The 280239-nt window shown below is 53.1% G+C and overlaps 6 protein-coding genes and 2 long non-coding RNA genes across 135 annotated transcripts in view; 5 read left to right on the forward strand and 3 right to left on the reverse strand.

Annotated features, from left to right (window-relative positions):
• SF1 (splicing factor 1) overlaps positions 1–8777 on the forward strand; it is a 14133-nt gene extending 5356 nt beyond the window's left edge. For 6 of the 50 annotated variants that reach the window (XM_065528005.1, XM_074013280.1, XM_074013276.1 and 3 more), the window contains 10 exons: positions 2969–3121; positions 3326–3415; positions 3771–3954; positions 4042–4157; positions 4253–4360; positions 5089–5269; positions 5532–5805; positions 6124–6183; positions 6296–6475; positions 7857–8777. In XM_065528005.1, the coding sequence (XP_065384077.1) occupies positions 2969–3121; positions 3326–3415; positions 3771–3954; positions 4042–4157; positions 4253–4360; positions 5089–5269; positions 5532–5805; positions 6124–6183; positions 6296–6475; positions 7857–7921 (1411 nt within the window). In that variant the 3' untranslated portion in view covers positions 7922–8777. Of the gene's footprint in view, positions 1–2968; positions 3122–3325; positions 3416–3770; positions 3955–4041; positions 4158–4252; positions 4361–5088; positions 5270–5531; positions 5810–6123; positions 6184–6295; positions 6476–7219; positions 7598–7856 lie in introns of those variants that run through there. The other 44 variants (XM_045372080.2, XM_065528009.2, XM_065528010.2 and 41 more) reach the window with 16 other exon arrangements.
• A 4621-nt stretch (positions 8778–13398) lies between these two features.
• Positions 13399–26746, forward strand: PYGM (glycogen phosphorylase, muscle associated). Its single transcript, XM_045372070.2, has 20 exons — positions 13399–13717; positions 14739–14840; positions 14928–15006; positions 15094–15197; positions 15539–15670; positions 17868–17979; positions 18071–18153; positions 18589–18732; positions 19079–19171; positions 19400–19546; positions 19745–19908; positions 20251–20365; positions 20933–21034; positions 21371–21518; positions 21803–21861; positions 21992–22133; positions 22878–23085; positions 25777–25911; positions 26147–26213; positions 26326–26746. The coding sequence occupies exons 1-20, from the start codon at positions 13475–13477 to the stop codon at positions 26473–26475; spliced, it is 2529 nt and encodes an 842-aa protein (XP_045228005.1). The 5' UTR covers positions 13399–13474; the 3' UTR covers positions 26476–26746.
• A 1275-nt stretch (positions 26747–28021) lies between these two features.
• On the forward strand, positions 28022–47022 carry RASGRP2 (RAS guanyl releasing protein 2). 12 transcript variants are annotated; one of them, XM_045372077.2, is made up of 18 exons: positions 28022–28211; positions 28659–28808; positions 30196–30339; positions 31020–31122; positions 31631–31693; positions 32046–32177; positions 32959–33109; positions 33313–33486; positions 33645–33761; positions 36025–36306; positions 37078–37155; positions 37392–37514; positions 37826–37941; positions 44074–44215; positions 44471–44507; positions 45223–45402; positions 46569–46636; positions 46802–47022. In XM_045372077.2, exons 3-17 carry the CDS (start codon positions 30267–30269, stop codon positions 46628–46630), a joined length of 1833 nt encoding a protein of 610 aa, XP_045228012.1. In that variant the 5' UTR covers positions 28022–28211; positions 28659–28808; positions 30196–30266; the 3' UTR covers positions 46631–46636; positions 46802–47022. The 12 variants fall into 12 exon arrangements, with proteins under 12 accessions (XP_045228012.1, XP_045228009.1, XP_073869407.1 ...); XM_065528025.1 differs by lacking the exon at positions 28022–28211 and adding an exon at positions 28277–28402 and having other exon boundaries at positions 28659–29138; XM_074013303.1 differs by lacking the exon at positions 28022–28211 and adding an exon at positions 28277–28402 and having other exon boundaries at positions 28659–29138; positions 46572–46636.
• Positions 47023–50989: 3967 nt separating this feature from the next.
• Positions 50990–168799, forward strand: NRXN2 (neurexin 2). Of its 46 annotated transcripts, none has more exons than XM_005577384.5 (23): positions 50990–51218; positions 60707–61683; positions 75786–75803; positions 80642–80671; positions 83304–83375; positions 87872–88173; positions 97582–97626; positions 106303–106464; positions 107220–107658; positions 113935–114321; positions 114534–114737; positions 121292–121318; positions 122852–122980; positions 123380–123761; positions 124381–124571; positions 126104–126277; positions 126673–126792; positions 139575–139756; positions 144408–144579; positions 148420–148509; positions 151909–152234; positions 154622–154700; positions 166882–168799. In XM_005577384.5, the coding sequence occupies exons 2-23, from the start codon at positions 60951–60953 to the stop codon at positions 167766–167768; spliced, it is 5151 nt and encodes a 1716-aa protein (XP_005577441.3). In that variant the 5' UTR covers positions 50990–51218; positions 60707–60950; the 3' UTR covers positions 167769–168799. The 46 variants fall into 46 exon arrangements, with proteins under 46 accessions (XP_005577441.3, XP_005577452.3, XP_005577443.3 ...); XM_005577395.5 differs by having other exon boundaries at positions 167464–168799; XM_005577386.4 differs by having other exon boundaries at positions 122861–122980.
• Positions 127131–129388, reverse strand: LOC141408435 (uncharacterized). The gene is made up of 3 exons (XR_012423118.1): positions 129289–129388; positions 128443–128640; positions 127131–127710 (listed from the first exon to the last, which is right to left on the reverse strand). It is a non-coding gene; the product is annotated as an uncharacterized lncRNA (long non-coding RNA).
• Positions 168800–172613: 3814 nt separating the features above from the next.
• On the reverse strand, positions 172614–182470 carry SLC22A12 (solute carrier family 22 member 12). 20 transcript variants are annotated; one of them, XM_074013322.1, is made up of 10 exons: positions 181733–182470; positions 180808–180911; positions 180149–180276; positions 179878–180046; positions 176301–176424; positions 176019–176134; positions 175057–175271; positions 174469–174577; positions 174008–174211; positions 172614–173466 (listed from the first exon to the last, which is right to left on the reverse strand). In XM_074013322.1, the coding sequence occupies exons 1-10, from the start codon at positions 182132–182134 to the stop codon at positions 173403–173405; spliced, it is 1635 nt and encodes a 544-aa protein (XP_073869423.1). In that variant the 5' UTR covers positions 182135–182470; the 3' UTR covers positions 172614–173402. The 20 variants fall into 20 exon arrangements, 17 of the variants coding, with proteins under 17 accessions (XP_073869423.1, XP_045227998.2, XP_065384104.1 ...); XM_045372063.2 differs by having other exon boundaries at positions 180122–180276; XR_012423116.1 differs by lacking the exon at positions 176019–176134 and having other exon boundaries at positions 174333–174577; positions 180122–180276.
• Positions 182471–202968: 20498 nt separating this feature from the next.
• SLC22A11 (solute carrier family 22 member 11) lies at positions 202969–218688 on the reverse strand. 4 transcript variants are annotated; one of them, XM_045372039.3, is made up of 10 exons: positions 217938–218688; positions 215108–215211; positions 212253–212407; positions 211983–212151; positions 210042–210162; positions 209136–209251; positions 206672–206886; positions 205712–205820; positions 204629–204835; positions 202969–203504 (listed from the first exon to the last, which is right to left on the reverse strand). In XM_045372039.3, exons 1-10 carry the CDS (start codon positions 218328–218330, stop codon positions 203441–203443), a joined length of 1653 nt encoding a protein of 550 aa, XP_045227974.1. In that variant the 5' UTR covers positions 218331–218688; the 3' UTR covers positions 202969–203440. The 4 variants fall into 4 exon arrangements, with proteins under 4 accessions (XP_045227974.1, XP_045227975.2, XP_073869430.1 ...); XM_045372040.3 differs by having other exon boundaries at positions 204629–204878; XM_074013329.1 differs by lacking the exon at positions 217938–218688 and adding an exon at positions 217612–217830.
• A 779-nt stretch (positions 218689–219467) lies between these two features.
• Positions 219468–234864, forward strand: LOC102116282 (uncharacterized). Its single transcript, XR_010580774.2, has 5 exons — positions 219468–219498; positions 223431–223524; positions 224034–224132; positions 227648–227874; positions 234095–234864. It is a non-coding gene; the product is annotated as an uncharacterized lncRNA (long non-coding RNA).
• Positions 234865–280239: the final 45375 nt, after the last annotated feature.

The following is a 280239-nucleotide window of genomic DNA, read 5'->3' on the forward strand; positions in this document are numbered from 1 at the left end:
TTTACTGGTGGCAACATATTGTGTCAGTTCAATAAAATCCTAGTATGACGACTGTACCCTGACCACTCTGGGGATTAAGGTTTAATTAGAAATAATGTATGGTCAGTCAACAGTTAGAAAATTGGAATAAAACTTAAATGTTGGGAGAATAAAAAGTTACAGGAAAATGGACAACTGGTTTCCAATTGGTAAGCATGTAGATCTTAACCTGATTTACCCACCCTTAGGGACAGTGAGGTGACCTGTTAACCTGCCTTTTCAGTACCTGCTTTGGCCGAAAGCCCAGGGCATAGAGTTTTTCTCACAGGTACACGGTGCAGGGACTAAAAATATTTTTGAGCATCACTGAACTTGAGCAAGCCAGGAGCTCTGGTCCGCTCATTGCTGCAGTCTTCCTGCTCATGGTTTTGAGATGGTTTCAAAATCAGATGAGATTTCTAACCAACTTCCTTCACTGCCAGTTAACTTTCAGCCTTGGCCATTGCCTTGGGGGTGTTGGGAGGGGCCAGAATATTCTCACCTATTTTGGGAAGGCATGCAACCAACCCTAAATTACTTTTTTTTTTCCTTAAAGGGAGCGTGGGCCTCAAACAGCTGTGGTCATGTCATTTCAATTTGCAGTTTCTCTCACCTCAGAAAAATAATTTGTGTGGGGGAGATGAACTTTTTTAAACTGGAATTTTATTAGCTGATTGAACAGCTAAAATTGGTCATTTAATTTGAAGGGCAGTAAGTCTCTCCCTCTCACTGAATTTTCTCTTAGTGCATACAGCATAGTTGAAAAGACTTTGCTTTAAAAAGTAGTGTTTTTGGCTTTTGTTACCTAGTTAATAGCTTTTTAAATCAGGAAGATGATGTAATGGCTTTAGAAGTCACTCACTCATGCATCTTTCTTCCGCCCTTTGCCAGGAAACATTAACTTCCTTGTTTCTGCATATTGACTCTTTAATTTTACTTACTACGTTTGCTATATTTTACCTATAGATAGATTTTGGTTGTAGGGTTGTGTTGTGTTTCATTTCTTTTTAAAGTTTTTTTTTAAAAAATTTACATTGTAGGTCATAGACCACAACTGTTTAGTGCCTTTTTGGCCTTTTTCCCTTTAATAATATGTCTACAGGTCACCAGTCAATTCCTCCAAAGGTTGAATTTTTAACAAACCTTCTTTGCTTCCTGGATAACTGGGATTAGAATTTAGTTGATCTAGCCGATGCCTATTGGAGGTGAAGAAGTCGGGCCAGTCTAACCTCTAGAATACTAGTTTTTGCCTTTCACTTCTGCAATTTGGGAAGAGGTTAAACTGTTGTGAGGCCTTCACATGGCCAATTGGGTAATTGGGTGCTGGTAAGACTTGTTTTTGTAACTAGCCAAGAGTGCTTAATTCTAGACAGCTATGGGGTGGGAATTAGAAATGTCAAGCATGTTAGAAATAAAACCAGAGCAGGGTTTTTCCTCCCTTGTATTCAGTTTTGAAAGAGGCCCTAATGCCTGATTGGTTTTGCTTTTGAGCCCAGGTTGGAGGGAAATGCATGGGTTTTCTTAATTAAGATAATTTATTAAAAAGGTGTTATATCAATTAAGCCACTTTATTGTTATTTCGATGCTGCTTAACTTGCACAGTAAAACATGTTTAAAACTTTTCTTGTAGACTTAAATGTATAAGATGGTAGTCTAATGAGCTGGGGTATGTTTGCTTTTGTTCACTTTTACTGGATTGTGCTAACAGTTTATACAAATGCTAGAAACGGAGGTGTCATTTAGCCGTCATTAGCCATGAACAAACCTGACCTTTTATTCCATCGTGTGTGTAACGTGGTGTGACATGGTTCCCTTTAGGCTGAAGACAGTGGGAGCAGCCGAGTTCAGTCCTTGCTCTCCAACTAGGCAAGGTTCTCTCAACTAAACCAAGGGTATAGGAGTCTTGACTACTTTCAGGATGTTTTTTTAATAACCTGATCCACATGGTCTCTTCCCTTCTTGCAGCTGCTACTAAATTTTCATTCAGAATATCAAGCTATGGTCCTTTTTGTAATCTTAACTCAAAATTCTAGGAGTGTAACCTCTCTTTTTTATTACCGCAAAATCCAGCTGTGGTAAACTGACCATTTTATCATTATATTTTTTTACTTGTAGCAACAGCATTTTACTCCTTAAAAAAATGAGAGAGAGAAAATCTGCTTTCTGGACTTGTAAACTCTGGTGGAGAATCATAGGTTTTCCCCTTGCTGTTTGCAGGTTCAGACCCTAGACAAGTATTTGACCAAATCTGCATTTGCAGCCTCTCGCAGAAGCTGCTTTAGCACTTTAACGTTTTTCTCTACTCAGACTCCCCAACCTCGAACAGCCAGAAAACAGGTTGTCTCCTGGGCCTTGGACACAGCCAGCCAGGCCATTGAAGGAAAAGCAAAGACGAAGCCTTGAACCATCTCTCTCCATTGTGGGGGCCAGTAGCTGCAGTAGCCTTCAGTCCCAGTTGCATTGGGTTAAGGAGCTTATGCGCACTATGTGTTAGGGGTACAGAAGCTTTTCCTCGTAGGGCATTAGCTCTCCAAGAGTGAACATTTTGCCTAAACTTGGGGTTTCTGTGGTTCATAAAGTTGGAATATTGTAATTTTTTTTCAAATGGAAGAAAATCCATATTTGGCAAGAAGACTCCAGGGGATGATACTGTCCTTGCCACTTATAGTCCAGAGATTTTCCCCAAAGGATAGACATTTTTTCTCTCATCACTTCTAGATGCAAAACCTTTTATTTTTTTCCTTTCTCACACACACCCCAGACCCTTAACGTTCAGCCAGCTTCCATCTCCCCATTCCACACGATCTTGAGTAGCACACGTTATGGTCGGTTCCTCCGGAGTGTTGTATTAGGGTCTGAGAGGCAGAGGGGCTGGGAAAGACTTGTTATAGTCCGTGTGGGAATGAGAGAAGTCGGGGCAGAATAGTAAACGGGAGTCTGTTTCCCACAGGTCCCCTTCCCCTGAGCCCATCTACAATAGCGAGGGGAAGCGGCTTAACACCCGAGAGTTCCGCACCCGCAAAAAGCTGGAAGAGGAGCGGCACAACCTCATCACAGAGATGGTTGCACTCAATCCAGATTTCAAGCCACCTGCAGATTACAAGTAAGCAGAGGGGCTAGGTCATCTGGGATGAGGACACATGCAGATCATGGGTGACCTGCTGGGATGGGACAATATTGGCACTACTCACCTCTTACCCCAAATCACCCATAATTAGCACTTGGTGTACCAGTAGTTAGTTTTAGAAAAGCTACTGACTGCGTCATTCTCCAGAAATGTGTGCAGTGACAGGCTTTTCTTTCTTAGACCTCCAGCAACACGTGTGAGCGATAAAGTCATGATTCCCCAAGATGAGTACCCAGAAATCAACTTTGTGGGGCTGCTAATCGGGCCCAGGTGAGTAACTGCTAGTCTATAGGATATAGAATTCCTTTAGAGCCTCTGAGATGTGTCTGTTTTGTGCCTAATTGGGAACTGTTGGCTTACTTTTCCCCTTTTTGGTAGGACATTCATTTTGACTGAATTAATGTGTTTCTGTGAGAAGGTGTTTTAATTTCCGTGCTAGTGCGGAGAAGTCAAATCCTCAGGTTTACTGTGGCTGACTGTAATGTAGAGTTCATGGAGCTTTTGGTGGGAAAATCCAATTCTCTGTGCTTTTGGTTTCCCACCAGTGTCAAATTGGTCCAGCCTCTGTTCCCTCTTGAGTATGAACTTGTCAGGTATAAATTCAGTCATTTCTGCCTCTCTATAGAGGAAACACCCTGAAGAACATAGAGAAGGAGTGCAATGCCAAGATTATGATCCGGGGGAAAGGGTCTGTGAAAGAAGGGAAGGTTGGGCGCAAAGATGGCCAGATGTTGCCGGGAGAAGATGAACCACTTCATGCCCTGGTCACCGCCAACACAATGGAGAACGTCAAAAAGGCAGTGGAACAGGTGAGTGGTGAGCCCAGAAAGGAAGCGTCTTGGCAGAAACCTAGGCGGAAGCCCTAAGCACTTAACTGTTCATTGCATATTCACTAGATAAGAAACATCCTGAAGCAGGGTATCGAGACCCCAGAGGACCAGAATGATCTACGGAAGATGCAGCTTCGGGAGTTGGCTCGCTTGAATGGGACCCTTCGTGAAGATGACAACAGGTATGTGATCAGTTTAAACGAGTGTGTGTGGAGACCTGAAGAACCTGTGGAAGTACAGATTGTCCCCTTGCATTGACCTCTTTTTCCCTTAATAGGATCTTAAGACCCTGGCAGAGCTCAGAGACCCGCAGCATTACCAACACCACAGTGTGTACCAAGTGTGGAGGGGCTGGCCACATTGCTTCAGACTGCAAATTCCAAAGGTGAGGGGCTGGCTCTTGCGGTTTCCTGGTAGCCTGCAATGTGCAGGACAACTCTTGTCACATTAATTGGTTGCTGTTAATCTTACCAAGAGAAACATCCTTTCTGTTAGTGTGGTCTGTAATGGTGTGATTTAAAGCCCAGGATGATTAGAAATAGGCTGTACAGATACCCCTGTTTGTCTTAACCCCAAGAAAACTGGAAGCTTCTGTTTTTGGTATGAATGTTTTCACTGGGGCTGAGTAGGAAATTCACTGCTTTTGCTGTTCAGAATTGGTTCAAGAAGAGTAAGCAGTCTCTACAGATTTCTGACCAGTCGCAAGTCCGCACTGGATATCAACACTTTTTGACTAACTGGCAAATATGTAAAGGTTTGTTCAGGAAGTTCGTTCTGGCAGTTGTGCCAGTCTTGCATAGATTTTCCTTTCCTCAAACTGGGAATAAATTTTGATGAAATTGACTTGAGAGAACCTGTGCTTCCTCGATGGTCAGGGTCTCCTGTGCTCTTCACCCAGGGCCCCTCTGCTCTGGTGATCCCAGATGCAGAACTGGGCACGAAACTGAAGATCTAATGAGACTGTTGAGAGCCATGCCCAGTAAGGGGTTAGAAAGATGTGTGATGATCTGGTGATTGAATTCTTCAAAAGTTTATATTGGTTCCTCAGGATAAAAGCTTCCTTCTTAACAAATTTTTCCCCTTTGTCTGTTTGTGTCCCTCACGCTACTTCAGGCCTGGTGATCCCCAGTCAGCTCAGGATAAAGCACGAATGGATAAAGAATATTTGTCCCTCATGGCTGAACTGGGTGAAGCACCTGTCCCAGCATCTGTGGGCTCTACCTCTGGGCCTGCCACCACACCCTTGGCCAGTGCACCTCGTCCTGCTGCTCCCGCCAACAACCCACCTCCACCGGTGAGCCTGAGGGCTGGTTCTCTTGGTCTGGCTTCTCCATTCTCTACTGCAGAGACTGGGAGCTATGGCCACGTGGTTTGGGTAGAGCCAATAGATGGATGTGAATGGCAACATTGTTCTTCCGGGATCTCAGGCCAGTTTGGGGACTTCTCACTTTGTGAAGACCTTGTTACTGTGTTCTGGTCCTGTGGCATTACCAGAAGAACAATGTTGCCACTAGGGGGCACAGGCAGGGACGTTGGCGGGAAATGCTCTCACGTAGTCTCTCATGTCTACCACCCAGAGTCGCCCACCCTGGATGAATTCTGGCCCTTCAGAGAGTCGGCCCTACCATGGCATGCATGGAGGTGGTCCTGGTGGGCCCGGAGGTGGCCCCCACAGCTTCCCACACCCATTACCCAGCCTGACAGGTGGGCATGGTGGACATCCCATGCAGCACAACCCCAATGGACCCCCACCCCCTTGGATGCAGCCACCACCACCACCGATGAACCAGGGCCCCCACCCTCCTGGGCACCATGGCCCTCCTCCAATGGGTAAGTAAGTGTCAGACCAGAAACCTTGGGGCTTTGGGATAAGCAGGGGGTTATGTCAGGTCACTGTTTGCTAGAAGCAACTCTCAAGTAGCTGGGCAATGTGCCAGATCTGCCTGACTTGCCTGGGTTGTGGCTCTGGAAGGAGCAAGATTCCATTCTGGTTCAGGGAGTGATGCTGTGTTGGGTAGGCACAGACCTGCCTTTTACAGGCATGGTTTTCAGAACTCGTGTAAGGATAGCAATTCAGGTTATCACAGGGGTGGCTTCCCTGGCCAGTTCCAATGTCCTGCTAAGTCCCTGCTCTTTCCTTCCATCAAGATCAGTACCTGGGAAGTACGCCTGTGGGCTCTGGGGTCTATCGCCTGCATCAAGGAAAAGGTAATGGCTGTCTGCTGACTGTGGGTCTTCACCTAGGCTTGGGTGAGTGGGGGCTCTGGCCCAAATTCCCCCCTTTCCCTGAGGCCTCATCTTTACCTCCACCTACCCGCAGGTATGATGCCGCCGCCACCTATGGGCATGATGCCGCCACCGCCGCCGCCTCCCAGTGGGCAGCCCCCACCCCCTCCCTCTGGTCCTCTTCCCCCATGGCAACAGCAGCAGCAGCAGCCTCCGCCACCCCCTCCGCCCAGCAGCAGTATGGCTTCCAGTACCCCCTTGCCATGGCAGCAAAGTGAGTAGAATATTTTGGGCTTGTGGGGGTGGGTGGGATGGGGGTGGGGCTGACAGGAACCATAGAGCCTCACACAAGCAGGCAGGTGCCTTGGGATGAGCCCCTGGGCTCTGCTGGGGTTGTGAACAGAAAGGGCCTCCTGGTCCAGGGGGTGGAGGGGCATCTTGAAGAGGAGAGCTGATGTTTGGTGTGGTTGTGTCTGGGGAGAGGTTCGTGGGGGCCTGAAGGGGAGCCTGCTATTGTAGGTAGGGGGCCAGAAGTCCAGAGCCTCGCAGGCTGAATGAGCGGCTGGCTGGACTGAGCCTGGTGCATATGGGTCGAGTGGGATGGTGCATGCTTGCTCTGGCGAGGGCTGTGATTGGGGTGAGAGACTGCAGAGGTGGGACCGGGCAGTGGGGAGAGAGCAGCTGTGACCTTGAGGTTGAATGTGCCGTTCGGTGGTGGCGGCGGCTGGGCGGAGGGACATCAGAGCTGTTCTTGTGTCTGGTACCTTCCCCTCAGCCCTTCCAGGGGCATTGGTGACAAAGGGCTTACTCTGTTAAGCCCAGAGACCTCGAGGCTGACCCCAGGGTAGTCGTGCCCACCCCTCCACTCCCCATCACCAGCCCCGCCCGCCCGCCCCCCACCACCGTACCGCATGCCAAGCAAGGAGCAGGCGCCCCTCGCCCCCATCCCAAGGCAGCAGCCGCAGACAGCCGCGGTGTGCCCCCGCGCGTGTGACCTTGGGCTTCTTTACCACCCCAGATACGACGACTACCACCACGAGCGCTGGCACAGGGTCCATCCCGCCATGGCAACAGCAGCAGGCGGCTGCCGCAGCTTCTCCAGGAGCCCCTCAGATGCAAGGCAACCCCACTATGGTGCCCCTGCCCCCCGGGGTCCAGCCGCCTCTGCCGCCTGGGGCCCCTCCCCCTCCGCCGCCTCCACCACCTGGTTCCGCCGGCATGATGTATGCCCCGCCCCCTCCTCCTCCGCCTCCCATGGACCCTTCTAACTTTGTCACCATGATGGGCATGGGGGTGGCGGGCATGCCGCCCTTCGGGATGCCTCCAGCTCCCCCACCGCCTCCACCACAGAACTAGACTTGTTTTTTAAGAAAATATATATTATATATAGAGAGAATTGGTCTCGTTTAAACACGCCGAACCTCACCATATGGAGCCAGACATTGGGACGCACGCATGTGATTGTGTGTGCACGCATGTGTGTGTGTGCACGCACTGGGCTGGGCCAAGCGACTGAGGATTCGCTTGGGAACGGGCAGGTGGTAGTAGGGGCGCCAGCTTGAGCTCTCCTGGCGCCCCGTAGCATCGAGTGTCTTCTTTGTCTTCTTTCTCTCCTCACCCAACTCCCTTTGCCTCTCCCCAAACCGGGCCGCCAGGATCCCTCCCCGCGGCGGCGATGGCCCGAGCCATGAGAGTGAGGACTTTCCGCGCCCATTGGTGACCCTTCCAGGCAGACAGCCTCAGCAACGCCCCTGGTGGACAGGATGGTTCGGCAAAGCAGCCTGAGTTATTTTTGTGGACGGAATCGGAACACGCTGGCTCCATATCGTGAAATTTTTATTAATTTTTTTTCTTTTTCCTTTGTTATTTCCTTATCTCTTCCTTTCTTCAGACTCCGTCCAAGGAGATGCTCTCCCCGGTCTTCTGCTGCAATTAGATTCCTTTCCCTTCTCTCCAGTTCTCCTTCCCTTACCAAGGAGAGGGGAGCAAATGGTTTTGGGCATGGGCTGCAGCCATTCATGTCAAGCTGGTTGTGGCGTTCTTTGGTTCTAAGTTTTTCAAGGCGCCATAGCCACCCCCGAAGATATTTAAAGTGTGAGGTTTTTTAGTCTCTGCCACCCTTGTCAAGGGAGTCTTGTACAGTTGCCGAGGGTAGGTTCATTTCCAGGTTCCAGGATTCCCATCCGCCCTGGCGCTCCTGCCAGCAGTGGGTGGGCAGCCTGAGCTCCCTTGGGCTCGCCTGCCAGCCTGGAGTTCTTCCCGTGCTCCTTGACCACCTGAGCTGCCTCAGATTCCATTTGGTCCTCTCCTTCCTGGAAGGCTTTCTTTTGTGTTTTATTTTAATCCCAAATGTCTGAATGTTTTGCAGTGTCTAGGGGTTTGAGCCCCTCGTTTATTCTCCTTCCTTTTTCCTCCCGCTTCCCTTTCCATGGAGTGATTATGTTGATGATAATGTATACTGCGCGTTCTCTTCACTGGTTTATCTGCAGAAATTTCTCTGGGCTTTTTTTGGTGTTAGATTCAACACTGCGCTAAAGCGGGGATGTTCCATTGAATAAAAGAGCAGTGTGGTTTTCTGGGTCTGCTTCTTTATTTTTAATGCCCCCCCCACCCCCTGCTTTTTCTTTTCACATAAACTTCCTCTACCAGCAGCAGCAGCACCAAAGTTGCCTTAACTTTTGTTCAGCACCTGGTCCGGGGGTGAGACTGTGGGTGGTTAATTAGGGAAGCCCACCACCTGCCTCCTGTGTGTGGCTTTGGTGGTGGGAGCTGAGTGTGTGGGTGGCTCCACAGTCTCCCCTTTGGTGACTAGTTAACATCGCTGAGAACCAATTTTGCCCCTCCTTGGTCACCGCTCATCTTTCTAGCCTCTGTCCTTTGAAGGCCTTTTCCTGGGGCTCAGACCTCCATGTTTGATGAGCTCCAGTGGTGATTTGTGCCTGGAAGCTGCCACCTGACTAAGGCCCTGGGCCTAGGGAGGCATCAACACTAAAGGTCAAGCCAACTAATCCTGCCTGTCAGGCACAGAGCAGCTAAAATTAAAACCGCCAAGTGGCTTTTTTCCTTCTCTGCTGGTGACTTGCAGCCTGCCAGCACTGTAGGCTTGGGGTGGGGGGGCAGGGACAGGATAAAGTGCTCCACCTTGTGCTTTGCCAGCACTTTTCGAAGGGTCTTCTGCTTTTTTTTATGTCTTGGACAGTGAGTGGGTAGTTCCTGTTACGGTTCCAGAGAAATCCATGTGTAGTCTCCACCAGGTAGTGAGGTCCTCTCCTGGGGAGAGGTGCCTTAGAGCTGCCCTGGTTCCACCTGCCTCTCCTTCCTTCAGGACGGCTGAGGGACAGTAGGCTCCCCCCAGCGCCTGGCTGCTGGGGCCAGCAACTGTGGCCTGGGCTGCTTTCCAGCTGTGAGCTGGGGCTGGCTACTGCTGTTTACTGGGGTGTCTGGTCCCCGTCCAGGAGGCCTGTGCTTTGCTATGGGTCTGCCGGGCTTGAGGGAGCCCTCAGAAGCAAGGCAAGCACAGTGCGTTTCCTCAGCCAAGCCCTAAACTTCGGCTCACCAAAAGGAGGACATCTTTTTTGCCTTTGTCCTTAACTGACAGAATGGGGGCAGGGCCTGGGGCCTGGCTACCCTGTTTGACCTTGGTTTCACCTCATTGCTTCCCCCACAAGCTTGGTTTCCCTGGTGGGCTCATTGGGCGGTTAATTAGCTCTTTGAAGCTTTGGAAGTGGCAAAGTGGCGCTATGTGGGTTTTAGAAATAAAATCAATAAATGACTTAACCACAGCCCAGCTATCTCCTCCGCTTCTCTCCCCCGAGGCCAGCTCCGTTCCTGTGCTCCCTCCCTCTCTGCTCCCTGCCGTCAGCTTTTGTTAAGGTTTTGGAGAGGAAGTGGCTGACTAAGGCATCAGTCTCCAAGGTGTTGGAGGCCCTGAAATGGAAGAGACAGCAGGAAGGCTTGGCCCTCTGAACCGTGGCAAGCATTTGCCTCTGCGGCAGAATCGGAGAGACAGAAAGGCCTGCCCACCTGTCTGAAGACACCTGGGGTGGGAAAGCAAGCCCTTTACTCCATCACGCTGTGACAGGGCAGTGCTTGCCCCGCCCCCCCCACCCCCCCTCCCCGTTCATTTCTGCTGCTGTTGCAGCACTGTCCCTGTCCCTCAAGGCCTGGCAAGAGGAATGCCAGTGGGGAAAGGTCAGCCTCAGGGCTGTGTTACTGAAGTTAAGCCAAGGGCTCTGGAGAAACCCATGATTGGTCCAAGGAAGGAGGCCGGGTTTCTAGTTAAAAACTTAGACATAAACAACCTTGAGTGAGTTCAGGTTGTAAAAGTGCTTCAGGGCTCATTAAACCTGCACACACAACACTAAGGAGGGGTGGAGGAAGCGGGGAAACAGATGAGATCGTGCTGCCCAGGTTTGATCATGCGGGGCTGGGGCATGCAGTGTCACCCCTGGACAAAGCCTGGAAACAGTGGGGAGTGATGGCATGACAAAGACTGAAAGACGTCACAGAAAAGGTAGTCGGAGAAAGTTAAAAATTTCCCAGTAAAAATGTTCATGAGACAGCAAGCGCCCTAGGTGTAAGAGGGGAGGGTAGCTGGGAAAGGATGGAATGAACTTGGCCTGCCCTGCCTGCAAGATGTGATGGTCTGTGGAGATCGGGTCCTCAGTGGCAGGAACGGAAAGTCTTGCAGAAAATAGGGGTCAATGCAAAGGTGTGTGTGGCCAAAGCAGGCTGCCACGATTGGGCTGTGAGGTGACAGCATGGTTAACTACTGCCTGCCTGGCAGTGGACTGCCAAGAAGTCAGCTCTACTCACAGCAACCCTCCAAGGGACAAGTGTGGGCTGTGAAGAACCTTGGATGCCAGGCCAAGCTGGAGTCCCAGCTGTGCTTAGTGGAGGATGAGGATGAGGCCTAGGAGCTGAGGCTGGGGTGCGAGCTGTGAAAGGGGAAGAGACCAGACAGCTGCCAGCACTGTGTTTTTGTATGTTTTTGAGACAGAGTCTCGCTGTGTTGTCCAGGCTGGTGTGTAGTGGCGATCTCAGCTCGCTGCAACTTCTGCCTCCTGGGCTCAAGTGATTCTCCTGCCTCAGCCTCCCGAGTAGCTGGGATTATAGGCATGTGCCACCATGCCTGGCTAATTTTTGTATTTTTAGTAGAGACAGGATTTCGCCACGTTGGTCAGGCTGGTCTCAAACTCCTAACCTCAGAAGATCCACCTGCCTCGGCCTCCCAAAGTGCTAGGATTATAGACGTGAGCCACCGTGCCCGGCCAGCATTGTTTTTTAATGGTTTATGGAACACTTCTTAAATTAAAGAAATTGGAAATTAGAGAAAAATGTAAGAAAAAGTTGTTTGCGTTCCCGTGTCTGTGGAGGTGCATTTTGGGTTTTTTTTCCTGATCTTTTTTCTCTGCTTGGAAATGTGGCAGGCACCACAGAAGACAGTGTGCCTGTGCCTTTTGGGGGCAGGGGTAGAGCAGGGCTTGGGAGTCTGGAGACCTCTGTAGGACTTGCAGTTTGGCCCACATACTAAGCCAGTGATTCCAGGGCTGCGTCTGCCGTGGCTCAGAAGGTGATCAGAGGCTGGGCGCTGGGGCTCATGCCTATAATCCCAGCACTTTGGGAGGCCAAGGTGGGCAGATCACCTGAGGTCAGGAGTTCCAGACCAGCCTGGTCCAACATGGTGAAACTCCGTCTCTACTAAAAATACAAAAATTAGCTGGGCATGGTGGCGGGTGCTTGTAATCCCAGCTACTTGGGAGGCTGAGGCAGAATTGCTTGAACCCAGGAGGCAGAGGTTGCAGTGAGCTGAGATCATGCCATTGCACTCTAGCCTGGGCAACAAGAATGAAACTCCATCTCAAAAAAAAAAAAAAAGTTCTCAGAAACAGCTTGGCCTTCCCTGAACCAGGCTCTCAATAGTATCCTGCAGCTGTCCAGGCTTTTGACCTGCTGCCTGCCCTCAGAACAGAAACCCAGCTCTTCCCGTCCACTGGCCCACCACCCGGGAGGCCCAGACAGCCTTTGAACTAGCACAAGGTCCTGGTTCCTTTCGCTTAAAGAACAGCAGGATCCAAAGCCTGCCCTCACAAGATGAGGCAGCAGCTGAGAGGAAGGAATTTATTTTTCTCATTGGAGACTCTAAATTTGATGAAGGAATCCAAAGCTCGGAAAGGTAAAGCAACAAACTTGAGGTCACACAGCAAGTCAGTGCTGGGGCCAGGACAAAGCGTGGAATGGGAGGATAGTCAAAGCCTCCAGGGAAGGGCCCGAAGCTGTGAGGCTATGCTCATGAATGGGGTGAGGTCCCCGAGGTACAGATTAGGCACCCATTTTATAGGGTGCCAGGTCACAGAGCTGGTTCACAAAATCCCTGCCCAGGGTGTGGCCCCAAGTGGCAGGAAGGAGTGAGAGAAGGCCTCCAATCACTTCCTAAGCAGTGGAATCACAGGGAGAACTTACTGTCATCAACCAGTATGATGACGGGGTGGGGAATGCCTCAGTTTCTCCCACCCCCAAGGGCCTACAGGACTACAGTTCCCAGGGCCCTGTGCTGCAGGCTAGCAGCCTCCCGCCAATGCTGGCCTGTAACCTGAGCATCCCTCTCCAAAAGGTCACTTCAGAGCTCCTTGAGGGACAGCAACAGGGGGAGCCCAGAGCTGCTCAGTTTCAGTGGGGGTGGAGTGAGGGCGGTGGCCCTGCCTCACACAACCTCCCTCACACCACCAGGGTTGTGGGCCCCCTTTCTCGAAGGGCCCCCTGTCTTGAAGACATTCTGCTAGTTGCACCTCTTCCGTAAGGGGACACTGACTTGCCTCCTGCACCGCAGCCTGCAGGGGGTCCTGGTTCCTTTTACCACAACACATGGCCTCCCATCCTGGTTTAGCCACTGGCAGACAGCTCCCCAATCCAGCACTCTTGCCTGATCTTTCTTGTATCCAACCCTGCAAAAGGCAGGGACAAGGGACAGAAGACCCGTGTGCAAGGCCTGGAGGAAGTGGGTCAGCACAGGCCTGTGAACAAGCCAGGCCAGTCTTGGAGGCCCAAGTGGAGCTCACCTCTCCCTCCCCTCCCCTCTCCTTCCTTTACCCTCAAAATAGCTCCCTGAGCTGCCAGGCCAAGACCCTCCCATTGCAGGGGAGGCGGGACGTGCTGCCCAGAGCCAGGCTTTAAATCCCCTTGAGCCTGGGGAGCTCTACTCCCTGGCTGGAGGCAGTGCTGAGGCTGCCGTCTCCTCCACCATCAGTCCAATCCGGCCCACCCTCCTGCAGCCATGTCCCGGCCCCTGTCAGACCAGGAGAAAAGAAAGCAAATCAGTGTGCGTGGCCTGGCCGGCGTGGAGAATGTGACTGAGCTGAAAAAGAACTTCAACCGGCACCTGCATTTCACACTCGTAAAGGACCGCAATGTGGCCACCCCACGAGACTACTACTTTGCGCTGGCCCATACCGTGCGCGACCACCTCGTGGGGCGCTGGATCCGCACGCAGCAACACTACTACGAGAAGGACCCCAAGGTGCTGCTGGGGACACCTGGGGTGGGGGTATGGGATGGAGGCACTGCCAGGGAGCTGGGGATCTTGATTTAAGTGGCTGCCCCTCGTCACTCTAGGTTCTTGGGGTTGGAGAATCCAGGGGTGCCAGGCACAAGTGGTGCTGGGACAATCTGAGGGAGAAACCTGGGGCGGGGGTGGGGGTCAGGGAGCTCAGAGCAGGTGGTCTGGCTGCAAAAGTGCCCACTCGGAGAAGGTTGGAGGGGGTGCTGGTGGGCAGGATGGCACCTGTGGCCTGGCTGGGCCCAGGTGGAAGGACATGTCAGTTGCTGCATGTATGCGTGGTGTGCCTGTGCAGCAGGAGGGGCTGGGGCAGCTCGGGTGCAGAGATCAAGTGTCCGGTGGGGTCACTGGTAAATGTCAGCAACCTGACACCCCTCAGTGGGGAGTGGGGGAGGAGCAGGCAGACGGGGCCCGGGAGGGGACCCAGGCAACCAGGAGACCAGGCACTGGCAGCATCCTAGTTTCTGGTGCCTCTGGGTCTCCTTGGGATTGAGGCTTGAGGGCCAAGGGGAACTGGGCAGTGCAAGGATGGGAGGTGACAGTCTCTAGCCCAGTCTCTAGCCACTGTGTGACCTTGAGCAAATGACCTTTTTCTCTGGGCCTTGGCCTTGCCCTCCTGGGGAGCTCTTGGAGGCGCTTCCGTGTGTCCTGGCGCCCTGCTGGGCAGTGCGGGGGCGTGTGTGCAGGGGGAAGGGGTTCCCACTCTCCCGAGCGCCTCAGTCCCTGAAGTGGGTATGGCCAGCGCCATTTCCCAGATAAGGAAACAGGCCAAAGAGAGTGATTTGTCCAAAGTCAGAGGAATGCTGGGACCAGAACCTTACCCGTTGGGCCCCAAAGCCTGAGACAGGGAGAAGCAAACTGGGGACAGGGATGGGACTGCTGAGCAGGGCAGGCGGCCCAGAGGTCCAGGTGTGGCTGGGTCTGGCTGAGTGTTGGTGTGTGGCCCTGACCCCATCCCCTGCCCGTCCGTCTCTCTGGGTAGAGGATCTACTACCTGTCTTTGGAATTCTACATGGGACGGACGCTACAGAACACCATGGTGAACCTGGCCTTAGAGAATGCCTGTGACGAGGCCACCTACCAGGTATGTGTGGGGTGGGGCAAGCCATGGGGACTGGGGGATTCCCCTGCTAACACTTGACCCTGACCACTGTCACCCTCACCCCTCCAGCTGGGCCTGGACATGGAGGAGCTGGAGGAAATTGAGGAGGATGCGGGGCTGGGCAATGGGGGCCTGGGCCGGCTGGCAGGTAAGTGGACAGGGCCTTGAGGGTGGAGGGGGCCGATGGGGTCCTCCGTGCTGGGTCCCTGACACCTGCCTCCCTGCACACCCCCAGCCTGCTTTCTCGACTCCATGGCAACACTGGGCCTGGCCGCTTATGGCTACGGGATTCGCTATGAGTTTGGGATTTTTAACCAGAAGATCTCCGGGGGCTGGCAGGTGAGCAGCCTTGGCTCTAACCTTGTGGGGTCTAGTCAGGATGGGGAAGACCCCCACTTGTTTATTATCTCTGAATAGGTCCGAAACAGCCCCCCAAGCTCTGTGGAACGCATCCCTGCTGCTCCCCACCCCCCAACCCAAAGCCAGCTGGTGCCCCTGAAACAGGTGGTCTATGTCCCACTGGATAGCCCAGTAGACCAGGGGCCCACCTCAGAGCCCCTAACTTACACTTGGTGTGGGGTACACGGGCCCACAGCCCCCGCCCTGCCCCACCGTGCACTGTGGTGTGAATGCCTGCGCTGATGCTGCCGGCCTTTCTCCCTGACCTGCCTTGGGTGCAGATGGAGGAGGCTGATGACTGGCTTCGCTACGGCAACCCCTGGGAGAAGGCCCGCCCCGAGTTCACACTACCTGTGCACTTCTACGGCCATGTGGAGCACACCAGCCAGGGTGCCAAGTGGGTGGACACACAGGTAAGGATGAAGCTGGGGGTCAGGGGAGCTCAGAGAAGGGGAGGGAAGAGAAGGAAGCCCAGAGAGGAAGCAGGACCCAGTGTATTTTATAACTGAGGATGCTGAGACTCAGAGAGGTTAAGTGACTTACTCAAAGTCACACAGCTGAAGCCAGGAAAGACTGGATACAGGGACACAGGGGAGCCAGTCTAAGTACTGAGCCTGGAAGGGGAGAGAGGCTGCCCTGCTCCCCCAGTGTCTCCCCATGACCTGGCTCCACCACACACCATGAGATTTATCAAAGGACCATCTTACGACTTGAGTCTGCCCTGAACATCTCGATAGCAGCAGCCCAGAAACGGGGACAGGAGAAAACTGGGACCTTCTGAAAGGAATTCACTCACCACACAGCAAGTTAGAGGAATCCTGAAACCAAACCAAATCTGGACACGGTGACTCATGCCCGTAATCCCAGCACTTTAGGAGGCCGAGGCAATAGGATGGCTTGAGTTCAGGATTTCAAGACCAGCCTGGGCAACATAGAGAGACCCTGTCTCTACAGAAAAAAAAAAAAAAAAATAGACTGGGGCAGTGGGTCATACCTGTAACCCCAGCAATTTGGGAGGTCAAGGTGGGCAGAATGCTTGAGCTCAGGAGTTCAAGACCAGCCTGGGCAACAGGGCAAAATCTGTCTACAAATAACACAAAAGTTAGCCGGGCATGATGATGTGCGCCTGTAGTCCCAGCTACTCGGGTGGCCGAAGTGGGAGAATTGCTTGAGCCCAGGAGCCTGGGTGACAGAGCCAGACCTCGTCTCAAAGAAAAAAATTTAAAAATTAGCCAGGGTGCTGGTGCATGCCTGTAGTCCCAGTTACTTTGAGGCTTCAGTGGGAGGATCATTTGAGTCCAGGATTTCAAGGCTGCAGTGAGCTGTGATTGCACAACTGCACTCCAGCCTTCGTGACAGAGTGAGATTCTGTTTCAAAAATCAAAAAGACCAAAAACTGAAAACCTTAAAACCAAACCAGGTGTCCAAATCCCAGTTTAGGCCGGGCATGGTGGCTCACGCCTGTAATCTCAGCACTTTGGGAGGCCAAGGCAGGTGGATCACCTGAGGTCAGGAGTTCAAGACCAGCCTGACCAATATGGTGAAACCCCGTCTCTACTAAAAACACAAAAACATCAGCCAGGCATGGTGGCACGTGCCTGTAATCCCAGCCACTCAGGAGGCTGAAGCCAGAGAATTGCTTGAATCTGGGAGGCGGAGGTTGCAGTGAGCCAAGATAGTGCCACTGCACTCCAGCCTGGGCAACAGAGTGAGGCTCCATCTCAAAAACAAACAAACAAAAAACAAATCCCAGTTCAGGCAATCTTCCTGCTGGAAGCTTCAGGTCATCACCCCCAAGATGGGCTGCAGATAAACCATTAGGCTTTCAGAACTGAGCATTTGTTTGCTGTCATCCAGGTTAAGATACACTGGGGGTTGCTGGCAGTCCATGCCAGGTGCACATGGCAGCTGGCACAAGTGGCTGTGGCTGGAAGGCAGGAGACCTGGCTCCCTCTGGTGCTGCCAGCCTAGCTGTGTGCTTGGGCTTGGGTCCCTTCCCTTTCTGTGTGTCAGCTCCCACCCTGCTCCAATCAGGGTGACTGAGTGTGGGGAGGGAGGGCGATGCCCCTTAAAAGGGCTCCCTTGGAGGAGTGAATGTACCCCTGGCACCGTGGTAGCAGACAATTACTGATGTTTGCTAGTTATGGAAGGCGGGGCAGAATTAGTCACCGTGAATTAGCCCTGTGGTCAACCAGACATGAGACCTTTGGATGGACTTGACCTCTGTGACCCCTTCAGCCTGGCCCTGGGTTTCCCCACCCCTCTCATGAATCCACAGTGTCCTCTAGCTTTTGCTCAGGCCAGGCTGGCCAGCCCAGCCCCCATCGCAGCAGAGTGGTTGCCAACAGAGCCCCTCCTGGGCTCCGGGCTTATCACCTGCCTCCTTCCGTTCTCCTCAGCACCGTCTGCCCAGGCAGGGCTTATGGGTGTCGGGGAGGTGTTGAGGGTGTCTTTGCTCTAGATGAGGTCCAGAGAGACTGTGGGGTTTGCTCGTGGTTACCCAGCTCGGCGATGCTAGTGTCAGGACAAGAGCCTGTGTCTGCAGAGTGCCCTGAGGGGAGGGAGGCAATTGCCAGGGCTGGCCAGCTCCCAACAGGATTGCCCCCACAGGTGGTACTGGCCATGCCCTACGATACGCCCGTGCCCGGCTATCGCAACAACGTCGTCAACACCATGCGCCTCTGGTCTGCCAAGGCTCCCAATGACTTCAACCTCAAGGACTGTGAGTTCATCCGCTGGTAGCCAGCAGCCCCAGCCTGCCCGCTGGCCACGCCCAGCACAGGCCTTACCCTGTCCCCACTTTCGTCCCTCAGTCAACGTCGGTGGCTACATCCAGGCTGTGTTGGACCGAAACCTGGCAGAGAACATCTCTCGTGTCTTGTACCCCAATGATAATGTGCGTCACCCCCTGGGCTGGGGGCTGGAAGCCTGAGTCTTCGGAGCGGGGGTCAGGGAGAGCTGGGGAGGGACACTTGCTGGTGCCCTAGTCACACCCAGGGCATATTGCTGGCCTTGTGCATCCTATACCCCCACTTCAAGTCTTTTGAGTGCAAGGACACCTGAGTCCTCAGGAAAGTGGGTTAGTGAAGGGCACTTTGGAGGGGCTGTTCCCTGGCGACACCCACAACACACTCAGTTCTTGTGCACCTCTTCCTGACACTGTCTCTCGCCACTAGTTCTTGGTGGAGGAAAGGCCCCTGGGTCCCAGAGAGGGGGACAGCTCAGGACTCAGGGGTCCCGGTATGGGTGGGAGTCCCTCCTGGCCACACCCACTGCAGCTTTAGGCCATGCCCCCACCACCCTGACTCACGCTGCCTCGTGCTGTGCCCAGTTCTTCGAAGGGAAGGAGCTGCGGCTGAAGCAGGAGTATTTCGTGGTGGCCGCCACCCTCCAGGATATCATCCGTCGCTTCAAGTCCTCCAAGTTCGGCTGCCGCGATCCCGTGCGCACGAACTTCGATGCCTTCCCAGATAAGGTAGCATGAGCATGGAGGGTGCCTCTGTGACTGGACAGTGTGTGCCAGGCCTCTCCCTCCAGCCTCAGCCTGCCTGCCCCATGTAATAGATAAGGGAGTGGAGGATGGGAGTGTGGGAGGGTCAGTTGCTCAGGATCCACAATCCACAGGCTCATAACCTGGGCTTCCCTCCTCCTCCTGCCCCACTCCCCCATTCCTCCCAACCCCGTGAGCGCCTGCCTGCCTCTGCCCACAGCCCAGTCACAGAACCATGCTGGGCTCTCTGGGGGCCTCCAAATGGCACAGGACAGTGACCATAGCATGGAATGTGGTTTGGAGCCCAGACTGACTCCTCCCCCTACCCCAGGTGGCCATCCAGCTCAATGACACCCACCCCTCCCTGGCCATCCCCGAGCTGATGAGGATCCTGGTGGACCTGGAGCGGATGGACTGGGATAAGGTGGGCTTCAGGGCCCCTCTGCCCCATCTGATGCTCTCCGCTTCCGAGTTCCCTTCCCAGTTTGGGAGCGTGGGAGGATATGAGTGGAGTGAACAGATTGGAGCCTGAGGCCAGAGGGACCATCCTGGAACCTGGCACTGCAGTGCGGGGGGACCCACTGGGCTGCATAGTGTGTGAGGAGACCCACTGGGCTGAGGTCAGCATCCTGACTGCCCACCTGTGTGCCAGGCATGGGATGTGACAGTGAGGACCTGTGCCTACACCAACCACACGGTGCTGCCTGAGGCCCTGGAGCGCTGGCCGGTGCACCTCTTGGAGACGCTGCTGCCGCGGCACCTCCAGATCATCTACGAGATCAACCAGCGCTTCCTCAACGTGAGTCGGGAGGCTTGGGGGACAGTGTAGGGGTGAGGGGGAGGACACCCAGTCTGGGCCTGGGAGTTGGGGCGTCCAGCCCGGGCCCTGAGACTCTGGGGCAGTGGGGGCTCTGGGCAGAGCTCTGGGGGTATGGGGCTGGGGACTGGGGACTGGGGTTTCTGGGTCTGGTCCTAGCTCTGGGCTCTCTGGGCACAGCGGGTGGCAGCCACATTCCCAGGGGACGTAGACAGGCTGCGGCGCATGTCGCTGGTGGAGGAGGGCGCAGTGAAGCGCATCAACATGGCACACCTGTGCATCGCGGGTTCGCACGCTGTCAACGGCGTGGCGCGCATCCACTCCGAGATCCTCAAGAAGACCATGTGAGCCCCGCTTTGCAGATCCCGCCCCTCTCTAGGCCCCACCCACTCCACGCCCCTCCCACTCCACGCCCCTGTCACAAGAAGCCCCGCCCTTCACCGACCGCTCTCTGTTCTCTGGCTCCTGGCGCCTTTCACAGGTGGTGTCATTCTTACAAGCACAGCAGCCCCTTCCAGTGCCACCCTGTCCTGAGATGATCCCCTCTTACACACAGCACCCCCAGCCTTCCCCAGGTCTGCATTCCCTGCATCCCCTTTCAGCAAGACACCAGGGTAGGGGCCCCAGGGCAGAGGCCTCCATCATACAGGGGCGAGTGGTGACCTTCGTCCAACCTCATCCTGCAGCTTCAAAGACTTCTATGAGCTGGAGCCTCATAAGTTCCAGAATAAGACCAACGGCATCACCCCTCGGCGCTGGCTGGTTCTGTGTAACCCCGGGCTGGCAGAGGTCATTGCTGAGGTGAGAGGCCACCGTAGGGCCAGCAGAGTCAACATGGGTCCCTGCAGGGATCAGCTGGGTATGGTCGTGTAGGTGGTTCACTGAGGCTGAAATCCCTCCCGCACTGTGTTCCCCAAGCCTCGCATCCGCCTGGAGGAGGGACACCATCTTATTTGCATGAGGGTGCTCCGTGTGCTAATGGAGGCCCTGGCTGTGGAGGTGAACCCAGCAGAGGTCACAGTCTAATGGAGGGAGTCATCCATGGGTCACATCTGAAGTGAGCCTGGAAGGGGGCAGATATCTGGTAGGGAAGGCGCAAGGTCATGCTGGCGTCAGGAAAAGGCCAGGAAGCCAGGAAGGCCTGCTGGGGTCAGATGGGGTCAGCCATCAGAGCTCAAGGACAGGAGGGGAGGAAGGTGCATGGATGCCCTGTGCCCCATCTGGGAGGCTGGAGGAGGAGGGGCTGGGAGGGCCCCCCAGAGCAGCCTGCTGGGTGGAGGGGGCTTGGCCGACCTGGAAAGGGCCCCTTCTGTGTTGAGAGGAGGGAGGACAGGGGGATGGGCTTGGCTGAGAGCCATTTTCCCACAGCGCATTGGGGAGGACTTCATCTCCGACCTGGACCAGCTGCGCAAATTGCTCTCCTTTGTGGATGATGAAGCTTTCATTCGGGATGTGGCCAAAGTGAAGCAGGTGGGGAGAGCTGCATCGTGGGACAGCTGTGCTGTGTGGAGAGCGCTGGAGGGGGCCAGATGGCTGGGTCAGGTGTGGCAAATAGAGCTCATCTCTCCTGCCAGCCCAGGCCGTTGGTGGAAGTTGGCTGGAGTCTGTGGTGGGAAGGCATCATCTGACCTCACGTGAACAGTGCTGACGTTGATTAGCAATGTCTACCCTGGTGCGGGAGTGGACAGAAGTAGCCAGTGAGCCTCCTGGCAGCCATCCTTCTGGGGCTGAGTGAATGGAGTGTGGACTGTAGGATTTCCTGAGGCTGTGGCCTGTTGGTGAGCCCTTCCCTGTCTCTGCCTCCAGGAAAACAAGTTGAAGTTTGCCGCCTACCTAGAGAGGGAATACAAAGTCCACATCAACCCCAACTCACTCTTCGACATCCAGGTGAAGCGGATTCACGAATATAAACGACAGCTCCTCAACTGCCTCCATGTCATCACCCTGTATAATCGTGAGTGGCAGTCACTCTACCCTGTCTCTCAGTGCTCCCCTGTGTTCCTGAGGCATAGTACATACTGCCCACCCAACATCTCCTTTGGCCTTGGGACTACTCTCGGGGCATGGAATTATCCCCATTTCACAGATGGGCAAACTGAGGCTCAGAGAGGGGAAAGTGACACTCACATAGCAAGTGATTTTCCGAGTCAGGCCTACTGTCTCCCAGCCCAGCCTCTGTCAGGAGCTACTACCCAGAGGGAAAAGTAGGCCTACTGGATCCCTCTCGTTCCTCCACAGGCATCAAGAGGGAGCCCAATAAGTTTTTTGTGCCTCGGACTGTGATGATTGGAGGGAAGGTGAGAAGCCAGGCTCCAGCCCTGGGCTCCCATCCTTTGATATATCCAGGTTGAGGTCAGCCTGGCTGAGTTGCAGGATAGGGGGTGGGGGACCAGGCAGTAGAGTTGACTTCAGACTTTGTCCCCTCAGGCTGCACCTGGGTACCACATGGCCAAGATGATCATCAGACTCATCACAGCCATTGGGGATGTGGTCAACCATGACCCGACAGTGGGTGACCGCCTCCGTGTCATCTTCCTGGAGAACTACCGAGTCTCACTGGCCGAGAAAGGTGGGTGCTGCCAACAGGGACCCTAGGGAGGCTTTGACCCTAGTTCAGTCTCAGGAAGAGGCATCAGTCATCTCTTCCTGGGATACTCGTACTTGAAAGAAGAATCTGGAGAGGGCAATGCTTAAACCATGAGGAAGCTGGGTGTGGTGGCCAACGCCTGTAATCCCAGCACTTTGGGAGGCCAAGGTGGGTGGATCACCTGAGGTCAGGAGTTCAAGACCAGCCTGGCCACCATGGTGAAACCCCATCCGTACTAAAAATACAAAAATCAGCTGGGCGTGGTGGCGGGCACCTATAATCCCAGCTACTCGGGAGGATGAAGTAGGAGAATCACTTGAACTTGGGAGGCAGAGGTTGCAGTGAGCTGAGATTGCGCCACTGCACTCCAGCCTGGGCAACCAAAGCAGAACTCCATCTCAAAAAGCAAAACAAGACAAAACAAAACAAAGCAAAAAACCCATGAGGATGCCCTCTAATGGTGGGCTTTCAGGCAGTACACGATGAAATTACCTTCAAATCTTCAAGGTGGGGAAATCCAGGTTGGACCTAGATGGTCAAGAATCAACAAGAGGTGGAGGGCAGTGGGGGTGCGGTGTGAGAGGCAGGCTTGGCTGGTGAAGACTGGGAGTTTGGGGTGGAGCGACTTTGAGTCCGGCTATGCCTGGGGCCAGCCTAATCCGAGAGTCCCCAGCTGGTGTGAGGGTCTCCCCTGAGTTGACTTGTCCCCCTGCTGCCACCCCACAGTGATCCCAGCTGCAGACCTCTCTGAGCAGATCTCCACTGCGGGCACTGAGGCCTCAGGCACCGGCAACATGAAGTTCATGCTCAACGGGGCTCTGACCATTGGCACCATGGACGGGGCCAATGTGGAGATGGCAGAAGAGGCTGGAGAGGAAAACTTCTTCATCTTTGGCATGCGGGTGGAGGATGTGGATAAGCTTGACCAAAGAGGGTATGGGGGTCAGGGTTCACGGGGAAAAGACACTGAGGTGTGGCTGCTCGAGGGTGGTGCTGGGAGCAAGAGGCATGTCTGGAAAGACTGGTCCAGGCCCAGCAAGGTCTTGGTCATGGCCAGCAGGATTCTGGGAAACTTTAGAGGGTGCTTACAGCAAATAAGCTTAATGAAATGGGGAAAGAAAGAAGTAACACAGAACCGAAGGAAAAGGAAGAGAATATTATATCAACCCTAAGAGATAATATTGTTTGGGAAATGGAAGTAAAAAAATCCTTGCTCCCTGGAAGTCATGGGCAAAAGGGAAATATGGGCACAGTAGTTACAAGGGGCCTATGGTCAGAAACAGTTCTTCAGAGGAGACATTATCCTGGCATTACATTAAAAAAAATTTGTTTTTATTTTATTTTTATTTATTTATTTATTTTTTGAGATGGAGTCTCGCTCTGTCACCCAGGCTGGAGTACAGTGGCATGATCTCGGCTCACTGCAAGCAGCTCCGCCTCCTGGGTTCACGCCATTCTCCTGCCTCAGTCTCTCGAGTAGCTGAGACTACAGGCACCTGCCGCCACGCCTGGCTAATTTTTTGTATTTTTAGTAGAGATGGGGTTTCACCATGTTAGCCAGGATGGTCTCGATCTCCTGACCTTGTGATCCACCTGCCTTGGCCTCCCAAAGTGCTGAGATTACAGGTGTGAGCCACCGTGTCTGGCCTATTTATTTTTTTTTGAGATGGAATTTTTCTCTTGTTGCCCAAGCTGGAGTGCAGTGGCACGATCTTGGCTCACTGCAACCTCCACCTCCTGGGTACAAGCAATTCTCCTGCCTCAGCCTCCTGAGTAGCTGGGAGTACAGGTGCATGCCACCACACCTGGCTAATTTTTGTATTTTTCGTAGAGACGGGGTTTCATCATTTTGGCCAAGATGGTCTATATCTCCTGACCTCATGATTCACCCGCCTCAGCTTCCCAAGTGCTGGGCTTACAGGGGTGAGCCACTGTGCCTGGCCTATTTATTTTTAGTTTTTTGAGACAGAGTCACTCTGTCACCTAGGCTGGAGTGCAATGGCATGATCTTGGCTCACTGCAACCTCCGCCTCCCAGGTTTAAGTGATTCTTTCACCTCAGCCTCCCGAGTAGCTGGGATTACAGGCATCCACCGTTACGTCCAGCTAATTTTTGTAGTTTTGTAGAGATGGGATTCTACCATGTTGGCCAGGCTGGTCTGGAACTCCTGACCTCAAGTAATCCGCCTGCCTCAGCTTCCCAAAGTCCTGGGTTTACAGGCATGAACCACCGCGGCCTGCTTGAATCCTGGAGAGAGATTTTCCATGTTATTAGTCTTCAAAAATATTTTAAATGTTTGTATAACATTCCATCCTATGAGCATGTCACAACTTATTTAATCAATTCCATATGGCTGGACACGGAGGTTGATTTCTGGTTTGTTAAATATTATTGTGATGAGCAACCTTTTAACATCTACGTCCACATCTGATGACTTCGTTAAGATAATTATCAGAAAGGCAATATTTCTGAGTTAAAAAGTATGAGTTCTTAAGGCTCTTGATACAGATTGCCAGACTGCTTTCCAGACAGTTTCTCCCAGTTTACCCTCCCACAACAGCTTCCCAGAGTTGGCATTAAACACTGAAAGGAGTTTCTCCTGTGAGGCTTCACTAGAAAGCTGGCTGTCCCATGGGCAGGAGGGAGCTGTGAGATGTTGTGATCGCGGTCCCCCATGCTCAGAACTAGGCCTGGAAGAACCCTCTGGCTGCAGGATGGAGACAGTGCTGGAGGTGGCAGATGGGGGACCGCTGTGGGGGCTGACACCATAATGCAGGGAGAGTCGCCTGAGAGTCGCATGAGGGGACAGGGATTAGAGACTGTGGGGAGCGCTGGTTTCTGATCGGAAGGGTTAGGGTTTGAAACTGGCCTGTGGAGCACTTTGAGCCGCGGTGGGGGCGCTGAGGGTCAGCTGAAGGGTTACCTTTTTTTTTTTTTTTTCTTGAGAAGGAGTCTCGTTCTGTTGCCCAGGCTGGAGTGCAATGGCATGATCTCGATTCATTGCAACCTCTGCCTCCCGGGTTCAAGTGATTCTTCCACCTCAGCCTCCCGAGGAACAATTGGGATTATGGACACACAACACCACGCCCAGCTACTTTTTGTATTTTTGTAGAGACCAGGTTTCACCATGTTCGTCAGGCTGGTCTTGATCTCCTGACCTCAGATGATCCGCCCCCCCTCAGCCTCCCAAAGTGCTGGGATTACAGGCATGAGCCACCGTGCCCAGCCCAGTTGAAGGGTTGTACCTGTTAGCTGCTCTTGCAGTCCGAGGGCAAGGCCAGATGTGGACTTGGGCTACTGGAGGAGAAAAGCCATTTTGGAGCAAACAAACCGGTTAAGAGACAGCAGTGGCATGTGGAAGGCAAAGAGCTTGTTTGGGGGCCTTGGCTCTAACACTTAGCTTTGTGTATCCTCCGGGCCTCAGTTTCCTCATTCACGAAGGAGGGATGAAAAGCTGAGCAGAGAAGGGGAGTTGCAGGGAGGCCCTCCGGGGTGTGTGTGGCAGCCCTGGGGAGCAGCAGGCCGGGCCTGGGTTTTGACCCTTGGGCATGGGACCTCAGCTTTTCTCTGGAAGAGGAGCCAGGAACCCCTTTCTGGGTAGCTGACTGCAGCTCTGTCCTGGCAGGTACAATGCCCAGGAGTACTATGACCGCATTCCTGAGCTTCGGCAGGTCATTGAGCAGCTGAGCAGTGGCTTCTTCTCCCCCAAACAGCCCGACCTGTTCAAGGACATTGTCAATATGCTTATGCACCATGACCGGTGAGCTGGCTGGCCCGGGAATCACGCAGGTGGGGCTGCTGGGTGGATCGAGGTTCAGGTTTGTGGTGGGGAAGCTGGACAGGGGTCCTGGCAGTTGAAGCCAGGAACCTTTGGAAGCAGCATGACCCTCCAGGTCCCCGGCTGTCCACTGGGACAGGGCAGGCTTGGCCCTTGACCTCATAGAACTTAACCTAGCCCCTAAAGGAATAGCACATGCCTATCCTTTCCCCTCCAGGTTTAAAGTCTTCGCAGATTATGAAGACTACATTAAATGCCAGGAGAAAGTCAGTGCCTTGTACAAGGTGAGGGGTCCTGGGCCAGGGGTTGGCAGGGCTTTGGTGGCCCTGGTTGGGATGAGGCAGAAAGTGGAGATCCTGCCACCAGAGTGAACCAGAGCTTCCCTTTGACCTGCAGAACCCAAGAGAGTGGACGCGGATGGTGATCCGGAACATAGCCACCTCTGGCAAGTTCTCCAGTGACCGCACCATTGCCCAGTATGCCCGGGAGATCTGGGGTGTGGAGCCTTCCCGCCAGCGCCTGCCAGCCCCGGATGAGGCCATCTGAGCCTCCAGTCCAGACCCCAAACCAGCCCTTGAGCCTGTCAGAATCCCCTGGGCCAGCCCCAGTGCCTCATGCAGAGGGTGGGGTACTAAAGTTAGATCTCTAAGCCCCCTCCTGGAAGTCTCATTTTCCCCACTCTCAATGTCCCAGTGTCCAGCGTGACTAAGGACACGGGCCCCCTTCCATCCTCGGGCTCCCGGTCCCCTCCTATTTATGGGGTCTGACCAACTGCACCCACTCCCCAATAAACTGATTCTCCTTGGGAGCCTCCTTACTCCTCGTTGTTGGGAAATATTTTTAGCTCTTGGCGGGCTCAACAGCAGCCGCGCAATCGCCCTCTTATCCTCCACCCTCGGCAGGTGCGTCCCAGGGCGGGGCGGTGGTGGGAGGTGGAGGGGGCGACCCCGTGGGGGCGGGGCCTAGGCCTCTCCAGCCCCTTTCCTGGCGTCACCCTCCACGCCTCTCTTCCCAGTGCCGTGTCCATACTAGGTCAGCGGCCAGCCTAGCTGGCCGGGGGCGGGGCGTCTGTCTGGGTGGGGCCCACCGGGGCTGGGAGCTGGGACTCGGGCTGAGGCCTCCCGGACCATGGAGGATCCACGCTGTCGAGGGCAGGACCCAGGAGGGGGAGGAAGCAGAGGATGCTCGGCGCCTTCTTGGCTCCGCCCTTAGCCCCGCCCTACTGCGGCGTTTAAGGGTCTCTTAGCAGGTGGCTGCGCTCGATCCAAAGTCGGGGGAGTGGTAGGGCAGGGAACACTCGCATACTGCCTAGGCTAGGCCATGTCACCCCCTCATTATGGGGAAACTAAGGAATAGAAAGGGCCTGTTTCTAGGTCTTACATTATCAAGACTGAGGTGCGGGGGCGGTCCTGGTTCCCCCGCCCCGAGGCTGGGAGGGGCACGCCTCGGAAGGGAGGTTTGGGGTCGGTGGTTTCACAGTGAGTGTGTGAAGCCAAATGGCCGGAAACCGTTACCCGCTCTCCTAGGCCCGGCTAGTGGGGACCCCAACCGCCTGCGGCTGCCTCTCCCAAGTTCCTCCCTGCTGGCCAGGCATCCAGGCCCCCAGTCTCCAAGCTGCGGAGAACCCACCGACACATGCGGCTGCCCCTTTCCATTCGGCCCTGTGGGAAGCCAGGCTTCTGGGGCTCCGTTCCTCCTGTGTGAACTGGGCCCCCCGCCCCCATGCCTAGACATCAAGGCCACGTCTCCAGGTAGCCACAATTTCATTCCTCGCTCCCCACAGGCCCTTCTCCCCAAAATATTCCCATCTTGTCCTAGCCCCTCCCCCAGACTATCTCAAGGACCCGCTGTCCCCACGCCCCCGACCTCCACTAGGCCTGTGCCTCCCGCTGCCTGCAGGAAGACGCCCGGTCCCGGGCCGGGTTAGCCCCGTGGGAACGGTTTGTCTCGAAAACAGGAACCCGGGCTGGGGGCTGGGCGGGGCGCCCCTTCCCCACCGCAGTCCGCTTCCTGCCCCTCCCGGCTTCCTCCGCCCGACACCCAGGCAGGGCGGGGGGCACTGGGGCGTCCGGGGTTGGGGGAGGGGCTCTTCGTTTCGGTCCCCCCTCCGCGTCCCGGGCGGCGGGGCTTGCGCTCGCCCACCCTCGGGGCAGCCAATGGCGCAGCCCCCCACCCGCGGCCCTGGCCTCCCGGGCGGCGCGGCAGGGGAGGGGTTAAGCTGCCGCAGGGACCGCCGCGTGCGGGGCGAGAGGGAGCCCCCGGTGGGGGTGGCGCAGCCGGCGGTGCGGAGCCCGGCGCAGGGGCGGAGGGGCGAGGGGGCGGCCCGGCGCGGGGGCGGGGGCGGGGCGGCGGGGAGCGGGGCCGCGGCGCGGAGAGCGGGCGGGAGCCGCAGCCGCAGCGAGGCCGGCGGGCGGAAGCGCACGGAGGTGGGGCCGGCCGGGCCGGTGTGGGCTCCTTGCGGCAGGTCCCAAGAGTGAGTGAGCGAGCGAGCGCGCGCCGGGCGCTAGGCAGAAGAGGGCACAGCCCCCAGGGACCCCCCCAGGGTGGCGCGGGCGGGCTGGGGTCGGCGGGCGGGTGGGGAGTCTGCGACCCGGGTCGGGGAGAGGGGGCAGCGGCCACGAGAGCTAAGGCGCCCTGGATCCCCAGAGGGCGGAGGACCTCCGCTGCGCATCTGCCTTTTCCTAGCCACGGTCCATCGGGGCCCTCCCCCGCGAACCCCCATTTGACAGATGCGAAAATTGAGGCTCCGAGAGGCCAAGTGATTCTCAAGGTCACACGAGGAGGCGGCAGAGCCAGGCGGGGACGGCTCTGGGTGGCTTCTAGGAAAAGTCCGCCTGAGAACTCTGTACAGGAGCTCTTCCGTCCTCCAGCCTGGGGGAGTGAGTATGTGTAGGGTCAGGGTACCTTTCCGTGGGGCAAGGCTCTGCCAAAATCTGGGAGTGAAGGGAATCAGGGCGCTGGGACCGCAGGGCGGGCCCTGCATCGCAGATGGGAGGGGGGCGATGGAATGGGCGTGCGCACCCATGGGGGTGTGTGCATGTGTGTGGGAGTGTACATGCGTGGAGAAGCACTGCCTTGCGTGTGTGCACACGTGTGAGGATGTCAGCGCCTGTGTGGCCGCGGGACTCGAGGCTGGCCTGGCTCAAGTGAACAGCAGGTCCGGGAGGCGACCTCGTCCACGGGTTTGCATTCTGGGGTAGACGAACCGGGTATGTGTGCCTGAGGGTTCCTTCGTGCAGGTGTGCACGGGGTGTGGGTACCATTGTGTGTGAGAGACGGAGGATGGGAGGCTGGTGCCTGTGGCCCGGTGCGTGTAAGTGCGGGTGCCTGCACCTCCATGTAGGTCCCCGGCCTCCGACGAATAACTTGGGTGTGGAGTGTTTGCCCCTGCCAGGGTGCGTATGACCAGTGACCGGAGTTGCTAATGGTGTCATGCACCCACTGGCCACCCCCGGCTCGAGCGCCCTCCTCTGGACGCCCTGCTCCGTGCGCGCTCACAGTTCGCCTGTGCGGGGCCAGGGCCGGGGTCAGGAGCCGGGGATAGGGAGGAAGAGGGCCTGTGGACGAGCTGAGCCGTGACCCCTGGGATCTTTGCGGAGGTGGCCTGGGAGCGCTCCGTTCCCATGCTCAGGCTTCCCGTTGACGCCTCCGGGCCGCAGCGGTCTCCCCCCGCCCCAGGAATGTTCCTCTCCCATCTAGTCCGCCTCCCCTAGGGCAGGCCCCTGGGGGCTGCCGCAGCCCCGCCTCGCCTTCCCGGGCTCTCGGGAAGAGGGGAGGCGGGCAGGACGCCTGGGTTCTCTCCTCCCTCCTCCCATACCAGGGAGAAATTCCTCCGAGGTCCCCTCAGGCTCCGGGTTCCCAAAATAACCCTGCGGGGGAAGGGAGGCTGTGGAGGGAGGGAAGCGGGAGGGGCGCAGAGCCGAGCTGCGGGGTGCTGCAGGTGCCTCTGGGGAGAGGACGCGAGGAGAAGGGGGCCTGCGGGGGCCTGGGCGCCAGCCAGTCCTGGGATCCTGGCTCCCCCGTCCTCATGAAGCCCCTCGGCCCTCCCGCGACTCCGAGGGTGGGCCGGAAGCCTGTCCGCGGGTCCATTTCCCAACTGGCGGGTTGCACCATCCCGGGCCAGACCGTTTAACCCCGGGAGTGGCCGCGGCGGACAACTCCGCCCCTGCCCAGCAGGGGGCGTGCCCGCCCCGCCCCGTTTCTGCCCGCGGGGCCGCTCCCCCTCCCGCGCCTCCGCAGACTCCCGATCTGCCTCTCCCGGGACAGGGGTTCGGTCCGAGACCGGTGGGAGGCTCCCGGAGCGCAGTCTGAGCCCAGCCCACCCCGCGCCGGCGGCCATGGCGGGCACTCTGGACCTGGACAAGGGCTGCACGGTGGAGGAGCTGCTCCGCGGGTGCATCGAAGCCTTCGGTGAGTGGCTCGGGAGGGCACACGGAGCCTGAGCCCAGCCCCGAGTCTGAGCCCGGGTCCCTGCCTCCCAGGCACCATCCAGGGCACAGCCCTGGACCGGACCCACCCAGCTCCGCAGCGTGCAGTCTCTTTAACTAAAGCCTCCTCTGCATCGCAGGGCAAAGAGATGCACGCCCTTCAGACAGATGAGGTTTCCCTTCTCTAGCCTTCGCCAGCGGCGGCGAAGGGAGAGCCGGGTCCCTGACTCTGACACTTGAGGGGCATTATCTGTCTCCTGGGGAATCCGGAGGAACTCTCTATCTCCGGCCTGGGAGCTGTTTCCGGCTAATGGGGGGCGGCTTATCTGGTGAAGGGGTGCCCCTTCCCCCAAGCGCTCAGGAAATGACCTCTGGATTCTTGACCCCTGGGAACCCAGGCTCCTTCCGCCCCAGCTGGTTCCCCTCCGGACGATGGGCGGCTCGGGCGCTCCTCTCCTCCAGTCCTCAGGGCCTGCCTATCCCTCGCCCATCCCACCTTTCCTCTCTAATTAGCCTCCTGCTCTCGGAGTCCTGGGCAAGCAGGAGGTGGGCGGGGTCGAGCATGCACCCGAAGGGCCGATACCCAGCGGGCTGCGGGGTGGGGGTGAGGCATGGTCGCTGCGGACCCAGCTCAGCCGCCTGTCTTTGACCCTTCGGAGTCAGATGACTCCGGGAAGGTACGGGACCCGCAGCTGGTGCGCATGTTCCTCATGATGCACCCCTGGTACATCCCCTCCTCTCAGCTGGCGGCCAAGCTGCTCCACATATATCCTTCGCCCGCCTTGCCAAGACCCCCGCCGTCGGAGCCCATGCGCAGCCCCTCTGCCCAGCCCAGGCGCAGAATGAGCCTGGCTCCTAAGTATAGGCGGCTCTTTATCCCAGCGCTCGGGCGTCGCCCCAGCCTCCAACCAGGGCTTAGGCTCTGCCCCCTCCTTGCTCCTGGTGACTCGGCCCTGTCCCCAGCCTCTGTCCCCAGCCGAGGCCTTGCCCTCCTCCTCCCTAGAGTCTAGGGCCTGCCCCTGTTCCAGGCTTGGGTCCGCCCCGTGCATCTATCTCTCCCAGAGGCCAGGCTCTGCTCTCAGCCTCCCTCAGCACCTAGTCCTCCACCCCCACCTCCAACCCTTCCCAGAGCGCAGGTCTCACCCCCAGCATTCCCGCAGAGCGCAGGCCCCATCCCTAGAACGTGTCTCCTAGAACCAGGCCCCGCCCCCAGCCTCCCTCCCCTCGGGCCTCCCTTTTTAGAGTTAAGCGGCCTCCTTAACTCTCTCCTTCACCTACCAACAATCCCGGAAAGACAACTCCAATTCCCTGCAGGTGAAAACGTGCCACCTGGTCAGGTGAGTCTTTCCCCTGGGGCTCTGGCCCCTCCCTTTCTCCCTTCTCTCTGGCTTCAGGCTGGCCTGGAGGAGGGGCAGGGCGCTGCTTCCGGGAGTGGGTTTGAACCCTGGTTTGTCTGGGTGGGCTGTGCTGCCACAGGCTCACCCCTTCCTGGGTCTGGGCCTTAATTTTCTTTTCTGTGCAGTGCGGGTGGTTGTCTAAAGGCTCTAATGTACACTTGGAGAAGGAAAGAGCTGGAACCATAGTTTAAGGCTCTCTTTCCTTGGGTGACTACAATCTCAAATAGCTCCTTGCAGCCTGCTGGGTGATGGTGGGGGAAGGGCTGTCTTGGGTGACTCCCGTCTCCTCCAGGTACTGGATCTCTGCCTTCCCGGCGGAGTTTGACTTGAACCCGGAGCTGGCTGAGCAGATCAAGGAGCTGAAGGCTCTGCTAGACCAAGAAGGGAACCGGCGGCACAGCAGCCTCATCGACATAGACAGCGTGTGCGTGGGGGGAGTACAGAGGGCTGGGGGGGCACTCAGTATCCTATACCATCTGTGCTTAATAAATGTCTGTTGAACTGAATGAGTGAGGGTCATGTCACTCTCTCGCTTAAAAACCTTCCATGGCTCCCTATTGCCTTCAATATGCCTTCTTTGGGCAGCTTGGCGTTCCTGCCTCATCTTCCACTGCCACCGCCCATCCCACACACCTCCTCCTGTAGCTGCGTTGGGTCGCCTCCCCGTCAGCTGAGCTCCCGAGTCCTTTCCCACCATGGTGTTCTGCTCATATCATCCCCTTGCTGCCTCCTCCGTGTTACCAAGACTCAGCTCAGGCACGAAGTCTCCATGGGCTCTGAGGGTTCAGGGCTCTTCCAGGGTAGAATTTGTCGTTCCCTCCTCTGTTCTCCATGGCACTTTGTACAGACTCCTGTACAAAGACCTCTGTACATGTGTCACGCTGTTTTGTGATCATGTGTTTCTGTGTCTGTCTCCCTCAGTAGACTGTGAGCTCCTCGAGGGCAGGAACCGTGTCTTACTCATCTCTGTATTCCCAGCGCCTAGCACAGTGCCTGGCACAGAGTACGTTGTTCATAAACGTGTGTTGAATGCATGATGGGGTTGGGGGAGATATGGAGGAGTTGCTGGGACTGGGAACATTCGTGCCTAGGACAGTGCCTCGCATTGTGTAGGTCCTCACAGTGTGAATGGTGTGTCTGTGTGAGTGGGGGGCCACGAGGCATGTGAGTGTCCAGCAAAGGGCTCACTACTCCTGTCCCCCCAGCCCTACCTACAAGTGGAAGCGGCAGGTGACTCAGCGGAACCCTGTGGGACAGAAAAAGCGCAAGATGTCCTTGTTGTTTGACCACCTGGAGCCCATGGAGCTGGCGGAGCATCTCACCTACTTGGAGTATCGCTCCTTCTGCAAGATCCTGGTGCGGCCCGAGGGTGGGGGCAGTGGTCCAATGTGGGCTGGAAGGGGGTTCTAGGAGGGGCAGGGTCCCTGGGGTAGGCTGGGTCACAGGGTGCATCAGGGGTTTCAGTGCAACCACTGAAGGTCAGCTGGAGAGTGAGGAGGAGTGGCCATCAGTGAGGGGAGAGGCTGGCAAGGTGCTGAGGCCACTCCTCCTGCCCCCAGTTTCAGGACTATCACAGTTTTGTGACTCACGGCTGCACTGTGGACAACCCCGTCCTGGAGCGGTTCATCTCCCTCTTCAACAGCGTCTCGCAGTGGGTGCAGCTCATGATCCTCAGCAAACCTACAGCCCCGCAGCGGGCCCTGGTCATCACACACTTTGTCCACGTGGCAGAGGTGCCTGTCCCTCCCCCCCTGTGTCTCCCAACCTCCCCCCATGCCGGTCAGGCCAACCCTTCCCTTCCCCGAACCCACTGCCTTCTCTCCAGAAAGGCTGGGCCAAATTCTGGGCCCACTCAGTGACTCCCGCCTCTGCCTCCCCATTTGCCTTCCAGAAGTTGCTGCAGCTGCAGAACTTCAACACGCTGATGGCAGTGGTCGGGGGCCTGAGCCACAGCTCCATCTCCCGCCTCAAGGAGACCCACAGCCACGTTAGCCCTGAGACCATCAAGGTGCCTGGGACTAGGGAGGGGCAGGTGCTTCCCAGATCTGTCTTCACTGGGTGCTCCCAGCAGCACTGGGGGCTGGGCACAGCTGTCCTCATTTGACAGATACAGATATGGAGGCTCAGAGGGGTTAAGTGCTTTTCCCAGTTTGCACAATGGCAACAGCAGACTGGGGGCTCACAGGTCGTCATGGACCCCAAAACTAGTACTTTTTTTTTTTAAGACAGAGTCTCTCTCTGTTGTCCAGACTGGAGTTCAGTGGTGCAATCACAAGCTCACTGCAGCCTTGAACTCCTGAGCTTAATTGATCCTCCCACCTTAGCCTCCTGAGTAGCTGGGACTATAGTGTACGCCACTATGCCTGGCTAATTTTTGTATTATTATTAATTTTTTTTTTTTTTTGGTAGAGATGGGGTTTTGCCATGTTGCCCAGGCTGGTCTTGAACTCCTGGGCTCAAGTGATCCACCTACCTTGGCCTCCCAAAGTGCTGGCCTCCAAAATGTGAGCCATTATGCCTTGCCACTTGTACTTTCTTCTTTTCCTTGTCCTTCATTTATTATTATTTTTGAAGTATTGAGTAATACACATATAAAAAAGTATATAAAAACTTATGAGACTGGGCGTGGTAGCTCACGCCTCTAATCTCAGCACTTTGGGAAGCTGAGGTGGGCAGATCATGTGAGGTCAGGAGTTTGAGACCAGCCTGGCCAACATGGTGAAATCCCATCTCTACTAAAATACAAAAATTAGCCAGGCATGGTGGTGGGTGCCTGTAATCCCAGCTACTTGGGATGCTGAGGCAGGAGGAGAATTGCTTGAACTTGGGAGGCGGAGGTTGCAGTGAGCCAAGATCGTGCCACTGCACTCCAGCCTGGGCTACAGAGTGAGACTCCGTCTAAAAAAAAAAACAAAACAGTATATACAAACATATGAATCGTTTAAAGAAAAATTGTACAGAAAACGCTGTGTAACTACTGCCCAGGTTGGGAAATAGAACCTTGCCAGGCTCCCAAGTGCCCAACACTTTACAGCATAACTCCCTTCCCACGACTTTTGCAATGATGATCTTGCTTTTCTTTATAGCTTGACCACGTAGGTATGCGGTCCAAAACAATGTGGGGCTTTTTGTTGTCTGTTTTGAACTTTCTATGAATGGAATGTTGTTTGTGTTATTTTATGTCTTGCTTCTTTCATTCCACATGGTTCTGAGAGTCTTTTCATTCTGTTATGTGGAACAATTGTTTTTTCATTTTCATTGCCATATAATATTTTATTGTATGTCTACCCCAATTCATTTATTCATTTTTTTGAGATGGAGTCTCTCTCTGACATCCAGGCTGGAGTGCAGTGGCGAGACCTCAGATCACTGCAACCTCCGCCTCCTGGGTTCAAGTGATTCTCGTGCCTCAGCCTCCTGAGTAGCTGAGATTATCTGGCCAACTTTTTGTAGAGACAGGGTTTCACCGTGTTGCTGAGGCTGGTCTTGAACTCCTGAGCTCAGGCAATCCACCTGCTTTAGCCTCCCAAAGTGCTGGGATTACAGACGTGAGCCACCGCGCCCAGCCTATCCCAGTTTATGTATTGATTCTATGTTGAATGTTGGGGTTTTTCCTTTCCTTTTTTTTTTTTTTTCTTGAGACGGAGTCTTGCTGTATCTCCAGGCTGGAGTGCAGTGGCGCTAATTTGGCTCACTGCAACCTTCTCCTGGGTTCAAGCGATTCTCCTGCCTCAGCCTCCCAAGTAGCTGGAACTACAGGTATGCACCACCACACCTGGCTAATTTTTGTATTTTTTTAGTAGAGACGAGGTTTCACCATGTTGGCCAGGATGGTCTCCATCTCTTGACCTCATGAGCCGCCTGCCTTGGCCTCCCAAAGTGCTGGGATTACAGGCGTGAGCCACTGCGCCCGGCTGGTTTTTCCAGTTTTTGCTGTTTGGACGGGGCGGCTGAGTACATTCTTCCAGGTCATTGTCCTTTGCTGCCTTGCCTCCCTGAGCCTCTGATTCTCCTGTTAAATGTTGATGATACTCTGCGTCCAGGCCTGGTTTAAAGGTGTGGTGCTTTTGGCAGTGAGTATTACCTCGAATTAATGGCAATGAATTCAATCCCCAGGGGCTGAGAGAGCCGGTCCTGGGGGACAGTAAGGGAGAATTTTACTCTTTCACCTGTCCCTGACCCTGACTCCTCCTCACTCACTCCTACATTTCCAGGGCTGAGATAGGGAGGATAGTTGTGGGGGTATGACCCCTCTGCCCTTTGTCCCCCAGCTCTGGGAGGGTCTCACAGAACTAGTGACGGCGACAGGCAACTATGGCAACTACCGGCGCCGGCTGGCAGCCTGTGTGGGCTTCCGCTTCCCTATCCTGGGTGTGCACCTCAAGGACCTGGTGGCCTTGCAGCTGGCACTGCCTGACTGGCTGGACCCAGCCCGGACCCGGCTCAACGGGGCCAAGATGAAGCAGCTCTTTAGCATCCTGGAGGAGCTGGCCATGGTGACCAGCCTGCGGCCACCAGTACAGGCCAACCCCGACCTGCTGAGCCTGCTCACGGTGAGGAGCAGGGGGCAGGGAGGTGGGGAGCTGGGCACCAGGGCTTGACAGTTTCCCCGGGTCCCGGCGGTGGGCATGGCCTGGGGCTCTGGGTTCTGACCAGGGAACTGAGAGCTAGCATGGGCTCTGGGGTTTGGAGTGGATGCTGAGGAGGGGTCCAGGCTCTGGTTGGGGCTGTGGACTGAGGTCTGATCTCCAGGCTGGCATGTGGACTGTGGGCAGTTTGAACTGGGCCTGGGTCCCGGTTTGAGTTCTGGCAGTGGGTTGTGTTCTAGGGCTGGGCCAAGCTCTGCATTCTGTGGGCAGGGGTGGTTTCTAAGCATGGCCCTGGGCTGGGAGTGAAGTTCTGGGCTTGGCTTTGCACTTGGTCTTGGGGTCTAGGGTGGGAGTTGGGTTCTGGTTTAGATCCAGACTAGGTTCTAGACATTGGGCTGGGGCTTAGGTGTTAGGGTTTGGAGGGGATTCTTAGCTGCTTTTGTACTCTGGACAGGATCAGGGTTGAAAGCAGAGCTTGCGGCTGGGTTCTGACCTAGCTTCTTCCCTGACATCTTGGCAATATGTCATGTTCAAGGTTTGGGGCCATGCTGTGGTTTGATCTGTGCACTGGGACGGCGTGGGGTGGCTGTGCTGTGTTCTAAGCCAGGCTTTGTCCTGAGTCTAGCTTCTGACCCGAGCTCTGGGCTGAGCTGTGGCCTCTAGGTGGACCTTTGACCTTGGGCTCTGTGGCCATGGGCAGGGGCCAGTGGGTGTGATCAGACCTGTATGTCCCAGGTGTCTCTGGATCAGTATCAGACGGAGGATGAGCTGTACCAACTGTCCCTGCAGCGGGAGCCGCGCTCCAAGTCCTCGGTGAGGGGGTACTCTCTCCTCTCCACTCTGCCCCTCCCTCCTGAGAATCCCAGGATGTGAGGACGGGAAGAGCTCTTAGCAGCCACCTCACCATCCTTCTTGTAGGACAGAGGCATCCTGGGGGCAGGGCACAGTGTTGATCAGACTTCCCTCTCCCAGGGATTCCCCTCTCTGTTCCCCTGGGCTCTGGGCTCCCCCTGCCTCTGGCCCTAGCTTAGGCCTGACCATTTCCATAGCCAACCAGCCCCACGAGTTGCACCCCACCACCTCGGCCCCCGGTGCTGGAGGAGTGGACCTCGGCTGCCAAACCTAAGCTGGATCAGGCCCTCGTGGTGGAGCACATCGAGAAGATGGTGGAGGTGAGCTCCTGCGGAGCCTGAGCAGTGTGTGGGGAGAGGCCAGTTTGCCGGAGCACTGCCCTGGAAGCCAGCATGAGTGTCCTGTTCAAGACCCAGCACTAAGCCCCCAGGAGTCACAGGGCCTGGCAGGCCATCTGCACAGGGCTGAGGTGCCCATGGGTAGGGTGGGGGCGGGGCTATGGAACAGGGCAGTGTCAGAGACCTCTGAGACACACCTCATCAAATGGACTGGGAATGTGGGAAGGGACAGTACCTGATGTCCCCTTTACTCTCCCCTCTCCCGGCTCTGTGTGTCCCTCTGTATGCCCCAGTCTGTGTTCCGGAACTTTGACGTCGATGGGGATGGCCACATCTCACAGGAAGAATTCCAGATCATCCGTGGGAACTTCCCTTACCTCAGCGCCTTTGGGGACCTCGACCAGAACCAGTGAGGAGGGCTGGGGGCCTGGGGGAGAGGGAAGGCAACCTAGCCCACTTCTGCCTGGGCTTCAGTTTCTTGTGTGCAAGATAAGGTTACTAAACCAGACCGGCTTGGCCTGGGAAGCTACCAGTGTGGGAAGGGGCACTTGCTTTTGTGGGGAGGAGAGGCTGCCAGCTGTGGAGGTGCAGTGGTATCTCACAAGTTCAGACAGATGGGGGGCTCCACCTGAGTCTTGCAAAGACTGTGGCCTGGGGACAGGGGCTACAGAAGTGCTGTTTTATTTGTGGAACTCACAGCTGTCAGGAAGTGTGGGCAAGTTGAACTCCTGGATAGCCTGTTTTAATGAATAGATAAGAAAAGTTTATAATTAGTGGTACCCATTTGCTTATCAACAGTTCATATGCTGACAATTTGGAAAAACAGCTGGTTCTCTGAAGTAGGTGAAACATGCCCCCTGCAGCCAGATTCATGCCCTATTTTTGCTGAGCAGACAAAACTCCATTCAAAATTTACAGTCCATCTCAGGTCGATTTATTTTTTAATGTTACCTGTATTTCAAAAATCTGTTGTTTTTTATTTCCACATTACAAAAATCCATGGTAAAATAAAATCTAGGTAGTAAAATAATTTTATAGTGAACAAAGTGTTTAAAGTAAGAAATGAGAGGCCAGGCGCAGTGGCTCATGCCTGTAATCCTACCACTTTGGGAGACTAAGGTGGCAGGATCAATTCAGGCCAGGAGTTCGAATCCAGCCTGGGCAACATATTAAGACCCTGTCTCTACAAAAATTAATTTTTTTTTTTTTGTTTTTTGGAGACAGAGTCTCACTCTGTTGCCCAGGCTGGAGTGCAGTGGCACAATCTTGGCTCACTGCAACCTCCACCTCCTGGGTTCAAGTGATTCTCCTGCCTCAGCTTCCCAAGTAGCTGGGATTACAGGCATGTACCACGCACCTGGCTAATTTTTGTACTTTTAGCAGAGATGGGGTTTTACCATGTTGGCCAACCTGCTCTCAAACTCGTGACCTCAAGTGATCCACCTGCCTCGGCCTCCCAAAGCGCTAGGACTACATACATGAGCTACTGCTCCCAGCCTAAAAAGATTTTTTTCGGGCGTGGGTGGCGCGTGCCTGTAGTCCCAGCTACTCAGGAGGCTGAGGCAGGGGGATCCCTTGAGCCCAGGAGGTTGAGACTGCAGTGAGCTATGATCACACCACTGTACTTCAGCCTGGGTGACTGAGCGAGACCACACCCATCAAAAAAAAAAAAAAAAAAAAAAAGGGAAGAAATGAAAGTTCCCTCTTTCCTTTTCCGCTGGTAGAAGTTGCCATGATTAAACACTGTTGACAATATTAAGCTTGGCAGTATGTGGGTTCTTCCAGTCTTCTTTTCCCAGGCATGTGCACATTGATAGAGATTTTGTTTGTTTGGTGTCTGCTTCATGGACAAACAGGATTAGAGTATAAATCCAATTCTGCTTGTGGCTTTCACCGTAGCTGCTTTATTTCTTCTCCCAGAGTTTAGGCAGAGGTAGTTAAGCTCCATGTTTTCTCCCTGGGTTGGTGGGCGGATTTTTATCTAGACCACCTTTTCAGTGAGGATGACCCTTTGAGATTATGGAGGCCTCGGCTTCATGCAGCGCTCTCAGCTTTAACCCTCCACCTCCTGCAGGCCCCAGACCGTGTATGTGTGTGTGTGTGTGTGTGTGTGTGTACGTGTGTGTTGGTGAGGGGGAAGCCTTGGTTGGGTATCAAAACCTAGCACCTGGTTCAGCAGGAGGGAGACCGGGCCCAACTCACCGCGTCATTGTAAAGCTCCCTCTTGGTTTCTGGAACTTGGGGGTTTCCATTTCTTTCTTACAAAATTATCTATGCATTTACAGCAATTGTTGATATATCTTTACGCAGCATCTAGGTACTTGTAGTAGTGGGGTTCTCTGTTTTCTTTCTTTTTTTTTTAATCACCCTCTTTTTTTTTGAGACAGAGTCTTGCTCTGTCACTCAGGCTGGAGTGCAATGGCGTGATCTTGGCTCACTGCAACCTCTGCCTCCTCCCAGGTTCAAGTAATTCTCATGCCTCAGCCTCCCGAGTATCTGAGATTACAGGCACCGTGCCACCAGACCTGGCTAATTTTCTTTCTTTCTTTCTTTCTTTTTTTTCTGAGATGGAGTTTCACTCTTTGTTGCCCAGGCTGGGGTACAGTGGCACAATCTTGGCTCACTGCAACCTCCGCCTTCCGGGTTCAAGCGATTCTCCTGTCAGCCTCCCGAGTAGCTGGGATTACAGGTGCCTGCCATCATGCCTGGCTAATTTTGTATTTTTAGTAGAGATGGGGTTTCACCATGTTGGGCAGGCTGGTCTTGAACTCCTGACCTCAGGTGATTCACCCGCCTTGGCCTCCCAAAGTGCTGGGATTACAGGTGTGAGCCACCGCGCCTCGCCTAATTTTTGTATTTTTAGTAGATACAGGGTTTTACCATGTTGGCCAGGCTGGTCTCGAACTCCTGATCTCACCTCAGGTGATCTACCCACCTCAGGTGATCTGCCCACCTCGGCCTCCCAAAGTGCTGGGATTACAGGCATGAGCCACTGCGTACCCAAAATCACCATCTTGACAGAACTGCATGCCTTGCTTTTTGCTTTTTTTTCGTCTTCATGCTTGTTTTCCACTTAACCCTTGATCACAGACATCTTTCCATGTGGATTCATGTAGAACTACCTCATTCATTAGAACAGCTGCACAGTATTCCACTGTCCGGTTAGTCTATCATTTCCCTAACCATCCTCCTGCTGATGGACAGTTAGACTGTTCCAGTTTTTCACGACGATTGTACGCTAGGCTGCCGTGAATGTCCTTTTACTGATCCACTCAGGCCAGTATTTCTGTAGGAGAAATTCCTAGAAGTGGGATAATTGGATCAAAAGATATGCACATTCTAAATTAGGAGAGAGACTGCCAAACTGACCTCAGACAAGGTTGTACCAGTTTGCACCCCCATCGGCAGTGTACGAGTGCCTGCTTCCCAACTTCCTCGCCAACAGTGGATGCTATAAAAAGCTTCACAATTTTGCCAGTCTCATTGGCAAGTGGTATCTTGGTTAAATTTGCATTTCTTTAATACTAATGGGGGTAGGGTATCTTTTCATATGTCTATTGGCCATTTATTTCTTCTGTCAATTGCCTGTTCAGATTCCTTGTCCATTATTCTACTGAGTTTGTTGGTCTTTTTCTCATTGATTTTTAGAATCTCTGTTAATGGATATTAACCCTTTGCTGTTGAATGTGTTTGCAAATATTTTCTCCCTGTCTGTCATTTATATTGTCTTTTTCCACATAAAATTTAAAAACTTTTGTGTGCTCAATATGTCAGTCTTTTCCTTTCTGGCTTCTCGGATTTGTGTTCTGTGTAGAAAGGCCCTCAGCCCCTCAAGATTATAAAATTATTATCTTGTATCTTTTTTTTTTTTTTTTTTTTGAGACAGGGTCTCTTGCCGTGTCATCCAGGGTGGAATGCAGTGGCATGATCTTGGTTTGCTGCAACCTCCACCTCCCAGGTTCAAGTGATTCTCATGCCTCAGCCTCCAGAGTAGCTGGGACTACAGTCGCCCGCCACCACGCCTGGCTAATTTTTGTGTTTTTAGTAGAGACGGGGTTTTACCATGTTGGCCAGGCTGGTCTCCAACTCCTGACCTCAAGTGATCCGACTGCCTTGGCCTCCCAAAATGCTGGGATTACAGGCGTGAGCCACCGTGCCTGCCCTATCTTATATTTTTTCAGATAATTTTATAGTTTTTTTTTTGCAGGAGTGTTTAAAAAAGTCCAGTGAGAACAGTGAGAATTTAGTTTTCATGCACAGTATGAAGAATGTTGGCTTGTATTTTTTTTTTTTTTTGAGACAGAGTCTTGCTGTGTCGCCCAGGCTGGAGTGCAGTGGTGTGATCTCAGCTCACTGCAACCTCCGCCTCCTGGGTAGGCTTATATTTTTTTCTTTTCTTTCTTTCTTTTTTTTTTTGATACAGGGTCTCTTGCCATGTCACCCAGGCTGGAGTGCAGTGGCATGACCTTGGCTTGCTGCAACCTCCACCTCTAGGTTCAAGCGATTCTTGTGCCTCAGCCTCCCGAGTAGCTGGGATTATAGGTGCCCGCCACTATGCCTGGCTAATTTTTTGTATTTTTAGTAGAGACAGGGTTTTGTCATGTTGGCCAGGCTGGTCTCGGACTCCTGACCTCGTGATCCACCCGCCCCGGCCTCCCAAAGTGCTGGGATTACAGGCGTAAGCCACTGCGTTCGGCCCTGTATTTTTTTCTTTTTTTTTTTTTTTTTTTTTTTTGAGATGGAGTCTCGCTCTGTCGCCCAGGCTGGAGTGCAGTGGCCGGATCTCAGCTCACTGCAAGCTCCGCCTCCCGGGTTCGGGCCATTCTCCTGTCTCAGCCTCCTGAGTAGCTGGGACTACAGGCACCCGCCACCTCGCCCGTCTAGTTTTTTGTATTTTTTTAGTAGAGACGGGGTTTCACCGTGTTAGCCAGGATGGTCTCGATCTCCTGACCTAGTGATCCGCCCGTCTTGGCCTCCCAAAGTGCTGGGATTACAGGCTTGAGCCACCGCGCCCGGCCCCCTGTATTTTTTTCATTTTTTTTTTGAGACAGAGTCTTGCTCTGTTGCCCAGGCTGGAGTGCAGTGGCGGGATCTCAGCTCACTGCAAGCTCCACTCCCGGGTTTACGCCATTCTCCCGCCTCAGCCTCCTGAGTAGCTGGGACTACAGGCGCCCGCCACCACACCTGGGTAGTTTTTTGTATTTTTTTAGTAGAGACGGGGTTTCACCGTGTTAGCCAGGATGGTCTTGGTCTCCTGACCTCGTGATCCGTCCGTCTCGGCCTCCCAAAGTGCTGGGATTAAAGGCTTGAGCCACCGCCCGGCCCCTATATATTTTTTCTTTTTTTTCTTTTTTTTGAGACGGAGTCTCGCTCTGTCGCCCAGGCTGGAGTGCAGTGGTGCAGTCTCGGCTCACTGCAAGCTCTGCCTCCCGGGTTAGCGCCATTCTCCTGCCTCAGCCTCCCGTGTTGCTGGGACTACAGGTGCCCGCCACCGCACCCGGCTAGTTTTTTTTTTTTTTTGCATTTTTAGTAGAGATGGGGTTTCACCGTGTTAGCCAGGATGGTCTCGATCTCCTGACCTCGTGATCCGCCCGTCTCGGCCTCCCAAAGTGCTGGGATTACAGGTGTGAGCCACCGCGCCCGGCCCCCCTATATTTTTTTTCTAAATGGCCAGTTATCCTAATGCTCCCTTGATTTGAAGGACCACCTGGATCACACATTATGAGACCCCTCATACAGCAGGTGGGAGTCTCAAGTGAGGGCCAGTCCCGATGGGAAAAGCACTTGGTGGCTGAGGACCCTCCTATCTGTGCGGACACTGTTGTAAAACTTCACGCGCACTATCTAATTTAATCCTCACCAAAATCCTATGAAATGTAGGAATGATCATTACACCCATTTATAGATAAGGAAACGGAGGGGCAGGGAGATTACTTGGCTACTCATTGGCAAATTGTCAAGAGGCAGAGAGGTAGAGCTGCGATTTGAACTGAGGTCTGTGTCTAGAACACATGCTCATTCTTTCCCTAAAATGTATTCACAGGTGAAAAAGGGCTTCCGCGGAAAGCCCTGGGTTATGTGGGAAACCCTGGATTTACAGATGTCTTTCCAGCAGGATGATGCAGGAGAGAGAGGGGTGCGATTTCTCCCAGTCTTTTGTGGTCGCAGAACTCATTAGAGAGTTCTCCCTGCCCAGAGCTCCCGACTGGTGTTGCACACAGTACACTTCCGGAGCCCGAGGCTGATGGTTCCATGGAAAGTACAGTCCTTTTAGTTTGCAAACCAAGTGTGAAGTGGGCAGGGCAGGCCAACTGTTCTGAGAAGGAACCCAGGGAAAGGGACTGGCCCAAGACTACACACTGGTTAGCGGCACTTCCCACATCTGCCTGACCCCTAGTCCAGTGCTGCCTTTTCTTTACTCTGCACCAGGAGTCCAAAATCAGGAGTTCCATGAGGACACTGGGAACAGTGGGATGGGTTAGGCCAGCGGTGGATGGTCCTGGGGAGGGCCCGAGCTGAGGTGCCCCCCAACTCCCCACAGGGATGGCTGCATCAGCAGGGAGGAGATGGTGTCCTATTTCCTGCGCTCCAGCTCTGTGCTGGGGGGCCGCATGGGCTTCGTACACAACTTCCAGGAGAGCAACTCCTTGCGCCCGGTCGCCTGCCGCCACTGCAAAGCCCTGGTGAGCGCCCCTTTCCCGGCTCACCGCCCAAGCCACGCCCCTCCAGTCCCGGCCCCGCTCTCCCTTCTGGCCCCGCCTCTGCCGGAGCCCTTTTCAAGCCTGGAAAACCTGGTTAATTCCATCTGTCTCTTCTACTGCGGTTCTGCCCCTGGCCCTGAGGCGGGCTCTAAAGCCCCAGTCCCACCCTCAAGAAGGAAGAAGTAGAGTCATCACCTCTAAATCCCACCTCCCACCACCGCCCCTCCTCTATTGCAGATCCTGGGCATCTACAAGCAGGGCCTCAAATGCCGAGGTGAGATGGAATGACTGGTAGGGCTGCTGGGCAGTGGTTTTTTTTTTTTGGAGAGTTACTATTTTGGTGGGGCAATTGCCAAGGAGTGAAGTACCTTAAAAGCAGGCGCGTGGCCAGGCACGGTGGCTCACGTCTGTAATCCCAGCACTTTGGGAGGCCGAGGCGGGTGGATCACCTGAGGTCAGGAGTTAAAGACCAGCCTGACCAACACAGGGAAACCCCGCCTCTACTAAAAACACAAAAGGTAGCTGGGCGTGGTGGCACCCACCCGTAATCCCAGCTACTCGGGAGGCTGAGGCATGAGAATTGCTTGAACCTGGGTTTCAAGTGATTCTGCCTGGGTTTGCAGTGAGCTGAGATCACGCCACTGCACTCCAGCCTGGGCAACAGAGCGGGCTCTGTCTCAAAACAAAACAAAACAAAAAACAAAAAACCCCCAAAACCCCACAAAATCAGAGGTGCAAGATGATTGATGTGAACGGAGTGGCCTTTAAGAGGCTATTTATTTTGATGAGGCAGCTGCCCAGGAACAGAGAACGTGGGAGAGGGCATAGACTGACAATTAGGAGGAGAACACTTTGGAAGGAGACTCTCATTTTGGTGGGGCAGCTGCTCAGGAACAAAGGTTCCTGGGGAGGGGCGCAAGCCTGCGGGATGGGATGGAGGGTATTCTGACCAATGGCCCTGGCTGGGCTTTCCATTTGCCCTCCCCCAGCCTGTGGTGTGAACTGCCACAAGCAGTGCAAGGATCGCCTGTCAGTTGAGTGTCGGCGCAGGGCCCAGAGTGTAAGCCTGGAGGGGTCTGCACCCTCACCCTCACCCACACACAGCCACCATCACCGCGCCTTCAGCTTCTCCCTGCCCCGCCCTGGCAGGCGAGGCTCCAGACCTCCAGGTAAGAGGGACTCATTCTGTACCGGCCTGTGGAGGGAGGGATGCAGGGCCATCGGGGCAAAGAAGGCAGGATGGAAGCCATTCCAAAGTGCATAATTCTCTTTTTGTGGTGGGATAATAAAGAAGGGACAGGTAAGGGTGCCAGAAAGTGGCCAGGGAGCCCTGGACCTTCTGAGGCTGAGGAGAGAGACCCTAATTTATAAAGAGGTATAATAGTGAAAGAGGCTTCAACATTCCAATTACAGTCTTATTTTGTTGGAGGGATTAACGAAGGATTGGAGAAGGTGTTATATGAGCCATTGGCTTGCCTTTTCCTTTTTGGCTGTTCTGGAGGCTCTTCTGGGGAAAGTCCCTTGCCCTGATAATGTCCTGGCAGCTCTCTTGGGGTCTTTGATGGTTTTAGGTCAGTTTGCTGAATGACAATTGGCCAAATGATTATTTTGCTGAGAACAGTCGGAACAACTATGTTAAACCGGGGTCTAAGGTAGTTGATCACAACTGTTTACGCTGGCGTAAGTCCTCAAAAAACAGAGGCAGGCAAAGGGCATACATCTTCAAAAATGGAAAAGATAAATCCATTTGCATTGAGCCTTCCAGAAGTGCTGGGGTCTAAAATGTGAAATACACACAAAATTGACATTTAAGCAAACAGCACTGACGAATCTGTGGCGGCAAAAAAACTGGCAAAACGAAAACATAGAAAAAGAGCCTCAAAAATTGGGCTGAGGCTGGGCGTGGTGGCTCACGCCTGTAATCCCAGCACTTTGGGAGGCTGAGGTGGGTGGATCACCTGAGGTCAGGAGTTGGAGACCAGCCTGGCCAACATGGCAAAACCTCGTCTCTACAGTACAAAAATACAAAAATTAGCCGGGCGTGGTGGCGGGTGCTTGTAATCCCAGCTACTTGGGAGGCTGAGGCAGGAGAATCGCTTGAACCTGGGAGGCAGAGGTTGCAGTGAGCCGAGATCATGCCATTGCACTCCAGTCTGGGCAACAGAGAGAGACTCTGTCTCAAAAAAAAATTGAGCCGTTAGGTCATGCAGGGAATTGATTTTTGGTGGATGGGTTTGCTTCTGGGATGATGTGGACGCCTCCTGTGGTGAGGGGAAGAAGGGTTGCCAAAGTCCCAGGGACCTGGAAGTGTGTTCTGCAGCAATCCCCCTCCCAGCAGAGATCCGTGAGGAGGAGGTACAGACCGTGGAGGATGGGGTTTTTGACATCCACTTGTAATAGATGGTGAGTCCTCCCACATCAGGCACCAGAGCTCCCCACTGAGGGCTGGGGCGGGGGTGGGGAGTATCAGGGAAATGGGTGCTTTATCCAAATGGCCCCAAGCCAGGTGGGCTTCTACCTTGTTGTTGAGGGGGGTGTCTTCTTCACAACCTGTTTTTCTCTTCCCAGCTGTGGTTGGATCAAGGACTCATTCCTGCCTTGGAGAAAAGACTTCAACCAGAGCAGGAAGCCTGGGGGTGTTGGGGCTGGAGACTGGGGCTGGGGGTGGGATATGAGGGTAGCATGCAGCTGAGGGCAGGGCCAGGGCTGGCGTCCCTAAGGTTGTACAGACTCTTGTGAATATTTGTATTTTCCAGATGGAATAAAAAGGCCCGTGTAATTAACCTTCACCATCAGTGCCTAGAATCCCGTGGGGTGGGGGGATGCTCTACTCTACAGGAGGACAATCTTGGGAGCTAGAACTTTGTAGCAAGAGAAACTTGGGAGGTCTGGAATCTCATGTGTCTGGAATCTTGGGGGAGAGAATCTTAGAAGCAGAAAACCTTGGAATATAAGAATCTTGGGGAGGGTCTAGGATCTTGAGGAGACCAGATTCTTGGACATCTAAAACTTGAAACTAGTAGGGCTTGGCACCCGAGAATTGCGGGGCCAGTGGTCTTGCATACCCAAAGCCTTCAGCCCATGGCCAAAATTCCCTTGCTGGACAGGGGGCTTTTCAGCCCCTGCTTGTACGCTTCCAGTAACAGGGCCCTCACTGAAGGAATCGTGGGAGGGAGGAGGGCAGTGCAGAGTTGCTGGCTGTGGGGGAAGGGAGGGAGGGCCCTGGGCAGTCCGAGGGCTCTGCTGGGCTTGTGCCTCAGGGCAGGGGCTGCACTCCTCAGCCTTGCAGCCTCCTGGCCTGGTGCTGCTGCCAGCCGGAAGGACAGTGACTTCCAGAGGAAATGCATATCGATCCTGCTTTCAGCCTCCGGTGGCGGCCTCTCCCAACCCAGCTCTTCCCTCCTGAGCCTGCAGCACGGAGGTTTTGGGGGTCACTGCTACCTGAAGAAGGCTAAGGCCACTTCTTTTTTTTTTTTTTTTTGAGATGAAGTCTCCCAGGCTGGAGTGCAGTGGGCGATCTCGGCTCACTGCAACCTCCGCCTCCTGGGTTCAAGCAATTCCCAGCCTCAGCCTCCTGAGTAGCTGGGACTACAGGCACCCGCCACCAGGCCTGGCTAATTTCTGTACTTTTAGTAGAGATGGGGTTTCACTATCTTGGCCAGGCTGGTCTTGAACTCCTGACCTCATGATCCACCCACCTCAGCCTCCCAAAGTGCTGGGATTACAGGTGTGAGCCACTGCACCTGGCCGGCTAAGGCCACTTCTAAGGCTGGTCTGGGAGTTTACGAAAGGTTTTGAAGCTGGGCCGGGCTGCCCTTGGAGTCAGGAGACTCCAGACAGCAGTCCTGACAATGGGAGCTACCTCCTAAGTCCCCCAAACTGGGAGGTGTCCCATAGCAGCTGTGGGATTGTCCTGGGGGTGGAGACCTGAGCACCTTCAACTCCAAAGCCCAGTATCTGCGGGCCTGGCCATGGTCTCAGTTCCCCCATGAATGCCCCGGCCCCCTACTCCAGGGTTTCTCCACATCACATCCATCCCTGCTTTGAGACCCCACTCCCCCTGGCATATTCTTTATTTTGTGTCACCCCCTTCTCTTTCCTGGTCATACCTCTCCTGCAGGCCTACCCCGTGTTGGGCCCCCCAGCCCTGTCTCTGCATCGGGTGCCCCCCTGCCCCTCCTTCTGTCCTCAGCCCCCTACACCCTTCCCCCTCTTGAGGCTGTAATATCCGTTTCACGATTTGGGGGCTGAGTTGCTATAACAACAGACGGCGATTGTGTTGTGAAGAGCAGCTCGCTCCTGTGCTGCCTGCCTCCTGCGCTGCCTCCATCCCTGCAGCCCAGTCAGCTCCTCTCCTTACCACCCTGTAGTTCCAGTCTGGCCTCTTCCTGGTGTGTGTGTGTGTGTGCGCGCATGCATATGTGTGTCCAGGTCTGCCTGTCGGGATGTGATGTGTAGCGGTTTTCGTGGTTGCATGTGTCTGAATTTGGTGTCTGAGCTTCATGTTGTATGTGTCTGTGTGTGCACAGACATGCATGCTGTATCTGCTGTGTTTCCCCTCCCCCATGTGTCCCCACTGGCCTTTGCACATGGGAGAAGGGCATGTGCTCAGCATATCACTCAACTGTCCACATCGGGTGGGTGCCTGTGTGCGGTGTGTGAGTACGGGGTGTGTCTTGAAGTGGCAGGTCCCAAATGCTTAGGCAATCTGAACCTTGGACCTTGCAGAAAGGAGAGATGTCCCTGTAGGTGGGAGGGGCAGGGAGGTGCAGCAGCTGCCCAGTGACCTTTTCTGCCCTTGATGGGCAAAGCTGGGGGTGGGGACAGGAGACAAGTGCTCATACTTACCTCCCTCCCTGCCCAGACTCCTCTGTAAGAGTCTGAGTCTGTCTGTCTATGCCCTGATGCCTGGATGGACAAGGTGTGTGTGTGTGTGTGTGTGTGTGTGTGTGTGTATGTGTCTGAGTGAGTGTGAGGAGGCTGCAGGAAGAGGAACAGTGGGGGATGGGCAGGAAAGTGGGCTGTGGGGTCAGAGAGGCGATTTCACATTCATAGGCCCTGACTCAGCAGTTCCATTCTCTGGCTCCTTCAGTGGCTTTGGTGGGGATGCCCTGAGGGTCTCTCCAAGGTCAGAGTGGGCCCTAAGTCTGGGACCTGGCTTAGGGATCACCCTGCTCGACTCCTAGGAAACACTCCTTGCAGCCTGGGTCCCCCTCTTACCCCGTCACAGGCTGGGGAAGGAGGTTCCCTTTGGGGGACTGGTGTCCGTGTTAAGCCACTCGGTAACTGACCACTCTTTTCAAAGTGTCTGGGCAGGGGTCCAGGATGACTGTGGGCAGGTCTCCTGGGTGCACCTGTTCTGGGCATGCATTAATTGCCTGGTGTGGGTACCTGTGTGCACAAGTGTGTGTATTCTTGGGCAGTATATGCTTCCTGTGGGTGTTACCATGGTGGGGCATTTCTGCAGTGCTCTTGTGTGTCTCTGGGAATGCCCAGTGTTCACAGCTAGGTGTGCATGGCTGTGAGTGCCCGATGTGCATGCATTGGTGGTTGAATGTAAGTGTTCTTGCATGTTGCCTCTGGCTAAGGAAGTGCCAACTACCACCAGCTGTGCATATCACAGACCCTGCAACAGAAATCAGGGTCCTGGAGTGAGCTGGCAGAATGGTCTGGCACGTGTGCGCGCACACACACACGCACACACACACACTCTCTGTCTCATTCAGCAGCCCAGTGACCAGCCTCCGGGTACACACACTAGGTGCCAGTGTGTGTACACTTTTATTGGCGGAGTGAGTGAAGGGCGTCCCCCAGTCCCCCACGCTCGTACAGATGCACAGTCATGCATTTACCCTTACAGGAGAGACCTGCGCCCCCCAACACCACTCTAACTCTGAAACTCATGGATGGGAGGAGGAGAACAGAGAAGGGGGCTGCTGCCAGGTGACCTCAGTCACCAGGCATGTGCAGCCGCAATCCTGCCCCCACACCTACTCGTACCCCAGTCCAGGGTTCCAGGCAGAACTTAGAGTTTGGCCTCAAACTCTGGGATTCCCATGAGGCAGGACTGGGAAACCCCCAAGTCCTAGGTCTACCCTGCCCCCATCTCTGCCTTTCCTTCCCCCACTGTCTCCGTCTTTATCCCAGCAAAGCCCCTTCCTCTTCAGTGCTGGGGGCTCCAAGCCAGGGGCCCTCCGGACGGTGGGAGGCGGGGGCCAGGCTACCGGCTGGAAAAAGCCCCCAGCAGCCGTGGACCCACCGGGTTCCCCTTCTCTAGTCTCCTCGAAGCCCGGGCCCGCCCCTGAGCATAGCCGGCAGAGGGCGCTGCGGCCCAGGCCCCGCACCAGCCCTGCTCCCGCGGCGCCCCAAGTCGGGGTCCACAGCCTCTCCTTCGGCTCGTCCCAGCCCCTGCGCTGCGCGAAGACCCGCTGGCCGTTGCGGGAGGGTGCGGGACCCAAGGCCCCGAACCAAGGGGCAAGGGGCGAGGGTGCCTGGGTTCCTGGAAAAGACACTGAGGCCGGGTTTGGGGTCCGCCTGGTTGGGGGCCCGGGCGCCCCAGAACCTCGAGAGGCTGGGAGGAGCGCGGCTCCCGCGGAGCCGGGACGCCTGGGTCCCGCGCGGGGGAGGGAGTGGGCCTGTGGAGCCGCCGGACTGACGGCTTCTGCGCCCTTGCATTGGCTGCACTGCACGTCCGTCAGCGCAGTGTGGTCCAATGCGCGCGTCTCGGGGGCGGGCACTGGTGCTGATGCTGCCGTCAGTCGGTGTTGCAGGGATGCGGCGGCGGGAGCAGCCGCCCTGACTCGCGGAGCATCCTCCTCGGAGAGGCACCGCGGCGGGGCGGGCGGGCGGGGACGCGGCGGGGAGTGAGAGAGGCGCGAGGCGGCAGACACCGCCAGCCCCGGCTCTGCCACCCGCCCGAGACGGAGACGGGGCGGCCCTGTGGCTCTGCTACCCACCCTCCAGCTTCTGGCGCCCCGAGAACCAGGTAAAAAGGAGGGGGGCTGCGGCGGAGACAGGCGGGGGGCGGGAGCCGATCGGGGGAGGGGAGCGGATCGGAGGGGGCGGGGGAGGCAGGACGGATGAATTGGGGGGCGGGGGCGCCGCGCTGAGAGGGCTGGCCGGGTGACAGAGAGGAGGCAAAGCTTCTGGGGGCTTGGGGGTCGGAGGCTCCTGTGGAAGGGGCACTGGCCCTGACAGCTGGGGAGAACGGGGAGGGGTGGGAGGGAGGGTCTTTGGGGGAAGGGATGGGGAGAGAAGGAGGGGCATCCAGAGGACTGTGAGGGGGTTCTAAAAGGGGGGTCCCCAGTCTGTGCTAGCCCCAGAGGCTGGAAGCAGCGCCGGGCCAGAGGGGCTGTTGTGTTCTGGAGGGTCTAACCAGCGAGAAACTGGGCTTCGTGGGAGGAGAGGAGAGGGGGCTGGAGAGGAGAGAGAAGTGGAGAGGGAAGGAAAGGGGCCAGGCCAAGGGCTTCGTCCTGAGAGGACCCACTGAGGACCAGGCTTTCCTGGGGGATGGGAGCCAAGGCGAGAAGAGGTTATTGGGAGAGGGCAGAGGGGAATGTGCCAAGGTGCTCCAGGCAGGGATGGGTCTGTGCTGGTGGAGAGCTGGGGAAGATGGGGTCTGAGGGAGAGGAGCGGAAGCTTGCGGGGGAAGGCTGGGGGTGATGAGAGAGGGAGACTGGGAAATCAGTAGGAGGGGGCTTTGCTGGGGTGGGAATGCACTGGGGGCGGTGACAGGGTTCTGGTCAGAGAGTGCTGCAGGGGGAGAGGAAGCTGCAGGGCCCTTGGCTTGCTCCCCCACCCCTAAAGAGGAAGGGACCATTTCTCATGTCCCAGCCTCCCCCCCCAGCTGAAGCAGCAGTCTTCCCTGGGGTCTTTGGGTTGGGGTATGAGCCTTTGAACCCTTGATGGGCTCTTGGGGCACAACTGGCTTTGGGGTGCTGTTGTCTCCTTTACTCTCAGCCCCCTCCTGAGTCTTGGGAGAGGGCATTCGATGCCTCATTGAGCTAGCAAGGGCTGGGAGGGGCTTTTTCATGGTGTCTGGAGGTGAAGGAGGAGGCTGTCCACCTGGAATAATGAAAGAGATTTTTAGGGGGTGGGTCTTGGGTCCCCAGTCCCTTGGCTGCCCTGGGGGCTTCCAGATAGCCCTGTTTTTGTATGTGTTGGCGGGTGGGCATCTCTCCTCTTCCATTCATTCTTATCCTTCCCTCTTGTCCACCCTCCCAGTGTCTGGGTGTTCCTTTTGGGGGAGGGTAGACATTAGGGTCTTACTTTCTCTGTCTTCTGCCAGAGAAGGAGAAAGAAAGAAGGGGGAGGGAAGGAGAAGGGGAGGGAGGTCTGTGGTCCACTAACTGTGAGGCCTTCTGTTTTGTGGGTGCTTCAGCCCCTCAGTCCCTAGCTCCTCTTGCTTCCAGGGATGGCTCCAGGGATACTGGCATCTGAGGTGTGGCTGGATCTTTTGGGAGACAGGGGAGAAGGGTGTGCTGGGGGCTCTCCATTCATGCTAGAGGAAGTATTCTCAGACCCATCCTGTCCTCAGATCCACAAGGGTGGGCGGGATGGATCAACCGGCCATGGCTGCTGGGCAGTTCTTTCCAGGAGCCTGGGCCTCTCCTGGCGTCTTGGCCTGGGTTGAATCCATATGACAGTGGAGTTCTGAGAGGAGGGACTGGGTGATTGAGTGGCTGGTGGGGACCCCTCTTTCCTTCCAGGCTCAGTCACTACCCAGGTCCAGCTGCTCCCTCCCGCCTGCCCTTGCCAGTGACACAGACACTCTGACAATGATACACAGGCTCAGTGGCACCCACCCAGACACACACCTACACAGGCACACACACCTGCGTACACAATACACCTCCTGGCAGCATACCGCCCACATTCTCCACCCAGAGAGGCTGCCACCTCATGCCTGCCTCCTTGAGACCTCCCCCAGGTGCCTTGCTGTCATGTACACAACACACACACATGGTCACTACGTGCCCCCAGAGCCCCAAGCGCCGCACTGCCAGCCCTCACCCTTGGATGCACACAGCCCCCATCCAACCACTCACCTCCCCAGGCTCACAGCCATTGCAGGCACACCTGTGCTTCTTCCTCATACACCTTCAGTCCCTGCAACACACCCTCTCCTTCTAGACACCCCATCCCTCCCAGGTCTTCACAGCACGTGTGCACACCCTCCTAGACACACCAGTCCCTGACCCCAGCAAGCTCATCCTGAAGTACCATGTGCATGTCTGTCTGGGTGCTGAGCACTTTGCCCCAGGCCTTTGTGTGTGTGCACGTGCGTGTGCACGTGCGTGTGCACACCAGCACACACTTGCTAATACACTTTATGCTGTGGCTCACCCCCTAAACCTCTCTTCTACTTTCTCTCTCACTCACTTATCTTTGTACCTTCGGCCCAGGGCCTCCTACCCCTCCTGGTCACAACCACGACCCTTCCTGGTGGAGTCCAGCCCCCAGCTATACCTGGCTGCCCTGGGAGCCTTCCCATTTCTAAGTGGCACCACCCCCCGCATCAGTCCACAGGCACAGGGGCCCCTACACCTGCCTGTGCACTGGAGACACTGTCCTTTCATTCGCAGCTCCCAAGTCCAGACCCCACGGGGATGCCCCGATTGTGTGTCCTCACCTGCCACCCACCCTGCTGCTCCATCTGTTGGTGCAGCTCCTCCACCCCTGCCCCTTCCACACTGACGGGCCTGTGGGTTCTCGGAGACTCATTCAACAAACAGTCTGGTGTACACCTTCAGGGGTGTGCGTGGCACTTTGTTAGCATTTACGAAGCTGCTTCCCTACTGCCACCACCGCTGTTTGGCATGGTGGGGTGAGGGTGAGGCTGGGACTCCGCTGTGGTCCTCAGTGAGCCTCAGTTTCCTCACCCGTGAAATGGGATCCTCATCCCTACCTAATGGGATGTTACGAGGACTCACTGAGAGGACAACGATGGCAATGACAGTAGTAACAAGAATATTTATTGTGTACCTACTGTGTGCCTGGCCCTGTGCGAAGCACGCTGTAAACCTTACTTTGATGTATTTGTCAGGCACATAGAAGGTCCCCATAAATGGTAGCTATTTTTATTGTCATTATCATAACCTTCCCTGCACACACACACGCACACACACACGCATACACACACCTGTCATAGATACCTTTAGGAACATTCCCAAGCACCTCGTGCTTACTCACAAGGCCGCCCCGGAAGCCATCTGTCCCCTCTGCATCACTGGGGTGCACCCACCCAGGCTGCTGTGCCGCAGCTGTGCACAGCATAGGTACGCTTGGTGCTTATCCCTCCCACCACCTACCTCCATGCTCCCATGTACCTGTCCTCTGGCCCCCACTGCACCGAGTCATTCCATTGCACCTCCATCCCCAGCCCACCTGCTTCCCCAGCTCCACAAAGTGGCAACAGCCTTGTCCTGTGCACCCTGAGCTACCAGCTCCTGGGCCCAGCCCGCTCCCTGCTTCTCTCCATGACACAGAGAGCTGCTTGGAGACCCGTGGACATGCTCACTCATGCCCAGCCCACCCTGGCATGGGACTCTGACTTATCTTTAGACCTGTTTGTTACTTCTCCTGCCCTCTGAGTCAGGACAATTGACCAGCAGAGTTGAGGAGGACACGAGGGATAGGGATTAGACAGAGCCAAATCTGAATCCCAGCTCCACCATTTACTATTTGTGGGACCTTGGGTGAGTCCCTTCTCCACTTTGAGTATCTATTTCCTCATCTGTAAAAGGAGCAGTGATAATACTTGTCTTGCTTACTTTTCTCACCAAACCCTGGTGAGGATCAAAGGAAACACTAGGCACTCAGTACTGCAAACTATAAAAGGCCGAGATGAGAGGTTTTAAAAATAATCATTAATACGACACACTTTTTTTTTTCACACGTTAGTCTATGCCAGGCACTGTACTAGGTGCTTTATGTATGTTAATTCTAATTTTGACAACACTATTACTATCTCTATTTTATTTTATTTTATTTTTTTTTTTTGAGACAGAGTCTTGCTCTGCCGCCCAGGCTGGAGTGCAGTGGCGTGATCTTGGCTCACTGCAAGCTCCGCCTCCCGGGTTCACGCCATTCTCCTGCCTCAGCCTCCCGAGTAGCTGGGACTACAGGCGCCCGCCACCTCGCCCGGCTAGTTTTTTTGTATTTTTTAGTAGAGACGGGGTTTCACTGTGTCAGCCAGGATGGTCTCGATCTCCTGACCTCGTGATCCGCCCATCTCGGCCTCCCAAAGTGCTGGGATTACAGGCTTGAGCCACCGCGCCCGGCCACTATCTCTATTTTATACATAAAGAAAGTGAAGCACAGAGAGGCTGAGTAACTTACCAAAGATCACACAGCTGGGTAGGGGTAGAGCTGGCATTTGAACCCAGGCTTTGGAGCCAGTGCCTCTAACCACTGTGCTGTCTTGTTTTTGCTGCTGCTGAGGTTATGGCTGGGTGTGGACAGGCATGGGGTCTTCCCTTTTTTTCTGCCAGATCATCATGGCTGGAAGGAAGGGGAGGTAGGAACTGTTCACTGTCTGCCAATCCTGCCTGGAGTTTCATGGGGGAGAAGGGACCCTCCAAAAAACACTCTGCACCTGAAAAGAACCTCAGGGGTCAAGCAGTCTGCTGTCCTCTTCCATATGATTCAAGAGCCTCCCCCACGCCGAGCCTCTCTGAGCAGCAGTCATCCGGTCTCACCTCAAACACCTCCACAGACGGGGAACTCACCGCCCCCCGAGGCAGCCTACTCCATTGTTGGATGCTTTAGATTGCCAGCCAGCAAGTTTCTCTTTAGCCTGAGCCAAAATCTCCCCCCGTAGCACGCACTTCTCCCACCTGTCCACGGGCTGCCTTCTGGGGCCACCAGAATGTGTGTAAACCCAGCTCTTCCTCCCTGGCGCCTGGAGGAGGCCCCTGCTGTCTCACTCCCAGCTGGCATGAGAGGATGCTGGCGTGAGGAGAGGAGAGCCAGAGGGAGGCCGGCATCCCCATGGCTGGAGGTGTGTGTATGGGCGTGTGTTTGTGTGTGTGGGCATTGACAGAGAGGGGGCTGTGTGGATGTGGGGAGAGGGCCCTTGGCCAGGGGCTCTGCTTGTGTGGGCATGGATCACTATTTGCATACATGCCCCTGGTGCTGTGGGGTGAGGCCTTTGGTCAGGCAGGAGGGAGGGCCCAGGTCTAGGTCAGCAAGTGCAATGGGAGGTGTCTGGAATGGAAGGCCAGCGACCTTGGTTCTAGTCTTGCTTTTCTGTGTGATCCCGGGCCAGCTCACTGCCCCTCCCTGGGACTCAGTTTCCACATCAGGAAAAAAGGAGAAGATGAACCCCATGAGCTCTGAGGTCTCTGTCTCCCAGTCCCAAGAGTGGGCTTTAGAGTGGGGCACCTGAGAGAGCTGTGTCCCCTGTGAAGGCCAGATCAGAGGAGGGTGGCTCTGACCCCCAGACACAGTGGTAAAAGAAATGCCTTGGAGCCCTCACACCCTTTACCTGCCCTGTGGCCTCAGGCAAGTGAATTCATCGTTCTAAGCTCAGCTTCCTGGTCTGTAAGCCAGAGTGACAAAATGACCTCCTAGAAGCTGAAGGATTGAATAAGACAGTGTACATGGGGTCCAGCCTGGTATCTGATGCAGACGGAGCCCAAAGCTTGCAGCCCAGAGGCTTCAGTGGCACTGACCTGGCCATGGGAAGATGAGGAGGAGGCCCTGGCCTAGGAGGACCCAGGAAGAGTTACCGGGAGAGGGTAATGTTGAGTTATCGGGAGAGGGTAATGTTGAGTTATCGGGAGAGGGTAATGTTGAGTTATCGGGAGAGGGTAATGTTGAGTTATCAGGAGAGGGTAATGTTGAGTTATTGGGAGAGGGTAATGTTGAGTTATTGGGAGAGGGTAATGTTGGGGAGAGGCAGCAGAAGTCCTGAGGGCAGCCTAGCCACTCCCTGCCCCATCCACTCCAGCTTGGGCACCACTGGCCCAAGGCTGCTGAGTCTATCTGTGGGCGGGGGCAGGGTGGGAGGCACTAGGGAGCTGACTGGGTGCAGAACCCCAGGATTACTCAGGAGGTCAGCTCCTCAGAGGTGTGGTGGCTCTGGGCCAGCAGTGGGTTGGGTGGCAGTGTGCACTGCACTGACGTCAGTGAGCAGGCAGGTACCCCAGGGCCACCCTGCAGTGTCCCTGCACTGGCAGTGGGCAATGGAAGAAGAAAAGTGGGCCCTGGGGGGGCAGTACTTGGACGCTGTGGGTGCAGGGGGGCTTCCTCTGCATTGCATAAACCTGGGGAAGAGCTGTTGCCTTGTACAACTCCAGGGGACACTGTTTACTTGATGTGGCCATGTGAGGCAATGGCCCTGGCCTGTGGGGAGACCTCTGGAGAAAGGGTTGCTGCTGAGTTCCAGGAGCTGAGGAAGGATGGAGCATCCCAGGGTAGCAGGAGCCCCCTGTGTTCTGGGAGAAGGGTGGGTTGGAGGCTGGGTCGGCTGCAGCCTGGGCCTGGGGCGGGAGAGGCGTGGGGAGGGGAAAGGCGAGGGAAAGAGCAGCACGTTTCCTGGACACTGAGTGTGGGAATGGAAAGGACCCAGGTGTCTGCTGGCTCACTCCTCCTGGGGCCATCTCTGCCTGGCAAGCGTGAAGCCAGGGCCTGTGGATCCCTGGGGAGAGAGGACTCAGGGAGTGCTGGGGCTTCCTCCTGGTCAGCCCCGCAGCCCCTGTGCCCCCAGCAGCCTGGCTGGCCTCTGCTGCAGAGCTGTGGGCTGCGGGGAGAATGAGTAATGAACCTTGAGGGGCCGCAGGCCCAGACCTTGCTTCTGACCCTCCCTGGAGGCACCGCATAAGCCCAGCCTCTGTCCCTGAACCGGCTCACAGAAGCCTGCCTGCACGGCACCCCTCCCACTCTCCCTCCACACGGACCAGTAGAACCTCTACCTCCTGGACTCTCACCCCCTTCACCTCCCTGCCCCTCCACCCAGATAACATTCCCTTTGGCTCTCAGGACCCAGGCATCTGCCTTCCAGCCTCTGACAGCCTCCCCACCATCTTTCACTCTATCTGTCCTCCCCCAACTTCCTGCCCCTAGCTTTTCCCACAGAACCCGTCTGCCATCTCCCTAAAGGGTGGTGGATGTGACCATGGCAGGGGGTCTGGGCTGGGGGTGAGGCAGATGAAAGAATCCCTCCTATTCTGAGCTTGGGGGTGAGTGGACAGCAGCACGAAATCCTATTCCCTCCGCCAGTGGAAATCGATAGCTAATTAATTCCCTCCCCAAAATAGTGTCCGGAGGTGGGGGTGGGTGCTGGGAGGGCAGCAGACAGAGGCTAGGCCAGGCCAGACTGAGATGGAGACCCTAGCAGGGAGGGAGGGAGGCACGCTGGTCACTCTTCTGGCCACAGGGCTGTCCCTTTGCTGAGGGTCTTTGGCTACCCCTTCTGGAAAAGAGGAAAAGCTTAGACCTTTCCCTCCCGCGACGCCTGAGGAGCCCCCTTCCCTGCCCTGGGCTGGGGATGCATGTGTGTGTGGGGGGGTGAGGGCGTCAATCAGGCTGGGAGCAGGTGCTGCATTTAATTTGATTGGCTAATTAGCCCGCACATGTTAATTATCTCCATTACCCAATGAGGAGAGGCAGTGGCAAAGCTATATATAACCTGACAGTGTTTGTAAGGAGTGGGGGCTGCTTGCCTGGATCTCCTCCCCACTGCCCAGGCAGAGGCAGTCCTTGGAGGGGTGCTGGGGCAGGACATTGGAGCCTTGTAGGATTGGGAGGGCAGCAGTCAGGAGTTGGATGGCAGGACCCAAGGGCTGAGCTTTACGGGCCTCTTGGAGATGGCTCCCCCAACGCTCCTGACTACCTTCTGAGGCCTTTTCTGTCCAATCTTCCTCTGCACAAGGGTTACTCTCCAGACGCCCCCTCGCTATGGCTTTTTAGGAGGTCCCTCGTTTCCATCCACATAGCTCTTTGGCTCCTCACTGCACCTCTGCAGCCTTCCCCTCCCAAAGTCAGCCTTCTCCTTATCTTCTGGTTCTCACCTCACTGAGTTACACCTGTGGCTGTCCTGTGCTTTTTCTATTTCCTGGGGATGCTGGAGTCAAGCAGACTTGGATCTGAGTCTCAGTTCCCTGCTGACTGGCCACGTGACCTTGGGCAAGTCCCCAGATCTCTTTACCTGGGTTTCCCCAGGGGTTAATGAGAATAATGGGACTTCTCAGAGTGATTATGTAAAATGACATTTGTAAAAATGCCCAGCACCCAGGGCACTGACAAATGCTGTTTGGATTTGGAATTTAATTTTCTCTGTCTTTTCTTTCATTTCTCCCCACTAGGCCACCTTTCTCCTCCATTACTCTTCCATCTCTGTCACTTTTCAGGCACTTCCTCTCCTTCCTCTTTCTCTCCCCTCTTGCTTCAGTCTTTCCCTGTCTTTTTCTAAACTCTAGCCCCTCCCTGCTTCTCTCCCAGGCTTCTCCCCACCTCCTTCCCTCCCTCCCTCCCCAAAATAAAATCAATGCAATATTCAGGAGGGTTGTTGGATATAAATAATTACGACTTGGAGTTTAACGAGATGCAAATTCCCCTCCCCGGCGTGGGGTATAAATTGCTCTCTGACAGCCCGTTACAAGGGTAATCATTTCAGAAAGGCAATTTTATGCAAATGAGCCTGCCTGCCTCCTGGTGGCTCCCCCAATCTTGGGTGGGGGGTGCGCAGAGGGAACTGAAGGGTGAAGAGAGCCCAGGTAGTGGGGCCAGTCCTGAGGCTGAGCACCGAGAACTGGAAGTTGAGGATGACAGACATTTAGCTTCAGAAAAGACCTGGGTTGATAAGCAGAGAGGCTGGGGCCTGGGAAGGGGCGAGCGTGGTTTTGGGGGAACTGAAGACACAGAATTGGATGCCAGTGTCCCTGCTAGGATAGAGAGGGCTTGGGGCCTGGATATCTGGGTCCTGGCTGGCTTCTCTCCCTTGCCCCCTTCCCAGTCTGGTTACCCTGTGATACCATTGACGAATTGGCATTTAATTAATCCCAATGAATTATTTAGCAACTTCATTATCCAGTATCAAGGGCTGATGAGAGGAACAGTGGCTGGAGGTGGGAGCCAGGCAAAGACGTTGGGCGGTTCAGAGAAGGGGCTGGGGTCACCAGGCCGAGGAGAGTGACTAGCCTCGCTCGAGGAGCTGGCCTTGGTCCTGACACCCAGGTCCTTTGAGAGGGTGAGGGCGCGGGCAGATGGGTTGGGCTCTTACAGGGCTGGAACGTGTCACCTCTCCCTGTCGACATCTCAAACCAATGCTGCCCCTAGTGCGTGCCATCTCTCCCAAGTGCTGGCCCCCGGAATCCGTGTCTCTTGCCTCGGAACCCTCTGCAGGTCAGGGCCTCTCTAAGTTATGTAGGGAAACAGTCTGGTGCCCGCTGATATGAGTGGGGAGCCCGGCACCGACAGCCCCTGTCGTTGGAGCCCCTCATTAACCCTTTCCTCTCTGTTCTCCCGCAGGCATCCCTCCCCACTCTTCCGTCGGAGCCCGCGGCGGGGGAGGGGCGCCGCCGCCGCCACCCGAGGGAAGCCGGCGCCTGGCCCTCTGCGCGCCTCGCCCCGCGGCCGGGCCCATGGCACTGTGAGCCGGCAAGAGAGCCCCGCTCGGCGCGGGGAGCTCCCGGCCCCCTCCCGCCCCATGCGCCCGCGGCTCTGAAGCCTGAGCGGGGGCCGGGGGCCGGGCGGGGCCGGGGCCGCCGGAGGCATGGCGCCCGGGAGTCGGTGGCGGCTGCCACCGCCGCCGCCGCTACTGCTGCTGCTGCTGCTGGCGCTGGCGGCGCGCGCGGACGGCCTGGAGTTCGGCGGCGGACCCGGGCAGTGGGCTCGCTACGCGCGCTGGGCGGGCGCGGCGAGCAGCGGCGAGCTTAGCTTCAGCCTGCGTACTAACGCCACGCGCGCGCTGCTGCTCTACCTGGATGACGGCGGCGACTGCGACTTCCTGGAGCTGCTGCTGGTAGACGGCCGCCTGCGGCTGCGCTTCACGCTTTCATGCGCCGAGCCGGCCACGCTGCAGCTGGACACGCCGGTGGCCGACGACCGCTGGCACATGGTGCTGCTGACCCGTGACGCGCGCCGCACGGCGCTGGCGGTGGACGGCGAGGCCCGCGCCGCGGAGGTGCGCTCCAAGCGGCGCGAGATGCAGGTGGCCAGCGACCTGTTCGTGGGAGGCATCCCGCCCGACGTGCGCCTCTCGGCGCTCACGCTGAGCACCGTCAAGTACGAGCCGCCCTTCCGCGGCCTCTTGGCCAACCTGAAACTGGGCGAGCGGCCCCCCGCGCTGCTGGGCAGCCAGGGCCTGCGCGGCGCCACCGCCGACCCGCTGTGCGCGCCCGCGCGCAACCCCTGCGCCAACGGCGGCCTCTGCACTGTGCTGGCCCCCGGCGAGGTGGGCTGCGACTGCAGCCACACGGGCTTCGGCGGCAAGTTCTGCAGCGAAGGTGAGCTCCGGGGAGCGGCCGCCTGGCGCCTGGGCGCGGGGGTGAGGGCCTGGGGCGCCCCGTGGGGGTCGGAGCCTGTGGGGGCTCCTGAGGCACGGGGGCTGGGCGCGAGGGCTTGTGAGTGGGTGCGAGCGCGCCAGGACTGCGAGGACGCGTGTCCGGGCGAGGGCGTGTGGGGTTGGCGGTGGGCGGGGCGAGCGGGCGTGGCCGGCGTGGGCGTGGTCAGCGTGAGTCCAGCGGCGACCTGTGGGCAGCCTGTGTGGCCAGGTTCTGAAGGGGCTGCTGAGGGTGGGGTGCACGAAGCCCTGTGGGCTTGGTGGGTGAGGGGCTGTGAGGCGCTGGTGAAGGCTTGTGGGTGGGGTCTGCGTGGACAGGGCTCATTAAAGGCAGTGGGCGGGGACCATGGGGCCCCTGGAGGACAGTGGGTGGGGCTTCTGCATAGAGCGGGACCTCGTATGAGGCCGTGAGGGGCTGTGGGTGGGGCCGGCGTGGAAAGGCCAGTGTGGGCAGGGCTTATAAGACAGGGGGCGGGACCTCGTGTGAGGCCATGAGGGGCTGTGAGTGGGGCCTGTGTGGAAGGCCAGTGTGGGCGGGGTCTATGAGACAGGGGGCGGAGCCTCATGTGAGACCGTGAGGGGCTGAGTGGGGCCTGTGTGGAAGGCCAGTGTGGGCGGGGCCTATGAGAAAGGGGGCGGGACCTCGTGTGAGACCGTGAGGGGCCATGAATAGGGCCTGTGTGGAAGGCCAGTGTGGTCAGGGCCTACGAGACAGGGCAGACCTTGTATGAGGCTGTGAGGGGCTGAGTGGGGTCTGTGTGGAAGGCCAGTGTGAGCGGGGCCTATTAGACAGGGGCCTGGGCCTCCTGTGAGATCATGAGGGGCTGAATGGGGCCTGTGTGGGCGGGGCCTATGAGACAGGGGGCGGGGCCCCGTGTGAAACCGTGAGGGGCTGAGTGGGGCCTGTGTGGAGAGGCCAGTGCGGGCGGGGCCTATGAGACAGGGGGCGGGGCCCCGTGTGAAACCATGAGGGGCTGAGTGGGGCCTGTGTGGAGAGGCCAGTGTGGGCAGGGCCTATGAGACAGGGGGCGGGGCCCCGTGTGAAACCGTGAGGGGCTGAGTGGGGCCTGTGTGGAGAGGCCAGTGTGGGCAGGGCCTATGAGACAGGGATCGGAGCCATGTGGTGGGGCCTTCGGGCAGGGGGGCATAGTCGACAGTGGGTCGCAGTCTTTGAAGGTCCTCGAGCGAAGGGCGGGAAGTGCGGCCTGTGCGGCCTGGACAAGCACCAAGGGATGAGGGCCTAGGTGTGAGGACGCTGAGTGTAGGGAGAAGGGCACAATAGCGATTCCAGGGCAGGCGAGGGAGAATGGGGATTGCGAAGCTGTGGCCAGGAAGGGAGGGCTTCTTTTTCACCACAGAATCCTCAGAGCGCCTTCAAAGAGTAAAGGGAAAACGGGGGAGAGGGTGGCTGAGGCTTCTCAGGCTCCTGACGAGGAGTGGACAGTTTGGGTGAGGGGCAGAGATGGCCAATAGTTTCTCTTGATGACAGACGGGGCGTGGAGCCACTGAGAGCGTCGGGTTTGGTGGGAGATTGCTGGGCTGGACAGGGCGAGGTGGGACCCTGGGCTGTGGGGCTGACTATGGAATGGCGCTTGGGAGAGAGGCTCAGCGGAGGGAGGGGTCCGGCCAAGACCGTGAAGTGGAGAAGTGCGGGCGGGCCCTGGGCTGAGCGGCCCGGGGCAGGGCTGTGGTGTCGGGGGCTGAGGGGAGGAGGCACTTGGAGGAGCCTCTTTCTTAAGGGTCTGGCTGGGCGGTGGGAAGGGGCTCCCCTATCAGGCTGGGGGCCGCGCATGCGCGTCTCTCCCCGCCCCTCGTCCCTGTTCTTCCAGCCCGTGTGTGCCTCAGGCCTGCCCTCCTCTCCCCTGGTCCCTCTAGAAGCTGTGGGCCACTCAGCGGTTGTGTGTGTGTGTTCGTCCTCCCAGGGGCAGAGGCTTTTGAGGGAGCGTGTGCATGTGCACGTGTGCGCCAGCAAAACGAAATGGCCCGGTACTGCTTTGGGGATAAGTGTCCTGTGGCTGTGTGCCTATGGGCAGCCATGGGAGGGGCCCAGCCTGCAGGTGTGGCCCTGGGTGTGGGAAGACTGCACTTGGGAGTGTCGTTTGCCTGCGTATCTGTAGTTGTGGTCGATGAATACATTCGAAAGTTCTGGGGATTGTTTTCTTGGGGTTATTGGTACAAGGTTGTGGGATACGTCATGAGGAACTGTGTATTAAGTTAAGCTGACACCTTCTCACCCTTTCTCCAAGGAGTTCAGGTGTTTCCTAAACTGTGAAATTCTGTGTCGGTGTGTGTTTGCCTGCGTGTAGAGGCCCGCGAGTCTGGCAGTGTGTATTTGACGTGTGAATGGGTCTGTTTGAATAGCAGTGTTTGCAGATAGGAGCCTAGTGCCTAGTAGAGTGAGTAGTTCCCAAGTATGATGCTCATGTGCCTGTGTTTTAATGCGAGGCTTCAGTAAGACAGCTGGAATGTATGAGGACTCTTTCTTTCCAGAACTTTAATTTGATCCTCTGGTTCCTCTACCCTTCCCCCAAAGCCCGCCTAGGAAAACAGGATGAACCATCCTCTAATTTGATGGAGGGAAAGCTTGAGCTGCAGGAGGTTAGGGTAACTGGTCCCTGGCCTCACTGTGGCTGAATTGGGCTTGGGTGTATGAAAAATGCAGCCAGAGGCACCTTGGTCAACCAGAGCCTTTGTATCCATTCCCTGAGAGGATTCATTGGCCAGAGGCTTCCAGTGAGGCAAACAAGTGCATGCTTCTGAATATGGGTTGTGTGGTTGTGTGTCTAAGATGTGTTTGAGTAACTGTGGGAGAGGGATGGATGTGTGTATAATATGGCTTGGTATCAGATGAATGTTTGTGTCAGCTGTGGTGAAGCTGTGAGAGATGGTTGAGTATGTGTGTCTGACCCATTGTGTGTGTGTGTGTGTGTGTGTGTGTGTGAGATTCATGTAAGAAAAGGGAACGTGAGCCGGGTGCGGTGGCTCACACCTGTAATCCCAGCACTTTGGAGGCTGAAGTGGGCAGATTACTTGAGGTCAGGAGTTCGAGACCAGCCTGGCCAACATGGTGAAACCCCGTGTCTACTAAAAATACAAAAATCAACCAGGCATGGTGGCAGGTGCTTGTAATCCCCACTACTTGGGAAGCTGAGGCAGGAGAATTGCTTGAACCTGGGAGGTGGAGGTTGCAGTGAGCTGGGATGACACCACTGCACTCTAGCCTGGGCGACAGAATGAGACTCTGTCTCAAAAAAAAAAAAAAAAAAAAAGGGAAAGTGAGATATAAGGTGGGTGCCAGCTGGTAGGGGCAGGGTTGCCTGTGCGTATGTCGTGTGTGTGTGATGTGTGTGTGTGGTATCTTTTGAGAGAGCAGTGCTTTGTGGTAAAGGGGGAGTGTTGTGTCTTTATTCATTTCTGTATTTCCAGCACCTAATCTGGTACCAGACACATAGTGGGTGTTTGATAAAGATTTGTGGAATGAATGGAGAGATGTTAATAAGTAATTGAGAGAATAAAGGCTTGGGGCAAAGCTGTACATACATATGAAAACATGTATGTATATATTTTCAGATATATGTTGTGGGTGGGCACGGGGGTTGTAGGCACTGATTGCATCTGGAGATGACAGGCACAGCAACAACCCTACTGATTCCCTTCTTTTCTCTCCCCACTCTGCAACCTCATTTCTTCTTCAATTTGTTCCTTATTTCCTGGGTAGCTTTTATAATATCCTGTGCTCATTATACTTCGAGTACTTTCTCATCCAGTCAAGGAGGAAAGACATGGCCTCCAATGGTTGGGTACTGGGGTGAGGAAGGAAGACTTTAAGGGGAGCAGGCCTGGCTCCTGATCTCTGAGACAACTCTAGGGGTCAGAATCCCCAGGCCTCCTTGGAGTTATAATCACTTTATCATCTGTTGTGAGTGGTTCCCAACTCTTTCTGAGACTGAGGACTTTTTTGTTTGTTTGTTTGTTTGTTTTTTGAGACAGAGTCTCGCTCTGTGCCCAGGCTGGAGTGCAATGGCACGAGCTCAGCTCACTGCAATCTCTGCCTCCTAGGCTCAAGCGATTATCCTGCCTCAGCCTCCCCAGTAGCTGGGATTACAGGCACCTGCCACTATGCCCAACTAATTTTTGTATTTTTAGCAGAGATGGGTTTTCACCATGTTGGTCAGGCTGGTCTCGAACTCCCGACCTCAGGTGATCTGCTCGCCTTCGCCTCTCGAAGTGCTGGGATTACAGGCGTGAGCCACCGCGCCTGGCCCACTGAGGACATTTTTAAAAGTCAGTAATTCACAGTACCCCTTCCAAAGTAGTTATTATTTTTATATCTGTTTAGTGTGAGTATAAATGACTCAAAGCTACTGTGAATTTGGAAAAGCTTTTAGATGACTTTGATGTTATATTTGCCATTGTGGTTAATAAAATATACATTAGAAAAATGGTTTTAGCTTTATATGCAAGATGTTTCAATCTGCCTTCAGATGTTTGGTGTGCATACGGATTTGTGTATCCTTTGGAATCCCTCCTGCTCTCCCAGGGTCTGGGCTTACTCATTCATGGAGAACCTCCATGCTAGGAAATTTGCATTCTCTCTCTCTCTCTCAGGGATCTGGCCACACATAATTGAAGACAGAGCTCAGTAGGAGTGGCTGAGAGTCTGTCTACTGTTGCTGATTATCTGCCAAAGCTGGGATAGAGTAGACTGGGATCTTGCAATTATTTGCATGTCAGTGCTTCCTCATGTCACCTGTGTGTGTGGAGAAGGGGCTGAAAAGGGATCAAAGAAGAAGGGATGTGCAGGCATGTGTGTGAGACCTCAGGTGGAATGATGGTGCAGGTGTTTAGAACAGCGTGTCAGGTATATACGATTTGCTCAGGAGAGAAATAGGAAACTAGTTGTAATGTGTGTGCTTGCAGGGAGGTAGACACACATGTCTCATGGGTTTTGTGTTAGTGATTTAATTCAACAGGTAGTTATCAAGGCCTCCTTTGTGATAGACTGTGTTGGAGGCTACAGTGGGGTCAGAGATGAATAAAATGACTCTGTGCTCTAGGAGTTGACTGTTTTTTTTTTTTTTGAGGTGGAATTTCGCTCTTGTTGCCCAGGCTGGAGTGCAATGGCACAATCTTGGCTCACTGAAACCTCTGCCTTCTGGGTTCAAGCAAAGCAATTCTCCTGCCTCAGCCTCCCAAGTAGCTGGGATTGTAGGCATGCACCACCACGCCCGGCTAATTTTGCATTCTTAGTAGAGACGGGGTTTCTCCATGTTGGTCAGGCTGGTCTCAAACTCCCGGCCTCAGGTGATCCGCCTGCCTCGGCCTCCCAAAGTGTTGGGATTGTAGGCGTGAGCCACTGCACCTGGTCTGGGAGTTATTAAATTAGGGAAGCAGATATTATGAAATTGAGGAAGCAGATAAAAAAGCTGTCCAGTGTAGTGTGAAGAGATTCCGCCTCCAGACTGCCCAGGCAGTGACTTTATGCTTAAACTCTCTTTGCCCCCATTTCCTTATCTATAAATGAAGATAATAATGGTACCTACCTTATAGAGTTATCGTGAAAATTAAATTAGCTAGTTTGTGTAAAGTGCTTAGAACAGTGCCTGGCACGTAGAAAATGCTCAATACATAATAGCAAAAAAACAAACAAAAAAAAAAAACAAAAAAAACAACACAATAATGTGTGGCCCAGAGATGCAGTAAAGCAGTGTGGCTTAGTGATTAAACCATAGACTTCTGTGGCTCTGGTCTTGGTTTAAATCTGTTTTCTCTACTCCCTAGGCCTGTGACATTAGGTGAGTACCTAACCTTTACAGTCATTTTTCTTTATGTATAAAATGGTGATACGTGACTGGGTGTGGTGGCTCACGCCTGTAATCCCAGCACTTTGGGAGGCCAAGGTGGATGGATCATGTGAGGTCAGGAGTTCAAAACCAGCCTGGCCCACATGGTGAAACCCCGTCTCTACTAAAAATATAAAACAGTTGGCCGGGCATGGTGGCGCACGCCTGTAATCCCAGCTACTTGGGAGGCTGAGACAGGAGAACTACTTGAACCCAGGAGGTGGAGGTTGCAGTGAGCTGAGGTTGCGCCACTGCACTCCAACCTGGCCGACACAGCAAGGCTCCATCTCAAAAAAAAAAAAAAAAAATGGGGATACACACGCTTATCTCATAGGTTTGTTGTAAGAATTAAATTAGCATCTGCTATATAAAATTAGTGATGAGTAAATGGTAGCTATTATTACAAGCAAAGTGCAGGGGAGAGTTTATAAGTTGAGGGGATCAGTAATAGATTTATGAAAGACATGCTGTTTGCAATTGACCTCGAACACTGATTAATAAACTTGATTGGGAGAGGTCATTTGAAGCAAAGGAGCTGGTATGAGCAAAGGCATGGACGCGGGGAAATGTACATCATATCTGTAGAGGGCACCAAGACGTATAGGGAGAATAGTAGAACCTAAAGCAGGAGAAGCAGGTTGAGACCAGGTCTTGATGATCTGGCTTAAATTATTTAACTCATATTGAATGCTGACTGGGTACAGTGTACTGGCAAATGGAGCCACAAAAGAATTTTGAGGAGGGAAATGGATAAGATAAGAGCTGTACTTAGGGAGCTGGGAGTGAAGTGCAAAGGGATTATAGAAGACAGAGTTATGTAGTGAAGAAATCAGTTGGGAGATAGGTCACACAAGAGATATTGAGGACCTGAGCCTTGGTTGTCTTGGGGAGTGGCGAGGAAGGGTGGTGGCAGTTGTGGTGGCAGTGATTGAAGGCCATTGCTGAGCCTGAAACTGTAGGATTCTTCCTCTTGGATGTGGAGTGGGAGGAGAGGGGTCAGAGATGATGAAGTTTCAGGTCTGCACGGTTGGAAGTTTGGTGGAGGGGTGAGAGGAAAGGGGAGTGCCAGGAAGGGGAGCAGGCTTGGCACAATAGATCATGCTTGTGTTAAGTGGTGGTGCCTCTTGACATTCCAGGTGATTGGGAATGTGGGACCAGAGCTTTGAGTTGAAGCTGGGGCTGCAGATGGAGCTGTGTGTGTGTAGAGATAGTATTTGAAGCTCTGAGATCAGATGAAGTGGCCAAGGAGAAGGTGAGGAAAATTGAGCAGAAGACTTCAGCGGCGCCGACAGCTGGGAGAAGGAGGAAGAGTAGTAGTGGCCGCAGACCCAGCAATTTGAACACAGAGAATTGGATCGGAAGGTTAAGGGAGGAGAGGGGGAGACTCGCAGCTGTTGAGCATTTGCTGGGTGTCTTAGATGTTTTATCCCATTTAGTCCTCATGATCACCACATGAGGATAACTTTCTCCATTTTACAGAGGGTCAAAGAGAGGCTCAGAGATGTAAGAGTTGGGATCTGAGCCCTGAGCTGACTCAAGAACCTGTTGCTCCCTACCTGTCTCCATGCTACCTCCGGAAAGGAGAGCTGGTCAGTTTGATTACCTGCATTTGGTTTATTGGGGCTATTTAGGGACAAGTTTTTTTTTTTTTTGAGACAGAGTCTCGCTTTGTCGCCCAGGTTAGAGTGCAATGACGTGATCTCGGCTCACTGCCAGCTCCACTTCCCGGGTTCATGTCATTCTCCTGCCTCAGCCTCCCGAGTAACTGGGACTATAGGCGCCCGCCACCACGCCCGGCTAATTTTTGTATTTTTAGTAGAGACGGGATTTCACCATGTTAGCCAGGATAGTCTCGATCTCTTGACCTTGTGATCCGCCCGCCTTGGCTTCCTAAAGTGCTGGGATTACAGGCGTGAGCCACCGAGCCCAGCCTAGGGACAAGGTTTTATCAGAAACCAGTAACTACCCTAAATTCCTTGGGCCACAGCTTCTTCCTTAAGCCAGTGTATGCTGAGGGTGTTCCTGTATTTATCGGTCAGCTGTCCCAGCACAGAGAAAGGACGATAGAGATAGATCAGGAAAATCTCAGTTTTCCAAGCCCTTGGAGAGGAACCCATCCCAGAGAGCAGGGCATTATCCTATTAAAACACACAGCTAAGCCACATTTAACACATTTCAGATGGAAATCTCTTCACAATGTGTTACACACCTCTCTGCCTCCCTAAGCATAATAGCTGGAACGTGATTTAACTTTTTGCAGATGACTCAGGGTGGTCGTGATTCCCCTCAGGTATTACATCAAACTGTTATGCAGTGGTTCCTTCACTGAGGTTTGTCCCTGCCTGAGATGATGCCTGACTGCTGTATTTCTGAATTCTTATATTAGCTTTTTCTAGTTTTTCCATCTCTACCCTTAGGAGGAGTTGTCAGTTAGCAACTGACACCTCTCTCTCTCTCTCTCTCTCTCTCTCTCTCTCTCTCTGTGTGTGTGTGTGTGAATGTGGAAATCAGCATTCCTAAGCTAGGAATTGCTGTTAGAATTGTGTGTCACTAACAGTAGGTGGACTCTGGCTAGGGCCTGAGAGGCCCTATGAGAAAATAACAGTTCTTTTTTTCATTTTTGTAGAAGTAGCTTTATTAAGGATGCAGCTTTACAGCTCCATGACTCCTTCTATAGAGCAAGGCTACCTTCTAGGCAGTGTGTGTAGAGTAGCCAGAAAATAACAGTTCTTAATTGCCCAGGTGTTAGATATATGTTTTGGTTGTTTAGAGCCTTTTCTTTTCCCTTTTGTTCTGGTCTTCATCACTGTCCTTGATCACCCATCTGCTGGAATCCTGAGTTCATGTTAGGCAAGACATACCATCTATGACACCACCTCTGTATTCTGCTGGGGGAGTGAAGTCTTGTGTCTGAAAGTTAAGCAAATGAAATCACCTATGTTGGGTTATTCTGTCAGCTCTAACATCCAGTACTTGTGGTCCTGACAGTTTCTGTGGGTAGAAGTGGCTTCAGGTAGAATGGGACAGGCTTCTCTAGAGGGTGGTATAGAAAGCAGCTGCTCTCAGAACCCAGAGACAAGCTAGATGCCTCTATGTAAAGATGGCAAAATGGGTAAGTGCATAGGCTGCCATGGTTTGAACCTAGCTTTGCTACTTGTTAGCCATGTGAACTTGGGCAGTTAACTTATCCTCATTGTTCTTCAGCGTCCTACTCTGTAAGAACGTTTTAAGAACGTTGTAAGAACTAAGTGAATTAATATATGAAAATCCTTTACAATCCAGGCGCTATTCTGAATCATCAATAAATAGTACTATGGTTATTAGCTGTAGTGGTCAGGGAAGGCTTCAAGGAGGAGGTGGGACTTGGCCAGACCTTGAAGAAGGATGACTGAGTGTGAATTATAGTGGTGGAAAGGAAAGGGCAGGGCTTTCCCACCAGGAGAGTAGCGTACATGAGGAATATAGGGGATGTGAATTCAGTGGGTCAGGGCGTGGTGAAGAGACAAAGTTGGTTGTGTTCTATGGTAGATAAAATCAGAACGTTAGATTAGAATCAGTTTCTAGAAGTCTTGACTTCCAGGCTAAGCATGTAGCCCACTGGAAGTTTTCAGACAGGCAGATTTGGGTTCAAATTTTGACTGTCACCAACTAGCAGTGTGACCTTAGCCAAGTTACTCCTACTTTCTGAGTCTTGGTTTCTTCAGCTCTAAAAGGAAGTGATAGTAATATCCATTCACAATGTAGCAGTGGTGGGTAAAGGAACAATGGGGGTAAAGAGCCAGGCACACCCTAAGTGCTCAGTATATGCAAAGTGTTATTTTATGATTCACTCAACAAATGTGAGAATGCCTTTTTTTCTGAGCCAGGAGCCATGTAAGCAGCTGGATATAGAGAGAGGAATGAGGCATTGTCCTCACTTCTGGATATTTCACAGTCAAGTCAGGAAACAGACATGTTAACACAGTTGCAATAGAGACTCAATAAGATAATTAATAACAGAATGTACATTTCTAGAGCTGGCACAAAAGAGGAAGGCTAGCTCTCCTTTGTTTAGAACAGAGACAAATGTATATTGACCTGGATCTTTTTGCTTTTTCTTTTTTTTTTTCAGAGACCCAGGCTGAAGTACAGTGGTGTGATCGTAGCTCACTGTGACCTCAAATCCCTGGGCTCAAATGATCCTCCAGTTCAACCTCCTGAGTAGCTGGGACTATAGGCGCACACCACCCTGTCTGGATAATTTATTTATTTATTTTTTTGAGGCAAGATTTTCTCTGTCATCCAGGCTGGAATGCAGTGGTGTCATTATGGCTCACTGCAGCCTCGACCACCCAGGCTCAAGTGATTCTCCCACCTCAGTCTCCCAAGTAGCTGGGAGTACAGACACGAGTCATTACATCCGGCTAATTTTTGCATTTGTTTGTAGAGACGGGTCTCCCTATGTTGCCCAGGCTGGTCTCAAACTGCTGGGCTCAAGTGATCCTCCCACTGTGGCTTCCCAAAGTGCTGGGATTATAGGCACAAACCACTGTAGCTAGCCCTTGACTTGGGTTTTAAAGGAAGAGTAGATTTTCTTAGCCAGCTGTAGGTGAAGAGTATTTCAAGCACAAGGAATATTATGTGCAGAAACATAGCATATTATAGAAACAGGAAGAAGCTGGGGTGGTTGCAGCCTGGATTGTCGCAGGAAAAGAGGTTAGAGGAAGGCACAGTAAAATTTCGGGTGGGATTTTCTGAGAAGATTCCACTTTAACCTACAGGCACTGAGAAGCTTTGAAGAGTTTTCAGCAGGGTCGTAACATGGTGGGAGTGGACCACTTTGTTATGCTGTGGTGTATGAATTTCAAGGTGAAAAGAGTGGCTGTAGAGGGCGTCATCTCCTAGGCTTATTAATGTTCCAAGGAGAGGGACTGATCAGGGCCTGGCCTCACCAAGGCCGGGCCTGGGCAGTGCCGGTGGAAATGGAGGGATGATAAGGATTTCTAGGAGTTTAGTTTTGTTTTTAGGGTTTTGGAAGGTGGAACCGATAGAATCCGGTGATTGGCCTGACAAAAGGAGCAAGTGCTTTCTGGGTGCCTAACTTGATCAGGGAATTTGGTGGGGTGAGAAGCGGGTTATGAGGCCCACCTTAGACATATTGAGTGTGAGAAGCCTATGAGACACTCAGAGACAGCGGCTCTAAAGGCAGATGGGTACATAGGTCAAGAGCACGGGAGAGAGGTTTGTATCAGAAACACTGAAAGGTTCTCATCACAGCAGTATTTAGTAAGGCATATCTGTTACCTGTGCCAAAAGGGTCAGGCTAGGGATGGGTAGGAGACTGACCAAGAGAAGGCTATTGCAGGAAACCAGGCACAAGGGGTGCGGCCAGAGGCTATGATGACCTAGGATTGCAGTAGAGAAGGGCAAAGGTGATTCTGCGCTCCTGGATGTGTATTCTTCTCTGCACCAAGGAGATAGATAACACCAAGCTCAGTGTTGCAGTGAGGCTGATGTGTGACATTGCATGTGAGAGTCAGTACGGTGCCCAGCACATGGCTAACTAATGGCATCTCTGGATTCTGTGAGGGCAGTGTGGGGCATGTAGTGGGAGCTCAGGCAGCACTGGTTGAAAGCAGGGGCTTTGCGTGGGAGTGGAGGTGTCGAGAATGGCTTCAGTGGTGGAGTTTAGATGTCAGAGAGTTGGCCAAGCAATTACATTGCTGGGTGGACACATGGTGATACAGGACTGGCACTCAGGGAGGAGGCCGGGACTACCCATGCAGGTTTGGGAGTCTCTGAGCACGAAAGTGAGCCATCACTGAGGACAGCGAGGAGAAGTAAGAGGAATGTGGAGGGCAGGGGCCAAGCCTGAAGGGGCCTGAGGTGGCAGGGGAGGGGCGTAGGTGAGTCAGCAGAAAGCAAAGGGCAGCAGAGGAAGAGAGATATGTGAGTTTCTAGGTGCTGTCTCTCCAAAGCCAGAAACAAACCAAGCCTGGTTGTTTCAACTTCCTGAGCATAGCATGACGTACATTTCTGGCAGGTGGAAATACGTTTTGAAATACCTGCCATGTTGGATTATCTAGAAATCACTACGCCTCCTTATTTGCACAGGTGCTGGTGAGACAATTGTGCTGACTGACCAGGGTCTTAGCATACTGGGACCAAAGAAATCCTGGCACAACAGTCTTCACGAGAGCCAAAGGTTTTCCTGAGGGCCCCTTTATTAGCCGGCTCCACCCATAAATGTAATGTGATTCAGTTTACTTAAGAAAACTATTACTGGGCACTGTGGCTCACACCTGTAATCCCAGCACTTTGGGAGGCCAAGACGGGCCCATCACCTGAGGTCGGGAGCTCGAGACTAGCCTGACCAACATGGAGAAATCCTGTCTTTACTGAAAATACAAAAATTAGCTAGGTGTGGTGGCGCATGCCGGAAGCTGAGGCAGGAGAATCACTTGAACCTGGGAGGCGGAGGTTGCGGTGAGCCAAGATCGCGCCATTACACTCCAGTCTGGGCAACAAGAGCAGAACTCCATCTCAAAAAAAAAAAAAAAAAAAAAAAAAAGAAAGAAAGAAAGAAAACTATTGGATTGGATACATAGCTTTTAGGTGATGCAGCTGTCCGGTAGAAGCAGCTCTGTGTTGTAAAGGAGTGTGTTTGTAACACATATTGACATGGAAAGACTGTGTGTGTAGGTTTAGGAAATGGAAGATAGAAAGAGAGCTGTGTTCATTGCTGGCTGTGTGTCTTTAGCCACTGGAGTCACTGTGGGGTGGTGGTGTGTGTGTCTAGTGTTATGTAGTAGATTACTGTGCAGGTATTGGTGCTTGCATTCAGCCTGTGTATGTGCGTGGATTATGGGAGTGGTATAAGGTATGACAAATGACTGTGTTTGTTTTCAGAGTATAGCTACCTCTCCGTGAGTAAATGAACACATATCACCAAATGGGGTTGGAGGTAGGAGGAGATAGTGTGTGCATGCGTGAGTGTGTACTGGATAGTTGTGTGTACACAAGTGTGTATCCTGGGGCCTGCACATGCAAGTATGTGTTTCCCCACTGGGTTTGTGTGTTTGTAGATTGTGCTGTTTCCCCCTTCCTGCTTATTGCTTCATCTAAAGGCTCCCAGGAGGTGGGCACATGGCAAATGTTTGGAACTGGGGGCACCTCCATCCTCTTACAAAGCAGATCAGAGTCCAGCCTGCTTGAGGAGTTATAGCTTAGTTGAAGGAATTATCTCCATCTTCTCTTTGTTCCGTCTTCTCCCTTGACCCATTTGGTGAGCTCCAAGGCCAGGCCCAGGCAGGGCCCTAATAGATGAGGTCTGCCTGTCCAAAGAATGTGGCATGGTCTAGCTCTGGGCCCAGTGTGGCCTACTGAATTTGGACTCTCTTCCCTCACTGGCATGGCCATCCAGCCTGGGGAGCCTTGGCCTCATCCAGATGTTAAGAAGACATTTGTCCTAGAATCAGAATCAGAGTCAGAAGAGGCCTCAGAAACTATCCAGTCCACCCCTCTCATTTTTGCAGAAGAGGCAGTAGGGACTCAGAGAGGTTAAGTGAATAGGATGAAAGTCACACAGTGCTGTGTGGCAGAATCATGTTTTCTCTATCTGTGTCCTGATGTCTTTTCACCCCCGGGAGGGTCAGGGGCTGTAGGTGGTTGGGTCCTGTGTACAGAGGCTTTATATGTGAATTGTGTGAGATGGTGTGTGTCACTGGATTGCTAAGTGCCTATGTGTGTCAGTGTGTCACTGAGCATGAGTGTGTCTCTAGTAAACCCTGTGAGACAATTAGTGGTGTGAGTGTGTCCCCATGTCTCTGAGATGCAATGGAACGCAGGGGAGGAGCCTGTCTGGGGAAACTGGGAAGCCTGACTGCCACTCTTGGCCCTGCCTCAGATTCTCTGTGTGACCTTGAGTGGTTACTTCCCTGTCCTGGGCCTCAGTTTCCTGAAATGTTACTTGAGGCTTGGGTGTGATGGGTACTGGCTGACTGTGTGTGAGGTTCTGACTCAGGGAGTAGCTCTGTCTCTGCCTCATCCCCAACATAGCTGTTTCTTGAGATTTGGGCCTTCCATGTTGGGTGACTCATGTCAGGGTCTGGGTGGGCTTGGACTCCACTCTCCCCTTGGAGCCCCTGTCCGTGGTACCTTTGCTAACAGCCCTCCTTTTTCTTCTCTCTCTGCCTCTCCCTTCTCCAAACCTCGCTGGCTGCAGAGGAGCACCCCATGGAAGGTGAGTGAAGCCTCCCGGTCGCTGGGGTAGTGGATCTGTTGCTATGGGGATCCTACAGGAGGGGCTGTCGTTGGCTACCCAAGGACTCCCTTTCCTGCCATGTTTAGGGCCTCTCTGGAGAAGGATGGCTGGGGTCCTCCCTTGGCTGCCTTGCCCCACTCTCTTGCATCCCCTCTTCATGGGTTTCACAGGAGCTGCTGACCGGCCTTTCTTCTTAGGGAAGAGATGAGCGGTGAGGGTGGAGGGACGGGGCTGACAGGATTCCGAAGTGCCCAGAAATAATTGGGTAGACAACGTTTAGCTCAGCCCAAGTTAAGAAACTTAGAAAGGCAATTTTGCCAGATGCTGGGGCAGGCTGGGGTGGGCTGTTGCCCCAGAAACCTGTGCTTGGGGGAAATCTGCCCTGGAGTCTGGTGCCACTGTGCAGGGCTCAGGGGACTGGAGGGTGGTGGAGTGCACTGGCAGAGTAGGGGGTTGGGGGTGTATAGTTGGGGCAGCTTCTCTGCCCCACTGTGACCAGCACTTGCCACTTGCATCAGGCCCCTAGCCGCTGCCCTACAGGTTGCTAGGTAGGAGTGGTCTGCTTCTTCCTTCATCCAGGTCAGAGGGCAAGGGTAGGGCTTCTGCCTCTCTCTGAGATCTCTCTGTTCTTTCTCTATCTCCTGTTTTGTTGGCCTCTTCTCCCTGTCCAGTTTCTGTCTTTACCTCCTTTTCTCTACGACTCTGTCCCTGGACCATGTGTCTCTCCTTCCCCAGGCTCTCTCTGGGTTTCTGTCATTCTCTGACTCTTTCTCTAGCAGTTTGGCTTTCCCTGTGTTTCTTTTCCTTCTCTGGGGTGGACTGAGAGCGGGAAGAAGGTAGTCCTGGCTTGAAGGCTGTGTTGAAGATGAGCTCACATAGCCACCATGAAGAAGGCTGCAGAGCAGGCATGAGGTGGCATCCTAGTCCCTTCTCCTGGGAAGGAGGAGTGGGAGGGCAAGGGTGTCCCTGGGGAGGAGCAGAGGAAAGTGCCAAGGATGCAGTAGTCATGGGAAAGAAAGGCAGCAAAAGGTTCTTTGCCTGAGTGTGGGGCTGGAACCCATTTTCCTTGTGATGTCCATGGTCTGACTTGTCTCTCTTGGAAATCTCTTCTCCTTGGGGTCCTCAGGTCTCCTGGGCCCAGCTGGCCGATGTGTGTGTGTGTGTGTGTGTGTGTGTGTGTGTATGTATATGTGTGTGTGTATGTCTGCATACACATACATTTATACAGCTCTGCTGGTCTGTGTGTCTCTGTGCACGCCTCAGGATATATGCTGTGTACATGTAACATGATTTTGTGTCTGAGTGTGTGGGTGTGCTCTGCGCCTCCATCGATGCATATGTGGTGTGGCCCACATTTCTGTATGCCTGTGTAGAGCATCAGCATCTTTGTGTGTCTGCATCTGTGTTTGCATCTCCGTGTGTCAGTGTTTACCTCTGTGTGTATGTCAGAGAGAGAGTCTGCATGTCTGGGTGGACGCAGCCTTCTGAGGGCTGGAGATAAGATTTAGTGCTGATGTGACTTTTACTTGCTCTTGATGTCATGTCTCCTCCGGAACAAAGGGAGAGATGGAGGGAGGAAGAGAGAAAGGGAAAAAATGGTGGAGGAGAGAAAAAAGGAAGGAGCAGAGAGATGGAGGAAGGAGAGGGGGCAAGTGAAGGGGTGGGAAGAGAAAGACTCAAGCCTCAAGCTGTAGGGAGGGGCAGGAATGGGGAACAACTTGGCCAAAAGAAGAAAGGCAGGGGGGCACTTGGGAAGAAGGAGTCTGGCGGGAGTAGGGGAGAGGAAAGGGGCTGATAGACAGGGACAAGAAGGGAAGCTGGGCTTTGGGGACCCATGGGGAAGGAGGCCTGTGGATGCCACCTCACTGTTTCTTTGGGTGGCGTGGTGGTCTGCTGGTTTAGAGGTGGCACTGTGGGTGCCTGCATGTCAGTGGCTGTGCAGGGCTGCGTATTGGTGGCTGTGTGTGTGTGTGTATGTGTGTGTATACACACCTAGGAGTCTGATGCATCTCTGTGTCACTCTGTGACATGTCTTTGTGCCTGCTTTTGTGTCTCTTAACCTTGTCACCTATCACCATCTTTCTTTTGATGGTGGTCCTCTCTGGGGTTTCAGTAGGAGAGTTAGGGGATGAGACTGAAGGTGGGGAGGTGGGTTTAGCAGGTCGTGGTTCCACGTGGGTGGGCTGGGGGCTTCCTCTGTGGCACTGTGCTCTGGACCCTGCAGCCCTCCTTATATCTCTAAGGAGTCCTCTGTACCTTCACCCTCTTCCCGCTTGACACTTGCCCGAGGCCTAGCTTTCTCCAGGAACCCCAAGATCCTGCTTTGCAGCCCCTGCCGAGCACCTCCTTTTTCCTCCCACCCTCTTGTGGCAGGGCAAAGAGAACCAGAAGTAGCTGGATAAAGTGCCCTAGGAAGGGACCCTTGGCAATGCCATCCATCACTGCCAGTCTCTTCTCCAGTGGTGGGAGGAGGGGCTGATATCACAGGTGGATGTGGGGAAGTGAATACCTACCCCAATGGGGCTGGGGGCCAGGAGGAGGGAGCAGAGATTTCAGATTAGCGGGGAGACAGACTTTAGGGAGAAAACCCTGGGGCCAGCTGGGGCTGAGCCAGGGGTAGACAGGAAGGGAACCAGCCTCCCCTTCACCAAGATGGCTGGTGCTGTCACGCCTGAGGGAGCTGAGCAGCTGGTTGCCGTGGTGACAGAGGGAGACTGCCGAATGCTAATGAGGCTGGCGAGGAGCTGGGCAGTGGAAGGGTCTGGGAGAGAGAGATGTGGCTTCCCCCAGCAGCAGTCAGGCCTGTGGGAGACAGAGGGTGGGTTCACAGGGCACCTGGCTCCTGGGCTGGGGGTGGGCAGAGGCCTGGATTCTCAAGGGTGGGAGCCTGAGAGCAAGGCTGCTTCTGACAGGGAATGTCAGATGTGGGTTGAGGGCTCTAGGTCTGGGTCCTGGGTTTAGGGTTGGACGGAGATGCTGGTAGTTCTTGGGGAAAGGGTTGGTGGCAGAGTAGGAGGGTATTCAGAGTAAGGAATGAGGAGACTCGGTTCAAATGCCTGGGTCCTTACCTGTGTCATGGATAAAAACCTACGTCCTCCCAAGAGCTGTTCAGTCCTAAGGCTGCCCTCAGTGGCTGTGGCCTCCTCCTCCAAGTGGCCTCAGACTCAGACGTGGGGAGAAACCAATGCCACCCTAGAGAGATGGGGCAAAGAGGGAAATGTGAACCATCTGGCCATGTCCTTCCTGGCCTCCTCACTGCCTTTCCTCTTGGAACCCAGGCATCCTGGCCCCCAGCTTCGTCTCAGAAATACTCGTAACTCTTTAACCTTGCTACTTCCATCCTGGCCCCAGCTTTCTATCCCTAGGGTTAACATCTCATTGCCACAGCAGTGGGGCTGGTTTCCAAGGGTGACAGTGGCACTGCAGGGCTGTTCCCTTTCCTACCCTCTTGGCTAGACACCACAGGGGAGTGAGTGGGGCTGGGGTTAGGGTTAGGAGGGGGCTCTGAGGTTTGGTGGAGCTGGCTGGACATCTCAGGGAGCCCTGGGGTCTCAGACCAGCTGTGGGGCCTGGTGCTGCCAGCCTCTCTAGGAGAGTGCGTTCCTTGGCTGGTGCCCGTTGGGGACAAGGGTACTGATCCAGTGGGCCAGATTCCTTCCCACTAAGGCTGGGGAGGGATACTTTGGGTTAGGGCTGACAAGGCTGTCTCAAGGGGCCAGTGTAATTCTGGATGGAAATCCTAGCTGATCTTCCTATCAGTCCATTTTCTATTTTCAAAATCCAGCTTTTGGGTCATTTGAGAGAGGTCCTGGCCAGAGAAAGGGGGTCTGTAATTTATGAATGATGTACTTGGACCTTTCAGAGAGCTGGGCCTCCTCCCATAGGGCTTGGCTGTCCTCTTTGGATCTTGCTGTCTGAGAGCTCTGAGCCCAGTCTCTCAGTGTCTCCGTAGATTCTACCTTCTCTTACCTGCTTCCTCACTAATTTTGTCCTCTTGAACTCCAGTTTCCTCTTAGAACCCAGGTGTGCAGGGTCCCTACTATCCCTACAGAGGTTATTGGGAAGGGTAGCTGGGAGGATTAGAACCCAACAGATGTCCTTCCAAACCCCGCTTTAGTGGGGGATCCTTTTAGGCCCGGGTTCTTTATACCCCCCATCTTTCCCCCTTTTCTGTCAGCATCCTAGGGGTAACTGGAATTAGGGGTGTTGGGGGGTTGGAGGCCCCCTTGCCCGCTTAATCCCATGCTAACAGGACACTCTCTCTCTCTCCAGGTGGCTTTGATTTTTGTGTTGTGTTTTATTTTCTCCTCCATCTGAATCGTTTTTCTCGTTGACCGTTTTTTTTTCTCTCCGCCTCCCGGAAGAAAAAAAAAAAGAAAAAAAGAAAAAGGAAAAAGCAACCCTCCCAGCCTAATGCTTCTCCTCCTTTTCCTTTTTTTTTTTTCCGGCAAGAAGAAAAAAAGAAACCAAAATCTCCTCTCCCCCCTGCAGCGACTCCCCGCCCCTCCTTCCTCCGGTTCTGCCTGTACCCTTTTCACCCTCTCTGAAGCCCCTAATCTCTCTTTCTCTCTTCCCCTGTTGTGCCCTCCACCCGCTGTTTCGGCATCGGGCCCCTCTCCTCAGCTCCTGGGCTGGGGCTCCCCCCCCGATGTCTGTCACAAGTTAAAAAGGGTTTTTAAATTGTGGCAGCAAAAGCTTTTTTCTCCCTTCTCTCTGGCTGATTTTGATGACTTGTGTTTTCTTTGTTTCTTTCCCCTTTTCTTTCTGTTTTCTTCTTTTTATTTTCTTTCTTTCTTTCTCTCCTTCCCCTTTCCAAGGTCCGGCTCACCTGACGTTAAACAGCGAAGGTATGGTTTGAAGTTTTGGTTTGGTTTGGATTGGATTGGATTGCCCCCAACCTGCGCCTGGATTTTCTGTTCTTCTCCCTGTCCCTCCCCTGTCCCCTTTCCCTCCTCCACCTGTCCTGACACCTTCCTTCCTTTCCTACCCGCTTCCTTTGCCATTTCTTAATTTTATTTGGGGGGTGCTGGGGTGGGGGTGGGGGCCTGCCCTTGTCTGTGTGCTCCCCTCTCCTTTGCCCACCCTGAAGCACTCCATCCACCTACATCTCACCTTGGTTTCTGACATCAAGAGATGTTTGAACTCCTGCCGTTGTCTCCAGTCACCATTTTTTTGCGTTTTCCTAGTAGTATATCTTGCTTTTTTTCTTTCTCATGGTGGTGGTTGATTTCCTTCCACTCATTCTAATCATTCTTTCTTTTCTATGGACCTAAGTAACAAGAGAAAAGCATGGGCTGGAGAAAGAGGGTCTTAGGCAGTCTCATTACCCTCACCCTGCTACTGTGGGAGGCCCCCATCCATGACTAGAAGGGAATGGGAGTAGGGTCTCTGCCTTTCCACAGTGTGCACTCCCAACACCCTGCCCACCCGCACGCCTTCACCCTTGTGTCTTTTGAACGTCTCTTTTTTTTTGAGACGGAGTCTCGCTCCGTCACCCAGGCTGGAGTGTAGTGGCGCGATCTCAGTTCACTGCAAGCTCTGCCTCCCAGGTTCACGCCATTCTTCTGCCTCAGCCTCCCAAGTAGCTGGGACTATAGGCGCCCACCGCTATGCCTGGCTATTTTTTTTGTATTTTTAGTAGAGATGGGGTTTCACCGTGTTAGCCAGGATGGTCTCGATCTCCTGACCTCGTGATCCGCCCGTCTCGGCCTCCCAAAGTGCTGGGATTACATTGAACATCTCTTAACCCTATTTGACAGATGATGACATTGAGGACCAGAGAGATGAAATGACTCGTTAGTGATTCCACAGCCCTAATTGGTGGTATGGTTGGGACTAGGCATTTAATTTTAGCACTCCTTTGACTAAGTGCCTACCATCTTTGAGAGCCCTGGTGTTAAGTAAACCTGGAGACAGAACCCAGGAGTCCTGTCTGAGCTCCTCCAGCTCTGGCCTGCTCCAGTCCTCTGCTGTCACTGATTCTCTCTGAGCTCAGGGTTTTGGCCTTCCAGACCCTTTGGCACTGTTGGACCTGCCCAGTTCAGCCCTCTGTTGGGGGGTCATCTTACTGAGGAACAGAGTGGGGTCCTTAGCCTGTAGGCAGGACCAAGATTGGGCTACAGGGAGAAACTCGTATAGATATGAAATCTGCGTTGGATTTAGGTCTGGGGAGGTAGAGGCCTTGGAGTCTTGCAGGGATGTGAAATTATGGCAAGAAGTGTGGGGAAAGAGGAAGTCCCAAATGGAGAGTCTTCAGTAGGAGCCCTGGTTGGTTCACTCACATCCTTCTTGCCTCTCAGTGCCTGGTTCTATGGGTGCTGGCTGTGGCTCCCCTTTGTCATAAGGGAAGCCCCTCCCAAAGGATCTCAGAAAGCCCCCCTGGAAAGTTCCACAGCTCAAGTATTATTCTAGTTCAAGTTTGGGGATTTGCAACTGGGGTTAGACTAAGAGCCCATATAGGGACTTTTCCCCTTCATCACTGAGTTTTCTCATCCTGAAGCCATCCTGTGGATCTGGAAGTAGGGCTGGGTACCTGGAAGCCAGGTGCTGAGTATACAGGTTCACTGGCCGGGGGAGAGGTGGGGTGAAGAGTTCAAGCCGGCCTGGAACCCAGACATGGTAACATGTGCCCACCAGGGCCTTTGGACTGAGGCCCAGGTGCTGCTGATGAGGGGGGTGGTGGGGAGTGAGAAATAACTCCTGAGAAAGGGCTTGCCCACATCCAGGCTGAGCTCTAGGCAGGATCTCCTTTGACGTGCACAGCCCTTTTGTAGGCACGATGGTGGGATGAAGAACAGACAGGAATTACAGGAAGCCCCTGGAAATCTCTGGGAAGCTCTGGGGTCTAACTGGCAAAGAACTGGACGAGGGTGAGCTTCTGAGCACTCACTGTGTTGAATGAAGCAGGTGTGGATGGCCTCAAGGTGTAGTGAGAGCCTCAAGGACAGGAAAGAACAGAAGAGGAGCTTGGGGTGTAAATCTGGAGAAGTTTCTGGAGGAGAGGGGTGCCTGTGTCAGGCTTTTGAACGAGTTGGGAAGTGTGAGCTTGACCCAGCATAAAGGGTGTGAGCAAAGTTGCAGAGTGGTGGGGAGAATATGCCTCATGAAGGAGGCTAGGAGAAGGAGCGGGCAGTTGGAAGGGGGAACTGGGGGCCTCCAGTGCTGAGGGCTGGCCTGTTTGCCTGCTGTGGGGAAGGAGGGATCCTGCACTCATGGTGAGGTCTCTGTTCCTCTGCCCAGTCTCCCCGCCCCAGGCAAAGAGTGGAAGTCGGTGATCATGAGTCTGATGGGGTCTGTGGGGCTGATCGTCCTTGGTTTGTCAAGCAGCTCCTTCCTTAGAGGTATTGAAGGCAAGGGAGTCCCCAGAAAAGTCCCTGCAAGCAGCACCTCCACCCTGGAGAGGGCCCTTCATCCCCTCAAGGCTGGGGAGGGACTGGCTCGGTAGCCCCTGTGCCTGACTCCCCAATTCTGCTTCTCCAGTAGGGTCCTTACTGTTCTCCGAGGGGGGGGCCGGGAGAGGAGGAGCCGGCGATGTGCACCAGTCAACAAAAGGTCAGTGATCCCCATGGTCCCTAGAGAGCCTAGCCCTCATCCTGCTGCAGGCTAACAGTGCTTCCTGGGGGGAAGCCAAGTCAATGCAGGCACATCCCCTTGTCCTCTCTGAGGCCTGTGGGAACTGATGGGCCTGCTCCCTGAGTGCCATTCCAAAGGCCCCATTAGCTGCCCTGGTGTGAAGGGCCACACACCTCCATTTCTTTCACAAAGCCCAGTTGTTCTGATGACCTCTTTGTAGAACACAGGTATCTTTTTTTGTGGCAGTTGTTCAGGCTGATCCCTACGAAGTGTCTGTTTCTTTGGTAAGGCAACCAGGCAGCAGGGCAACCCCAATTTAACCATCAAATTCTGGAAGCCTGCTAGGTGCCCAGTCCAGAGAGATTCTGGTTGGGAGCTGTGGCCAGCACAGGGCCTTTAAGCCTGCTTGGGGGCTCTAGCTCCTTTTTCTGTACTGAAGCTGCCTCTCTTAAGATAATCTCTTTCCTAAGAAGTTTGTAAGCCACTATAACATAGTCCTCAAGGAACTCCAGTGGGTGCCAAGCACTGGGGCTATGGAGTCCTATTTCCATTCTTTAGTCTGCTCTTCTGTTTGCCTGGATTTCTGCCATCCTTGTCCTCTCTCCAATGACTTGGTGTGTCTCTTTTGTCTGACTCTTAAAAAAGCAGCCAGGCCATCCACACTGGAAGTCTCCTTGAACACCCCAGGCGGACCTGGTCACTTCCGGTGTTTCCTTTGTCCACACTTCCACTAGAAGGCTCATCACACTGTATCATAACTGTCACTTTACCTGTTTGCTTCCCAAACTAGACCAAGCTCCCTGAGGCCGGGGATTGGATATTTTTGTTCCTATGCCCCTGGTCCTTTACACAGCTCTTGGCACATAAGTAGCTGTGTGCTCAGCAAATTTATCTTACATGAGCCGATAGGCTCTGTTCCCAAGGGGCTGATTGATGTTCTAACAAATAACTACAATAAAGTATGGTCCATGCAAAGTATTTGAAAAGTGTAGGCTCTTTTGAGAGGAGTTAGTTTATTCATTGAGGCCAGGCACGGTGGCTCATGCCTGTAATCCCAACACTTTGAGAGGCCGAGGTGGGAGGATCGCTTGAGGCCAGGAGTTCAAAACCAGCCTGGCAACATGGTGAGACTCCATCTCAAAAAAAAAAAAAAAAAAAAAGAATCCTTGAGAAAGAGAGGAGACACAGGGAGAGGCAGCACACGCAGAAAGTTACCAACAGGCATGAATCGTTTATTTGTGGGATGCTTTACAGTTGAGGAAGCTGGACACTGACCTTTCTCTTTCTGAGATGCCCACAGCAGCCTGTGCAGTTCTTGATGATCAGCTCCATTTTCCAGAGGGGGAGGCTGGGACTTAGAGCCCAGCTTTGTGACAAGCCAAGGTCACAAAGCTGGTGGTGGAGCCAGCACTAGCGCCCAGGTCTTCTTTCTCACATCACATTTCCTCTCCAGGGAGCAGTACAAGATGTTACTAGGCAATAAGTGCCAAGTGAGCAGAACAGACAGCTGTAGAGCTCGAGAGTAGGGAGGGCGGAGGGGGGCGCTGGAGACCTTCCCAGAGGAGGTCTGGGAACTGGGCCTGGAAAGGAGGCAGCTGCTCTGTCCCTCATGCATGGTACTCAGAAATGCAGGACCACAACAACTAGTCTCTAGCCACATTCATCTTCACTGGGGACACTTGTAGGGCTACAGACTCCCCAACTGTGGGAGATAAACGAGCATCAGCTATTATCCTCCTTCCTGGGTCCGGAGCAATTAGGGGCGGTAACTGTGCAAGCGCTGCTGGGAGTTGTAGTTCCCAGTCGCGCCAGAACGGCGAGATGGGGGAAAGCGCCCCCTGGTGCTTCAGGGCTTGTTCAGCCCAGATCTGGTTTGTGCTCTGCTGAGCCCCTTGGTCGCCCCCACAGGCTCACCCCAGTAGAATCCCTCCACCAGTACCTTGAAGTCATGCCCCGACCTCCCCTACTCAGGTTCTCTTTCTCTCTCCTCACCATCTTCGGGTTTTCTTTCCACACTTGCTCATCCTTGGTTTTCTTTTTTTTTGCTCATCTCTTTTCTGTCCCTCTTCTCAAAGGCTTTCAGGTTCTCTTTGGCTGCTCCTCAGGCCTCTTGGCGTCTCTGGGCTGACCCAGGTCTCTGGTGGCAAAGGGACTGGAGCCCGTGGAGGCGCAGGTTCCGGAGTAGCTAGCTTTGCCACCTGCCCCAGGAGACTGGAGGCAGAGCTGAGGAGTTGAGGAATGGCCTCGTTTCTCTACTTGGCCTTGGCAGCCACGGTCCAGCCCCAGACCCGCCTCTTTCCCTTTTGCTGGCCTCTTTTGTTCTGTCCGAATCACTGTTTCACACGGTTGCCTTATTCTTTTCTTTCTTTCTGTTTGACTCTCTTTAATGATATTTTCTTTGACTGCAGTGAAGGTGAGGGAGTGGGAGGAGTGGCTTCTGGTTGGGACTAGTACATGTGGCAAAACCAAGGTCAAACACATTCCTTTTTCTGGTCCTTGAGCCCCCTGGTTCTCCCAGTGCCTGGGCAGCAGGCTTCGTTGCTATGGAAACAGCAAGGCCCCAGAAAGCCTTGGCTTCTGTTCCCTAGAGGTCCCTGTCCACTTTCATTTCTGGCTCTTTTCCCATCTCCTGTACCTGTCCCCGCAGGGCTTGCTCCTTTATCCAGATAGCCGCGCTCATCCCCTCTTGCTCCCTCACAGTCCTGAGCCTTCTTCATTTCTTGTCTGTCTCTGCGATGGTTCACCTTTCCCCGGCTCTGCCCCACCTCCCTCCTCCTTGCCATTCTTCCCTGCTTTCCCCTCTTGTCTCTGCTGGGGTCCTCACTTTTGCTTTCTGGCCCTCCCCACTGGTACCCTAAGTAGACAGAGGAAGGGATTCAGACTGTCCCGATGTTGCCCAGGCCCCCACCAGCCTTGCTGCCCTGTGGCCTCAGGAAACCGGGCCTTGCCAGCTGCAGCGAGTGCTGTGCCAGGCTCAGGGGCAGCAGCTGGTGCCTTGGCATCCGGAGGCAGTGAGGACAGAGGCTGTGGGCAGCCTGCCCAGAGAGAGAGAAGCAGGCTGTGTGTGGCGGGGAGGGGATCTGCAGAATCTGCACTCCAAGACCCCCCCTGCCACCACCCCACTGCCTCAACACATAGCACTGCTGCTGAGCCCTGCTCCCACCAGGGGAAGGCAAGTGCCTCCTGGTGGCCCTGCATACACCTTGGCATTGTGCCTGTTCTTGCCTGGGCCTTGGGAGCATCTATTGAGAATTCCCGCATTTGGTTAGCCTGGCCTCTTCATAAAGACTCTCACGGCCAGTGTTGTTTGCCCTGCACCTGTCCTGTGAGGTAGGCAGGGCCAGCTGTGTGCCACTGCTTAATGGCCAGAAGTAGCCACTGGTAGAGCCCAGGTCCTCTGGTTTGTCCTGACTTCATATCCGGTTCTCTTCTCTCTGCTTGCACTCTGGCTTGTGCCGGTGTTGGACGGAAACTTCAACTTCTTGGTACTACGGAGTCATTGTCTTCTCACTTGTTACCAGCTTACAGAATGCTGACAATCCCTCAGGCTCTCCCAGTAGTTTTTGCTTCTGCTTAAAAAGTGCCAGTGGAAGGGCCCTGTGCCAGGTGCCTACGGACACACATGCACATACACAGACATGTACACACACGAGGCCCAGGCCTGCCCTTGCCCTGTCACTCTCTGGGCACACACAGGTCACATCCAGGCACTCTTTGCTCTCCACCTTGGGCCTGTCTGCGCTGTCCTTGGCTTGGAGTAGGGAGCTGGGGGTGGAGATGATAGCTGGGGCGGTGGCCACCCATGTGAGCTCTGCCTGGTGGCCTGTTGCTATCTGGTGCATATCCCTGTCACCTGCATTGCCTTCCTGTGTGTCTTCCTGACCCTTCCCCCATTCCCCCACCTCCCATTCTCCTCATCTCCTCCCTGCTGAACAGCAGGCCTATTGGTCCCATCCCATATGGTGAGGCTGAAACTGTCTTCAGGCACTGAGATTGGCCATCGCTGGAGGAGGGGCAGGAAGGGAGGTGGGCTGTGCGTACGAGGCCCTTGTGGACCCTGCCATATGGGAGGAGCACCCAGGGAAAAGTAAGGCAGAGCCTCTTATTTCCCTTCTATGTCCCTTTGTTAAGGGAAGTGGCCGATGGGAAGGTAGCTGGGGAGGAGACAGTGAGCACCCTCTGCTCTGCCGGATCCTGTGGCAGAGTAATTGTCAGCTGTCAGTATGGGAGCCACTTAGCAGCCTCCTGGTTTGGAAATGGACACGGGGGACATTGACTTTTGACAGCAGAGATGGCAGGGTCCTGAGAGGATGGTTGACAGGCCAAGGGAGGGAAAGGGGCCTAAAGCTACAGGTTGGGACCTCTGGGCTCCTGGTGCCCAGGACCAGTGCCTGGGTTGCTGGAGGGGAGAGGGAAGCACTGGCGTACCCTACCCCATTCAGCCTTCTCCCGTTTCCCCACACCATGGCATCCAGGCAAGGAGGAGTTTGTGGCGACCTTCAAAGGCAATGAGTTCTTCTGCTACGACCTGTCACACAACCCCATCCAGAGCAGCACTGACGAGATCACGCTGGCCTTCCGCACCCTGCAACGCAACGGCCTGATGCTGCACACAGGCAAGTCGGCCGACTACGTCAACCTGTCCCTCAAGTCTGGGGCTGTCTGGCTGGTCATCAACCTAGGCTCAGGTGCCTTCGAGGCCCTTGTGGAACCCGTCAATGGCAAGTTCAACGACAACGCCTGGCACGACGTCCGGGTCACCCGAAACCTGCGCCAGGTAGGGGGAGTGAGAAGAAGGCCAGGGATTAGCTATATCTGGGGCACAACGGGGGTTGGGAGAGGGGGCTGCCGGGAGCTTGTGATGGAGGGATCAGGGCTGGGCAGTGAGGTGTGGTTCTGGAGAAGAACAGAGATTGGGGCTGTGAGGGTCCCAACATAAGGCTGCAGTGGCTGGCAGGCTTCAGAGACTAGGGAGCTGAGCTAGGAGGAGGCTCCAGAGCTGCCCCTGGGCAGGAGCCTGAGGGCAGGGGAAGGACTGGGCTCAGGTTGTTGGGAGCAGCTGGGCTTTCAAGGATTGGGGCTAAGAAATCAGGTGATTTAGCAGGAGGGCAATTCAGGAGATGGGAGGAGTGAGCCAGTGCCTGAATGGGTGTGCCTGGGTGCCAGGGGATGGGGAGGGGCTCCTGTGGAGTGGGCAGGCTTTGGCCTGGTGGAGAAGATGAGGGTGTCCCAACACTTGGGCAGCAAAGCATGAAGGCAAGCCTGAGTTATGTGTGGGGGCAGGATGTGTTCTGCCCCCAGCCGAGGATTTTTTAGGGCAGAGGCAGAGATGGAGCCAGTGAGGTGGTGGCGTAGCAGGTGGGTGACAGAGAGCAGGACCAGAGGAGGGGCTTGGCCCCTTATCTCCTTGGGCAGGACATGCCCTTCTTTTCCTTCTCTTTCTTTCAGCCCTTGGGAGGGCTGCCAGGCCCTCCCAGCATCCATGGCTTGCTTTCTGCCTCCTCCGGCTCCTGGGCAAGCCCATACAGGTGCTCAGAGACCTTGCTGCATTGGCTCCTGCAGACAGGAGCTCCTGTTCCCGGATGCTCCCACCAGACAGTTCCTCTTAGCAGTGGTCCTCTTCTCCTTTCCAAAGGCCTCTGGCCAGTCTCTTCCTAGTTATCTTCTCTGAACTTCCTGGTTCTAGCGGTGTGGTGGCTAACTTTCCGTCTCTCCTCCTGTCATCCTCCTTCTCGTCCCCTTCCTCCCACTGAAAGACTTGTCAGTAGGCTCAGGATCTTGGCTGGCCTCCCACTCTTCTTACTTGTTCTGATTTCATCAATGATGATCTAGTGGGGATACCTCCTCATTAATGCCACTTCTCCTTGCCAGGAGAACACAGTAGCTAGTCCTGCTGCTTTTCCTCAGACCTGCCACTACCTGTTGCAGCCGGGCTCCTACTAATGTGCCTATTCTTAGTGGCCCCTGCGTTTCAGAGAGTGACATGCTTGATGGAGTCACTTCTCAATGCAGGGCTCCTCTTCTTGTCAAATCATCCCTTTACCCAATCAGAGGGCTGTCCCGCGTTGTCATTACCAGGTGCACCTGAGTGTGTCACGTGCATTTGTGACAGTTTCAGATGCCACACACATTTTATTGGGGAGTATGGAGGAGTTGCCTCTGGTGCTTTCTGCTCGCTTTGCTCTCTCTATGACCAGTGCTGTCACCTGGTACTGACTTTGGTAAGATGCTCCAAGTTCAGAGTCCCCATGCATCATATGACCAAAAAATACATGGCACATCCATACTGGGAACAGAGCGGGGAAAAAAGACATGATCCCTGCCCTTCCAGGAGTTCAGCTCTTGAGGAGACAAGATGAGTCTGTTAAAAGCGAGTAGAGCAGCCGGGCGCGGTGGCTCACGCCTGTAATCCCAGCACTTTGGGAGGCCGAGGCGGGCGGATCTCAAGGTCAGGAGATCGAGACCACGGTGAAACCCCGTCTCTACTAAAAATACAAAAAATTAGCCGGGCGCGGTGGCGGGCGCCTGTAGTTCCAGCTACTCAGGAGGCCGAGGCAGGAGAATGGCGGGAACCCGGGAGGCGGAGCTTGCAGTGAGCCGAGATCGCACCACTGCACTCCAGCCTGGGCGACAGAGCGAGACTCCATCTCAAAAAAAAAAAAAAAAAAAAAAAAAAAAAAAAAAAATTGAGTAGAGCAAAGCCATGCCAGTGCCAAGTGAACAGCAGAAACCTTAAACACCCTACGACTAGAGTGATAACCAAGACGAGGGAGAGGTCTGTGGCTAGGGGAGGTGGAAAAGCCATACAGAGGAGGAGACACTCGGTCTCAGTAGTGCTGAGTGTAGACAGTGACCCTTGGTTGCTTCTTCCTGGGGTTCCCGTAGTTGAGAGTCCAAGCTGGTAACTGATGGAAACCTCTTCCCCTGGATTGTTCTACCAGAAGGCTCAGAGCAGAGGCAGGTCATATGGACCCTAAAGCAGGTCCTGAGGTCCACAGAGGGTGTCTGCTTAAAGACTTTGATTGGGCACTCTCTTTGAAAAGGGATTCTGGGGGAATTTCTTGACTCCAGTCCACACCCATAAATATGAAGTGTTGGAGCTGCAGACAAGCAGTCCTCTCTTGGTCGTCATGGCTACTTAGGGGAAGGTCAGCCCCAGAGCCATGCTTTGGCTCCACTGCCTTCACTCAAGGCCTAGACTGTGGCCAAGTTCAGCCTCACCAGGCCCTTCATGGGCCTGTTTTTCCTGGCCTCAAAGAGTAATTTATTGAATCTTGTGTCCCTCGAGCAGTGTTTCTCAGTCACTCAATTGTGTTGCGCTCCCCGGGAGACATTTGGTAACATCTGGAGACATTTTGGGCTGTCATAACTTGGGGGTGCCACTGTCATCTCATGGGTAGAGGCCAGAATGATGCTGAACACCCTACAGTTTGCAGGACAGCCCTCATAACCAAGAATTATCTAACCCCAAATTGTCAGTAGTGCTGATATGGAGAAGCCCTACTCAACCAAGTTTCCTTCCTTCCTTCCTTCCTTCCTTCCTTCCTTCCTTCCTTCCTTCCTTCCTTCCTTCCTCCCTCCCTCCCTCCCTCCCTCCCTCCCTCCCTCCCTCCCTCCCTCCCTTTCTTTTTTAAAGACGGAGTCTCAGTCTGTCGTCCAGGCTGGAGTGCAGTGGCATGATCTCGGCTCACTCCAACCTCCGTCTCCTAGGTTATAGTGATTCTCCTGCCTCAGCCTCCTGAGTAGCTGGCATTACAGGTGCCTGCTACTATGCCTAACTAATTTCTGTATTTTTAGTAGAGATGGGGTTTCACCATATTGGCCAGGCTGGTCTCGAACTCCTGACCTCAAATGATCCTCCTGCCTTGGCCTCCCAAAATGCTGGGATTACAGGCGTTAGCCACCACACCCGGCCTCAATCAAGTTTTTGTAGTGTCTGGGTGACATCCTGGGATTGGAACAACACTTATGTGATAAGAAGGGTGATGATGGGTGGAGTGATTTGAATCAATATTCTGTCTCCCCCACGTTTGGTGGGCCAGGAGCAAGGACAGGGAGAAATGACATCTGTCTTCAGCCTTAATAAGATAGAGGGCCAGGATCTGAGAACACTGTGGTTTCCAGGTTATTTTTCTCATTTGATTAGAATGGCCAGGGAGATGGCCTTCTGGGGAGGACCTGCCTGAGAACCAGCACTGAGGGGTCTCCATTCCCTTTGCTTCTGCAGCCATGGGAGTGGGTCAAAGGCCAGCTCCAAAGACTGGAAGGAGGCAGAATTTCCCTTTTTCCCTTGGACTTGGTAATTATCCCTGGAATCATCTAGAGGCTCTCAGAACATAGCAGTTAGGACCAGGGGCACCTGATGAGACAGTGTCTCGCTCTCTCCTTTCTCTCCTTTCAAATCCAGCCCTCGAGGTCACTGTGACTGGAGGTGTCTCTTGGAGGATCTTGGCAGGAATTGTTACCTCTGAGGATTCCCCGAGGTCTATTTTAAATCCTGGGCCCACTCTCCTTCCATACCCAGTATGCTTCCTAACTGCCTCCCACCACCATGCAAGCAGTGTGCAAACCCATTTCCTCATTAGCCAGCACCAAATTTGGAAGACAAGCTGGCTATCCAAATATCACATGGTGCTTCCTCCTGCCCAGCTTGGATAACTCCTCTCCTTGCTGCAGAGGCTTTCAGGAGCTCCTCCAGGTCCCAGAAATGGAGTCGCCAAGGATGCAGTCCTCAAGGATGGAGTCCCTCAAAGATGTGGTCCCCAAGGATGGAGTCCCCAAGGATGCAGTCCCCAAGGATGGAGTCTCCTAAGGATGCATTCTCCTAGGGATGGAGTCCCCAAGGATAGAGTCCCCTAAAGATGCAGTCCCCAAGGATAGAGTCTGCCAAGGATGGAGTCCCCAAGGATAGAGTCTGCCAAGGATGGAGTCCCCAAGAATGGAGTCCCCAAGGATGGATTCCCCAATAATGGAGTCCCCCAGGGGCAGAGTACCTTAAAGATGCAGTCCTCAGGGATGGAATCTGCCAAGGATGGAGTCCCCAAGGATGGAATAGCCAAAGATGGAATCCCCAAGAATGGAGTCCCCAGGGTTGGAGTCCACCAAGGATGCAGTCCTCAAGGATGGAGTCCACAAGCATGCGGTCTTCAAGGGTGGAGTCCACCAAGAATGCAACCCTCCAAAGATGGAGTCCCCAAGCATGCAGTCCCCAAGGATGGAGTCACTAAGGATGAGGAGACCCCTGGGAGTCTAGGAATGCATTCCTTAGGAATGCATTCCCCTAAGGATGGAGTCCCCAGGGGTGGAGTCCATCAGGCAATTAGATTCCTTTCCTCTCCTTCCTGCCCAGGCCTCTCTCCCTCTCTGGCATGGCATACACCCTGTCTCAGGGCCTGCTGTGCTGTTCTCCATACTCATCCATGCCAACTTTCTTAGTTTTTCCCTTTGTTTTCACAGTTCTCCTACAGACACCACTCATTTGCCCTCCTTTCTGCCTGGTGAAATCCTAGATCTGAGGTTTGAGTCAGAAAGACCAGGTTCAAATCCCAGCTCTGCCAATAGTTTGAGTGTTTTTAGGCAAGTTATACAACTTCTGTGAGCTTCAGCTCCTCATCAGCAAAGTGAGAATGAGCCTTTTGATGACTAACTGGGGTATTGCCTTAAAACACTCAACACAGTGCCTGGAACAAATTAGTTGTGTTTTTTTCAATCCTTCAAGCCCAGCTTAAATGCCACCATCTTCATAAAACCTTCCTTGATCCATTCCTCCAGCCAACCTTCCTTCTTGGCTATGTTCTTTGAGCCCTTGGAAACGTGTATTTGAGCCCTCTCATCACATTCTGCCTGTGTTGTCAATATTTGTGGTCATTCCTTATCTGTACTTCTAGATGGTAAGCAAATTAGTGGCTTAATATCAGCAACTATTGAGTGTTTGTAGTTGTTTTCCTAGTAGTTTTTTTCTGATCCATTTGGTCTCTTTCTTGAAGACAACTGGTAAGGTTTTGGACGCGAGGACCCATGTCCAAAAGTAGCAGATCTAACTACTTCGTGTGAGCACTGAACTACTTCTTGTCCTCTTGGGAAAAAACCCTCCAATTCACTTTTTTACTTATTTTATTTTATTTTTTATTTTTGGCAATAGAGTCTCACTTTGTCTCTCAGGCTGGAGTGCAGTGGCGCAATCTCGGCTCACTGCAACCTCTGCCTCCCAGGTTCAAGTGATTCTCCTGCCTCAGCCTCCTAAGTAGCTGGGATTACAGGTTCCTGCCACCATGCCCAGCTAATTTTTGTATTTTTAGTAGACATGGGGTTTCACCATGTGGGCCAGGCTGCTCTTGAACTGTTGACCTCAAGTGATCCACCTACCTCAGCCTCCCAAAGTGCTGGGATTACAGGCATGAGCCACCGCGCCCGACCCTAATTCACTTTACAAGACCAGAAGAACACCTCTCCTGGTCCCTCCTCTAAATTTCCTCGGGACTTTATCTTTCTGTCACAGCGCTTCTCAGATCGCACTGTAACGTCTCTCCCCACTAGCCCCTGGCCTCAAGGATCTCATTGTCTTTACTATCTCACCTAATTTTTATGACAACTCTGTGAGGTGGAGATATTATTCCGATTTTACTGACACAGAAGATTAAAGAACTTGCTCAAGGTTATCCATTTAGGAAGTGGTGGAGTTGGAAGTCTGACTTTGAAACCACTCTGTTCCTCTGCCTCCGAGTGAGGGCCTGGTTGTTGTCATTGGTGCAAAATGCAAAGAGGCTGGGGTTTGTCCTGTGCTTCTGTCATTCTTGGATGTTCTCAGATCTTGAAGCCATTTTAATGTTCTGCTTGTATCTCTGAAAAATGGGTCCCTCTTATGTGCAAGTGGAGTGGGTTGCTCTTCTCTTTGTCTTGAGCTTCTTTTACTCAAGCTCCACAGATTGTCTTCACCCCAGATTTTTATGATTTATGTAAATATTCCCCTCTCTTGGCTTTCTTGAGCGGGCTGGAGCTACACTCAGATTTCAAGGTGGAGATGGGGTATAGTTTTGTCCTGAGGCTCTCCTTTCTGCCTGGTGAATTCCTAGAGCTAGTGTTTGAGTCAGAAAGACTTGGTAAAAATGACCACTTGATATGATGCCTGACTTCTCCCCTCTGTGACTTTGATACCCTTCTCATTCATCATGTGTTGTCATGCTTGTGCTCCTAGGCTCCAGGAGCTCTCTAGCTCTTTCTGTGAATGGGGATAAAGCCTTCGTTGCTCATCTGTTATTCTGAAGCCTCAGCTCTCCAGATCCTGGCCATTGGGAAGGCTTAGGCTGCTGTGTACCCCTTCCCTGTGCTGTGTCCCAGGCTACCAGGAATGGGTTCTGGTGGAAGCTGCATTCTAGTATTTCACGACAATTGACCCCATAAGCACGATCTCCATTGGACTGGGTCTGGATCCATAATCCTTAGGTCTAGAGGGGCCCCATCTCATCTACTCCAACCCTACTATTTTTAAGAGGAAGGCTGGATCTCTCATCAAATTTGTGGAAGGCCCAAGGGTTAGAACTCACATCTCTTTCTTCTCAGTCCTGATTTTTTTTTTTTTTTTTTGAGACAGAGTCTCACTCTGTTGCCCAGGGTGGAGTGCAGTGGCGTGATCTTGGCTCACTGGAAGCTCCGCCTCTCGGGTTCACACCATTCTCCTGCCTCAGCCTCCCAAGTAGCTGGGACTACAGGGACCCGCCACCACGCCCGGCTAATTTTTTGTATTTTTAGTAGAGATGGGGTTTCACCATGTTAGCCAGGATGGTCTTGATCTCCTAACCTTGTGATCCACCCGCCTTAGCCTCCCAAAGTGCTGGGATTACAGGCGTGAGCCACCTCACCCGGCCATCAGTCCTGATTCTTAATTTGCTGTTCTACTTGTTAAAATGGAATCTTCTTCTTAAAGTTGAAAACATTTAAATCTTATTTTATTCTCCACAACCAGTTCTAACTCAAAGAGTAGTAGTTGGATTTTTACCTCCAATGCCTTTTTATTCCTGCCTTGTTTGACTAGGGCAGTGAAACCAGACAACACTTACCTTTTTGGGTCTGGTTGTTTAGCTGCCCTGAAGCTAATTGTTCCTTGTTCTGACTAGTTGGCCTCTTCATTTCATGACAGTCCTACCAGCCGCCAGTACTAATCCTCTTAAAACACGCTATCCCCTGGCTCCCATCACTGCACCTGCAATTAGACTCTTCTCTTGCTATGTAAACTGCTTCTGCATCACTAATAATTAATATTGGTTATTCAGCACTTCTTCTGGCTGCTAAATATTGAATTCTGTTATTTTTAATTATACGAGGCCCTTATTCATTATCTTACTGAATTAGTCCTGTGCCCACTGGTTATAACAACTCTCTAACTAATGGATCTGTCCCTAGAATACCTCTCCTTCTCACAATCACACTCTCTGGGGTACAGTTTAGTATTTAACAGGCATCAAGCAATAATGTCCCTCCATCTCTAATACTCTTAAGTAAAGCTGCCTCAGTGCCTCTGACGTGTCCTCCCCAAAGACAAGGATAATTTGGAAGGTGGGGTGTTGCTGCTGTCTGTGGCAATGAGAAGAGAAAATGAACTTAGAGCCACATGAGAGTGGGGACACTAGAGACTGGGGTAGAAAGAGTGCGCTTATAGCTTAGGGGGAAGTCAGGGATTTTAGAGGTTCCTTTTTATGGGTGTAGGGGGGTGAATTTCTGGTGCTGGCTCTGGGGAGTGGAGACTCAGGGGGTTGTGGGTGTACATGAAAGGAGGCTATGCTGCCGGGATGGCCTTACCAATTCTAGAGACTGGTAGAGGTGGTGGTGGTGGTTGGCACTTGATTCTGGGAGGGACAGCAGCCCGGAGAGTAAGAGAATGGGGTTGGGGTGATTGAAGAGCCTGGAGAACTTTTGGGGAAAGTTCTGAAAAGTCAAGGTGGACACGTGGGAGGAGTCAACTATGGGTGGGAGATGGGGAGGAGAGGGAGGAGGGTTGCAATAATTTGATATAATGTGTGAGCCATCTGCCAGCCCATGGAGGGCAACATTTCCTTTTCCCTGTACTGGTGGCGACTTACTCTCTCTTCCTTTCTTAAGGATGAGAAGAAAAAAAACAAAAAACAAAAACAGAGGAGCTGCCCCTCTCCTCAGTGACTCCCAGGATCGATTTGCGTATTCTCCATCCCCAGGAAAAGCAGGCATCCATGGTCCCTCCTATGCTCCTTGGGAACCCCTTCCTTTTGCCTCCAAAATGAAATTGCCTTTCATTCTTGCCAGTCCTTTGATTCTCCAGGGGTGATGCCCACTCTTCTTCCAGCCTGATAGCCAGCTGGCCCATCACCAACTGGTTAATCCATTAACCTGGTATGGCCACTGGTCAGCCAGTTGGCCAGCACCAACTCGCTCTTTAGCCAGTTCTCTGGAAAGCCATCTGGTTGATCAGTTAGCCAACAAACCTGTAAGTCCATGGCTCCAACCAATAGCCCATCCCTCCTCACAGCCCTTGTTCCCTCCCTTCCTTCCCCTAAACTCTCTAACATTTCAGCTGATAGGACTTACTAATACTGCATAATTGGGTCTGCTTCTTAATCCCCTGCCTTCCCTCTCTCACCCTTCTGTTGGAAAACCCCGTTGCCGACTCTGTGTGTGTTACTAACACGCTTATAACCCAGGGGACCAAGGGATGGGCAGGGACAGGTGGGGCAAGGTATGAATGAAAAACCGAACTAACCTTTCTGTCTCATCTGCGGAATGTCGGCCATCTTTAAGTCTTTGGTTTCTTGGTCCAGTTCTTTTGTTGTTTTCTTCTCTACTAACCAAGGTCTCTAACTGTTCCCCTTCTCTGCAGACGGCTCTTCTTCGGGGAGGGGATGAGGGGGAAGAGGAATCCAGAGGAGGGATGGGGGACGGATGGGGAGAAGAAGGAACTTAATTTTTGTGTGTGTTTTATTTCTCCTCCCTCCATTATAATTTAATTTTCTTTAAACAAATACTTTCGCTGAACCTAAGGTGGGAGGGTTGGAACAAACAACCAAATATATATAGATATATATTTTTTCCTCCTTCCTTGAGTTTCACAGTTGGTCATTTTATTTTTCTTTTCTTTTCGTTCTGTTCTTTTGTTGTTGTGTTTGTTGTTGTTTTTTGACATCCCCCTCCTCCCCATCCCCCTATATCTCCGGTGAAGCACGCAGGGATTGGACACGCTATGGTAAACAAACTGCATTATCTGGTAGATATCACTCTAATTGTCTTACCGTTTGGTTTGCCGTGGGTTTTTTTAACTGTTCGATTCTCCTTCTTTTGTTTCCTCTCCCTGTTTGGTTTTTTGGTTGTTTTGCTCTTCCAATTGTTTTTTGCGTCCTGGACAATCTTTAGATTTTGCTTCTCTTTTAGTTTCCCTCTTTCCCTTTTCTTTCTTTTTTTGGTCCAAACTGAAATACAAAAGACAAATGGAAATCGAGGAATTTGGCTTGTCCCTGCTGTAATCCCTAACTCCTGAATTCAGATTCCTGGCCAGAGAGACCTGGGGGCAGGCCCCATGTTCATCGGCTCTGGTTAGACCAGCCCCGATGCCAGGCTGCTTATTTCTATTGCTTTATTTTGTTCTTTTCCCTCCCCTCCCTTGTTTTTTCTCTTTGATTTAGTTTCTTGGTCCCCTGAAAATCCATGGAAAACACCATCCCATGACATGCTATGCTCTGCTCACTGTCAGCTCCCTGGACAGGGCCCCTCAAGTTTGAGGAGGGGGCTGGGGGTGAGACCTCCAGTGGCAGCCAGCGGGGTGGGTTCCCAGGGGTGGGGGGCATGGCCTTGGGAGATGCGGAGCTGTCTGAGATCAGTCCAGACCTCATGCAAATCATCAGTTCATAGCAGTTTGGGGGCTGCCCCATGCTGGCTGCTGCGGGAAAGGTGCCGTCCCTTCCCTCACTTCTCAGCCTTGAGAGTTCCTGGTTCCATGTCCCCTACATTTTGCATGGCATGAATGGTCTTTTCCCCCAACCAGGGATAGCGTCCAGTTCCCCGCAACTGCTCTGCTGCTCTGACTAACACTGTGTTTCACACTGTCTTCCTTCCCCTCACCCCCTGCCCTCTCTGCCCACTGCCTGCCCCGCATGGCCTCTGACAGGGGCTGGTTTCCTTTCCTGTTGAGGGGAGTGAGAGGAGGAGGCCTGCAGGGGTGGGAAGGGGCAGCATTGGTTGTCCTTGTCACCCAGTTCCTCTGTTTGGGTTGGGCTCAGTCCTGGTGAGTGTTGGTGTGGGTGTCTGTGTAAATGCAGCTGGTGTGTGTTGGTGTGTGGGTGTGACTGTGTGTAAATGTTGGCGTGACATTTCGGGGTGTTAGTGGGAAGCTGTACTGTGTATGTGCGAGGCTCTGCTGGTGACTCTCCATGTGTGAGCTGGTGTGAGCTGGGGGCTGCGTGACTGTGTAGGTTTTTGAGCCTGGTGAGGACTCTGTGTGGAGGTGGACTGTGGGGACTGGCCCTTCAGTCGCGGTGCCATGGCAGGCAGGAACAGGGAAGGAGCTGGGGCTAGCTCTTTGCTCCTTGCCTTGCCTCAGAGTGTGTGCCCGTAGGCCTTGCTGCGTGCGATCCCCTGGGATTCCCTTGTGCCTGCCCAGTCCTGGCTCTGCAGCAGCAGCCGGTTAGTCATCGCCTATTAATAATGCAGAGTGATTGAGCACCAGGCTGGGGACCCTGCAGATGGACGTGTCTGCTCCTGTGGGGCTGGCGCTGCTTGGGGCAGCTGCCTGGCCTGCCCAGCCGCCCAGGTTTGCATGGCTGGCTGGTGAGGAGGGAAGCGTAACAGTTGGGGCTCCCAATCTGAGTGTCTCCCCAACTTCCCTAGGAGGCTGTACCTCTGAGGCTACATCTGGCTTTTCCTGACACTTATGCGGGTCCATGTTTTCCTGCACCCATATAGACTAGTGCCCGTGGCCAAAGACATTCCGGCCCTCCCCAATTTAAGATCTCAGGTTACCACTCCCAGTGGTCTTGGTGTTCCAATGGGGCATACAGTGCCAGGTTTCTTGTTCCTCCAGCTGCTGCTTCTAGGAGTTAGCTGCTACCTGCCCAGCTTAGGCCAGGCCATTGAGTACCTGTCAGGAGTTGGCCATTTGGAACTTTCTTTATGGTGCTTCACTAGATAGCCAACCTGTGACTTTGGGGACAGAAGGGAGGCAAGATCAAGCCATGCGGTACACCCCAAGCCTCTGGGTAATACCATCCTAGAATTAGGACCCAGCAGACTTTCCATCTAGCCTCAATTTGGTTAAAAATTGACCACGTGGGTTGAGTCTACTAAAGCTCAGTTTCCTTATCTACCAAATGGGCTGATAGGGGTAATATACCTGCATTGCCTACTACATGGAATCAGTGTGCAGATCAAGTAGAGTAATAGAAGTGAAAACATTTGTACTCTGTAAAGGAAATTGTGGTGTTACTAAGTTTTATAAAATGTTAACTGATTGTCTCAGTGTTTCCAGGGCAGGGATGTTTTGTAAAGAAATGATTCTCTTCCATAGCAAACCCTGGAGAATACAACATCTCTGGCCCACTGGAGATCCTATTACTTACTATCTCTTCTTAAGAATCAGTCCCAAAAGAACTGTATGAAACCCTAGAATGCTTCAGGAATTGGGCTGGAGAAGAGGAGGAAAGATGAATGACTTGATTAAATTGGTTAAGAAGCAACAACCAGCTAGGCACCTGTAATCCCAGCTACTTGAGGCTGAGGTGGTTAAGTTGGTTAAGAAGGAAACAATCTGCTGGGTGTGGTGGCTCACTCCTGTAATCCCAGCATTTTGGGAGGCTGAGGCGGGTGGATCACCTGAGTCCAGGAGTTCAAGGCCAGCCTGGCTAACATGGTGAAACCCTGTCTCTACTAAAAATACAAAAAAATAGCAGGGTGTGGTGATGGGCATCTGTAATCTCAGCTACTCAGAAGGCTAAGGCAGAAGAATTACTTGAACCTGGGAGGCCAAGGTTGCAGTGAACCGAGATCGCGCTACTGCACTCCAGCCTGGGCAACAGGAGTAAAACTCCATCTCCAAAACAAAACAAAACAGAACAAAACAAAACACAAAACAAAAAGAAGAAGCCAACAACCAGCTATGAACCTGTAATCTCAGCTACTCAAGGCTGAGATGGGAAGATTGCATGAGCCCAGGAGTTCAAGACTAGCCTGGATGACATAGCAAGACCCCCCTCCCCTCTTTTTTTTTTTTTTTGGAGATAGAGTCTGGCTCTGTTGCCTAGGCTGGAGTGAAGTGACATGATCTCGGCTCACTGCAACCTCTGCCTCCTGGGTTCAAGCAATTCTCATGCCTCAGCCTCCTGAGTAGCTTGGACTACAGGTGCACTCCACCACACCTGGCTAAGTTTTTGTATTTTTAGTAGAGACAGGATTTCACCGTGTTGCCCAGGCTGGTCTCGAATTCCTGAGCTCAGGCATTCCACCCACCTCGGCTTCCCAAAGTGTTAGGATACAGGCATGAGCCATTGTGCCCCAGCAAGACACCATCTCTAAAACAAACAAACAAATAAACAAACAAGACCCTATCTCTAAAACACACACACACACACACACGCACACACACACACACACACAAAAACAAACAAACAAACAAACAAACAAAAGTAAACAATACTGTCTTGTTTCAGCCCTGAAAAGGAAAGTATCTGCTAAATTCTGAGTCTCTGAAGTCCGCACTTTCCTGCATGAGCAATACTGACTGGTAAACAGATCTAGTTGCCTTTTGGTAGCCTCACAGACCTTCATAAACCTGTACTAGGAATCAGCTCTTTCCGGCCAAGACCAGAGTCTGAAGCCTTGTAACAGGGTTCGATGTGTTCTGATTCCCAAGGCATCCCCCAGACAGGTTTTGGTTAGTTTCCAGTTTATTTTTACTAACTCATTTATATGGACTCTTTTCATGTTGTTTGAGCACTTCTTCTTCGGGGAGAGGGTGGATGTAAAGCAAAAAGGCCAACCTTGAGAAGGTTGAGAAGTTTGGATTAGGTGTGATCAGGCTGATGGAGTTTGCTTGTAAAAATGATAGTTCTTTGTATACACACTGGGAGTCTTTGAATAGCTTTCCCCTTTCGAATATCATTTAAACTTGATAAATGCCTGGGTTGCACGCAGCAGGCAGAGACTGTTCCCAGTTAACAGATGGGGAAAGCTGAAGCCCAGAGAAAGCACCTGGTCTAGGGTCACATAGCCAGATATGGAGGACTTTCACTTCAGTTTTCTCATTTGGTGCTCAGTGTAAGCCTGGAAGAAATGGGAGCCGCAGAAGTTGTTAAACTCCTCTCACAGATGAGAGTCAGAGGTAAAATGGGATTGTTTTGGAAAAGGATAAAGGCTGAATGAGAGCCCAGGATTTCTGACCTGATATCTTTCCTCTCTATTCCCAAACTATCAAATCCAGACCTCAGGATTCACGACAGGGCTGTGCCTGCTGATTCAGTCCATCTTCATGGTGTATCTTTCCAGCCCGAGTCTCTGGTTAGTTTCTGCCCTCTCATTGAACAGGTAGCTAACCCAAACCCTTAGCAGGACTTGCAGTACCTCACTCAGCCTGGAGACCCTTTCTTCCCCTTTGTCTTTGTCTCTTATTTCCACCCACTCAATCCTAAGGGGATGCCAGGACCTTTCCCCTAGACTAGTTGTTCTTAACCACCTTTGGCTCTTGGATACCTTTGAGAATTTGATGACAGCAATGGACTCTCACAGGAAAAAAGCCCACAGAGCCAGTTTTGCACACAATATCAAGGGACTTGGAATCTCCCTAGCTCAGTCAGCTTGCCCACAAGTTAAAAATACCTGCCCTCCGTCTTGTTCTCCCCAGAATAAGTCCTACTCCCAAGGAGGTCAGTGACCCTGTGACCATCACAGGCAACTGAGAAAGGCTCCAGAAGATGGCAGAAGGATACTTCCCCTCTTCCTCAGCCTTTCTTCCTCAGGCATGGTGGGCATGAAGTGCCCACCAATGTGGAGTTATTTATGGCCAGGGCCTAGTTTCATATCCTGCACAGCCTGCCACAGGGGAGGTGCGTGGAGCAGAAAGAGAAGTGGGGTCAGCAGGGAGGGCTGAGAGCCCACCCAAGTCACAGGCTGCCCCTTGTGGCCACCTGCATCCAGCCTCCCTGCTCCTGGGGAGCACGGTGGGGGCTGGGCCGTGGGCTCCTGCTGCCTCTGCACCCTCTCCCTTCTCCTCTGGCTGGACACAACTCTTCCAGGGCAGAAGCTCTGGCTCATTCCCCTTGGCCAGTTCAGTACCCACTTGGCTTGCTTGTCTGTGTTGAGCGGGTTGGCATGGGTTGGGTGCAGACACTCTGCTATGTCTCAGTGATGCTGTTTGGAAGGAGACAGCTGGAACGTCTCACTGCCCTGGGTAGGATGTGGTATGTACGCAGGTGTGTCTGGGGATTGGTGATTGGTGGCGAATGGGTGGTGGAATGAGTCTTGGGTCGCCTGCTTATGAGGAAGGTAGAGTCAAATGTCTTTTCTCTTTCTTTTTCAACCCTTAAAGTGTCTCTGTCCTAGTGGTCACTCCTCTCTTTTCCCCTCATCATCGGAAGGAAGCTCTCCCTACCTGCGCCCCACAGCTCTGTCGCCTCCATCTCTGATCCTCCCAATGCCCCTGCCCTGCACGCCTTCTTACCTGGCTGCCTTTCTCTGGCCTGTCCTGCTGGGCCTAGCCCTTACCCTGCTCCTCTAACCTGCATGTGTCCAGCTGCAGTGGCTGTTCTGTGTCACACGATCCCCTCCTTTCCCTCCTCCCCCACCGGCCCCACCCCTTCCAGAAGATGCGTGGGGGGGGTTGGGGGGCAGGGGCATCATGAACCCCTGGGGTGGAGGGGGACCGGGGGAATTATTCCCCTGTTTCCTGCTTTTACTAACGAACCTGCCATTTTTGTGTCTGGACTTTGATTTGTCTGAGGGAACAGTCGGGTTTTACTAATCTAAGTCATCTCCCTCCTTGCCTTCCCCAGAGACCTTCCTCCATTCCCTCTACCTTTGGCTTCCTTTCCACCCAGAACCCATCCCCACTTTCTCCCTCTACTCCCCACCTCTGGCTGATCCCCTTCCTCAGGGCACTTCCTTATATTGTCCTTCCTCCTGCTACCCCACCCCCAGGCCCAGCCCTGGGCCATAAGAGGGTGATTAAGGCAGCCCTTTCCCAGTAGGGAGCACATGGGAGTGATCTGCAAAAAGCCCAGGGGGCAAGGTGAGATTGTGCCCAGTCAGGAGGGAAACTGAGGAGGGTGTTTCCTCCTCTCTACCCTACACTGTCACCTTGTCTAAGTCTGAGAGGGCAAAGGGAGGGTGACTTTGGCAAATGGAGTGGGATAGAGAGAGCCCATAGGGTGAGGGAGATGGCCAGTGGCTGGTGCCCTGGCTTCTGAGGTCAGGGAGGGAGGACACAGCTGAGGGGCTCAGGTGGGCTGGAGGCCAAAAGAGGAGATTCTCTTCCTGGGGAGCTTTGGGACCAGAAGAGCCCTTTCCCTGCACTGAAGCAGGAGTGCACTTGAGTTTCTGTCACCAAAGTCACAGGCTCCCTAGGTGTTAGGTTCATAGATGGAGATGCCGGCTTTGTGGCCCTGGGTCATAAGATGATCTTTAATGGCTATGTGCTGTATATCCTGGATTATGTTCAGATTAGTGGGGTTACAGGGACATGTCAGGCTGGTGCCTACCTGTCAGGAGCTGACCAGTTGGGGTGACCAGACTTAGGCACAGGAAGTAATCAGCAGCCCAGTTCCTGGTCTCTCAGTGCAGCATCAGGGAGAGTGGAGGTGGAGGGCTGGATGGAGTTGAATTTGTCCCAGGGAGGCCCGTTCAGCCTATTACCCACTCCCTGTCTTATCCCTGACCTTTCATCCCAGTTCCTTCTTCCCTTTCTCCAGCCCCTCTCTGCCAGGTCTAATCTTGTTTGCATGTTTTTGTGACTAATACTTTGACCCTTCCCTTTTCTACCCAGACCCCTACTTCCCAGCCTTAGGGTGGGGTGGAGGGAAGAAGAAATAAATGGTAATGACCGGCCCTCCCCTCAAATAAGATTCAAAAGCTTTCAGACTGCCCCTTTCCACAAAGACACCCTCTTACCTTCTGCTCTTGAACCTAGTTACCCCAGCACAAGGTTTGATGGTTCCCAGGAGGTGGAAAGTGGGGCTCAGTTCTACCCTATTCACTGCAAGGCTCCAGCCAAGCACGGGGGGATTCGGGGGTCCTGGGAGGGCAGGAAGCTCCCTTACCCCAGTTCTGCTCATGTCCCTTTGGAGTTCCTCCCCTCACCCACTGAGACTATGGACCCCTGGAGACCAGTCGCTGGAAGATGGCTGGTGGCATGTGCATATAGACTGGTGTGGGTGAGGAGGGCATAGGATGTGACTGGAAGGCCCCAATCTCTAGACTGTTCCTGAAAGAGGGTACTGAGGCACCTCTTTCAGTGCAGCATCAGGGAGAGTGGAGGTGGAGGGCTGGATGGAGTTGAATTTGTCCCAGGGAGGCCCGTTCAGCCTATTACCCACTCCCTGTCTTATCCCTGACCTTTCATCCCGGTTCCTTCTTCCCTTTCTCCAGCCCCTCTCTGCCAGGGGAATGAGAAATGGGGTGAGCTGTGGCCTTTGGAAACACAGTGTTGGGCTAACCCTGAGCCAGCTTCCTATTGACCCTGCAGAGCTCTGCCCTCTTTCCCAGCTGACCTTCCCAAACCACTGCCTTCCTAGAGTAGGGCTCATGGTCTCATAGCCCTTGGCCCTTCTCCCACAACCTTTCTGGGTGTCTTGAACCCTTGTGGGCTGCTTGTAGAGTTAGATTTTTTGGAGACTAGGTGGACATTTGCCTGGGGAGACTGGGGGAGTCAGAGAGTTTCCTGTCCTTGTCACGCTCTGCCCTGCCCCACCTAAGATCACTTCGGCATTCTCCAGGCCACCGCTGAGCCCCCCTGCCTCCTGGAACACCAAGTACTGCCCCATTCCCACTCATCCTGCTTTCTTACTGAACTTTCAGCCCAGGGGCAAGGTATTCATGAGGTTAGCCCTATTCCCCTCTGTTCCCTAAGCTGGCCCTGACTCCCTGGAGTAACTCTGGTGGTGTCTGTAGACAAGGCAATTAGATAGGAAGAAGGAAGAGTGGACTAATGTAGCTAAAGAGCTCCCTCTCCTTTGGAGGCAAGAGAGTGACCTGAATATAAGGAGATCTGAGGAGCCAAGAGACAGACTCAGGAAAGGGCTAGAAGTACAAACCCGGAGACTGGGCGGCAGGGGTGGAAATCAGCCCCGATGGGCAACCCCAGAAAGTTTCAAGACTTTCTGGGAATATCTGAGTTCCTGGTCCTCACACTGCTATCTTCCATCTCCCTACTGGGTCCAGACTGAAAGGCTTCCCAGCACCCAGCGGAGAGGGCTGCAGGTGAGTCTAAGCCACCAAGGTCTGGGGAACACCATTCTCTGGCATACTTTTGAAAGAAGTTCTGGAGTCATGTGTGTGTCCAGAGAGTACCTTCAGGAGAAGAAAAGTGAGGATGCCATCTGCACCCATCCTGTGCCCCAGAATGGGGGATCCATCCTGGAGCCCACATTCTTGTTCAGAGTGCCTTCCAGGAACAACTTGGGGGACCTCATGGGGAGCTCTCCAAGTACCCTTCAGGCTCTTGCCTGCTGAGCTGGGGGCAAGAGGGCAGGTCTTAGCCCACCCTGAAACCATCAAATCTTGTGCTGCCTCCTTTTCCTCATTCCTTCTCTCCCCCCACTGTTCCTTCTCCAAGACAAGCAGACATAAAAATGGGGGTCCCCCTCCCCTGCTGCCCTCTGGCCCCTCCTTTGCCCAGCCATAGCTCTTCCTAGGGATTTGATGTTGGTTGTCTCCTGTCTTTCTCCCTCCCTCCTGGGCTGGGCAGGTGACCATCTCGGTGGACGGGATCCTGACCACCACAGGCTACACGCAGGAGGATTACACCATGCTGGGCTCTGATGACTTCTTCTACATTGGGGGCAGCCCCAACACAGCTGACCTGCCGGGCTCACCCGTCAGCAACAACTTCATGGGCTGCCTCAAGGACGTGAGTAGGGCTAGGGAGGGGCTGCAGGCCGTTCAGGAGCCCTTTGGCTCCTGTCTTCAGTGTCACTTAGTCTGACCCGGCTAGGTGTCTGGGTCCTCTGTTCCTTCCAAGTCCATGGTGGGAGACACCCCCTCTTTAAAACCTAAGGCCCACTGACTCTATCAAGAGGCTTCTCTCCTCTCATTTCCTTGAGCCTTAGAAACTCCCATCCTTATAGAGGCCCCTCAAAGGCAGCTGTGAAACAGAGGAAAGAATGCTGGGTGTGAAGACTAAAGACCTTTGCTTGAGTCCCAGCTCTTCCACTTATTGGTTCTGTGACTGTGGTCAAGTCACTTGACTATCTAATGCTGAGTTTCCTCCTGTGTAGATGGGTAGTCAGTGCCTACTTCATAAGGTTGTGAGGCGCACATGAGAGTGTAAGTGAACGTGCTTCATCAAGTAGAAAATGGCTACCACATGTCAGTGGCCTTGTCATTATTATGAATTGCAATTTAGTGGGCACTGAGAGCCCACAGGGCAAGTTACCATGCTCCTGCTGGGCCAGAAGACAGGACAGGACAGGCAAGGGAGGTGCTTGTTCACAGCCTCTGTGCCTGAAGCTCTGGAACAGAGGCCTAAGGGGAGTGGTCTGGTGGAACTGAGCAGGGGCTACAGGGGTGGGTGACTGGGTCCCCTGGTGCTCGCTGCTGGGTGGGAGTGACCAGGCCCTAAGCTGCTTTCTGATTCTTTATACCTGACGCCGCCCCTCCCTGCAGGTGGTCTATAAGAACAATGACTTCAAACTGGAACTATCCCGCCTGGCAAAGGAAGGGGACCCCAAGATGAAGCTGCAGGGGGACTTGTCATTCCGCTGTGAGGATGTGGCTGCCCTGGACCCTGTGACCTTTGAGAGTCCCGAGGCCTTTGTGGCGCTGCCCCGCTGGAGCGCTAAGCGCACTGGCTCCATCTCTCTAGACTTCCGCACCACTGAGCCCAATGGGCTGCTGCTCTTCAGCCAGGGCCGGCAGGCTGGGGGTGGAGCTGGCAGCCACAGCTCTGCTCAGCGGGCCGACTACTTTGCCATGGAGCTTTTGGACGGCCACCTCTATCTTCTGCTGGACATGGGATCTGGGGGCATCAAGCTGCGGGCATCCAGCCGCAAGGTCAATGATGGCGAGTGGTGTCACGTGGACTTCCAGAGGGACGGGCGAAAAGGTCAGGAGGCCTCTGGACCCTTCCCCTTCCATGGGTCACCCCTTTCCATCTGCCCTGACACGCTCTCCGTCTCTCTTCAGCGGGTCTCTTCTACACCGTTTCCTATACTCTTCCCTGCCACCTCTCCTCCACTCCTCCTCATGTCTTCCCAATTGTCCTTTCTGGACATTTGCAGAAAGAGCACACCATTTGGTGTCAGTCAGACCTGGATCACACCTCAGCTCCCCTACTTGCTGCAAGTGAGACTCCATTTCCTTATCTGTAGAAGGAATAATCCCACAAGGGCCATCAAGAGGAGAAAATAAGAGCACACCTGTAGAAGGATTAGTACAGTGGCCAACATAGAGTAGATACCCCATTCTCCTTTAAGAATATATCTTCCGGCCGGGCACGATGCCTCTCGCCTGTAATCCCAGCACTTTGGGAGGCCAAAGTGGGCAGATCGTGAGGTCAGGAGATCGAGACCATCCTGGCTAACATGGCAAAACCCCATCTCTACTAAAATTACAAAATATTAGCCGGGTGTGGTGGTGGGCACCTGTAGTCCCAGCTACTCGGAGGCTGACGCAGAAGAATGGCGTGAACCCGGGAGGCAGAGCTTGCAGTGAGCCTAGATCACACCATTGCACTCTAGCCTGGGTGACAGACTCTGTCTCAAAAAAAAAAAAAAAAAAAGAATATATCTTCCCAGCCATGCCTCCCTTCTGTCTAGAGCCATTCAACTTAAAAAAAAAAAAAAAAAAAAAATTAACTCACTAGGCTAGGCGCTGTGGCTCATGCCTGTAATCCTAGCACTTTGGGAGGCCGAGGTGGGTGGACCATTTGAGGTCAGGAGTTCGAGACTACCCTGGCCAACGTGGTGAAACCCCGTCTCTACTAAAAATACAAAAATTAGCCGGGCATGGTGGTGCACTCCTGTAGTCACAGCTAATTGGGAGGCTGAGGCAGGAGAATCGCTTGAACCTGGGAGGCGGAGGTTGCAGTGAGCCAAAATCCTGCCATTGCACTCCAGCCTGGGCGACAGAGGAAGACTGTCAAAAAAAAAAAAAAAAAAAAGAAAAAAAAAAATTTGCTCACTCAGCAGTTACTGAGCACCCACTGTGTGCCAGATGCTGTCCAAGGTTCTGGAGATATGGACAGCAGGGAAACTAAAAAGACTATCTTTGCTGTCACAGACCCCCTGTTCTGGTGTGGGGTGGGAGAACATGGAGTGAAAAAGACAGTAAATAGCCCCACACCCCCACCTAGCAGTGAGGGCTCTAGAACAATAAAGTGTCAGGGCAGAGAGTCCTGGCGTCAAGCAGATGCCTGTTCTTGAATCTTCTGTTGCTTCTAACCACTGTCTTCTTCACCCTTCATTTCAGTCTTTTGCATCCTCTTCCTGTTTTCTATCTGCTAATTCTCTCTCCTTTACTCTTCTCCATCTTGTTAAACATGAGAGAATTATCCAAGAAAGGGAAATTGATATAAATGAGAACTGACACATTATCCTATTTAAGCACGTATCAACGCTCAGCTAAATATATATATATATTTTTATACGAAGTCTTGCTGTATTGCCCAGGCTGAAGTGCTGTGGTGTGTGATCTCAGCTCACTGCAACCTTCACCTCCCAGGTTCAAGCGATTCTCCTGCCTCAGCCTCCTGAGTAGCTGGGACTATAGGCACCTGCCACCACGCCCGGCTAATTTTTTGTATTTTTAGTAGAAACAGGATTTCACCGTCTTAGCCAGGATGGTCTTGATCTCCTGTCCTGGTGATCTGCCTGCCTCAGCCTCCCAAAGTGCTGGGATTACAGGCATGAGCCACAGCACCCGGCCAACATTAGCTAAATTTTTGTGCTCCTCCGCCTGTCACTGAGCTGGGCCTGTGAGTTTGGGTGGAGTGACCATTCCTCCCTGTGCAGGAAGGAGGGGCCCCTGTGGCTCCCGGAGAATGACAGCTTCTCATGGGCTTGCTATTTCTTTCGCTTCCGTCCTTGAAGTGTTGCTTCCCCTGGGCTTCACATTAAATGGTTTCATCCCCGGGTTGTGTCTCAGGACAGCACCAGGAATTCTTCCCAGAGCTCTCTGTGCCCCAGGGTTTCCACCAGGTGGTCAGTAACACTCTAGGTTGGAAGTCTGCCCAAACCTTGCAGGGCACTGCAGGGCTTCCACTTCTCTGTGCTTTTAGGAAGTACTCCTGTTAGCTCACACCAATCTCTGGAGCCAGAGTCTGGACCAGGTCTGGCCGGTGCTTGGATTCCTGTCTTGACCAATTCTGGACATTTCTGACGACCCATTTCTTTTCTTTTTCTTTTTCTTTTTCTTTTTTTGAGATGAAGTCTCACTCTGTTGCCCAGGCTGGAGTGCAGTGGTGTGATCTCAGCTCACTGCAACCTCTGCCTCCCGGGTTCAAGTGATTCTCCTGCCTCAGCCTCCCAAGTAGCTGGGATTGTAGGCACATGCCACCACGCCTGGCTAATTTTTGTATTTTTGTTGGAGACAGGGTTTCACCATGTTGGCCAGGCTGGTCTTGAACTTCTGACCTTGTGATTCACCTGCCTCAGCCTCCCAAAGTGCTGGGATTACAGCGTGAGCCACCGTGCCTGGCCTCTGATGATCCATTTCATATGTGTACACAAACACAGACTTGGGGCAGCTATTCCGAGAAAACTATCTTAGATCTTTTCCATTTTTTTTCTATTTTTGTTTTTGCAATTGTGGTAAATGATACATAACAAAATTTACCACCCTTTCCTGCACATCACGTGGGACAGAGAAAAAAATGAAAAAACAGCAAAAAAAAATTTACCATCGTAACCTTTTTTTTTTTTTTTTTTTTTTTTTGAGATGGAGTTTCGCTCTTTTTGCCTAGGCTGGAGTGCAATGGTGCGATCTCGGCTCACTGCAACCTCTGTCTCCTGGGTTCAAGTGATTTTCCTGCCTCAGCTTCCCAGGTAGCTGAGATTATAGGCGTGTGTCACCATGCCCAGCTAATTTTGTGTGTCTGTGTGTGTGTGTGTATATATATATGTATATATATATATATGTATATATATATATATAATTTTTTTTTAAAAATAGAGATGGGGTTTCATCATGTTGATCAGGCTGGTCTTGAACTCCTGACCTCAAGTGATACATTTGCCTTAGTCTCCCAAAGTGCTGGGATTACAGGTGTGAGCCTCCGTGCCCAGCCCATCGTAACCATTTTTAACTATGCAGTTTAGTGGTGTTAAGTACATGCATATTGTTGTGTAAATATCACTGGTAACTATCATTTATCTCCAGAACTTTTCTCATCTTCCCAAACTGAAACTCTGGCCCAATAAACACTAACTCCCCATTCCCTCTCCTCTTAGCCGTTGGCACTCACCATTCTACTTTCTGTGTAAGAATCTGGCCACTCTTGGTACCTCCGTTAAGTGGAATCATATAACATTTGTCCCTTTGTATGTGGCTTTATTTCATTTTGCATAATGTCTTCTAGGTTCGTTCATGTGGTAGCATGTGTCAGGATGTCCTTCCTTTTTAGGGCTCAATAATATTCCATTGCCTGGATATACACTTTGCGTTTATCCATCCATCTGTTGATGGATGCTTGGGTTGTTCTTTTCCATGTATTGAGTGATCTTGGTGCAGAGGCCTGTACTCACTAGAGTTTCCTCTTGTTGACCCTCCATTATACACCACTTCCCCATCTCTTTCCTTCTCTGTCTCTTCCTTTTCCAACATTTGGTTCATTTGTAGAGAGTCTGGTTGGGTCATGTAGAGCCCAGGAGACCCTGCAGTGGGTGGGCAGAACAGGCATGGGGGACTCTGGCTATAAATAGAGGTGTGGGTGGTCAGGCAGGCCATGTTTAGTGGCCTGTTAGGGGAGTGGGCCCCCAGCCCTGGGAAGTGGGTTTAGAGTCAGGACCTTGGGTCATCTGGCACCTTGTATGGAAAGAATAGCTAGAGACCATGTTACTAAAAGGGGGCACAGCTCTGGTTCAGGTAAGGTGTTTTTTTTTGTTTGTTTGTTTTTGCTTTTTCTTGAGTCAGAGTTTTGCTCTTGTCGCCCAGGCTGCCAGGCTGGAGTGTAGTGACATGATCTCAGCTCACTGCAACCTCCGCCTCCCGGGTTCAAGTGATTCTCTTGCCTCAGCCTCTTGAGTAGCTGGGATTACAGGTGCCCACCATGCCTGGCTAAATTTTGTATTTTTAGTAGAGATGGGGTTTCACCATGTTGCCAGGCTGGTCTTGAACTCCTGACCTCAGGTGATCCGCCTGCCTCGGCCTCCCAAAGTGCTAGGATTACAGGTGTGAGCCGCTGCGCCCGGCCTCAGGTGAGGTTTTGAGCAAAGAAGAAGAACATGCCCTGAATGAGGGCATGTGTCTGTAGAGGAGGTCCCTGTTCTTCCCTCTTGGTTTCCCACCCTATGCTCACACCGATTCTCCTCCCAAAGCTCCCTGCCAAATTCAGGCCTCATGCAGACCCAAACCCTCCTAACCTGTCTTTAATCCCATGAAGTTAGGCAGTCTTTTTTTTTTTTTTTCTAACTAAGATGACTGCAATGGGGTCTTGCAGTGAGGAGAGAGATTGAACTCAACTCCCACCCCAACCCCTTTTAAACAGTTCTTCCAAACTTGGAAAAGGACAGAAGAAGGAATTAAAAAATACAAGTAGAGGCCGGGCGCGGTGGCTCAAGCCTGTAATCCCAGCACTTTGGGAGGCCGAGACGGGCGGATCACGAGGTCAGGAGATCGAGACCATCCTGGCTAACACGGTGAAACCCCGTCTCTATTAAGAAATACAAAAAACTAGCCGGGCGAGGTGGCGGGCGCCTGTAGTCCCAGCTACTCGGGAGGCTGAGGCCGGAGAATGGCGTGAACCCGGGAGGCGGAGCTTGCAGTGAGCTGAGATCCGGCCACTGCACTCCAGCCTGGGTGACAGAGCGAGACTCCGTCTCAAAAAAAAAAAAAAAAAAAAAAAATACAAGTAGAATAAAATTTCTAATGTAGAGGTTTCTGCAGCTTAAGGTCTCAGTAAAGGCTCTGGAACTCCCACCTGATCCCAAGTCTTTTTTCTAAGATAATCACCTAGTACTACTACTACTACTACTACTACTACTACTACTACTACTACTACTTCTTCTTCTTCTTCTTCTTCTTCTTCTTTCTTCTTTCTTCTTTTTTGAGATGGAGTCTCGCTCTGTCTCCTAGGCTGGAGTGCAGTGGCATGATCTCGGCTCACTGCAGCCTCTGCCTTCCGGGTTCAAGTGATTCTCCTGCCTCAGTCTCCCAAGTAGCTTGGACTACAGGTTTGCACCACCATGCCTGGCTAATTTTTTTTTTTTTTTTTTCAGTAGAGATGGAGTTTCACCATGTTGGCCAGGCTGGTCTTGAACTCCTGACCTCAAGTGATCCATCCGCCTCAACCTCCCAAAGTGCTGGGATTACAGGCGTGAACCACCATACCCGGCCAAGCACCCTCTATTTCTGAAGAACTCTTCTACCTAAAAATTCTGTGCCTGCCTCCTTTCTCCTCACTGCTGTCCTGCCCCACAGGCCCTGGAGCCAATCTGCTCGTGTGCCTTGCTGGCTGCAGAGTGGGCTCTTGTCTGAGGGGTGGAGAGTACAGGCTCTGAGTTCTTGCTGCTGGGACCGTACTTTGGCTGTGTTCCTTCCCCACTGTGGTGCTTTGGCACTGTTCCCCAGTCTCTGCAAGCCTCATCTACCATTTCAAAATGGGATCATAAAGGACCAATTTCGTAGAGTTATTATGAGACTTAAGTGATATAATATATTTAAAGTGCTAGGTGCCTGGCATCTAGTCATAAAAGCTCAATAAATGTTTGTTGGGGGAAAAAACTCCCTTGGATTAAAGATCTTTCAGCCCCTTCTGTTCCTTAAGGTTCTCTGCTTCCGGTTCCCAGTCTAAGAAACTGGCTGGCAGGAATGACCCAGTGAATGATCCAACCCTTTCTGAGCTCAAGATTTGGGCATGCTCACTTCCTGCATATCTTCTGAGGACTCACTGAGGTGGGGAGGAGGGTATGGACGGAGGCCCACAGCATTCTGCAGCTGGGCTGGGGCTGCATCACAGGAGCCTCTGAGCCTGGGGGCCTTTGTTAAGCAGTTTTTGCAGTGAGTGAGGCTGAGCTTCCAGCCCAGGACTGCTGCTCATCCTCCTGAGCCTGCTGCAGGGCACAAAGTGGAGGGGCCCATACTTGGTGGGGGCCTCCTTGGCAGAGTCAGGATGTCCCTTTCTGTCCTGTGGCTTTTCTCCATCCTGCCTTCCCTTGATTCCCAGGCTCCATCTCAGTGAATAGTCGCAGCACACCATTCTTGGCAACTGGGGACAGCGAGATTCTGGACCTGGAGAGTGAGCTGTACCTGGGCGGTCTCCCTGAGGGGGGCCGGGTGGACCTGCCCCTACCCCCAGAGGTGTGGACAGCAGCACTCCGGGCAGGCTACGTGGGCTGTGTGCGGGACCTCTTCATAGATGGGCGTAGCCGAGACCTCCGGGGCCTGGCCGAGGCTCAGGGGGCTGTGGGCGTCGCCCCCTTCTGCTCCCGGGAGACGCTGAAGCAGTGTGCATCTGCCCCCTGTCGCAATGGGGGCATCTGTCGAGAAGGCTGGAACCGCTTCGTCTGTGACTGCATTGGGACCGGCTTTCTTGGGCGGGTCTGTGAGAGAGGTGAGGCTGGTCTTCATCCTGGGTGTCCCTGCTTCCCATCCCTGTGCTCCTTCTCAGGGTAACTCCTACTTTCCATCCCTGTGCCTCCTCCTAGGATATCCTCTCATAGACCTGCCTTAGGCTTGTCACCCTTGTAATGATTCTCTGGTCTTTTCCCTCCCCTGGCCTCTGCCTGTTTTCCCCTTCCCTCTTCCCCGACTCCTGTGGGGCAGAGGCCACGGTCCTGAGCTACGATGGCTCCATGTACATGAAGATCATGCTGCCTAACGCCATGCACACGGAGGCAGAAGATGTGTCCCTGCGTTTCATGTCCCAGCGGGCCTACGGACTCATGATGGCCACCACTTCCAGGGAGTCTGCCGACACCCTGCGCCTGGAGCTGGATGGGGGGCAGATGAAGCTCACTGTCAACCTCGGTAACCATCCTGCCCTGTGCTTCCTGACCCCTCACCTGGCCTTGTCTCTGACCCATACCTGCCTCTGTCTGGAGAAGCTGGAGGTGGCACCAGCAAGAGGTGCCCTCAGCAGAGTTTGGGGGTGGGGAGGTGCCAGCCTGGGTCAGAGACCCTGAGAGCTCTGTCCCTGGTGAGGATGCACAGTGTAGGGTGACACTCCATGCTCGATGACACTGTGAAGGGCAAGACTCAGAGTGTCTGGGGTATGCTAATTGTCCTCCTAGGTCACTCATGTGGATCTTGGCAGCATCTGTCCTGCACACACATGGATGACACAGCTCATTTTGGTCAGTGGCACATCCACTTACTCATTCATTGGTTCATTCATTTGAGAAGCACTTGCTGATGCCTACTGGATGCTAAGCCTGAGCTCAGTGTGGTAGCAGATACAGAGATGAGGAAGGCCTGGTCTCTGCACGCAGCTGCCCCCCACTGCTCTGCTCAGTCTAAACAGCAGTCTGTGTGTTGGCGTGTGGAGGCGCATATGTGTACACTGGACACACAGATGTGCTGTCTTCCCCTTTCTAGTGCCATGGGCTCTCACATTTGAGCCTCATGGCTGTCCTGTGAAGATACTAGATCACCAAACAAGCGTTACTGTCCCTGTTTTATAGATTATGAAATTCATATATTGACTTGTTCAACATTACAAAGCTAGTGAAGGCAGAGGGAGGAGCCAGGACTCAACCTGGGTCATTTGCCTTAAAGTTCAGTGCTTTTCCCATTGCCTCGGACAGGGCTGCTGACCCTCCCCCTCAGGCCACTCATGCTGACTCGTGTCTCCACCCATGCCTAGGATTGAGAGCAGGCCTTGACTCCACTTCACCTGGCAGTCCCTGGGGTGTCCATGAGGGCCAGACCATGAGCCTGTTAGGTTCTCCTCATGGGCTTCAGCTCTCCTAGTCGGGGCAAAAAGAAAACAGCAGGTTCACTCATTCAGCTATTTATGGGACACCATATAAATGCTAGGTATGTTTCAAGCCAGGGGCTACAGCAGTTAATAAGCAGTCCCCACCCTTTTGGAGCTTTCAGAACAGGGGAACCCTGGAAATGGGAGGTCCTAAGCTGTTCAGGCTGAGGTCAAATCTGTCCATTTCAGACTGGCCTCTAGAAGCTTATAAAGGTGTAGCACCTGCCATATTGGAAGTTTGCAGGCCATCAGGGTCACCTGTTATGTCCTGGACCTAGAGGGGAAGTAGGGCTCTTCTGAGCAGGTTAGAATACACAACTGGAGAGAATACAGAACTTTGACCTTTTTTTTTTTTTTTTTTTTTTTTTTTTGAGACAGAGTTTTACTCTTTTGCCCAGGTTGGAGTGCAGTGGCATGATCTGGGCTCATTGCAATCTCTGCTCCTGGGTTCAAGTGATTCTCTGCCTCAACCTCCCAAGTAGCTGAGATTACAGGTGCCTGCCACCACGCCTGGCTAATTTTTGTATTTTTAGTAGAGATGGGGTTTCACCATCTTGGCCGGGCTGGTCTTGAACTCCTGGCCTCGTGATCCACCCACCTTGGCCTCCCAAAGTGCTGGGGTTACAGGTGTGAGCCACTGTGCTCGGCCGAACTTTGAACTTTTAAATACTTATCTGGAGTCTCATCCTAACATCGGTCTCCAAGGCATTTGTGGGACAGACTGTGGCCTTTGGGGGACCCATTGCCTTGTAAATATATTTATACTATGTTCTTTCCTTTTCCCCTTTTGGCCACCTGGCCTTTGTATTCCTAGGACAAAGATTTGCTGAGAGAGATGGGGACTGGAGGTGGGGAGATGTGCAGGTGGCCAGGGCCTCGGAGTTGTTTGAAGGGTTCCCCTCAGCTCTGTTTCTAACCACAATCACAGCCTGTAGAGCAGGTGGTGTGCAGCAGCTCTGCAGGGGAAAGCAGGCTGGGAGACACTCTAGTCAAGAGGATGGCCCCAGCCAAGAACCCCATAAGTGGCTCTATACTTCCAAGTCTGCCCAGATCTGTGTATCTAGTGTGAGTTCCCCCCCCACTTTGCCTAGGCATGTGCGTGTTGTCTGCATCTAAGCACATGTCTCTGTGCTTGCTGGGGACACAGCAGGAAAAATCTGGGGCCTTAGATTTGCAGGGAAGGCAGATGCATTTTGCTTATTTGGACTGTCTTAGGCCCCTGGGAAGAAGCTTGTGTCTTTTAAGATTAGACAGGAAACAATGTCTTTGGTCAGGAAAACCTATCCTGTGGGCCCTTGGGACCCACCCTCTCCTCTCCATGGGTGCACTTTTCTCTCTGTGCCACATAAGTGCTCAGAAGTCAGAGAACAAGGTAGCCTCTTGGAAGACACATCATGTTAAGAATAGGCTTCCCAGACTGACAGATAACAGGACTGTCCTCCCACCCATTTCTTACCCCTGGCTGTGCCCCTGCCCCCATCTGACATGTATGAGCTGAGATGCCATCTCTAGCATGGCTCCTGACAATCCACGACCAAAAGCTTGGTGCAAACGCATCTGTCTATAGATTCCTCCTGTGTAGGCACTGTGGACATGCAGGTGGTCCCTACCCAGCCACCGAGCCTTGGGTTGGGATGGGAAGAGTTCTGGGCTCAGGGCCAGAAGACTTGGAGCCTAACCTTGGTATCTTTTACTGTTGAGTAAGTCATTTCCCATCTCTGAGTCTCTCTCTCTCTCTCTTTTTAATCTTTAAAATGGAGATAAGAATCTTCACTCTGCCTACGTCTGTGGTGCTTTTGAGGCTCAGATGGAAGAATGGGAATGAAACCATTGAAACCATTGTGCAGATTCAAGGCCCATAGTAGAGACCCACCCAGCCTTCTTGGAAAACCGTATTGGAATAGAGACCTGAGTTTGGAGCCAGGCCTGGGAGCCACTTCCACATAGCATGGACAGACTGGAGTTGTCCTCTACTAGGTGTGCCATGGGGTCCCAGCTGTCAGTGCAGCTGATATGAAGAGTGCAGTGTAAAGAATCTCTGAGCCGCAAGGCATCACCTCCTTCAGCCTCCTGGCCCTCGTGAATCACTTCAAGAGCCCCATTCCTGTCCCCCATTGCTTACTCCCCAGGACTTGCAGGGCCTCACAGACCGGCAGCAACACCAAGGCCCCAGGCCTGGGCTGGACTGTCTACTGGGGAACAGAGAGAAGCCTGGTGAGGCTTGGTCTCTGGCCTCATGATCTTATCCTGTAGAGAGGGAAGCTATTGCTCCAGGAGGCATCTCTGCAGCTCCACAGGCACTCAGTGGATTGAAACAGACCCTGGGCTGGGCCTGAAGAGGGAGTGGAGGCTGCGGGTGACCACTTGGTGGGATTGCTAAGTCCTAGCCTCAAGACATGGGATATTTGCTAGATAAGAGAGGGCCAAAAAGGCACTGCTGCCTCTTTCCAGGCAGAGGATCCTAAGGAACTTATCATGCCTCCTGCTGCGGCTCCTCAGCCCCCACTATGTTTGCAAACACTGAGCAAGTTCCTTGAGCTCTGCTGTCTGTAGCCCCTGAGTTGGGGAGTTGATCTCTGTCCCTAGAGGATGGTGGAGTCCCCTGGATTCTTTGCCCTATCCCAGCATGGCCTGCGTCCCTCCCTGAAGGGGAGGAGAGTACAGGCCAGGCTGGGCACTGTCCTTTACTAGATGTGCCCCTGGGGTCCCAGCTGTCAGTGCAGCTGACATGAAGGGTGTGGTGTAATTAAAGAATCTCTGAGTTGCAAGGGGGTCACCTCCTTCAACATCCCTTCCCACCCTGTGAATCACTCATGCACTGCCCACCAGTAGGAGGCCTTCTACCTCCCACCTCCAAGATGGACATTCTGATCACTGAGTGGTTCTTTCTTAGTGTCATCCTGCCCTTCTGAAATTCCCACTTGTTGTGAAATTCCCATTAGTTCTGCCCCCTGGAATCAAACAGAGAAATCTAACTCTCGTTCATGTTTTAAATCAGGCTAAATACACACTGTATCCCAAAGTCCTTTAATCCCTGGGGTCATGGGAGGGTGCATTGCCTTTCCACCTGAGGCTGGTCAATAATTGTCAGGGGGGCTGCCGGGAGCCAGCTCTGAAGGAGGGCTATGACAGAGTGCATGCTGCCACTCTGTGATGTCACTTCTGAGACAGATGTCTGGGAGCCTTGGGCCCACTGTCTCCAACCCATAGGGCCTGGGTGGGGAAGGAACCCAGGTGAGGCAGGGCTGGGAAGCTGGTGTTCTTTCCCCTGAGTTCCTTTCCATGCAGACTGTTTTGTCTCACCTCCCCAGAACATGTTCATACTACAACCCTGCTCTGTGTCCAGCCAGGGCCTTCGTGGGTCTGTGCCACCAAGACCACTCACTTCTGCCTATTCCCTGCACTTGAGGCACAGGTCATTAGTTAACAGGTTACTAGTTAGTGCCCCCCTGAACTTTGGTGAATGTGAATGTTGAAGGGACTGGGTTTCTCCTGCTCGCTCTCAGTCTCTGGCTTTCTTCTGGATGGGGCTGGCTTCCCTCTGGGTGCCCATCTTCAAGTCGTTTGCTCTTGCAAACCCTACTGAAGCCTGTGCTTCTGAGGGTGGAGTCTCGGCAAGGGCAAGCCTGGAGCTGACACCTCTTCTCTGGACAGATGGACCCCCCATTCCTGGTGCTCCTTTGCTGGGGAAGGGGAAGAATCAAGCTCCTTCTTTGGGCCTTTTCCCCAGTAGGGGACCTGCTTGCCCGTCCAGCCTCCCCTTTTTTCTTTTTTGGACCCTTCATTGGTGAAGACTCTGCTGGCCCCAAGAGGGCACCTGTGACCTGACTCCAGGGCCTGGCACCCTTCCACCTCACCCTGACAGTCCTCCCCTTCCTCTTCTGTCCAGCCTCCCCTGTCCCCTCTGCGCTGCCGCTCCTTCCTCTGCTCCATTTTCTTCCTCTTTCCTCTCTGTACTCTCTCTACCTCCTTCCTCTCACTGAGACTTCTCACTTCCCTCTGTGTCGGCCCTTTGACCTTTCTCTGCTCCTCTGCTCCTCCCTTGGTGCCAGGCTGTGGCCCAGGGTCCTGGCTGCTCGCCTCCACTCTTCTGCTGCGGTTGACAACGCGTGTGGAGCTCAGCTGTACTGCCGAAGGGCCGTGGCCCTCAAAGCCACAGGGGCATCAGTTTACCTCCACTGCAGGAACCTTCAGGGGCCCAGGGGATGCCAGCTGCTCACCCCCTTTGCTTCCTGGGCTGTGGGGTAGGCAGAGCCTGTTTGGGGTGGAGTGACAGGAGGCCAGGGTACTGGGTCTGTCAATCGAGGGCCGGGAGACTGCCCCTCTCTGACAGGCAAAGCCAACCCAGTGTCCACCTGCTGCCTACTTCCTGCTCAGGATCCTACTGTTATCCATTCCCTCAGCTCACATGCAGAGAAGCTGAGGCATGGAGAGAAGTGCTTTGCCCAGGGTCACACGGTGAGTGAGTGAGTGTTAGGGTGGAGACGAGGACTGAGCTCCCCTGATTCCCAGTAAAGGATTTCTGCAGCTCCAGCCAGCCCCTCCCTTGGGCTGAGTCAGGCTTGGGGTTTGATGGAGTGGTGCAGGCATCCTGAGGGCCTTAAATCTGGACTTCATAGGACCCTGGTCCACTATTTCTTCTGCAAGACGTGACTGGCTCCCACCTTTGGTAGATGTGTCTAACCAGAGGGATGGCCAGAGGCTTTAGGGCCCTGGGCTGCTGGCTCTGTGTAGACACGTGCTTTCTGACCACATAGGGCCTTCCCAGTCCTGAAATCAGAGGATAGCAATGCCAGTACTAGAGCAGGGGCAGGAAACTTTGCTTATGGTGGCTACTTGTCCCCAACTGCTTTTTGTTCTCAGAGAAGTCATATTTTGGGGGCTGCACTGTCTCCATCTATGCCACCTTGGCTCCTCTGACTAGGAAAGCAGGTTAATACTAGGTCCTCTTCAGGGTGAAGGACTCCCCTGATCCATCCCCAGTGGCAGCCTGGCATTTCCCACAATAGGAAGGGGTGGAAGGAAGGTTCCTGTAGGGGTGGTGCTAGCCCCTGGGGCTTTGGGAGGTGTATGGCCTCGGGAAGGGGGCCCTGGGGCAGACCCCTCCATTTAGCTCAGAGCCCAGAGGGGAACAGGGAGTGACAAGTCACACCTGGACTCTGAGGAGGGAGTCGTCCCAGAGCAGGGGATGCAGGGACTCTGGCTCTCCCCATCCATCTCCCTCCCAAAGACAGGGGAGATGTGGGGTTGGTCAAGCCCTCAGCCCCCATTGATCCCCTGTACGACTGGGATTCCCAAGGTGCCCGTCTCCCTCAGACAATAGAGGTCTAGTCCCCTCTAAGAAGGGGGACACAAGCCCTCTTCCCATCATCTGACTGCCCTGCCTTCCAGCTCTGGGGAGGGTTGGAGCCCTCTTGGGGGCAGGAGGGACAGGGGTCTAACTGAGGAAGGGAAGAGGGCACCTGGGCACGCGTGGTCCCCGGAAAGTGGCCCTGGGGGGAACCCCGCCCGCAGACACCCCTCCCTGTGAAGGATGTAAAAAAAAAAAAACTTGTTTTACCTTTTTGTCTCCCCTTCCCCTCTGCCCGCCCCATGGCCCCCCCAGACTGCCTGCGCGTCGGCTGCGCACCCAGTAAGTGGCTTCCCTCTTCTTCTGCAGAGACCCAAGGGGACTGGGATGCTGGACGCTGGGATTTAGGGAGGGAGGCCGGGAGAAAGAACAGCTGGCTCGAGTGGTGGTTGGGCCTTGGGTGTGGGGAGGGGTGCAGGCAGTGGGGTGGAGTTGGGTGGTTGTGGAAGGCAGGAGGGACCAAATGAAGCAGAGCCAAGGAGAGCTGGGGGAGGGCCTGCAGTCAGGATGTTCACTGGGTCTAGGAAGGGAGACACAAGAACACCCTTTGCCCAAGTCAGCAGGAGGGTGGGGAGGAGGTAGAAATCAAGGGCTGGGGCAGAGACTTAGGTAGCACCTGTGGCGGGATGCTCTGAGGTCCTAAGGGCTGGCAGGCAGGAGCCTGAGAGGGGCTGGAATAAGCTGCTGCATCTCCAGAGTTGGCCACAAGGGGGAAGGCGAGGTATGCGGGAAAGAGGATGAGAGTGTGAAGGGCGCTCTCCTCAGTTCCTGTGCCAACTGGGGTGAATTTCTGCCAAATGGGGGCTCTTTCTGTGGTGACAGTGAGGGCTTTCAGCAGGGGTGAGATGGAGAGTGAGCAGGTGGACATCTCCAGACATCCCAGTGCGCCTGGGCTCAATGCTCTGTCTCAGGGTGTTTCTGCATGGTGTGGCTTGGGGTCATGTGGGCGAGCGCATGCACGTGGTAGGCCCAGGCACAGAGACTGTGTGTGCTGGGCACGGGCACCCTGCTCTTCATGTGTGCGTGGCATGCTGTGTGTGTGCTGGAGTGAGCACTGGGTGGCCCGGGGATGACCAGGGAGTGCTACAAAGTCCAGCAGCATTTGAAAGATAAGTATGTTTTGTTTTAGACTCTGGAAGCTGATAAGCCTGGTCTTGAGTCAATGGCCATAATTCCTAAGAACTAGAACCTTCCCCTCTCTGGCCATCCTGCATATTTATGGGCAGTACATATGGTGGCGTGAGCTGGTGTGTGACGTTAACCAGGCATGTGTATGTAGAAAGGTCCCATTGGGTCCCGTTGTAGATGGAGGAGCTGGTATGTGCGTGGAGGCTGAAGCTGTGGGCTTGCATTTACATTTGGGTACTGTGAAGTTTTGAGTTTTAGGTCTGTGTTTATACACTGGGAATACAGCTTCTGGCCACACTCACTGAAGGCCCTTAGCAATCTGGGGGAAGAGTATGTTGGTCATAGGTGTGGGTGTCTGTGTGCAGGGCCTCAGGGTACTCTAGAGGCACCATTCGCTTAATATTCTATGTGCATGGCACCTCCTAAAGTCACACAAAGGGCAGTCCTGAGAGTGGATGTATGACTGGGATATAAAAGCTCTGCGTGTGCATGGACTCCAGCTGTGATGGGAGGCCATGAGTGTGTGTACTTGTATTCATGAGTGTGTTGTATGGCCAAATATGAGCCATTGGTCATGTATGTGTTCATATGTGGCATGTGCGGGGGTGGGGAGGCTGTCTGTGTGTCCAAGGTGATATAGGAAGTCAGCTGTGAGCATGTATAGGTGCCCTACTCACTCCCCCCTTGGTGCCGCAGGTAAAGGCCCCGAGACGCTGTTTGCGGGGCACAAGCTCAATGACAATGAGTGGCACACGGTGAGGGTGGTCCGGCGTGGCAAGAGCCTGCAGCTGTCTGTGGACAACGTGACTGTGGAGGGTAGGTGGTCTGGGCCCAGGGAGGTGGACATATCTCCAGTGACCTATGCTTGGCCCTGTTGTACTTGGTGACCACTGCCTGGGCTGCTGTTCCTAGGGCGGTGTTCTGGTGAGCTGCCTCTGCCATTTCTCCTTCGGGGTGAATGTTATGGGCATGGGGACCCCAGAAACGATTTCAACTCCCTGCAGGCAGCATTCCCCTGGCAGCCTGTTGGCTCTTGACTGGCGAGTCCTGCCACTCCTCTTGGAGCTGTGCTGACTGCTAGTGCCTAGCTGAGGACATCTCTGCTCATGTCACTCATGGGTGGCCCTCCTGTGGAGGGGGGGGGGCTCCTGGGAACCCAAGCCCCAGCCCTGCCCCAAAGCCGTCCCCCTCATCTTGGTCTCCTGTCCTGAGCAGGACAGATGGCAGGAGCCCATACTCGGCTGGAGTTCCACAACATTGAGACGGGCATCATGACGGAGCGGCGGTTTATCTCCGTGGTGCCCTCCAACTTCATCGGGCACCTGAGTGGGCTGGTGTTCAACGGCCAGCCCTACATGGACCAGTGCAAGGATGGTGACATCACCTACTGTGAGCTCAATGCTCGCTTTGGCCTGCGTGCCATCGTGGCCGATCCCGTCACTTTCAAGAGTCGCAGCAGCTACCTGGCCCTTGCTACGCTCCAAGCCTATGCTTCCATGCACCTCTTCTTCCAGTTCAAGACCACGGCCCCTGATGGGCTTCTCCTGTTCAACTCGGGCAACGGCAATGACTTCATTGTCATCGAGCTGGTCAAGGGGTGAGGGGCTGGGCATTGCACGGCTGTCAAGGAAGTGGCCCCTGCCCCCTGCTGAACCACATACAGCTCCCCCAGCTACTGGCTGAGGTGTCCAATCCCCCTAGATCACAAATCAAGATTCAGGTCCCCAACCATAAGTCGAGAGGCTCCCTCTTCAGCCAAGATGGAGAAGCACGCCCTCTTCCACTCTGCTGACTCCCGAGCTGCTTCCTTGCCAGAGTTCCCAGTTATATCTGTTCTCTGTCCACTGTCATCTTCTCTACAGGCAGAAGTCAGTCTTGCCCCTCTGTTGCCTTAGGGGACCCCACCCCAGAGCAGCCCAGTCCCTGCCTCCAGAGGACCCTGCTGGCCCACAAACCTCTCCCCTCTAGCTCCTCTTCTGAGCTTGTGTCACAAGAGCCAGCTCCTTGGTGGCCCTCCTTCCTTACATTCTCCCCATGACAGGACCTCACACCATAGCACTCTTGCCATTGGTTTTGGTCCCTCTCTTCTGGGGTCTCCCTCTCAATCCCTTCTTTCCATGGCACCTAGGACCCCTGCCAGCCATAGCTTCTCCTCACCCCACCTTCCCAGCATCACCCCCACCCTGACCCCGTGTCTCCTCCCTACTGTGGGGCAGGTACATCCACTACGTGTTTGACCTGGGGAATGGCCCGTCCTTGATGAAGGGGAACTCAGACAAACCAGTCAATGACAACCAGTGGCACAACGTGGTGGTGTCCAGGGACCCAGGCAACGTGCACACGCTCAAGATTGACTCCCGCACTGTCACGCAGCACTCCAATGGCGCCCGAAACCTCGATCTCAAAGGTGGGGCTGGGGCCTCTGGAAAAGGCCTGGCCCTAGCCCAGATACCCCTCACCCCAGTGAGAGTACCCATTCCTGGGACGCTGCTTCCCTCGGTTCCCTGCCCCTAGTTTCTACCTCTCTTTCCCTGTCTCCACTATGTCCAGCCTGACATTTTCCTGTTCAAGTTCTGCTTGGCTCTCTTGCGAGTCTGCATCTCACCACTGAATGCCTGGTTGCAGGATGCATCTCACAGGGTGCTTGGTGGCCTCATTTCAGAGCTAGGAGTAGGTAGCCCAGGCCCTCCAAGGACCTCCTGGGCCTCCAAGGTTGAGAAGCCTATGTTGGTTGAGGGCTGGAGTGAGAATAGGGAGCTTAGCATCCTCCTGGGTAAGGTAGACAATATGGGGCGAAGGACGTAGCAGGAGCTAGAGTCCCCGAGTCACCTGTCTTGGGCATTGGCTGGGCTAGCTTAGGGATATTTTGGACGTAGGCTTCCCTGGTGTGCCCAGGGTCACATCAGGGTGCCACATTCCCCAGGGCCTCTTCAGTGGTCATTGAAGCGGTCATTGACTGCCCCCAGAATGGGTGAACTGAGAGATCAGGGAAGAGGAAGGTGAGCTAAGGCCTGAGCATTGGGACAGGAAAGATGCAGCTTCTCCAGAGCCTACTGAGGGCAATGTGATCTACTTCTTGCACATGCCCAAAGTAGCCCTCAGCCCCATAGGAACCCCTGGGCGTCAGCCTGACTCAAACTGTCAGAGCTTGGGGAGGGTCCTCAGAGACCATGGAATTAACTGCCCCACTCCCCCAAATCTGAGATCTGTGAGATCTCCCGACATAGTGCTGTGAATTCCCCTTGCTCTCAGAAGGGGGCGATGTGTCACAGAGAATCCAAAGTGCCAGCAAACCCAGGGGTTATCTTGGTGGGTCTTGTGTTGTACTGAGCCTGTGGCCAGGGCAGCAGACTGACCAGTGTCTTGACTGAAGCTGGGCTGTGGGCTGGCCAGGGCTTCCAGGGATTCCAGGGGTTAGGCTCTATGGCAGGGGATCAGGTGTTGCGGAGAACTTCCCAGAGTCCCAAGGCGAAGCCCTAGTTGTTGGAGGAAGGGAGCTGGGCTTTGAACTCCTTAGGATACAGCCCAAGAGTTGGGAAAGGCTTGAATGAGTTCTGGGAATGGGAAACTTTGGGAGGGAGGGAATGGGGGTGGAGGGGATCGGGCTGCGCATCTATGAAAGGCCCTGATTACGGGCCGGAACTGGAATCAAATGTGTGGGAGAGAGCACAGAGCAGGTTCCTCCAGCTGTCCCCCAGCCCCCACTCTCCCAGGCATCTGGGCTTCTCTGGGAGGGGAGCAGGCAGATGGCAAAGTGGAGAAGGAAGAGGTGTCGGAGGGTGCGGGTTGTGCAGGTCTCTGGATCTCTGTTAAGGACCTGGAATCTGGGATGGAACGCAGAGAGCCCGAGAGGGCTGGGAGGGCCTGACAGCCAGATGCCATTGTCTTGGGAAGGGAATGGGAACCTGGATGCCTTGGTTGACCCCACTCCCTTTGCAGGGGAGTTGTACATTGGCGGTCTGAGCAAGAATATGTTCAGCAACCTGCCCAAGCTGGTGGCCTCCCGGGATGGCTTTCAGGGCTGCCTGGCCTCAGTGGACCTCAACGGACGCCTCCCAGACCTCATCGCCGACGCCCTGCACCGCATTGGGCAGGTGGAGAGGGGCTGTGATGGTGAGTGGAGGGTGGAGGAGTGAGGCGTGGCCCTACTGGCTACAGGACCGCCAGCTGCAGAGGCAGACCAGGGCAGGTAGCCTCTGCTCTGCAAAGGGGCCTTCCTTCTCAGGCCTTATGGGAGCTTGCCCCCACAGTTCTGGGGCAGGGATACAGGTGTGTGAAGGGTCACTTGCCCTCCCTGTTGTCTCACACCCTGGCCCCTTGTCACAGTCCAAGGCCAAGCGTCGCAGACCTGACCCGCCCGCCCCAATACCTCTCATCAGTACTTGGCCCTTTCAGCCAGGCAGAACTCAGAGTAGGACCTCTCTGCCTGACTCTGAAGCTTCCGCACCTCCTGGGGAGAGAGGGGGCTTGGCTGAGCCAGGGGTATTCCTTTCTCCTGCCCCTTCCAGGCCCCAGCACCACCTGCACTGAAGAGTCCTGTGCCAACCAGGGCGTCTGCTTGCAGCAGTGGGATGGCTTCACCTGTGACTGCACCATGACTTCCTATGGAGGCCCTGTCTGCAATGATCGTGAGTGCCTGGGAGGGCTGGGGATGGTTTGGGGAGACCAGGGTCCATTCCCAGCTGTAGGGGCTGCCAGGGAGGAAAGAGGGCCTCTGAGCACTCAGGAGCTGTGTTGCTTGCTTCCTTCTCATCCCTTGTCTGCAGAGTCCCAGGGGAGCTGCGGCCTGCTGTCCCCTCATAGGGTCTTTCTCCTGGGACTGTGCAGGATTGCTGCTGCCTGAAGCTCTGGAGGGGCCCACTGATAGATAGCCTCTCCTCCTTGTTCTCAGCTGATGGGACCCTGCTCCCTTCACCTAGAACCAAAGGTGTTGGCCTCAGTGGGGTGAACTTGCTGCCGTCCTGTGTGGTTTTGGTGATGGCCTTACATGTATTTGTATCTCACGCAGACACACTGTTGCACAGGGAGGGGGGCTGTTAACAACCTGCACCCCCTTTGATGCCCTCAGGGCATGAAGTGGGAATCTGTTATTTCCTGCTGAGAGCAGGACCACACCCCAGAGGACAGGCTTTGGAGGCTCCCAGGAGGCTAGGCTGCTGGACAGCTGGTTTGCCTGGAATGGGCTCCTCTTTCTTCCCCAAGCATCCCAGCAGCAGTTTGTCCCCTTGAGCTACAATGTCACTCCCTACTGTCTTCGCTTAGTTCTTTTCCTCCCAGGCTGGACATTTGCTTGCCAACTTGCATTCTGTTTGAGGCCCCTCGCCAGAGAGGGCAGGTTCAGCAGCAGCTCCCAGTCCCTAGCGGTTGGTGGCCAGCAGCTGGTTAGAGCCCTGCAGAGGGAGGGCAGCTGAGGCAGGAATGGCGGAGAGGCAACCTTCTACTCTGTGGGGTAGCTTTGGCGTTTCCCTTGGATGATTGGGCTGGAGTGGGTGGGCAGAGTGCAGCCTCCTCAGCATCGCTTGAATCATCTTCCCTGGGGTCCTTCCCTGAGAGACCAAGCAGAAAAGTCAGCTGCCTGGGAAGAAACACACACATGCACACACACACACACACACACACACACACACACACACACACACACACATATCACGGAGCGTCTCCATTTTACAGACATGGAATACGACTGGAGAGGGACGGTCGATTTCTGGAAGTAGTTCATAGCAGATTTGGGGTGAGACCCCAGTCAGTGCCTTTGCCTCCATACCACACTGCTGGACCTTCGTCACCTGGGCATGAGTCCTGAGTTTCTTACGGGAGAAACCTACTGGGTCCAGGGGCTCTTGGGTGGTGTTAGTTTTTCTTTCCTCTTTGAAAAAATGTCTACCCCATCTCCCTCAGTGCTTTCCTTGTGTTCTTAGGCATGTCCAGCCCTTGGGTACCACCACATCCCCACTCTGTCCCCCAAGATTTTCCTCACCTGACCTGCTGCTCTCTGTGCCTTCCAAAGCCTCCAGACAATGGCCAGTTGAGGGTGTTCCAGCCCTGAATGCCAAGGCATGGAGACCTGGCTGTGGCTGGACCTCTTCCCCTCCAGCTAACTCAGCTTTGCACAGATCTGGAGACGATGGTAACTTCGTTGCTTAATGGTAACAGTCCCCACTAATAGTTTCATGTTTTGCAGCTTACAAAGCCCTTTTAATTTGATCTTCAGAGAAGGCAGTGGGCTTTGTGTTTAACTGATAAGGAAACCCAGGCCTCAGTAAGAGGCAGTTACTCACCCCAAGTCATAGAGGGTTGATGGTAGAGCTCGGCTGGAACTTAGGTGCGCCTGTTTGTCACTTCCTGCTGCTCATTTAGTCCCCAGGGGAGTGGTGGTGGTACCCATGGTGGGCACTTCTTGCCTGGGGTGGAAGAAATCAGGATCACGAAGCGCTGCTGCCCGTCGTCACTGCTTCACTCCCACACAGTGGAGCCTTCTGAAAAGGGGGCATGAGATGGATGGGAAGTGGGGGTTGTGCCACCTTTCAGCAGGGATGGGAAGAGCAACTTCTTTGGGTTCCAGGCTGGTGGGAGGGAGGGAGAGTTGGGGCTGGGGAGCAGGGCGCATCTTGGGAGGCGTCACCATCCCCAAGCACTGGCCTCTACAAAGCTGTGGAGCTAAGACAAGGTGGGTGCAACCTGGGGGCCACACAGGGCTCAGTGTGTTGCTGCTCTGAGCTCTGGCTCTGGGGTAATGCTGAGATCTCCGCCCCTGGAGGGCAGGGCAGGAATCTTGGGAGTGGGGCCCAATCCTCTCTTCTCCCAGGGCTACTCCTCCTTCCTAGCTTGTCTCTAGTTTTTCATGCTCTCTTTCTATGGCACATCTTCTTGGGGCCCTGTGATATATAAGGTCAAGCTGGAACCCAGCAGAGAGACCTGTTCAGTTAGCTCTGCCTTCACCCCTGGGAGGCCCTGGGGGCACAGGCAGGCCTTGGTCTCAAGAGAGGAAGGAGGGTGGAAATGGCAAAGGTGGAAGGAGCAGGTCCTGTCCTCTGAAGGGTGGGGCTGCGGGCTGGAGCTCTCTGGTGGGGAAGAGACTAGGGTGAGGAGAGGTCACACCTGCAGAACAACTTTTCCCCACTTACCACCTCAATTTCTCCATTTGTGACATGGGGGCTACTCCTGGGGGTGCAGTGAACTTTGTGTTCCTTTAAGGCTTATGAGTATCTCCTTTGGGAAGACAGGAGAGAAAAGATATGATGGAGGAAAGTGGACAGTGAATAAAAAAGAGAATATGAAATGAGAAAGGGTGGCTAAAAGGAGACACTTCCCAGGCCTGAGATTTGGGACTGAGGTGTTCCCATCAGGCCTGCTTGCTCCTCTGTCTTTCAGAGCCTGTCTCCTGCCTCTCCCGGCAGTCAGTTCCTTACCATCTCTGCCTCCCTGTCTCTGTTCATCTCTGCAGCCTCTATTGATCTCTTGCACACCTCTGTCTCTCCCTTCTTTTTTACCCTCTATGTCTCCCCCTCCCTTCTCAACCTTGCCCTCCACCCCCATCTTCCTCCAGTTCCCACTCACTGGTATTGATTGGCCTCTAGGCGGTTTCCCTTCCTCTCCTCTCGCCACCAGCTCCTCCCTCCCTCCCTGTGGGACCATAAATTTTCTGCCTGCTCAGAGCTGTGTCAGTCTATATTCCAGATCCAGGGGCCCAAGAACGGGATAGAGAGGTCAGGGGGACGTGGCCTCTGGGGGCCCCAGCCCTGCTCCTGGCCTGCAGTCTCTCCTCCAGCACTGCATCACCGGAAGCCTCCTCTGGGTGCCTCTGAGGACTGCTTTCTTCACTTCTAAAGGCCTGGGGTCCAAATCCAGCCCTGGCATGTAGTAGGGGTGGAGGGCTGGCAGCAGCACTGGGGAGATGTCCTGGGTCCTGATTACATCCTGGAACTGGGGGTGGCAAATGGGGCCCGTGGTGACAGTTTTTGCTCCCAAATGGAGTTCAGAATCAATAAGCAGGAGCCAGCTCTCTCCAGCCCCTCCCCTTTCTCACTTCACCCACCCCTGCCTCCTGTCCTTTCCTTACCCAGCCCTCCTCCTCACTCTGCTGCACTGTTTCTTCAGCTCCCCCAGGTGCCCTCTCCACCTCTCTCCTTTCCCTTCTCCTCTACCCTCTGCCTTCCCACCCTCTCCGCTGTCCGAGCAGGTTGGTGCATACCGGGTGATGGGAAAGGAGTCTCTGTGCTTACCTCTGGGGCCACAGGTGCTTTCCAGAGGCGTCCAAAAGTTTGGGGGACAGATCCCAATTGGAGGGCATCCTGAAGGATAAGTGGTTTCCTCAGCTTGACATTTGTGGCCCAGGAAGGGTTTTGTCCTAAGTGGGACACTCCGTGGGCAGGTGTCCTCTAGACCCCACCATGGAGAGAGAGGTTGGAGCCAGGGGAGGGGCAGTGGGAATGGAGAGGAAAGATTGGAGGAGTCCAGGAGAGGCTTGTGCAAGGGGCTAGGGGAGCAGCCTTTTGGGGAGGTGGTGGGGAGCTGTATGTGTGTGGCATGTCTTACTCCTGAGTACCTCGAAGGCTCTGGGTGCACTGTATGCTGTGGACCCTATTTTGGAGGGTGAGCTTGGAGGGCAGGGGTGTCTGTGTGTATGTTGGCCATTCATGGCCTGTGATCAAACGTGTGTGCGCACGCATGTATGCCCGGTGAGCATGTGTACATGCTCCCCTGAGAGTGAGTTGGTGTGCCCATGTTTGTGAGCACATGCATGCATGTATGTGTCTGAGCCTGTGTGCCTGCCCGCACACTGTGCCCATATGGGCACGTGGATGTTTCCATACCCAAGCCGGTACACATCTCAGTGTGCGTGTGCGTTCTGAGGGGTGTGTGCAGAGGTGGCCGCCGCGGCATCTCAGCAGGCTGTGCCAGAGAGCATTATTGGGGTTCATCCAGGTGGGGTGGGCGGGGAGGAAGAAAGTGGCCTCTCTTGCTAGCCTCAATCCCGTTCCATTATTCAGCAGGGTCCGTTCTCGAGGAGGGGGGTGCAGGAGGAGCGCGCGCGTCCAGGCGCGGGGGAGGGGCGGGCGCGCGCAGAGGAGAGGCGAGCGGCGAGCGGGCTAGCCAGGTGCTGCGCGGCGGAGCTGCCCAGCGCCGCCCGCAGATCGGGAGCCGCTCTGGTCCCTCTGCCCTGCCCCCTCCTCCTCCCGCGCTTCCCCTCCCCTCTCCGCTCTCCTTCCCTCCCTCCCTCTCTTTCTCCCTCTCTCCCTCCCTCCCTCTCCCTTCCAGCCCTCTCAGCCTCTGCAGCAACACTCCGCTGCCTCCATCTCTCCGCCGGAATCTCGCAGGCTCGCGCCTTTCCTCTGCTCAGCCCCGCTCCCCTCCTCTCCTCTCCCCTCCTCTCCTATCCCTTCATTCCCCCCTCACCCGGATTTGCTTCCCTTCCCCCTTCTCCCGCCCCCCTTCCCCCGGCCGCTCCCTCCTTTCCCCCGGCCTCCGTCGGGCGGCAGCGGCAGCAGCAGCTCGGCCGGCTCTAGTCGCCGTCGGTCTCCTGCTTTCGGGAGAACCAGGCCTCCGTCCCTCTTTTCTCCTCCAGCCCGCACCGCCCTCCTCCCCGGCTCGGTTTTTCCGCAGGATTTCCCTCGCTCTCCCCTCCCTGCTTGGCCCCCGCGCTCCCCTCCCTCTCCACTCGGCACCATGCCCCCTCCCCCGGGCGCTCCCCCGGGTTTCTGACGGCCCTCTGCGCCGCTCCGACCCCGCCGGGATGCAGAGAGACCCCTAGCTCCTCGCGATGGACCCAGGCATCCTGGACCTTGGTGTTGCCGCTCCGCGGACCCCCGATTTCCCGGCGGGATCCAGTTGATTTTATTGGCTCCGGACCGAGGCTTGGGCCCTGGTTTACCTCCGCTTCATCCCTACCCCGCTCCCGGAGCTCGGAGCCGGAGGGGGGCTTCGCGGGGCTGCGCAGCCCCGCGTCCCCGCCCCCGGCCATGGGGCTGTGAGGCGGTCGCCCCCGGGCCGAAATGCCCCCCGGGGGGAGCGGGCCGGGGGGGTGCCCGCGCCGCCCCCCCGCCCTGGCTGGGCCCCTGCCGCCGCCGCCACCGCCGCCGCCGCCGCCACCTCTGCTGCCGCTGTTGCCGCTGCTGCTGCTGCTGCTGCTGGGGGCGGCCGAGGGGGCCCGGGTCTCCTCCAGCCTCAGCACCACCCACCACGTCCACCACTTCCACAGCAAGCACGGCACCGTGCCCATCGCCATCAACCGCATGCCCTTCCTCACCCGCGGCGGCCACGGTAAGTGGCACTGTCGATGCCGGCCACCCGGTTGGCCCCGGGGGCGGGGGGGCTTCCCGTGTGCGCAGCCAGGCCCCCGTGGGCCCCACCCCAGCTGTGCACGCCGAGTCCGGCCCCTCTGCTTTGCGTCCCGGAGCCCCTTCACCTCCAATCTCCAGCACCCATCATCTCAGCCCCACCCTTGCCTCCATCTCTCCTCTCCCCCATCACCCTCATCTCTGTCTTCAGCACTTTGCTTCCTCGCCTCACCTAAACCTGCTTACCCCTAGGTCTGGTTCGTTATCTCCTTCTACTTCCTTACCCTCCCCGCCCTGTCTGTCCTTTCATCCTCTCCGCGCAGCTCTGCCTTCCATTTCTCTTCCGCATCACCTCCTCCATCTCAGCCCCTTATCATCTCTCCATCTGTCTTGCCTCCACCTCTGCCTCACCCTCACCCTTCCATCGCTGGTCTGTCATCTCTCCCCCTTCACCTCCCTCCCACCTCTGTCACATCTGTCATCTCTGCCTCTGACATATCTCTTCCTCCTTGACCTCTTCGTGTATGTCTCTGTTTTACCTCCATCCTTCCAACAACCTTCCCTTCTTTTCTGACGACTGGCCTTCCATTACCTCCCAACTCACTCCACTGTCCCACCATTCTCCCATCCTCCTTCCCCTTATCTCTAGTGTCTCCCCTCCATGTCCCCTCATCTCTGCTCTGTCTCTACCTCTGACCCCCAGCATCTCACTTCTGTAGGCCCAGCACTTCCCGTTTCCAGGCTTCCCCTCCTGTGTCAGTTCTCTATCACTGTCCACTTACAATCACCTCCTATCTCTGCCCCTCATAACCATCCATTGAAAAACTTCACCTTCCTTCTCAGACCCCATCACCTTCTCATTTCCATCCTTCCTCAGCCCCATCTCAGGCCCCCCATTACTTCATATCTTAGACCCCTAAGATTCTCTCCATGCCATCTCTTCTCACCTCTGTACGTGTCACCTTCCATCTCTGTCCCCCATACTCTGTGCCCCCATCACTCCCAAGCTCTGTCCTCCCCATTACCTTCTACGTCCGGCCCTCTTTACATTTTATTTCAGCTCATTTCAGCCCATCACTTTCCACCTCAGTCCCTCCACATTCCATCTCAGAGCTTCTGTCACTTGCATCCCAGGGACCTCCTCACGTCCCATTTTAGTCTACTCATCACTTCCCATCTCTGCACCTTGTCATTACCTTTCAGAGGGTAGCCCCATTACCTCCATCTCTGTACTTCTCTCACCTCCCATTTCTGTGCCTCCATCCCATCCCATCCCATCTCATCCCTTCCCATCCCATCCCATCCCATCCCATCCCATCCCATCCCATCCCATCTCATCCCTTCCCATCCCATCCCATCCCATCCCATCCCATCCCATCCCATCCCATCTCATCCCATCCCTGTGCTCTCAACACCTCACATATCTGTCCTCCTATCCATGTCCTCTCCCCTCTGTGCCCCCCTCTCCTCACCTTCCATGTTCATCACCTCCCATCGGAGTTCTCTGACACCTCCATGCTCCCATTCCCTCTCATTGCTGTGCCTTCATCAGTTCTCTCTCTGTACCCAGGTGGCCTCCCATTTCTGCACTTCTCTCCCTTCCTATCCTTGTACCCTCATCACTTCCTGTTTCTGTCTCTCCATCCCCTCTCATTCTTTACTCCATTTTTGTTCCTCCATCATCTTCCATTCCTGTATTTTGCGCCCTTCCCATCTGTGACCCTGGTTGCCTTCCCATTCTTGCTCCATGCCAGTCCATCTTTGCTTCCCAGTTGTGCCACCGTATCACCTCCAATCTTTCTGCTCATTTGCTGGTCTTCTTCCTTTTCTCCTACTTTATCTATTTCCCTTTTCATGCTTCCGTTTTCTCTTCATCCAATTTCTCTGGAGCACTTCCTTCAAACTCTTTACTCCATTCTTTTATTCTCTCATCCCCAACACAGTTTGCCTCATCTTATCTCTGTCCCACCTGGCTCCTCTCAGGCAACACTCTTCAGTTTCCTTCTCTTCTTCCACGACCCCACCCAAACCCTTGCTCCTGGACCTTAACTCCCTCCCCCTCCCCAGGAACTCTCTGGCTCTTTGTTACCTTCCTCCCTCTTTCATTGTCTCCTTCTGGCTCCCTCGAGGCCCAGTGTTGCCCCCAAAGGTGCCCAGATAGGCCATGGTCTTTCTGGGCAGTGAGACAAAGCTGAAGGAGTGAGACAGGTAAAGGAAGTCAGGGATACTGGGGGATTTTGCAGGATGAAGAGAGTGTGGAAGAAGAAGGTGTAGGAGAGAGGAACTGGCTGAGGGACCCTGAGCAGGTAGAAGGGAGGGCCTGGGAGCCAGAGTGCCCAAGAAAGATTCTGTGAAGGAGCAAAAGCTGGACAGAGGGAGTGAAAGTGGCCAGAAGAGTATGGGGGACAGGGTATGGAATGTTGGCCTTGGGATTGCCTCGGAGACAGCCACCCCTTTGCTGCGCAGAGGAGAAAGCGGACCAGTGCCTAGTGGAAACAGGAGGAGTCATCTGGAGGGTGCTCAAGGATGATGATAGAAGAGGGTGGGAGGTGTGGGGGAGGAACCTGTGAAGGGTGGGGCAGCAGAGAGGAAGGATGAGGACCCAAGGAAAGGAGGAGAAGGGATGAGGCCACCTGTCCTGGCTAAACTCCACCTTTGCTCCCATTAACCATTAACCATGGTGGGAAAGGTGAAAAGACAGGCTCTTTTTGGGACCCTACACTTGGCTAGAGGACCAGGCCAGGCTTCCTCTCTGCCCAGTGTCTCCCTAGCATCCCCAGTGGGAGGCAGCCTCTCTCCTTTCTGCACCAGCTTCTCCACTTGCCTTCTTTTGGGGTCTCACTGTGTTTCTACTTGTCCTCTCCTCTCTTTTCTTCACACTATCCCCCATTTACCCTGCCATCCCCCCCAACCCCTCCTGTTACATAATGTCCTTATCTGCCAGACACCCATTGCCACTCCTGTACCTGATGTCTGTCTGGGGCATGGGAGGACTGGCACACCTGGGTCCTAAAAATGACCTGAGCCCAGGGGCGACACTCTCCTGGTCCTGGATCCCCAATTCTGGTTTCAGAGTCCTTGAGGTTCCTCCCACCTCACCGTGTTCATTTCTGGTACTCTTCGGCCAGGAATGGAGTGGTCAATCCCTGCTAAGTTCTGAGTCGGTAGCTTCCATGGGTTCCAGGTTTATCACTCCAGCTTATAAAGGGGGCTAGCATTTATTTTGATTCTGAACAGGGTGTGTTAACTCGGATTTCTGACTGGATGGTTTATGGCCAAGCAGGGGGTTAACAATTGAAAGACTGTGTTCTGGGATCCTAGATCAAGAGACAGCTGAGCGCAGGGATCTGGACCAGTAGAGATCTGCCCGTCCGGGATGTAAAGGTTCATGTACAAAGCGCGGGTGTGGGCTGTGAGCACTCGGGCCATGGCTTTTCTGGGTTGTGCAGGATGTTTTATCTTCTCACAAGTCTAGATCTTCCAGAAGGTTTTCTTTCATGGCTTTGGATGCTGCAGGGACACAGGCAGGCAGAGGTTCTGCACATGTAGTTTTAACCACAGGGGCATCACTGCATGGGTGGTTTTCTACATGGATGATTATGTTGTTTGGGTCTGGGTTAGCTAACCATTATTAATGGTTGGTTGGTTTTTTTCTAGAATGCAGGTGTGTGTGGGACTGCATGGAAGATTCTTGAACATTTAGAGTATTTCACTGGATCAGTGAATTTCTGGGTCTAGGAGGTATTGAGGAGACTATATTGGGAGTGGGCAGAAGGTGCCAACCCTGGGCCTGTGGCATCTTGTGTTTGGCCAGAGGCTTTCTTGCCTTAGGCTTCAGGTGTGTAGTTTTCAGCTCACTGGTGGTTTCCTAGGAAGGTTAAAAACAACTGGTCTACACCACCCTTGGGCAACATTTTTGGGCCTTGACTCAGGCCCCTCTTGCCTTTCAAACCCTTTCTGGAGCCTGTCAGAGGTTCTAGATGTGGTGCCCTATTTTGGGCTCCGTGTCTCCTAGAAGGCAGCTGTGCCTTCCCTGGGGGAGTCCGTGGGCAGGGCCAAGGACAGCTTGCCGGGGTGAGAGGCTGGAGGCGCCTCCGGAGCGCGGCTGGGGAGGGGCCTGGCGGAAGCCCCGCCTCCCAGCCCGGCGGTCTCCGAACCCCAGCCTTCTGCGCTCCGGAGGCAGCCGCGGTGCTGGGAGAGAAATGTCTCCCCAGGGTAATTACTGCCGCCCCAGTCCAATAAACCATTCATCCTTCACCTCTTCTGCCCAAGAAGAGTCTCTCCGCCCCGTCCCCCAACAGTGTAATAAACGCCCTTAGGCTTTAAGAGGCCCGCCCAGCATAATAAACTGGCTGCAGTGTGAGAACAGCTGGGTGATAAATCCCAGGGGAGGTCTGGGTTTGGGCAGCCCGTGCGCCACGGGCCTCGGGAGTGGGGACGCGTGCGCCCTGTCCCACGCCTGGCCAGTCCCTGTCCTGGGGCCGCCTTCCATGGTCTGTCTTTGTGCCTTCACCGCCATGTTTCCTGACTGCTTCGTCTCCTGTCGGGGGTCTGCCTCTCCACGCTGGGTCTTTGTGTGCAGCCGGGTGCGTCGCCGCCTGTGTGTGGGTGTGGGGCCTGGGGGCTTGGGCGCTGGACGCCGCCTCTGATCCCTCCTGCCTCACTGCCCAGTGAGGCATTTGGCCGGCTTTTTCCTCCCGCCCTCTCTGGGCACAGACAGGGCTCTGTCCATGGTGATGTGCTTGCTGTCTGGGATCTGGGCTGGGAAGTGAAGAGAAAGGGCCTCTTTTCTCCTAGACCTGGGGGATTTGGAGGCAGCCTGCAGGTAGACTGGGTTTCTTTCCCCGGTCTGAGGGACCAAGAAACCCAATAAAGCCTTCTCTGAATGGGAGGCCCTAGAGCCCAGGGGTGAAGAGGCTGCAGCCTCTGATCAGGGAGGTGAGGGTAGGAATGTGTGTGGAGGAAGGTCAGCATCTCTGCTCCCCTGGCCCACCCCACCCCCCAAATTCAGATGTGCAGCTTGTGTGGAGGGGGGGGGGAGGAGGACCCTGGGTATTACAGTTGTCATGGAAACAGCCGATTTTCCGGAGTACTGCAGTGCTGGGAGTGGAAAGACTGTTACTGGCTGAGGCCTACTGGGCTCCCCACCTCCAGGTCCTGCCCTTCCAGGCAGGTGACCACATGGTGTGGGGGTGGGGCTTACTGCATACCCCACTGTCAGCCAACTCTCCACCCTTGACTTGGGGGCCCATCCTGAGGATTCAGTGCTCACCACTGTGCCTCCAGGGCCCTCAGGTAGAAAGGACACCTGGATCTGGAGAGGGCAAAGCCAAGCCCCCTCTGTCTGCTGGGGGTGCTTTCCTGGCCAACAGGCAGAGGTGAGATGGCAGTTATTAGACATCCAGATGGTTCTTTCCCTCCTGCCCTTCCTCCTGGGGTCACCTCTCACCATCACTCTGGGGAGATGGAAGATGTTGATGGTGGGTGCTCTGAGGAACAGCAAGGGGACCCATGGCTCCTGCTTCCCCCAACCTCAACCCCCTGCTGGCCTCAAGACCTCTTTGGGAACCAGGCAACAATCTTCCCTTCTCTCCTCAGCCCCTCCCTGGGCCTGCAGATGGTGGCTCCCCACAAGAAACTCAGGCAGCCCCTCCCCTTTGGGGTCCTAGGAGCTCCCTGGGATGGAGGCTCCTCACACCTGATTGACCCAGCTACAAGGGGGTTCAAGTCCCTGAGGTGAGAGACCCCATGGTACCTGAGGGAACCCGGCCTAATGTTACCAACTGGGCCACCACCTTGGCTGCTGGCAAGGCCTGCTCCTTAGAAGTGCTGCAGGCCCTCCTGCCCCCGCAGGCTACTAGTTCCTCACTCCAGAGTTCTCCCACCCCCAGACGGACATTTTTCTCCCCCTCTAGGCTTTTACCCTTAGGCTTCATCTGTCTGTCTCCCTCTCTAAGTCCTCCCGTGAACCCCTCTCCCCATAAGAAGTGCTTTGTGAGGAGTCGTTAGTGGCTAATTATTTAATTAAGCATTTTATGAATCTCATCTGCTCCATTTATATTCTAAAGAATGCAAGATTGTTCTCTTCCCTTCCCTTCTCTGCAGGCTGTGGAGTACTAGTCCTTCAGGCCTCCCAGACAAGGCTCCTTTCCGGGAAACTGGGTGACCAGCCCCCCACCCCCACCCCCAGAGAGCTCAGTCAGCCGCAGGAGGGAACATGGCGACTAATGGGGTTTATTTTGGGGCTGAGATCGTTAGGGACCTCACACCCGCCCCCAGCAGCCGGCTGGCGAAGAAGAGAAGGAGAAGGGGAGAGAGGGTGGGGTGGGGGAGGGCTGGGAGAGGGAGCCTTCATCTCCGGCTCCCACTCTCCCGTTTCTCTCACCTACACCCCTCTCTGTCCTTCTCTGTCCATCTGTCTCTCTGCCTCCTTCCTTCTCTGGCTGTCAATCTCCCCTCTCCCCTCCCCCCACCCCCCAACCCATGGCTGTCTCTTCCTTTCTGGGCAGGGCTCCAGGACCTTCCTACTTTGGGACCCAGGCAGTCCCCTGGGTGAGGGCGGAAGCAGGGAGTCCTGGGCAAGCCAGGAGAGGGGTGGGGACAGGGAGATGTTGGAGGGCACCAGCTCTGACTGTGAGTCAGAGCTGCATACAGCTCTGCTCATCTTCCTGCCATCACCTGGGGTTCCTTGGTGCCTGCTCAACTCTGGCCCCAAAGAAGCACACACCTTGGATCTGTCACCTCTGCCAGACCTGGGAGAAGTGGAGCTAGTCAGGACCGGGCCCCCTGGGTCTTTCCTGCCCACAGCACTCTCGTCTTCTCAGTCTCCTTGCAGCTTCTCTCTGGGCTCTCTCTCTGTGTCACTCTATTACCTCTCCGTTTTGCTGTAATTAAAGCTAGACTTCTTGATGAGGCAGCTACATCTGTCTGTGCGTGTGCACAGGCTCTCACCCAGGCACCCGCCTGCCAACTGCTCCCTGGGGTGGCGGGGCTGGTGGCTGCTGTGGGTATCACAGCTGAAGTCCCACATCTAGACCTGGGGTTCCATCCCTCTCTGGTCACAACCCTGAGGACCTGCTGACCTCGTCCTCCTGATGTCATTTCTTCTTGTCTCCCTTTCCTTCTCTCTGCAGCCGGGACCACATACATCTTTGGGAAGGGGGGAGCACTCATCACCTATACGTGGCCCCCCAATGACAGGCCCAGCACGAGGATGGATCGCCTGGCTGTGGGCTTCAGCACCCACCAGCGGAGCGCTGTGCTGGTGCGGGTGGACAGCGCCTCCGGCCTTGGAGACTACCTGCAGCTGCACATCGTAAGGACCCTGGGCCCCAGCCCTTCAACCCCAAGCTTCCTGCTCCCAAATCAGTTCAGCCCTTCATTGCCATGGGATCAGCACCTCAAGTCTTCCCTCATGGGGAATCCTCAGAACTTCTGTTCCTTCATTGCTGGAGCTTCCTGCTAAGAAGTTCTGCTTCTGAGATTCTTCCCTCTCTCAGTTATTCACCAAGACTCCCAGATCCACCCTCCCATCTGATTCATATTTCTCCAGCTCCCCACTCCCCGAGACCACCTGTGTTTTCTGACCTTCCTAAAAGTAGTCAAGGGCCTCTTTGGGCCTTCCAGGCCATTCTCCTGCAGCCTTCAGAGGTGTCCCACATTTGTGACTTCCCCCAGGCTGCTGCCTGCTCACTCCTAGACCAGCTAGGCCAGCCCACTGTGTCCTGCACCTGTTCTTGCCCCTCCTTCATACCTACCTGCCCCAGGGCAGCCTACCCTTGCAGCTTCATCTTGCCTCTGGATTCTGCCCCTTTGCCCTCCCAGCAGCCCCCTTACCCTGTCTCCCTTACTGCCTCTCTAGCCAGGTTCACTCCTCACTAACCCCTTGGCCCAGCCCCACATCCCCAACCTGACCTCGGCTCCCACCTTGCTCTGCCTTTCTCTGCTCAGCTCCACCTGTGGCCCTAGCCCCTCCCTGTGTCTGCTCCCCGCCTTGACCTTGGTTCATTCCCAGGGTCTCCCTCTGGGCCTCCTACCATATATGCAGCTCCTTGACTCACCATTTTGAGTCCTGTCGAACTCTAGTCTGCAAGTGGCCCCTTTTCTTTCCCTGCCCTTTCCTCCATCTCTGGCTCTGCCCTACACCCTTCCCTATGATCTCTGGTATTGCTCCATTTCATTTCTGGTCTCAGACTCTCCCCTGACCCCTCCTCACAGTCCTCAATCCCGAGCCTCTGCCCTCAGTCTTCATCTGTACATTTCTGGTCCCTAACAGCCACCTTGTTTCCCTGCCTGTATTTCACATGCTCACCCTGGCCAGGACCCCTGTGCTGTGGGGATCAGGCAGGCTGGCCAGGCTCTGTGGGCTGGAAAGCTCTGGGTGAGGGGCCCCTGGCTTTCAGGAGGGCATAGTTAGTTGGAAGGGGAGAGAGGAAGCCAGGGGAGAGGCTTGTTTGGGCTTTGATTTCTCCGCATCTGCTTGGGAATGCAGCCACTGGCCTTCATTACACAATAGCTTTTAAGCATCCCAGGTCTGCACCCCACCCCACCCCAACACCAGGGCGTGAAGGAAGGAGCATGAGGGGAGACTTCCTGTAGGCAGAGCAGAGCTGGGGTGGAAGTGGCAGTGGATGAGGAAGGGGTGCAGAAGGAGGACTAGCAAGCAGGACAGCAGTCAGGCCCAAGAAGAGGCCTGGAAGTTCTGTACCTGTGTCAGCAGAACAGGCAGTTATCTAGAACGGTGAGAGGCACCCGGCAAGTGAGAGACAGTGTGGCTGTAGACGACAGTGTGGGACTAGATGCACCGTGATGTGTGTCAGGAGTGATGGCTGTGACAGTGGGGGATGAAGACAGAGACTGGGTCTCATGATTTCTGATGGAGTGTATCTATAGATGTGTATTTCCCCATGGAGTGGTGTTTGCAGTTGTTTCAGTTGCCTTTCTGGGTGGTGGGATGTGACTGGGTTTCCCTGTGTCCTCTGTGAGTGAGGGCTTCTCCTTCTCTCTCTTCTCCCTCATGCGAAGCTCTGCATGGCTTGCCACTTCCTTGCTGTCTTTGTGCAAGTCACCACAGCTGTCTGAGCCTCAGTTTGCCCATCTATGGAGTGGCATGGGAAGAGGACAGAGGAATGTTGTGAGGTTGAAGGAGATCACGTATGTGAAGCACATAGGGAGCATGCTGTGTTAGCTAGTATCCTGACCATCTCTGATCAGCTACCTGGGCAGGACTGTGTACCTCTGTGCCTGTTAGGTTAGGGCACAGGGCTCCCTACTGAGGAGAAAAGGTAGGGGGATCAGGGTGTGAGGAGAAGGGATTTCCTCCTTTTCCCTCCCAACAGTTGTGCACAGGCCTTACTGGTGCAAGGCTATGGAGGAACAAGTACTGGTGCCGGGTACTACAGAGGTCAGGGAAGATGGGAGTCTGCCCGAGGGTGGAGAGGCCTGGCAAGGGTGAGGGGCCATGAGAGGAGCCAGCCATGAGGTGCGAGTTGGGCACCAGATGGGCTGAGGCCCCCTGGGGGCAGCCCCCAAACCCCTTCCTTCCCTGGTGACACATCAGCTCCCACTACAGCGTCAGTAGCAGCTCTCAGAGAGTGGGGAGGCGGCAGCAAAATAAGAGAAAAGCAATTTGACGTTTCTAATAAAGCGTCGCTCCACTTTGCCAAATTAATTTTGACTCCCATAATTATTTGCTGTAGGAGCGGCTGCGTTCTCCCCACCGCCGCCTAATGAGGTAATTGGGGAATTAGGAATTAATGACTTTAACAGAAGTGACAACTGACTTCACACTGGGAGAGGCTCTGGGGAGCTGCCTCTCCCCCGGAGTGCAGGGCCCTGAGCTTGACTGCCTCCTAGGAAACCCAGGTGTCCTGCCTCCCAGCTCCCTGGCCGGCTCTCTGCCAGCCTGGCTCCCAGACCGCATGTGCTCCTTGACCACCATCACTGCCTGGGCTGAGCCTGTGGGGAGAAATCCTCAGAGGAATCCAGGGAGCTGATGCTATTCTGGGTGATATTATTACTAACAATAGTACCGAGGAGGATCGACTGTTCCCTTCCCGTGTGTGGGGAGCAGATGATCAGCCCGTCTCCCTGGGGATGTTGTCAGTCTGTGGGTGGTGGATGGGTGGGGCTTGCTAATACTCTTTTTAGGCAAGCCCAGCCTCAGTTTCCCTGCTTTACTGCATCTGAGGAGACAGGCTGCATGCATGTATGACTGTGTGCATGCATGTGTGTGTTAGCGTGCATGCATGCATATATGTATGTGGTTTTCCCAGGTTCTGAGAAGGAGACAACTGGACCCCACAAGTGGGAAGGGATAGGACATGGGTCTTCTGAGCCACAGCTGCAAACCTTGTCCCCCAACTCTCTCTGCCAAACCCTAACCCTTGCCCCATCTGTGAGCCACCCCTGCCAACACCCCCAGTGCCACCAAGCCTCTCAGCTCTGCTAGATGCAGGAAAGAGGTGGCAGCTGAATGTTCCACATGTCCAGGTCATGGGGCAGTCTTTCAAGAAGATCCCAAGAGTGTAGTGTGTTTCTATGGTGATGGGCTGGGTGCCTGAGTGTGTGAGCCAGGGGGTCTGAGTGAACCTGTGTAAGTGTCTGTTCCCTGTGGGAGGAGAGCTGAGACCGCATTCAGGAGTGCTGCTGGGAGGTTCAGGGAAATGAAACAGGGGCTCAGGCTTAGTGCCCGGTGGGCCTTCATTGGTTTTTAGATGCCTTTGGTCTTGAAGGTAGGTTGGCCTCAGCAGCCTCTTGGATCATCCCACACCCCCACCTCTTTGAGTCAGGGTCTTCCTAGGCTGGTGGGCAAAGAGAGAGAACACTGGCTTTGAAGTCAGACTAGCTGGGGTTCAAATCTCGGGCTTCCTTCTCATGAGCTGCAAGATTTTGAGATGTTATTTAACTATGTTGAGCCTCAGTCTCTTTCTTGATGAAACGGGGAGCTATGAGCTTCTTCAGCGGGTTGGTGTGGGGAAGAGAGCATGCATGTACAGTACCCACACAGGGCCTGGCATGATTTAGGTTTCAGTGAAGCCCTCCCTCTCACTCTAGCACCACAGACAGAACTCTTCCTGGGCTGATCCTGGGTTGCCTTTGCAGGGTGTACCATGGGCCTGGGTCCCAGAGATTGCTTAGGTTCTTTCTCCCCTTCTCCAGGCCTCTGTCCCTGTCTGTACTCTGCCTGTCTTTCCCCAGCCCCTAGCTCCAGTCCCTACCCCGACACCCCCATGATCCCCTTTCTTGGTCAGTCTAGCATAGTTTGTCTGTCAACTCTTCTGGTGTCCATCCCACCATACGCACAGTCCACACCCCCAACCTCTACCCCCATGGCTGCAGAGGGGCCACCCCCATACTCAGAGCCTGACCTACTTTGGGCCTGAGAGGCTGCCAGGAGAGGCATGCTAATGCCCTGGTGTGGGTGGGAGCACCCTGGGGGCCTGCCTGGTGCAGAGCATACTGGGGAGGAGAGGCTGGAGGCTGGGGACTGGGGAGGGGCTGGGGATCAGACCTTCCTCTGGCAGAGGCCAGCTTCTGTGGACTTACCTGCTGGTCTTGCCTTAGGGAGGCCTTTGCCCTCTATACCCCGAGCTGGTCCCCAGCTTGGCCCAATCACCCCTGTCTGGGCCCAGTGGCCTTTGCACAGAGTAGGTGCTCTATGAATATTTGTGAATATCCAGGACAAACCAAAAGGCAAGAGACAGGTGTGGTTAGTCTAAGGTGCTCCAGGCCCAGGATCTGCACCCCACAGTGTCTGCCCCCACCTCCAGCCTCAGGTTACTCCCTTGCATGTGGGGAAGGGTAGCCAGCCTGCCCACCTCCTCCAGTGGTTGAGACCTGGGAAACGTGACTTGTAAAGCTGTAAAGTGCTGCGGAGCTGGGCTAGTGGTGGCCACAGGAGTAGCCACTGCAAGGGATGAATGGTTGCTCCCTCTGGTGGCTGACCTCCACCTCCCTGTCCCCAGGACCAGGGCACCGTGGGGGTGATCTTTAATGTGGGCACGGACGACATTACCATCGACGAGCCCAACGCCATCGTAAGCGACGGCAAATACCACGTGGTGCGCTTCACTCGAAGCGGCGGCAACGCCACCCTGCAGGTGGACAGCTGGCCGGTCAACGAGCGGTACCCGGCAGGTAGGCGGCGCGGGCCCGCGGAGGAGGCACGGTGGCGGGGCGGGGCGGGTGGCGGCCTCTGGGCGGGTGGGTAGGAGTGCGGCCGCACCGGGGCGGGGCCAAGCGGCTCTGGGGCGGTGCGGGGCTACTGGAGAGACTAAGCTTGTGAGGCGGGACTAGGGCAGGGGCGTGGCTAGGAAAAGTCGGGATTTGTGAGGGCGGGGAGAGACCTTGGTGGTGCGAATGCGCCCCCTATAGGGGAGGGTGCAGGGCTAAGGTGGGAAGGCTGCAAGGCTAGGGTCCAGTTTGGGGGTGGGGGGAGAAGAGGAGGGAGGGTAGAGGTGAGGAGAATCTGATGCGACTGAGGAAAGGGTGAGTTCAGAAATGAGGGAGACAGATGCAGAAACAGGAGAGAAAATCCAGAAGTAACATAAAACGTGTCTTGGCAAGGAGACAGGGCTGTTACCAAGGGCAGAGCCAAGGAAAGAACCAAGGTCCTTATAAAGAGCAAGTCAGAGATCCACTTAGGAGATCCACTTAGGAGATCTAACGAAGGAAGAGAAGTAGCCACGGAGACTCAGAGTGAAGGACCCCAGTGTCCAAGGCAGTGAGGGACATGGTGAAAGGAAGGGAGACACAAGTGACAACAAAAATGAAACACAGGGTCATGTGCATTCAACAACCTTTGTTGACAACCTGTTTAGGCATCAGGGCTTGTGCTAGGTCCTGGGGACTCAGTCCCTGCTTGCAGGGAGCCTTGAGAATGCAAACAGACCAAGTTCGACAGGGTGACAGCTGTGGCGGCCAAGGACAAACCAAGGTCTGAGGAGTGCAGGAGAGGGACAGAGATGAGGACATGGGGGAAATGAGGAGACAGAGACTGAAAGATGTTGAGGGAGGCAGAGATAGAGCCTCAGAATGAGAGGAAACCGGAGGGGAAGCAATGGAAAGATAAGGAGATAGTACTGAACTATACGCAAAGACAAGGAGAGATGCGGAGAGGTAGATGGAGATGCTGACATGCAGGCCCAGGGAGAGAAGAGGTGGACAGAGCCTTGGAAGGGAGCGGAGGAGAGCCCCAGCATGGGAGATAAAGAGGGAGTGGAAACAGAAACACTGCAGGGAAAACTGCAGAAACACAGAGATGCTGAGATACTGTCTGAGCGACATTGCAGTCAGGGCCTGACTGAGAAGTGGAGTGAGCATCTGCGACCTCCATCACTCTCCCAGGCGGAGAGACAGCCAGGCTGAGGCAGAGAAGCTGCCCCATGCTGACTGCAAGGGGCAGGGGCAAAAGGCCAATGTGTAAACCTTCATGGGCTCACCTATGCTGGAGTAAAGATGCCAGTACAGGCTTATGACACCAGTTATGCAGGCTTGTACCCAGACATTTCTGGAAAGTCCCTGGAGATAAAGAGGCCCACATGGCCCCCTAATACCTACAGAGGCTGATGTACACACAGGTCAACCTTAGACATATGGACAACTGCAGACATTCGTATGGTCAGACAGACACATGAAAAAGCAGCTCTGCAGAGGGATGCCAGCCTACATCAAGGCCCTGGGTACATGTAGGGACACTCAAGACCCACCAACCCTCCTACACTAAATTCCACTTACCCCCCGCGCCCCGCAACAAGCCAACACTGACAGCTCTGGCTGCGTAGGCATGATCCCTGTGGGCAGCAGACTTCTCTCATTCTCCGACGCACACACACTAGGGCAACCTTTGTAGCAGTGATGACATTGGCCTGTGCTGGATAGGGCTGGGCTCAGAAGCATGAAGGCCTCACCATGTCAAGCCAGGACTTGGATCTAGAGCTTCTCCCCTTGGGACCCAGCAGGCCACCAGTCAGGATGGAAGAATTATTCCTGCTCTCCTCTCCTCAGGGACCCCTGACTAGGGGTGAGGAAAGGCTGCTGGGTGCCCCTTGCCTGTAAAGGGGAGTAACATGAGGGCCTGGTGGTTGCCTTTGTGTACTGAGGGCAGATCCTGAGCAATACCAGCAGGTCAGATCAGCAGTATGCATGGGCCCGGAGAGGGGAGACTCTCTGACTCTTTGAGAGCACAGAGACACAGCCCATGGATTCTGAGTCAGAAGGACCTGGGTTTTAATCCTGGATCTCCCACTGGCAAGTGTGTAACCTTGGACAAGTCATCTAGCCTCTCTGAATCTCAGTTTCCACCTCTGAAAGGTGACAATACTTACCTCATAGCAATACTGTGAGAATGTCATTAAACGCTAGAATGGCATGGCATAGCAAAGGTGCTCAATAAATAGGACTTTTGTTAGAATTTTTATATACTCAGCCTCCCTCCAGGCAGATGTACATTCTTCTCTTCCTCTTGGAGACACACACACAGGATTGAATGATCTGTTTTTAATTTAAACACAAATGTTCTGAATCTATAGGGAATGCAGAATCTCCTTGCCTCATAAGCACCTAAGGAGGCACCATCCATACCCATATGAACACGTCGTGTGCACCTTCATGGGAGGTGTACCTAGGCAGGCCCAGGCCCGGGTCTCTGGGCAGGTGAGCGCAGCTGTGCAGTGAGAGATGACAGGAAAAGCCTCCTGGCCCCACCAGTGTGCACTGAATAGTTTGTCAGTGGCTTAAATGGGAGGAGTGGCCAGATTCTCAAAGGAAATCAGTTCCCTTTCCACTGCTGCAGACCGGGATCACCCACAGCTCACAGAGGAGCACAGATCCTCTCAGGCGCACTGACGAACCCCTTTCCACATAGGCTTGTATGCACACACACACATTCACACACATTCCCCTTCCCAGTCTCCAGGGGCTGGAGATTGGTGAGCGGAGAGAGGAACAGGTGGGTATCCCAATGGACAGCCAAGCTTGGAAAAGAGATGGGGGCTGGAACTAGGGGGAGGAGCCTGGAAAAGAAAGGCTGAGGGCCTGGCAGGGTGAGCAAGATGAGGTCCTGAGACAGCAAGGAGAGGAGACTGGGCTCTGAGCAGAAAATGGTCAAGGTGCATTCAGGGCAGAGAAGGGTGCAGAGAAGGGTGGCGGGGGACTGTCTGCAGGGGAGGAGAAAGGGGCCAAAGAGAAGGTGAGAAGGGGAAGAGGGCTGCTGGATGATGGTCCAGCTCCCACACCACACCTGTAGCGGCTGCCCAGTAGAATGGGAGCCCTGACCAGGGTGAGGAGGCCTTGCAGGGAGTGCAGTGGTGGGGTTGGGAGCAGGAGGGACTTAAGGGGGACGGTGGTGGTGGGGTCAGGGGTGTGGTATGAGATGGAAATTGAGGGGAAGCTGGGAGTGGAGCACGAAGGCAAAGGGAGTTGAGGTGGCCTGGAGAAGTGGTTTAAATCTCACTGTTCAATGCGCGTGCTGGGTGGCCCCCTAAATGCCGCATAAACCCCGCTTAACCCATCCCTCCCACTTCTAAACCGCCCTCTAAACACAGGAACCAGCTGGGCCACTGATGCCTCCCTCCCCCAACTTAAACCTGCTAAATGCCCCTCCCCTGCCCGCCCCCGCCCCCCCCCACTTTGGGATGGGGAAGGAAGGGGGCCACAGCAGCTTAACCACAGATAAACCTGTTTAACCTCTGACCTTTGACCTTCCAGCTCCCTTTCTTTTGTGTCCCTTTCCTTTTCTTCTTTTCTCATCTCTTTTGCTTTGGGTTGCTCCTGCCCCCAGGGTGGGGCTGGCTCTGAACCAGAGCCTAGGGAGGGGGTCGAGGGAGAAGAGGGGCCCAGCGTTTCTTTTCCTCCCTTCCCCTCTTTCTGTGGATGTTGCTGCTTACTCTGAGTCTCCTGAGGATTGCATAATTACTTTTCTAACTCCTTTGGACTTCGCCGCCTGAGAAACCTACTGTCTTTCTAAACTTTTCCAAGGAAACTTTGATAACGAGCGCCTGGCGATTGCTAGACAGAGAATCCCCTACCGGCTTGGTCGAGTAGTAGATGAGTGGCTGCTCGACAAAGGTAATTAACCAGAATTAATTAATTAATTAATTAACTTTAAAAACACTATCTTAAAGGTGCAGAGCTCTCTCTTTCCCCCTCCATGCCTTCACCAACGCCTACCCGCAAGTGAAGGGACAATTGGCTAGCCAGAATGCTCCCTTCCCCTTTGGAGTCAAGGGTCTGTCTGTGCATTTCAGAGTGGTGGTTTTTGGGGTAGGAGTGGGGTTTTTCCTTAGAAGTAGGGGAAGTCTTGTTCTCTTTCTAAACCTGGGATCAACTACAGTAATCCACAAGATCCCTACCATGGGAGCTCCCCACTGCGATCCCAGCAGTAAATCACAAGCAGGCTGGGAATGCAGGTTGTAGAGTAGGTTCCCTCTGCCCAGAATCATCTCGGAGGCTTAGTAAAGGGCCAACGGAGGGCCACAGAGCATGCAGAGGCAGGAAGCCTTTGGGAAGCAGGAAGGCTGACCTGAGGAGGGTTAGGAAGGCTTCACCAGAGCCATGTGAGGAGAAGAGAGAAGGGTGGGGGCCTCAGATCCTACTGGAAGACCCCCAAAGAGGGTGCTGTGGGGCTGCTGTCTCTGGAACAGGCCCAAGTTAGTCCAGAAGGCCTCTGAGAAGTTGAGGGGAGACTAAGGGAGGGGGGGCAGGAGGTGGTGGGCCCATAGGGATTTCTACTCCTGCTTGGCTGATGGGGAAGACCGAGCAAGACCTTTTGAGGCCTGAGTGTGGTGAGGTGTTGCTGGGTGTGATAGAGAAGGCTTCTTGTCACCAAGGGAAGTTGGGGACCAAGGGCAAATCCATCCCATTCCCTTTTGCGGGGGCGGGGGGGGGCGAGCTCTGTACCTCTAAGGCTAAACTCTAAGGGGGAAGTAGAACTGTTAAACCTCCACTTAACCAGCTGATAACTGCGCTTTTAAATGTCCACTGGGGCCTTCCCCAACTAAAACCCCCAAATGTAACTTCTAGCCCCCAATGCCTGTGGGGCCTAAACCTGCTGATAACCAGATGTGATAAACCCATAACAGGACAAAAAGTTAAAGGGACTGTAACACACATCGCTAAAACCTACAGCCCCCAGCCACACTGGGCTGCTCTCTCCAGCGGGGTGAACTTTAACCCTTTGAGGAGTTCATGGCGGATGGGGCCAGGGGCCACAGGGACCAAGTTTGCTAACACTGTGGCTTCCTCTCCATTACCCACCTCCCTCTTCCAGAATCAGAGAGGCCAAGGGAGCAGCCTGGGCTGAGGCTGGGACAACTTGTGACCCCAATGGCAGGGAGAGTTGGACAGGCCCTACTGGGGGGTGGGGGAGGAATTGTGGTTTAGATGAAGGAGAGCCGGGACCCTCCTTCCCCTTCTCCTTAGATCTGACTTTCCTCTTCTAGAAAATAACCGATTGGACTAGAGAGGTAGTTCCCAAAGTGTGAAAGAAGGAACTCGCTTTTTGTGGTCTTAGCCAAGTACTTCCCCTTTCTGAGGCTCAGCTCTCTCCTTGGTAAGATAGGACAGTGATGGTTACTCAGCCCACCTCACAGGCATGTTGTGAGGGTGAGAGGAAAGAAACATCAGGAAAGTATCCCAGAACAAGGTCTGGGGATGCTTGGAGGGGGTATTTTATTGTTAGCGCGTGACATATGGTAGGTGCTCAATAAATATTTATTGGATGAATCCATTTTCCAGTTCCAAAGCATGTCCTATGAAACAGTCCCATGAGATGCTTCACAATAGAGAGATTTGTGGTAGAACGAGTTTGGGAAATGCTGAATCCTGTTTCTTCCTCTTGGAGATGCCTATGTGCATTGGTTTAATAAAGACTCTGAAAAGCCCTTGGAGAAAGAAACCTGTTTGATTGTGAAATGTTTGCTTCCCCAACTCATTTGACCACTGAGATCCTTGTCTCCTTTGTTTTCCTCGTGATTCTTGTGTCTGGGGATAAACTTGGATGCAGGGGTCTTCCTGGGCCTCGCTGGGTCTGGCATTCCAGGGCCTGTCCCAGAGCTGCCACCACTGGCCCTCTGCCTCTTGGGCTCTTGGGCACTGGTAGTGGGCGTTGCTGGTCCAGGGGCTATACTTGTCTGAGTGGGCAGTGGGAGGGTGCTGGAGGAGGAAGGAAGACTGAGTGGGGGGCTGGGGACACACACCAGTGGCCATCATTGGCTAGAGGCTGGAAGGATGTTTGGATGTCCCAGAGGCCTGGGTGTCCCAGAGAACCGGTGTTTCCAAAGAGGTTGTGGGCTTCACAAGTTGGACTCTCCTCAGCCCAGGTTTTGGGGGCAAGGCTTACAGGCACCTAACTCTAAACCAGATCTTTAACGAGGCACTAACCAGAGGCTAACAAGGGCTAAGCCAGGTCTAAAACCCCCAGTGCCAGCAGCTGAAGGTTCCGGGGGAGATGGGGCAATGTAGTAGGCCCTCTGCCCAACCCCTCCCCCCCCAAAAAATAAGCAGCACCAAAACCAAAGTTAAATCTAAACTTAAACATAATAAACATCTTTTCTAAAAACCAAACCAAAACAACAAACTCAGAGGGTTAAACCGACCCCCAGATCCACTAAAAACAAACAGAACAGCCCAACCCCACCCAGCTGGGAATTCTGAGGTGTCATACTGCTGAGTGTGGGGTGAGATTGGAGCTGGAGCGGGTTATATTGGCTGTCAGTGAGCGAAGCAAGGTCCCTTTAACATTTTCCATTTCTGTGCTTGCATGTCCAGGTGGGGAGGAAGGGCTCGGCTTACCAGGGCCTGGTCCCAGGCAGTGCTGGGCCTTGGCAGTCCGGGAGAAGAGAGGGGATCCTGGCCAAGGGTCAGAAGGCCTGGTCATAGGCGGGAGGTCAGCCTGGGCAGGTTGCTGCTCCCACACACCATCACACTGTCTCACCTCCTTCTCTGTTCTCACACGCACCGACTCCACCTTGGCCTGGCAGCTACCTCCTCTGTCTCTGCCTCTGTGTCTCCTCTATCTGCCTCTTCCAGGGGCTCCATGGCTTCATGGCTCGGGGCTGGACACTGGGGCAGGATGTTTGGGGAAGCAGAGGGAGAAGATGGGGACGGACTGAGGGAAGAGGATGAAGAGGGGAGATGGCCTTGGAGCTGGAGAGGAGAGGGAATGGGGAAGGTGGGAAGGCTTGCACATGGTAGGGAGGGGGGGCTGGGCTCGTCTTCCCCAGCCCGTGTGTGCCCTGGGTGCCCTCCCCTTCTGGGGTCCCCACCTGGCTGGGCTAGGGGCTGTGGCTGACAAGGACTTTTCCTTTGGTTGTTTGCCCCTTCCTCATTTCTCCCTGTCCCCTCCTCCCTTACTGGCTTCCTCCTCCATTCCTCTTTCCTCTCCTTGGCTTCCTTCTCTTCTTCCTTCCCTTCCTGGTCTCCCCTCACTGCCTGCCCCTTCTCTGTCACCCCCTCCCCTCCCCCAAGGCCGCCAGCTGACCATCTTCAACAGCCAGGCTGCCATCAAGATCGGGGGCCGGGATCAGGGCCGCCCCTTCCAGGGCCAGGTGTCCGGCCTCTACTACAATGGGCTCAAGGTGCTGGCGCTGGCCGCCGAGAGCGACCCCAATGTGCGGACTGAGGGTCACCTGCGCCTGGTGGGGGAGGGGCCGTCCGTGCTGCTCAGCGCGGAGACCACGGCCACCACCCTGCTGGCTGACATGGCCACCACCATCATGGAGACTACCACCACCATGGCCACTACCACCACGCGCCGGGGCCGCTCCCCCACACTGAGGGACAGCACCACCCAGGTGAGGCCCCACTCTGGCTGGTGGATTAGGGCAGGGATAGGTGGGGATGGAGCTGATATCTGCATAGCTACAGTAGTGGTGCCTAGAGTGAGGATCCAAGGGGTCTGTTGGGATCCTGGAGGCTGCTGTCTCTGACTTTATTGCCATGGTAATGGGCAAGGTCACCTTTCAGGAAGTGGCTTTCACCCTAATGACCAGGCATCTTGTGATGTGGGGGTGATCACTATTTCTAGAGGGACCATCCCCAGAGTTGGGGAGGAGTTTGATGGCCCAGTTATACGAGAGAAGATCACCCTACCTAAGAGAGATGAAGTCTGGACTCGGGGTGAGAGTGGGATGGCTCCTTCTGCTTCTCCAGTGAAGGCCATGCCTAGTGTTCTGTGTGGGCAGAGAGTGGGAGATGGATAGTACCAGGCTGGCCTTGCTGTGGGCGGGGGTGACAGCATGGGAGGGCTGGGTGCAGTCACCTGGCATGGGCAGCCCCTCTCCAGAGGCTGTTGGAAGCTAGGAGGAGCCTCTCCTTGTTTTCTGGGTTTCCTACAGTGGGAAAACCCTGACTGCAAGTTCATTGCCTTCACAAGCCCTCTCCATGTGACCGTGAGCAGGCACCACAACTCAGGCAGCTTCGGTGTCCTCTCCGTCTGTGCGTCTGAGGGAGTCTCAGGGCAGACAGTTCCCTGGTGCTCACCCCACCTGCTGATCTGGATGGCCCCAGCTGCCTAGTCCCAGGCTTCCTGCAGCACAGACTGGTGGGGAGGAGGGGCCTTGAAGCACATGGAGCCCACCCCACCTGCTCAGGTGTTTCCTGGGTCAGGTCAAGCCCTAGTGATAGGGCAGGACTGGAGGGGCCTGCACCCGGGGAGTGGGGCTCTGCTGGAGCAGGACTTGCCTGTGTGGCTTCCTGAGGCAGCCCAGGCTGGGCTGTTTTCTAGTTGTTGCCTCCAGTGCCTGCTCTGACCTTTAGCACAGGGAGGGCTCACACCTGGCATGAAGGCCTTTTTTGGCCACCCCTTCTCTCCCCATCACCCTGTCTGGCAGCCTGTGGCTGTTAAGTACTCTCTGTCCTTCTAGGGTGAGGGCAGGATCTGGGGGTGGCCATGAGGATGTGCCCCTCCCTCTGTCACCAGTCTGTCTTCAGCTTCTCCTCTGAGGGGTGGGCTCCATGTGCTTTAAGGCTCCTCCTCCCTGCCAGTCTGTGCTGCAGGAAGCCTGGGACTAGGCTAGCTGGGGCCATCCAGATCAGAGAGACAAGCCTGTACCCACTTCCTCTCTGCCAAGAAAGCTGAGGGGACCTGAAGACGTTGTCCCTAGGGAGCAGGGAGTCCCTCGGGGAAAGGTCTGGGCTCTACCCAAGGCTGGGTACCCACCATGCCCAGTGCCCTTCAAATCGTAGGGGACGAGGGGCTGTCTGGTCTCAGTGGGAGGGTGATATGCAGATCATCCTGGTGGAAGAGAGAGGTGGGGGTCCCAAGAGTCACTGCTGTGGTGAGGAAGCCCAAGATGGAGGCTGGTGCGGAGGGGGCAAGAATGCAGAAGGGAGCTGGGTCCTCCAGGCACCACCTTGCCCTTGGGTGAGTTAGGGCTGTTGAGTCTGAAGATCAGGGGCTGGGAGGAGGCAGGTTATGACCCGTTCAACCCTGCTCGTCCTTGTCGTTCAGCCTAGCTCTCTCCTACCCTTCCTGCAGTTTCTCGGGCTCCCTTCCTGCCTGGACTTTTGGTTTCCCTCCTTGGGTCTCCTCCCTCATACCCCTGGGCACCCCCCTCCTCCTTATACTCACTCATCTTGGGGATTCTCTTTCTTTGCAATCAGTAAGAGAGAAAATGCTGACAAAGTGGACTCCTGTTGTCATGGCAACCACAGCCCTAATTATTGTGTGCAGCCGGGCTCTCTCAGCTCCAGGCTCCAGGAAAGGAGGTTGGGAGAGAGATGAGGGGTGATGGGTGGTGAAACTGGAGCCAGGAAACCCCTCCAGGCCCTGGTCGTGTTCTGCCTGTGCTGGCCTCTGCAGGCTCCGCCCCGTAGGGCCTTGCCTCCCCAGCACCCCTTCCCTGAGGCATCCTAGACCCTTTTGCCCAGGCCCTGCAGGTCAAAGTCTGGCATCCACTCTCCTCACTTCCCAGAAATAAAAAGCACCACATGTGCTGTTTCATTGACCCTCGGAAGCCGTGAAAACCTGCAGGGCTGCTGCTGGGAAGTTCCCTGTGCATAGGAGGAAGTGGAGGCCTGAGGTCAGCCAGCAAGAGATGGAAGGGCTAAGACTCAGACCAGGCTGGTCCGTCTCAGCCCAGGGGCATCCTGTGTACCACCATGCACCTCAAGTGGCAGCTGTGGGATCTGCTGACCTGCCTGGAACCTCTCTTTCCCCACCCCTTCTCTCGCCCCCCAGAACACAGATGACCTCCTGGTGGCTTCTGCTGAGTGTCCAAGTGATGATGAGGACCTGGAGGAGTGTGAGCCCAGTACTGGTGAGTGCCTTTCCCCCCTCCCCTGCCCCGGGGCCCTGTGTGACGCTACTGGGAGGGGGGCGACTGTCCCTGCCACCTGGCCCAAGCCCCAGGGCCTGCTGCCAGGCCTTAGCTTTCCCTGATAGTTCCACCTTGCCTAACATCCTCCCAGTCCCTCAGATGCTCTCTGGCAAGATGCCTTTTGGTTCCCAGCCCCTCAGAGGTAGTGAGGCCCTTAGCCTGGGGTCCTGGGGTTGAGAGCCAAGGGGTGCTGGGAGAGAAGGAGGGAGACTTTTCCCTAGAAGATGAGTAACTGCAGCTCCCATGAGTCCCTGGGGTGGGGGAGGGTGAACATGGCTTAGGAACTACAACTCCCATCAGTTCTTGGGTCCAGAATCACAACTCCCGCCTGCTCCTGAGGCCTGGTGCTCTCTAGGCCACTAGTAGAGGAGATCTCTCCTGGATCCTGGGCCTTCCTCTTCTCCTGGGTGTTGGGAGGTGTCCTGTGCTCTTGTCTGAAGGGCTCCCAGAGTGGACACTGCCAGGACTGCCAGGGCAAGGTGAGGCAGTTACTACACAGTGACTGCTCTGAATCTGATAGTGTGCTGGGTGGGAAGTCCCCTCTAGACTAGACTTGTGGTCTCCTGGGGAAGATTAGGGCCTGAGGTCTGGCCCGGATTCTAGTTGGGGAGCTGTGTAGGAGGAGAGCAGGGCTGGGAGGGAAGGCTCTCCAGGGCCTGGGGCACTGGGGCCAGGGAGTGCTTTCTAGGCCTCTGCTTGATACTTCTTGCTGGAGCCAAGAATGCAGCCACAGAGAGAGACCAGGCTGGCAAAGCGGGGGTGGCCTTGAGTGCTGCTTGAGAAGTGTGGGGTGTGGAGTGGTGCAGCGAGTGCCAAGGCTGCTCATTTGAGCAGGTTGGGGGTGGCTGGGAGCAGCTGGGGGAGGGTGGGATACTTGAGGCTGGCAGAGGGAACAGAGAAAGGACTGGATGTGGCCAGATTTCCCAGTGGAGGAGCGTGGGCCTTGGTGGCTGCCAGATGAGTCTGTGGGAGTGGAGGGCCACCCACATTTCTCACTTGGGCTGCTGGAGGCTTCTCCCCATTACCTTGCAATGGGTCGCACCTGGGTTGTTGGTACCAGAAGGCTGGAGGTTGGGGCAGGTGCTTGCGGGGTTGGGGGAGATGATGTGGTCAGGAGGTGGGCAGTATGCCCTGGGTACATCCTGTGAATCTGGCTTGGGGCCTCCCAGCTCCAGAAAAGACATTCAGGCTGAGGGTGGGCCACGATCTTGGAAGGAGTGTGGTTAGAGCAGGACCATAGCATGGCCTGTGGAGCCTTGGGGCAGAGGCTCAGCTTCAAAAACCAAGGGCAGCGGGTTTCTGGGGCACAAGCCCCCAGATCCAGAGGCTGAAGCCCAGTTGTCCTCCGAGTAGGCTAGAGCTGAGAGGGGTTATTCCCACGGGCCTGGGCCCAGGGACCTTCAGGGGAGCTGCCAGCTGCTGGGCCAGAAAGGCCTTCCCTTCCATAGCCCAGGGCCTGTGCTTTCTGGGACAGATGCCTTCGTCTCTAGGAGGCCCCTCTGCTGAGTGCTGTCACTTCTTCCCCCAGGGCAATCTTGGCTCAAGGATGCACACTTCAATGCCTCCATTGCTTTGGGGGGCTCTGGGCATCTGGCAGCTTCAACACACAGCACCCCCTGCCCTGCTTTACTGCTCTGAGCTCTAGGCACTTACCGGTGGCTCGTGTGGCCAACACAGCACTGCTTGCGCAGGCCTGCTGGAAGTGGCTGTGATGAGTGGCCCCATGAAAGCTCTGGGATGGGGCTCTGCGGACAATGGTCTTTGAGGGTGCTGAGGAAAGGGCACTGAGTGGCATTACCACATGTGTTCATACACAGGTGCCCATGTTCACACACTCTGGGGCAGGAACTCCTGGGTAACAGGAGGAGTCTCTGCTTTCTCTGCACCCTGCAGAGGGGTATCTGGGGCCAGATGGTCACCATGTAGGGACATGCAGTACACACTGGACCCCACCTGGGCCATACTTTGTCCACCGAAGTTCTAGCCTCCCAACCCCGGCTTGGAGTCTAGTCAAGGGCCTGGGTCTGATGCTGAATGGGTGTATTGGTGGTCTGAACTCTTTTAGGCTGCATTAGGGCAGAGGGTGAGGAGGAGTTGAAGCAGGTGGGTCAGCTGGTTCCCAGTCAGGGATCTGTGAGGTCACTGACTATTGAGCCACCCTCTTGGGAAAAGGGACAAGTAGAGGATGAAGGGTGGAGGAGGTCTAGAAGTCTGGGATAGGGAGGGACTGGTAGCCGTTCCAGCAGCCAGCTTTAAAAATAGGGCCAGGAGGGAGGGCAGAGTGCACTCTGGAATTCCCAGAGGAAACTGCCAGAAGCCACAGCCTCTCCCCCAAGCCTGCATCACACATGCTTACATGTCCACATTTGCACCACTGTGAAAGGTTTAACGATGGATCCTCATCATCCCAATGGGAGGCCAGGCAAGGACCAAAATGACTCCAGGGTCTCCCAGGCTGGTGTAGACCATGCCATGCCCTCCAGAGCCTCTCCAGCCAGTCTCTCCCAGGCCCCAGTGCAAGGAGGCTTTTCTCCAGCAGACGGCCAGGCCTCCCTTGGCTCCAGTGTCAGAGGTGGGGGCAGCCTGGCTGGAGACCCCATGGTGTTTTACCTCTCCTGCCTTGCAGATCTTCATCCCTGGGTCTAGGATCATTCCTGCTCGCTCACCTTTCCACTGTTTTCCCTAACCTGGGCTCCTCCACAGACCCTGGCCCATACTTTCTCCCTTGTTTAGTGAGACCATCATCTACACGGTTATTTTAGCTGAGGTTGGCTTTTCAATGGGAGTGCCTTTAGTGGGGCATGCACCATTAGTAATGTGACCCACTGCTAGTTGTCTCAGCTGGCCCAACCCATACATTGTGTTCTGGGCCTGGCCCCTGAGGGGATCTGACTTTGCACAACCTGAGACACGTAGGAAGAGAAGAGCACACACAGGCTCAGACCCACAGAGGCAGTGTCTGTATGCACATGTATGACCAGAGGCACACACACATACAGCCCTGCACATACATTTACAGACCCACCAGCAAGCTCACATGGGCCCACTTCCACACACACACACACACACACACACACACACACACACACACACATTTAAACCTAGAAGAGCACACACTATTTGTACCTAGGCCAACAGAGGCACACACATGCTTAGACTCCAAGAGACATGTGTGTGCTTATACCCTTCTGAAGTCCATACACACAGATACACACCTGTTGAGACTCACAGAAGCTCAAACTCATGCACACATGCACAGCCTAATGAAAGCACACATATGTACTCAGAGCTACCAACTCTTGCATGTGTGTGCTTAGAGCTCCAGAAATACCCACAGAGGCACTCAGATGCACACGTGTGCACCTACTCAGCTCCCAGAGGTTCACACTTGCGTGTGTGTTCGGTTGCACCAAGGCACACACACACACTGTGTGTCTCAAACTTACCGAGGCACTTGACTGTGTTCTGAGCTATGTGTACATGCATGTTCAAACCCACTGAGGCACACACACACTACTGACAGCCATGCTGAATGTTCAGAATCACACACACATGTTCAGACCCAGAGACAGACTTGCATATTGCAGACACTCAGGACACACACATCTGTGTTCAGACCTGAGTGTGTGTGTGTATGTGCTTAGGCCTAGTAAGACATGTAACTTGTGACACCCCTTGGACTCACAGATTATACATCTGTGCTCAGCTCAGTGGCGCATGTGTACAGATCCACCTGTGTAACACACACAGGTGCTTAGACCACAGAATCCTACACCCATGTTCAGACATGCAGATGTTCACATGTGTTTCAGAACTGCAGAGGCATGTAGGCATGTTCAGATCAGGCAAGTAAGCAGTGTGCTTAGACCCACCATAATGCACATGTGTGCCCACATGTACTCACAGAAATGCACATCTATGACCAGGCTCACAGAGGTACATGTGTGTGTAAGTTTACTTACCCGATGCACACATACATATCTGCAGAGGGGTGTACTCATGCACCAACATGTGCATCCAACCCCCAGATGCCCACATGTACACAAAGGTGCACCTAGATAAGACTCACAAGAGTGCAGGTGTGCACATTCTCAGAGGCAGGCTGTGTGCTCAACCTCAGGGGTCTACATACACACACAATTTGTTCGGCTTCACAGACCTGCACTTCTCCCACCAAGCCCACCCCTATAGAAGCTCATATTTCCGTGCACACTCATGTGCCGAGTGCCACAGTAGTGTACACACACACACACATGCTCACCTGCTGAAACATACATACTGGTTCACACTCACTGAAGAATACATAGGTACACACATACACATAGACCTGCAAGTTCATGTGCTCAGACCTGTACAGAGGTGTAAACACACACACGCACGCACACACACACTCTCGGGCCTCCATTAGCCCACACAGGTGCAGGTGCACTTCTGTGCTCCAAGGTACCCATGCAGTGGCACACAGAAGGGCACACACATATCCTCAGACCTGGAGGGCATGCACACATGTTCAGACACAGTACAAGGCATGCCTGTATGCCTGTGTGCTCCCACTCAGGCAAGTATACACAGTTGTTTAGACCCACAAAAGCACACACATACACACATGTGTATTCAGATTCACCCAGGTCCACGTATGCTCAGACCCACAGAAGCAGCCTTCTGCACTTACTCCATGCAAGCATCCCTCCTGAGGCATTGCCCTCATGCACACATAAATGAGACCCTCAGAGGCACATGCAGGCTTAACTCCACAGAGTCACAGACACATTTGCCCAGACTGGTAGAACCACAGTGTGTTCAGATTCCAAGAGGGTCTCAAGGTAGCACTAGTTGCTATAATGGACAACATGTATTGGTTTAACACATAGACATGTATTTCTCATTCACCTAAGTTATAAACAAGTGTTCCTGATTGGTGGGCCACTCTTTTCCAAGTGATGACTCAGGGCTTGGTCCCTCTCCATCTTGCGGCTGCACCATCTTCAACAGGTGACTTCCTGAGTTGCGGTGGCATGGAGTTGTGAAGTGGAAGATTGTATGGGCCAGCTGTGGGAGAGGCTTCCAGGCTCCTGCCCACATTCTGTTGCCTGGAGCTCAGTCATGGGGCCCAACCTAACTTTAAGGAAGGCTGTGAGGTGTGGCCTTGCTGTGCCCTCAGGAGGAAGCAGAAAAAGGTCTGGGGCCCAACTAGTGAATTATTTGTCACTGGCTTGCCTGTGGGTCATCAAGGATCCGTGTCACTCTTCCTCACCTCCAGGACACACCCACCCCTCCCCAGGAGACCACCCAAAGTCCCAACCATTAGGGCATTCATCTCAAAGCTGATGATGTCTGGGAGATGGTGGCCCTCCACATCCGGTTAAGACCTGACTCCTCTGGAATGGGGACCCATATGTGATCCAGATACCCAAGAAGTAAATGGATAATTTATCTCACTGCTCCCACAGCCCAACACACACCCAGAATACTGTGGTGTGGGGCAGAGTCGACAACCGTAATACAACCTCCCATACAAAAAAGGGAAAAATGGAAGACACACAGCAGCCTAGATTCACACAGGCCAATGTGTGCTCCTAGCGCTGAGGAAATCCAGCAGGCAGGCAGGCCAGGCTCTCTGCCCCTGCAGTGGGGGAAATTTCTTCATTAAACCCTGGGAGAGACTCTGCTCTCTGGGGGAGACTCCCCTCTCCTTTGTCTGGGGTCCCTGGCTCTCCCCTCTGGGAAGTTCCTCCCGGTCCTCCCATAGCCATGTCTGAAGTGGGTGTTGGGAACAATGTCCTCCTTGGGGGTGCTGTAGCATGATAGCCTACCCCTGCTCATGCAGATTTGGGGCCCAAGGGTGGTTTAAGGTTCAAAGTAACCATACCTAGACACAGTTCTCAAGCCTCACTTATTTCCTTGTTGCTCCGCCCCCATGCCTCTTTCTCTTCATACAGTGGTGACTGTCTTGAGGACATTTGAAACAATAGGTGGGAAGTTGGCGGGGGGGGGGGGGGGGGGGAGGGGGGCAATCCCTAAATCTGATCCTTGAGCAAGGCTGAGTGTTCTTATTGGGTGAGGGTGAGAAGCTTTACTGCACCATTGTCCCTCAAAGCCTTTTCACTTTTCTCTCTTACTGTTTGGAAGCAGTGGCCTCTTCTGACTCTGGTGGGATACAGATTTCTGGGCTGTCTGTATTCTTTTCACTTCTGCTTGCGAATCAGCCGATTCTTGCCTCCTCGTACTCCTTGCCTCCTTAGTCTCCTCCTTGTACTATGTCACTAAAAGCAGAAAGTAGAAGCCTCATGGTCACTGGCCTTTCCCAGCCCTTTCCCTCAGTGCCCAGAGTCCATAGGCAGTGCCTACCCTTCAGGTCCTCATGAGCAACGGTGCACACCACATGCTTCACCACTGCAGTACGTGGGTTTCATCTTCCCAGCCTCCACGCCTTGGATTGTCACGAGTGCCTTCTCAGGTTTATGTTATCGTGACATCCATTTCTGGTTCCAGTGTCTATATTAGTTAAAGTAACATTTGTTTCTGTAACAGATAAGCCCCGGATCTCCGTAGTTAATTCAAGAGGAGTTTCTCACTCAGGTGCACCCTACCTGGGTGTGGCTGATCAGCAGGTGGCTCTGCTGCAAAGAGTGCTTTAGGAATCCACACTCCTCCCATCTGTGGCACCTCCATTTTCAACCTGTGGTTTCCAACATCACTGTAGGAGAAGGAGCATGGAAGGTGGCACCAGGAGGCTGCTGGGGCACTGGTACGGGCAGTGCCCACTACTCAGTCACACACCAGGCCTACTCACAAGGAATGTCGGGAAATGTAGTCTTACTGCCCAGGAGAAGGGAAAATGAGTTTGGTGAAGGATGCATTCCCTGGGGTGCACTGCTGGTGCTCGGATGCCGTGGTGCACTCACATGTTCTGGGGCACGTTCATATATGCACATGTGCACATAGAACTCAGACCCAGGCTCAGTGGCTGGCAGGCACATGCCAGAGCCAGAGGTCCACGCACTGACATGCACACGCTCATGCTCAGATCCATCTAGGTTCACGTACATGCATGTACACATGTGCTTGGGGCACAGAAACACAGATCCTCTGTGTGTGTGTGCACGTGCATATGCCACAATGTACCATTTTTTTCTTACCTTGAAATACCCTGGCCTCTGCCCTTGCTGTACTGGTGCTTGTGGGTGGTGGAGGGCACCTTCCTTCAGGGCACCATACACAGTGGCACAGATTGCTCTCTGCTCGCACAGGTGAGTAGGGGCTGACATCCGCCCAGAGCTCTGCTTGCCCAGCCGTGTGTCCTGGGCACCAGAACAGGACCGTCCACTGAGAGGAGAGAATGGTTTTTCCAATATTGCATGAAGGTACTGTTTGTGAAGTCATGTACCACAGGGTCACGTCCGCATAGAACTGTTTTTTCTAACCCCCATGAAATGCCCTGTAGGCTGATGGCTTTCTTGCCCCTCACAGCCTGGGCAGGGCCTTCAGCTCACTGCTTAGTCTCAGACATGCTCAACCTCAATTCTAGACTCCCCTTTGGGGGTGGGCACACCTTACTTGGGTGAGAATGGGGTTCTTGGGTAGATTTCCAGGCAGGGGCCTTCTGTTCCCTAAGGGCAGAAGGGGCTAAGTTTGTTGGGCCGGCAGCCCCCAGAGGAAGGAGAGTTGGGGAGGAAGGGGAGATCAGGAATGGCTGGTGGTCTCCCTGGTCAGGGATGGCATTCTCTAGTAAGTGGGACCCACATGCACTGAAATTCAGCTTTTCTTAGGATGCAGAGGAGTGTTGGGTGGGCGGGTGGTGTCTGTGGTAAGTGTGCACCTGTGAGTATTTTCCAAATGCCGCAGCTGCCTGAAGTTGGGGAGAGGCAGGAGGCTGCCTGAGGTCCTACCAAACTCCACTGACTCCTAGGAGCACCCCATTCCAGGATGCATCCTTGGTGTAGAGCTGGACCATGAGTCATTGTGAATCTGCACCCACAAAGCCCAGCAGCACAGGCAGTGGTGGGGCTTTGGGCAGGGAAGAGTCTCTGAGGATTCTGGTCCTCCCCTCCTCCAGGTCCTGCCAAATCCTCGCCAGGACAGCCTCTTCTGATCCTTCCTGAACTGGTGTGTGATCCGGGAAAGCCCAGCACCCTAGGTTAGGTGACTTGACTGCCCCCAGAGCCTAGGCAGGGTTGAGCGAGCCCAGGGAAGAAAGTCCTCATGCATTCTCATGGGTTCTCCAGAGCCTTTTATCTTGTGGAGAGGAAGTGGGGTGTGGGACACTGGGAAGAAACGGAGAGGAAGCCATGTGGAAGACAGAAGCTACCATGAGAAGGGGGGACCAAGGGGAAGTTATGGCAGTGTAGGGGGTGTGTGTGAGGGGAGGACACCTTAGGAGATGGTGCAGTCAAAGCCTTGGGCAGAGAAACCCCAGAGGAGCTGCGGATGCAGGGACAGGACTGGGACCCAGATATGGAGACCAGGAAGCAGCTGGGGTTGGAGGAGCAAGAGGTCAATGTGAGCAGGCCTGGGAGGAGTCTGGGGGCAGAGGAAGGCTGCAGAAGGGTGACCCGAGGAGCCTGTGTGTCCCAAGGGCTTAGCTAGCGCAAATGGTTGTAGGGGGCTCAGGCTTGGTAAGACTTGTCTGTGGTCCAAGACCTGAAGCCCCCCATGCCCTAGCCTGACTGGGGGACAGCAGGTTGGTAGAGAGCTGAGCTCTGTGCCCTGATCAGCCTGTCAGCCCCTCTAGGGCAGGATGTGGCCTCAGCAAGGGCCTCCTGGTCTGGTCCTGTGCCCTGGGCCTGGCACTTTGCTGGGGCCCCAACTATGGCCGGCCAGCTTAGGCCAAACCTTGATGCTGGGGTTTCCAGCAGCAGCTGGTGGCCCAGTCTAAGACGGAAGGTGGAGAGCTGGGGTAGGAGATGGTTTGTAGAGAAAGGCTGCTGCCAGGCTGAGCTCTCCACAATGCCTGCTGCCTAAGAGGGTGGAGGGGGTGGGGTGTTCAGAACTCTGCTGCTCTGGCCTGTGAGAGAGACGCCCACTCCCTTCCCTAGATACCTAGCCTGGCCTGGCTCAGAGGAAATGCCTGAGGAATATTGCTCCCTTTCCCCTGGAAAAGTATAACGAGCCCCAACTCTGTGCCAGGCCCACTGCCGTTGGCCCTTCCCTGGCAGTGAGTACAAAGCCATGCCTCCAGGACAGAATTAGGGTATGGTGTCAGAGGCACTCAGGCAGGGAGCATCCTCTGCCTGGAAGAGGAGGTGTTTGACCAGACTCTGAGATGTCAGCAGGGAAAGGTGTTCTGAATAGAAGACAAAGGTCAGGTAGAGGGCTGGTGGTATGGACCAGCAGGAAGGACCCCAGAGGCACTCAGAGTTCACGCAGGGAGGGGAATCCTGCCATGATTGGGCCCAGGTTACCACCGCTCGAGGGGCTGCCAACCCTCCTGAGAGCTGACAGCTGAGTTTGCCCCTTACCTGGGGACCAGGGTGCTGGCTTTCCTTGTCTGGGTCCCAGGTGGGTACAGGAAGACATACTTGTTTATCCAAAGGCTAGAGGTCCCACGAGAGCCAAGCCTTGGCCTCATCCTGGGCCTGGAGCCCAATACCCCAGTTTTATAGATGAGGAAACTGAGGCCCAGAGACTGGAAGAAAGTTGCCCACAGTCACACAGGAACTCAGAACACCTGTTCTGTCATCCAAGTTCACATCCAAGCCAAGAGTCAAGTAGTCCCAACAGATTCCTGGAGACATTGGGAGGATGACTTAGGCTTTCTTGGGCTTCTCATGAGATCTAACCCTTCCCTGGCCTCACTTACCTTGCTGGGCACCTACACCTGGTAACCTTGGGAAGTCCTGCCCACCCAGGCCTCAGCATTCTTATCCATAATGAGCTGGGATTGATAGTCCCAGCTCCACAAAACATGCTGCTTTGCTCTTAGCTCAAAGGTTTTCACTGTGACTGAGCCTTTGGAGGGCCAGGAGCCCTGGGGTTTCAAAATCTAGGGTGTAGGTGAGCCCCTGGCCAGGGGAGATTGGAGTCTGGTTGGAAGAGCAGCCTGGGGAGCTCAGCAAGGCTTCAAGTTCGATGGAAAGGTCTTGGCTACAGGCTGGCTTGTGTGGGCAAAGACAGCTCTGCAGCATTGCTGGAGCTTGTGATCTGAAGGTTGGCAACAGTGTTTGAACTCAGCGCAGAGGTAGAGGGCCATGGGTGGGTGGGGAGCAGGAGAAGACAGACAAGATGTGAAGGTGGAATGTGGCTGGTCTGGCTGCAGTGGGGCTGAAGTGGGGCAGGTGGGACCTGGCAGTGGAGGCCCTGGGGTGCTTTTCCACCAAGAGGCTGAGGGGATTCTGGGCACGATCTAGGAAGACCACACCCTGCAGAGACCAGCGAGAGGCACTCAGATGTTGGCAGGGCTTAGGCTGTGCTGAAGAGAGAGCCAGAGAGGAAACCTCCAGCCCTTGTAAGGCCCAGAGGAGCCCCTGCAAGAGGAGCAAGTCCTCCCACCAGCCACCTAGAGCCAGCCCCAGCTCCCTTCTACCCCAAACCAGGAGGTTGCACTATTTTGCTTTGAGAGGAGGCCCAGGAGGCTGATGGGAGTCACAGTTGTTGACCTAGTGGCTGATGGGAATTGTGGTCTACACTCCTCCAAGGACTGATGGGAGTTATAGTTCTCACCTTTTGGGGGCTGATGGGAATTGCAGTTTCTGCCCACAGGACTCCAGTTATCAGACCTAGAGATGGGGAGACCCATTCTCCCCTCACAAAGCCCTCCCCACTCATTCCCATGGGCCCTATTTAGCAGGTGCTTCCCTCCCAGATGGCTGTGTATGTATTTTCTTTTCTTTTTTTGCTTTCTTCTTCTTTCCGTTGTTTTATTATTGTTTTAACAATAATAAGAGGGCCAGAGGCAGTCAAGCCCTGGCCAGGTCCTGGCGGCCCATGGGGGTTCTGGGGAGGGGGAGGGGGGAAGTCAGTGGGGGTCAGAGGTGGAGGGTGAAGAATGAGAAAGTTGGGGAGTTAGGTTTAGCTCAGGAACCATGTGTCCCTGCCCACTTCCCTCACTCCTTCCTTGTCCCTCCCCACATCCCTGCCTCTACATGGCTTCTCCCCACCCCTCCCAGAGTCCTATGGGACAGGACTCTGCTCCAATGCATCCGACTCCTCCCTGCCCACTCTTCCTCATGGGCCACCTCACTTCCCACTTTCGATGTCTCCCCTCCCATGGCCACCCTGCAATTAGCCTTCCAAGCTCCCCCCATGGCCATCCCCTCCCAAGACCTCTCACCCATGTAGCAATCCCTACATGGCTGCCTGTCATGTCCCTACTCTCCAAGCCCTCCTGCCCACTGTTCCTCCCTCCCCCATATGCTGACACCAAGTGGTGGAAACCGCCCCGCAGCCCCAGCCTGCCCTGTGCAGAGTTCAGCTTTGTGTTGAATGAGGGGGAGAGGGACAAGTGAGGGCGGAGAGAGTTCAGGAGGAGGCAGGATGTGCAGGGAGCGGAGAGTGAGGGAGGGAGATACCGAACAGATAGACAGAAAACGTTGTACGGAAAAGTTGTTTTTTCTTATTTTTTCCGGGAGAACCCGCTTACACAGCTCTGTTTGTAATTTTTTTCTTCATGCTAAAATCACACGGCCTATTTGTTGATGTAAGTTGCCTGAATTCCGTGGTATGCTATCTTCTTTTTTAAAAACAAAAGCAAAAAAAAAAAAAAAAAAAAAAGCAAAAAGAAAAATCTAGAAAAAAAAAAACCCTAAAAGATACTGTTGTTAGGTTTGTTTAAATGCTGCTGTTGTATCTGTTTTTAAAGCCTTAAACCAGTAGAGTTTTTTTTTTCTGTTTCTTTTCAATTTCCTTTCCTTTCTGTTCCTTTTGATTTCTTAAGACAAACAAAAGACCAAAACCCAGAGTGTCACAGAGCCCGTGCGTGGGGTGCCCAGGGCATCTGAGCCGCTGCCCGCTTAAAGCGCAGTGCTCGGCCGGCTGGCGGGCGGGCCCAGCCCGCTCTAGTCTCCGCCAAAGCCAATTGGAACCGATTTGGGTGTGTGAGGCTGTTGTTTCTCTCTCTGTGCCGGCCGCCTGCGCCCTGGCCCTCGCTGACGCCCTCTCTTTTCTCTTCTCTCTCTTGTTCTAGGAGGAGAGTTAATATTGCCCATTATCACGGAGGACTCCTTAGACCCCCCTCCCGTGGCCACCCGATCCCCCTTCGTGCCCCCGCCCCCTACCTTCTACCCCTTCCTCACGGGAGTGGGCACCACCCAAGACACGCTGCCCCCGCCTGCGGCGCGCCGCCCGCCCTCCGGGGGCCCGTGCCAGGCCGAGCGGGACGACAGCGACTGCGAGGAGCCCATCGAGGCCTCGGGCTTCGCCTCCGGGGAGGTCTTTGACTCCAGCCTCCCCCCCACGGACGACGAGGACTTTTACACCACCTTTCCCCTGGTCACGGACCGCACCACCCTCCTGTCACCCCGCAAACCCGCTCCCCGGCCCAACCTCAGGACAGATGGGGCCACGGGCGCCCCTGGGGTGCTGTTTGCCCCCTCCGCCCCAGCCCCCAACCTGCCGGCGGGCAAAATGAACCACCGAGATCCGCTTCAGCCCCTGCTGGAGAACCCGCCCTTGGGGCCTGGGGCCCCCACGTCCTTTGAGCCGCGGAGGCCCCCTCCCCTGCGCCCCGGCGTGACCTCAGCCCCCGGCTTCCCCCATCTGCCCACAGCCAACCCCACAGGGCCTGGGGAGCGGGGCCCACCGGGCGCAGTGGAGGTGATCCGGGAGTCCAGCAGCACCACGGGCATGGTGGTGGGCATTGTGGCGGCGGCGGCGCTCTGCATCCTCATCCTCCTCTACGCCATGTACAAGTACCGCAATCGTGACGAGGGCTCCTATCAGGTGGACCAGAGCCGGAACTACATCAGTAACTCGGCCCAGAGCAATGGGGCGGTGGTGAAAGAGAAGGCCCCGACTGCCCCCAAGACGCCCAGCAAGGCCAAGAAGAACAAAGACAAGGAGTATTACGTCTGAGCCCCTGGCACTGCGCCCCACTGCCAGCTGCCCCTCCTGGGAGGGCCCGGGAGGAGGGTGCCACCCTCTCCCTGCCAGGGGCCTGGGGACCCTCTCCCTGGCTGCCTCAGGCTTCTCTTACGAAGAGGAAACGCAAAAAAAGAAAAGGAAAAACCCCGTGCTCGCCCCCTTCCTCCTGCCGTCCACCGCGCGGCCTCGTCAGTCCCAGGGCTGACTGTCCCTCTCAGCTCTGCGCCTGCCAGGCAGGGCACGTGCTCACAGCCCTGGGTTGATTTATTTTTTTAAGGGGGGTAGTTTTATTTTGGTGGGGTTGGGTGGGAAGGAAGGCTGGGGGTTTTGTAAAGTGTCCACTATTCGTCCTGTTAATTTTCCTCAATTTTTCTTCTTCCTCCTTCTGTCCCTCCTGCCTTCCTTCTCTCCCCAAGCCTTCCAGTCCCCATCCCAGGCTTGCTGTGTCTCACTGTCCCCACCCTTCTTTCCTACTTCTTTTTTTGTGTGTCTCATTTCTCCCTTCCTTTCCTCCCTTTGGGTTTCCAGAGTCGGTGGGAGAAGGACGGGAGGGTGGGCCCGAGTGGCCCAGTGGGTGGGTGGGGTGGGGCAGTGGGCTTGTCCCCAAGTGCTCCAACTCCCCTCACCAGGAGAGGCACCTGCTTGGTGCCGCCCAGGGAAGGGGCTCAGGCCTGGCTGAAGGCCTGTTCTGTGTGTGCCGCCGGGCGACGTGCATTGATGGGGAAGCTGCTGGAGGAGCAGGGGTGGGGGTGGGAGGGAGGGGAAGGCAAATGCAGATATATATTACAGACAAATACTCTAGATTCCACGAGCAGCAGCCTGTGGCACCTGCTGGGTGCGGGCAGCAGGGAAGAGGGAGCAAGGCATTGTCCACAGACTGCTGGGGTCACTTCTCTGCCCACGGGCTCCCTGCTCCCCCAGTTTTTTTTCTCTCTTTGTTAACAAACGTGTCTGAGTCTTGGAAAACACCCCAACCCCGGAAATGTGTGGGAAAAAGAAAACAAAAACTTTCCAAATTCCAACGGTCCTGTGCAGTTTTTTTGGGGTGGGTGCTGTTAGATCCTGGCTTTGGGCTGGGGTCTGGGCCCACATGGGGGCCCACAAGATCTGGTAAGTTGCTCCCGAACTTTTGGGCGTAGCGTGGATTTGGGTTCCTGGGATGACTTGTCTTTGTCTCACGGTGTCCTGTGTCCTGTATCCCTGCTGGGCTGAGGAACGGGCAGGAAATGTGGCTGGTCTCTGGCCGGTTCACAGACCTTAGCTTCTCAGGGAGGCAGACAGATCTCTGGAGACCTTGTGTTGCCCCTTGATGGCTACTGGACTCACATCTCGGGGCATGTGTGCCCGGGCACCGACCTGGGTGCGGGACAGATGCTGCCTCATCCTTCAGCAGCCCTTGGAGGGAGGGAGGAGGTGATTCCTGGGCTTGGAGACCTTCAATGGCTGCTCCCAGGTCTCGAGGTGAATGAATGACTGAGTCCATGTGGTCTCCTGTTCTGCCTGACTCCAGAGTCTGTGCTCTTCCTCTCTGGGGATTTGGACCCTGGTACCCTACCTCCCCCCAGGTCCACTCTGGTTGACTGTGGGCAGCTGCTGGAACTGAAGGTGGAACCAGGGCTGGCCACCTCGTCCACTGTGTTTACTCCTTTGTGGAGATCCTAACAGGTCCATGGTCCAGACATGTTACGAGATGGGTCTATATTTGTTAAGCCTCTCAGTCGCAAGGGACAGATACCCACGTGTACAGCATTGTCAGGAGGGGAAAGCGAGGAGGGTTGCGGACCTCGAGGGTGGCGGTGGTGGGGGGTGTTGCACCACCTGGCACGGGAGACATGACTCAGCCATGCTGTGTTACTCAGGGTCCCTCTCTCGATGGGCTTCTCAGCCCTCCCCTCTGCCAGGCTTCCTCATACCCTTGGCTTGCCATCCCCTCCACTGCCCAATTCTGCATCTTGATCTTCCGTCTGCAGCAGGCTCTGGCTGTTGACCAGCTCATCCTCGCGGCATTTTGCAGTTCAAAAGCCTGGTCCATCTTTAGGCCTGGCTGCCTCCATGCCTGCAGGAGCCCCACCCTTCAGCAGGGGAACATCCCTTAGTGGGAGTGGCAGGTACTGACCTGAGCAGCCTCCAGCTGTCTCCAGAGGCCAAGGTCAGTCTCATCTCCCTCTCTTCCTTCTCTCCATCCCTGAAAGAAGCTTTTGTCTTGGGACCCTCCCCACCATGGGGCACCCCCAAGACCTCTTGAGATTCCTCCCGCAAAATCCTAACAAGGGCGAGAGAGCAGAGCCCCAGGTGTGGATTTCTATGGACTCAGCCCCTCCTTGCCCTTCTGATCCAGCTCCTGAGGGGTGAGACTTGGGCCCTGCTTGTCCCCCAACTGCTCACCGTCTTGAAGCCGAGGTCAGCATCATTGAGGTCAGCTCTAAGCACCCGTGGAAGTCTGGGAGAGGCCCTGGTTTGGGGCACTCTTGCTAGGATGTCCTGTTCCTGGGCTGGTGATTGGAACCTTTGGGGCTTCCTGTTACTACTATCTCTGACCAAGGGACGGAGACAGCTTGGATTCCCCTCCTCCCATCACAACTAGCCAAAGAAAGACAGGCAGGAAGGGGCTCCTTGGTGTTAGGAAGGGAAAGAATATCCTTACTCCAGAAATTTCTGGAATGACCCTAAACAGGATAGGGGACAGTATATCAGGGTAGGGGAGCAGGAACAGGGGCAGTCCAGGAGTTGGAAGGATGGACCCCAGTCCTCCTGGTTGCCATATGACTGTGGGACTTGGTCTTTCTCTCTGCATAAGGCAGCTCAAGGTCTTGGTTATAAGAGGACAGACTCAGTCATTGACTCAGTTTACCCATCTGTAAGAGAGAGTCACCTGATTCCCAGTTTATCTTCTTATGCCTCTGAGGTTGAACTTAGCATCTGGGCCTGAGCTGGGCTCCTCAGGGTCTGGCTGGCCTGGCAGTGGCCCCAGGAGTGTCCCAGACAGGCCCAGTGTCCAGGGCTTGATGGTGCTTGAGATTCCAGGCATCCTGGCTCCTTGGCGGGTGGTCCTCACAGGGATGTGTCAGGAAATTTCTCCTCAGGCCTCTTAAGGACAGGGATTTGGGGGAGAAGTTCACAGACTTGCCCTCATCAAGCAAGCCCCCAGGAGAGGGAACACCAGCCCAGCCAGTGCCCAGCGCTTCTGGATAGAACCCCCCCTCTTGAAGGCAGATCTGGAGCCCATGGGGCTTGGTGCTACCTCTTCCCACACATCCTCTTGGGTGAGCTATGGGCTTGGCTGGAGGCAGGAAAATGAACAAAGTGAGTCCTGAGCCACTTTCCTCATCCCTGCTGCCTGAGGCCTCCACCGCCATGGGGATGAGACTGACGAGGGTAGTTATGGGTTCTTCTTTCCCTTGGCTCCTCCATAGCAGGGTGCCCCACAGGCTCTGAGGTTGGAGCCCCTGTGGTGGGCATCAGAACAGAGTGTGTCCCAAGCATAGGCTTGCCATTCGGGTGGGCTTGCGGCTGCTGCTGAGCGGGGCCCTTCTCCCTTCGCCGACACCCACTTGGCCACGGCAAGGCTGCTCACTCGCCAGAGGAACAGGGCCCTGGGCCTTCCCAGCTTTCAGGGCCTCTTGAGTTAATCGAGGGATGACTTATGTTGGAAGCAGACAGGCCTTGGGTCCTGGAAGGTCGTGACTACCTGGAAGGACCAGGAGCAAGGCCACTCAGGATGCGGGCAGAGGGGTAGCCCAGACCCCCTTGGTGAGCTGGAGGGATATCCCAGAAGACAGGAGAGGACATCTCCCACCAGCCCTGGGTTCTGCCTTCTAGAAACTTCTGGATACCCTAAGGCCCCAAGAATGCTGTTCAAGGGTTAGAAAGGGCACCGGGCCTCAGCTGGGCAGCAGATAGACAAAAGACAACAAGTCCAGGGCAGACTGAGATGACGTTGTATTCAGGCATCTTCACAAATGGGATTCCTGCCCAGGGTTCTTTACTGAGGGGTGACCCTAGGTAGATGGCCAGAGGACACGGCCCCCCAGAGGCCCAGGGGCTGCAGCTGACAAGACCAGGCCAAGAAGTGACCCCCTTCCTGTGGGGGCAAAGAGTTGCTTTCTGTTTTCCCATTCCATGCGTGTGCATGTGCACGTGGGCACACGTGTGCACACATGGCTAATGTGTGTGTGTGGGGGGGTGGGGCACAGCCCTCGGTCAAGGTGCCTGGAAGTAGCAAGGCAGGCACAGGTGGACCCAGAGACTATCTGAGCATGGCCCCAGGGTGGCTCGGGTGACTGGGTGGGCTGACCGGGACCCGGCTGGGCAGGAAATGGCTTCTGCCTGCACCCAGACCTCTGTGTGCGCTGCACTGCGTTTCCCTGCGAGCCATGCCTGTGGACACTGTGGGCCCCTGGCCTTGCCGCTGCCTCCAGGAGAGTTACTGGACACCCAGATGGTGAGGCTGGGTTGGGAGAGACTGCGGGTGTTTGTGACCAGAGTGGGGCTCTGGAGGCCTACTGACGGGTTTGAATCCTGATACTGCCCCCACCTAACTGGGTGTCATGGGCAATCGGGTTCTTCAAGCCTCAAGGTTTTTTCATCTGTAAAATGGGGCAACGTTTGCCCTACAGGGTTCAGGAAAAGTGAAGTGAGATGATGCTTTGAGGGGTCCAGCACAGCACCGGGCCCACAATAGGGGCTGGAAATAGCAGCCACTCTGGCCTGGCAGCTGGGGCAGGAAAGCTGGCCTGGAAAAGGCCCATCCCAGCAAGGAGGCCCCAGAACTTTCCTCCTTCCCCCAACCTGGGAGGACCCTGGGGGGTCATCACTGGAGTCAGTGAGGGGCAGCCATTCATTTTTTCCTTTATTCAATCCCTCGCACCAATGCCCCACTGGCCCAGCGCTGTGTGGGAGCTGGGACATGGGGTCATGGGACCACCCCAACCCTCTGGGAACTCATAGGCTGGCAGGGTGGGAGAAGGCAGGCTTGTGGCTGTAACTGTGGGTAGAAGTTTCACGGGCATCTCAGGCTGGCCCTGGAGCCCTGGAAGGGGGTCTGGGTTTGGGGGTTAAGTGGAGTCTGTCAGGGATAAGGGTGGGAAGGGGACTGCAGGCAGAGGATGTGGCGGGCAGGTGGCTGAGGTCTGGAGGGACATGGAGAGGGGCCAGGGGTCAGGCTAACAAGGGCTTCTGGGTAAAGCTGTGGAGCTGAAACTCTACTGCTTGTGTGGAGCCAGGAGAGGCCTTGACCTTGGATGGTGGTTAGCTCTGAGCTCTGGGCAGGTGGACGGGTGTGGGCGAACAAGTGGCAGTGAGGAGGCAAGCAGAGGGTTGGCAAGGCCAGCTCGTTCCCCTGGGCTGACCCCTCTGCTCTCTGAAGCCATGAGGGCAGGGCAGGGTGGTGGTGCACTGGGCCGCCTTCTGCAAATCAAACTGTTCTTTGCCCCTTCAGTATTGAAGGGGGCCCTTTGGACTGTGAGAGGGGCAGGGCTCAGCTGGAGGGGCAGCCCTGGGGGAGAGTGGGGACCTCAGAGGACAGCCTCTGGGCCTCTGGAAATGGACTTTGCTTTCCTCCTGCCTTCTCCAGAGGACAGAAGAAGGCTCTTCCTCCGACTGTCCCATCACAGGCTTCCCAGGAGGCTAAAATTGTGTGGATTTCAGGACAGAGTTCCCCAGTGTGCCGTGTGTCGCCTTCTTTACTGCCCTGTTCAGGAAACACACGGGGGTGTGTCTTGGGGGTGCAGAGTGGCCCCTGACCTTTGACCTGTATCCATCCCAAGGACTCCAGGGAATGCCGCCACCCTGCTCTCGGGGGCCCAGAACTGAGCTCCCAAGCATGTGATGGGTGGGGAGTGCGTGTGCAGTGACTGCCCTGTCAGTCATCAGGGCTTTAGAGGTAGAATCTGGGGCCTGTGAGGTCCCCCAACAAGAGCTGGATCTCCCTATCACAAAGGACTATCCACTCTTCTCCCTTTGGCCTCTCTCAGGGTGGACCTGGGGGAGCTTGGCCATTTGTGCCTCGAACGGTGTAGTGAAGGGCAGAGGACAAAGCCGTGGGTCAAAGCTGGAGACCGAGCCCTGGGTTGCCACTCTCCCAGAGATGTACTGTGTGGCCCTGGGCCAATCCTATCTGTCTGGGCCTCTGCTTGTCCCTCCGTACAGTGATGGGGATGGGTGAGCAGGCTGCCCTGTGCTGGGGTTCTCTGGTGGGAGGGAGGGCTGGTCCCAAGGCTGGGTCCACTCACTGGTTCTGCACATCTTGGATGGTGTCGGGCAGCGGCAGGCTCTGGGTCTCGGGCAGAAGCAGTGCGGCCAGGCCACTCAGCACCGGCACCGTCCCGTATACCAGCAAGGGCAGCCAGGGGCCATGGACACCCAGCAGCCGGACCAGGGGCCCCAGGATGGCTCCTCCACGGGCCGCCATCTGGCCCAAGCCCACTGCGGTCATCCTGCCAATGCAGATGCGCCTGTCAGCGCCTGGTCTGCCTGCCCACATCCTTGATCCCATACCCGGGCCAGGCCCACTTGGCCCAGGGAGGCCCAGGGGGTCAGGCTGGGCTTGGGACGCACCTGAGCAGCCCCAGGATCATGCAAGAGGGAGATGCATGACATGAACATCTAGGTCTGGGAGAAGCCAATCCTGCCTGGGGTTGCTCCGCAGCTCAGCCCAGGGCTCCCCTCTCCTGGAGCCCAGGCCCAGCCTCACCTGAGCACGGTGGGGAAGAGCTCGCTGCTGTAGATGGTGATGCAGGTGAAGGCGGCCCCCACCCCGCCCAGCCCCAGCACGGCCAGGGCTGAGCGCACAGCCCCCATTTCTGTGGGTAGAGATGGGATTAGTGAGCTTGGTGGGGGGCCCAAGATCAGATGGGGGCTCCCTTCAGCCCAGGGGGCTTATCCTTGAGCTGCAGGCCTCTTTGCAAATGCTTGGGAGTCATCTCCATCTGGGGGTCCTGTCCTGAGTGGCCTCATGGCCACACCTGCAATCTGCTCCCCACTCAGACATCCGGAGCCAGCCCTGGAGTCCTCTTGACCCCTGTTTCCCTCCCCCTGCAACCCATCGCTCAGTTCTCATTTTAACTCCACACTTTTCCCTGGTGCCACCCCTGCCACTCCTTCACCGTTCTCGTTGGCTCAGCGCAGACACTGCCGTCTGTCCCTAGACAGCTCCAGCAGCCTCCTTCCTGACAGGGTACCTGCTCTAGTCCAGCACCTCCAAGGAGGGGCCGAGGTCTCTGTTCCCATCCCGACACCCCCGAGGTAGGGAAGCCTCTGGTGTCCAGCTTTGCCCCCTCACCGTGGGGCACCAGCGTGTTGGCCAGAATGCAGAGCCCTGCCAGTAACAGGGATGCGGCCTGCGTGGGGCGGCGGCCCAGTCGGCTCAGCAGCAGCAGGGCGCCCATCTTGGCCGGGATGTCCACGACACCAATGAACATCTGGAGCAGGAAGATGTTGCTGCCCAGGGCCTGCAGGTCCAGGGCCAGGCCGAAGAAGGTGAAGCCAAAGGCGAACCTGGGGTGGGGGTCAGGGGAGTCAGGGTGGGGGTGGGGGTGGAGGGGCGGTGGGCAGGATGGGAACAATGGGCGGGGGCGGTCAGGGTGGGGGCGCGCTGCTCTTAGGTCAGCGTTCTGGCCCTTCAGCTGCAGCTCTGTGGGCTGGGGCCAGTCTCTAGACTGTTTCCCAGGTCCATTTGCCAACATGGCTTTCCTTTGGGTTTGGCTGATGGGAGGCGCTGGTGAAAGGCTGGAGGAGGGGAGAAGCGGGGGATTTCTGCCTCCCTCTCTGCGTAGGGGCTTTGTCTGGGAGTGACTATGTTCCTTCCGTGGCTCCAGCTGCCACTAAACAGGCCTTCCCTCCTTGGCCTTGGCGGTCTTGGTCTTTGCTGGATGGCTGTGGGTCCTGGGCTCTGATAAACCCGCTCTGCCCTCCCCAGCCCCTCCACACCAGGCAGGGGCGCTTGCTGCCCATGCTGTTGCCTGGATGACCCCATCGTCCTGCCTGGCTCCCAGCGCCCCCAGGAGCTTTGTTAGGGATCCGGCCTACCGCATCTCTTCTATCTGCCTTGCCCCTTATTAAAGCCCCTCAGTGAGCCCACCCGGCCTGGGTTGTCTCCTGTCAGGAGTGACTGACAGAGGGGAAGGTGTCTGTGCTGCAGGCCAGCGGGACCAAGCAGAGCCAGCAGAGGCCGGGGCCATGTGCCAGCGAGAGCCCCGATTCCAGGTTCCTCTGTGGAGGTGGGGTTGGGGGAAGGGCGTCTACCAGCACAACATGGAGATACAGGTCCGGAAGCGCAGTCCGGGCGTGCGGAGCAGTGTGCCCAGGCTGGCGGGAGCCTGGTCCATGCTCAGTTCCTCCCTCATGGCTGAAAGCAAGACCTATGGAGATGGGGTGGGTGCTGTTGGCACTGGGGGCTCCAGGTGCCTCCTCCTCTCTGAGACCTTCTTCTCAGGGAGCTGAGGTCCTTGGTGGGTCTCCCAGGGTGCCCTATGCAGGGCCAGGGAGAGGGTCTGAGGGTCCAGGTTTGAGGAGGATCAGCCTTACCTCAGGGGTCAGGGTGTCCCGCACCGCCCCCTTTCTGTTGATGGCAGCCACCCTCCACAGCTCGCGCAGGCCCCGGTCCAGCCTGCCCGTGGTGAGGAGCCATCGTGCCGACTCTGCCAGCCACCTTAAGTGGAGGGGCATGGGAGGGGTCATTGTTTGTGGCCCCCAGGGCCTGGCCTGCGCCTGCCTTAGACTGCTCCCCTGTACCCACTGCTCCAGGCCCAAGGCTCAGGGTGGCTGAGGACCCTGAAGGGCAGCCATGCCCTCTTGGGCACCCTCCTTCCCCAGCAGAACTCCTGTTTCCTTTCTCCCTCCTAGGGGTTGTGGTTGGGGATATGCAGTTCTCATCCTGGGGCTGGCTGCTGGGATGGAGGGAGGGACGACTCCGTTGAACCCTTCCTGCCTCCCTCTGGACCCCACAGCCTTTCCCCTACCTCACTAGAAACCTGGCCTGGTTGCAGTCAGGGCCCCTAGGGCTACAGGACCACCGGGTCCTGGCCGCTGCCAGGACCTTGGCTATCTCCAAGGCCGCTGGGGTCCACCCGTGTCCCGGCACCTCCCATACCACACGGCCTTCCTGTCCACCCCATGGCTGCATCTTCCTCCTGCAAACAGTTTAACAGCCACCCTGGGACTCAGGCTGGGAGCAGGGTCCCCAACAGCACCAGTGCCCTCTGGCCGCACCCAGTCAGCCGATTCCCACACAGCACCCCTTGCACCTGAGTCTCTGCTACCTCAGCCTCATGAGCCCAGCCCCTCCCCTCCCTGTGGCAGGACTCAGCCCCTTACACTGACCTGGCTCCCACTACTCTCAGCGTCAAACTGAGCTTACGCCACCCCATCCTGCCCCACCTGCTGAGCGCCTGCCATGCTACCACTCTACACAAGCGCCCCACCACTCTACACAAGGCCTGCCTCTAGGCCTTGGCTCCTGCAGGTCCTTCAGCCAGACATGTTGTCCCCTATGAGCAGCCGGGTGGGGGCCACCTGCCTACACCCACTGGGGCCCTGAGCTCCTTAGGTATTTGCAGAACAGAGGAGAGAAGTAGAGATTCCAGGTGCATATTAGAGGTAGAGCTGATGAAGCCTGGTGACCCCGTGGACTTGGTGGGGGGATGGTGAGGGAGAGAGAGGCATCATGGTCACTGTGACTCAGCATCTGGTGAGTTCAGGGGCTGCTCCCCACTCTGGGGAAGCCTTGAGGAGGAGAGGTCTAAGGAGATGTTTGTGGAGATGAGACACCTATAATGGAACCATCACACAGGCAGTTGGAGGCGCGAAGCTGGAGGTCAGTGGGGGAGGCGGGACCGAGTGGAGATTTGGAGTCTGCAGCATTTGGAGGGAGCTGGGGCTGCAGGCAGGGGTGAGGCTGCCTGAGGGAGAGAGTGCAGACCGTGCCCGCCACACAGCAGGGGCCACAAGTGATGGTGGCCGTATCATTGTGGGTGACCCTGGGAAGGGCAGTTTGGGTGGAGAAGAGGGAGAAAGCTGACTGGAATGTGTTGGAAGTGACTGGGAGGGAGAAAGCGGGGTCCCATTTTCAGATGTCCACACCCCAGCTTGTCGTCAAGCCTTAGGCGCAGTTTGTGAGGCCATGATGTTTGGGATTCCCTGTGAGTTCCACATGGGCAGAGACCCCGTGTCTGCTCATAGCTGGTGTCAGCCAGTGCCTGGCATCTGGTAGGTGCTCAGTAGTTATTTGTTGAATGAATGAATTAATGAATGAATTAATGGGCACTTCTTCAGCCCTGTGGGAGCATATCTACCAAGGAAAGGGGGGTGCAGCTCTGTGGCCCTGCATCAGCATGAGAACCAGGAGGGGTGCCTTGGAATTTGTATTGCTGACCTTTGCCTTCCACTGTCTGCCCTCTTGGTGTTGGGAGTCAAGCTGCCATCCCAGAAGGCTGTTGGACACAATTGCCTCCTTGTGGAGCCACTGTATGAGATGTAATTGTCTCCTGCTCTGAGGAGTGGCTGCAAATTGTTACTCCACTCCAAACTGTTGGGTGGGAGAGATTTGTGGAGTCAACCTTCTTCCCAGTGTGGGTGTGGGCATCTGTTCACCACTGGGCCCTCTGCTGTGCTCCTTTCTGCGGTGGTCCCAATGGCCAAACAACTACTAAGTGCAGGGCCCGTGTATGAATGATCCAGGCTCAGCCCTGCCTTCAAATGGCCTCCGTCCATCCATCTATCCATTCATCCATCCAGTTCATCCAATTCATCCACCTATCCATCCATTCAACCATCCATCCATCCATTCCATCCATCCATCCATCCATCCATCCATCCAACCATCCATCCATCCATCCATCCATTCAACCATCCATCCATCCATCCATCCATCCATCCATCCATCCATCCATTCAACCATCCATTCAACCATCCATCCATCCACCCACCCATTCCATTCCATCCATCCATCCATCCATCCATCCATCCATCCATCTGTCCATTCCAACTATCCATCCATCCATCCATTCCATCCATCCATCCATCCAACCATCCAGCCATCCATTCCATCCATCCATCCATTCATTCAACCATCCATCCATCCACCCACCCATTCCATCCATCCATCCATCCATCCATCCATCCATCCATCCCAACTATCCATCCATCCATCCATCCATTCCTTCCATCCATCCATCCATCCATCCATCCATCCATCCATCCATCCATGCATCCATCCATTCATCCATTCCAACCATCCATCCATCCTTCTATTCCAACCATCCATCCATCCATCCTTCTATCCATTCATTCAACCATTGATTCAATTCATCTATACAATCCAATCCATCTATACACCAACTCACCCATCCACTCGTCTAATCCACACATCCATCATCCCATTTATTGATCTGTCTCTACCTACCTGCCTACCTACATACCTACCTACCTATCTATTTCTACTTACCTAACAATTCATCCATTCAACAAATATTTATTTAGCACCTACTATGTGCCAGGTGCTTGGCAAGGGCCAAGCCTGATTTGTTTAAGGGCAGTGCTGACATTTCCTAACTTCCTACACATGCCGGCGCTCTTTGGGGACTGTGGAGTCCCCTCTGATGAGTGGGTCCTGGTCCCTGTTCTCTAGCAGACAGACACATGCATTGATTCTGTCAACCCATGAGGCAGACTGCAGCTGTGTGCTGTATGTGCGGGCATGTGTTGTATCTTTCCACCCGCAACCCTAGCCTAGTTCAGTGCTGCCATGCCTGGCACAGAGGGGCTCGGAAGATGGGCCTGGCAGCACAGATGCCAAGGCAGGCAGAGACAGGAGAGGGGAACAGGCCAAGAGATGAGGAGAAGGAGGGAGGAAAGGAGAAGAATGAGTAGGAGAAGGAGCACTTGGGAGGAGCAGGGGAGGCACTCTGGGGACCCAAGCCCTGGTTGAAGTGGGTGTCTTGGGCTTGTGGGTGGTCCACTCTGCCAGGCTCCTGGCTTTCCTCCAGCCCGTGCACCCCTGGCCTCTAGCACTCCCCAGCCCCCAGGGATAGGAGAGTCTCCCATTCCCCCGGGTGGAGAGTGGGCAGGATCTCCTCTGAGGAGGGAAGTGGAGCACAGCACCCACCATGAGTACAAAAAGCAGAGGAAGAAGGGGACCGAGACCACCAGCTGCAGCAGTGTCCAGTCCCGCACACCGTAGGCCACTGCGGCCGTCAGGCCATGGCCGAAGCTGAAGCCCAGAGAGTTCAGGGTCATCACCAAAGGTCGGGCCTGCGCCGCCGTCCACTCCATCACTGCAAGGAGACCGAGTGGTTCAGCCCTGGAGCCTGCATGGAGCCCCCCTGCATGGCGCCAGGTCAGAGACCTACAGAGAGTGCCCGTGTTCATCATGACACCTGCTACGGCAAAGGCCAACAGGAAGCGGAACAGGCAGTACACGGGGAAGGTGGGGGCGAAGGCAGCTGCCGTGCCCATTACAGCCATCTGAAGGTAGCTCCAGGTTAGCACCAGCCTGCGCCCGAACCTGCGGCACAAACCAGGAAGAGGCAGGGTCTGTGACTGGCCATGGCACTGGCCACGGGGATCTGGACCACAGAGAGCCCACCCTCTGCTTGGCCGCTGAGCTGAGGCGGACACTGAAGCGGCACCTGGGTGAAACCTGCATTCTCCACCCATGGAAGACTCTGGAGCAAGACTCTGGAGCACAAAGAGAGTCCCGAGGCTGGAGCCAAAGGGAATGGGCTCCGGTCACCAGGAGCACTCAGGTCACAGCTGAAGGCAGGCGTGTGGCCAAGCCAGTTTTAGCAGTGAATGTTTGCTGGGGAGTAGCAATCCTCTACAACCCCCAGAATAAAGTCAGTGAACTTGAGGCTCAGAGAAGGTTCCAGACCTCCCTACATGGCACAGCTGCAGGGTGGCTGGCCCGAGACCCACCTCCAACAAGGAGGGCGTCTAGACTTGGTTTGTTGAGGCTGGTTTGGGGCCAGTCGGCCAGGGGCCTAGGAGAGCGGGGTCGTGAGGGGAACTGGGACCTTCCTGGACTGGGGGTACTCACCTGTCTGAGGCAGGGCCGCACGCAGCAGCTCCCACCAGAATCCCAGCCAGGTAGATGGACTGGGCCATGGGCTTCAGGGCATGAGAGTCACACACCAGGTTCCACTGAGGGGAGAGGAGGAGAATGAGCTCAGGAGGCTGGGAGAGCCCGTGCGGAGGGGCAGAGGAACTGTATGGGAGGGCCCCCAGGGAGCTGGGTGGGGTGGGTGGCCTGGTGACCTCTAGGGCTTTAGAGCAAGACCCTGTGGAACAGTGAGGGCACCCACAGGCACAGTTTGGTCTTCTGAGGAGTATATCCTGCCACCCTTTGCCTAAACTCCTCCCTGGCTCCCTATTGCCCAATGGGTTTCTAGCCACATCTGCCCCGTCTCCTGTCTGTCCACTTGGAAGCAGCCACCCAAACTGACACCCTGGCCGCTCTCCCGGAGGCTGCGTCCCTCCTGTTCTTTGTAAAGAGGTTCTTCCCGCTTGTTGGGATGAGCCGCCCCTGTCTGCTTGCCTGGCCTTGCCTGGCGCCCCATCTGGGAGGCAGCCTGGGGTGGTCCCTTACCCTGTGTGCTTTGGTCTTGGGGAATCCAGTGAATGGTCACTGAGTCCCCCTGTGGCTACGTTGCCTGGAGTCACAGCTGATGGGTCAGCAGGGCCGAGACTGGGTGAGGCCAGTGAGTGTCCAGGTGCCAGCATTTAGAGGCGCCCGTCCAGGTGCCCCCTGCACCTCCAAGAGCCTGGGCTGGCTCCATCTGTAGACTGATCCCTGCCGCCCAATCCCCTGTGTGTGGCTGACGAGGGGCTGAGCGGCTCAAGAGTGAGCAGGGCCTGAGGAGGTGGGTCCCTCCCAGGACTGGACCTTTGAGTCTGAGCCACCGTGATCCATGACTCTGACCTCCAAGGTGGCAGGACTCGAGTGGCTCTGGGGGAGGCCCTACCTTGGCCACGATGGTGGAGGTGAAGATGCTGCGGTCATAGACCCAGCCGTCCACACACGGCTCTGTGTCGGCCTCGCTCCAGCTGATGGCCGTGGCATTGGGGTCCAAGATCTGCCACTGTGGCTGGCGGAAGCGGCGGCATTGGTGGGGCCCCTGGTTGGGGCCCGGTGGGATGGAGACAGCCAGGAGGGCCTTGGGAGTCAGGCCCCCTGGGACGCCGGCCTGAGCCGTGCTGTTGTCCAGGAGGGGTACCCAGCAGCGGTGGCTGGGCACAGCAGCCGAGAAGTTCTCCAGCATGCTCTGGGTACTCAGCCACATGATGGAGACCATCAGAGCCACTGTCTGGAGAACCTGGAACCTGCCCAGGCCACCCACGAGGTCCAGGAGTTCAGAAAATGCCATGGAACCTACTCAAGGGGCCCAGAAGAGGGCCCACTTCACAAGGGCTGGCCCAAGGCAAAGGGGCCAGGGCCACGGGCCTGTTTCCTCCACGGTGGTGCCCACAGTGGCTTCTCCAGCCCGGCGGCTGGGAGCATGTCAGTGGCTGCTGGCTTCACAGACTCAGGGCTGGGGGCTCAGGCTGTCTGGTCATCTGCCTGCTGGTGTCACTTGGAGTGGCTCCAACCGGACCCTGAGGCTGCGTGAGGTGATTCCGAGACCTCCAGCATCTCCCCAGAGAGGCAGCTGCTCCAGACCTCCCGGAAAAGCTGAATTTGGAAAGTAGGAAATGTGGAGACTGAAGACTTTAATTCTAGACTGGAATTAAAGTGTGACTGGTGACACTTACGGAATCGAGTTTAGCAATCATTTCCTTGGTCAAAGTTTAACCCGCGTTGAGGGAGGCGCAGATGTGAGGGAGATGCAGCCTCCTTCGCTCGGGGGCCAGGGCCAGCCCGCTCTTTGCCAGGTCTTGGGAAGGCCTAAGTTCTCCTCCTGGCGGCTGTGGGATGCCAGGGCTGCCTGCCCCCTTCGGTGCCCCTGCGTGCCTACCTCCCAGAGTGGCTGAGCCAAAAGAAGGCGGGCCCGCAGATCCCCCTAACTTGGGGCTGGGGCAGCTGTGCAGGTCTCTGTGTGGGCTTGGGTCACTGGCAGCTGCCCAGCCCCTGCGCCTCCCAGGCTGTGCGGCCTGGCCTTGCCCATGGCTCCACCCGTGGCTCCTGCCTCCACTCACCTGCTATGGTTGGCGTCCTGTTCCCCCTTTGCTGTTACCCTGTCCTGAGCCCTCGGTGGAGCTTCCCAGCATCAACAGACACCCCACAGACTCCCCAAGTTCAGTGTGCCCAATGCCTCCCTGAGATCTCTGTCCCCTCCCCAAATCTACGCCTCCTGCAGAGCCCCACCTCAGCTATGGCCTCCCATGTCACGGTCCCTGGCCTGGAACCCAGCGTCTTGGTTCATGCCTCCTGCTCTCTGCCTCCCAAACTCACAACAGGCCAAGCCTGGCTAGTTTTGCCTCCTAAGGATGTCTCTCTCCCACCTCCCCAACTCCGCAGCTGTCCTTGCCCTTGTCTTTCTGCCTCAACTCCTGTCCCTGGACCCACCCCGCACTGCAAACCCTTGGGTCAAATCCTGCTTAAAAGTCAAGGGGCTCCCAGTCAACAATAGCTAGTGGTGCCTTACCAGGGCAGGGGGGCGGGCAGCAGTGTGTGCCGGTGCAGGGTGTGGGGTTCAGGAAAGTCTGGACCGAAGCCAAGAGAACCCCCTTGGTCTTGATAGCTAATTCTCTAGGCGAAAGGGCCAGAAAACACAAAGCAGTTAAAAAGTGTGTGTGTGTGGCTGGGTGTGGTAGCTCATGCCTGTAATCCCAGCACTTTGGGAGGCCTAGGTGGGCAGATCACTTGAGATCAGGAGTTCAAGACCAGCTTGGCCAACATGGCAAAAACCCATCTCTACTAAAAATACAAAAGTTAGCTGAGCACGGTGGTGGTGTACAGCTATAATTCCAGCTACTTGGAAGGCTGAGGCAGGAGAATCTCTTGAACCCGGGAGGTGGAGTTTGCAGCAAGCTGAGATTGCACCATTGCACTCTAGCCTGGGCAACAAAGCAAGACTCTATCTCAAAAAAAAAAAAAAAAAGAAGTGTATATGTATGTGGCTGTGTGCACATACCTGTGTATATGTGCACATGTGTTTGCACAAGTGCATGTGTGTATGTGTGTGCATGCGTATATGTGCAGTGCAGCAGTGATGGCAACCCAGGTGTTTGCTGTTATGTGCTTTGGGCACAAAACTCTCCATTTGAGGCATAAATGCCCCTCCCATCTGCTTCTTTTTGCTTCACCCACTCTTCCCACTGCCCCACCACGTGGCTTACCAAGCCAATTTCTTTGCCTCCCTGGACTCTGCACCTTGACTCATCCACTGCTTCTACCACGCGCCCTGTACATGCTTGCTCAGTTCCCACCCTTGCTTATGTTGGACCTCCAGCCTGGAATGCTGTCTCCAGGCTCACCCTTAGGCCACATACTGTGTGGAATGGGCACAGTCCAAATACTGCCTCCCCCAGTGGGCTCTCTTTGCTTATTCCTGCCTACACCCAGGGCTCAGAGTTGTCAGTGGATTCCCATCTTTACATTGTCCTGCATTCTTCTCAAACTCCTGACCTCAGGTGATCTGCCCACTTCGGCCTCCCAAAGTGGCATGAGCCATGGCACCCAGCCATGTCCTGCATTCTTCTATTATGGTCTGGTTGGTCTTATTTCCAGCGAGCTCCTGGTAGTCTGGGACCCTTCTTTAGAGCCTCTTTGGAACTGATTTGGACAACAAATAAAGGCTCCATGAAGACTTGCTGAAGTGCATGGACGATTTTTTTTTAAAACTTCCTTTTTTTTCTAATTATGAAATAATTTACACACTTCCTTAAAAATTCAGAACATATTGAAAAGTGTAATGAAAATAAAGATCACTCATATACTCATCAACCAGTGAGTTACACTATTGTTTACAGTTTGGTGTAAATATGTCCAGGCTTTGTTTTTGTAACTGATGTGTTTAGCTTCATCAGCCTGACCTGCCAAATAAGCTTTACATTTCCTTTTGTAAAATCCAAAAGAAAAACCTTTGCCTTTTAATTAGCAGTTTTAACCTGTTCATATTTATTGTAATTATTGACATGTTTGGACTTCATTTACCACATTTTCCCTTTAAATCTTGGTTTCCTTGTTCCTAATTTCTACTGAATAAATTAAGTTTTCTTGTTCTATACTTCTGTCTTGGTCTGTCAGTTATGTTTTATTTCTGTTATCCTTATATTTGAACACACAAACCAGGGGTTATTTGATACCACTTTCCCTCTTCAAAACTACCACCTTCTCTTCATTCTCTCTCTCAATAGATGATCTTTCTTCTTATTTCACTGAAACAATAGAAGCCATCAGAAGCCAACAATCTAATTCGCTCACCAGCTCAACTGCCTTGGTGCCCCCACATTCTGCCTTCCCTCCACCCAGTTTGGTCTCTCTCTCATCCATGCCAGCCCCTCACTGTGTGCCTAGAGCCCCTTTGCCTATTCACATCTCTCTTTGGCACTTGTCTTTCCCTCACTACTGGATAATTTCCAGCAATGTACAAATATGCCATTTTTTCTGTAGTCTTCCAAAAAGTCCCCCTCCATTTGAGCCCCTCTTTCTTCTTAAGCTATCGCCCCGCCTTTGCTTCTATTTACAACAAAATTCTATGAAAGTATTATTGACACTCATTTCCACTTTCTCTCTTCCCATTGTTTTGTTTTTTTGGATTCATTCCCATCAAGGCTTTGCCCCATCACTCTGCTGTCACCAATGACCTCCATGCTACTAGATGCAATGACATTTTCAGTCCTTATCTTACTCGAGCCATCTGTCTCTGATCTCCACCTGAGGATACTTTCTTCCCTGGGCCTCCAGGACTCACCAGTTCTCAGTCTTCTTGGTTGGGTTTTCCTCTTCTCCCCACACTGTTAACATTGGAGGCCACTGAGCTCACTCCTTGGTCTTCTCTATCTTCTCTATCATCTGGTCCATTCACATCTTTAGCCTGTACCTCTTCTTGGAATGCTAGATTTTGATCCAACTGCCTAATCTTAGGTGCTTAATAAATATCTCACACTTAGTGTGGCCAAAGCTGAGCTCTCCCAAAAAAGTGCTTCTCATTCAGCTTTCTCTACTTTTTTTTTTTTTAATTGCGTCAGAGTCTTGCTCTGTTCCCCAGGCTGGAGTGCAGTGGCACCATCTCGGCCCACTGCAATCTCCACCTCCCAGGCTCAAGCAATTCTCATGCCTCAGCCTCCTGAGTAGCTGGGTCTACAGGCATGCGCCACCATGCCCAACTAATTTTTGTATTTTTAATAGAGATAGGGTTTCACCATGTTGGCCAAACTGGTCTCGAACTCCTGGCCTCAAGTGATCCACCCGCCTCGGCCTCCCAAAATACTGGGATTATAGGCATGAGCCACCACACCCAGCCCAAAATCACCAGTATTTTAATTTCAGAATGTGTAATTTCCATTTCAGAATCCCTGTTTGGTTCTTCCTATAACTGCCCCTTCTTGTTTCCTAGTTTCCACTTCTTGTTTCATGGGTGGAATAATTTCCTTGATCTCTTAGTGGATATTAAGAGTGTTTCTCTTGGGCCAGGCATGGTGGCTCATGCCTGTAATCTCAGCACTTTGGGAGGCCGAGGTGGGTGGATCACTTGAGGTCAGGAGTTTGAGACCAGCCTGGCCAACATGGGGAAACCCTGCCTCTAGTAAAAATACAAAAATTAGCCAGGCGTGGTGGCACACACCTGTAATCCCAGCTACCAGGGTTGCTGAGGCAGGAGAATTGCTCGTATCCATGAGGTGGAGGTTGCAGTAGAGCCAAGATCACACCACTGCACTCCAGCCTGGGCGACAGAGCGAGACTGTATCTGACAAAAAAAAAAAAGAGTGTCTTTCTTGTTAATATCAATATGCATTTGTTGAGCTGAGTGTTGATAATGCACCAGCTACTGCTCTAGGCACAGGGATGCAGCAGTGAACAAACAAGATAATTCCCTGTTCTCACTGATATGTAGAAAGACATGCCAGTAAGAGAGGGGAAACACATCAAGAAATAAATGAATATAATGTAGTGACAAGTAGTGATCATGCCGTGGAGAGAGCAAGACAGCATAAGAGGCAGAGAGTAAGGATCATGTTGCCACTTTGGGTGGGGCAGTCGGGGAAGACTTCTCTGTGGAGGCGGCATTGAAAGAGACTCAAGTAGATGAGGGACAAGACACACAGTTGACTGGGGAAAGAACATTGCAGGCAGAGGGAAGAGTATATGCAAATACCCTGGGATGGGCATGTGATTTTATGCTCAAGAAGTAGGAAGGAGGCCGGTGTGGTTGGGGATAAGTGAGGGGGAAAGGTAGAGCAGTTATGGGGCCGAAACATACAGATCCTTATAGGGTTTTGAGGAGAGGAGTGGCATGATCTGACTAATGTTTTTACAAATCCCCCTGGAGAACAGACTGAAAACGGGACAAATATAGAAGAAGGGGTTCCCCCAGGAGGCTGTTGGGGTGTATCATGTGAGCAATGAGGGTCAGTGCTAGGGGATTAGGGCAGGTGGAGAGAAATGCTTGGATTTGGGGCATATTGCTTTGCTTTGATTAAATATAGGGCCAAGGGTGAAGAAAAAGGATAAACTGATGATCAGGTGGGTGGTGGGTGGATGGTGGGCCATTTACGGAGAAGCAGAACACTCGGGGAGAAACAAGTGTGATGGAAAAATGAATCTTTTTTTGTGATGAGATTGACACATCTATTAGCCATGCAGGTGGTGGCATCATGGAGTGACTTGGGAATAATTAGGGGATAAAAGGCATTTTAAGTCACAGGACTGGATAAGCTCACGTAGGGTGCAACTTTTCATAGCAAAGAGATGACATTTGTGATGGAGCCTTCGGTCTCTGATTTTGAGAGGTCAGGAAGAAGATGACCCAGCAAAAGAGCTGTGAAGGCAAAACCAGTGAGTCCTGGAAACCAGGACAGCAGGATGTCCCAGAAGCCAGAGTAAAAAGTATCAGACAGAGTCAATCAGCAATGTCATATCCTTGGGTGGGTGCAGTGGCTCACGCCTGTAATCCCAGCACTTTGGGAGGCCGAGGCAGGTGAATCATCTGAGGTCAGAAGTTCGAGACCTGCCTGGCCAACATGGTGAAACCTCTACTAAAAATACAAAAAATTAGTCAGGCATGGTGGCGCATGCCTGTAATCCCAGCTACTCGGGAGGCTGAGGCAGGAGAATTGCTTGGATCTAGGAGGCAGAGGTTGCAGTGAGCCAAGGTCACACCATTGCACTCCAGCCTGGGCAACAAGAGTGAAACTCCATCTCAAAAACAAACAAACAAACAAGTCACAGCCTGCTGAGAGGTGGAGTGGGATAAGGTCTAGAATTAGCCCCCGGATTTGGCAGCATGGACTTCTCTGAGGGCCCTGGCTGGAGGGTTTACTGTTGAGGGGTGAGGTGAAATGCAGAGAGGCACAGGACCGTGAGAGTGCTGGAGGCAGGGAAGTGAAGTCGGTGAACACAGGCAGCTCACCTATGGAGTTTCACTCTAAGGAGAAGCAGGAAAATGGGGATGTGGTTTGCATTAATTAGAGTAACGCTGGCTGCTGTAGCAGGCCAATCTCGAAATGTATAACAGCTCAAACACAATAGAAGTTTACTTATTGATAGTTTAAAGTCCCAAATGGCTGTTGCTGACTGTGGGCAGCTCTTCTCCAAGAGGTGTCTGGAAATGCAGGCTCTCCCTGTCTGTGCTTGGCGTCCACACTGGCGGTGCTCACGTGCATCCAGCCACAGAGGGGAAGAGAGGATAAAGCATCCACCTGCATTTAAAAAATTTTTTTTATTTGTATTTTTTTGAGATGGAGTTGCGCTCTGTTACCAGTGAGCAATCTCGGCTCACTGCTACCTCCGCCTCCCAGGTTCAAGCGATTTTCCTGCCTCAGCCTCTGGAGTAGCTGAGATTACAGGTGTGCACCACCACGCCTGGCTAATTTTTGTATTTTTAGTAGAGACGAGGTTGGCCAGGCTGGACTCAAACTCCTGACCTCAGGTGATCTGCCCCCATCAACCTCCCAACGTGCTGAGATTACAGGCATGAGCCACTGCGCCCGGCCCACATTCACCTGCATTTTAACCATCTTAGCCCAGAAGTGACCCACAGTTATGCCGTTCACACCCCACTGCTGAGAACTGGCGACAAGGCAGAAGGTGGGGAGGGACACAGTTCTTGGCTAGACTGCTGCTTCCAGGCCACATCTCAACACTGGATGGGGAAGCGTGGGTGCTGTGGGCAGTTGGCCATCTCTGCTGTGGGAGCTCACCCAATTGTGTTATTGAATCTTTGTTTTCAAGCAGGGGGGTCATTACAACTCGCTTGTGTGCTGATGGATCACATGTTAGAAAGGGAAGCCTTGATGTTGTTGGCAGGAGGGATATCTGAGCAGAGTCCTTGATATTGTGAGGGGGGACGGAACCCAGAGCACAGTGGCCCCAGGAGTTCATTGCCAGCTGCAGGAGGTGAGGGTGATCGTGTGGACACAAACAAAGCTCTGCGTTGGGAGGACAACAGGGGCCGGTGAAATAAGAAGCAAGGTAGGCAGTTGAGCTTCGGGAGGTATTGCAAATTTGAAGAGAGAGAGGCAGGAGAGCCGACAGACCAGGGAGGGATGGTTGCTGCTGGTACCCCTTGGGAGTCTGTGATGAGACTTTGCCTTCTCTGTGGGGTGCAGGAGTGGTGTGGAGAGTTAGGTTTGGGCATGGAGGAACCTGGCCAGGCAGCAAAAGAGGAGAGAGATGGGGCCGCTGCACGGTGCGCATGTGCAAGGGAGTGGCTGTAAGATGTTCCCCGGAGGAGTCCTGAGCTAGCGGCTAAAGGGACTCAAGGCCACCGGGACAGTGCAGGAGAAGGGGCGCCAAGTCTTAGAGCACACAGTGTGGAAGGACTGTTACAGTCCGGGTCTGGAGGGGAGCCCAGGTGGAGAGCTGGGACGCGGGCAGCTACTGGTCTAGTGATGAGCCCTAGACCACAGGGGTGAGTGGCGGGTGGAGGATAAGATTTTTGCCGGGGGAAGGGTCAAGGAACAGAGAGTGGAGGCAATGGGAGCAAAATCAATGAAGGGAGATCCCGTGGCCGTGAGGCTTCAACCCTGTCCCGGGCCCGCCTTGTTACTGGCAAGATGGCAGATTTTCTCAAAATGGGCACAGCAAGTGGTTTGTCAGCGTATTCTTTTTTTTTTTTTGGACCTGGGGTTGCACGGTGGGCATCTTTCTGGCTGGTTCATGCAGCAGGTTTTTTGTGATTCCTCCCAGCCCCCAATGTCCTGTGGTGACAGCAGCTGCCTCTGGTCCCAGGCCAGGCAGGAGAAAGGGCAGGCAGGAGAGCTTACTGTCCATGACTCAGCAGGGCTGGCTGAATCCAGGCGGGCGGCTGAAGGAGGCAGCAGCCAAAGCTGGCTGGGCTTGCTCAGGGCTTAACAGGGCTCTGTGCCCCTCGAGGTTGCCTGGGGCTTGGAAACTATTACTGCAGAATCAGAGCCTCTGCTCTTCTCCCAGCCCTTGTTTCTGTGGGCTGGGTTCTTGGAGGTAGAAGGGCGCTCCTGGGAGAAGCTCTGTGCGGACCCCTTGGAGGATCTGCGAGCCTTCAGCTTGTCACCCCTTGCTCAGAGTCTGAGATAACTCCCTAGGGCCTTGGAGAGGAGGCTGAGGCCATGGGAACCCTCTTTTCTCCCTTTGGCTGCTTCCATCACGTGGCCCCAGCCCTGCCCACACAGGCACTAACTCTCTTCTGAAGAGGTCCTGCGCTCCTGTCTTTGCTCCATCGCTGCTTGTTCCACCTGAATACTGTGGCCACCGTCTCCGCCTGTCCAGGCCCATTCCTCTCTCCTCACTTCCCTATCCCTGAGGCCCTCCAGAACAGTGCCCACCACCTGGAGGTGCTTTGAGTGAGGTGACGGGCTGCAGGTTTTCTAAGCGCCAGGTCCAAGTCATCGTGCCTCTAACAGTGCCCAGCACAGGACTGGCACAGGGTAGGGCCCAGTCAGGGCTGCAGAGAGGGGTGGCCATCTTCACAGTCTCGGTTTAAATCCAGGTCTTCTGGGCCTTGATTTCATCATCTGTGGAAAGGGCATCGTGTTCTCCACTCTGTGAAGTGGTCTTTAGGGCAAGATGTCCTGGTTCTCCGAGGGTCCTTCTCCAGCTTCTGAAGTGTCTACCTGAGGATAATGAGGGCCCCCAACCCATGTGAGGCTCGGGAGTGCCAGCTCCTCCAAAGCCTCTGAAGGTCTGCTCTCCTGGGCATTGCTTGCTCCAAACGTCTGTTTGGAACAGCCTGGGCCACTGCCTTTCTGAAAAATGGCAGTGGCTTTGCTCCTTGTCACTACCAAATGTGCCCCAAATGTGGCCACAGGCTCAATTTGAAATTCCCCACAGAACAACTGGGAAATGCCCCAGTGCTTATGATGGTGATGATGATGGTGATGATAGGAATGACAATGATGGTGGCGCTGCTGCTGATGGTGGTGGTGGTGACTGAGATGGTGATGGTGGTGGTGATTGAGATGGTGGTGGTGGTGGTGATTGAGATGGTGGTGGTGGTGATGATTGAGATGGTGGTGGTGGTGATTGAGATGGTGGTGGTGGTGATTGACATGGTGGTGGTGGTGATGATTGAAATGGTGATGGTGATGATTGAGATGATAATTGAGGTGGTGATGATGATGATTAAGATGATGGTGGTGGTGACTGAGATGGTGATGGTGATGATTGAGATGGTGATAATTGAGATGGTGATGATGATGATTAAGATGGTGCTGATTGAGATGATGATGGTGGTAGTGATGCTGATGGCAGTGGTGATGATGATTGAGATGATGATGGTGGTTCTTGAGGTGATGATGGTGATGGTGGTGGTGATGATGATTGAGATGATGATGGTGGTGATTGAGGTGGTGATGGTGGTGATTGAGGTGGTGATGGTGGTGGTGGTGATGATGATGATTGAGATGATGATGGTGGTGATTGAGATGGTGATGGTGGTGGTGATGATGATTGAGATCATGGTGGTGGTGATTGAGGTGGTGATGATGGTGGTGGTGGTAATGATGATTGAGATGGTGATGGTGGTGATTGAGATGATGATGGTGGTGATTAAGATGGTGGTGCTGCTGGTGACGGAGAGGTAAGGGAGAGTAGTGGTGAGGGAGTCCTAGAGGGAGACTCAAATCAATCCTGTCTTAGTGCCCTTGGAGCCCAGGAAGAGCTCCCACACTTCCCACCCTCCAGTTTGGCCTCCTCTCTCTCTGGACCAGGTTCTAGCTTTGCCCTTGTGTACCCCAAAGCCCAGCAAGAGGTTTTCCCAGAAGGACAGCCTCCCCATGGGCTGTCACCCCGGGAACAGCCATTTCCACCTCTGCTTCACACATGTGGCCCCTGCCCCCTCCTCAACAGCACTCACTCAACAGCCCATCCCTCCCTCCCCGCACCCTTCTAGAGCATTCACAGACATCGCTTGAATAAAAATACATTTTCCTCTGGCCTGAAGGCTGCTGACCCCTGGGAGCAGGCGATGGTTGGCCACCTGTGTGTCCTGCCGCCCACACGGAGGCCGTATTGTGGGGAGGCAGCCACGGGCTGCTGGCTCGGCACCAGCTCAGGCAGGTGGCCAGGGCTGGGGGGAGCACACTCGTGACTTTAATTGGCCCCTGGCGTGAGCTGGCACGGCTCTAACTGCAGGCCCCACACTACGCAGACCCCTTCTCTCCAGCCCCCCTGGATCCTCCGCCTGAGGGGTTCCTCTGGCCCATTGAGCAAATCTGCCTAAGTAGGCCGAGGAGGGCGCGGGGCAGCATGGCTCAGCTGCCCTGCCCTTTCATGTGCCTGGCGGCACCTGTGAGCCTGGCCTTCCTGCTCCAAAGGAACTTCGCTCTTCTTGTTATGTCAAAAAGATGTTTTATGTTAAAATTCAACACAGAATGTTAACCAGACGTCGGAACCAGGCTCGTCAAAACGGGAGCTGCTCAAACAGGTTGAACTTTGCACCGTTCTGTGTTTTTGGAGGGTCTTGCCCATGGCCAGCATTTTCTGGCTGGCACATTTTAACAAGGCTGGGTACAAATGCTGCCCTCTGAGTCATTCCTCCGGAGCCTGTGCCCAGGGCCCCCCTTCCTGTGGGCTCCCATGATTCTTGGCCTCTACCTTATGATTGCTGCATCTTTACTGGAGAAGTTTCATGCTGGTTAAGCTGCAGTCTCAAGAATGCTGGTCTTCTAGTAGAGAGCTGCCTCTTTTTGACTTTGTGAGTTGCAGCCTGTTGTTCAGAGGAGCGATTTTAAGTGGATGCAAGGACAAGTCTAGCTGTGGGGAGGGCAGGGGAAGGCATGATGTGGATTTTGGCAAAATTCCTCTCATCTCATCGGAAAACAGTGTGGGATTTGGCCGGCCGTGTGCAAACACACTGTGCTAGCAGGAGCCTTCTTTCCTGCTTCTGTGGATGCAGGAGCCACACAGAGTGAGCTCAGAGCAGCCAGTGCTGGCCAGGGATTCAACAGACCCCGCAGACTCCCCGGTAAATGAGAGGCAGTGAGGCCCAATGGTTAAGTGCACAGACTCTGGGTTCAGGCTGCCTGGATTTGAATCTCTGCTCTACCCAGGCTGTGTGGCCTTGGGAAAATTCTTAACCCCTTTGTGCCTCCGTTTCCTCCTCTGTAAAATGGTGGTGCTGGTAATTCTGATTTCATCAGGCTGTTGAGAAGACCAAACGAGTTTCTACAAATCACCTGGAATAGTCCCTGGAGTGCAGTGAATGCCTCATTCGTATTGCTGTTGTTATGGTGATTGATTTTTGACAAGGAAGACTGTGGGAAACACGTGGAAGCTCCCAGAGGCTGAACTTGAGAAGGACCCATGGGAAGCCAGGTCACCCCAGGGCTAGATCGGGCAGGCAGAGATATCATTTGAAAGACAAGGCACCAGGGCCAGGTGCCTGTAATCCCAGCGCTTAGGGAGGCCAAGATAGGTGGATCACCTGAGGTCGGGAGTTCGAGACCAGCCTGACCGACATGGAGAAACCCCATCTCTACTAAAAATACAAAATTAGCTGGGTGTGGTGACGCATGTCTGTAATCCCAGCTACTCCGGAGGCTGAGGCAGGAGAATCGCTTGAACCCAGGAGGCAGAGGTTGCAGTGAGCCAAGATCGCGCCATTGCACTCCAGCCTGGGCAACAAGAGTGAAACTCTATCTCAAAAAAAGAAAAAAAAAAAAAAAAAAGAAAGAAAGACAAGGCACCAAACTCTACACAGTATCATGAGTCTGCTGAAAACCTGGGGTGAGATGTTCATTTTCACCTGTGGCTAATCTGTGCTTAGAGTTTTAACAAAGACCTCTTATTTTTTTCTAAAAAGAACGCCCATATGACAGATGTCAGGGGCACTGGACCTTCGGGAACTAAATACAATCGGCCCACTCCCCGTTCATGCTTTTGAGCAAAGCGCAGGAGGGTTTGGGGCTGAGGAAGATGTGGGGCTCTGTGTTCCTGCTTACTTTGTGTCCCTGCTAGAGTCGTCCTCCGCCATGGGGGCTTGCGGCCCTTCCTGTGTCTCTATCCTGGAGGGATCTGTGTCCTTGAAACATGAATGGCAGTCCCTAGCTTTTACACACAGACACACACATGTACACATAGAGACACACAAGCAGGTGGGCACATGTGCAGGCTCATGCACACACACAGCAGGCAGGCACACACACGAGCACACACACGCATGCACCGTCCACCTGAGTTCTCAGGGTTTAAAGAGACATAGGGCGAGTTTGCCCTGCAGCCATGAGAACAGCTTGTGGCTAGACAGATAACGGACTGGACCCTCCTTCCTGATGGATGCCCTGGGCCTGTTTACCACACAGCTCCTCTCTACCCCTTGCTTCTCTGCTTTGTTTTTTTTTTTTTTTTTTTTTTTTGAGATGGAGTCTTGCTCTGTCGCCCAGGCTGGAGTGCAGTGGCGCGATCTCGGCTCACTGCAAGCTCCACCTCCCGGGTTCATGCCATTCTCCTGCCTCAGCCTCCTGAGTAGCTGGGACTGTAGGCACCCGCCACCATGCCCAACTAATTTTTTTGTATTTTTAGTAGAGACGGGGTTTCACCGTGTTAGCCAGGATGGTCTCGATCTCCTGACCTTGGGATCCACCCGCCTCAGCCTCCCAAAATGCTGGGATTACAGGTGTGAGCCACTGCGCCCGGCCTCTTCTCTGCTTTCTCCCCACCCTGGTGGTCTGTTAGTTCCAACCCAGAATCATCCTGTTCTCCCTCTTGGGGCTATTTCTCCTAAAAAACAACAGGTGTCCTTAGGGTCTCGCCTTCCCTCCAGTAGCCTCGCCAAGAGATTTTCCTAAGCCAATGCAGTTTTATCCCTGAGAAAATTCAGTTCTTAGCTGTTAAGATCACATATACTACCTACAACTGACTGGAAAAGCAGCGATTCTCCTTTAGGCAGCTTCCTGGGGACCCAGACGGGGAGGTGGCCCCACCAGGGCCATCACCACCCAAGCAGCACAGCCTGCCACAGGCTGACTCCTGGGAGGACATACATAGGTGGCTCCTGTGGGTGCTTCTGCCCTGCACCAGGCCCAGGCCCCCTACGCTGCAGTGGTAGGATGTTTGGGTTGTGACTGACAGGGCCCCAGGTCATACAAACTTAGGGGGAAGGGCTCCCTGGAAGCTCAGGGCCCCTGGTCTGTGGGGTCTCATGGGGAGCTGTGGCTTTTCCGCTCTGTCCTCCCTCTAGCATTTGCTTCTGTTTCTCCCTGTTGCTTTCATTTTTGCTACAGGTCTGTTTCTCCACAAAGCACACAGCATGACCGACAGCCCAAATGCCAACTCCTGCTGCTCTACCCTGAGAGAGGGACTGATTTTCTTTCTTCATTTTGGCTACAAGTGGCCCAGGAGAGGGCTCTGGTGTCCCAGTGAGGGCACATGCAGCCTCCTGGACCCAAAGAACACAGCGACACCCGTGATGACACGGGAAGGGCAGGGCCTGGGTAGGGAAGGTCACCTGAGGTCCCTGGGATCCCTGTCCAGTGTCCCCTTTTCTATCTCCTGCCTTGTGATGTCTGTGCCTGGGGGAGGGTTATTTGTGGATGAGTGTGGGTTCCTGGAAGCTCTCACTCTAACCTGGGAGGCGGGGCTCAAGCCTGTCCCTCATGGCCCTGAGGAAGGGGTAGAGCTTTTAGCAGACAGAGGCAAGGCAATGAAAACATAACTGAATGAATAGTCACACACTTATTTACAAATCTCTTGAAGATTTTATATAAAATTTCTATTATTTCTTGCTTAAATATTTGTCAGAATTCATCAGCAAAGCCATCAAAGCCTGGAATTTTCTCTGTGGGAATATTTTAAAATGCTGTCTTTGACCTCTTCACTCTCTTCTCTCCCACTCATTCATTCATCCATCCACTCATTCATCCATCTACCCATTTATTCATCAACCCACCCATCTATTCATCCATCCCATCCATCCATCCATCCATCCATCCATCCATCCATCCATCCATCCATCCATCCATCTGTTAGTCCATCCATCCATTCGTCTGTCCATCCATCCAACCACCTATCCATTCATTGATTCATTCACCCACCCATCCATTCATCCATCTACCCATTGATTCATCCATCCATCCATTCATCCACCTCCCCATTTATCCATCCATTCATCCACCAATCCATCCATCCATCCATCCATCCATCCATCCATCCATCCATCCATCCACCCACCCACCTATCCATCCATTCATTCATCCACCCACCCATCCATTCATCCATCTACCCATCGATCCATCCATTTATCCATCATCCATCCATCCATCCATCCATCCATGTATCCATCCGTTCATTCATCCACCCACCCATCCATTCATCTACCTACCCATCGATTCATCCATCCATCCATCCATCCATCCATCCATCCATCCATCCATCCACCCACCCATCCATCCACCCACCTATCCATCTGTTCATTCATCCACCCACCCATCCATTCATCCATCTACCCATGCATTCATCAACCCAGCCATCCACCCACCCATTCATCCATTCATTCATCCATCCAACCACCAACCCATCCATCTATCTATCCATCTAACCAGTAAACAGTTATTAAAAAGATACCAGAGTCAGGCCCTGGAGCAGAGCTTTGGGGACACTGTGGAGAAGATGGTGAAATTTTCCTGCCTGGGTTGTATGGTGCTGGCAGAAGGACAGGCCGACTGGCCACTGCCATTAGGAAGACAGACTCTATAAGGGTCACGAACAAAATCAAGAGGTCATAGAATAACTGTAAGGGTGTGGAGGGCCACCCAGCCAGTGATCAGGAAGGAACAGGAGCTCCCACCTGAGGCTGGGAAGGGAGGTGCCTACAGTTGGGGAGCAGCATGTGCAAGGTCCCTGTGATGGGCAAGAACCTGTCAAGTTCATGGAACCATGAGGGGAATGAGGATGGGGCTGGGTTGGGGGAGGCAAGCTGGTGTGGGATAAGCCTGGTCACACAGGGCCCCAAGGCATCTCAGAAGGACTGAGGGTTGAACCCATGATTAGACTGGAGTTACAGGTTTTCAAGAAGACCAGTGAGATGGCAGGGCCCACTCATCACATCATTTTGGGGAGTACATGCGCAGGTGCACGAACATCTAACCAGTATCACCAGTGATATTGGAAAGGGTGATGTTGCCAGGTTTCTTGGGGACTATCACTGATGTCATCACTTTTATTGTGGGCTCCTGGTTCTCTGACAACCCGTACCTGCCCCTGAGCAGCCAAATGTGGATGGAAAAAATACACACACAGCCCAGCTGACAGACCACTCTAAGTTCATGGCCGGACTTGGGTGGGCCCTCCGTGTGCCTGGCAGCCTGACTCTGTTTCCCCATCTGCTCCACTGCATGGCCTGTTCCATGTCCTGCACAGCCCAACCGCTAATGGGGATGTGTCTCAAACACATAACAATGGTTTGGAAGAAGCAAGTCACAGGAGACCGCGGAATCCCACACTGGTGTCACCAAACAGAATGTTGCTGGAGGATATATAAGTAGGTGGCACGCTTATGAGGAAAACAAGATAATTCGGGATAGCAGTTACCTCGTGTGGGAGGATTTGACTGGGGAGGGCCACGCAGGGGCCATCAAGCACCAGTGAGGCTCTGCTTCTCCAGCTAGGTCTTGGGAACGTGGGATTTGTTTGATGATAATTTGTAAATTCAATGATAGATTTGAATTTATGTTTTTGTTTGTTGGTTTGTTTGTTTTTTGAGGCAGAGTCTCACTCTGTCACCCAGGCTGGAGTGCTTGGCATGATCTTAGCTCACTGCAATCTCCTTCTCCCAGGTTCAAGTGATTCTCCTGCCTCGACCTCCCAACTCGGAGTGGTTGGGATTACAGGCATCCACCACCATGCCCAGCTAATTTTTGTATATTTAGTAGAGACAGGGTTTCACCATGTTGGCCAGGCTGGTCTTGAACTCCTGACCTCAGGTGATCCGCCGGCCTGGGCCTCCCAAAGTGCTGGGATTACTTACAGGCGTGAGCCAGCGTGCCTGGCCTCGTTGAGGTTTTAATTTGCATTTTCCTAATGATGGCGATTATCTTTTCTTGGGCTTATTGGGTACCTATATATCCTCTTTGGTGATGCATCTGTTCAAACCTTTTGCCTTTTACAATTGGACTGTCATTTGATTGGTGCGTTGTAAATGTTCTTTACATTTTATAGGTAGAAGTCCTTTGTTAGATACAGATTTTTCCAATATTTTCTCCAAGTTCGTGGCTTGCCTTTTCATTTTGTAACAGTGTCTTTTGGAAAGCAAAAGTTTTTAGTGTTTATGAAGTCCAATATGTTTTTTTATAGTTCATATTTTTGAGTACTAGTTAAGAAATCTTTGCCAAACCCAAAGTTGCCAAGGCTTTCTCCTGTTTTCTTCAAAAAATTTTATAATTTTAGCTCTTATATTTAGGTCTATGATACAGTTAAAGTTAATTTTTGGAAATGGTGTGAGTTAGGGTTGAGTTTCTCCCTTCCCCACTGCCATCTTTCCTTTCTTCCTTTCTTCTTTCTCTCCCTCCTTGCCTCTTTTTCCTTGTTTCTTTCTTTGTTTATATATGGCTATCCAATTGTTCCAGAATCATCTGCAGAAAATATTATCCTTTCCTCATTTTAATTGATTTGGTACCTTGATTGAAAATCTATTAAATTTAAACCATAAATGCATGGCTCTATTCTGAACTTTTGATTGTATTATATTAAAAAAAATGTTCTCCAACTTAGTCCTTTTCCAAAATTGTGTTGGATAATTTAGGCCCTTTGCATTTTCATATAAACATTAGGGCGAGCTTGTCAATTTATCTAAAGCAAATCTGCTGACATTTTGACTGGGATTGTATTGAATCTAAACACAACGTTGTGGAGAATTGGCATCTTGATAATATTGAGTCTTTCGATCCATGAACAAGATATGTCTATGTACTTAGCCCTTTAATTCCTCTCAGTTCTGCAGTTTCCAGTTCATGGGTCTTGTCTTTCTTTTATTGAATTTTTCCCTGGGTGACACATTTTTTCCATGCTGTTATTAAATGGTATTGTGTTAAAATGTTCAATTTCTGGTAGTTACTTGTATACAGAAATACAATACGCATTTGTATATTGACCTTGCTAAACTAATTTATTAGTTCCAGTAGTATTTTTGTTGGTTCTTTAGGATTTTCTACATAGACAATTATGTTATCTGCAAATAAAGAGAGTTTCGTGTCTTCCTTTCTAATGTGTATGCCTTTTACTTATTTTGTTCACCTTATCTCACTGACTAGGAGAAACATTGAATACAAACTGTGAGAGTGGATGTCCTAGCCTCATTCCGGATCAGAAGGGGAAAGCAGCCTTTACCATAAACATGATGGCACCTCTGGGATAACAGGGTGCCCATCTAGGGCATGGATGGCCTTGATCGGGCTGGAAAAGTTGCCGTGAATTCCTGGTTTGCTGAATGTTAGTGATCAGGAATGACTGTTGAATTTTGTCAAATGATCTTTCTTTGTTTATTTGGATGACATATGGCTTTTCTGTTTTGGCTTGTTCATAATTTGGTTTGTTACCCTTGATTTTAAATGTAAAACTAACTTTGCATTCTTGGGATAAAGTCCACTTGGTCATGATATATTGCTCTCTCTCTCTCTTTTTTTTTTTTTTTTTTTTTTTGAGAGGGAGTCTCGCTCTGTCGCCCAGGCTGGAGTACAGTGGCCGGATCTCAGCTCACTGCAAGCTCCGCCTCCCAGGTTCACGCCATTCTCCTGCCTCAGCCTCCCGAGTATCTGGGACTACAGGCGCCCGCCACCTCGCCCGGCTAATTTTTTTGTATTTTTTAGTAGAGACGGGGTTTCACTGTGTTAGCCAGTATGGTCTCGATCTCCTGACCTCGTGATCCGCCCGTCTCGGCCTCCCAAAGTGCTGGGATTACAGGCGTGAGCCACCGCGCCCAGCCTGCTCTCTCTCTCTCTCTCTATATATATATATGTATATATACACACACCTATATATAAAATATACAACTACACACATATGTAATAAATACCTATATATAAAATACACAACTACACACACATATGTAAATATATATACATGCATAGTTGGATTCAACTTGCTAAATGTTTCTTAAGAAGTTTTATGTTTATGTCCATAAGGGATGTTGGTTTATAGCTTTATTTTCTTGTAATGTCTTTTTCTGGTTTCAGGGAAACAGAATGAGTTGGGAAGTGATACCTCATTTTCAATTTTCTGGAAGGTTTTGCTTGTAGAATCGCTATTATTTTCTGCTTAAATAGTTGTCAGAATTCACCAGTGAAGCCATTTGGGCCCGGAATTTTCTCTGTGGGAAGGTTTTCAAACATAAGTTCAATTTTAAAAACAGATTGAGGGCTAATCAAGTCACCCATATCTTCTTGAGTGAGTTTTGGTAGTTTGTGTTCCTCAAGAAATTTGTTAAAGTGTTCAAAATTTTTGGTTAATTATTGCCCAGAATATTCCCTTATTACCGTTTTAATGTCTGGATTATTAGTGATGTGTCCTCTCTCATGCCCCAGATTTGTCGTGGGTGTCTTTTCTCTTTCTTTCTTTCTTTTCTTTTCTTTTTTTTTTTTTTGAGACAGCATCTCGCTCTGTCGCCCAGGCTGGAGTACAGTGGTGCGATCTCGGCTCACAGAAACCTCCGCCTCCCAGGTTCAAGTGATTCTCCTTGATTCTCCTGCCTCAGCCTCCGGGGTAGTTGGGATTACAGGTGTGCACCACCACACCGGGCTGATTTTTGTATTTTTAGTGGAGACGGTGTTTCACCATGTTGGCCAGACTGGTCTCGAACTCCTGACCTCAAGTGATCCTCAGCCTCCCAAAGTGCTGGGATTACAGGTGTGAGCCACCATGCCCAGCCTCTTTTTTCCTTGATCAGGAAGGCTAGAGGTTTGTAAATTGTATTGATCTTAAAGAACCACCTCTAGGCTTTGCTAATTTTCTTTATTGTTTTTTCAATTCTCTGATTTCTCTTGTGTATTATTTCTTCTGTTTACTATAGTTTTAATTAACTCTTCTTTTTCTACTTTCCAGGTGAAAGCTGAGGTATTTGATTTGGAACTTTCTTCTTTTCTAATGTTAGCATTTAATGATATCAATTTCCCCATAATCATTACTTTAGCTTCATCTCACAAATTTTGATACGTCAGTTTTTCATTTTCACTCAGTTCAAAATCTTTTCTTATTTCCTTTGAGATTCACTCTTTGACCTGTGGGTTACTTAGAAGTGTATTGTATAGTTTGAAGAGGTTTTCTATATCTCTTTCCATAATTGATTTCTAATTTAATTCCATGCTGTTTCAAGAACATTCTTTGTATGATCTGAATCCTTTAAAATATACTGAAGTGTGAGGAAAGGCTGGGGGCCCATAGGGGCCTGACCAGGCAGGGGAAGAAGTGTGATCCTTATCGTGAGCCACCGGAGGGCTTTCAGCAGGCAGGGAGGGATTTGGTTTGGATTGCATTTTTAATAAGCATTGTGGCCGTTGTGCCGAGTGCGATATGGACATCAGGGACCAGTTTGGAACTACAACCGTGGTGTGAACCAGGGTGTAGCCAGAGTGAAGGGGAAGTAGGTGGATTTGGGAGCTGTGAGGGGGCAGGAGTGATTGACCTGGTGTACACGGGGTGTGAGAGGTGAGTTGAGGGGCCTGAGATTGAGGTTTCCCAGAGTGGGGCCTCCAGGGAAGGGCATGAGGGTAACTTTGTGGCAGGGCCACAGATATCAGGGGCGTGGAGGGGTGGAGACGAGGGCTAGGAGCCTTGTATGCTGGAAAGAGCCCTGGGCTAGGATCAGGGCCGGGTTCGGCCGTGTTTCTGCAAGCTGGCCCCTCCACCACTCTGCACTTTTGCTTCCTTGCCTCTGAGATGGGCAGTTGGCCTCGACCATCCCAGAGTTTTCACAGCCTGGACAAGGGAGGTCTGGGCATGAATCTAGAAAAGGTGTCTCCTCCGGAAAAACAAACAGCAAAAGGGTGCCCTTTGGTTGAAAACCAAAAGTTAAGGTTCAGTATTATGTGCTGCCTTGACATCTGGCAAAGCCAGGAGGCCTCAGCAGGCCTGCCTGTGAGCTCCCCTTCTCCCCTTTCACTCCACCCCTGTGGAAGAGGCTCCCTGGCCGAACAACCCTCAGCGAGGGGACTGAGGGCGGTTCCTCTTATCCCTACGCTTGTAAGGTTCCATTTCTCGCCAGCCTGCAGCATGATGGAACAAGCCAATTACACCCTCCTGCAGAAGCCAGGAGTTGCCCCACCCCCTCCGCGCTCCAAAACTGCCTTCCCGCAGCCCTGGCTGTTCGCTCAGATTCTCAGTGCACCCTGTCCCGTGTGGCCCGCATGGCGTGCAGTGTCATCTTTGTGGGCTCTGAGCACATGTGTGTGGCAACCTGCTGCCAGCCTCCTGTCTGGTGTTTGGTGATGTGTTTGGCCATCTTTGTAACCACAGGGCTGGAAGCCCTCCCTCACTGATGGGCAAATGAAAGTGATTAAAACAGCTCTTTTCTTGGAGTGGACACAGCCTTTGCTAGGGTAGATAGTGGGGCCAGTGTAGCCGGGGCTGAGTTTCAGACCCCACATGCCTCCTTGGCCACATGCCTTGGGCCAGTGTGCAACCTTGTCACCTGTATCTGGCAGCTCTCTCAGCAAGTTCCATTTATTTGGCCGGTGCTAAGATCAGTTCACCCTGATACCTGCCCTGGGGGTGGGTCACATGATCATTCTCTTTTCACAGATGAGGGCTCTGTATGTGGTGGGGTGAGATTGGAACCTAGTCTCTGGTTGGCGTGGCTGAGTGAAGGTGTAAAGACATGAGCCTGGCAGGGAAAGGGAGGGGAACCATCTTGTTATTGGTTGGGCATAGCCGCCTGCACAGGCTCCTGTAGGGCTGGGGTAAGGTGGGGCAGGGAGAAGAGGAGTGAGCTGTGAAAGCTGCCTTCAGCCACAGCAGATGGCCATGGTGTCCACTCAGCTGCGGATGCCTGGCCTCTGCCATGCCAGGCCCTCGAGTTCGCCCAGCTCGCCTCCACCCTCTGATTGGAGAAGTGGCAACTCCTTTCCCAGGAGTCTTTGACTAAAGGGGCTCCATGCAGGCACAATTTCTAGAGCGAGGTACTTTCCACAGTGACAGCCTCTTGCCGATTGCCCTGGGCTGCTGTTGATTTCCTAGAATAATCCAAAGAAAAGCAGTGCTATGTGATGAAGTGGGTATGCACTTGGGGCTTGGGGCAGAATGACAGTCAAGTCTTATTGGGGGGTAAACTCTATGGTATTAGGCTTTTACTCCTTTCTGTGTCCTAAGCATGGGACAGTGCCTGAAACATAGTAGGAACACAACAAAAATCAATTAAATTAAAGAAAAAATGAAGTCCCATCTTCTCCGGGTCTCCACAGGTGTCCTTAGGCAAGTTATATAACCCTGCTGCATCTCAGTTTCCTTGGCAAAGAAATTGGACAGTAATAGCACCTCATGTGGTTGTTGCATTGATTAAATAAGGTGACATAAAACAATAAGAGCTCAGTATTATTACTATCATTGTGACCTCAGTCACCAGCAGAATTGAGGCCCCGTGAACACTCACCCAGGTCACAACAACCACATGTCCAGAGCGCTTGCTGCAAGCCTGGCATTTTCCCAGGCGCTTTAAAATAATAATTCCCTTAAACCAGAAAACAGCTCTGTGAGCCAGGCTGGGTTTTGTTTGTTTGGTTTTTTTTAAAAAACACCATTTTACAAAGGAAGAGGCTAAAGCCCACAGAAGTGGTTCTGGCTATAAAATGCAGCTAGGGAGTGCTCCCTCATCTCTCCCTCTCAAAGAACGGATGTGAGATGGCACAATCTGTTCTCTGAGGGTTTGAAAAAACTCACTTGTTGATCTGTCTGGGCCTGAAATTCTTTGTGGGAAAATTTCACTAGGACACTTGAGACTATCTGTATCTTCCTTTGTCAGTTTTGCTGAGAGAGGTTAAGTCACTTGCCCAGGCAGGTGGGGAACGTGGGCCCAGGCAATCTGGCTGCCAAGCCTGGGCTTTCAACTGTTACATTTTCCTGCATGAGGTATGATCACCTTCTACCCATGAGACTTTGGATAAGTCACTTTTCTCTCTGACTCTAGTAATAGTATGGGGATAGTAATAGTACTTTTCTGCAGGATTGTTGGAAAGATTAAATGGTTTCAGAAACACAGGCTTTGATATTCTTGAGCCTTTGCCCTGGGCGGCCCAGGCCTGTCTCCATCTTGGCCCAGGAGGAAGCCCAGCCCTATGCCCAGGGGTCACAGGTCACTCACTGGCTCTCCAGGTCCTGGATAGTGTCAGGGAGCGGAAGTCCCTGGGTCTCCGGGAGGAAGAACAGCACAACCAGGCTGGAAGCAATGGAGATAACACCATAGAGGAGAGGAGGCAGCAGGGGCAGGGCTTGGCGGCTCATCAGGATCAGGGGACCCATCATAGCCCCCAGTCGGCCCACCGAATGCAGAATGCCATCTGCTGTCATCCTGTGGGTGAAGGGGAGGGCCCAGATCCCTGTTATAGCTGGCCCTGTGGCAGGAGGACAGGTTGGTTGGGCCCATGGATGCCAGGGGAAGGAAAGCTGGGCTGAGAGAATTGCTCTCCTCAAAGCCTCCTCTAATGCCACCTCCTCCATGGAGCCTACCCAGATTTTCACATCTAGTGTTTCAGGGGAAATCTACAGGGTCCACCTCATTTTCCCTGCTCTTGGGCAACTTAAGGGCTTCTCCATGCTCCTGCTAGGCCACTGAGCTCCCAACTCAGGCTTTCCATATGATATCAACAAAACCAATAAATGCTTGTCCAAACAACAAATTTAAAAATGGACAAATGAGTGAGTGGTGGAAAGAACATTGGGCTAAAAGTCTGGAGAACTGGAGTCCAGTCCTACCCTTCTGCTGAGTCAGCCCTTCACCCCGAGCCTGTTTACCCAAATATCAAATGTGGGGGTGGCCTAGACTCTAGACCACCGGTTTTCCATCTGTGTTTTGTGATGCCCTTGGGCTCCAAGGAGGTGACTTGGGGCTCTCTTGGGGCAGGGAAGGAGTGGTGGGAAATGAGTTGACGGTCCCCACTGCGACCAGGGCAGCTCTTGGTCTCCTTATCAGGGTTCTTGTAAGATTCCACCTGGACAGATGACTCTGTGGTTCAAAACGGTGTGAAAACACAGGCCCAGATGTCCCCAGGGCTCTGCTGTAGTGCTTCCGTCTGGGCCGAGACTCTCTGTGGGGACGAGCTGTCCTGGGGGGGCCCTGAGCGGCCCTGGCTGCGTTTCCCCGACTACCAGGCCCTTGTTTACCCTCCCCACTGCCCTCCCAGGATGGCTCTGCTGGCCCTGGGGCATGGCCTGCAGCCCAGCTTACCGCAATGGCGTTGGGAAGAGTTCAGCCTTGTAGATGGAGAGGCAGGTCAGGCTTATCCCAAAACATCCCTTTCCCAGCACAGCAAAGACCACACGCAGGGTCTGCAAATCTGGGTACAGGAAGGGAGCGAGAGCGGGGTTTGCCCCGGAGGGTCCCCAGGGGCTAGTCAGTGTGTGGCCAGCCAGCCTGGAGCAGAGGGGCCCCTGGGCTCCCTACAAGTCCCCAGCCCTGATGGCTTGGTGCGGGGCTGCCCTGGGCTGGGGTTGGGGGACGGAGCACAGGATGTGATATCACGGCAGGTGGGCCCGAGGGGCACAGGCAGAAACCCAGCCAGGTCTGGGGTGGCTGAGCCTGGCCGGCTGTGGAGGCTGCACTCAAAGCCTGCCCCCCGCAGCTCCTAGGGTCCCGAGGTGCCTCTTGCTGTGAAGGAGAGAGCGCCAGGCCCAGCCCGTAGCAGCTTCCCTGCTGCCCCCAAGCCTGCCTGTGTGGGGAAGGCAGAAGCCCTGCCTGGAGGCGGAGGTCTGGGCCACCTTTTGGCTGCAGGCCTGGCCTCCCCAGTGTGTTGTTCCCAGCAGGCACCTGAACTGCTGGGAGGGGCTCGCCGTTGCCAGTTTCCTTGCAGCTGCTCAGAACTTGGGCTCTCGCTGCAGCCTGCAGGGCCCCGGCCGCCTCCATCCTCACTCAGGCCTTCCCCTGCCAGCCGCAAGGCACCCTCCTGCCTTCCTTCCAGCTCTGCTGCCACCACAGGACGTGCGGCCCTGTCTTTTTCCCCCAGTCTCCCACCCTGAGCAATAAAAGGAGACATGGAGAGGGATTCCAGGTCCTCGCAGCCTCCCTCATTCAGAAAGAAGACAGGGAGGCAGCTCCCGGGGCCAGGGAGGGGATGTGGCCCCACGCTGAGAGCAGTAGGGTGGGCGGGGAAGCAGGGCCCTGTCCCACCACCCAGGCCTCCCACCTCACCTTGCGGCACCAGCATGTTGGCCAGAATGGCGAGGCCAGCCATGACCTGGGAACCTGCCTGGATGGTGCGGCGGCCAAGGAAACTGAGCAAGAGGGCAGTGGTGGCCCGGCCCAGGAAGTCCACAGCCCCGAAGAGGGCCTGGAGGAGGAAGATGTCACGGCCCAGGCTCTGCAGGTCGAAGACCAGCCCGTAGTAGGAGATCATTAGAGAGAAGCTGCAGGCAAGGCTGGAAGTCAGGTCCCGGCCCTGCCGGGGAGAGGGAGCCCCAACCGCAACAGCACCTCCCACCAGGAGCTGCCTGGAAAGACACGGCCTACCCCGGAGGACAATCCCGGGCTTGTCTCGGCCAGCCGTCCCAGAAGCCTGCTAAACTCAGGACACAACCCCAGGCTCAGGCTCTTCCAGAAAAGGGCAGGCAGGGTGGTGCCCCCATCCCTTCACATACGGGCTTTGGGTCAGGGGCAGTGATAGACTGGGGCATCGCCTCTCTGGCTCCCTGGCTGGGAGACTCGGCCCTCTTCAGGCTGGGACCAAGCCTGCCCTTGGGGGTCTCTGAGCTGCCCCTCACTTCCGGCCTAGCCCTCTCTGACTTTGATTCCAATAACCAATCACACCGTGCCAGTTCCTTTGTTTTGGAAGATGGGAATCATGGCAGGACGGGGCCTTTCGGGAGACCCTGGACTGCACTGCCCAGACCGCATTCAGGATGGAAAGCCTGTCCCCCAGCCCCTGGGAGTGCTGCCCCTCCTCTGGGGTGAGCAGCCTGTGACTGCTTCACAGGGCAGAGGGACCACCTAGAAGGGCCCCAGCTCCCATGCTCCCAGGGGCTGGGCCGGGCCCAGGCTATGGCTGCATCTCCCCTTCCCTTCTCTTCTCCATCTCAGGGTCTGCTTTCTGCCCACTCCCCTACCCACCGGCTCACGAGTAGCTGAATTTACAGTATTTAAATTCTCATGGTTTGGAGACCGGATTTGGATCCACAAGTGGCTGCAAGGTAAAATTCTTCTCCGCCAAGTTTAAAATCTGTGCCCCTCCCTGCTCAACCCAGACACTCCTCCCAGCCCTCCCCTTAGGGGTCACCTGATTGCATCACCCAATAAACATTGGACAACACCAACCCAACCACGGCAGAGTAAAATCGCGATTCATGCACAAGCCGCAGCGTTTCATGAAGTTTATGTGAGTGACGTGAGAGTCACTTGGCTGATGCTCAAAAGCGGCCGACGCTGGAGCCTTGGACAGATAACAACTGGGTTAACAAGTCAAGACAAGAAAACCCACAAGGTCACCCGCTTCAAAGCCTCTGATTTGAATAACAAAGGTTGCAGAGCCGGCCCCTGAGGAATCCTGGAAGGTTTTCTTTTCTTTTTTTTAAACAGGTCCCGGGTGTTTGCAGCAAGAGCACTTCTTCTGATTTATCAGAAAATAATGGAAGTTTTTAAAAAAAGGCATTTGATCTATCTTTGTTCTAAGATTAGGAAATATTTGCCATCATAACCCACATGTGGTTAAATATAGCATAAAAGAAACGTTTTCCTAAGCTTTAGTTTTATTTTAAGATAAAAGTCCCAGTCAAACCTGGTCCTACGGTTTTTTTCTTTGCTCTGTCGTCCAGGCTGGAGTGCAGTAGCACAATCTCAGCTCAGTGCAGCCTCTGTCTCCTGGGCTCCAGTGATCCTCCTGCCTCACTTTTTTATTTTCAGTAGAGGTAAGAGGGTCTCACTATGTTACCCAGGCTGGTCTTGAACTCCTGGGCTCAAGCAATCCTTCTGCCTCAGCCTCCCAAAGTGAGGGATTACAGGCTTGAGCACCACGCCTGACTGGTCCTTGCTTTTTAATATGCTCTTTCGGATGTCAGCGGAACTGAATTTGTTTTAAGGGCCTTTTCCTGGGCCTAGATGACCTTGGGTCCTGGGGTGGGCCAGGGTCTGGTGGTGCGGGCCCTGGCGGTGACAGTACCAGTAAGCCAAGTGCTAGCGCAGCCCGGTTCCAATGCAGGCTCTATCATCTTGGGCTTGTTGCTTACCCCTCTGGGATCCCCGTTCCCCATCAGTGACGTGGGGTTGCGTGGAGGGGTCAGTGAATGCGGGTTCACCCTCTAGGAGCATGGCCATACTCTCTAGGAAAGTGGTAAGTCTCTAATGCTGACAAACAGTGGTACTCCTCGGCCACGGCTGGTCCCCTGGCTTTAGGGACCTTGACTCTGCCTCTGTCTTGGGACCTCCCTGGGACCTTGGGACCCCCAGCCTTTCCCTCTAGCTTCCTGCAGATGGCCGCCTCCAGACCCCACCAGTGCACAGTCCCTCTCTGGGGTCTGCCAGGACTCCTGCCTCCTGGGGCTGCCTGCGTCCTGTCCCAGACAGAAATGCACCCCCTTGAGGCCTGCGGGTGCTGTTTCCCCCAGACACCCTGCCTCCTGCCTATCCCAGCCCTGCCTTGGGGAGGGACGCCAGGACGGCGTACTTCACCACCAGCATGGCGCAGCTCCTCCAGCGGAGCACGGGCACGCAGAACAGGTCCAGCACCGACCGCGGCTCCTTTGCAGCGGCTGCCTCCTCCTCCATGCTGGACATCAGCACCTTCCGGGGAGAATGGGGGTACTGTGAATGGTAGGGCAATGGCCCCGCCCCATCCCCTGTGCCAGAGAACTGTCCAAGTGGCCAGAGTGACGGGGAGCCTGTCCTGCGCCTCAGCCTCTGGAAGCCGGATCTCTAGGGGAGGGGCAGGGATGGAGCAGAAAAAGTTCTCTCCAGGCCCTGGCTCTTCTGCAGGTTTGACTCAGCCCTGGTCCTCTCAGCTCTAGCTTGCCTCCTTCTGGAAGTCTTCCTTGATCCTCCCGCCCCATCTTCACTCTAATCTCTGGCAGCACCTGCTTCCTGAAAACAGCTACCTTCAAATAAGCACATTCTGTTTCCCCAGACACATCGAGAAGCCCCGTGAGGTGGGTGTGTGCCACGTGCGGGTGGAGGTGGTGGGGGATGGAGGTGACGGTGTGGGCGCTGTTGATAATGACAGTGCTGTTACGGATGGTGACGATGGTGGTGACGGTGGTGGAGATGTTTTGCAGAGATGGTGGCTGTGGGGTTAGTGATGGTATTGGTGGTGCTGGTGGTGATGGAGTGATGGCGGTGAAGGTGATGGTGGGTGTGGACGGTGGTGGTGCTGTTGGGGAGGGTATTGGGATTAGTGGTGGTGGTGGTGTCTGTGTGGAGGTGGTGATGGAGGTGTTGGTGGTGTCTGTGGAGATGCTGGTGGTGGTGCTGGTGGAGGTGGTGCTGGAGTGGGTGGTGCTGATGTTGGAGGCCACATGGACGATCCATCAGTGCACGTCTTGTCCCAGGTCAAGTCTCACAGACAGCAGCATCTCACCTCTATGGTCAAGTTCTTGGCCTCCTTGTGGCCATTTATCCTGGCCACCTTTCTGAGCTCCTGAAGCGCTTGGTCTGGTTTGCCCTTAATAATCAGCCACCGGGCGGATTCTGGCAGCCACCTGTAAGGAGGCAGGTGTGTAGCTGGGGTGCACGCTGGGCTCTCCCCCGGGGCGGGGTGGAAAGGTGCAGTGGCATAGACCCTTCAGCTGAGATGAGTGACGAGTAGGCAGATGCTTCTCTGCTGCTGCTGTCCAGCCAGGAGCCTGGCAGTCCCCGATGGTTTCAGAATAAAGCTGAGTCCCAGTGCCTGGCGGCCCACCTTCCCACCGGCCCAGATGGAGGTGGCTCACCTGGCTATTGGGGCCTGCCCACACAGCCAGGGCACAGGTGGCCTGGGCATGGGTGTCCCTAGAGTTGGCTGCTTCACCAGTGATTCTGGGGCAATTTCTAGGATAGAAAGGTCACTTAGTACTGTTTTTTTTTGTTTTTTGTTTTTTGTTTTGGAAATGGAGTCTCGCTCTGTCACCCAGGCTGGAGTGCAGTGGCGCAATCTTGGCTCACTGCAACCTCCGCCTCCCAGGTTCAAGTGATTCTCCTGCCTCAGCCTCCCAAGTAGCTGGGACTACAGGCATGCACCACCATGGCTAATTTTTTAATATTTTTAGTAGAGACTGTGTTAGCCAGGATGGCTCGATCTCCTGACCTCGTGATCTGCCCGCCTCAGCCTCCAAAGTGCTGGGATTACAGGCGTGAGCCACCACACCTGGCCTGTTTTATTTATTTATTTATTTTTTAAAGCACATTTAAAACATTCTCAGGCAGAACCAGGTGATTTTATAAAACCAGTCTGTTTCTCCCCAACCTCAGGGGCAGATGGGCCAGAAGCATTTTGCTGGTGGAAGGGACGGGATCTGCCCAGCCCACCGGCTCTCAGCCCTGTTTGCAGGGAAGCTAAGAAGGACTTCCGGAGGCAGTTTGACGTAGTGGTGAAGAGTTAGCCTGCCTGGGTTCAAATCCTGCCTCTGACATTCACCGGCTGTGTGTGACCCTGGGTGACTGACTAACCTTTCTAGGTCTCGGTCCTTCATTTGAAAATGGCGGTAATGGCATCATCTTCCTTATTAGAAGATATGTTAGTAAGCATCCGGTACACACCTGATCAGTGTGGCAGGGATGGCCTAATTATTGTAAGAGATGGCCTTCCTCTTCACTTATTGATCTGTGTATGAAACGTAAGCTCCATGGGGCCCCTGGGTTTTGCCTGTTTTGTTCACCTGTGTGTCCCTAGCACCTAAGACCCTCTGCACCTATCTGTCTCCTTCCTCAGTGCCAATCCGTGGAGGAATCTCCAGACGTCACGGATTTTTGCAGCCCCTAAAACTGTAGTGACAACGATCTATTTTCATATCCAATGTTGGTCCGCACTGTATGTGAAGGAGTGAAGCTGGTGGGTGGGGGCTGTGCAAGCGTTGGGGAAGGACGATGCCCACAGCCTCAGCCCAGGGGACGGTGGCGGTGGGGCCTGAGGGACTGGGAGAGCGGCCGCTTCCACTGTGCCCGAACTTTGGCCCAGTTCCCCTGGATCTTCCAGTTTTTCCAAAGAAGGTAAAAATACTGCTTTTGTTTGTTTTAAAAATCTTCTGATTTTTAAATGTTAGCAACTAGTTACAAATATATTTTTTAGATTACCATTTGAACCAATGCTGTACCAGTCCATCTTGGCCTGTCTGGGCTGGATGGAAGCCACAGACCTTGGGCTGCAACACTCAGCCTAGGACTGCCAATCTCCAACGTCCCTCCCCAGCGAGGGCCCTGCTCACGCCACGGCCCTTCTGTGGCACTGCATGGTTCTGGACCTCCTGCCAGCCAGAGAAGTGAAAGTGAAGGGACGCCCTCCCACCCTGGGTCTCCTAAGGAAAAGGTCCCACATCATACTGACCAGGATATCAGGGAGATGGCAAAAAAGGGCACTGATGCTGCCAGCTGGAGGGTCCTCCAGTCCCGCAGGGCAAATGCCAGGCCACCCAGTGCCGCCTGGCCTGCGCTGAAGGCACATCCCACCACCGTCATGGTGGCTGCCCTCCTGCTGGTCATGGTCCACTCCACCACTGCAGGACGCAGACACGTGCAGGTGAGGCCTCATGCGGCGGCCTGAGCCCCATGCTCTCCTGCCACCCCCGCCCCCATGGCAGCAGAGCTGGGCACTCACTCAGTGTTAGTGAACTCAGAAGGATGCCGGCCATCCCAAAAGCGGCCACGAACCGCAGGCCGCAGTAGATGACAAGTGTTGGGGCAAAGATGGTGCTGGTGCCCGCCACGGCCAACTGCAGGCAGCACCAGCTCAGCATCGGCTTCCGCCCAAACCTGTCAAAGGAGAGAAGCACACGGGGCCTGGAGAGGGGCCCCTGAGGACGTGGATATGTGGTCAGGCACTTGCCTTCTGGGAGTTCGACAACGCCAGGGGGTCTCCTGCAGGAGGCTCATCTTTCTTGGAACTTTTAGGGGTACACTCAGAGTGTTTTTGTTATAAAAGTGGCAGTACCTTGCCACGGGAGGGTGCAGTTCGGTCTCAATGTTTAAGAACATGGGGTTTGGGGCCGGGCACAGTGGTTCATGCCTGTAATCCCAGCACTTTGGGAGACTGAGGCTGGAGGATCACTTTAGGCCAGGAGTTCAGGACCAGCCTGGCCAACATAGTGAGACCTCAGTCTCTACTAAATAAATTTAAAAAATTAGCCAGGCGTCTGTGGTCCCAGCTACTTGGGAGGCTGAGGAGGGAGGATGGCTTGAGCCCAGGAGTTCAAGGCTGCAGTGAGCTATCATCACGCCTCTGCACTGCAGGCTGGACAACAGAGTGAACCTCTGTCTCTAATAAATAAATAAAAAAGAACACAGGTTTGGGCATCAGATGCCTGGGTTTGAGCCCCAGCTCTGTCCTTCCTGGGTGACCCTGAGCATGTGACTCAACATCTCTGAGCCTCAGTTTCCCCATCTGTAACACAAGGGCATCCATAAGGACATGCCTCACAGGGCTGCTATGAGAATCAAGACACTGGGCAAGGGGCTGGGGAGTGAGGAGGCTGAGACTTTGCAAGGCACTGCTCTCATCTGTGCGCTGTGAAAGGGGTGCTCATGGGGCGATGCAGAGCCCTCGGCCCTGCCCAAGTGTCCTGGGCCGCAGTGGCCTCCAGGCTGGCTGAGCCTGAACCGGAGACTGCATTTAGTGCCACTCAAGCCCGTGCTGCTCAGAACGGAGATGCGAGGTGGACCTTGGCCATGCCTGTCTGAGCAGCATCCAGGAGCAAGGACACTCGCTTCATCCTCACGACAACTGCGTGGGCGGGTTCGAGGCCCCACTGCTGGGGGGAAACTGAGGCCCAGAGAAGGGAAGAGACCTACCTTGTAGAACAAGACTGGGTGTGGTAAGACTGGGATTCAGACCCAGGTAGTCAGACCCCAGAGCCAGTAGGGTGGTGGCAGGAGGGAGCGGGAAGGCAGTCCTCCATTCCTAAAATAATGACTGACTGCATGTCTGCCACGGTGCTGAGCTGGGCTCTGGGGCACAGTCCCTGGGTTCCTGTGTGCTTGTGGGGACATGGACAATAAACAAGACTTAAGCCAGCCAGTCATGGTCAGAGCCAGGCACGGTGATGAGGGAAGCAAGGAGGGGCTGGGATAGTCATGCCTGGGGCTGGGCAGGAGTCTCTGGATCCGCGGCCTGGGAGGGCCTCCCCAAGGAAGAGCATTGAGCTGTGGCCTGTGTGTGGGCACCAGGCAGCATGGGCAGGAGCTTCTGGGTGAAGCACAGTCACTGAGGCGCTCTGCAGGGGTGCAGGGAGTTCCAGGAGGAGGCTGGTGGAGCTGGGGGTGGGAGGAAGCCCAGCGCAGGGCAGGGGGTGGGCAGAAAGGGACTGTCCTCAGTGCAGTGGGGCCCCTGGAGGACTTCCGGCCAGCTTTTATCGACCTCCAAGATTTTGCAAAGTCACTCAGTGCTGTGGCAGCGTGGACGGCCACTGTAGAGGACACCTGCGAGGGGTTGCAGCCTGCCTGGTGGGAGGAGATGGTGGCTCAGGCAAGGGGATGCTGTGGCAGGGAGGGGCTTGGCCTGAGTGTGTCCTGGAGGAAGAGCCAGGAGAGTGTGGGGTGAGGAAGGGAGGCCGGGGACAGCGCAGGTGCAGAGGGGCCCATGGGTCGAGGGTCCATGTCCTCTGATGGAGGCTGCTGGGGGAGTGAGCGGGGTGGCGAGGAATCAGCAGCTCAGCTCCCACAACAGGAAGAGAGGGAGGAGGGGGAGCAGGAGGAGGGGGAAGGGGAACAGCTTCCTGGGAGGTGGAAGGAAAACCAGCAGTGAGGATGTTCTGGAAGCCAAGAGAAGAAAGTATGTCACAGAAAACGCTTCTTCCCGCCAGCAGGCCTGGGTTCAGTGTCACCTGGTATGAGACATATCCAGTCCTGCCGGCCGGCCCCGGCGTGCCCATCACCTGTGCCCTGTTCCCTAGCCCCCCCACGTTCCAAGGTGGCCTAACTTACTCACCTGTGTCCTGAGCCCTGCTTGGCTCCAAGCTGGGGAAGAGCAGGCACTTGTCTCCCAGCCTCCCTACCGCCCCTTCCCCCATCTCTGCTGGGGGTGTCCCTTGCACCTGGCCAGTGTTTGGCCCACGTGAGGCTTCTGGAAAGGCTTTGAGACTGGGGGACAAAGGACAGAGGAGAGGAGGATGGGGAGCCAGGATAGCTCTGAGGCACAGGGTCCAAGCACGGCCACATGGAGGAGGCCTATGACCATCTGGCTGGAGTATGGAAGAGGGAATGGGGGCAGTGGGAGATGGTCTGGGGTGACCTCCCTGTGAGGGGAACCAGGCCAGGGTCTGGGGGGACTTGCTGAGGTGGGGACCCGGAACAGTCTGTGGGTTGGTGGGGATGGCCAGGGGAGGGAAGAAACAGAGGAGGCAGGAGGGAGATGGAGGGGGGGATGGGGTGCTCGCCTGACATTTCTGAACCTTCTGCCCCATAGTCTTCAACTCTGTTTTGAGGGAGCTGGGAGCTGGGAGGAGCGGAGGCACTCACCGATAGGAGACGAGGCCCCAGATAAAGGAGCCCACCAGGATTCCAGACATGAAGATGGACTGGCTCAGGGGCTTCAAGCCCTGGGAGCTGCACACCAGGTCCCACTGCAAGAGGAGGGTGCAGTGGCTCAGCTCGGGGGGTGTGGAATCGTGGGGCTGGGTGTGGCCGAAGAACACCTGGCCAGCCTGAGCCCTTGGGGCTAGCCACCCACACTAGGGTCCCTGGACTCCCAGTGCCAGGTCACAGAGGTAGAAGGGACCTGCTGACCATGGGGCTACAACCCCCACGGGAAGCCCAGCTGCAGGACAGAGTGCGGCCTGCCTCTGTGTCCGCCAGCCGTGTGGCAGCCTCTCCACGGGGCCTGGTGGCCCCTCACGCAGAGGACAGACTCTAATGGGCAGCCGGGCCTTGAAGGGGCAGAAGTGGTATGAAAATGAACAATTTCTGGGTAAAAAGAAGTGTGGCAGGCAATGTGTGGCTGTGTCTGGCAGTACCTGGCAGGGGTGGGCAGTGAGGTGGCAGGCAAGGTGGGCAGTGGGAGGCAGGGGCAGGGAATGGCTGGCAGGGGTGATATGACAGGTTCGGCTTCCACCTGTACTGAGTGCTGGGCAGGTGGATGTGGCAGAGCCACTGCCTCTGCTGGGCTATCGTCTCCTCTAGAGACGGAGCCATGACCTGGTCCTCTCATCAGCAGTGAGGGTGACTAGAGAGAGCTTGGCACAGTTCGCTGGGATTTTTACAGTGGCTCCAGCCCAGGGCCCATCATCCTTTGCCTGAACACCTCACACCGGTCCCCAAGCCCGTCCTCCACTGAGGCCCGACAGCTCCCCCACCTCTCTCTTTCCCCTCCCACCTGGGCAGCTGCAGTAGCCTCCAGCGGGTCCCCCATGCCCTCACAGAGCTTGTCCACCATGCAAAGTGACCTCTTGAAAATGCAAGTCAGACCAAATCACTTCCATGCTCCAAACCCTCCAATGAGGATGATGATGATGAGGTTCTTTGCATTTAAAAGAAAATTCCAGGCACAATGGCTCATGCCTGTAATCCCAGCACTTTGGAATGCCGGGGCTGGAGGATCCTTTCAGCTCAGGAATTCGAGACCAGTCTGGGCCATGTAGTCAGACCTCGTATCTACTAAAAATTTTAAAAATTACGCCAGGCGTGGTGGCTCATGCCTGTAATCTCAGCACTTTGAGAGGCCGAGGTGGGTGGATCACCAGAGGTCAGGAGTTCAGGACAAGCCTGACCAACACAGTGAAACCCCTTCTCTACTAAAAATACAAAAATTAGCCGGGAGTGGTTGTGCATGCCTGTAATCCCAGCTACTCGGGAGGCTGAGGCTGGAGAATCGCTTGGACCTGGGAGGCGGAGGTTGCAGTGAGCTGAGATTGCGCCACTGCACTCCAGCCTGGACAATACAACAAGATTCAGTGTCAAAAAAAAAAAAAAAAAAAAATTAGCTGGGCATGGTAGTATGCACCTATAGTCCTAGCTACTGGGGAGGCCAAGCCATGAGGATCATTGGAGGCTGGGAGTTAGAGGCTGCAGTCAGTCATGTTTGCGCCACTGCACTCCAGCTTGGGTGAGAGAATGAGACTCTGTCTCAGAAAAAAAAAAAAAAAGAGAAAGAAAATCTCACTTCCAGAGCATGCCCCCGCACCTGCTTCTGGCCCCTCAGCACCTGTGCCCAGATGCACTGGGCCTTGTTCAGCTCCTTCAAATCCCAGACATGCTTCTATGCACGACCTTTGCTCTGTGGGGCTCCTGACCTTCACCGATTCCTCCCCTCACCATCCAAGTCTCAGTGTCAATGTTGCCTCTTTGGAGAGGCCATCCCCAACCATCTGCCTGAAGGAGGCTGCCCCTCCTCGCCCCTCGAAACCTTGCTTTTGTCCCCCATGCAGACTGCCGGGATTGAATCAGGCTCCAGGACACTGTAGTTGTGAAGCCTGGGACAGCCCCTTAACCTCTCTGTGTTTTCCTTTTCTCTGTTATTAAATGGGGACTGTCATAGGATCCATCCCACAAGACTGTGGCGAGGTTGTGGCAGCAGAGACCCATTGGAAATGTGTTTGCCACTTCGCAGGTGCAGCGCAAGGGCTGGCTTTGCTGCTAGGAGGGGTTTAGATGTCAACTGAGTGAAGTCACCAGTGGAATGGATGCTTCTCGAAGGCTCCCTGCTCATCTTGGAACCGGAGCCCTGATCCGAATCTGGCCCATCATCACCAATCAGGAAATGGGCGTGGGGTGACCAGAAGTCTTTGCTTGGCTAAACTTTAGTCAGGTTCCTGAACCTTCTCCTGGTCCCATCTGGGCGCTTCCTCATAAAATCCAGTTTTAGCAAAGGACCCTGCTGAATCAGTTTAGCAAGAATCCCCTCTGACTCCAGCCTCGATATCCGATCAGGTTCCTCATCCTCCACCCACCTCTAGGGTGATGTCTGGTCACCCTGGCCTGTCTCAGCAAGAAGCCTGTTGGGTCAGTTCAGCCAGATCCCCCCTTACCCCTGACTTCCCCTGCAGCTGAGTTGCCTGGGGTCATGGCTGATGGGTCAGCAGGGCCGGGACCAGACGAGGCTGGCGAATGTCCAGGTGCCAGCATTCAGAGGCGCCCGTCCAGGTGACCCCGCACTTCCAGGAGCCTGGGCTGGCCCCATCTGTAGACTGATCCCTGCCGCCCACTCCCCTGTGTGTGGCTGACGAGGGGCTGAGAGGCTCGAGAGTGAGCAGGGCCTGAGGAGGCGGGTCCCTCCCAGGACTGGACCTTGGAGTCCAACCAACCTGATCCATGACTCTGACCTCCACTCGAGTGGCTCTGGGGGAGGCCCTACCTTGGCCACGATGGTGGAGGTGAAGACGCTGCGGTCATAGACCCAGCCGTCCACACACGGCTCCGTGTCGGCCTCACTCCAGCTGGTGGCCGTGGCATTGGGGTCCAAGAGCTGCCACTGTGGCTGGCGGAAGCGGCGGCATTGGTGGGGCTCCCAGTTGGGGCCTGGCGGGATGGAGATGGTCAGAAGGGCCTTGAGAGTCATGTTTGCGGGAACTGCAGAGCCGTTGTCCAGCATGTGTGTCCAGCATCGGTGGCCTGGGACAGCGGCTGAGAAGTTCTCCAGGAGCATCTGGGAAGGTATCACGAGGCAGGGGAGGATGAAGGTGAGGACCTGCAGGGTCTGGAAGAGGCCCATGCCTCCGGCTTGCTCCAAGAGCTTTGAGAATGCCATGAACGGAGCTGCCTCGGCTGAGCGGACAGCTGACCTAACTGCTGTTTGGAACTGGTTACAGCCACAAGATCCAGGGCCACCAGGACCTTCTGCCCTCCTACCCCTCGGCTGGGTTGAGGGTGGAGCACTGTCCAATAGGAGCACTGTCCAATAACCAGTTGAGTCGGTCCCAGGAAGCCCTGTGATGCCTCCGGGAAATTCCTCCTTCTCTTGTTTCCAGGAGTGACTGCGGATGCCCCAGCGCTCTGCGGAGGGGGTAACGGGACTAAGCTCACTCTACTCGGGCTGCCTGGGGCATCCGAGCTGCCCACCAAGTGTGGACCAGAGGGCTGAGCCACCTTCCGAGTTCTCCAGCACCAAAAGTGAAAGTCAGGCAGATTCTATTAAAAAAAGACAGGGTGCTTTGATGTTACTGAATTACAGTTTGGAAGAAATATCAACTGGGCTGTTGCCTCACTGAGTTGGTTAAAGTTTAATCTCAGCGTGGGCTTCTGAGTGAGGAAGGTAGTTCATGTCTCAGGACCTGAGGCCTCAGCCACTCCCCACTGGCCAGTTGATCTCATTCTTAAATCTTTAGAACCTTCTACGTGAGGCCCTTTAAATCAGAAAACGGTCAGCCTAAACTTCATCCCTCCTGACAATTGTTCAAGGCTCTGAAGCCAGATGTGCGGCCTGGGAAGGGCCTTCCCTAGCTGGGGAGATGGTGCAGGTGGGCGTGGGAGAGGACGTGGGGTGGGCATGAGCTGGCAGGAGGGCCCAAGTCTGTGCTCTTTTCTTTCCTGATGTGAACCTCCTACCAGGCAGTGCCGGGGAGACCAGCTTGCAGACTCACTATTTCGGGAAGCTTCTATTCCGAGGTTTTAGGTTGCCTTTATTAGACAGTAAGCTCCCCCAGTGGAAACCATGGCTACCATTTCCTGGCTTCTCTTTGAAGCCCCTCGTGGGCCCGCAGCTGAGCAGGCGGGCAGTTGGGGAAGTGAGCAGAATCACGACGCTGTGACCCAGCCTCTGAGGCCAGCCCCGTTTCCAGGCTCTGCGCGAGGTAGAGTGAAGCCAGCCCTCCCCCATGGCCATCTGGGTGGTGCCTCTTAGTGTGCTGAGCTCTGGGCTGACCTCACTGCCTGCACCCCTTCCTTCACTCCTTGTGGCAGCCCAGCAGAGAAACAAGGTAAATTCCCTTAAACAAGGAAACCGAGGCTCAGAGAGGACAAGGCAGCTCGCCCAAGGTCACTTGCCACAGTCCAGATCGGAGCCAGACGCCACAGCCTGAGCTTTCTCCGCTGCCCCTGGGCAACTGCTGTGTGGTCTCCAGCCTGTCACGGACCAAATCCTGGCCAAAAGCTAGAATTCAGGATTTGGGTCAGAATGAGGGCCAGCCCGAAGTCACTTCCCAGAGCGCGAGAGGGAAGCGGCTGAGTCAGTTCCGGAAAGAAGTCCGAGAAGTGCTGGAAGTGTGGGTGAGGTGTGGGAGGGTGTCTGGACCCTGAACCTCTGAGAACCTCCCTGGAGGGCTTGGGGAACTCGGCCAGGATGGAGGCTGGCCAGGAAGCTGGGGAGCCGGATTCTAGGCCTGGGCTTCAAAGCTGGGGCTCCTTCCGTCTTCGGCCTCTCCAGGCAGGAAATCGTTACGAATTTTAAAATCGCAGAGAGGGACTGGGGGAGGTGGAGAACCAACCCAAATTAAAGCCCAGGAGGCCGCAGGAGAGGGACTCCTTGGACAGAGCCCCGTCCAAAACAACCCAAAGGCCTAATCTAACGTGCAAAGAATTGCACCCTATTCCTGTTTTGAGCAAGCACCGTGCTGTTGGGGGTAGGCCTGGCCCTGAGACGTGGCCTTCCGTGGTGGCCTCCTCTCTCTGGCTCCTGGCTTCTCGCCTGCGGAGTGAAGTGTGTTGCTGTGTTGGTGTTTGCAAACCTCAGCATGTGCCAGAAGCCACTGGGGTGCTGGCTAGAACGCGGTTTCTTGAGCGTCTGCTGCAGGGTGGGCTGGGCCCAGGAGTGCACGTTTTAAAGTAAGTCCCCAACTGATTGCACCACACCGGGTCCGGGCCTTGCTTTGAAAATCTCTGGGCTGGAGGTGGCTGCCGGAATCCAAGGTGTCCAGGAAGCCCTTCGATTCTTTCTCCTTCCTCCGTCCATATGCTTTCACGTTTTTTCTTCTTCCCTGCCCTTTGCCTGTCATGGACACCCCTAGGCTTTGCTTACAGCAGAAGGTCAAACCTCCTGGACCTGCCAGAAGGCTCCCGGAATCTCCAACTGACTTTCCGCTTCCAGGCCAAGGAATTTTTCATTTGTATTTTCTGTTTTTCTGGGGCTGCTGGGGGCAGGGCTTGGTGCAGCTGCTCTGCCACCTGGCGGTCACACCTGGGACTGTAGCCTTTCCCAAACTAGGCACATCTTGCCCAGGTGCCCATCCCTCAAGGGTCCTCAGGCAGGGGTGGGGAGAGAAGGGCTTGGGGAGGAAGGCAGGCAGCCCCCGATTATAGTCGTCAAGCCCTCTGGGGTGCCTCATTAAATTAATTTGTGTAACATAAACCCCTGTTATTCATAGAACTAGAGTTGCTGTGGAGTTGACCTTCCTAGCCCAGGTTTCCCATCAATTAAACCAAAGGCCAGCATGGTCACCAAATGACCTTAGGTGGTTGCCTTCCCTGCTGTGAACTTCAGTATCTCCATCTGTAAGATAGGGCCTTCCACTTAAGGTAGTAAGATTAAATGAGATAATTAATGGGCCTGACAATAAATACTAGCCACCACAATCACCATCACAACAATCACTACCACCATCACTACCATCACCATCACCACAATCACCACCACCATCACCACCATCACCATCACCACAATCACCACCACCACCACCACCATCACCACCATCACCACCACCATCACCACCATCACCGTCACCACAATCACCACCACCATCACCACCATCACCGTCACCACAATCACCACCACCATCACCACCATCACTGTCACCACAATCACCACCACCATCACCGTCACCACAATCACTACCACCATCACCACCATCACGTCACCACAATCACTACTGCCATCACCGTCACCATAATCACTACCACTATCACCACCACCATCACCGTCACCACAATCACTACCACCATCACCACCACTATCACCGTCACCACCGTCACCATCATCATTACCATCACCGTCACCACCGTCACCACCATCACCATCATTATCACCACCACCGTCACCACCATCACCATCACCACCATCATCACCATCACCATCACCACCACTATCACCACCATCACCACCACCATCACCACCATCACCACCACCATCACCACCATCACCACCATCACCACCACCACCACCAACACCACCACCACTATCATTACCATCACCATCACCACTATCGCCACCACCATCACCATCACCATCACCACAATCACCACCACCATCACCACCACCACCACCACCATCACCACCATCACCACCACCACCACCACCATCACCACCACCGTCACTATCATCATTACCATCACTATCACCACCATCACCACCACCACCATCACCACCACCATCACCACCATCACCATCACCACCACCATCACCACCATCACCGCCATCACCACCACCACCATCACCACTGCCACTATCATCATTACCATCACCATCACCACTATCACCACCACCATCACCATCACTATCACCACCATCACCACCATCATCACCACCACCACCATCACCATCACCACAATCACTACTACCATCACCACCACCATCACCATCACCACCATCACTATCATCATTACCATCACCATCACCACCACCATCACCATCATCACCACCATCACCATCACACCATCATCACTATCACCACCACCATCATCATCACCATCACCACCATCACTATCATCATCACCACCACCATCATCATCATTGTCACCATTACCACCACCATCATCATTATCACCACCACCATCATCACCACCATCACCACCACCACCACCACCATCACCACCACCACCACTATCATCACCACCATCACCACCACCATCATCACCACCACCATCACCACCATCATCATCACCATCATCACCACCATCACCATCACCACTACCATCATCACCACCATCAACACCACCATCATCACCATCACCACCATCACCACCATCACTATCATCACCATCACCACCATCACCACCATCATCATCATTGTCACCATTACCACTACCATTATCACTATCACCACCACCATCACCATTACCACCATCATCCCCACCATCACCATCACCACCACCATCACCATCACCACCACCATCATCACTATCTGCACCACCATCATTACCATCATCACCATCACCACCAACACCACCATCACCACCATCACCATCACCACCACCATCACCACCACCACCACCATCACCACCACCATCATCATCACCACCACCATCACCACCATCATCACCACCATCACCCTCACCACTACCATCATCACCACTATCAACAACACCATCATCACCATCACCACCATCACCACCATCACTATCATCATCATCACCACCATCACCACCATCATCATCATTGTCACCATTACCACTACCATTATCACTATCACCACCACCATCATCACCATCACCACCATCATCCCCACCATCACCATCACCACCACCATCACCATCACCACCACCATCATCACTATCTGCACCACCATCATTACCATCATCACCATCACCACCAACACCACCATCACCACCATCACCATCACCACCACCATCACCACCACCACCACCATCACCACCACCATCATCATCACCACCACCATCACCACCATCATCACCACCATCACCCTCACCACTACCATCATCACCACCATCAACACCACCATCATCACCATTACCACCATCATCATCATCACCCTCATCATCACTATCATCACCACCATCACCTTCACTATCATCACCATCATCATCATCATTACCACCACCATCATTACTACCACTGTCACAACCATCACCATGACCACCATCACCACTGCCATCACCATCACCACCATCACCATCACCATCACACCATCACCACAACCATCACAGCAGACCCATCGTTCTTCCTTTTTTTCTTTTCCAGTTGAAGCTGCAGTATTTCAGATCCAACTGGAATCACAGGGATTTCTTGTTTGACTCCTCCCTGAAATCCTGGAAGAATCTGGAGTCGGCAGAAGGTGAGGCTCTTTCTTAGTTTCATACTGCTGTAGGGACAGGGCTCTCCAGGGTCTCAGATCCTGACTCCAGTTTGATTGCTTTTTCCACTGTACCCTTGTAAAGATGCCCAATGATCCATCAGAAAGTCAAAGAAACATTAACCATAAAATATCAAATTATCCTCCTGCTCCAGAGAACAGGCCACACCTCACTGAACAGGAGATATTGATGAGCCACATAAGGCCAAAAGCAGATCTCACCTCTTCAGTTATTTAATTCCTCTTTGAGGGACATAAATTTGGGGACTACTCCCTCCTCCACCAATAACACTACAAACTTAAATCATTTTTCTTCGCTTTTGAATTCCTCTTCAATTCACTGCCCAGCAGCAGCTTAGAGCTCTTAGATCTTACTATGCCTTATAAGAACTCATTTTTGCGAATCTTCCTAAATTCACCCACGTGCCTTTTTGCAGGGAGGGAGGATGATAGGAACCTCCTTAACTCAATTTTCTTGTCTTTTCTTAAAGTGTACATGTTGCAAAAATCACAGAATCATGTGAGGAATGAAAGGAAGGCCCCCTTTTTCCACCCTGACTCCAACAGTCCCACTGCTCAAAGGACCCCAGGTAAAACACCTATTTAAAACACCTATGTATTTAGAAATATGTCAACATAAATCATTATAATTAGTCATTTACACCTGAGAAGTCTTGATGTATATGATAACAACCAAAATGATCTCAAAGTATGTAAAATGGCAAGTAAAAGTCCTTTTCTCCTCTAATCCCCAACTGCCTGGGGCAACTGCCACCAACAAGTTATATTCTTCCAGAAAAATCATAATGTACCTTCAAACACATTCTTAAAGTTTTAAAATTGTTCAATAGGTAGTAAATTCACATCGTTCAAAAATAGAAAACTTACGAACATGTGTAGAGTGAAGAGGCTCTCTCCCATCCCACCTCCACCCACCCTCAGGGAACCATTTTTAGTTTCTTGTGCATCCTTCCAGATTTTCTTTCTGAAAATATAAGCGAGGGGAGACGCACATTCTGATTTTACTCCTTTTACACAAAGGTACTCTTCCCCTTTGCGTTGATTTCCCACAACAGTGTACCTCGGACGCCTTTCCTCGTGCTTTGTGACCATCCTCCTTCCCATTTCACTGTAGCATGGTAACGCCCTGTATGGATTTACCATCACACATTTAACCGCCCTCCCGTTCATGGTCACTTGGATTGTGTCTAAAATTTTGATTTTTTGTTTGTTTGTTTGTTTGTTTTTTGAGACAGAGTCTCACTTTGTCCCCTAGGCTGGAGTGCAATGGCATGATCTCGGCTCACTGCAACCTCTGGGTTCAAGTGATTCTTCTGCCTTAGCCTCCCAGAGTGCTGGGATTACACGCACCTGCCACCAAGCCTGGTTAATTTTTGTATTTTTTGTAGAGATGGGATTTCATCATGTTGGTCAGTCTGGTCTCGAACTCCTGACCTCAGGTAATCTACCTGCCTCAGTCTTCCAAAGTGCTGGGATTACAGGCGTGAGCCACCTTGCCTGGCCCTAAAATTTTGATATTTCAAAAAATATTTTTTTTTTTTTTTTGAGACGGAGTCTCGCTCTGTCGCCCAAGCTGGAGTGCAGTGGCCGGATCTCAGCTCACTGCAAGCTCCACCGCCCGAGTTTACACCATTCTCCTGCCTCAGCCTCCCGAGTAGCTGGGACTACAGGCGCCTGCCACCTCGCCCGGCTAGTTTTTTGTATTTTTTAGTAGAGACGGGGTTTCACCGTGTTAGCCAGGATGGTCTTGATCTCCTGACCTCGTGATCCGCCCGTCTCGGCCTCCCAAAGTGCTGGGATTACAGGCTTGAGCCACCGCGCCCGGCCTCAAAAAATATTTTTAAAACTATGAAAAAAAGCTCCATATCACTGATCACTAGAGAAATGCAAATCAAAACCACAGTGAGAAACCATCTCACACCAGTCAGAATGGCTATTGATTAAAACATCAGAAAACGACAGATGCTGGCAAGGTTGTGAAGAAAAAGGAATGCTTATAAATCGCTGGTGGGAGTGTAAATTAGTTCAACCCATTGTGCAAAGCAGTGTGGTGATTCCTCAAAGAGCTAAAAACAGAACTACCATTCAACCCAGCAATTCCATTACTGGGCATATACCTAGAGGAATGTAAATCATTCTACCATAAAGACACATGCACATGTGTGTTCATTGCAGCACTAGTCACAATAACAAAGACATGGAATCATCTAAATGCCCATCCGTGGTAGATTGGATAAAGAAATTGTGCTACATATACACGTGGAATACTATGCAGCCATTAAAAAGAACAAGATCATGTCTCTTGTGGGAACATGCGTTGAGCTAGAGGCCATTGTCCTCAGCAAACTAATGCAGGAACAGAAAACCAAATACCACATGTTCTCATGTATAAGTGGGAGCTAAATGATGAGAACTCATGAACACAAAGAAGGGAACAACAGACAACACTGGGGCCCACTTGAGAGTGGAGAGTGAGCAGAGGGAGAGGAGCAGGAAAGATAACTATTGGGCACTGGGCTTAGTACCTGGGTGATGAAATCACCTGTACCAACAAACCCCATGACATGAGTTCCCCGATGTAACAAATCTTCACACGTACCCCCAGAACCTAAAATAAAAGTTAAAACATTATTTAAAATGCTCGGATGAATAACTTTACATACATAATATTTCAAATGTTTGTTAGTATGTCTGTAGAATAAAATTCCAGAAGTGGGATTGCTTCCTTGAAGGGTGAGCGAGCCGTGGTTTTGAGAGGCAACCCACTGCCCTCCCCAAGGACATAGTCGTGTATCCTGTCCCCAGCTCCTTAACTCAGAAAGCCAGTGTCACAGTTGTGGGGTTTTCCCAATATCATGGATAAAAAGTGCTTTCTCAGTGTAGCTTTACTTTGCATTTCTATTCTTATGAGTGAGGCTGAGCACTTTTTAATATATTTGAGATGCATTTGTATTTCTATTTTTCTGTTATTTCTTCATATCCCTTACCTATTTCAATTGTAGGTTATTTCCTTACCAATATCTACAAACACTTTATAAACTAGGGAGACTGGAATTTTTTTTTTTTTTTTTTTTTTTTTTGACAGAGTCTCACTCTGTCACCCAGGCTGGAATGCAGTGGTGCATTCAGGACTCACTGCAGACTCAACTTCCCAGGCTCAAGCGATCCTCCCACTACTGTGGGAGAGGGAGTAGGTGGTGCATATCTGTAGTCCCAGCTACTTGGGAAGCAATCCTCAGCCCCTCAAGTAGCTGGGACTACAGGTACACACTACCACACCCAGCTAATTTTTGTATTTTTAGAAGAGATGGAGTTTCGCCGTGTTGTTTAGGTTGGTCTCAAACTCCTGAGCTTAAGCAATCGTCCCACCTTGGCCTCCCAAAGTGCTGGGATTACAGGCGTGAACCACCGTGCCCAGCCCGCTTTGTCTTTTAACAACTCATGTTATTATTGATACTTTTCTGCTTGCAGAATTTTTTTTGTAATTGAATTTATCATTTTCTTTTTTGATTTTTGGGTTTTAGTCATCATTAGAACAGCCCTCTCTACTCCATGGTGATAAAGGAATTGTTTCACGGTTGGATTTTTAAATCCAGAATGCTTGTTGGATTTGTCACTTTCCTCTCCAACACCTGTAGAGTTGACACTATGACTTTTCTTCTTAAATTTATGAATATGATGAATTATATTAATGGATTTCCTAATGCTGAACCACCCTTTCATTGGATGAAAGGGAAGCCGAGGCGGGGTGGCCGAGGCCGGGTGATCCACCCGCCTCAGCCTCCCAAAGTGCTGGGATTATAGGCATGAACCACCATGCCCAGCCTATTTGTCAGTCTTTTATGTGGAGGTTTTCATTAATCTTTACATGTGAGATTGGGCTGTAGTTTCCTTTCTTTTCTGGCAAAATCTCTACTCACTTCTAGAATGAAAGGATGGTTCAGTATTAGGAAATCCATTAATATAATTCATCATATTCATAGGTTTAAGTAGAGTTACACAGCCACACACAGAGCTGGACAGATTGTATTATTTCTTTAATGTACTGCTAGGTTCTGCGTATTAATTTTTTTTTTTTTTTCAGTTTCCAGGAGATCAGGTTTTAACCAGTCTCACCTGTGGGCTTCATTTCCTCAAATGGGTCCAGACTGTCATGTGATCTTGGGCAGGGGTTTGTTCTCATTCTCACATATGTCTCCATCACCATATGCCTGTTTGGACTTTGACCGGCTGCAAGAATCAGAGTGTCTGGAAACTAGTAGACTTACACAGCCACCCGCAGAGCTGTCCTGCAGGTCCTGCTCAAAGCAGGTGAGCTGAGGCTGGACTTGCCCTGAGCTCCAGTGATGGGGGTTCATTCTTTGCTATTTGGCTTCTGCTTATTTCCTTTCATTTTACCAGGAAGAGGTCCCCAAGCCTTCTTTTCTGGTGCCTTCTGACACCACATACTGCAAGTACTCCAGCACTTCCCTGGCTTTGGGAACTCAAAGGGTCTACTGGGAGCAAGACAGAATTAGTGTTGAGGACTTAGCACCCGTAGGGTAGCCTCCACTCAGTGACTGTTGGGACCTGGTGGATCAATACCCCAGCTCCCTGGCCCAAGTTGCTCACAACAGTAACTTGCTTGATGCCACACCCTTTGCTGACTTTCTTCCATTCCCTGTCTCACTTCCCCTACCAGTGCCTCCTGGGTTCGCCTCCCAAATAGATGACTTACATTCAAATCTTTATTTTATGTTGGCTTTGGAGGGGACCCAACTTAAGGCGGGGTTCCCAACCCTCTTTTGTGAGGTGCGACAGCTGGTTAGGGGCAGTCCTGCTATGACAAGCCTGCCCCCTGCTGATCACTGGCATCACCCCCCGTCATGCTTAGAACAATTGCACAGGTGGTTGACCGGTGGGGCAGTGAGGCTCAGAGAAGTTAAACGGCTTCTCCAAGCACAACAGCAAATGCACTTAGTTCTGAAAATTTTTTCCCAGCAATTTCCTTCCACCTAACAGATACACATCTGAAGGTTGTGAAAGAATTCATCATCATGTCAGCTCCACAAACATGTATTAAAGGTGTACAAGGTTCCAGGCCCCATGCTGGGCCCTGGAGACCCAAGGTGAATCAGCAAGGAGGTGCGTCCATTGGGGAGACAGATGTAAAAACCACTGCATCAGGGCAGTATCAGCCAACTCAACACACCACAGGACAAAGGCCAAAAACGTAACTAGGAAGTACAGAGAAGAAAGAGCTGAGAGAAAGCACAGGTTTGGGAGGGTGTGGGGAGGTGAGGATGGGTGTTCCGAGAGCAAGAACAGCATGTGCAAAGGCCCTGAGGCCAGACCAGGAGAGATGGGGGAAGAGTGTCTGATTACTAGGAGAATGTCTTGGATGGATGAAAATGTAAGGTGGGCTCAGATGAGACAGTGCTACAGAGAGGAGAACCAGGGAAGAGGCTTTTCTGGCCTGAACTGGGCACAGACTGTGGAGATGGTGAGGAGAATGTGAATTCAACACATTTTAAAGAGATGGGGAACAGACGCAGTGGCTCACGCCTGTAATCCCAGCACTTTGGGAGGCCGAGGCGGGCAGATCACTTAAGACCAGGAGTTCAAGACCAGCCTGGCCAACATGGTGAAACCCCATCTCTACTAAAAATACAAAAATTAGCTGGGCGTGGCAGCACTTGCCTGTCCCAGCTACTCGGGAGACTGTGACAGGCGAATCGCTTGCACCTGGGAAGCGGAGGTTGCAGTGAGCCCTGATCGTGCCACTGCACTCCAGCCCAGAGGTAAATGGGCAGGGACTGCCTAGAGTGCTCCGTGGTCCTAGCAAAGTCTTGCTGGCTCTTGTAGTGATCTCAGTGGCATGCACAGAGTTCCAGAACTTCAGAGCACCTCTTTTTGGTAAGGGGGCAGCATCCTGACCTCTACCCGCCGAAGCATGCGCCTGTCCTGGTCACATGCTGGATTAACCTGTAAGCCTATTAACCATGGCTCAACATCCTCCGCCACCTTGAAAGGAGCCCCAGAGCTCCCTGGTTAGGGAGAGAGTTCCCAGCCTGGTCCCGAGGATGGCCACGTCTCACCTGGCCCTGAGCCACTGTCACAGGCAGTGGGGCATGACTCTCCAGTTGTCTGGAGCCTTTACCTTGACCCCGAGTGACCCGAGGGAGCCAAGCCCGATGGCAGCAGTGACCGCTGCTGAGTCATCTGGCCCCCAAGACACCCAAGGGTCCCTGGACACCCACGCTGTGTTAGCTTCATGCAGAGGTCTCAGTGCTCACGAGGACCTTACTGCAAGCTCTGAAGCCCCAGGGCCGTGTGGACGGCTACAGAACCTCATCTGACCAGGCTTCCCCCAAGAACAGAGCCCACCCCCAAAATTCTGGAGAGAAGTCTTCCCTGACCAAGTCCAGAGCTGCTGGGTTGTGTCCTGTCCAGGCAAAGCCAGCTCCAAGCACTTTCCCTCTGGAGCAGCATGAAGGGCAGAGGGGGAACTGCAGGCCAGGCTGACCTGGAAACCAGCCTCCATCCTGCCCCTGGGCCTGGGGTTGGGACAGGGCCTCTTTCAGAGGCCTCGGGGGCAACTGTTCCTGGTGGGTTCCCACAGGTGCCCTCAGCACCCACAGGACATCAGGGCGTGGCAGGAAGCTGGGGCTTCCCTCTTCCCTTGCTGCTGCATCAGTGTCACTTGGGAGTTCTTTAGAAATGTAGAATCTCAGATCCCAAGCCAGACCTCCAGAACCAGAATCTGCATTTACTAAGAGCCCCAAGTGATCCGTGTGCCCACTGAAGTTTAATACGCCCTGGCCTTGACCACTCTCCACAGCCACGACTGTTCCACACCTTCTGTCTCCTCAGAAGGAGTTTCCAGGAAGGGCTTTGTGCTTATTTCCACGTCTGCCTCTCCGTCAAAATATAAGCTTCTTATGGATGGGAATGTGTATCCCTAAAGCTTTCGGTGCCTGAGCCCTGCCTGCACACTGGAGGTGCCTACTCAGTGCTTGCTGAATAAGCGAGGGGATGTGTGTCACCATGCAGACTGGCAGCGCGCCAGGGCCAAGTCCCTTTCTATCCTCTGCATCATCAGGCAATGGAACAAGGAACAGAGTGGCATGTGAGAGCAAAGAGATGTGCCACCCCTGCCACAGCGCGCTACGATTTGTTCTCTGTACAGACAACTGGAGAGGCAGAAGCCTGGGGCCTACATTCCCCCAGCCCCCTTCCCACTCTCCCCGACACACGTGCCTTTGCCCTGGCGGCAGGTAGGTTTCAGACCCTTCTCTTCGTTGGTCTCAACCCAGCTACAGACTGAGCTCACTTAGCCACTTCTTTGCCAACTAAGAATCCTGCCCTTAAGGAACCTACTGGGTGACATCGCCCAAGAGATGCAGGAACCCGAAGCTCTGGGTCACACAGGTCTCCTGACCACTTGCTCTCTGTTTTCCAGGGACATGGAGGGGCTCGGGGTTCAGGATGGCTGATGGGGCACTCATTTATCTCCCCCAGCCAAATCCAAGTGGATCAAAGAAGGAAATAGTCTGGCAGTCCCAGAGCAGCATGGGAAAGCTGAGAAATGGAAAACTAGGGAAAGAATCTGCATAAGACATAAAGGTCATGGGACAGACAGACAATGAAACCCACAGACCAAGGGACCCACACCCCATGCAGGAGGGAAAGGAGGCCCAAACCCCTGAACCTTCCTAGGAGGACAGCACTAGGTGAGAGGCTGCAGGGTGGGCACAGGCCAAGGACATCTGAGTAATTAACAGTGTCAGGGTGAGCAGATTGACTGTGTCCCACCCTTCCTCCACCAAACACCACTTGGCATTGAATTCCATGTTTGCCTGGAGGTCAAGGCGCAAGAACAGCTAAATGGAGTTCTGAAACTGCGTACTAGGCCAGAGAAAAAGGGCAGCACCCCAGGTAACTTAAGCGTCCCATAGGGAAGCAGAACCCTTTACTCAGAAAATCAGATCCACCAGCTCCTCTTGGCCACAGGCCTCTTTCACTTGCCCACATGTCACAATTACTGTAGATAGGGCTCTCCAGCACAAAGATTTCTTGCATGGCTAAGCCAACAGGAATTCCCACTTAGCCTGAGGAAGGACATTCTAGGAAACAACAATTTTGTCCAGATCCCTCCCCGCACCATCTTCAAATATGAAGAGACAACCAAGAAACACTAAAAATGCAATAATCCAATGCACCAAAAGAGAGACACCAAACTCGACAAACAAAAGAACCAACACAGGAGGCTGGTGAAGTAATGCTGTAAACAGAAGAAAAAGGTAAAACAGCTGTACTTTCTATTTCCCGGGAAATTTGAGAGGACATCTATCTTTTAAAAGAAACAGGTTCCTGAGAAAAGGAAACCTTTTCGGTTTTGGAAATTGCCAACTTGATGGACAAATTCTGAAACCACTAATTAGCAGATTGAATAATGAGGGGAATACAGTGACCTGGAAGTTCTTGACAAAGGAGTTTCCTGGAACCCAGTGCAAAAGCACAGAGAGATGAAAAGGAAGAAAAGAAAGGACCTCTGAGCTGAAGAAGATGGAAATGTTTAGACTACAATGTCCCAGTAGCTTTGGGTAGCAAGGATGAAAAATTGGCACGTGCCTGGTGAAATGTCTAAACTCCAAGAATGGAGGTAGGTTTGTACATTAAATGTCCACTATAACTCTTCAATTTATAGGTTACCTTGGCCTTCATTCATCTTTTTCCTTCCCTTCCCTTCTTTTCCCTTTCCTTTCCTTTCTTTTCCTTCCCTTCCTTTCCTATCTCTTTCTCTCTTTCTTTCTCTCTTTCTCTCTTTCTTTCTCTCTCTCTCTCTCTCTTTCTTTCTTTCTTTCTTCCTTCCTTTCTTCCTTCCTTCCTTTCCTTCTTTCCCTTCCCTCCCCTCCCTTTCTTTCTTTCTTTCCTTTTCTTTTTCTTTCTTTCTTTCTTTCTTTATTTCCTTCTTTCTTTCTTTCTTCCTTCCTTCCTTCCTTTCCTTCTTTCCCTTCCCTCCCCTCTCTTTCTTTCTTTCCTTTTCTTTCTTTCTTTCTTGCTTCCTTGCTTTCTTGCTTCCTTGCTTTCCTTGCTTTCCTTTCCCTTCCTTCCTTCCTTCCTTCCTTCCTTCTTTCCTTCTTTCCCTCCCTCCCTCCCTCCCTCCCTCTCCCTCTCTTTCTTTCTATCTCAGAGACAGGGTCTTACTCTGTTGCCCAGGCTGGAGTGCAGTGGTGTGATCATGGTTCACTGCAGCCTCAAACTCCTGGGTTCAAGCAATCCTCCTGCCTTAGCCTCCCCAGTAGCTGGGACTACAGATGCAGCCATCATGACCAGCTAATTAAAAAAATTTTTTTTGAAATAGCGATTGGGTCTTGCTATGTTTCCCACACTGGTCTCCAACTCCTGCACTCAAATGATCTGCTCTCCTTGGCCTCCCAAAGTGCTAGGATTGCAGGTGTGAGCCACCGTGCCCAGTCTCATTCATTATTTCAATCAGCAGATCTTTATCGACAACCTGAGGGCTCTGCCAATTCCTATGAAGGTAAAGGAGAATAAAACAGACATAGACCCTGACTTCAAAAGCCCCGTCTAACAGGGGAACAGACGAGAAAACAGGTGACTGCACCGGGGCCGAAACACCGGCTCGGAGTCCAGCTCTGCCTGTTACCAGCTCGGTAACTTCAGGCAAGTGACTGACCCTCTCTGTGCTTCAGTTTCCTTCCATGTACAATGTATAATAGTAGTTCCTGTCTCGTAGGTCGTTTTGAAGGTGTAAGTAGAGCACTTAGGGCAGTGACCACACACAGTAAAAGGAAGCATTAAGTGAGAGTTGGATAAATACGGGAAGACCGTGGTAAATGCTAACCATAAGGATCACCAGGGATGTGGGAGTGTAACAGCAGTGCCTGACCCTCCTCGAGGGGTCCAGGGAGCTGCTCGGCCAGGCCTGGGCATCATTGTGCTGTAAGAAGCTTCCAGACCCGGGTTCACTTGAGTGGCCGCTGCCACCTCCCCGGGCCCGGGGCCTCCGCTGTCCACCCGGTGCATGTGAAGCACATCAGGCTGCTGCCCCGGGCCCTCGGCTTGTCACTTCCTGTCCGGGTAATGCTGACAAAGACTGCGGTGTCACCAGGGCCCGGAGGAAGCTGCCCCAGCATGCCAGAGATTTCACAAGCGATTAGGTATTTCTGCTCTCCACACCCTGATTTCTTCTTAGCACATCACGCTTTCTCAGCCCCCAGTGCCTCAGGCCAGGGCCAACTGGTGGGCGGGGAGCGCTCTGACAGATGAAGATGACGGGGTGTGGGAGGCTGCTGTGTCCTTCTGGAAGGGCGGCAGGGGAGGTGACCGTGAGGTGGGCTGGGACAAGGGGGTTCGGGCCACGCTCCCTTCTTGGGGCTTGCCCTCAGGGACACAGGGTGTGGGGAGCAGAAGTGCCACCTCCGGGTGGGGATCTTGGAAGCAGGGAAATTTGAATCTAGGTTTCTATGAGGCCCCAGGAGTACAGACACAACGTTCACTCGATGATGCTCTTCTTCCCTTGAAGGACTCTGTTATGGAAGCAGGAGCGGGGAGAGCCACAGTGATGCCATTTTAAATTCGGCTCCATCTCGACACAAACAGGCACATTCCTTGCCGGTCGTGACTCAGGGTCATAAGATAATTACATCTAGGAAGAACACGGCCTGAAGATGCCTGCAAGGACATGCTCCTACAACAGCAGAAAGTCCAGATGTCCCAATACCCATAACAATATATGCTTTCAAAAACTTATAGTTATGCTTTGATGTACTCGCTCATGAAGATGTCAAGGATAGCTTTCTTAAATCAATAGCATAATCATTGTTGTCATGCTGTCAGCCCAGCCGCATGTAGGCACAGCTTAGGGCAGTCTTTACACAGATAAGACCCCTATATAAGAGAAACTTAAGGACGGGGCGGTCCTCTGCTCGCTTTCTGAGAATGCTCAAGGGTTTTTTTTTTTTTTTTTTTTTCTGAAGCAGAGTCTCACTCTGTCGCCCAGGCCGGAGTGCAGTGGTGCAATCTCGGCTCACTGCAACCTCTGCCTCCCAGGTTCAAGTGATTCTCCTGCCTCAGCTTCCTGAGTAGCTGGGATTACAAGCACGAGCCACTAGCCTGGCTAATTTTTGTATTTTTAGTAGAAACGGGGTCTCGCCATGTTGGCCAGGCTGGTCTTGAACTCCCGAACTCAAGTGATCCTCCCGTCTCGGCCTCCCAAAGTTCTGTGATTACAGGTGTGAGCCACGGCGCCAGGCCGGGAATGGAGGAGTTTTAATAAACTTGCTTCTTTCACTGCACTCTGTGACTTGCCTTGAATTCCTTCCTGTGCGAGATCCAAGAACCCTCTCTTAGGGTCTGGATCAAGACCCCTTTTCTATTATAGTCACCATTTCACTTCCTGACTTCCTCCTGCTTCCAGAACGATGAATATGGAACGCAGATGCTCCTCTTGAGGGGCTGGACATGTGGTCGGGAGACCTGCAGCCAGGGCGGCACAGGGACTGGCAGCCCATGAACCCGAGTGCCAGATGGGTTCCATCATGCCTAGATGCCTAGGACGTCTCTGGCCACTGAGGCCTTGGGTCTGTGACTTCGGCCCCTAGGCAGGGTCCCCTGCAGAGTAGGGGCCTCCAGCTGCTGACAACGCAGGCAGACCAGAACCTGGAGCCAAGGAGACAGCTGGACCCCAGAGCCTCTTGGGAGACTAAGGACAGGACATCCCAGCCCAGCAGGACCCGGGCACCTCTGGGCTCTCTCTGTAGCCACTAGGGAGCCCTCACCCTCAGAACTTTGTCTCTAGGACCTTGTCTTCACATTTCTCCATCATCAGCCCTTTCTCTAGGACCTTGCTCACTGTCCTCCGAGTCCTGGGTAATGTCAGTTCCAGGCAGAAGGAGAAAATTCCCCAGGCTGGCCGTGCCCAGGAGGATGCGGTTGGTGATGAGAGGGAGCGGGGTGAAATGTTCTTTAGGGGTCCTCAGATCTTCAGAACCGGGGGTGAGCTTATATCTGACCCACTCCCCAGCCGCTGTCCTGAAAGGAGGGTGGGCGCCTTCTCCAAATGCCCCGTCCTGGAGGGGAGCCTGGTGGTGCCCGTTTCACACTCCAGTGACCAGTACTCCCCTAACTCTGCCCTGGAAGGACAGTAACTGTCACACTTCGTGCTTCAGCTTCCCTGGCCTGGGGATACCAGCCACAGCAGCAGCACCCTAGTCTCAGAAGAGGATTTCCACCCCCAAGGATGTTGAGTCTCCCTTGGTGCCCACACAGCAGGGACCCTGGCGGAGGCTACGGCCCCTAAGCCAGTAAATGACAAAACAGCTCTAAGAGGCTCTGAGGCACCAGCACCAGGCAGGGCCAGGCCTGCGTTTCCTCCAGGGCACACGTTGAAAAGGTGACCCAGGGACACAACCGCCACATCGACAACTGCCCTGCAGGGCGTAAGGGCTGAGACGCTGGAACTGTGGCGGGAGCTCACAGCACAGACACTTGGCCAGGCAGCCGCATTCAGACCCCAGCTCTGCCATTCACTGGCTCACCTCAGTTTTCTCATCTGTAAAATGGGAACGTTGGACTGATGGCATAGTGTGTGAGGATGAAGTGAGGCCACATCAGAAGAGCACTTAGGGGAGTGCCCAGCCACAAAGGAAGTGCCATGTGCATGCTTAATCAACTCATATCTGTTCCGGGGCTCCCAAATCCTCTAGGCCACAATAGCCCGAGAGCAAGACACGGTCACAAAATAACGCATCCCTGACCCAGCAAGTGATCCTTGTCTTGCCTCAGAGCAGCGTTTTCCAAATCTGTGTCATTTACATACCTTTCTGATTCTGCCACATCTCAGATCACATGGACTATTATCTAATTCATGGTTTTCTCTCGGTGAACTGACTTCTAAATCATTTATGTGCCCCAGAATGTCTACAGCAACGACCACAACTGGAAAACCAGGATCACTCGCCACAAAGAGAAGAAAACTGTAAAAATATCCTGTGCAAATGAAACAAATGTGACAGTTCTGGCTGGGTGCCTTCACCTGCCAAGGGCGCCGAACTGAGGCCAGCGTTCTCTTTGTTTTTAAGAATAAGGCATTACTAGCCTCAGGAAGCAGATTCTCCTGCTCGAGTGACTTAAGGGGACTGAAAGAAAATTGCAAAGGGGGCCAGCCACGATGGCTCACACCTGTAATCGCAGCACTTTGGGAGGCCGAGGTGGGAGGATTGCTTGAGCCCAGGAGTTCAAGACCAGCCTGGGCAACATAGCAAGACCTCATCACGAAAATGGAACTCCTCACTGCCTGCCACAACCAGCACAGGAAGCCACAGCCTCTACAGCAACGTCCCAGATGGCCAGGACTTGGCCGGCAACTGCCAGTTTCCCTAATTTTGGTCACAGTTTTCAATTTAGGATCAACTAAAGAAAGCCGGCCAGGAGCGGTGGCTCACGCCTGTAATCCCAGCACTTTGGGAGGCTGAGGCGGGCAGATCACGAGGTCAGGAGATCGAGACCATCCTGGCTAACATGGTGAAACCCCATCTCTACTAAAAATACAAAAATTAGCTGGGCGTGGTGATGTGTGTCTGTAGTCCCAGCTATTCAGGAGGCTGAGGCAGAAGAATCACTTGAACCTGGGAGGCGGAGGTTGCAGTGAGCAGAGATTGCGCCACTGTGCTCCAGCCTGGGTGACAGAACAAAACAACAACAAAAAAAGAAGACCTGTCTCAGAAAAAAAAAAAGAAAGAAAGAAAGGAAAGGAGAGGAGAGGAGAGGAGAGGAGAAGAAAGAAAGCCAACCTGCTCCCTACCCAGACTCCCAAGAGGCCCTACAGCTTCCCCACGTGCCAGCCGCATCAGGGCACAGCCAAGCCCGCCACCTTTCCCACTGTCTGGCGTCCTCACTCCCCGGACACCTTTGAGTCACTGCCAAACAAGTGACAGTGATTGACTCCCTGGCTCTAGCAAATTCTGAACAAACAGCTTCGCTTGTTCTCATTTGGTTGGTCTTCGCTTATTTTCACAGTAGTAAAAATAACGGCAAATTTTTGCATATAGTGAGAGCCTCATAAATAAAGTTAACTTCTACTGGGGCTTTTACATGATGCAGACTTTATGATCGATATCAAACTTAATCCTTATTTACACATGAGAAAACTAAGGCTCATAGAGGTTAAGAAATTTGCTGAGGTGGCCAGGCACGGTGACTCATGCCTGTAATCCTAGCACTCTGGGAGGCCAAGGAGGGAGGATTGCTTGAGGCCCAGGAGACCAGCCATGCAACATAGCATGACTTCACCTCTACTAAAAATAAAAAATAAAATAAAATAAAAAACCCTAGCTAGGCGTGATGGCACATGCCTGTAGTCCTAGCTTGAGGTAGGAGGATGGCTTGGACCCCAGGAGTTTGCGGCTGCAGTTAGCTATGATCACACCACTGTACTCCAGCCTGGGTGACGCAGTGAGACCCTGTCTCAAAAAGAAAAGGCAAGAAATTTGCCAAGGTCACATAGCCAAGGAATGATGGAGCCAGGACTTGAACCCAGACAGTTGGATTCCAGGGTCCTTGTCTTAAGGCCTTGTTATGAGACCCCCTTGCTGGCAGTGGTTCCTGTGGTGAGTAAAAGCTGAGAGGTTTTCAGAAAGAACTTGAATTTTGGCTTTATATACTTATCTATGATTTGAATTTTTTTTTTCCCAAAGAGTACATCCAATTGTCATTATAAACCAAAACCTCTGTCCCTGAACTTCTGTTCCATGGCCACCTGATGAAGCCAGGAAGGTGCATGGCCTCCAGGGAGGTTCTGGGTTGGCCAGAATTAAAGGAAAGGGACCAGGGCTTGGGAGAACCGATACCTTAACCACTCCGAGCCCTCATTCAATGCACACAGTACTTCTGCCCATTTCTTGAGGTCTTCTTGGATTTCTTTCATCTATATTTTAGAGTTTCACCATACAGAACCTGCACATATTTTGTTAGATTTATGCCCAAGTATTTCAGTTTTTGGAGTTAATAACACTTTAAATGTTTAGTTTTCAATTGTTTATTGCTAGTGTAGAAATGCAATTGACTCTTGTATGTTGACCTTGTATCTATGATCTTGCTAAACCCTTGTGTTACAGGAAGCTTTTTATTTGTCTGTTTGTTTTGTAAGTCCTTGGGATTTTCTGCAGAGGCAATCATTTTGGTTACAAATAGAGACAGTTGATGAGTCACACTCATCATGGTCCTTCAGGTCTCCCCACACAGTCCTCATCCCTGGGAGCAGGCAGAATGCCAGGGGCTAACCCTACACTCTGGTTCATTCATTCATTCATTCATGCTATAGACATTTCCCAAGTGCATGCTGTGTAGCAGGCCCCGGGATACGACACAAAGCCCTGCCTCACGGAGCCATCATTCTTGCAGCAGAAGAGAGGCAATAAGCAATAAATATTTAAAGATGGAATCGAGGGTGGGGACGACGACAGAGCAGAAGGGATCTAGAGAGGCCGGGGTGCCTGACCAACATGGTGAAACCCCATCTCTACTAAAATACAAAAATTAGCCGGGCATGGTGGTGCACATTTATAGTCTCAGCTACTCGGGAGGCTGAGGCAGGAGAATCGCTTGAACCAAGGAGGCGGAGGTTGCAGTGAGCCGAGATTGTGCCACTGCACTCCAGCCTGGGTGACAGAGCGAGACTTCCTCTCAAAAAATAAAATAAAATGAAAAATAAAAAAGAGAGGGGCTGGGGGATTCCTGTAATGCAGGTGGTGAAGGGAAGTCTCTGAAAAGGTGGCATTTGAGCAGAGACTGGAATGAAATAGTGGGGGGAGCCATTTGGCTCACTTTACCATTTGTAGTCTGTGCTGCTGTTCCCTCCCCACTGCCTCCTTTAGGACCAAAACCAGCCCAGCTCAGAGCTGGCATGCAGGGACCCCTGAAGGGTCATCCCAGCTCAGAGCTCCCTTAGGATGGTCTGGGGCCTCTCTGGCAACCATCTCAGTTCAGCTGCTCCCCTGCCCATCCAAGTCCCTTCTTTCCTCCCCAGTGTCCTGACTCCTGCCCCCAAATCTGCTTCCTTCCCTGGGAATTCCAGCCTACCATGGTGCATGGAGCTTTCTTGGCTCTGCTCAGCAGAGCTCCTGAAACAGCTGGAAAAAAAAAGGTGAAACTTGCAAAAGGTCATGTTTGCAGAAAATCGTAAAATCTGTTTGCTTTGAGTGGCTGTGATCTCTGTTCATTATAGTGTTTTCTTTTTATTTAGCTTTCTAAGTTTCAAAGTTAACTTGATACTTTCTTTTTTTAGTTTTAGACAAAATAATATTTTTGAAGCAACAAAAGCACAGATGTATTGAAACGAAAGTACATACCAAAAAGTGGGCGCAGGCTTGAGTAAGCGGCTCAAGAGCTCACCTAAATAATTTTATCTGGTCATCCATGGACTTGTATGGGGTGTGCAAATACATAGGGTGGAAGGGGGTGTTAGTCTTTGAATCAGACATATCATTTGTAAGGACCCAATACATGTTTGTTGAATGAATGAATGAAATCATGGAACAGGTGAGTTAGTGAATACACCAGGACATCCCTCCCAGTCATCACAGCCCAACTCTTCTGCCTCAGTCTGTGGTCAACATCTCTGCTGTCCCTTTGCTCTCCTGTGCTCTGGCCACCGCTCTAGGTTCCTGCCACCACCCTCTGCTTTGCCTGTGATATGCAGCTAGCAGGCCTCGCCACTGCCCCCCAGATGGCTAAGAGGCCTGCAGAGAGCAGGGGAGTTACAAACCTCGCCCCCTTCTCCAGGATCTTTGGCGGCCCTCCCTCTCCCTGGGGAATGTTCCCTGGGGATGACAGTTCCCAGTCTGGCTGCTGAGTTTCAAAAGCCTTCCCTGCGAGGGTGGTGGAGAGAGTGACTCCAGAACGTGGCTGGGGCTCAGTCTCCTGAGTGATCCATTTGTAAATCTTCCTCCTTCTGCCTGCTGTCCCCAAAGGGCAATTTAAAGCCTCCCAGCATCCCTGCTTCCCTCAGAGAGAGGAATACTTGAATTCCGGTCTTGCCGCCTGCCAGCAGCACTAAGGAGAGAAGAAATTAAGGGGAAGGTGGGAGGCGTTAGCTAGAGTGGGTGCCTGGATTATTGGTGGACGTGCGTCTGCGTGTTGGAGTCCCTGTACTGTGGAGTCAGGGCGTCAAGCTAAGTGGAAGCAGGCGGTAGTAGAGCCCTGATGGCCCGCCTGGTGTGGCTGCGGATTTCTTCTTCTTCCGTGAGGGTGATTCAGGGGCACCGGGGGACTTTTCTCCTCTATGGCTGTGTCAGCCCTCGCCTCCCCTCTCAGTGCCAGGAACCCCATCCCTGTTGCTGTCCAGCATGTTGCCTCTGGGCCCCCATCGGTGGGGCACTTTGTTCCCCAGGATGGGAAGGAGGGAGGGGGGCAGCCAACACCTACCCATGGGGACAAGGACAGCACGTGAGGTGGCAGCTCTCAGGAACCAGTGCTCCCGGGTGAGCACAGGGGCTGTGTGAGCAGGGCCCTTACGACATGCGCAGCACCAGCTGCGTTTGTTGTTTCACAGTGACAAGAAAGGAACACGAAGCTTGGCTTTGCAAGGACACAGCCTGGGGGCGGGGGGCGCATCTCGCATTGTCACTGTGTGACCTGGGCCAATTATTTCACCTCTAGAAGCCTCACTTTCAGCGCCTGGAAATTGAGATGCAAAAGGTAGCTGTTGTGAGGCTTCCTAAAGATAACATAGATGAGGCTTGGAGCAGAGACCCTGGCTCCCAGAGGACCCCCAATGAGTGACGAAAGAGCTATTGGGTTTGTCAACCTGACGTCAGTCACCCTAGGGGCTTCAGGGGTGGGTGGTGTTCATGTCCAACAAGAAAACTGAGGCTGGCACAGCTCCATGAAGACCTGGGGCTGGGCTCTCCCAGTCTCAGCCAGGCCCGTCCCAGCTCACCCCCTAACCTGGCCAAGGTGCTGGTCCCCCTTCTCCTGCACCTACCTTCCAAGGATATGCCTCTCAGTCTCTCTCTCTCTCTCTCTCTCTCTCTCTCTGTGTGTGTGTGTGTGTGTGTGTGTGTGTGTATTCTTTTTTCTTCCTTTTGTTTACAAATCATAGCCCCTGGCCATTTCCACTAACAATATTTCTTGGAACTCATTTCATATCAGCACATACAGGGCGTCCTGACTCTTCTTTAAGCCTGAGTAATACTCCACCCCTATGGATGTAAGTAATTCATTTTTTACAGGTGAGGATATTTATCAGTCAATTCCCAGATGAGTGGCCAGCTTGTGTGTGGGGGAGGGTGTGATTCTGCAAACTGGCCTCTCAGCATCCTCGCCTCATGCAGCTCTCCTCTGATGAGTGGGCATCTTTTTGGCTGTGTAACAGCTTGCTTTGTGAATCTCTTCTGCCCATTCTACCCTCCCCACATTAGGCCGATGGCCATTGTCTTGTTGCTTTGTGGATGTTCCTTATAGTCCTGTCTGAGATATGAGTTACAAATATTCTCCCAGTTGGTCATTCAGACTCGGCACTTCTCCGCTCTCTGCTAAAGACTACACCCTGTGCTTTCTCTCTTTGTAAAATATTCCCACAGCAATTAGCACAGTGCTTTGCACACAGTAGATGATCAATAAATGCTCATCAATTCGATTAATGGTGGGAAAACTTTCTTTACTAGTTGTCATCATATCTAAAGATTTTGAAGCGTTATACTACCGTTTTATGTTTATTTCTTTATAATTATATACTTATAACCCTGTTCTAATATATGAAGTATAAAAGATATTTAAAGAATGGCGACATAAAAGAATGAGCTAAAAATAAATGTAAATGGAAGTTCTGATATTTCTTCCCATATCCCAGCAAATTGTCTGGCACCACTTACTTAGAGACTTCTGAATTGGAGGCCGTCACACAGACACATCTGGTTTCCTGCGAACTTCAGCATCACCGTGATGTGAATCGGCTTGGCCTGTGGGGTTTGTTGGGAAACGTTGGGCTGTCTCCCCAAAGTCCAACACCAGGCACTTCTGAGCCACCATGGGAATCCAGACCACACTTGCCAAGAGTACAGGAAGAGGGCAGCCATGGGGAGTGGGAATGGTGAGGTACAAGAGATGCCAGTCTGGGGTACAGTGGTTCAGGACTCCAGCAGTATGAGGCCCATGGGAAGTGACAGGTGGTGATGGCCACTGTGACGGCCTGGCCCAGTTTGCAATACACTCCACCACAGCAGCGAAGCTGCAGAAGAAGGCCACACCAGGAGAAGTGGGTGCTAGGGTCTGAACGTCCCCTCCAAAACTCATGTTGAAATTTAATTGCCGCTGTGATGGTATTGGGAGGTGGAGCCTTTAAGAGGTAATTGGGTCATGGGGTCCCACCCTCATGAATGGATTAATCCTGTTATCATGGGAGTGGGATTGTTATCTCAAGAGTGGTTTGTTATAAAGCAGGACTAGCCCTTGGTGCTCCTCTCTTTCCCCCAAGCTCTCTTGCCCTTCCACCTTCTGCCATAAGGTGATGCAGCATGAAAGCCCTCGCCAGATGCCCACACCTTGATACTGGCCTTCCCAACCTCCAGAACTGGGAGAAATGAATTTCTGTTTTTATAAATCACCCAGTCTCAGGTACTCTGTCATAGCAGCAGAAAGCAGATAAGACAGTGGGCAAAGAAAAAGGCTGGCAGCCCTGATGTCAGACCCTGGGGGATTCCCTCCTGCAGCCTCACAGAAGAGACCTAAGTTCATTCTCGTGCTAGTCTCAGCCACTTCCACCAGGAAGCACAGCCAGCAGTGACTGCGGAAGGTGCTGCCCATGACAGTAGCCAGCAGGGAGCTCCCTCTTCAGCACCAACAGCCTCCCTGACCTGGCCGCAGAAATGGCATTTGCTGCAAGACCAGGAGCAGAGAACAGAGCCCACAGCTTGACACGGGGCCAAGGGAAGCTCAACTGCCAGACGGCTGGCTGCTTGCAAGTCCTCCCACCAGCTGCCCACCTGTGAGCAGGGCCTGTGGTAACTGCTTCGAGTCCCGGGAATCACACACCAGGCCCCACTGAAATGGCAGGGGACACGGATCTTCTGTGGAGGGAGCAGGAGAGGAGATCCGGGCCACTTCCCTCTGTGATCTATCTCAGAGAGGCAGTGCCACGGCCAGCCCTTCTCTTCCCTTTGTCCTCGCTGCCTTTTTTGTAAGTTAAATTCTTGCTGGCCCTGCCCCTCACTGATGCTTTTGGTCCTTCCAGAATTACTTGGTGTCCTTCAAGTCTGAGGCACCCACATCTCCTTAAATCCTACTGATTCCCGCATTGCCTCTCCTGCTGTGGCTCTTCTTGCCCTTTGCTGAATGGGCCTGAGCCTGCTGTATGCCACGCGCTGTGCTCAGTGTCATTCCCACCTCATCGCATGTCTTCCTCCTACCTTGGTGGAGGGCAGCAAGTTGGTACTACAATTACTTGAGGCACCAAGAGGCCAAGTAAGTTGCCCAACATCACACAGCCAGAAGGTGGTCGAGCCAAGATTTGAGTCCAGGTCACTGGCCTCCAAGGCTCATGCTTTGACCCACCATGTCACTTCCTAAGAGAACAGAGCTAGGCTTGCATGGATGCCAATTAATGTTTGTTGAGTGAATGAGTAAATAATTTTGGTGCCAGATGTCTTCCATTTTCACCTCCAGAAACACTCTGCATCCTTCCACACCCACACTGTGTCCAGGAGACAGACCCGTATGGAAGGCAGCAGCGGACACCCTCCCCTGCATGAAGGGCCTGGGAGATATCCAAGCAGCTACAGTCTGTGGGGCATGGTGGGGACTCACACCTCAGTGGCAATGGTGGAGTAAAAGGTTCCTGTTGTGCACTGTCTGGCCACAGGCTTCATGTCCTGCACCAGCACCTGCCCCTTGCTTGTGTAAAAACTGTCACTGCAGATTCAGGAATAACCAGGATTTCTCTGGCTGATGTGAGTCCAGGGGGATGAAGACACCCACGAGGGCACCGCGATGGAAGCTTTGCTTGGCGTTTGGGGTGGGGGCAGTGTCATTGTCAAGCTCAGAGACAGATGCCCAGAAGTTCTCCACCAGATGGTGAGATGTCAGCAGTGTGCCAGGGAAGATGATGGCTGGGTCCAGGAGGTCAGCAGAGGCCGTGAGCCCTGGAGGAGGAGCTCAGCTATCCAGGTGAGCTGAGAGCAAGGAGGGGCCCTGGGCAGGTGTGTCTTCTTCCCGCAGCCGCTGTAACAATAACCACCAATGCGGTGGCTTAAAATCACACACCTTTATTCTCTAACAGTCTTGAATCCAGAAGTCCAAAATCAGCCTCCCTGGGCTGACACCAAGGCGGCGGCAGGGACTTGTACCCTCCAGAGACTCTGGGGAGAGCCCATCCTCACCTCCTCCGGCTTCCAAGCCATGCTCCTGGCTTCAGTGCTCAGTGTCCGTCTTCTTTCACCAAATCTCCCTCCACCTCCCTCTTAGAAGGACACTTGTGATTACATTTAGGGACCTCTCAGATAATGTGGGATAATCTCCCTTAATCTCAAGAACCTGAACTTAATCACATCTGCAAAGTCTCTGTTGCCATATAAGGGAATGTTTGCAGGTTCCAGGGATTAGGACCTGAATATCTTTGGGGGGCATTCTTCTGCCAATCACAGAGGGCAACGCCAAGCAGGCAAGAAGCTCTGAAGACCCAGGTGGTTGGGCTGTCGTGGCTCATTTTCACAGAGGCTGTGAGGCACAGTGGCTGGGATGCTTTGGTGACCCCAGGGCACTGCAGACTGTCCTGAGGGCTGCTTTGGGGAGCACCTCCAGGTCCGGAGCTGCTGGCTGAAGGTGAGTACTCTGTGGCAGACCCAGGTGATAAGCACAAGAATAAAGTCCCATTTCTTTTAAAGTTTCACTTTCAGAGTAAGATCAAAAGGGAAATGAGAAAAGTGGTCCTTTCCAATGCTGCGGACTGGGCTGGTTGAGGCCACTGTGGGGACCATCACACAGCCTCTAGCAACAGTCGGATCTCAGAGTGCCTGGGCAAGTCCTAAGCTCCCGGGGTTCGGCATCTGAACGGCGTCTTCCAGAGGCCCCGTGTCTGAGACAGCCCCACCCCCCTCTCTCCCACCCCAAGCTCTGGCTCTGGGTGCCGAGGACAGAGTCATCAATGGGACTGTTTTGTTTTCCCAGATGGGGCCCTGGTGAGACTCACCCATCTCCAGAGGGGGGCTTAGCCAAGGTCATGGTGATTTCTCCATTGGTTCCGCACCTGTTGCTGACAAGGAAGTGCCTGAGCACTGTGGGGAGGGCCCCCGTGGGGATCAGACCCCCGCCCTAGGCCTCCGTGGTAGCTGGGGCTTGGGGTAGTCATGATGGGCAAATACCCGCATGCTCGGGGGACCACAGACGTGCTGGCCCCAGACTCCGCAGCAGTGCAACCAGCAAGATGCAGGGAGGAGGAGGTAGCAAGAAAACAGCAAAAAGCCTAAAAGCAAAGAAGAAGAAGGGAAATAAAGGGAAAAGAGGGGAAGAGACACAGGGCTCGCTGCTTACCCAGCACTGAGCGCCTCTCTGGCCGGCGAGATGCACCTCATAGCCGCCCTTCAGTTCCCCTCCAGTCCTTGGGAGGAAACAAGGTGGATCCATTCTCGGGCCACAACCTCAAGTGAGAAATAAATAGAGCCTGTTTTGCTCGTGCTTGTAATTCATCTCCATCCACAATTTCATCCTCTGTTCTCTCTGAGCTCACTCAGCCTGTCCCTGAGTTTGGGGACTTGTTAAATGCTGGGAGCCTGGGTCCAGGGCTCCTACTGAGCCCTCGAGGCCACCGCCTGCTGTGCCTACCGTCCCATTTGTTGTGGGCCTCATCTAGGCAGGTGACAGCTGGATCCACCTTATTCCAGCCTCCTTCTGGTCCAGCTCCAGTGATTTTTTTGAGTGTTCTTGAAGGCAGCCTTTGAGGAGGAAAAAGACTTCAGAAATAGTTTGGTTTTTAAAGTTGTTTTTTAGGCCAGGCTCGGTGGCTCGCACCTGTAATCCCAGCACTTTGGGAGGCCGAAGTGAGAGGATCACTTGAGCCCAGGAGGTCAAGACCAGCCTGGACAACATGGTGAAACCCCGTCTCGCAAAAAAATATAAAAATTAGCCAGGCATGATGGCATGCACCTGTAGTCCCAGCTGCTCAGGAGGCTGAAGTGGGTGGATTGCTTGAGCCTGAGAGGTGGAGGCTGATGGAGCCATGATCACACCACTTTACTCCAGCCTGGGCAACAGAGGCAAGATCCTGTCTCAAAAATAAATAAATAAATAAATATAAGTAAAGTTGAGTCATCAATGGGACTGTTTTGTTTTCCCAGATGGGGCCCTGGTGAGACTCACCCATCTCCAGAGGGGGGCTTAGCCAAGGTCGTGGTGATTTCTCCATTGGTTCCGCACCTGTTGCTGACAAGGAAGTGCCTGAGCATTGATGACTTAAATTTTTAAGCCCTAATTCTTCCTTGAACTTTTAGCTCTATTGCTTTTATAAAAATTGTGGTAAGAACACTTAACACAAGATCGACTCTCTCCACAAGCTTCTAAGTGTACAGTGTGGTACTGTTAACTGTGGGCCCTGTGCTGTGTGCATCTCTGGAACTTTAGGCCTCGTATAACTGAAACTCCATACCTATTGAACAGCAACTGCCCGTTCCTCTACCCGCCCTCGGTGAGCTTTCAAATACAACTTACAAATCTTATTCTATGAATAGATCCGGCAAATTTCAATCATCATTTATAAGGAGGAATTTAATTAATGTTTGTATTATTTACCTACTTAGTTAATTTAAATTCCTTTAAACATTTTAAGCTGCAATCAAAATGTATTATATTCCATTTTCTAAGTTTTTCAATTATCTGACTAACAAAGCTTCCCAAGTCATTACGTGATGCTTATAAATCAAATACATTAAATGTATAATTATGGTGATTTTTAAATATTCAAAAACTGTTTACCAACTTGGTCAGATTTCAGCCTGCAGCCACAGAGGATGATCGCTGGTGTCAGGCTAGTTGGTTGAAGGGATCATGAGTTGAGCTCATGGGTTACTGAAAGGGCTCCGAAATCCATGACTCAAGAGCACATTTAAAATTAGAATCACACGTCTGATGTGAAGACTCAAATATGCCAAATTCTCTTAAACTTTGTAAGTTCTTAAAATGCCAAAGATGTATATTTCTGAACTTAGCACAAAAATATAAATGCTGTCATTTTGATCTACTTCATCATTGCTATACTTGATTCTGGATGTGTCTGTGTTAAAACCGTTTTCTAAACAGATGTGGGGTTCCCTTCTCAAGCACGTTTCTGCTCAGCTACATGGGATTTCTGAATATTCTGTGTCAACCCCGACTGGCGGATGGTAATTCAGTTCTGACAGCCGCCTAGAGTTAGTGTCAGACTCCAAGGGCTTGAGGACGTGGTTCCCAGCAAGACGGCCCCCACTTCAGATACCAGCGGCAAGTTCAGGGGTCCCCAGGCCACCTGCACTTTCGACTGGCTACAAATTCAGGAGTTCCCACAAACCCCTCAGGTTCAATAAAATGCTGCAACAACTCACAGAACTCAGGGAAGCACTGTACTTACAATAACAGTTTTATTATAAAATATACAGATCAGCGCTGGCCAGATGCAGAGATGTGCGGGACAAGGTCGGGGGGGTCCTGAACCCCGAGCCTCATGCCTTCTCTCTAGAGAACCAGGCAGCTCAGCTACCTGGGACATCCATGTGCTCACCAGCCATGCCCGCTCTCTGGGGAACCAGGCAGCTCAGCTACCTGGGACATCCATGTGCTCACCAGCCATGCCCGCTCTCTGGGGAACCAGGCAGCTCAGCTACCTGGGACATCCATGTGGTCACCAGCCATGCCCGCTCTCTGGGGAACCAGGCAGCTCACCTACCTGGGACATCCATGTGCTCACCAGCCATGCCCGCTCTCTGGGGAACCAGGCAGCTCACCTACCTGGGACATCCATGTGCTCACCAGCCAGGAAGCTCCCCCGTGCTTCAGTGTTCAGAGCTGTTACAAGATTTCATTGGGGTGATTCCAGTTCAAGGCTCTCTTAAGTAAAGCTGATCTCGACACTCATGGAATAATGTCTTGGGGGACATCCACACTCAGTCCTGCTGGGTGTGTTAAAAGACAAATTTGAGCACATTAACATTTGTAGTAAGTTTATTTGAACAGTCAGCAATTCATGAATCGCAGCACTGGATCTAGAGCTACTCAGGACTCTGCCAAGGGGCCATGAGGGGGAAGCTCTTATGAGAGGTTTGCAAAAGCCAGACAAAGAAAACATTTGGTTAATTAAAGTGGAAAGTCCCTAGTTAGAGGTTACTTGGCAGTTTCTCATTGGTTATGCTTGAGTCTCTTGGTTTCCTAGACTGGGACGATTCACCCTGCGTTGGGTTTCCGTTTGCAGGGAGAATCCGCCGTTGCCTCTCACCTGGGACAACACGGAGAACAGCTTGGTCCTAACCCACAGAACCTGTGAGTGTTGCCTTATATGCAAAAGGGACTTTGCAGCTGAGACCGAGTTCGGGATCTGGAGGTGGGGGATGATCCTGAGGGGCTGCAAGGAATCACAGGGGTCCTCGGAAGAGAGAAGCTGATGTGCAGACGGAAGCTGAGAGACTGGCAGACGCGAGGCTGCTGGCTTTGAAGACGGAGGAGAGGCTTCCAGTAGCGGGGACCCCCAGAGCTTCCAGAAAGAACTGGCCCCACTGCCGCCTTCATCTCAGCCCAGTGAGACCCACTTCAGACTTCTGACCCCCAGAACTGTAAGATAATAAGTCAGTGCTGCTCTTAAGCCACTACACTGGTGGGGGATTTTTACAGCCTCGGCAGGGCATGAGCTGCTGTGTAAGATACAGGAAATAGCAGAGCGTTTCCCCACTCCTGAACATCCCGCACCACTCAACACAGAATATGCCTGTGCCCAGATGTGCGGGGGGTGGCGGCTCTCAGGGGGCACCAGCAGGGTGTCCTATAATTTAACCCAGTTCTGACACCAACTACCTGCAGTTAGCGTCAGATTTTCACAGGGTGAGGGTTCAGTCCCACAAGACTGCTCCCGCTTCTGATGCCAATCACAGGCCCCAGGTGGTGACCTGTGCTTCTGACCAATCAGCTCTAAGTCAGGGTCCCCACGACCTCTTCCTCGTGTTCAATTCATTGGCTAAGACTGCTCACAGAATTCGGGGAGACACTTACAGTTATAGTTTATTGTGAAGAAGATTACAAAGGACACAGATGAACTGTGAGATGGAGGGGGGCACGTGGGGCAGGGCTGTGAGGGGGGCTGCGGAGCTTCCACACCCTCCCCGGGCGCTATTCTCAGGACACCACCACGTGTTCAGCAACCCGGAAGCTCTCCAAACCCAGTCTTTTTGGGTTTTATGGAAGCTTCACTATGTAGGCGGAATTGATTGCATCATTGGCCATTGGTGATCAACTCAACATTCAGCCCCTCTCCCATCCCTGGAGGTTGGGAGGTGGGGCTGGCTAGTCCTGCCTTGGTCTTTCTGGTGACCAGTCCCATCCTAAGGCTACCTAGGGGCCCCCAGCCACCAGTCATCTGATGAGCATACTAAAGGCACTCTTACCACGCCAGAGATTCTGTTTTTTTTTTTTGTTTTTTTTTTTTTTTTTTTTTGAGACGGAGTCTCGCTCTGCCGCCCAGGCTGGAGTGCAGTGGCCGGATCTCAGCTCACTGCAAGCTCCGCCTCCCGGGTTCACGCCATTCTCCTGCCTCAGCCTCCCAAGTAGCTGGGACTACAGGCGCCTGCCACCGCGCCCGGCTAGTTTTTTGTATTTTTTAGTAGAGACAGGGTTTCACCGTGTTCGCCAGGATGGTCTCGATCTCCTGACCTTGTGATCCGCCCGTCTCGGCCTCCCAAAGTGCTGGGATTACAGGCTTGAGCCACCGCGCCCGGCCTACCACGCCAGAGATTCTAAGGGTTTTAGAGGCTGTGTGCCAAGAACCAGGAGCAGAGACCAAATATAGATTTCTTATGGTATGGTAATATCACAAGTGTCATTCTGTATACCACCCCCTGCTGTCCACCCCACTCAGTTGGGGTCCCCAAGGCACATCGTGCTCTCCACCTACTCCTGTGGGGTCAAGTGGGGTGTGGTTTAAACAGATCATCCAGTCCTGCTGGGGGAGGTTGGGTGTGTCACACCCCCCATCGTGGAATGCAAGCCCTGTGGGAAAACAGCCACATCCAGGAATTCCGGCTTTGGTTTGGTTTTTCCTGCACAAGTACCCCTGAGGCACAATATTCTCTCAGGGCAACACTACAGCGGTTCAGACCGGAGCTCCTGCCTTCACACCCAGCCCAAGGTAATCACCATTGCTCTAAGTCACTTAGGACAGTCCAGTTACCCACTTTTCCAGCTTTCCCTACAATTGGCCAGCGCCTTGGTGCTGGCCAAGAAGGCATGAACAGAAGTCGGCTGGGGCTCTAGAAAACCTCGCACTCCCGATGAAAGGGCAGATGCTGCTGGCACGCTTCGTTCTGTTGTCCTGAGAGCAGAGGAGAGGCCTGGTGCTACAGTGGCCATCTGTACCCAGGAGGTGACAGACATGGTTATGACATGGATGGAAAGAGAGAAGGGGAGGGTGTGGTCCCTGGTGGCACATTAGGTAACTGAACCAGTGCCAGAAACTGTCCATTATGGATTCACAGCTACACACGAAAAAGAGACCCACCACCTGTCTAAGGCGTAGCTGGTTGGGGGTTCTTTTTCTCCTACTTGCAGCCAAACACACTCCTACTGATTCCATGCATGGATGAACAGCCGGTCAGTGGAACAGAACTGCCTGCCCAGAAATAATGGATGTGTCATACTCAGTGGGCAAGAGCAGGAATGTCTTCAGAAGTAGAACCAGGACTATTCACTGGCCATATGGGGGAGGAAAGTTGGATTCATACCTCACTCCACACACAAAAATAGATTGCACATGTGTCAAAGGAGGGGAAAAATGAACTGCAAAGACCTAGAAGAAAACAAAACTAAATATTTATAAATAGATATAATAAATAAAGTACCAATCAAAAGCAGACTCTATGTGGGCGTTGGGAGGGCACAGTAGGATGTGCCCTGCCCCACATCACAGTGATTTTATCCTACATTAATACGACCCTCCCACTACAAATTTCAACCTGCTCCCAACTCCCAAATTAATTCCCCCAAAGTTCCGGGGGTGGAAAGAGGCAAGAAGTACTTTAATTGTTTGGAACATGCTAGCACGGAAACCACGGTTCAATTTGTTCTGCAACAGAAAATGACTTTTTTGTGATAGAAGCTAAAAGCAAAGAGAAACCACAAGGAGTTCTGCTTCCTACAATATCAAGGACTCAATATTATGAAAACAATAGCAACAACAATGAAAACGATGAAGCCTGTAAACATGCTAGATTAAATGCCACAGATATTCTTTGAAATGCATAGCTGGGCTTACAAGAACGTAAAAGAAATACTCCATGGAACAAACAGGGAAATGGAAGAGAAAGCCTGAGCAATTAGGAGCAAAGGGTTTTTGTGGAATTGAACGGAGGTCTTGGTTTTAAGAGTCCCATGGGGATGGGAAATAAGGCTTGGAGCCCATGGGAAGGGAAGAGATGGAACGACAGCCCCCTGCTCCCTGTAAGCCTGGAACCCCTGAAAGGCTGCCTCCTTCATGAAAAGTGGGCTAGAACAATCCCACCTGCAGCACAGAGACTGTATGGATGGTCAAGTCTCTGCGTGGCCAGCTGGGAAGGCTTGCCTGGTTGTAGCCCAATACAAGAGAAGAGGAGAGGGAAGAGAGGGAGGGGAACTGCAGGTTCCTGCTAATGTGCACCTACAAACCTGGAAGCACATGCCTGGGAGTGGATGGAGTGTGCTGGGCGAGATTAGGGGTGGAATAGCAGGCCAGGTAGGGAAGAATTTACTGATGAGGGGCACTGTCCCGTGACTCAGGAGTCTTCATCATGACAAGGGCAGCTTGAGCTGCCCCTAATGCTCCACTGGGCTGCCATCTTGAGATTTAGCAACAACAATGGCCTGCAAGAGATGAGGAAGAAATGCTGGAGTTACCTTGGCAGATTTTGATCAAGAAAGGGATCAAATGGCTCAGAAAGTGCACATGTTACAATGAAGTTACAATGGAAGACTGGAGAACTTACTCCCTCTGTATGTTCCCAGGAGTCCCAGGGGACTCTGTTTGCGAAGACTGTAAGACACGCACTAGTGAAGGAAGCCCCGGCGGTGTTGCCAAGTCCGGTTGTGGCCATCATTTACAGGACAGGATTGATGACGGGAGGCTGCTATAGAATTGACCTCCCTAGTGTCCATGGAGAAGAGAGGATCCCAAAACGACAGAAGCCATGTAGCACTCTTAACCCTCAGAGGCAAGACGATGCCATTACCAAAACGGGCAGAGAGGGTGGAAAGGCCACCAGGAGCCTGACATGCAGGGCTCTGTGGTAATGAATAATAGGCTGTGTTCTGGCCGGGTGCAGTGGCTCATGCCTGTAATTCCAGCACTTTGGGAGGTCAAGGCAGGCGGATCATGAAGTCAAGAGATCGAGACCATCCTGGCCAACATGGTGAAACCCCATCTCTACTAAAAATATGAGAATTAGCTGAGTGTGGTGGCACATGCCTATAATCCCAGCTACTTGGGAGGCTGAGGCAGGAGAATTGCTTGAACCTGGGAGGTGGAGGTTGCAGTGAGCTGAGATAGTGCCACTGCACTCCAGCCTGGCAACAGAGCAAGACTCCATCTAGAAAAACAAGAAAAAAAAAAAAAAAAAAAAAAAAAAGGCTGTGTTCTTTCTGGAGGCAGGGTAGATGGGCAGCCAGTGTGCTTATTTGACTTATGTAACCAAAAAACGATAAGAATGTGTGAGCAGGAGGCTGAGGCCAGCCACCTCAATGGAAGCATTATTATCTCTCCCCCAACTTCTAGGTTTGCACCAGTTCTCAGACTCAGAGCCCGCAGATTGAAGGGAAGAAAGGTCCTCTTGAGGAAGGATCCTGAAAGCCCACATAGTAGGATTCTCCCAATCCCTCTGCTCTGCTTATTTATCAGAATAGCTTTCATAGTGGGGAAGTGTGATGCCCAGACCTCTCAAGGACTGGTGAATACAGGTCAGATCTGACACTGCTACCAGGGAACCCAAAATACCATCGTGACCACCCCCATTAGAGTGGGGTCTACAGAAGCCATGTGATAAATGAAGTTCTGGCCCAAGTCTACCTTTCAGGAAGCCAGTGAGTCTGGAGAACCTTCTGTGACCATTTCTTCAGTCTCTGAGCACATGTTTAGCTTGGAGACACTTAACAAGATGGAAAACCAGAAGCAATACTAAGTCTGAGCATTATAAGAGAGATAAGTGTTACCCTTATTCACTTACAGGATGCAAAGAGGGTTGTCCCCATTATATCCCTCTTTAATTAGCCCGTACAGCCCTTGAAAAAGTCATCTGATTCGTAGCAGATGATGATGGACTCTTGTAAACCTGACTGCATGGGAGCCCCAAGTGCTGCTGTTGTGCCACGTACAACGTCTTCTGTAGAACAGATCAGCACAGCCTTGGAATTCGGTGTAAAGCTGTTGATCTGGTGTGTGTACCCTCTGAAACCCTATAGGAAGATGTATCTAAACTGATTTGCACTTACCTGGAATAGCAGCATTACACATTTACAAGGACCTTAGTCATCTGGACATCCCACAGAACATCACATTGGGATGCTACATTGAAGATGTCATGCTAATCAGACCTGGTGAGCAGGAAGTGGAACATACCCTACATGCCCTTGTAAGGCACCCATGCATTGCAGAGAGTGGGAGATAAGCCCTAGAGTGGTTCAAGGGTCTGCTATCTCTATAAAGATCCAGGGATCCATGCTAGGCAATATAGCAAGACTCCATGTCTAAAAAAATGTTTTTAAGTAGCTGCACGTGGTGGTGCATGCCTGTGGTTCCAGCTACTCAGGAGGCTGAGGCAGGAGAATTGCTTGAGCCCAGGAGGTCAAGATCAGCTTGGACAACATAGAGAGACCCCATTTCTACAAAAAATTTTAAAAATGAGCTGGGCATGGTAGCGTGCACCTGTGATCCCAGCTACTCCAGAGGCTGAGGTGGAAGGATCGCTTGAGCCTGGGAAGTTGAGGCTGCAGTGAGCTATGAGCATGCCACTGCACTCCAGCCTGGGGAGCAAATCGAGACTTTAAAAAAAAAAAAAAAATTCCAGTGGTGTAGGTCATTCTGAGACATTCCCTCCAAAGTAAAGGATGAGTTACGTCATCTTGTGTCTTCTACTGCTAAGGAAAAGGCACAGACCTTGGTAAGCCTCTTGGGACTTTGGAGATGGTCCCTTGTCATGGCACACTCGGGAATACTGCTCCAACCTCTTTATCAGATGACTTGGAGACTGCCAGTTTTGTTGGATCTGAGAGCAAGAAATGGCTGTCTCTCTAGAAGGTTCAGGTGCCAGATAAGTAACTCTGCCACATGGGCCACATCTCTTCATATCCTGTGGTACTAGAGCTGCCCATGGTAGAGAAGGATGCTGTGGAAAGCGTGGAAAGCATCTGGAAAGAATGGATAGGGGATTCACGGTGTGGACACAAGAACCAGGCAATACTGGCAGCAGCAGAGAATTGGTCACCATTGAAAAGTAGTTCATAGACAGACACTCATGCCTGGCATGGGACAACAGTGACTCCGTGGTAGAGCTGCCCATCTTGAGCTGGGCATTACCAGGCTTGCCAAGTCGGAGTGTTTGGCCGTAATGACAACAACCCACTGAATGATGAAAATGGAACAGTCAGCAACATGCCTGAGCAGGTCCTAATGGTATAAACAGGTTACACAAACAGGTGGCCCAGACCACATAGGCTGAAAATGGATGGACATTCCAAACGAGGTCACTGAAAGAGAGGCGGCTCAGGTAAGTTTTTGTTTGTTTGTTTGTTTTAAGACAGGGTCTCACTCTGTCACCCAGGCTAGAGTGCAGTGCCATGATTGCAGCTCACTGCAGCCTCAAACTCTTTTGCTCAAGTGATCCTCCTGCCTCAGCCTCCTGAATAGCTGGGACTACAGGTTTGTGCCACCACACCCAACCAATTTTTTAATTTTTTGTATACATGGGGTCTCGCTATGTTACCCAGGCTGGTCTCAAACTCCTGGCCTCAAGTGATCCTCCCTTGACCTCCCAAACCACTGGGATTCCAGGCGTGAGCCACCATACCCAGCCAATAAGGTTTAATTCTTTCTCCTAATAGTTTAAAGAGCTTAAAGTGTCCTTGGAGGTCAATGGGTACAACCTGCTCATTTCCTCATTGGATAACTGAAGTCAGAAGAACTCTGGAGACTTCAATTCTGTCCCCACCTTCTCCTGATATTTGAAGGTGTCCCTCACTCCTCCTGGGCTCAGTGGCACCCAACGGCAAGTAGTACCAGATGCTCCATGGAAGGGTCTGAGATGCTGCACATTTAAGAATATGGCTAATGGGTTGATGCGCATTTCTGGCTGTGAGGAAACTGTATTCCAAGTACAGTGTGAGCTCAAGCTGGGATGTGAGTTTCCAGCAAATGATGGGGCAGCCCTAGAACCCTGTTTCCTGGAGGAACAGGGGGCAGGAGCGGGCAGCAGAGGCTGATGCATTAACAAGTGCAGATTGCACTGCAGGGAGCAGGACCCTGAGACCATAACCGGCCTCGACCTCTGCGCTCAGCCCAGGCGCCTGCCTAGCCTGGCCATATCCGGGTCCTAGAAAGACTGAGTAAAACCTGAAAGAGCTATTCTTGCAAAACCTTCCAGGCACATAGGGCTTAATGGCATAGCCTGAGCCCTTCAGCAAACCATAGAGATGAGCCTTCTCCCCACCTGCCACCCAGCGCACTAGGAGACAGACGCCGGGGGCTGGGCCAAGGGAAGGGACGGCTTTGTCCAGCAAAGACTAGCGCTGGTGTGCCAAGCATCAGCAGTGTTGGTGCCCATCAGATGCCAGCTGGCAGCTGCCTGGGCCTGAGCACAGGTGGGACACCCACGATATATGGGGGGATTGAGAGAAACTTGCAGGGAGCCAAGACCCCAACTGAGGATGGGTGCAAGAACCCATAGCAGGCATTACCAGATTATTATTGGTGTCCATAGGCTGGAGAGGCCTGCGGCCGCACCAGCTGTACAAGCAAACACCGGAAGCATATGAAGCACGTAGAGCAGCCTCCGAGCCCAGCTCAAACCCCTACCCAGCAATGCCAGTCTCAGGAAAACGCAGGGCAGTTGAGACACGCTCAAAGAATAAAGAATAAAACGCTTGTGATTTACAGTAGAGACAAGTTCACACATAAAAGATTACTTTAGTCCTGAATTTAAAATTTACGCTTGTTTTAAAAAGTACACATTTGCAAGTATTTTCACTTTAGAATATTATAAAAACAATTTCCTGAGGACTTAAAGATTTCCATTTTGAATTACAGAAGGCAAAGTGGAAGAAGTTGCTATCTGAAAATTGAAATAAATGTCAGCTGAGTGGTGTGAACAGCGGAGACATGATTTTATGGGCAAAACAGATTTCTTAAGGCAATATCAAAAGGCCTGAGTTGAGTAGTTACTTTGAATATTCTAATTTCAAAGAAATTTGCCTCTTCTTTACTGAAACGCTTTGCATTGTCACAGCACACTGGCACAAAAACACTTCACTACACGCACGTTATTAAGCAAATTTTTTTTTGTTTGATGCCTGTACATCTGCCAAACCGATTTCCAGAAACTGATGGAGCTACTGTCCACTGTCGCCTGGGATCGGCAGGACACCAAAACTCCAGGTCAGAGAGGGGGCTGGGGTGCGTCTCAGGGAGATCTCCTTCCCAGGGACAGGGAGAGAGTCAGCACGCACATCCACAAACAGCCAGGGGGTGCCTCTCTGGGGTCCTGAGAACTCTCTCAAAAGCAGAAATAGTGTGATGGTTGGCCGGGCTGTCTCTGCTGCCTAATACACCCCTTGGGGTCCCTGCGGCAGAAACAAGGGGTTCCCTTCCAGAAACGTCCTGGCCAAACCATTTCATTCGTGGTTGCAAGAAGCTCCAGGAAACCACTCTCCCAAATGCCAAATCGCCTGCAGAGGAGGAGAGCATGAACAAAAGGATGTCTCCAGTGTGGAGGAGCTGTGAGGGGTGGGAGTCAGCTCCTCTGTCTCACCAGGAATCCTCAGACCCGGCTGGTCACGGTGCAAACTGGTTTATCAGTTGGAGAACAGTTTGGTCCTATCTGGTAAAATAAAAATGTACATATCCTCCTCCCTCAATTCTCTTCCAGACTCTGTCCCCTAGAGATGCCTCCACCCCCAACACACACAGACACGCAATGTTCATGATTTAGTTTAAAAAACTGGAAACATCTGAGTGCCCATCAATAGGAGAGTGGATATAGAAAATGTGATGCCTTCGAAGCATGGAATATTACACAGCCAGGAAGACGGATGAATTAAAGCTGCTGGCCTCTGCATGAACGCATCTCAAAAACATATGGCTGCGTGAAACAGGCCCATGTCTGGATCAAATAATGCTATTCCTGTCAAATTCAAGAACGTACAAGACTATACTATATGCTGTTTATGAGGACATTCATGTGTAGTGAAAGTTGCAATCCTGCCTGGGGCGGGTACAGCAGGGACCCCTCGTAGGGGCCTGCCGAGCCCCCCAAGCATGGAAATAAAGGAAAATCTTGAATTCCTTCAAGGGAAATTCCCTGCACTTAGCTAGCCTCGAGAAGTAAACGGCAACTTCCTTGATAAGCAAGACCGTAACAGTGTCTTAAAGCGATGCCTGCCCAAATAAGTTAGCACCACCAGAGGTTTGGTTCCCTGTAGAAATGAAATACAACATCCTGACCTACGTCCCGAGTTGTTTTTCAGAAGCCCAGATCTCCACTGAATGGCAAATGCCATCGGCTGCCATGTAGACTTAGACCAGGGGGACTGAGGCCTGAATTCTGACTGCTGTTTTTTGTTCTAAATTTCTTCCTGAGGGCACAGCCACAGGCCAGACCTTAACATTTCTTTCTGCTGACCCCAAATGTTTTTTGTTTGTTTGTTTGTTTGTTTTGAGCCACAGTTTCGCTCTTGTTGCTCAGGCTGGAGTGCAATGGTGCAGTCTCGGCTCACCGCAACCTCCCCATCCTGGGTTCAAGTGAGTAGCTGGGATTACAAGCATGCGCCACCATGCCCGGCTAATTTTGTATTTTTAGTAGAGATGGGGTTTCTCCATGTTGGTTGGGCTGATCTCGAACTCCCGACCTCAGGTGATCTGCCTGCCTCAGCCTCCCAAAGTGCTGGGATTACAGTCGTGAGCCACTGAGCCCGGCCCTGACCCCAAGTTTTTAGACAAAGCTTTGCTTCCTTAACCAATCACAAATCAAAAATCTTTGAATCCGCCTATGACCTACAATCCTCTGCTTCAAGATATTCCTCCTCTTTAGGCCAGACCAAGGTAGACCTTCCATGTACTGATACGATTTTCCTTGTAACTTCTGCTTTCTTGAAATTTATCGCTGTCTTTACAACCCTTGTGTGTAGGCCACCACGGAGGTCTGGAGCTCCCGAGTGGCACCCAGTAAACAAACACCCTCCTTTCTCCCACCTCAAAACCTCAATGTAGATATTTGGCTTACTGTGCTGGGCTAGCGGACTCCAGGTCCATTCGGTAACAATGATGCTAATAGGGTAGAGCAATTCCCTTGGGAAGGAAAGGGATGGGGGCCAGAGGACACATGGGGGCTTCAGGAGAAGTCAGGGGAAGTTGGAACCTCTGGTTTCTTAGGTCAGGTGACAGCACATGGTTAGTCCTTGTATTTATTATGCTTGCTGCCTCCTCTTCCTCCTCCTTCTCCTTCTCCTCCTTGTCCTCCTCCTCCTCCTCCTCCTCTTCTTCTTCTCTTTCTTCTTCTGCTTCTTCTTCTTCTTCTTCTTCTTCTTCTTCTTCTTCCTCCTCCTCCTCCTCTTCCTCCTTCTCCTCTTCTCCTCCTCCTCCTCCTCCTCCTCTTCCTTCTTCTTCTTCTTGTCCTCCTTCTTCCTCTTCCTCTTCTTCCTCTTGAGATGGAGTCTCACTCTCACCCAGGCTGGCATGCAGTGGTACGATTTCAGCTCACTGCAACCTCTGCCTCCCAGGTTCAAGCAATTCTCCGGCCTCAGCCTCCCAAGTAGCTGGGATTACAGGCATGCACCACCACACCCGGCTAATTTTTGTGGTTTTTTTTGGTTTTTTTGTTTTGAGATGGAGTCTCGCTCTGTCACCTAGTCTGGAGTGCAGTGGTGCAATCTTGGCTCACTGCAAGCTCGGCCTCCTGGGTTCACGCCATTCTCCTGCCTCAGCCTCTTGAGTAGCTGGGACTACAGGCGCCCGCCACCACACCCAGCTAATTTTTTGTATTTTTAGTAGAGATGGGGTTTCACTGTGTTAGCCAGGCTGGTCTCGATCTCCTGACCTCATGATTCACCCGCCTCGGCCTCCCAAAGTGCTGGGATTACAGGCGTGAGCCACCATGCCCGGCCCATGCTTGCTTCTTCTTTTGCATACAATTTTTTTTTTTTTTTTTTTTTTTGCTTGAAATATTCCACTAAGAAACAACAGCCCAAAAGTGGAAATGACCCAGAAGTCTGTCGTTGGATGAATGGATAAACATGATGTGTTAAAACGTTGCCTCAGTTTGTTTTAATCAGGAAAGGGGAGACACCCAGACAAGGAAATGATCACCGTGAAGGAGGAAGCTTGTCCTCACCCTAGAAACAGGATCACGGCCGGCCACCCAGGGCCACATGAGGAAGCACCAGGGCTGTCAGGTGAGAGAGTGGCCCGTGGCCTTTACTGGGGTTTTCATGGGATAGAATGGGTATGATGGGGTAGGTGTGCTGTTTCAATTGGATGGTTTGAATAATTTTGGTGGACTCTGGAGTATAGGGCCTGTCCCTACTTGTCCAGGACCTGGCCCTGGGGTGACTTGGCCAGGTGGATTATTGGCTCAGTGTGTGAATTTGTGATAAAGAAGGCGGCTGGGAATATGGGCTCCGGGTTGGATGGTCTGCGTGTCAAAGGTGTGTTGCAGAGGAGTCATTTGCTAGCTCTAGAACTCAGCTAGCCCTGTGGGGGGCAGACTCTCCAGGATCAAGGATCCCAATGCCAGAGCACGGAGAACACAGAAAATAAGAAAGCATTGTCAATATAGGGGCATCTACAGATGATAGAATATTATTCAACCTTAAAAAGGAAGGAAATGCAGGCTGCAACACAGATGAATCTTGAAGACATTATGCAAAGTGACATAAGCCAGTCACAAAAGGACAAATCTGTATAATTCCACACATAGGAAGTGCCCGGAGTACCCAAATTCATAGAGACAGAAAGAATAATGTTTCCCAGGGGCTGGGGAAGGAGGAGCAGAGTATTTAATAGACAGAGCTTCAGTTTGGAAAGATGAAGCGTTCGGGAGCTGGGTGGTGGCGACGGCTGCACAGCAATGTCAATGGACTAAATGCTGCTGAACCATATGTTTAAAAACGGTATACATTTGATGCTATGTATATTTTACCACCATAAAAACAATACTAAATGTTAAAAGATTTCGTTCCCATGCAAAAATGTATGTGATTCCTTTTAGCTATTCCCAGCAGACTCTTTTACATGTAAATGGGATATTTTCGGGAAGTCCTAAATTTTTCAGAATATGTTAGACAAAACACACTGATAAAAACAAAGCCATAAAATAACACAGGTTTGCAGGAGCTGTTTATAAGGTCGAGGTGACCTGTGTGAGTCAGGATCTGGAAGCAGAGGCTGAGGTTTTCAGGCCTTTTTCCTGACAATAGGGACTTCTGTGACCCCAAGGGATGAAGGGGTGTCCCTTCTGCAGTTTTGTACTGAACACACACAGATGCACACGGCAGCAGTGCGCGACTCCACACACTGACTACTGCATGCCAGGGCTGGGCTCTGCTCCAGGGAGTCTCGATGTGGACTCAGGTGTGGTTGCAGCCCTCAGGCAAGAAAGCACACACCCTAGTTTTGCCAAGGGATGTTCAAAAAACACAGACCGCATTACAAGGTCCAAGGGGAGACACAGAGCAGGAGAAACGTGCTCTTCTAGGAGAGAGGGCTGGAGAGAGCCTCGAGAAGAAGGCATTTTTGAAAGGCCCCCTCGTCTACAGCCGTACCACCCTGAACGCGCCTCATTTCATCTGTCTGGTCTCAGAAAGGACCACTGAGAGGTGGAGGCTGGCTCCAGCAATGGGGACAGGAGGCGACTGCGAACTGGGTCACATGGTATCTGCAGAGTCATGGGACAGGATCGCACACAGCTGACTCGGGGAGGGTGAGCAGTTAGGTCTCCTGGCATTTATAGCTCAGCAAGAGATGAAGCTGGACAAATAAATTGGTGGGAATGAAAGGGGCCCCGTGAACAAGCTCCTGGGGCTAGAAAGACCTCGTCAGAGCAGAGCCATCAGCAGCGCGACACTCCAATACTCTGTCAAGCACGGGAGGAGGAAGCTGAGGGCCCCATGGTGGATAAAACCCACAAAATCACACAAATAGATCCAACCCTCAGCTGCGGCCATTGCTACAGAGAGGAAGTTCGGGTTCTCAGGAGAACAAGGTTAACAGGGCGCTTTGGTGCAGCCAGGGAGGTCAGAGACACTCCCTAAGGAAGCGATGCTTGAGCCAAGAGCCTCAGCATGAGTAGAAGTTAACAAGTGAGGAGGAGGCCAGCGAGTTCCCAGCAGAAGGGATGGCATATGCCAAGGCCCTGTGGATAGTGGCATGGCTTCAGATACCAGCCACACCCAGTGACTCCCAGAAGCGTACCTTCAGTCCAGCCCCCCTGTACACATTCCCAGACCCCAGATTCATACCAATGGTCTACCTGACATCGCCGCTGGAACACCTAACAGGCACTTCACACTCAAGGAGTCCAGTCCTTGATCCCCCGAACCCCTGCTGCCCCTTATCTTTCCATCTCAATCATGGTGGCACCATCCACCCAGTGGCAGATAACCTGGTATGATCCTTAAAGTCTCCCTTTTCTTCTCCCTGCCACTTTAACAGATACCCCTAAAAGCCAGAAGTGTCTGGGAGCCTGTGGCTGACTGCTGCAGCCCTGTGAGAGCCCAGCTCCCTTGCTTCAAGGTGGGATGAGCTCTGGGACATCACTAAGGCTGCAGAGTATCCTGCGGGATCTGGCTGGGGCTCAGCTCTCACCTGAGACTGCACCTTTGTGTGGTTTCCTCCCGATCCTGCTTCCCTCTGTAAGGGAGGTTACTCTACCACTTGCATGAGCTGGGTGAGACAGAAAGCTCACACTGCGAATTAAGCAAAGCAACTTTTTTATTCGCGGACCGGCATCAGGAGACAACAGGAGCCTAGGGTCCCTGCCCCCCAACAAGGTTCAGGCAAGCTGGCCAGAGAGGGTGGAGTCCATCTGCACATGCCCTAGGCAGCACCACAGCTGAGGGATGCCAAAGGATACTCCACTCTAGGTTTTATACCTAGGGGAATTTGACTCACTGAGCTCAGATGTTGCAGGACGTCTTGTTCTAGGAGGGACAGGGAGAGACCCTGGACTGTTCTGGCCAGTTCCTCCTTATATCAAGATATTGCACTCCCAGCACAATCAACAGTTATTCTGAAAATGACAAGCAAGAAAGTGGGGAAGAGCTGGGTGGCCAAGGCCATCTGGGATTTGTCCTGCATGGCCACTGTCCTTCCCATTTGTCCTGCAAACACTTCTTTAATAAGTCATTTGCATGTGAGTCCCATCTCCTGGTTTGCCTCTGTGACAACACAATCTAAAAACCCCTCATCTGATCTATTACTAAATCGTATGCTCCATCTCCAAGATATTTCTTGAATCTGTTCACTTTTTCCCTGTCTCCATGGCCAGCATCCTGATGCAGAGAACTATCAGTGAACAACTGTCATGGCCTCCTCAAGGGTCTGGCTGACTTCCCTCTTCCTCCTCCACATTCCCCATCGAATCATGCCACTCCCTGAAAGAAGCCATTGATCTCACTGCAGGTTGGCCATGATGGCCAGTTTAGGTTCCTCTGATACCCCCTCTGCCATGGCAGCATCTGGCCTGTCATGGTCATTGCAGCATCCCCTGGCTCAGTGCCTGGCAAGAATGAATTCATTCCAAATGACCCTTAAAGAAGTACCCTTTAATTTCCTCTAAAGCTGAGGGGGCCAGAGCCTGCATAGAGGGGCCAGTGCAGAGTGGGCCAGCCACCAGGCCAGCTTCCTTGGAGTGCATGACCCCCTAACCAATATTTGATTGAAAGAGGAGGGTGATGTGATGGTTAAGTTTATGTGTCAACTTGACTGGGCCACAAGATGCCCAGGTAGCTGGCTAAGCATCATTTCCGGTGTTTACATAAAGGTGTTTCCAGAAGAGATGAGCATTTGAATCAGTGGGCTGAGGATAGCAGATGGTCTCCCCAATGTGGGCGAGCATTATACAACCCGTTAAGGGCCTGATGAGAACAACAAGGCAAAGGAAGGTTGAATTCCCTATCTGCCTGACTGCTTGGGCTGGAACATCCATCTTCTGTCCTTGGTGCTCCTGGTTCTCACACCTTCAGACTCAGACTGGAATCTGCACCATTGACCATCGAGCTCTCAGGCCTTCGAACTACACCACCAGCTCTGCTGGGTCTCCAGCTTCTGGGTCTTCGGCTTTCCTGGGTCTCCAGCTCTTCAGGGTCTCCAGCTTTCCTGGGTCTCCAGTTTGCAAACAACAGACTATGGGACCTCTTGGCCTCCATAATAACATGAGCCAGTACCTTCTAATACATCTCTCAGCTAGATGATAGGCAGATAGAGATACAGATCTAGATCATACATATAGAGATTGTGATAATTAATTTTTGGTGTCAACCTGACAAAATTATGGAATATGAAACAGCTGGTAAAGCATGATTTCTGGGTCTGTCTGGGGATGTTTCTGGAAGAGACTGGCATTTGAATCAGTAAGCTGAGTAAGGAACATCTACCCTTACTCAGTGTGCAGGGAGCACCATCCACTTGGCTGAGGGCCAGGACAGATAAAAAGGCTTGGGAAAGTCCAATTTGCTTGCTCTCTTTCTCCTGGAGCTGGGCCATCCTTCTTCTCCTGCCCTTGGGCATCACAACTCCAGGTTCTCTCACCTTTGGACTCTGAGACTTGCACCAGCAGATCCCTGTTTCTCAGGCCCCTGGCTCCTACTGAAAATTGCCCCATTGGCCCCCTGGTTCTCAGAACTTTGTGCCTGGACTGAGCCATGCTACCAGTTTCCCTATTTCTCCTGTTCGCAGATGGCATATTGCAGGGCTTCTCAACTTTTGATTACCTGAGCCAGTTCCCCTAATAATGCTCGTCTCATATCTATCTATCTATCATCTATCTATCTATCTATCTATCTATCTATCTATCTATCTATCATCTATCATCTATCTAATTTATCTATCAATCAATCAATCATCTATCCATCTATGTATATTATGTACACATCTATCATCTATCTATATCCCATTGGTTCTGTTTCTCTGGAAAATCCTGACTGCTATAGATATAGACGTAGACGCAGACATAGACACTGACACAGACACAGCCACAGACGCAGATGCAGATGCAGACATAGACATAGACACAGACAGACACAGACATAGACGCAGACATAGACACAGGCACAGGCACAGACATAGACATAGACGCAGACACAGACATAGACATAGATGTAGACACAGACAGACATAGACGCAGAGGCAGAAGCAGATGCAGATGCAGACGCAGACATAGACGCAGACATAGACGCAGATGCAGACGCAGATGCAGATATAGACATAGACACAGACAGACACAGACGCAGACACAGACACAGACGCAGACACAGACACAGATGCAGACATAGACACACACAGACGGACACAGACACAGATGCAGACACAGACACAGATGCAGACACAGATGCAGACATAGACATAGACACAGACAGACACAGACACAGGCGCAGATTAGGATGCGGACGCAGACACAGACACAGAAGCAGACATAGACAGACACAGACAGACACAGACACAGACATAGATGCAGACATAGACATCGACACAGACACAGACGCAGACGCAGACGCAGACGCAGACACAGACACAGACATAGATGCAGACGCAGATGCAGACATAGACATAGACACAGACACAGACGCAGACACTGACACAGACACAGATGTAGACACAGACGCAGATGCAGACACAGACACAGACACTGATACAGACACAGACACTGACACAGACACAGACAGAGACATAGACATAGACATAGACACAGACACAGACACTGACACAGACATAGACACAGACACAGATGCAGACATAGACATAGACACAGACACAGATGCAGACACTGACACAGACACTGATACAGACACAGACACTGACACAGACACAGACACAGACAGAGACATAGACATAGACACAGACACAGACGCAGACACTGACACAGACACAGATGTAGACGCAGATGCAGACATAGACACAGACACTGACACAGAAACAGACAGAGACATAGACATAGACACAGATACAGATGCAGACATAGACATAGACACAGACACAGACACTGACACAGACACTGACACAGACATAGACACAGACACAGATGCAGACATAGACATAGACACAGACACAGATGCAGACACAGACGCAGACATAGACACAGACACTGACATAGACATAGACACAGATGCAGACATAGACATAGACATAGACGCAGACACAGACACAGACATAGACACAGACACTGACATAGACATAGACACAGACACAGATGCAGACATAGACATAGACACAGACACTGACACAGACACAGACATAGACATAGACACAGACATATATATATATGTCAAAGCTTGGTAAAGGAAATCTTTTTGCAATAAAAGAAGTTTTGGAGTTGTGGAACAAAACTTTCAATATCCTCTGATATCGCCCTTTACTTTAGCCTTTTCAGGAATTTGGTATCCAGGACACAGGGCATTTTGTGGTGTGGTCTCCTGAGCTGCACAGGCTTCTGTCCTCTCTCCCTTACCCACAAGCAGACCCAGCCAGCCCCAGGAGCCTTTACAGCAAGGGTGTCCAGCCCCTGGGTCACAGACTGGTACCAGTCCATGGCCTGTTAGGAACCAGGCCACACAGCAGGAGATGAGCAACTGGTGAACAAGTGAAGCTTCATCTGTACTTACAGCCGCTTCCCCATTGTTCACATGACCACCAGAGTTCCCCTCAGGTCAGATCAGTGCCGGCATTAGATTTTCACGGGAGCACAAACTCTGTTGTGAACTGCGCATGCAGGGATCTAGGCTGTGAGCTCCTTATGAGAATCTAATGCCTGATGATCTGTTGCCGTCTCATTGCGGAAAACAAGTTCAGGGCTCCTACTGATTCTACATTATGGTGAGTGGTATAATTACTTCCTTATATATTACAATGTAATAATAATAGAAATAGAGTGCACAATAAATGCACAATAAATGAAATGCACTTGAATCATCCTGAGACCACCCCCACCCCCATCCCCCACCATCTGGAAAATTTGCCTTCCTCAAAACCAGCCCCTGGTGCCAAAAGGTTGGGGAGCACGGCTTTAGGGGCCTCACAAGAGATCAGTCCTGAAGATGCAGTTGGGGTCACATGACCTGAGTCCACCCATCACAGGGCTGGCCCCCGGTGCCATTTTGAGAGAGTGCTCCTTCCTTAACTCCTGCTAGTGGGGCTAGAATTTGGTGGATTGGGTGTTTATTTGACGAGATTGCAGCATTTAGGTCTAATTTAAAACTTAGGATGTTCTTTAAATGTTTCCTTTCTTCTTTGGTTCATTTCCATGATGCTATGCCACCAAAGGGGAGCCTCTAAGAGAGTTTCCTTCCAAAACTGTATTTTGCTGGAATTTCACAATTTCTTTGATAAAGACCCCCACACACACTCTTCCATTGCTCTGCATTCTTTATGAAAGGACATATACCTTGTGCGTCCAGTGAGACCTGAATCGTTGTTAAAGTTGGCGGGAGAACAACAGCCTCACGGGTGAGTATAGCTTGGGCGCCCGCCTCCCGGCCCAAAGCTCTGAAGACAGTGGGAACTTATTGTGGCCGCCCCCACGCCAACAGTCCCTTCTTTGTGGCGTCCTTCTGGTTTATTCTTCCACACACAGCACTTGTTCTTTCCTATGATTGATGGGACACTTGCAACCATTTATTTCCTTGTTTATTGTCTCTCTCCCCCACACACCCAGTCTGTACACTCCAGGAGGGCAGGACCCTGTCCTCCACTCCCCACACTGTGCTCCATGCCAGGCCCTTGCTATGAGTGTGTTTTATGGACAAATAATCAAAGTTCATCTTCTCTCACTGGGGAAAAGTGAGGAAGTGACTTTTCCGCCTTTTATGGGGCCCTTCTCAGCCTTTCTCCACTTCACATTCTTCTTCAGTGAGCTGGGGAGATGCCTGACCATAGACAGGGCCAAGATTCCCCTGTTCCAGGAGCTACTAAAGCCATCCCCAGGGTCCTGTTTGAAGAAAAAGCCAATGAGGACTGTTCTTTCTGAGGCTGTGGACCACAGAGGTGGCGAGGCCAGCAGGCAGTCAGAGGAACAAGTGTCCACCCACAGCGCCAGCCCCAGCCCACACCCTAAACCAGGAGCTCTCAACATGGGCGGAACCCGGAATAGGTTTGGAGACTTCTGGAGACATTTTGTATCACAGTGACTTGGTGAGAACACTGTTGGCATCTGCAAAAACTGGGGTGGGGACTTAAAATGTTCTACAGTGGGTAAGATGGTCCCACACCACCAAGAATCATCCATACCTAGCACAACTTCTGAATGTCCATTGGACTGCATTTAAAATCATTTTAAATCATTTTAAAGTTATTCCAAAATGCTGAAGAAGTCTTATAATTTCAAAATTTAATTTTATTATAAGACCTTGTTTATTATCATTCAGCTCCTAAAACCTAATATTATTTTACTATATATAAAATATATAATATGTTATATTTTATATTATGTATATTTTTAACTGAAGCCTGAAGTTTTCAACTATCATGTGAAATGAGATTGTACTTTGTCTTGTTCCAATTTTTATCAAGACTTACTCACCCATTTGGAAGACCATGTCCCTAGTGGGGTTGTGCTTGAACATTTATCTATTATAATACAGATTACTTTATTTAAGTTATCTTTATTTCTTCTTTATTACAGTCAGGGAATTATATTGAGGTCTAAAAATGTATCTCTGAATTCCATTTCAGGACAGTAAAGAAGGAGCTATATAATCTTTGTGGTAGAATGGGATCGTGGGGTTGAAGGGTTGAGGACAGTTGCAGGAGGCTGGGTGTAGGGACTGCACAGATCCCAGTGAAATTTTCCACCTGGTCCTGATGGCTCATCCTCGTGCCTTCCCTCTGGTTCTACTCACCTTTCCAGGCTGAATCATTACGCCAGCTCCCCTCCCATTGGTGCACACCTTTGTCACCAGTATGGTGGCCAAGTTAACTGCCTTTCTTCTTGTCCTACCTCCTTGCTTCTAAAGTTTAGTGTCTTATACACAGGCCCTGGAGTACACGGAGTGAAAATTATGCAATTTCACTTTCAAAATGAGGATTCCAAGGTAGCTCTTGGGCAGTGACCAGGGTATGGCTCCCTGACACCATGACTCAGTTTCCTCCATCCATGGGGACTGGACAAGGGTCACAGTGGGGCAGGGGCTGATGTGATGCCTCTTGGAATTTCATCATCATGGCAGGGACAGTGGCTTCTCTGTGAAGCAGCCAAAGCTGCAATGACTTCTTCCTTCTCTTTATTTATCCTACTTGGTGTCTGCGGGCCTCTTGAATCTATGAGTATTAACTCATCTATGAGTATTAACATTAGTCCTTCCTCAAATCCAGAGAAATCTCAGCCGTAATCTTTCCAAATGCCTCTGCACCATTTCCTCCAGCCACTCCTCTGAGGCTCTAATGAAACAGATTAGATCTTTTCATCCCTCTTCTGAAAGACAAGAGACAGAGAGGTTTTGTTTCTTCATGCTTTATTTTGCCAGGTTTATTCTGACCTATATTCCAGTTCACTAATTCTCTCTATAGCTATGTATAATAAACTAATAATTGAATTCCTATTTTAGGAATTAGGAATTCAGTGGAATTCCTAATTTTGGTTATTTTTTAGTTCTAGAATTTCTATTTGGTTCTTTGTCAAAGCTGCTATGTCAGATTTTGCTGCTGCTGCTGCTTTTTTATTTTGGCCAAAAAAATTCAAACATAGCATGTATTTCCTTGAACATAGTAAACATAACTATTCCATAGTCTACAGGTTTTTTTGGTTTTTTTTTTTTTTTTGAAGCAGAAATGGAGTTTATTGCGTGATTGCTGCTAAGTCCAAGAAAAACAGTGAAAAGGGTATTTTTTAGAGAGCAAGAAAACCCATCGGTGGACAGTGACTTCAACCTCTGACGTTCTAATTACTCTTGGGGATGTTATCAGACCGCCCAGGACATCAAGCCGCTGCACATGCTCTACCCACCTCACCAGATGAGAAAAGCCCCATCCGCCTCACGAGAATGAGAGAAGCCCCGCCCACCTCACGAGAATGAGAGAAGCCCCGCCCACCTCACGAGAATGAGAGAAGCCCCGCCCGCCTCACGAGAATGAGAGAAGCCCCGCCCGCCTCACGAGAATGAGAAGCCCCGCCCACCTCATGAGAATGAGAGAAGCCCTGCCCGCCTCACGAGAATGAGAGAAGCCCCGCCCACCTCACGAGAATGAGAGAAGCTCCGCCCACCTCACGAGGATGAGAGAAGCCCCGCCCGCCTCACGAGAATGAGAAGCCCCGCCCACCTCACGAGAATGAGAGAAGCTCCGCCCGCCTCACGAGGATGAGAAGCCCCGCCCACCTCACGAGAATGAGAGAAGCCCCGCCCACCTCACGAGAATGAGAGAAGCCCCGCCTGCCTCACGAGAATGAGAGAAGCCCCGCCCACCTCACGTGAATAAGAGAAGCTCCGCCCGCCTCACGAGGATGAGAGAAGCTCCGCCCGCCTCACGAGGATGAGAAGCTCCGCCCGCCTCACGAGAATCAGTCTACAGTTTTTATAGTGTATTGAATATTGTGCCCCTCTGTTACTGTTTGTGCTGGTTCTTGCTCTAAGTGTCATGTCTCTTCATGCATCTGATTATTTTGGAATGTGTACTTGATACCTTATTTTATTTTATTTTATTTTATTTTATTTTATTTTAAGACAGAGTCTTGCTCTGTCTCCCAGGCTAGAGTTCAGTGACTCTATGTCTGCTCACTGCAAACCCCACCTTCCAGGTTCAAGTGATTCTCCTGCCTCAGCCTCCTGAGTAGCTGGGATTACAGGTGGCCACCACCCTATCTGGCTAATTTTTGTATTTTTAGTAGAGACAGGGTTTCACCATGTTGGCCGGGCTGGTCTCGAACTCCTGGCCTCAAGTGATCCACCTACTTCGGCTTCCCAAAGTGCTGAGATTACAGGTGTGAACCATCACACCCGGCCTGATAACAATTTTAAAAATTAACTGTAGAGGCCAGGTGCAGTGGTTCACGCCTGTAATCCCAGCACTTTGGGAGGCTGAGGCAGGCAGATCACAAGGTCAGGAGAACAAGACCATCCTGGCCAACATGGTGAAACCCTGTCTCCACTAAAATACAAAAAATTAGGCCAGGTGTGGTGGCTCACGCCTATAATCCCAGCACTTTGGGAGGCCGAGGTGGGCAGATCACAAGGTCAGGAGATCGAGACCATCCTGGCTTACACAGTGAAACCCCCTCTCTACTAAAAATTCAAAAAAATTAGCCAGGCATGGTGGCAGGCGCCTATAGTCCCAGCTACTCCGGGGGCTGAGGCAGGAGAATGGTGTGAAGCCAGAAGGCGGAGCTTGCAGTGAGCCAAGATTGCACCACTGAACTCCAGCCTGGATGACAGAGTGAGACTCGGTCTAAAAAAAAAAAAAAAATTAGCCGCGCATGGTGGTGCGTACCTGTAGTCCCAGCTACTCAGGAGGCTGAGGCAGGGGTATCATTTGAACCCAGGAGGCGGAGATTGCAGTGAGCCAAGATCACACCACTGCACTCCAGCCTGGAGACAGAGGGGGACTCCGTCAAAAAAAAAAATTTAATTAATTAATTGTAGAAAACACTTGAGGCCTGAGAGGATGTCATTCTTCTTTAAAGATAATATTTCTTTTCCTTTCCTTTTTTTCAGGTACTGAGGATAATAATGATCTAGAATCATCTCTTTTTTTTTTTTTTTTTTTTTTTTTTTTGAGACAGTGTCTCACTCTATTGCCCAGGCTGGAGTGCAGGGTCATGATCAGGGCTCACTGCAGTCTCCACCTCCTCGGCTCAAGCAATCCTACTTCAGTCTCCTGAGTTTCTGGGACCACAGGTGCACACCACTATGCCTGGCTAATTTTTTAAAAATGTTTTTTGTAGAGACCAGGTCTCACCATGTTGTCCAGGTTGGTCTCAAACTGCTCCCACCTGGGCCTCCCAAAGTGCTGGGATCAGAGGCATGATTCCACCGTGCCCGGTCTAGAATCACCTTAATATAAATTCAGGACTTCAGATTTTCTGGGCTGTCTAGATGATGAAAAGCTAAGATTATTCTATTTCCTTGGGTGTAGCCCTTTGGGTCCTAGCCTAAAGTGGGATAGGGTTTACAGGTTCCCATCAGTGATCTTATGAAATACATATTTGGTCTTTTCCTGGCACACAACTCTTAAAATCCTTGGAATCTTCAAAGTGATGAGTATCTTTTGTATGCTGATGAATTCACTGATGGCTGGCAGCCCGTATGTAGCTTCAGGGTGGTGGCTGGTCACAATAAAGCCCAAAGCAGGATTAGATAATCGGGACTTTCATCTTGTCCCCCACCAATCTCCGAGGAAGAGAGAGAGGCTGAAGGTTAGATGGCCAATGACCAATTATTTAATCAATCATGCCTATGTAATGAAGCTTCCATAAAAACCCCAAAGGGAACTACTACTCAGCCATAAAAAGGAATGAATTAATGGCATTCACAGCAACTTGGATGAGTTTGGAGAAAATTATTCTAAAGGAAGTAACTCAGGAATGGAAAACCAAACATCGTATGTTCTCGCTGATATGTGGGAGCTAAGCTATGAGGACATAAAGGCATAAGAATGATATAATGGACTTTGGGGATATGGGGAGAAGGGTGGGCAGGGGAGGGATAAAAGACTGCAAATAGGGTGCAGTGTATACTGCTCGGGTGATGGGTGCACTAAAATCTCACAAATCACCCCTAAAGAACTTACTCATGTAACCAAACACCACCTGTTCCCCAATAACCTATGGACAAATATAAAATAAATAATTAACCCAAAAGGACTTGGTTCTGGGAGCTTCTGGATAACTGAACACATGGAGGTTCCTGGAGGGTGGTGCACCTGGAGAGGGAAACACACCCCTTCCCCATACCTCACCCTATGCATTTCTTCATCTATATACTTCGTAATATCCTTTATAATAAACTGGTAAAAGTAAATGTTTCCTTAAGTTCTGTGACTCACTCCAGCAGATCAATCACACCCAAAAAGGGGGTCATAGGAACCCCCATTTATAGCTGGTGGGTCAGAAGCACAGATGGAACAACCTGGGGCTTTCAATGAGCACTGGAAGTGGGGACAGCCTTGTGGGACTGAGCGCTCAGCCTGTGGGATCCGACGCTATCTCCAGGTAGACAGCATCAGAATTGAATTGGAGGATGCTTAGCTGGTGTCCTCTGTAAAGTCGATTGATTGCTTGGTGTGTGGGGGAAAAGAGCAAGCAGATCAATCAAGAAGTATTGCTTATTGATTATTGAGTGAGAGAATAGGAAAAGCACTTTTGTTGGTTTCTGGTTGTTCTTTTTCCTATGTCCTCAGACCACCCTTTCCAGGCACTCTGACTTTTGTCCCCTTAGCCTGAAGGGGCTATGACAAACAGGGCCCATCTTTTCAGGTATCTCATTGGGATGGGAAACTATCCTCAGAGCAAAGCGGCTCTGAGTACTGGAAAGCATGTGGCAACATGGAGGTAGACTGGTTACCTAGAAAAGATTGATCAAATAAGCAAAATGTTGAGGAAAGTGGAAGCCAGATTTCTCACTGCCAGAGAAGTTACAGACACAGAAAAGGAGGAAACTGGAATGAACTCTGTGTGTTAGATTATAATTGGAGGGATGAACTAATGGTTTTCAATACTTATGGACCGATACAGAAATGAATATAGATATAAATATGTGTATACATACATGTGTTGCTAGCTTTATCCACCGAGAAGTCCTGGGTGCAATAACACCCTGACAGCAATGAGCATGCCCAGCACTCAAATCTTGGTTTCTAAGTACCATTCTCCCCTAAAAGCAATCAGGATTTACTGGGAAAATGGCTGATTCCAGGGTTGAGGTAGGAAAAGCATAAGATGAACCTATAACATCTTTTGTGCCAGAAAGTGAGCATATGCTCAAAAATTGATGGAGATGAATTAAAAGGACAGAAGAGCCAGCTCTAAAGGGGTCCCGCTGGTTCTGACATAATTTGAACCGCAAAGTAGATAATAATAACATATTATAACCCATTGGATAAAACAGAAAGCCGTATAGATACCAATGAATGAATACATAAATGAGAAGAAAAAACTTTTCTTACAACAAAATGCCAACTAATAAACGTGGAAGAAATTATAGAATTAGGAAAGTTACCATTTGACAATCATCATAGCTGTTAGTAATTTAACCAAGAAGTATTAGTAGATGTTAATGCTGAGGAGTGAAAGTTTGAACAGGCAGGAATGTTTACATGGTTTCGAGGTACTTCTCTACAAAACACTTTTTAAATACAAAGGGAAAAATAATAACTTTACAGTGGAGACACCTGGCAGATACCATTTTAGCCAAGTGACCAAAGTCACAGTCAAAGCATGATGTCCCATCACCAGTCATAGGATAAATCTATGTTGTGTTCTCTCTGATAGGATACAATGGAAAGAACACAGCCCAACTCCCTGATAGTCCTGCCAAAAATGCGTAACCTGAATCTAATCAAAAGGAAGCATCAGACAAATCCTACTTGAGGAACATTCTACAAAATAACTGATCTGTGCTTTTCAAAAGCGTCACGGTCATACAAGTCAAGAAAAGACAGAGAAACTGTCGGATTGAAGGAGACTGAAGAGACATGTCAACTAAACACAACTTGTGACCCAAGATGAGACCCTGTTGGTACAAAGGATGTTCCTGAGAAATTGCCAAAACATGAATGCAGGATTCTGCTGATTCGATGGTAGTAGTGTGTGAGCGTTGATCTCCTGATGTTGATGTTGCCTTTCTATGCAGGAGACTGTCCTTGTTGTAGGTGGTACACCCTAAAGGATTTGAGATAATGGGCATCAGGCTGGTAATTAATTCTCAAGTGGTTCAGAAGGGAAAAAATGCTATTTGTACTGTTCTTACAATTTTCTTTTTAAAAATTTTTTTATTTTATACAGATGAGGTCTCACTATGTTGCCCAGGCTGGTCTTGAGCTCCCAAGATCAAGTGATCCTCCCACCTCAGCCTCCCAAAATGCTAGGATTACAGGGGTGAGCTACCTCACCTAGCCCAAATTTCTATACATATAAAATCATTTCAAAATTAAAATTATATTTAGCTCTAAAAATATGAAATAATAGCAAAGAAACTGGTTAGAACATAGACATCTAAATATTGACTATGAAGCAATAATAATAATGTCTAATTTTAGGGATTAAAAATTATAAAAGTGAAGACAACAGTAGTATGTATAAGTTAGATGGGTTATTTAAGCACTAAAGCATTGTAAGGTCCTTAATTAAGAGAATGAAGATATTGATTAAATTTAGTATTTGTTAATTTAAGTATACATATGAAAAAAAAATCTATGGTTGCCACAGAAAGAATAAACAAACAATAGGAAAAACAAAAGTTAGTTCAAACGAAGGCAAGAAAGGGGAAGGAAGGAAAAAGCAGAACCAAAATAAGATGGTCACAAGAAGTCCAGGCAGCCGGGCGCGGTGGCTCAAGCCTGTAATCCCAGCACTTTAGGAGGCCGAGACGGGCGGATCACGAGGTCAGGAGATCGAGACCATCCTGGCTAACACGGTGAAACCCCGTCTCTACTAAAAAGTACAAAAAACTAGCCGGGCGAGGTGGCGGGCGCCTGTAGTCCCAGCTACTCGGGAGGCTGAGGCAGGAGAATGGCGTGAACCCGGGAGGCGGAGCTTGCAGTGAGCTGAGATCCGGCCACTGCACTCCAGCCTGGGCGACGGAGCGAGACTCCGTCTCAAAAAAAAAAAAAAAAAAAAAAAAAAAAAACAAGAAGTCCAGGCAGATGGAAACACAAAGCAAACATGAGTAGTAATATTAATATGAGAAAAAGTGGAATTGAAGGTTAAAGCACTAACTAGAAAAAAAATGGACATTACATAATGATAAAAGCCACCATTTATGAAGAAAGTAGACCTGTGTCCACACAACAGTGCCACAGATAGACATAAACAAAAGCTATTCTAAATTGTAGGAGACTCCAGCCTGACCAACATGGTGAAATCCCATTCTACTAAAAATACAAAAATTAGTCAGGTGTGGTGACACATAAATCCCAGCATCTCAGGAGGCTGAGGCAGGAGAATCATTTGACCCAGGAGGCAGAGGTTGCAGTGAGCTGAGATTGAGCCACTGCACTGCAGCCTGGGTGACAGAGCGAGACGCCAAAAAAAAAAGAAAAAGAAATGGTAGGAGACTTTGATTAAAATATAGACCCATGACCAGGCACAGTGGCTCATGCCTGTAATCCCAGCATTTTGGGAGGCTAAGGCAAGCAGATCTCCTGAGGTCAGGAGTTCAAGACCAGACTAATCAACATGGTGGAACACTGTCTCTACTAAAAATACAAAAATTAGCCAGATGTGGTGGCGGGCACCTGTAGTCCCAGCTACTTGGGAGGCTGAGGCATGAGAGTAGCTTGAACCCAGGAGGCCAAGTTGCAGTGAGCCAAGATCACGCCACTGCACTCCAACCTGGGTAACAGACCGAGACCCTACCTTGGAGGAAAAAAAAAGATGCACACACGTATATGTATGTGTATATATTTATGTATGTGTACACGTATACACATATTAATATGTGTAAACACACATATACAAGTATAGTGGGAAATGTCAATATATACAATAAGATACACTAAAATCTTCACACTTAATAAAAATATATCTTTATATCACCTGAATAGAGATTCATTTTTTCAAGTCCATGGAACACATTGCTGTTCTGAGCCATAAATAAATCCTTGAGAATATTTTTAATTTTTTTTAATTTTTTAATTTAATTTTTATTTTTTTAGACAGAGTCTCACTCTGTCACCCAGGCTGGAGTGCAGTGGCATGATCTTGGCTCACTGCAACTCCACCTCCCAGGTTCAAGAAATTCTCCTGCCTCAGCTCCCAAGTAGCTGGGATTACAGGCATGCACCACTACACCCATCTAATTTTTGTATTTTTAGTAAAGATAGGGTCTCACCATGTTGGCCAGGCTGGCCTCCAACTCCTGAACTCGAGTGATCCGCCCCCGACTCGGCCTCCCAAGGTGCTGGGATTACAGATGTGAGCCACTGTGCCCAGCCGAGAATATTTTTAAAACAGGCTTTACCAGCACATCCTCTAAACATAATCCAAAACAATTAGGAATAATTATTACAGAGATGACCCAAAAATGTTTACAACTTCAAAATTAAGAGATATATTCCTAGCTTACACCTAGCTCAAATAGGAAGTTTTAAAAAATCAATGGCATACTATCCTGAAAATAATAATAATAATAATAAAAACAGGACATTTCATCCCGAAATCTATGTGAATCCTCAAAAACCAATACTCGCAGGAAATATTAGCACTTTAAAATGCTTTCGTTATTAAAGTAGGAAGATGAAAAATAAAAGAACTAGTATCTTGTACTCATCCTAAGAAATTAGGAAAGGAAAACGAAATTATTCAAAAGAAATCAAGAAAAGCAACCGAACCAACACAAAAGTCACATGGATGGAAGGGAGGAGTTGGTCTGTGCCACAGATGGGCGCTGTGATCAGACGATGTTTCCTGAAGACACTGCTCAAACTGGAGAGTGTTCTAGAGAGAGGGTGTGGTGGGTGCAGGAAACTCCAGCCTGCTGTCACAGCCAGGCAAGCCACACCCCCGTGATGGGGGCCGAGAGGAGCCCCAGTGGGCAGCGTGGGGACTGGATGGCCATTGGGAAAGGGAGGCTCCTGGAGAATCAGATTCCGTGGGACTCAGGTGGGATCCCTCAGAGGATGCCCTCAGAGCCACAGGTGTTGTTCGGCAGTCACTGATTGGCACATAGACGGCTGCAGGTGTGGAACAGGCCACTTGCCGAAGCGCGGGAACAGGCCGGTCGGTTCATCTGAGCAACAGGAGGGTGTGTGCCCTCTGGCACGTGGTCTCCAAAAACGCAACATCCTGGCCAGAGTGAAACTGAGACCCAAGCACCGTTTATGAAAAGGCATGGCTCTCTGGATGCGCTTATCAGGCATCCACATGCATAGGTCCAGAAACTGTCAGTGTGAGCACAAAGGAAGACGAAGGACCACGAACCCAGCATCAACACGCCACTGGCGAGCTGACAGAAAGGAGGACGGACAGAGGAACGAGGAACTTTCCCGTGACCCCGAGACCTGGGGGCCACAGGTCTGCTGTAAGTGGGTTTGGCCCCTCCCGCGTGGGGGGCAGGGGAAGTCCCTGCTGCACCGGGTGAACACAGGGTAAGGGTGTTGGGTTGGTCTCCACTGAGGCTGCTCAGAAGGGAGTTCCATTCATTTTTCCCTGGTAACATCCGCAGGGTCCTTCTCCACCAGCACACAGCTCCCCACTGCGTGGTCCTGTTCTTGAACTGATGGCCTAACACCAGCAACGCCTCTCAGTCCTGAGACCCTCCTCTGGCTGGGAGCCACGGTATCCATGGCAACCATGGCTGACACAGAGGAGGATGCGGACATCCTGGGAAACAAAGCCACATCTGAGTGAAAAGCTCAGAGGTGCGGGTACTGGGGTACAGCGCGTGTGGGGCGCCCCCACGTGGTCAATCAGGATAGAGGCGCAAGCGTGTCCCGCAGCGGGTGTAGAAAACTGGCCCAAGCCGGAGTGTCCAGAGGACCATGCCTAAGGAAATGAGTTTGTCACATTGCAGACCCCTCTCTCGCACCTCCCTGGCTTCTGACAGTGACCCTCTTCATCCCCTCTTCATCCTGTACCTGTGCTGGGACCCTCTTCATCCCGTGTCCGTGCGGGACCCTCTTCAACCCGTGTCTGTGCCGGGACCCTCTTCATCCCGTGTCCGTGCGGGACCCTCTTCAACCCGTGTCCGTGCGGGACCCTCTTCAACCCGTGTCCGTGCGGGACCCTCTTCACCCCGTGTCCGTGCCGGGACCCTCTTCACCCCGTGTCTGTGCCGGGACCCTCTTCACCCCGTGTCTGTGCCGGGACCCTCTTCATCCCGTGTCCGTGCGGGACCCTCTTCACCCCGTGTCCGTGCGGGACCCTCTTCATCCCGTGTCTGTGCCGGGACCCTCTTCATCCTGTGTCCGTGCGGGACCCTCTTCATCCCGTGTCTGTGCCGGGACTCGCTATTCTGTTGGGCCCAGGGAACACAGGGATGAGTTAGGCTCAGCAGCCCCTTCTTTCTAGGAGTGTGTATGACATCTGAGTGAGTGAGTCTAGATATTGGAGTTACATCATTCAACTAGTGATTTAATATAATATTTTATGGTAAAACAAAAGCATACTATCTGTAGAGTAGAATGAATAATTTACTGGAATTTTTAAGGTCAAACAGAGACTTTCAAGAACTTTTACACCCAGTTGGGTCATTTTCCACCCCTCTGTACCCCCAGGGACCCGCATTTCCCTCTTCTGTGTTGGGGATGCTTCGGCGCAAATGTTTGAAAACTATGTCCCGGCTCTTGAATCAGAAAGATTCTGCCTTTGACATAAGAATTTGGAGGAGCGCAAACGTTCGTCCATAGCATCATTTCATCTCTCTAAGTCTATTTCTCATCAAAAAGTGGCGATTTAAGTCTATATACCCACAAGGCAAAGAAACCCGAAATGCATTCCTGAACCTGTTAGGCCTCTCGGATTACAGTTGCTGCTCATCATTCGCAATAGTTACATTCTGTAAGGTCCCCTCAAAGACTGAACTAGAGCTAGTGGATACTGAATTATTGCTCTTAGGGAAACTTGGAGTCAGGGTCCTGTGAGACTCTGGTCACTTTTTTTTTTTTTTTTTTTAAAGACAGAATCTGGCTCTTTCGCCCAGGCCGGTGTGAAGTGGTGTGATCTCGGCTCACTGCAACCTCTGCCCTCCAGGGTCAAGTGATTCTCCTGCCTCAGCCTCCCAAGTAGCTGGGATTACAGGTATGTGCCACCACGTCTGGCTAATTTTTGTATTTTTAGTAGAGATGGGGTTTTGCCATGTTGGCCAGGCTGGTCTCGAACTCCTGACCTCAAGTGATTCACCCACCTCGGCCTCCCAAAGTGC

This window comes from Macaca fascicularis, chromosome 14, assembly GCF_037993035.2.
Source record: "Macaca fascicularis isolate 582-1 chromosome 14, T2T-MFA8v1.1".
Classification (NCBI taxonomy): domain Eukaryota; kingdom Metazoa; phylum Chordata; class Mammalia; order Primates; family Cercopithecidae; genus Macaca; species Macaca fascicularis.

Excerpts from the sequence above, each read along its gene's own strand:
- PYGM (XM_045372070.2), top strand. The coding sequence starts at position 13,475 with ATGTCCCGGCCCCTGTCAGACCAGGAGAAAAGAAAGCAAATCAGTGTG. Across the intron at positions 20,366-20,932 it reads TGGCAGAGGTCATTGCTGAG|CGCATTGGGGAGGACTTCAT; the intron begins GTGAGAGGCCAC and ends ATTTTCCCACAG. Across the intron at positions 21,862-21,991 it reads CTGTGATGATTGGAGGGAAG|GCTGCACCTGGGTACCACAT; the intron begins GTGAGAAGCCAG and ends TTGTCCCCTCAG.
- RASGRP2 (XM_045372077.2), top strand. The coding sequence starts at position 30,267 with ATGGCGGGCACTCTGGACCTGGACAAGGGCTGCACGGTGGAGGAGCTG. Across the intron at positions 33,110-33,312 it reads GCTCCTTCTGCAAGATCCTG|TTTCAGGACTATCACAGTTT; the intron begins GTGCGGCCCGAG and ends TCCTGCCCCCAG. Across the intron at positions 36,307-37,077 it reads ACCTGCTGAGCCTGCTCACG|GTGTCTCTGGATCAGTATCA; the intron begins GTGAGGAGCAGG and ends TGTATGTCCCAG.
- NRXN2 (XM_005577384.5), top strand. The coding sequence starts at position 60,951 with ATGGCGCCCGGGAGTCGGTGGCGGCTGCCACCGCCGCCGCCGCTACTG. Across the intron at positions 139,757-144,407 it reads ACTACCTGCAGCTGCACATC|GACCAGGGCACCGTGGGGGT; the intron begins GTAAGGACCCTG and ends CCCTGTCCCCAG. Across the intron at positions 152,235-154,621 it reads TGAGGGACAGCACCACCCAG|AACACAGATGACCTCCTGGT; the intron begins GTGAGGCCCCAC and ends CTCGCCCCCCAG.
- SLC22A12 (XM_015434191.3), bottom strand. The coding sequence starts at position 182,134 with ATGGCATTTTCTGAACTCCTGGACCTCGTGGGTGGCCTGGGCAGGTTC. Across the intron at positions 180,277-180,807 it reads TGCGGCCCTGCCTCAGACAG|GTTCGGGCGCAGGCTGGTGC; the intron begins GTGAGTACCCCC and ends TTTGTGCCGCAG. Across the intron at positions 176,425-179,877 it reads CTCTGCTTTTTGTACTCATG|GTGGCTGGCAGAGTCGGCAC; the intron begins GTGGGTGCTGTG and ends CCTCCACTTAAG.
- SLC22A11 (XM_045372039.3), bottom strand. The coding sequence starts at position 218,330 with ATGGCATTCTCAAAGCTCTTGGAGCAAGCCGGAGGCATGGGCCTCTTC. Across the intron at positions 210,163-211,982 it reads GCCATCTCCCTGATATCCTG|GTGGCTGCCAGAATCCGCCC; the intron begins GTCAGTATGATG and ends GCCTCCTTACAG. Across the intron at positions 204,836-205,711 it reads CTCTTCCCAACGCCATTGCG|GATGACAGCAGATGGCATTC; the intron begins GTAAGCTGGGCT and ends CTTCACCCACAG.